Below are 234,707 nucleotides of genomic sequence, written 5' to 3'. Positions count from 1 at the left end.
CGCCCAGAAGTTCAAATGAAATGGAGGTGGGATGAGCCCATTTCCGCACAGCCTTTTAGGGGGCGGGCCGTACAGTGATGGAAAGATCCGGCCACCAAACGGAGGGAAGTCTCTGAGCTTCCCAACGACCTGGCGGACCAGTCTGTGAAGAGCCCCCCAGAAGAGCCAATCAGAGTGCCTCTGTGCCTGACTCCTCCGACCAATGGGAGAAGAGGAGATGAGATTGGCTGGAGGCTGGAGACCATCCTCCAATGGGAGTTGGCGACGGTGGCGGCTGTGATGGCGGTTGTAGCGGCTGCAGCGGCGGCGGAGGCGCGGCGGCGTCTCCGGGAGGCCCAGGCCTGAGCTAGCTTGGGAGCCCGGGATCCCAAAGGCCTACGTGCGGCGGCGACAGGTAACGAGCGGGGCGGGGCCGAGGTTCCGGGGCTCCTCCTACCCCCGGGTCTGGCGCCTCGCGGCCTCGGCTGTCCTGCAGACCCGGGCCCGGGACCGCGGAGAGGCCGCGGTAGGCCTCAGTTTCCACGTGTGTCAAATGGGGCCGCAGGCCTGCCAGGCCCCTTGTCCGGTCCCAGCCCGAGTGGCGCAGGCCCCGTGGGAGGTTGCGGGCCTCAGGAGTAGAGAAACCTGGGGCCAGAACCCACCGCGGCGGACAACGGCCGTGGGGCCCAGGCCGAGCCCAACACCGACACCAAGCATTCATTAAGCGCCTACTGCGTGCCGGACACCGGGCTGAGTGCTGGGCATCCAGAGAAAGGTGATAGGCAGGAAAGGAAGTGTGCATTCATTACACACCTTCTGGGTGCAGGCACTGTGTTAAGCACTGGGGATACAAATACAGGCAAAAAGACAAACCCCAAAACAGCTAAAACACCCACCTCTGCCCTCAGAGAGCTTACACTCTAACGAAGGAGGCAACGTGAGAACGACTCTGTTCCGACCAGCTAGGGGCAGTATAAGCTGCAGAGAAGCGGTAGAAGGAAGGCAGCAGTAGGGGATGTCAGGAGAGGCTTCTTGCAGAAGGTGGGATTTCCAGGGACCCACAGGAAGCCAGGAGATGGGGGATGGGGGGAGACATCCAGTGAAAGGAGATGGAGGGTCTTGTGGGAGGCTCAGCCTCGTTATCAGAGGACTGGCTGGGAGGGATCTGGTTTATGAAGGGTTTCAGAAACCAGACAGTGGGTTTTATGTTGATCCAAGAGGTAAGAGGGTGGGCTGGAGTTGATTGACCTGGGGGGTGACCTTACTTTATTTAGGAAGTTTTATTTTTATTTTTATTTAGGAATACTTTATTTTAGCAGCTGAGTGATTGGAATGAGATCAGAGTCAGGAGGCAGAAAGCTGTTGTACTTGTCTCGGAGTGGATTGTCACAGGAGAGAAAGGGGCGCCTGACCAAGACTTGTTGGGAAGATAGAGGGTTGTATGCGTGGGGTGACCCCCAAGGCTGCCTGGGAAGAGGATGGTTCCTTCAGCTGTAATAGGGAGGTTCTGAAGAGGGGAACAGTTTGGGGCAAAAATAATGAGTTCTGTTTTAGACTTGTCCAGTTTAAGATGTCTAGGGGACAGCCGGTTGTGATGTGAGACAGGAGGCCAGGGGAGACCTTCAGCTGGGTGAGTCCGTGGAAGATCACCAATCTTAATCGCATGGAGAGAAGAGATGGGACAGAGCCTTGGGAGATACTGTCAGGTATTGGGAAAGACCTGGATGATGGAGGAGTGGTCAGACAGGCAGGAGGAGAGACAGGAAAGAGAGATGGCATCAAAACTTGGAGAGAAGAAAGGGTCAAGGAGAAGACAGTGATCTGTAGCATCCAAGGCTGCAGAAATGTCCAGGAGATGAAGCTTGGGCTACTAGGGGTCATTGGTGACTGGGCATACTGCAGAGAGTCCAGGAGAGAGGGGGGAGTTTGCAGGTGACCTTCTGGGGAGGAGATGTAGAGGGCAGAGGGATTGAAGGGGGGTTTCAGAAGGAATAGGGAGGTGGTGAGATTTGGCAAAGCATGACTGCTGGGTGACCAGGTGGGAAAAGGGGTCAAGAGTAACCAGTCGTGTATAGTATGGGCCACCAGGTGGTGCCATGGTGCATAGAACCTGGAGTCAGGAAGACCTAAGTGCAAATCCGGCTTCAGACACTAGCTGTGGAACTCTGGGCAAGTCACTTAACCCTGTTTGCCTCAGTTTCCTCTTCTAGGGGCATACTAGCACTTACCTCACAGAGCTGTGTTGAGAATCAAATGAGATGATTTACGTGAAGCACTGCATAAATGCTGGTGATTGTTGTCGTCATTATTGTGGCCAAGACCAAAGAGAAGAAAATTAAGGTTGTGCGTCCTGGGGAACAGGCAGGGATGGAGGGATGAAGTCAGAATTAGGACGAGGAATGAGTTTATGAGAAACAAGGTCAAGGGAGAGTTAGAAAGATAGGAATTTGTGATTAGAGAAAGGAATTTCAGAGTTGGAATCACAAATGTAGCACAATTATGGGTCATCAAGGCTATGACTGTCCTGAGATGGACTGAGGTTTTTTCATAGGATGGCCTGGGAATCCAAGATGTTTTGAGATGTCTCTATGTGCGTGGGAGACCCCAAGTATGAAAGCAGGAGGTTGGATAGAGATGAAGACTATGTATCAGGTAGTGGATCTCTTGAGAAAGCAGGGAGAATTACCAGCAGAAGAGTAGATGCTACTGTGATGATCTGGGCAGGGTGAGACAGACAGGTGGATAATAGATCTCAGAGGGAGACGGTTACTTAGTGTTTATGGCAAAGGGACGGTCTAGAAGCACTTGTCAGGAGCAAGGATTGTGCTGGCTCCCTCTGGCCCAGAGTTTGGGGAATAATAACTGAAGAAGTACCTCGCACTCAAGAGAGTGGCTATGAATGTAAAAAGGTTAAAATCTAAAAGTGCTCACAGTGTCATGCTTGTGATTTGATGGTTTTTAGAGTAAGCTGATTATCCTTCCAAGCTTTTGGTTTTGATAAACTGATTATTTCTGCTTTGAAAGCTATAAATTCTGATTTTTGTTCCTACCTAAGGCATCTTGGTGAGCCAGCCTCCAAGACAAGAAACCTGAGTTCAAGTCCTGCTTCTGAAAGATAAGGCTGTCTGAACTAAAAGTTACTTACTTAAACCTTTCAGCACTTGAGGTCAGAGGTGTCAAACCTGCTTGCAGCATGGCCAGCTGCAAAATTTTTAATATAGTCTGAACCAGATTAAAATACAATTGAGAAATGTTTAACAAAATAAATAAGCATCATACAACATAGATAAGTTAACTTGTGGTTTTCTAAGTCGTCCTATGGCCTGCAGGAATCCATTTCTCTTTGAGTTTAAGTTATCAGTCCTATCCCCCCCCCAGCTCTACTCCCCCTAGCTCTTGATACTCCTGAAACCACAGATCCAATCTATCTCTCTCCCTAATTTCTCCTCTTAAGGATTTTGGTTCTCTTTTGCACCATTTTGGCATTTCTTATTTTTCCTTATTCTCTTAGAATTTTACTGGATTCTATGTTCCTCTAGTATTGTTTCACTTTCCTTGGTCTTATAATATTTGTCAAGAGTCATATTCTCTTTGAGGATCTAGTACTTCTCTTTCCTTGTAGTTTTAGGAACCTCTCTTTTGATCTGCTCCTGCTCTTGATTGATTTGAATGTTCTTCCTCTTGAAATCTTTGGTTTTAGAGATTTTTTTTCCCTTGTATTCATTCCTCCATCACTCACCTTCTGATTCTTTGCTGCTTTAATGGGTACGCCCCCAGAGTTAGAGTGCGCAGCTTCTCCAGCTTTATTCCATGTTGGGGGGAACCTCACTGACCTAAGTCTCTGCCTTGAGGCGTTTCCAAAGAGACAGCTGTGGCTGGCATTCCACCTGGTTTTTAGTGCCCTTTCCTTCGGGCCCCTTGCAGCCACTGATCCCATTACCCGGTTCATCATTAACCATCTCCCTTTTCTTCTCTGGGTGGCTGAATCACCATCTGGACATTTCCTCAGGGCTGAGGGATTCTGGCCAGAGTCTCTGCAGTTTTGGGGGTCTCTAGGATAGGGACCATCCCAGCCAGAAGGCAGCCCGGTTTCCTCTCACTCTTTCTTCACATGGCTGGGCAGAATTAACATCTGCCTTTCAGGATGGAGAGTGTGCAGAGGTTTTCTGCTGAAAGAGGAGAATCTCGATGTGGGTCCCCAGCACAAGCCGTGGTGGGTTGAGAAGATGGCGGCTGGTGGAGGAGGGATGCCAAGAGTGCTTTAAGGATTAGCCCTTAATGTCTGGTGTTGATTCATGGGTTCTCTCTCATCCTGTGCATTTAGCTGTCACTACTCCGTGTCACACACTCCCTTTGGCATTTATGTGGCCTGTCTTCCTGGGTCAGCCAGCCACTGGCTTGAAAATGAAAGCCTCCCAAAGCAGCATGGACCTCTGCTGAAGAGCAGCTCTGAAAGACTAGACTTAGTGGAACCAATGGCACGGCATTGTATGTTTACTTTGTATGTATTTTTATCTCTTTTTTTAATCTGTTATCATTTCAGCAATGGCTCAAGAAGAAATGGACATTGACCTTCAGGTGGTAGAAGGAGGTCCTGCTATGGAACATCGGGAGGAGGCCTCTGCTGACCCATTCATTGGGCAGGTGGATGCCCCTCTGCTTCCTGGTCCTCAGGTGCCCATCGAAGTGACCGAAGAAGTTGTGTCATCTGCTGAGGAGAATGTGGACCTCGGTGCCGCGGCAGGAGAAGATACAGTAGGATCTGATGTCAATCCCATCCTCCCAGAGTCTGCCCTGAACTCTGTGAACAGCTTTATTGACAGACTGCAGCAGCTGCATGGGGTGCTGGGCCTCTTGAGGCAGCCCTCCCAGCAGATGACGCAGTCAGTGCGAACGAGGAGGAGGACAGTCCGCCTGCAGAGGAGGGCAGGAGGGTCTCAGAGGACTGTGGACTACAGGTAAGAGGCAGGGCCCCGCCCACACAACCGGACCGGGGTGCAGAGACTATACTTTTTCACCCGCTGTGCCCGGGGAGACATCCAGCTTCACACTTTTTGGCCAAAAGACAATCCAGGTGTTTTCAGGTGGGATGATTGTGTTCATCTGGCAAAGCGTATCCTGGAAATCCATTTACCAACCCAGGGGCCCGGATGGGCGGATTTCAGTCAGATTATTTTCAGTCCTTTTAAAACACTGGAGGAAAGTAGCCTAGTGTTGTGGAAAGAGTCAGTGACGTTTGGGGTAAGTCCTAGCCCCTGTAAATTTGGGCATCTATAAAATGAAGAAGAGAACATGGCCCAGGCTGAAGTAATGTATGTAACAGTGCTTTGGGGATGCAGACCTGCAGGGATCCCTTGTATCAAGGTCAGAGATCCTCGTTTGTGTCAGGGACCCCCTTGGCAGTTGGGCCAGTGAAGTCTGTGGACCCCTTCTCAGAGCCACTTTTTTAAACAAGTACGGAAATGCTAGTTTTCAGTTAGAGGTCAGTGAAAATGTAAATGATATTTTTTTTTCCTGAAATTTACCTGTGAACTCTAGATGAAGAATCCCTGACCTAGATGCTATTGCTCCCCTTGCATGAATTGATACATTTCTTGTAGGTTAAAAATACTTCCCAGCTTTGAATTGAAGTCTTCAGGGGTAGGGATGAATTACTTTGTTTAATAATCCCCCAATAGGGGCAGCTAGGTGGTGCAGTGGATAGAACACTGGCCCTGGAGTCAGGAGGACCCGAGCTCAAATGTGGCCTCAGACACATAACACTTACTAGCTGTGTGACCCTGAGCAAGTCACTTAACCCCATTGCCTAGCCAAAAAAAAATAACAACAATAATAATAATCCCCTAATAAATAAGTGTGTCCTGTCTAGTCATCTTTCTGGGGCCCTAAGGCTGGAGTGGGGAGAGGGAGAGTTCTAGAAAGAAAATTATGTAAGGTTATGAGTTAGTTTTGAGTGTATTCTTCAGTATGAAAACATTTACCGCTCTCTGCACTTGAGAACATGCTATGAATTTGAAAATAATTTCCCTTTATAACTTTCTGTCTGGACTAGTCTTACCAAGAGGTAGGTGTTCTATAAGTCTTGATAGATTATTGTGTAGTACAGTTATTATGCATTACTTTTCTGCTAAGACCTTCCTTCTTTATTAAGTGGTTACACTTTTGTATAATGTGTGTGTGTGTACGTATACAAATATACATAGATGCATATATATGTGTGTATATGAAGGTTGCACCTCCATAAAACCCTGCACTGATTCCTCATCATGTCGTGGAGGTAACCGTGGCTTTGGGGACATCACCTGTAGTGTACAGGCTCTGACAGTTCTCTGGGTTAGAGCAGCTTTGGGTCTGATCCCAGCCTCAGATCATGCCTGTCTTCTAAGTACCACCAGCAGGTTGGCCTCTTGGTAATGGATTTTAGCGGCTCTGGCCACCCGTGGATCAACATAGGAAACTGCCTTCTGCAGGGCCATTGACAGCGTGATGGAAGAGGAGGTCGAGGGTGCTTAGAGTCAGACTGCGAGTAAGCGCAGTAAACTGGGCTTTAGACGCGATGCCTTGGCCCAGCCCCTGAGTGGAAACAAGCCCAAGCCATCTTGGTGTTCTCCCCAACATAAAACTAGGAGTTAAATGGCGGCTGCAGGCTCCTCTGGAAGAAGCGACTCCTCAGCAGAGTTGGGTTTGTTGTGTGTCCGAGAACCACGTCGTGGTAGTGTACGTGGTCATCTGTGACCCTGCTCGTGCTACGTGTTGGCAGAAAGGCCCCAGAAGAGTTAGCCAGAGCCTCCGTGCCAACCACTTTACAAAGAGGCAGGAGAGACCTATGAAGAACTCAGGAAGAATTCTCTAATTCAACGTCAGGGTAAAAATGGGCCATGGGAAGAGGGGAGCAGAAACAGTGTTGGAAAAGATGGTTCAGGAGAAAGACATGAATGAGACCAAAGACCTCACCCCCATCTATCAAGACAACTCTTTTTTTAATGAAACATTAACTGTAGCTATATTCAACAGAATATGGATATAACCAAAAGGTTTTCATTATAAGACATACATTTGAGAGCTACTCCTCCAACAACCCATCCTGACACGAATCCTCTTATCCTAAAAGTTATCCTTCACAGCCAAAAAAATCCTTCATCCTCAGAATCTCCACAGCTTCCTCTTGTGGATTTCCTCCATTGAAACTTCTTTCCCAGATTTTCTCCTGAACCATTTGAGCGTTTATGAAGTCCCAGAAGCACTGTGCAAGGCACTGGGAGTACAAAGAACAAAATGAAAGTCCTGACCACAAAGAGCTTCCATTCCATCGAGGGAGACATTGTACGCTGAAATAGCTGCACAGTGATTGTAAGGCATCTACTTGGGTGGGAAGAACCATCAAGGTGCCAAGTAAAGAGTGAAAACTTGAACAGAATTTTGAAGGAAACGAAATGGTTTTGTTTGTTTAGTGGGGGGAGTATATTCCAGACACGGAGTTGAGAGTTTGGCTGGACCATAGAGTGTGTGAAGGGCAGTAATAGATTGTAAAGGTTGATTGGGACAGGGTTGGTTGTGAAAGATTTGAAAAGCTAAGAGAAAATCTTGTATTTGGTCCTGGAGGCAATAGGGAGCAATTGGAGTTTCCCGAGGAGGAAAGTGACCTGACTAGACCTTCACTCTAAGGATAGGGTGTAGAGGATGGCCTGGAGAGGAGAGAAACTTGAGGCCAGGAGACTGAGTAGGAGAATATTGCAGCAGTCCAGGCAAGTGATGACAGACCTCATAGGGGCTGCCCTGGGAGCAGAGAAGGGCGTGGAGGTAGAAGTTACTGACTGTGGGAGCTGACTGGGTAAGGGTAAACCTGAAGTTGTGACCCTGGGTGATGGGAAGAATGGTGGTGCTCTTGGAAGATGGCAGGGGCACATAGGAAATAAAGGGAACCGGTTTGTTTTGGACATGTTGATTTTGAGATGTCTCTAGGATATCCCAGGGTTACTTAGCAGGCATTTGGTGGGGAGAGATTAGGGCCAGATCTGTGGATTGGGAAGCTGTCTACACTCTGCTGCTGCTGGTGGTGTTTTTCAGTTGTGTCCCATTCTTCGTGACCCCTTTTGGGGTTTTCGTGGCAAAGATACTGGAGTGGTTTGCCTTTTACTTCTCCAGCCCATTTTACAGATGAGGAAACTGAGGCAAGAGGGATTAAGTGACTTGCCCAGGGTCACACAGATTACACACAGATTTGAACTCAGCAAAATGAGTCCTCCTGACTCGAGGCCCAGCACTCTATCCCCTGTGCTACCTGGCTTCCCATCTACACCTGTACATATAGAGATGACAATTGAATCTGTGAAAACTAATAAGACACTGGGGAAAGTGTTGTTAGAAGAGGATCCCTTGCAGAGCCACTGGGACGTGTGAACATGGGCACTGGCCTAGGTTGGGGTGGGGCACGGATGGTGACCCGTCAGGGGTGACTGAGAAGGAACATCCTACCAGATGGGGAAGGAATGAAGAGGCCAGCGTTCGGGGTGCCTGTGAGGAAGGGGTGGTCACAGGGGCCGGAGTGTGCGTGGATGGGTCTGGGCTGGCTGTGGGATCAGTGCTTGAGGCAACAAATGGGGGTAGCGTCTGCCAGGGATTTGTGAAAGGCGGGGGGATATGGGGGGATGGTGTAGGGGCTGCAAAGTGGGAGGCTTGGAGAAATTTGCTCCTATTTGTAGCTAGCGGGTTGGGGGTGGGGGTCTTCTTCCTAGAGGACGTGGGAGGGACTTGGCAAAAGGGCACAGAGAAGAGGGTACGTTGTGGTCTTCTTGAGATTTCAGATCCTTCTATTCTTCCTGAGGTTTAGACTGGACATTGGACAGGGCCTCAGGTATTCTACAGTCTGGTCCCCTCCCTTGACAGATGAAGTCACTGAAGTCCAGAGAAGGGATGGGACTCGACTGAGCTCCCCCTTTTAAGACATCCCCAGCTGTCAGGACACCCCCACCCCCACTCCATGAAATAGTGAGGTCATGTGTAGCAAGAAGCCTGTGAGCTCTCTGTTCACACTGCTTTACAGATTCGAAAGTGGAGAGAGAGAAAGCTTACAGTTTGCTGCAGGGTATGCAGAAGTAGTAGGGCTGCAGCTAGAGACCTGGAGACCGCATGCTTCCCACAGGGAAGGCCTTTGGCAGGCTCCGGCGTCCTGGTATTCATCCTCTGTGCCTTTGGGATCTTTTCAGCCAAAGAGCATTTGTGGCTTTACTGGGCGCTGACAACGTGTCTAAGACCCAGGTGGATCCTCTGTGGCCCAGGATGGGCATGAGGCTTCAGGGCGTTGCACACGAAGTGAATACCCATTGCTTTTAATTTCCCAGTGGAGTGCCTAGAGTTCCTGGGCCTCCGAGGTCTCGACAAACCTTATTCTTAATTTCCTTAACAGTTCTGGAGGGCAGTAAGGTAGCCAGCTAGGTTTCTAGGTTATGTGCCTCTTGCTCGTTTCCCATATTGGCATAGTCTTCACTTTCTGACCCAGCCCCTGGGCAAGACTGTGTTGGAATTGCTGCTTTCTAGCAAAAGGTGGCTAAGTAACTCAGGAAGGACTGGCGCTTCAGGCTGGCCTACTGCGTGCTATCTTGGCTTGGCTGTGTGTGGCATACAGCATACCCGTGTGCCACCACAGCACCCTGGGCCTCCGGGAGCCCCTGCCCACCCCACTGAAAGTTTCTAAGTCATCATGGAGGCACCAGGTGTCCACACCAGCCTCACTAACTCTTGTCCTCCAGCAAAAGCAAGATACTGAAATGAGAAAGGAAGGCAGACTGGACCCTAGGCAGAATTTTTATGACACTTATCTTTTTCATACCCTCTTCTAACCTTTTACCTTTTCCTCCCTCTTTGTCCAAAATTATCCACTCTTTCCCTGGCCCCATCAAAACTGTCATTTCTTGTTTCAATACAACTCAGCTCAGAAAGCGATCTGATTAAACCAATCTGCTATAAAATTTGAATAACTGATGATTTTTCTTAACCTTCTTGAGGTTGCTTGTTCATCTAAATTGGTGTAGTTAGGGGCAGCAAGGTGGTGCAGTGGATAGAGCTCCAACCTTGGAGTCAGGAGGACCTGAGTTCAAATGTGTGCTCAGTTGATACTTACTAGCTGTGTGACCCTGGGCAAGTCACTTAACCGTGATTGCCTCAGCAAAAAAAAAATTTTTTTAAATTTTTTAAATAAATTGATGTAGTTTTAGGTAGTATGGGGAAGGGAGGTTTCCTTAAATCATATGTACTGTCCTGATTTGGTCTATTTACCCAGGCCCTGGGTAGGAAAAGGAATGATTGAGGCCCTCCAGGGCCCTCCCTCTGGCCATGTGCAGCTAAGGGCTGGGATTGGGCAGAATGGATCTGTTCTGAGTACTTTCTGAAGAAGCCTGGGTCCCTAAGCCAGGGGAGTCTGAGCAGCCAGGACTGCTACAAAGTGGCCCCGCCCTTCAGGGCGCACGGTCAAAGGACATGCTTTCTGTCCCAGACACCTGGATCTTCTGAATTATGGAGAGAGACCCCGTGAAATGATCCAGCTGTTTTGTTATTGTTGTTGTTGTTGTTGTCTGGTTAGGTAGTCAGGGTTAAGTGACTTACCCAGGGTCATACAGCCAGTAAGTCTGACATGTCTGAGGCTGAATTTGAACTCAGGTCCTCCTGAATCCAGGGCTAGTGCTCTATCCACTGTGCCACCTAGCTGCCCCATGATCCAGCCATTTTGGAGAGCAATTTGGAACTGTGTCCAAAGGGCTATAAAAATGTGCATACCCTTTGACCCAGCAATAGCACTTCTAGGGCTGTGTCCCAAAGAGATCAATCATACAGATGGGAAAAGGACCCACATGTACAAAAATAGTTATAGCAGCTCTTTTTGTGGTGGCAAAGAATTGGAAATGGAGAGGAAGCCCGTCAACTGGGGAATGGCTGAGCAAGTTGTGGTATATGAATGTAATGGAATACTATGGTGCTATAAGAAATGATGAGAAAATGGAAAGACTTATATGGTCTGATGCTGAGTGAAGTGAGCAGAACCAGGAGAACATTGTACACAGTAACAGCCACGTTGTGTGACGACTAATATTGATAGATTTAGCCCTTCTCAGCAATAGACATCTCCAAAGGCCTCATGTTGGAAAATGCTATGGAGTTTGAATGCAGATTGAAGCATACTATTTGCTGTTTTTTTCCTTCTGTTGTGTTTTGTTTCTTCTTTCTGGTGGTTCTTCCTGTTGATTCTAATTCTTACTTAAGACATCACTAATGTGAAAATATGTTTAATAGGAATGTATATATATGTGTGATATGTGTGTGCAGATTACACTCCATCTTGGGGAGGAGGGGGAGAAAAATTTAAAACTCAAAAGCTTATGGAAGTGATTATTGATAAAGTAAAATACATTAATAAAAGAAGGAAGGGGGGAGTCTCCAAGCAGCTTCCTGCTCCTCTGTGCACCTTATCCCACAGAGGCCCCTGGGGCTACTGGGTTTGCCAGTTTGACCTGCTCACTGTTGATGCCCAGTTGTCCATTCTGCACATAGTGATGGGTCAGGTTAATGTTATGTTTTATTTGGCTGCAATAAAAAATTCTTCAGGCGCAGTGAATAGAGCACCAGCCCTGGAGTCAGGAGGACCTGAGTTCAAATCCAGCCTGAGACACATGATACTCACTAGCTGCGTGATCCTGGGCAAGTCACTTAATCCTGATTGCCTAGCCAAAAAAAAATTTTTTTTTAATTCTTCACACATGCTCAGTCTTCATAATTTTGTTGCCTGTGTAACATACTTGTCTGTCCTTAACTTAAAAAACTGAGAGATTTATTGGAAGCTGGTGAAGGTGTTTAAGAACTTTATGGATGAAAGGATGAAAAGCTCTATTTAATATCCTTCTCTGTGTGTGTGTGTGCGTGTGTGTGCGCGTGTGTGTGTGCGTGTGTGTGTCTGATATATGTTCTTCTAAGAATGGATCTTCTTTTCTGGATCTCAAATAGAAAATAGAAACAAACCCTGTGAATTCTTCTTTAAGCTCTTCTTTAGCTCAGCTCTTTGAATAGGTACTTAGAAACTCCTATTTTTCCATGAGAAGCAGGCAAGCCATTAGAAAATGTAATTTTTCAATTGCGGATCATCTCTAAAAGTTCATCTGGGGATTTCTAAATATGACTCAATGACATAAAGGCAGCTATTAAAGCTAAAAGTGGGTCATTTTTTAATAATAGCACTTTTTAAGACATACCCTAGATAATTATTATGAAGTGCTCAAAGCACTTTGGGGAAAAAATGTATCAAAAAATATCAAATTAAAGTAGAAAGCGGGCCTGACTGACACGAGCCTTCCTGCTCACACCCTGCACAGTTTTAGCCAGGGCTGCTGGAGCAGCCAAAGGGCAGGAAGGGGACAGAGGACACCTAGACATTTTCCATCTTCTCCCTCCCCGTGCCAAGGTGCATTGTGGGTGCATGGCCAGAGAGCCATGACTGCCCCACCCCATCAGCCACTGTAGACCCTGCTCAGCCCTCTTGTGGGTCCCATTCTCAACTCTGTGAAGGGAACATTTAAGCGCTCCCCTTGACTAGGGACAATGTTGAGGCCTCTTGGAAGCATCCACTCCGTTAGCAGGGCCTGCGTCTCTCATGCTGTAATGTGGTTATTTTCCTGTGCAGATCAAGGGCACCACTGGACACATACTTTCGGGTTAACAGGGTACAGCCAGTCCAGTTAGCAGACCCGTCCAATCCTGATGATGATGATGATGATGATGATGATGATGATGATGATGATGATGACCCTGGCTCTGAGGACATCCATGTGTCGAGTGTCTCTGACACAGAAAGTAACAGCTCCAGTGAGGATGAGGAGGTGGACATCCAGGACGAGGATCCAGACGCTGTTGGGCTTGGAGGTAGGTACTGTCCAGGTTGGGATTTGGTGGACCACGGCCCATTCTGGAGTTAACTTATGTTAAAGTCCCAGCTGGGGTCTTACCTCCATGTTTTCATTAAAGCCTTCCATTGTTACAGTGAGAGAGCTAGATTAGACAATGCCAAGTACACACTTATTTTGACCTGAGGTGTATGGTATTTATGGCACAATGATATGTTGGGTTTTTGTTTTAGAGAGCTAAAGAGGGACATGTTCATTTCTCCTATCTTAGAAGAAGTCAGTGACTTTTCTGGGTTTCTGACTTACTTTCATGTGTTAATATGCAAAGATCAAAGTAACTGGGGTCTCCTAAGTGTCCATCCTCTTATTAATCAGCAAGCTTTTATTTAGCACCTGTTATGTGCTTCGTAAAACACAAAGAATGAAGCCATCCCTACCCCTACTGCGCTGACATTCTAATGGAGAAGTCAAACAAGGATGTAGATACATGTACATATATGTGTGTAAAGAAGAAACAGAAGTTTAGTACAAGGTGGTAGAGGGAGGTACGGCAGCTGTGGGGATGAGGGTTTGGGCTGTGTCTTAGAGAAAGAGACTGGGGTAGAGGTGGAGGAGGAAGGGAATGAGAAGAATGCAGCACAGACAGGACAAAAGCATGGAGGAAAGAGGATGAGCCAGCTGTGCATCCCAAAGCAGAATGGGGAAGGAACACCCAGTGAGGCCACAGAGGTCGGCTGGGGCCAGGTTGGGAAGGGCTTTAAAAGCTGAACCGGCCCTAAAGGCAAGAGGGAGCCGTGAAGGTTTATGGAGCTGAGCAGTCACATCGTCTGGTCCAGTATTGAGGACTTGGGCAGCTGTATCAAGGGTGGACTTGAGTGGGGAGACGTTCAAGGCCATAGTCTAGGCAAGAGGTCAGGAGGCCCACAACTAAGGTAGGGAAGGGAAGGGTCAGATGCAGAAGAGATGGAAACAGCCAGCTCCCTAGCCCACTGATGGGCTGCATGGTACGGCCCCTGTGTCAGTGACTTCTTTTCTGTGCCTACCCACAGTTTCTGGAGAGGTTCCTGCAGAGGCCCTTCCAGAGGACCCTTTGGCCCAGCTGGAAGCTGCTCCTGCTGCTGGCGCAGAGTCCCCCCTCAAACAGGTAACAGATCCGTTCGGTCTTTCAAAAGAGCAAATGAGGGGGCCGGTGCTCAAAGCCGCCTAACCGAGGCATGCCTGCTTCCCTTCAGCAGTCCCCACTGAAGCCTGAACCCCTCCCTCCGCCAGCCGCAGCAGCAACGGGCCCCTTGGAGGAGGAAGACGGGGACACTTGTGCCATCTGCTTTGAACAGTGGACCAGTGCTGGGGACCACCGGCTTTCTGCACTGAGATGCGGGCACCTCTTTGGGTACAAGTGCATTTCCAAGTGGCTCAGGGGACAAGCTGGGAAATGTCCTCAGGTGCGTACCCTGCTTTCCTGGTACACGGGTGTAAAGTCTGCATTCTTTGCTTTGGGGAAGAGGAGTCAGGGCTCCCTGTGCCTGCCAAGCAGCAGCCTTGTGTGAAGACAGTCTCCAGGAGGCCCTGTGGGCACCTCCAAAGGTCATTCACACCATGCCACCAATGGCGGTGTGAGCCATTCTTTATTTCTGCTGCATGATGAGCAAGCCTCATCTTCTGTCCTTGGCCTCCAGAGAAGTGGATAGTGGTCCTTTGCTGCTTCTTGGATTGCCCTTGGACCACACTCCCCACAGAAGCTGCTTCAGAGCTCATCTTTCAGGTGATCTTGCCTTCTGGTCTGTTGTGGTTCTCATCTCCTTTGCTCTGGGCTCCGAAGAAGGAAGTGCCCTGCCTCTACACATGTCCTTGATCCTATCCCCCTTCCCTTTTTCTTCTACAGATCGCAACCTCAGTCATTGCCTGTCTCCTGGCTCCTTCCCTGCAGCCTACACACATTCTCAGGTCTCTCCTGTCATCCCCTCCACTGTTCGTCTTTCCTCCTAAAAAAGAGTGTCTGCCATGCTGCCTCCACAACTTTATAACCACCCACTTTTTATCCTGCCCTTGCAGTCTGGCTATCATTCCGACAGTCCTACCAGTTACTAAAGCTGATGACCTTTTTTCTGTCCTCACATTCCTTGATCTGTCCTTGGCTTTTGACACTGTACAGAGGGCCTCCCCCACATCCCCCATTCCCTTCTTTCCTGGCTTTTAGGATACCACTCTGCTGACTCTTCAGTCTTCTCTCTGTCTCCTCCTCTTTCTGAATGTGGGGAACTTTCCGGGCTCTGACCTGGGACCACTTCTTTTTTCACTCTTGGTTATGTCATGCAGCCTCATGGGTTTGGCCGTCCAAATTTATATGTACAGCCCTAATGTTTTGTCCTGGACTCCAACCCCACATTGCCAGCTGTCTGCTGGACCTCCACCCAAGTGTCCCGTTGTCTCCTCAGACTTGCTATGTCTGTCTCTTTTTCCTAAATCCATGCTTCCTCCAAATGTCTGGGTCCACCCCCACCGCCATCCTCTTCCTTCTCCTCATCCCAGCCAGAGGCCACCCTTATGGCTCAGAGTCATCCTGGACCTTCTCTCTCCCTTGTTTGTTGAACGAGCTGGATGTTTTTGCATCGGTTTAGACCAGTTGTGCCCCGGACCCCTTTGGCCTGTGGGCCCTTCTTCCCATGCTGTCAGTAAATGATAAAATAGAATGCGCATGGTTCCAGAAGGAATCCGTGATATTGAAGTGCAGTTATCAGAATGTTCTCAAAAGAAGTCGACAGGCCCCAGGTTAAGGGCCTCTGGCGTAGACCATTGTCCATTGCCTCCTCTTGGCCTGGCAGAGCCCTCGGGCTCTTGGCAGCCAGGTTCTGCCACACTGCCGAAGGCTTTAGGTGCCATTTCAGTGGTCGCTAGAATAAGACCGGGCAGCCGCTGTCGAGCATTAGGGAACGGCGCCATCGCTTTGGAAAGATCACAGCTTCAGGATCCAGAGGTTGGGGGAGGGATCGTGCTTTGGGATGTTCTGCCAGTGACTGGCATCCAAGAAGTAGAAGAGAGGAAATGGGAAACGTATGGAAGGCCCCGGATGAGGCAGCTTCCTCCTCGGTAAAGCAAGGGAGCTGGATTAGGGGGGCCACTAAGGCTCCTTTCATCTCTAACCCTGAGGTCCTGTGGTCCTAAGGGTAACCGGAGAAGGTTGGCTAACAAGAGTGTGGGGCGACAGAGGGTCAGCCTGAGCCCACAGAACCTGAGAAGCCGAGAAGTCTGGGTGGTGCCTTGGGTAGAGCCTCTGAGCTCAGTGGAAGGCCTGGCCAGAGGGGTGAGAAGAGGGGAGTGGGCAATGACAGCCACCTGTGCCGCGCAGCGTGAACTCTTCACAGGGGCTGCTTCACCAGCCCAGGCAGTGCCGCGTGTACGGGGGCCCCCGAGGTCACTGATGGAGCGGCACCTGCCTTTAGATAGTGAAGTGGCTGCTGAAGCACCGGTACCTCTGGTTGTGTGGGTTGGGTGTGAATCAGGAAGGAGGAGTCCTCCTTTAACGACATTAATGCTTTTCCTTCATTCTCTTTAGTGCAACAAGAAAGCCAAACGCTCAGACATTGTGGTTCTCTATGCCCGAACCCTAAAAGCCCTGGATACCAGTGAACAGGAGCGCATGAAAAGGTAGAAAGAAAGGGGTCTGCTTGTCACGTTCACCTTTGATTCTCTGCTGGCATTTCTTAGGAAACAGGTTGGCACAGTGGGTAGCACTCTGAATTTGGGAGTCAGGGAGACCCAAGTTCAAATCCTCCTTCAGAAATTTCCTTAGCTGTGTGACTCTCTCAAAGTCACTTAATTTCAGAGCCCCTTAAATGTGGATAACAATTTCACCTCCTTTCCCAGGCTGTTGTGAGAATCAAAGAAAGAACACCTGTGAAGCACTTTTGTGCCTTAAAGTGCCAGATAAATCTCAGCTCAGTAATGTTATTACTCACTGTTGTTAAAATGAGCTCCCGTGGGTTTAATGATCACCTCTATGGGGATGTATTCAGCCCTCGTCTCCAGGACCATGTTGTCTGCCAGGAATCTCCATCAGAATGTCCTGGGAGCATCTCAAACTCACTGATATGTACAGAGCAGAATTCTTCATAGTCCTCCCAGCTTCCTCTCTGCTCCGGTCAGGGCCACCAGCCACCTCTGTTTACCCAGGTTCACGACCCCAGACTCACGCTTTCCTCTTCCTCCTCCCCTCCCCTCCATTGTCAAGAGTGGACAGTTCTAGTTACACAGTACCCTCGCCGCCCCACGCCCCGCCCCAGCCATCACTCGCATCTCATCCTCTGTCACCTCTTGCCGGGAGGCATCAGCCTCTTCATTGTTCTCCCTGTTTCTGGCCTCTTCTCCAGTCACGGTGCCTAGCACTGTGTAAATGTTGACTATTATGGTTATCTTTCTCAAATCTGCCAAATTGATATTCCCAAAATACCTACCTGAACACGCCACTCCCCAGCTCGGGCATCTTCCGTAGCTTCTAGGATAAAATGAAGGCAGAATCGTGGTTTGACCGTGGGAAGGGACAAAGCAGCCATCTGGTCCAGCCCAGACCAGAAGGAAATCCCCACTCCACCATAACCCAAGCAGTGTGGTCATCCAGCTTTGCTTGAAGAGCCTCCTGAAGGCGCCTTTCCCACTATGATGGAGAAGATTTTCCCTTTGTGGAGTTTATGACTTGAATCTGGTATTGAAGGCCCTCTATGACCTCCCTTCCCCCACCCAGTCCTCTTCAGGCACTGTCCTATTTCCTGCTACCATGCCTTTGCCCACCCTGTGCCCCTGGCCTGGAGTCAGTCACCTGTGTACATGTTGTATACCCGCAGTAGAGTGTAAGCTCTGTGAGGGCAGGGATTCTTTCCTTTTGTTTTTGTACCTTCCCTCACTTGCACCTAGCATAGAATAGGAATTTAAGAAGTGTTTTTGAGTTGAATCCACATTATTATTTCTGCATCCTGATCTTGGTCTCAATGGGATGAACTTGAGGTGTGTGTGCATGTGTATCAGGACTCAGACGTCATGACATGTGTGGGTCTCTGTGATTCAGTTCAACAGACATGCCTCGGGTTCCAGTTTTGTGCTGTGCACAGGTGGGGAGGGTATGAGGACAGAAAGGCTGTGATGGCAGCCACCTATGTCACTCCGGTGGGCGATAGAACATGTACACAGATGAACACACTCCTCACTGCAGCCCCATGGAAATTTAGCATGTTCCCTAGTGGCTGCCTTTTCCTTTCTTCCTCCTGAATTCCCTGAGCCCCCTCACAGCCGGCCACTCTGTCGGCAGGGGCCCAGCACCCAGAATGGAGGGCGGGGACGAGCCGGACAGCGCCTGGGATGATGACCTCCTTGGAGCACGTTCCCCATTTCACTGCCTGGTGAACTCACATTGCATTCAGCTATTCTGTTAGAACTGTGATGCTGCTGAATATGATGTTTGAAGAGTGAGCTGGTACTAGGAATTCTAAAATACCATGAAAGGACACAGAAAATTTTTTAATGTGCTATACCCTTATACAGGGACCAGCCTCCTGGAGGGCAGGTTTTCTGATGTACTTGCTTCCCCCTGCTAGAGAGGGGGTGGGATTCGGATGTAGAATGTTGTCTATACAGTCAGATTCATTTGCCAAGTTTGCTTTACTGTTTTTCTTTGTTTTAAGAGAGGGCTCTTGGGGGCACCTAGGTGGCGCAGTGGATAGAGCACCAGCCCTGAAGTCAGGAGGACCTGAGTTCAAATGCAGCCTCAGACCAAACACTTGACACTAGCTGTGTGACCCTGGGCAAGTCACTTAACCCCAATTGCCTCACCAAAAAGAAAAAGAGAGAGGTTGGGAAGGTTTCTAAGAGCCCCCCAGCAGACTTAATATTTTGTTGCAGCTGGAATTTTTTGAGTAGGGGAATGGCCCGGTGAGTTCTGCGCTTGAGCATCCCTTTGGCCACCAGGTGGAGGACAGGCTGGAATGGGGCCAGACTTGAGACAGGGAGACCACGTAGAAGGCACTTGCAAGATTTAAGTGGTGGTGATGTGAACAGAGAGGAGTCAGATGCAGGAAATATTGATGGGGTAGAGACAGCAAGGCTTAAGAACTGAGTGGATAGGGGAGGTGAAGAAGAGTGAGGCATCAGGGATCATGCAGAGCTTATAAACCTGGGAACATGGGGGTTCTCTCAACTGGTGGGGTTTGAGGAAAAGACAATGAGCCCTTTTTTTGGACGTGGTGACTTAGAGATGTCTTCAAGAAATCCATTTTGAAATGTCCCATAGTTCTGGAGATGACAGATTTCTAGGAGGTGTCTGCTTAGAAATGGTAATTAAACCCATGGGAGCTAATGAGGGAGAGTTCAGAGAAAGAGCCCAGGATAGGGACCTGGGGTGCCCCCACAGTTAGTGGGGGTGACATGGATTGTGAACTAGCAAAGGAGACTGAGGGGTGATCAGACAGATGGCAGGAGAGCCAGGAAGTGTCACAGAAACCCAGAGTCAGCAGTGTTAAAAGCAGCATAGAGGTCGAGAAGACCATCCAGTTTTGTTTTTGAGAGATCATGCTTAACTTTGGAGAGAGCAGGTTCAGGGGAGTGAGGTGTTTGGGAGCCAGTCTGCAAAGGGTTCAGGAATGAATGAGGGGGAGGAAATGCCTAGATGGGTTTGTCTAGGAGTTTGTCTGAGAGAGGGGAGATGCAGGACAGTTGGCTTAAGAGTGTGGAAGGACATACTGATGCTGTTTTTAAGGATCAGAGAGCTGTGTGCACGTTTGAAGACAGTAGGAAAGGAACCAGTTGATAGGAAGAAGATGAAGATTATACAGGGGAATGATTAAGGAGGGAAAGACTGCTATAAAACCAATGACATCAAACAACTTTTAGAAGTAGCTGTGGGAAGCCAGAGAGGAAAATCCTTTTGTGCAATGACAGTGTGGACGTGTGGGACACAGGAAACATCATCGTTCTCTAAGGATTGTGCGACTGTGCTGCGGTGGGGGCATTCACGTGTAAAAGAGATGCTTTCGTAATGACTGCTTGGTGCTGGCTTCTCTTTCTAGTTCCCTGCTCAAGGAGCAGATGCTGAGGAAGGAGGCTGAGTTAGAATCAGCCCAGTGCCGGCTCCAGCTGCAGGTCCTCTCAGATGAATGTAACAAGCTTCGAAATCATGTCCAGGTGGGTACCTCACCCCTTTAATCCACGGCATTTTTGGAATAGGGACGAAACAGGAGTCTTTCTAGTAGCTGGGCATAGTCTTCAGCTTAATAAGCATTTGTTAAGTGCCAGAAACTGCTAGATGCTAGGCGTCTACACACCAAAACCAATCCCCATCTTCAAAGAGTTTAAAGTCTACTGGGGGAAAACAGGTACATAGATTAAACAAATACAAAATAATGAGGGGGACGCCTAGGAATCGATCAACGAGCATTTATTAAGCACTTACTGTAAGGAGAGAAGATACGCTCGGCGTGTCCAGGCCACAGTCTGTGCCAAGACAAGGGAATGGTAGATGGTATGTCAGAGAGAGAATAGCAGGTAAGCCCATTCAGCTGAGCCTCTTCATGGAGGTTGGCTCTGGACACCTGGGCTTTCGGTGGCAGAAATGCAGAGCAGTTTGCCTTTTCTCCTAGAGGCAGTAGAAACTGCTGAGGCTTCCTGGTCAGGCCTGTGCTTTAGGAATCAAGTTTGGCAGGTACCTGGAGGATGGATGGAAATGGGGAGCAGGGCAGAAAGAAGCTGCATACAGAATAAAGAGGGAGGCGGTGGTGGTATTTTGCAGGGGAGAGACAGAGAGAGAGACAGAGAGAGAGGGAGAGAGGAGAAAGCATGGCCATGGTGATGGGTCTAGAGGCAGAATTGACCATATTTGGTAGAGTGTCCAGCTTCACTGGGTTGTCGGGCTTCTGAGCCTCATTCTCTCACTCCAAAGCAGCCATGTTGAATTGGAATGTAAGGATTCCACCCTCCTTTAGGGCATCCTGTGACTGCCTAAACCTGGGTATGACAAAAGGATTAGCAAAGCCCGGCTGAAGAGGATCCCTTTGGCTTCCGTAGCACCTGTTTCAGGCCAGATTTCAGTGTGCACAGGGAGTTTGTCTGTCACAGACTGTGTCCTGTGCATCTCCTGAAGTTTCGGTAGTGGAGAGTGTGGCCAGTGCCAGGGTGCTCTTCATGCATTTTTGTGGTTAACTCCTCAGGAATTGAAGGTTCTTGTGGCTCAGCATGGGTCAACTTCTGCTCAGCCAGGCAGCTCCCAGCCGTGTTTCCCGAACTGTCTGCCTCTCAGCCAGAACCAGCACAAGTACCAGTTTCAGAAGGCCTTCACAGTGTCACAGGAAGGGAGGTGCCGCATCATGGCGTACTGTGACTCCCTGAGCTGCCTGGTGGTGTCCCAGCCCTCTCCTCAGGCCACCTTCCTTCCTGGTAAGCAGACTGAAACCTTGGGCTTCAATGGTCATTATCGATGCCTTTGATTCTTGTTTTCAGGTCCCATAGTGGAAAGGAGCTGGGGCCAGGTTGTGAAGAGTTTTGTAAGCTAACCAAGAGTTTATTTCTTAGCCTGGACATAGCAGAAAGCCCCTGTAATTAGGTGAGGAGGGCTCACCTGGTCAGACCTGTGCTTTGGCAGCAACCATGGAAAGGATGGACTGGAATGGGAAGACACTCACCCCTCCACCAGGAGGTGGTTGCCAGAATCAAGGAAGAAATGCTTAAAGGCCTGAACTAAGGGGGTAGCTGCATAGCTGTGGTCATGGAGAGAATGCCAGAGTTGTTGTGAAACAGCAAGTCTTGTGGGTACCTCTCACTGACCCATTTTATATAGATCTTTTTAGTACAATAATCTGATTTTATTGTTTCTTTCTTTTCATACTGCTCTCTTTAGCACTCTCTGGCTTCTCATTCTTTGGCAGGAGCAAGGAGAATGTTAGATCACCTTTTCATTTTGAATCTATTTAAATATTTCTCCTATAAACAGCATATTGTTACTTACTGGTTTTTTTTTTCATCTATTCTGTGATTCTCTTTCTTCTTATTGAAAAGTTTAATCACTTTTTATTTGGCCTATAGGAAGGAAAATTCTTATCCTAAATTTAACAGAAATTGCTATAAATGAGTTTCCTGCCTTACAGTAATAGGTGTGATGTTTTCTTTAACTTGGACTTAGCCGTTTTGAATGGCAGAGGCTTCACCTTAGGGTTAGTTTCTCCCGCTTTCTCTCTCTTAATTCCTTCATTCCCTTCTCCCCCTTTTTATTTCTCTCTTGCTCTGGAGTACCATTCTCTCAAACAGTTCATGATTCAGCCAGTACATTTCTCTGAGTGTTACTGTATTTTGTTAGCAACTGGTTAATCTGGTTGGAGAGTGTAAGTTTTAAAATGCTTATGTTGAGAAGTATAGCTTTTACAAATACTTAACTTTTTGGTTGGGAGACCTACTTATGGGTCACAGAGTTCCTTGAAGTGTTTGTGTCTCTTTTTAACGTATCATAGTTGTAATGATTCTTTTACCTTCAAAAAGCATGCTGTATTTTGCTTAGTAGATAGCTGTGGGTTCATAGCCCCTAGTTCTTAATTGTCCCTTGTCCTTCTTGAATAAGGGGGTTGAGGGAGAGGTGTTGGTGGAAGGAGTCCACTGGGATGCTGATTGCTCCTTGGTAAGTGATTTCTGCATTTCTTTTTTTTTTAAATTTATTTATTTTGATTTATCAACAATCACTTTCATAAGCTTTTGAGTTTTAAATTTTTCTCTATCTCCCTCCCCAAGACGGCGCGCAATCTGATAATATAGGCTACACATATACATTCCTATTAAACATATTTTCACGTTAGTGATGTTGTAAGGAAGAATTAGAACCAATAAGAGGAAGATTTCTGTACTTGTAAAAAACTAAAATATTTTCCCCTTATTGTAGTTTTGATGGTTAATTAGAATATGTCAAGGAGTTCTGAACCTTGTCAGAATCCTGTGAGTTCCTCCTGTATGTACTTTACCAATTATTTGTTCCTTTTTGGGAAATTTTCTTTAATGATTACTTGAAACAAAATGTTCATATTCTTTTTTTCCAGATTTTCTGGGACGTGGATATTAGTAACGCTAGACATATTATTGCTTCATGATCTTTCCTCTTGGTCTGTCACTTGTACAGTTTTTTTTAAATTAATTTCTTAAATTTTTTAAAATTTTGAGTTCCAAATTCTCTTCTTCACTATTGTCCTTCCCCCACTGACTAAGAAAGAAAGCATTATGATCATGCAAAACATAATTACCATATTAGCCATAGTGGGGAAAAATAATAAAGTGAGAAAATTATACTTCACTTTGCACTCAGTTCATCAGTTCTCTATCTGGACGTGGATGGCATTTTATCATCATAAGTCCTTTAGAATTGTCTTGGCACTGTATTGATCAGAGTTGCTAAGCCTTTCACAAATGATTATCATTACAAACATTGCTGTTATTGTACACAATGATTTCCCAGTTCTACTTACTTCACTTTGCATAAGGTCTTCCCGTGTTTTTCTGAAATCATCCCATTCATCATTTCTTATAGAACAATAGTACTTCGTCACAATCATTTACCACAACTTGTTCAGGTATTCCCTCAATTTCCAAATCTTTGCCACCACAAAAAGAGCTGCTATAAATATTTTTGTACATATAGCTAGCTCCTTTTCTTTTCTCTTTGCTGTCTTTGGCCTATAGACCTAGTAGTGGTGGGTCAAAGGGTATGCATAGTTTCATAGTCCTTTGGGCATAGTTCCAAATTGTTCTCCAGCATAGTTAGGCCAGTTCACAATTCCACCAATAATTCATTAGTGTACCTATTTTTTCCTCATTCTCTCCAGCATTTGTCATTTCTTGTAGGTATGAGGTGGTACCTCAGAATTGTTTTAATTTGCATTTCCTTAATCAGTAGTGAGAGCATTTTTTCATATGATCATAGATAGCTTTGATTACTTCTGAAAACTGCCTATTCATATCCTTTGACAGTTTATCAATTTGCAAAATGGCTTTTTTTTAAATCAATTTGACTCAGTTACCTATATATTTGAGAAATGAGACCTTTATTAGAGAAATTTGCTGTAAAAGTTTTTGATATTTATTGCCTATGGTACCTTTTAGCAAAATGTAGTTTGCCTGATTATCCCTTTTAATTGTTTTTGCTTTGTCTGAGATCATGATTGCTCCTCCTGCCTTTTTTACTTTAGCTGAAGCAGTTTAGATTCTGCTCCAGCCCTTTATTTTAACTCTGTGTGTCTTTCTGTTGGAAGTTTGTCTCTTGTAAACAACATATTGTTGGATTCTGGTTTCTAATCCATTCTGCTGTCTGCTTCTGTTTTATGGGTGAGTTCATCCCATTCACATTCAGTTATGATTACTAACTGTGTATTTCTATCCCATTTCTTCTCTTTCTCTTTTTTTATCCTATCACTTCTCTTAAAAGTCTGTTTTGCTTCTGACCACTGCCTTCCTTAACCTATCTTCCTTTTTATCATCACCTCTCCCTTCTCTTATCCCCTTCTCCTCCTACTTCGCTATTGGAAAAAATAAATTTTTATACCCAATTCTTCCTTCTTTGAACCAATTCTGATTAAACTGAGGTTCAAGCATTGCTGACCGCCACCACCCCAATTTTCTACTTCACTTCCTGTGTGCCTCTTTTAAGTGAAAATATTTCCCCCCTTCTACCTCTCCTTTTTCCATTCTCCCAGTGCATCTGTCTCTCACCCCTTTCTTATTTTGGGGACCATCCCAACATAACTCATTCTCATGCCCTGTGTCTATGTAAACTCCTAACTGCTCCTAATAATGATAAAATTCATAGGAGTTACATGTATGATTTTCCCATATAAGAATGTAAACAGTTTAACATTATTGATTCCCATATGATTTCTCCTTCATGTTTATACCCTTTTATGTTTCTCTTGAGTCTTGTGTTTGTTAAATTTTCTGTTCAGCTCTGATCCTTTCATCAGGAATGCTTAAAAGTCCTCTGTCCTCTTTCATTAAATGCCTACTTTTTCCCCTGAAGGATTATACTCGGTTTTGCTGGATAGGTTGTTATTCTTTTTTTGTTTGTTTGTTTGTTTATTTGTTTTGGCTAGGCAATGGGGTTAAGTGACTTGCCCAGAGTCACACAACTAGTAAGTGTTATGTGTCTGAGGCCGGATTTGAACTTGGGTCCTCCTGAATCCAGGGCCGGTGCTCTATCCACTGCACCGTCTAGCTGCCCTGGTTGTTATTCTTGGTTGTACTTCTAGACTCTTTGTTTTCTGGCATATCATATTCTAAGCCCCCTGCTCCTCAAATGTGAAAGCTGCTAAATCTTGTGTGGTCTTGACCGTGACTCCACAATATTTGAATTGTTTCTTTCTGACTGCTTGTAATATTTTCTCCTTGACTTGGGAGCTCTGGAATTTGGCTATAATAATTCTGGGAGTTTTCATTTTGGGATCTCTTTCAGTAGATGGTTAGTGGATTCTTTCAATTTCTGTTTTACCCTCTGGATTTAAGATATTGGTGCAAGTTTCCTTGATAAGTTCTTGAAATATGATGTCTAGGCCCTTTTTGGCTTTCAGGAAAGCCATTGACTCTTAAATTATCTCTCCTCGATCTATTTTCCAGGTCAGTTGATTCTGTTTTTTAAGGAATTTTAATTAATTTATTTATTTATTTTAGGAATTTTAATTTTAAGGAATTTTTTTTAGTGAGCTTTTATACTTCTTTTTCCATTTGGCCAATTCTGCTTTTTAAGGAGTCCTTTTCTTCAGTGAATTTTTATAACACCTTTTCCATTTGGCCTATTATACTTTCTAAGGAGTTGTTTTCTTCAGTGAATTTTTGTGCCCCTTTAACATTAGACCAACTCTGTATTTTAAGATGTAATATAGCCTTCGGTATTTTTGTACCTCTTTTACCAAGCTGTTAATTCTCTTTTCATAATTTTCTTGCATCACTCTCATTTCCTTTCCCTTTTTTTTCATCTACCACTTTTAACTCTTCCATAAATTCTTTTTGGGCTGGTGTCCAATTAGTATTTTTCTTTGTGCCTTTGCTAATAGCTGTTTTCACGTTGTTGTCTTATGCGTTTGTATCTTGGTCTTCTCTCACACCAGAGCAGCTTTTCATGGTCAAGTTCTTTGTTGTTGTAGTTTGCTTATTTTTCCAACTTATTTCTTGACTTTGAATTTTATGTTAAAGTTAAGCCCTGCTCCCAGGGTGGGAAGGTACTATCCCAAGCTTCAGGCTTTTTCATGCTATTTTCAGAGCTATTTCTGAGGGTCTGCAAATTTTCAGTGCTTCCAAGGTGGTGTGGTCACTGTTCCCTTGGTCTGTGCTCTGGTCTGTACTTGCACTCTCTTCGCCTTAGAAGTGTGACCCAGAACTGTGTGTGGGCAGTAGAGTTGCCAGTCGGTGCCAGCTGTACTCAGTCCCAGCAAAGGGTGGGTCCCTTGTAATCTCTTCCTGTTGAGTTATCCAGCTCCTTTACTCTGCATGGACCAAGAGCTCCTAACACTGCTGCTACCTCTGTTGCAGCTGCTTCCAAAGCCTGCCTCTGCCTGCCCTCTGGGCCAGGCCTACACCCCAGTGTCACAGATCTCTCCTTCCAAGTTGTTGTAGGCTAGAAAAATGTCTCACCCCAACCTTTTTCTGGCTGTGCCACTCCACAGTTTGATCTGAGGCCTTAAAATTGTTTGGAGGGGAATGCTGGGAAGGTTCATCTGGGTTGCTGCCTTTACTCCACCATCTTAGCTCTAAAAGTGTGATTGTTCTTTTTTTAAGATTTTATTTCTAGCTGCTCTATGTCATGCACAGCTCTGCTTTCTGAAGTAGTAAGTCTCTTATCCATTGTGGATTTGGGTTTGTTTGGTTTTTTTGGGGGGGGTTCTATTTAGAGTCTCCATATTGGTTGTTTTCTTATTTGCTCTCAATCTTTTTATTTTTTTTTAGCATCTTTTAATTCTAGCTTGATTTCTCCCTGAAATTTTTTAATTCTCCAAGGTCTTTATTTAGCCTTACGGTTTTCTTTCCAGCATTTATTTGTACCTAATTTCTTTGAATGTACCATTTACCCATTTTAATATGACTGTTTCTTTTTCATATGTATTGCTTTGGTAATTTACCTGGTTTAATTGCTCTACAGTATTTTTATATTGTACTGCCACTTTTCTTCACTTTGCTTATTTCCTATTTTGGTTGATTTCAATTTTCTTGTGTTTTTTTTAAAAACCGATTTTCTTCCCTTTGATGTTTCCCTTTGTTGTCTTCCCTTTTTTTTTTTTTTGAGGGATATGTGTGCTCCTTTGATCCTTTCACTGTATCTCCTTAACTGGAAAGCTCAAGAATGGATGTGCAGACATTTAGTAAGCTGATATGATAGATATCGAGACTTAATACAAAAGATAAATAAGACCTGGCTCCTACCGTAGAAACTTACAGTCTAGGGCACTGTGAAATTCAAGTTCTCCTCAGCCTGAATCCTTACTGTTATTGTGCCATTTCTCCATACCACATCCTAGCTGGGTCCCCCAGAATTGAATGGGATTGGGCCATAGCATGTCCTCAGGATTAGAGCCCCAGGTTCCTCTGATTTATCATCAGTATTAGTTAGGAATTAAAGGCAACAGCAATGTCAACAGAAATGCTCATGAAGAACTTCTGTACTTGCACTCAGGTTGACAATTTAAGAGATTTTCACTGCCAGATCAGTTCATCCATGCAAATAAGAAAATCACGTGGTTTATGCCTTCCCATTTAGGGTTTGTACACTGCCCCCTTCCTCCCTTCTGCTAGCTCCCCTTCAGGATTAATGTCTGCTTTCCTTCAGATCTCATCCCTAACACAGCATCTCCACTACCATGATCTTGACATGCTGCAGGTGTTCATCATTATTATTTTCTTGATTCGATTAGCTAGGTAGGTTTTGCTCCCCCATTCCTTTATTTTAAAAATAAATTATTGTTTTTAGGTCACCTAAATTTCTCCCCGTATTATCTCTCTCTCCTTTCCCCTCTAGTAGAATAATCCCATATAACAAAGTGGTTTTTTTTGGTTTTTGTTTGTTTGTTTTTGAAGAAGAGGAAAAAAGGAGCAATCGTTACTTGAAAAAAGCTTGAAAACGTGCCATGTTTCAGCGGACCCCACAGTTTTTTGGAGGTGTCCCTCTTACGTCTTTTCTTTGGGGCCGTTCACTCTCACATGTCTTTTAGTGTCCTCTGCTGTAACCATTGTGTATATTGGCTCCTTGGCTCTACTTCACTCTGCCTCGTTTCATGTAGAATTTCCTATGCTTCTCTCTGTTTTATCCCATTCATCCCTTCTTAGGTTCAGATATCACAGTTTATTCTCTAATCCACGGGCCGACTCCTTTCTAGGTCTTTGCTTCATCTGTGATGACTTTGTTTCGCTGACCTCCTTGGACTGGATGTCAGATGGTAAAATCTCCAGCTTGTCGACATATGTATAGACAGCTGAACGACTTTATTTGTATAATTCCAAACTGCTTTCCAAAATGGCTGGACTAGTTCACAGCTCCACCAGCAATGCATTAGTGCACCATCTTTTCCTCATCCCCTCCCTCCAGCGTCGATTATTCCCATCCTTGTTATCTTTGCCAGTTTGTTGGCTATGAGGGCTGTTTTGTGTGTGCATTTCTCTTATTACTTGTGATTTGGAGCATTCTTTTGTATGATTGTTAAAAATTTTCAGGCCTTTAGAAGATTGTTTCTGTTCTTTGACTCTTTATCGGGGAATGGTTTTGGGTCTTATATTTCTATTGCTTGTCTGTCTATCTCGGATTTGTCATTGTTCAGTCATATCCAACTCTTCGTGGCCCTACTTGGGGTATTCTTGTCTAAGATACTGTAGTGGTTTACTATTTCCTTCACCAGCTCATTTTACAGGTGAGGAAACTGAGGCAAATGGGGTTAAGTGCCTTTGCCTGGGGTCACACAACTAGTAAGTGTCTGAGCTTGGATTTGAACTTGTTGCTTCCAGGCCTGGAATCCACTGTATCACCTTGCTGCACCATATATCTCAGATAACAAACCTTTATCTGAGAAATGGGATACAAAATTTTCCTATCCCACTCAACTGTTTCCTTGCCCTAGAAGCATTCTTTTTTTTTTTCAGAAACTTTTCAATTTCATGTAGTCACCATGATCTGGTTTTGTGGTTGCCTCTACAGCCTGCTTCTCTTCTCATTCTTTATGATATGATCTTTAACATGCCGGTCACTTACCCATTTAGAATGTGTCGCAGAGGATGGGATAAGGTGATGGTCCAATCCTCATTTCTGCCAGTCTGCTTTCTGGGTTTTGTTTTTTCTCCAGCAGTTTTTATCAAATAGCAAGTTTTTTCCTAAGTAATTTCTATTGAAGGGGCTTTACCAAACACACTCCGCGGCCTTTTGAAAGTCTATTGCTGTTGGTTTCTCTGGCTCCTCTCATTCCACTGCACTCTGGTGACATCCAAGTTCTCTTCTCCCACACTGGTGTTCAGACAGCCTACAGGCCAATTTGCGAAGAGTCCTGGTCAGAGGGGTGGGAGAGGAGCACTTCTCATCAGGGTGGCTTTCCCTCTTCTTTTCTTTGGTAGGCTTTGGAGTGAAGATGATCAGTATGGCAGACATGAAGAGCAGCCAGTACGTTCCGATGCACAGCCGAGAGATCCGAGGTCTGGCCTTCAACAGCAGGCCCAATAGCTGGCTGTTGTCCGCGGCGCTAGATAACACAGTCAAGCTGACAAGGTATGGTTTTCTGGGAAGGGAGATAAGTTTCACCCTTCCTGGTGTCAGAGAACGAGGCGGGAGGTTTCCCCTGAGCCTAGGCCGCTTTCTTAGGATACTACAGTTCAGTGAATTCATCATGCACTGTTAGTTTTAAAATGCCTCATTCTCTGCATCTTACCCTTCGATCCCTGTGTGACATGTGAGAAGGGAAATCTGTACTAATGAAAAACCTCATTCATTTGTTTTGAAATCAAAGGGGTCCTGGGGTAGTTGGGGGAGGGTCTCTCAGAAGAAAATGAGAATTAATCTAGTTTCTCAGGGTGGGCTTAATGAGGCGCGTTGGTAACTGACAGTCTTCTTTGCGCCTCTACAGTGTGCTTAATGCATAGGATTCGTTTTAAGGTGTGTCTCTATTCATCCCTTTCCTCTCTTCCCCAAAGCCTGGAGACTAATACGGTGGTCCAGACGTACCACACTGGCCGTGCAGTCTGGAGCTGCTGCTGGTGCCTCGATGATGAAAATTACATCTATGCTGGGCTGGTCAACGGCTCCATTTTGGTGTATGATTTGAGAGACACGAGCTCCCACGTCCAGGAGTTAGTTCCTCAAAAATCCAGGTAGGAGAGTTAGTTCTGTTGTCTTTTTCCTCATGGTTTTCCTTTATATTGTTACTTTTGTATTTATCACTACATCGTTAATAATAATGTTAGTAATAATTAACATGTGCCAGACGTGCTCATTGCTTTACAGTTAGTATCACACTTGATCCTCACAACAACCCTGGGAGGAATATTATCTCCATTTTGCAGATGAGGAAACTGAGGCTAATGAAGTTGTTGTTGTTGTTGTTGTTGTTTTTTAATAATGACTTACCCAGGGTCATACAGCATGTGCCTGTGGCCAGATTTGAACTCAGGTCTTCCTGACTCCAGGTTCTATCCATTGTGCCATCTCTTTGCTGTATAAGGGCAGCTTTCAGTAATAGTAAACTGTCACCAGAAAGTAGCCCTCAGGTGCTCTGAGGAACATTGTGTTTACATCGAGAAGATGCTTCCTACTTCACATAGGGGAAAGCTTGGTCAGGTTCACAACATAAGTGAGCTCTTAGCAATCGCCAGATACTAGAAGAGGGTATACCCCCTGCCTGGCCGTCTGGATCACAGATAAGGAGGAGACGTACATGCCAAACCTGGTCCTGGAGGCCTGAGGGAGTCGCTGGCATCTCTGGGATGGATGTGATTGGACTTGAGGCTGAAAACAGGCCTGTCTTTGGCTGCAGTCCAGGTGGAGGCAGCGAGGGCCTGGCTTCGTTTTGGGTGATGTGTGAATGGAGAGGAGGGGTGGGGTGGAGCTAGAATGATCAGATCTGGCAATTGATTGTGTCTATGAGGGGCGTGAGAATGGGGTGTCTCAAGGGGCTAAGTTGTGAGTTTGGGGGCTTTTGTGCCTCTGTGAAAACAGGGCGAGATGACAACTTCTGGTTTGCATATGTCTAATTTTCAAGGCCTCTGGGACACCCACTTTGAAATGTCTGATCATTTGTGGAACAAGCCTGGAGCTCAGGAGACCTAGGGGTGGGTAGATGTGTCTGGGATTGCATCTGTCTAGAGATGCTCATTGAACCACCACGTGGGAGCACATAGAGAGAAAAGAGAAGAGGAGACTCAGCCAGAGCCCTGGGAGGCCCCCACCGTTAGTGGAGGCAACGTGGGTGGTGAGTCAGCAGAAGAAGCAGCCATCACATGGGTGGGAAGAGAACCCGTGGCCTTATCATCTCTGCCTGGTGTTTTCTCAAATGTGCCCTGAGGCTGGAGGGCTTTTTAAAGACTTAGGAATAGGAATCCTTGTCCAGTTTTTCTAAATGTATCTTCCCCTTAAAAATGACAGCTATTTTTTCATGTAGCCTCAGAATAGCTAAGCAGAGGAGGAGGAATTCATTATTACTGTGGAGCTTTCTTTGGAAACTGTAAAATAATAACTTTTGTCTTAGCAGCTTCCTAGCAAAACTGATCTGATTGGAATTTATCTCAATGAAGAAGTATCTACTTTGATATCTGTCAGGCCCCTTCTATGAAAGGGATGGGTAGAGTGACATAATGGATAACTTTGGTGTCAGCCAAGCCAGAAATCATATTTGCCTAAATTTACCTTATCATGGACCCCACACGTATTCATGATGATAGTAGCTCACCCTTCATAGAACTTTGTGGAGATCCAGGAGAAGAGCGTCGCCTGCAGTCAGTCTCAGAGGCTGCAGAGAGGTCAGTAAGGATGAGGTGAAAGCCAGAGCACAGAGGCCTGGGAAGGGAGTGAGCATTTAGTATAGCCCTTACTGTGTGCTAGGTGTCTTTTACAAGCATTCTCTTTCAGTCTTCACTACAACCCCTTGAGGTATAGTGGGAGAAACTGAGGCAAATGGGTAAAATGACTTGCCCAGGGTCACACAACTGGGAAGTGTCCACAGCCAGATTTGAACTTGGGTCTCTCTGACTCCAGGCCCAGTGCTCTGTGCACTGTGGCACCACCAGTACCTGGAAGATAGATGGAGGAAAGGGAAGTGGGGGCACTGTTCACAGGCCTGGGGGAATCCCACAAGGGCTGTTTAAGGAAAGGCCAGGGCGAGTCCCATGTAGGCCAGAGTCCCCTATAGCTGTCGCTGTTGTCTGTTCTGTGCTCATTTTAGAGTGTGACTGTACCCAGACCAGCCCATACCTAGCACGTTGCCGGCACATTTGATTATTATTCGTGATTGGTGACTGGGCAGATGTTAGGTGCCTCTTACGTGTGAGCTGTACTTGATGGGTCTGTGACCACGCTGGTGTGGCTGTGGATGCACCCTCAGGGATGGAGGATCCTGACGCCTCCTCAACGCCACCTCCCTGATTAGGACTGCGGTTGTGAGCCGTCCCAGTCTCTCCTGGGGGCAGCTCGGATGGCTCAGTGCAGCACAGGATCATGGAATGTAGCACCAGAGCAGTAGTTGTCTTGTAAAATGTTCTCATTTTTAAAAGAAAGTTCTCATTTACAGATGAACAAGCTGAGGCCTACCACGGGGAAGTGCGGCGCCCAGGACCAGGCTACAGGTCCGCGTCTCCTTCTCTGTTCACCCTTAGCACTGCACTGCCCACTCTGATGTCTGGGGAGGGGGGGAAGGGCAGGGTTATCGGCTCAATACTTGGAGAGGTCGTCCACATCCTTTTATCTTCCATGACTTTGATCGTGCCGGTTGTTATTTGGCATAAATGGATTGGGTTTTTCAGGCAAGATGATAGAGTGAGAGATTGTTCAAAGGGAGCTGGGCTTTCCATATGCGTCTCACAAGGAGAAACAACAGCAAAGAAAAACAGCTTTGAAAAAAGACAAAAGCTCACCAAGATGGACTGTGAGCAAAAGTGAAGGAGAATACTAATCTAACAACCAAAAACCCTCGAACAGAGCAGCCGAAAAGGGGAGGGTACCAAAAGGCCCTGCCCAGGCTGCCCCCACAGGTGAATGGTCTGTGCTGTGGGCAGAGGGCTTCACCAGGGGCCAGGAACTATGTGTCTTTTGTCAGCATTGGTCTCCTCTGTCATCCTTTGGATTTTATTTTGTGCGTTTAAACAGCAAGATTCTGAAAATGCTGTCCACGTCCAAAGAACGAACTATGGAAGTCGAATTGCTATCACTTATTTTTACCTCCTGTTGAGTTTTGTTTCATCTTTCTGATGGTTCCTCCTATTGGTTTTAATTTTTACTTACAACTTCACTAATGTGAAAATATGTTTAATGGGTATGTAAATGTAAAGCCTATATCAGATTGTGTGCCGTCTTGGGGAGGGTGGGGGGGAGGAAGGGGGAGAAAAATTTTCAACTCAAAAGCATATGGAAGTGATTGTTGATAAATCAAAATAAATTAATAAAATTTTTTTTAAAAAAATTTTTTTTAATTAAAAAAAAAAAAGATTCTAAGAAGGTGCTTTGCAGCCCAAAAAGGTTAGAGCCCCTTTCTGCAATGGAATTTGAAGAAGATAAGCAAAAGTTAAATCTAGTAAGAAGTGAACAAGACCAGCTCACTAGAGGAACTTAAATAAAGTAAGAAATGTCAGGGAAGAAACAAAACTTGAATTAAAAGTAATTTTTTCAAGAAAGATTGGGAAGAAATAGTAAAGAAAATGACAAATTAGGAAGAACATTTTACAGAGTCATAGAAGTGCTGCCATAACAGAAAATGGGGATTTCTGCCAACGCAAATGTATAGGAAGAAATTCAAGCTTCAAGTGACTGAATTGTCCAAAGAATTGAACACTCATGCCAATTTGAGTGGCAGCCGTGGCTTTGGAACCCAGGAGGCAAGACCTGCCCTGACACATTGTCTCTGTGGCCTCAGACAAGCCATTTGACTTCTCTGGGAAATTTCTTAACTCTGTAAGTGCAGAGAAGATCTAGGCCTGCTTTGGAAGGGGAAGTTTCCTTATCTGTACCAGCAAGGGCACAGCTCCAGACCTTCCCCTGTCTTAGGGGAAGGAAGTGGCAGCTTTGGAGGAGAGGTGGAAGATGGATGGAGGCAGGAGTCTCCAATCACTGGTATTCCTGACAATGTGGACAGACAGAATAATCGGAAGAAGATATTCCAAGAAGTCATTGGAAAAAATTTCCCAGCTTTAGCAAAAACAAGCGACAATATACATATAAAAGGAATCCATCGCCCCTTGTCAAGGAGGCATCCAAAGTTCAGCTAAACACCTTAATGCCTAAATAGTTATACTCTTAACATAATAAGGGGAAAATACTGCCAAATTTTTTTCCAGAAATTACCTAACCATGCAGCATTAATTATGCTCGCAGAAGATTTCTGAAGGAAAACAAGAGATGATTGGTGGAAATTGGAATTAAAACCTCTACAATATTAATATCTACTACTAATTACGTGTTGTGTATTAAGAATCAATGGAGGGGCAGCTAGGTGGCACGATGCATAGAGCACCGGCTCTGGAGTCAGGAGGATCTGAGTTAAAATCCAACCACAGATGCTTACTAGCTCTCTGACCCGAGGCAAGTCACCTAACCCCAGTTGCCTCAAAAAAAAAAAGAAAAAGAGACTCAATGGGCTGTGTATTCAGAATTACCTTGCAAAATTCAGTATTTTATATTGGTACAACAGTTGGACAGTTGGGAAATATTTCGAGAAATATTTGTAGAACTTCAGAAGTCTTTGAAAACCAGTCAGGCCACCAAGCAAAAAAGTTAAATATTTAAAGTGATTCTGATTCCTGAAATCAAGATCAGCTATCTGCTAACAAAATGTGAAACCACTAGGAGAATTCTGTTGCCTACATCCCTAAGTGGTTCTTCAGTGTGTTTCTGAAAAACAAAGGGACACCAAGAGGAGGGAAGGGGATAGAGGCAGAGTGTGATCTGTCACTGAAGCACTGATCCTTATTAAGATCAATAGAGCGACAGGACCAGGGTGGGAATGCCCACCCCCAGGGCAATCCAGGTGCGCTTCCTGGAGAAGACAGTCCTTCAGCTGCACTTGGAGGGAGGCCAGGGATTCCACACCATGGAGGTGAGTCTACACTTCCATGTAGACTCACATGGTCTACATGGAAGTGGGAGATAGAGCCTGTTTGGCACGCTCCTCGAGGGGGTGTAAGGGAATGTGCAGTAAGGCTGGCGTGAGAATGTCGGGCAACAGGAGTTTGTCTTTTCTCCTAGAGGCGAGGGGGAAACCATTGGATCACAAGCCTGTGCTTTAGGAAATCCCTGTGGAGGGTGGATAGCAGAGGGGAGAGACCCCAGACAACAGTGAGGCGGTTAGCAGCCTACGGCCACAGTCCCAAGGAGAGGTGGATAGGGCCTGGACTAGACAGGGATGGCTGTGTGGGTGGAGGGGACGGTTAGATGGAGGGAGAAACAACCAGCCGTAGCACCTGATTGGAATGAGAGGTAGAAATCAAAGGTGACTCTGAGGTTGTGAAAGGGACACCATAAACACATTTCTGATTTGTTCGCTTTGTGTAAGATTGTATTACCTGTTTGTATGTTTGTTTTTATCAGTATTGTGGGCTGTTAGGTTTGTTATGAAAATGAGAAAAGGAATGTCCTACTTGAGACTTGAAAGTCTGGTTTGATCCTTCACCTGGGGTCTGCAGCCCTAGCAGAGCCCTTCAGAGCATCTGTGAACATGAGTGGGAAAAACACTAACCTCTAAATGAAACTTACCATCATTCCTGCCATTCTTTAAAAACGGTTTTGACAGCACATTGTGTTTTCAGAAACACACTGAAGAGTCACTTTGGGATGTAGGCAACAGAATTCTCCGAGTGGTTTCACATTTTGTCAGTTGACAGCTGGTCTTGATTTCAGGAATCAGAATTACTTTAAGTATTTCACTTTTTTGCTTGGTGGCTTGACTATTTTTCAAAGACTTCTGAAGTTCTGCAAACTTTTAGGAGTCAAAATATTTCCCAACTGTCCATTTCTTGCATCGACTTGCATCATTTTGAGACAGGGGATCTGTCCCCCAAAGAAGGGTGAAGACCCCCTGTTTTAGGGAGACTTCGTTGTATATTTTCTCCTGTGCATGTTGCCTTCCCTGCTTTCCCGGCCCTTCCTGAATCCACTGTTGCTCTCTGAGGGCCAGACTTGAGAGGCAGAGGCTCCGGGAGGACTGAGCAGTAACTGTTGTTTGTCCTTCTTCAGGTGTCCTTTGGTCTCGCTCTCCTATTTACCGCAGATGGCTTCAACAGCATTTCCTGCTGGTGGGATATTGGCTGGAAGCTTAGAAGGTGCCTGCTTCTGGAGGCACAGCAGCAGTAACTGTTTTGACCCTCACAGCCTACCTCTGGAGTCGGGCGGCTGCACTGACCTCCAGGCAGAGAGCCGCAGTGGACACTGCCTTGTCACCTACCGGCCCAGTAAGTGGTGGCTTCTTGGAAATCAGTAGACGCTACAGTCAGGGCTGGACTTCAGAAGGTGATGGAGAAAATGCTAATAGTGAAGGTTAAACCTAAAAGTGGGCCCTGGGGCTCCCTTTCTGTCTCTGCCATGTTGATAAAACAGGGGGTCAAAATCCCATTGCATAAAGACTGCTCCTAAGTGTAAATGTGGCCAGATTCTACCAATAATAAAGGTGCTCTAATAAAGAAGTAAACTGGTACCTGAGGAGAGGTGCGACTTCTTTTTAAGCCAGTGCTGCCCCTGAACAGTCATTTCATAAATTGGGGTGATAGGGTGGGGCCCCAGAGAGCTGCCTGTGACGTGAGTAAACAAAAACTTTCTGACCAAGCTCTGTAAGATAGCTCTGTAAATGCCGACATTGCTTTTTTAATTTAAATAGTATTTTATTTTTTTCCCCAATTACATATTAAGAAAAAATTTTAGCATTCATTTTTACAAGATTTTGAGTTCCAAATTTTTCTCCCTCCCTTCCCCTTGCTGACTTATTATTACAGATAGCAGGTTGTTAGTGAGGCAGGCTTTTTAAATCCCTTAGCCACTGCTAATTGTGAGTGGGCATAATGTATTGTAAATGGAAAAATTTCAGAACCATGGCAACTTCTTGCCTTGTTAAATTGTCCCTTGTGCTAGGGCTTTCTGCATCTAAGAGACTTCTAGCCATTGTAGAATATTTAGCAAAGATACCTTCCCTGAGCATTTGGAAGATTGGCTGGGAGAACAAGTGAGTTTTTGTTTGTCTTCCAGTAAAACCTGGCTTTGCTGTTCCACCCTTCTGAAATAACTTCCCTTCTTGGTAGTGGTACAGATGGGTCCCAGTTGAAAGGAGCCCTTTAGAGGGACAAATTCCCATGACTGATTAGGGCTGTTTGTAGAAGAGATGCTGCCTCGGCTAGGACGGGAGACAGCTCTTGCTTTCTCGTCGTTTGGGGCTTCCCAGTTCAGTTTGGACTGCACTGTTGGGCCTTGTTTGTTCTCAGAGGGTGTCCCCTGGCTCTGCGGGGGCAGGGCTGTGCCCTGCGGGACGGGTCCAGCTTGCAACGTGCTCTTTCTTCCTCCCCTAGATAAAAACCATAACTCGGTGCACAGTGTGTTGCTGGAATTGACCTGCAGTTTAAATGAAGCTACTGAGCCAGTCTACTCGTGTCGGCCCATTCAGACATTCGTCGCTGGACCCACCTGCAAACTGCTGACCAAAAATGCCATCTTCCAGAGCCCAGAGGAGAATGGCAGCATCCTGGTGTGCGCTAGTGATGAATCTTCAAATTCTGCCTTGGTAAGTTATTAAAAACAAAAGCAGCAATTTCATTATTCCTGATTTCTAGGTTTAAATCTCAAGTAATTTTGCAACTGCGTTTTGGTCATATAGGACTGCAGCCTGCCTACATGTAGCAAATAGACAGCTTTCTGTTTCTCACCATTGGTTTGTGAATGAAAGTTAGTGCTTGACGTGGAAGCTCTTCCTTCTAAATGCAAACAAGCATTGGGGGGAGAAACATGGGGAGCCTTTTGCCTCATGTGTCTCAAGGGTACATGTTTGGTTGTACAGATGTTTCGGGAGGACAATGGCCAAGTCAGTGCTTGGTGGAGCTCTGGGACTCCTGGGAGAACTGTCAGAGTCAGCTGAGACATTCCTGCACCTCACACTTCAGGGCTACTGGGATTTGTGGGTTTTGTCACGGTGGCTACACCTTGTACGAAGGCAGGTCACAGCCCCACCGTGCCTTAGGAAGTACCTTCACAAGTGGCCTGTGACCGGTGGCCACAGATTCAAATATTTCCAGTACCGTTTATCTGCCAGAGTTTATTGATATAAGCTCCCAAAGGGGGTGACACAGCCTGAAAAGTCAGTCACCTCCACAACCAGGAACGGATTTAGAGGAAGCTTGAGTTTATCTTCAAAGAAACAGTTGGAAATTTGTCTTCTACAAACCTGCTTCCTTTTCACCCATTCAGGAGCTCTGGAGATAGATTTCTTGTATTCCTCTCTCCACCCTACCCACACCCAATAAGAAGAGGAGGAAAGTGGTTTTATAGTTGGGTAAAACTTAGTCATTTCAGAAATCTTTCCAAGAAGCACCTGTAGACATTTGTAAACACACACGTTCCCGTCATGCGTGTACTTTTCATGGGGTCACATTGCAGTAACCAGCTTCTCCAAATGCAGAGCAGGTCCCCGCTGTCCAAAGGTCACCTGGGTTGACGCGTAGCCGCTTCCTTTGGTGTCTGGGCCCCAGCTCACACTGCTGGACCCAGGGGATGAGGGTGGGGTTTTAAGCCCTCAAGTCTTTCCGCGCACCTTCAGTCATCCATCCAGAAGAAAACACTGGGCTTTGGATAGCAAGTGAGAGCTGGGAGTTGTTTCTCAGTTTTTCTGACTGACCTGACACTCCTGAGAAGAGAGGTCGGTTATGGATGATGGTGTTGTCCCGGCCACCACTGAGGTGGCAGCAGCAGCTCGGGGCAGAAGGAGCCTCCCAGCCCCAGGATTCTCAGATCCCTCTGCAGTCTTAGGCCATCATCGCCTACCGCCCTGGGGGTGGGTCCCTGGCCCAGACCTTGTGTCCTGAGGCACCAGACCAGGCTCACTTGGGTTCCAGCTCTCCCCAGAAGCCTTCCCTTAGTGGGCTGACTTCTCCCATTAGAATGGAAGCTCCTGGAGAGGAAGGACTCCACTTTTTGCCTACATTTGTGTTCGCGGTGCTTACCTGGCGATAGCAAACTCTTAGTGGGTGACCCATCTGCCTGTGTGTCTTTTCATCCTTACCCTGATCGCACTAGGCAGATGGCCCTCAGACAGCCTTCCACAAGGCAGGCCCTCTCACTTAGAGAAGGCGCCCTGTGCTCCTTCCTACCTCCTGCCCTTGCTCCCGGGTTTGGTGCCGGCTGCCTGATATCTGCCTCCTCTTCTTTCAGATCTGGGATGCAGGAAGTGGCAGCCTTCTCCAGAAGCTCCAGGCAGACCAGCCTGTGCTGGCGCTCTGCCCCTTCGAATTCAACCAGCACAGCTACTTGGCCACCCTGACGGAGAAGGCCGTCAGGATCCACAGATGGGAGTGACGAGGTCGAACGTCCGGCGCGCTGCAGCCCGGCCTCTGGCAGCCGCGTGGTTGGCACAGGCTCGGGGCCAGTTTGAACTGGAGCGTTCTGACTTTAAAAGCTGAGCGTTGGCACCAGTAAAGGGAGTGGCCGGGAGTCTTTTCATGTACCTCTCCTGTGTGAGGCTTCATTTGTTTTCTGTCTCTGGTCTCCTCTTAACTAGCGGGATCCACAGGGCCTCCAGAGGGGAGGTTGTATCAAGCTTTGGGGGTGTGGTGTGTGAAAGTTCCCCCACCCCACCCCCCTGCCCGGGTTCATGTGAACTGCCTTTACAGAAGCCCTGTTTGCTGGTTCCATTCTTAACAGGCACGGGAAATCATCTCTCTGATGAGACACAAGGGAGTGCTAAGAAATAGAGGGAAACTTGGATTATTATTGACCGAGTAGCCCGATGACGGGGGGCCCTTGAGAAACAGGGTATCTTGTGTTGGGGCATTGGCTCTGTGCAGAGTCCCTTGAGAAGGCTGCCTAGGCCTCTGTGACACGTAAGTTGAGGGGAGGAGGGGAAACTTTAATTCGCCAGACTTCTTGGGAACTCAGGATAAATTTGTCTTAGCGTGTGAAGGCTTAGTCTTCCTTCTTCTCCCTTGAAAAAAATGTCGGAAAAACGGCAGGAATTATGTCAAGGTTAATTCTGTTCTCTCCATCAATAACAGCCTACAAAGAAAAGGCAAACATCAGGGATGGCAAAGGGAGGGGAATTTTAACTGACATAAACCAGGGAATGTGGGCAGAAGGGTCTCTTCAAGCTAGTTATTAGAAAAATCCCAATATAGCTGTTATTTATGTACATACCTGGGCTTGAGCGCTGCGCTGCTCCGTGAAATGTTTGTGAAGCCCGGGTGCGCCGCGGCACGTGTAGTATTGGTGGTGCCTCCCCCACCCCACCCCCCCAGCAGCCACCCCTTGCTGTCCCCCAGGCTTGTTTCTCCAGAGGTGCTGGCAGCAGAATGGTGGCATCTTTACAGATAGTAGGAAAGGCCACTGCCGTGGCGGAGAGGCTCGGGCCACTTGTTCGTCCTGCAGCAGGATTTGGTTTGGATGGTTCTGTCCCTTTAATGGAGGATTCCTGTAGCCTGAGCTGACAACCCAGCAGTCCAGTCAGAAAAATTTGCAGGTGCGGGCCTGTGGAATGAGAAAGGTGCTGCTTGGCATGCCCATCTTTTCAGTACTCTCAAAGGTTGGAGGCTTAACATAATTTAAGGAAAGATAAGGCAGCGTTGCTCCCCAAGACCCTGGAGCCCCCATCAGAGGTTATTCCCACTAGCTGGGGTGGCTGCGGTTCTCTGGCCTAAATGTCCAAGAGCCTGCTTCACCCTTTGGTAGGTTACAGTGTTTACTAGATTAAATGCCCCGCTCATCCTTCAGATCAGCCCCTTTCCTTCCCTTCTCAGGGACAGTTTTTAAATCTCAGCTTTCTGGACCTATGAGAGAGAAAGGAGAAGAGCCCCCTTTTATCAGCCAAAGAAGGCTCGTTTGCTCTGTTTTGATTATCAGGAATTGCTGTCTAAATCTTGGCCTGGGGCCCAGCTGGCAGCACAGAACTTGAGTTGGGCCTTTCAGCAACCAGACTGTTAGCAGAAATGATGAGGGCAGACACTGGGCACAGGTTCTCAGGCTTCAGAGAGGCCCTGATTGTGGACCAAGAATGGGGCTTAGATTGTCCTCTGGGTCTGGGTAATCCCGGAGCTAGCTGCCCAGCGGTTCAGGCACATTGAGGTGACGTGCACCTGGGGATGAGTTTCTGGCTCAGAATCCCCTAGGACCAGAAAAGGAAGTGCTTTGGGCAGGCGAGGCAGACGTTTTGCCAGTTCTTGCTTGCTTGCTCTATTACAGTGAATTCAGGCTTTTTGCTGGCAGGTATTAAGGAAAACAAATAACTGAATTTAAGCACTCCCTCAAAATGCTTTGTCAGGAACAGGAACGAGATTATTCTCGACTTTACGGCCAGAACCATTGGGTGCTGTGTTGACTGGTGTGAAGGCTGCAGTGATGTGCACGGTACCAACAGCTCCTCCTACCTGTCAGCCCTCTAACACTTATTCATCAGAGGGTTGTTCAGTTAGAAAATAGATTAAGAACCTCTTTCTCGTGAGGGTCTGTGTCTGAGGATCCCTCCTAGAGTCTATAGGGTATATCGTTTGTGGCATCTGGCACAATATTTTTAATTTCAGTTACTTCCCATCTAAATCTTGGAGCTAAGTGGGCTCAGAGTATTTGGAACTTGCTTTGCACCTAAGTCCATACTTGCTGGGAAAAACAAGATTATGTGATCTAAGAAATCTTTGTTTAATTGTACTTTTTTGTGTCCTCTGTGTATATGTAAAAATAAAGAATTTACAGTAGGCTTTCTCTCCTTGTCTGTGAAATGTGTGCGTGGTGATGTGTTCTCTCTCTCTCTACCGAGTGTAGTCTCCACATGGTAGATTTTTCCATCTTAATCAGGCCCACGTTCTCTAAACTCTCCTAGGGAGAAGTACTCTTGATATATCTGGCTTCAGCTGTGTCTAAAGTGAAAGGTTTTTAAAAGTGTGTGATGCTGTTGTTTTTAACTGAATCACCTCTTAAAGCTTTCCTGGAAGTGTCCATTTTACTGATGTGTTTTTCCACTTAATGACTCTGAGCATTTCCCTGAGGTGTTCTCAGAATGCTAGCAGTTTCCTGGGGGATGCCCGAGAGACGTGCCCAGAATCCTGAGAGTGGGAACTTACATCACAAAGGGTGGAGGGGATCCTACCTGGTGGCAGGTACGTGCCTACACGTCCAGGGAACATCTGAGCTTGGACCTCAGGCTCCACTAGCACAGAGCCTGGAGGCAGCTGACCACAGCAAGTTCATACCTTCTACCCTGGCATTTTTGTAGGAGGACTGTTTCAGTCAGCAGATTTCCCCACCATCAGCCATCGTGTTACTGGTGTTAGGTTAGGGGGGCTATGGATAACTTTGCAACTAAACCACCAATAAACCATACTGGATCCTAACTGCAATACCTGGGAGTGGGGAAGGTCTCCAGTGTATTTCCTCTGGCAATGGGCAAAGAATGATGAACAGAGAAGTCTTCGGATATGAGGCACAGAGTGGCATATAGATGTTCTATTTGCAAGGGTATTTCAAGCTCAAAACAATTTTTGCCAAGAGAACTAATGAGTGTCAAAAAAGCTAATGACAAATAGTTATTGGGTGCCCACCATATTTAGGTACTGGAAATGGCCAAAAATGAAACAGTCCTTCCTCTCTGGGAGAATCCTCCCACTGTCCCGGGAGATACACACACAGACCACTTAAAACGGGGTAAGTCAAGGAAGCCAAGACGGCTCATAACCAGTAGAATTGAAAAGGGGCTCCCGACCTGAGCTTTGAAGGGAGGCACCAGGGTCTGTTTGGGTTCCAAGGCCCAGGGGCAGTCCTTGCAAAGACATCAAGGCAAGGGAAGGAGGATGTCGAGTTTGAGCAGCACCAGCCAAGCTAGTTTGGCTGACACAAAGTCCAGGAAGAGATTCTCCTGAGAAATGACTGGAAAAAACAGGCTAAGGACCAGATTGTGAAGAGCCCTCAATGCCTGGGTGATGACTTCGAATGGGAGGATGCCCATGAGACGATAGGTGAAGCTCTCCGTAGCCAGGCAAATTCACTTGTCTTCCCCATTAGACTGTAAGCTCCTTGAGGGCAGGGACCGTCTTGCCTCTTTTAGTGTCCCTAGCACTTAGTGTAGTGCGTCGCATGATAGTAAACGCCTAATAAAGGTTTGTCAACCTATTACTGTATACATGTCCATTAAGAAACTGAATCCTAGAGGCAGTAGGAAACAATTGAGAATTTTTTTCCAAGGACCTGGCATAATTATTTCATCCAGTTGAGATGTGATAAGGGCCAATGTGGAGTAAAATGTACAGATGCGAGATACGTTCACGTCAGCTCTACCATACTTGGAAACCAGTTATGTTTACGCTTGGAGTTGAACAGTTTTGTAGCAGGTAGAAGGGCCACGGGGCCCATTCCCTCCTCTTTTGGCTCCTCAGCCTTGGTCTCTGATCATCTCTTTTTGGCCGGGCCTCAAGATTTCCTTCAGTTCATGTTCTGTTGAAAGTGCTGAGGACTCCTGCAGTTGCTCAGTTGGCCAAGAAACATTCATTAAGCAAGAGACCGAATGCTGGGCACTGTGTATGATCCGAACAAACAGTTGAGGCACGTGGGTTTCTTTGTGGAAATGGAGAGGTTTATGATAGCGATTGCCAAGAAAAGTTACAGGAACGTTACCCTTCAGGGCACACTTACTAACCAATGTAGATTATGCAAGGAAATAGTAGAAATTGTACAACATGCCACGGCAGATTGCAAAAACACTAGCATCAAGCTACAACTTGGTGCCTAGTATTTTACATCATAAGCTCGTTGTCATTTATAACCAGACTGATGAAAAATCACATATTGCAAATATAGGTTTCAAAATATCCTTGGGAATTACCTGAACTACTGTGGTCTTTCAGTTGTATCCGATTCTTCGCGGCTCCATTTGGGGTTTTCTTAACAAAGATATTGGACTGGTTTGCCATTTTCTTCTCCATTTTATTTGACAGATGAGGAAACTGAAGCAAACAGGGTTAAATGACTTGCCCAGGGTCGCACAGCTAGTAAATATCTGAGGCCAGATTTGAATCCACAGAGATGAGTCTTCCTGACTCCAGGCATGGTACTCTAACCACCGGGCCACCTAGCTGCCTTGGTTTTAGGGTTAATCCTCATTATTAACATTCGTCCATCACTTTAAGTCTAGATACTAATCAGCAAGAAAGTCGAGCCCTGATTTGTAGTTGTTTGCGTGCTGATTGAATAAATGACTGACTGATCTACCCCCTCCCACAGTTGTTAATACTTTTCCTGATAATCCAGTGTCTGGCACAGAATTGGTATTTAATAATTACTCGTTGACTTAAGTGGGAGGGTGGAAAAAGGAGGAGGAGTGAGAGTAGCAGAATCTAAGATAGAGCATGAACATTCCCTTAATTACGACTAACATAGAAAAGTCAGTTGCCTGCCCTAACTATAGAATGAGGCCTATTCTAGTCAGCCTGGTCAGTCCATCTGTTCCAAACGGGGCCTTGTGGCTGGTGAGCTCATTTTGTTGAGGTCTTTGGTGACAAGACCTGGGTCACAGGTACTATCCCTGCTTGGTCCAGTTAGCCTCATTCTATCTGCCAGCCTCAGCATGTTGCATCCCAGGGACTAGACCCCATCTTGCAAATGCCTGTCCTTGTTCACAAGGACGGGAGGGAGGAATAGGGAGGCCAAAGATGAATGGGGTAGAGTAATGGCTGGAAATGCTTCCCTACTCATGCAAATAGCTCGGTGAATGGCCAGCTGATGGTGGGTCCCTGGCCCTCTCTTATCTCAAGGACAACAAATTCCTTACCCTGTATGGATTTCCCTTTAGCTTTGTGGCATTCATCCTGGGGAGAGCTAAGATAAGGAAGGGGAGAAATGTCAGGAATCCTTTTTATTAAAGTCAGTACCCAAGAGACTTGTCCAGATACTCTTTTCAAGAAAGTTATCAACCGTTTGGGCTGGTGCTGCTCAGCTGCTTCAGAGTTTGAGAAGGCTTTGATCCCACTCTCTATGGGAGGAAAGATCGCAGAAGGGTAGCTCAGTGGTCAGGCCCCCTCGGAGAGAAGAGTCTTTTACAGATCCCTAGTTGACCCCCTGCCTCGACCTGAACACAGACGAGTATTGGGAGTGAGAATCCAGTACATTCAGCCAAGGGACTAGAGAAGGAGACATTTCAGCTAATTTGGTGCGCCCTGCCCTAGACGTGGTCAAAAGTTGTGGGGTGGGATGTTCCCCTCTTTACAGTGCCTGGCTTATAGCTTTTAATAAATGCTTGTTGATTAATTAAATCTTTTATGGTCACTCCCCCTTATATTTGCTGAGTACCTACTATATTCCCAGCATATAGTTTCCCTGGGGAAAACAAAACACAAAATGCATTTATGGAGGCCTTTCAAGCTTACACATAATTTTGCTCACAACACTGTAAAATAGTTGTACTGTGAGTATTATTATCTCCACCTTATCGCTGAGTTCAATGATCCTGGATTTCAGGTAGCTCTTTCTCTCTGCCTCCTCTTGTTTGCTCTACACGCAGGAGTTTTTAACCTGGGGGGCCGTGAATTTTAGATAGATAGAGATAGTCTATTTCAACAAATTTGTTTCATTTGTCATGCTATGTATTTTATATACTTAAAAATATTAGTTGGAGTAGGGGTCCATGGGCTTTCCTAGACTGACAGTCAATAAACATATATATCATATTATATTATATTATATTATATTATATTATATTATATTATATTATATTATATTATATTATATTATATTATATTATATTATGTTATATCATATATCATATCATATAGTATAGTATAGCATAGTATAGTATATAGTATAGTATAGTATAGTATAGTATAGTATAGTATAGTATAGCATATTGACTGACAGTCAATACACATTTAAGGGCTACTATGTGCCAGGCACTATGCTAAGCACTGGAGATTTTTTTAAAAAAATTTTAAAGCAAAAGACAGTCTCTGCCTTCAAGGATCTCGCATAATTGGGGAAGCAACACTCAAGCGACTGTGTATACTCAAGATAGAGACAAGATAAATTGGAGAGAATCAACAGAAGGAATGAGCTAGAATTAAGAGGGATCAGGAAAGGCTTTCTGCAGAAAGTGGGATTTTAGCTGGAGCTTGAAGAAAGCCATAGACCATAGGAGGCAGAGATGAATGAGGAGAGAATTCCAGGCATGCAGGACAACCTGGGGAAATGCCCGGAGTTGGGAGAGAGAGTGTCTTGGGCAGGTGGTGCACATCTGTAATCCCTGCTGCTAGGGAGACTGAAGCTGGTGGATCACTGGAGTACATGAGTTCTAAGCTGCAGGCCAGTGAAAGCCAGTTGGGCGTGCTTACTAAGTCCAGTACCAATATGGCGACCCCCTAGGAGTAGAGCTGCCCTAGGAGGGGCAAACTAGCCCAGGTCAGGAGTCAAAGCTTTTGTGCCAATAATAAGTGGTCATGTACCCATGGGTGGCTGCCGCACTTGTAGGCTGTTGTTATTATTTGTCCTTCATTCTCAGAGGACCAGTGACATCGGTGGGTGATGCCTTGACATGCAAGTGAATTGGATTTAAGTGAAGGCGCACTTCTAGCCTAGGAAAGATAGGAAGACCCAGTCTCCAAAAACAACAAGGAAAAGAAGATTCCCCTGATCTAGAACTTCCTTTTCAATGCCTTCAAGCCATCCCTTATCCTATCTGGTTTTGCCCTTATTTTACTAGAAGGAAGGAAAGAACCAGGTATTTATTAAGTGCCTACATATTGACTATGCATATTTGTTACAAAGGTTTTCTTTTTCCTTTTTTCTTTTGTCAGTGTTGGGTAGGAGAAGATAGGAGGGAGAGAAAATAAATGCTTGTTAATTAAAAAAAATTTAATTCAAAAATAGTAAAAAGTAAACTAGGAGGGACTGCCTGCTAACACTTCCCACTCCATCCTACAACTCTCTCTCTCTCTCTCTCTCTCTCTCTCTCTCTCTCTCTCTCTCTCTCTCTCTCTCTCTCTCTCTCTCTCTCTCTCTCTCTCTCTCTCTCTCTCTCTCTCCTCCATAGTAGGACATAGTGAAAGGGATTCACCCAGGGTTACCACCAGGGTCTTCAGGCCATGATAGGAGGAAGGAGCCCACAAGTGTCTTAAAAAGAGAGCTCCCAGGACTTAAAAAATTGTTACATTAATCCAAGCTATCAACAACCATATGAAAAAAATGTTCTAAATCCCTTTATTAATTAGAGTAATAAATTCAAGTTAAAGCAACTCTGCATTTCTATGTCATACCCAAAGATGACAAAAATGGAAATTCAGTCAGTCAATAAACATTAAGCATCTACTGAGTGCCAAGCACTGTGCTGAGCTCTGTGGACACAAAGAAAATGACAGTTGTTGGAGGGGCTGTGGGAAAACAGACCCCTTTAATGTCCTTTTGGTGGGGCTGTGAATTGATGCAGCTTTTCTGGAAAGCAAATTGAAACTATTTACAAAACCCACAACACTGAGAATGCCCTTTAACTCAAAAATACAACTATGAAGCTTCTACCCCAAAGAAGTAGAAGACAGAGGAAAAAGACCCATGTGTACAAAAATATTTACAGCAGCTCTTTTCTTTTAGTGGCGAAGAACTGGAAGCTCATTGAAGTGTCCATCAATTGGGGAATGGCTAAATAAATTATGATAAATTAATGGAATGGTACAGTTTTCAGAGAGACCTGAGAACACTTGTATGAACTGATGCAGAGTGAAGTAAGCAGAACCAGGAGAACAATTCATACAATAACACTGTAAAGACAAACCCCTTTAAAAGACTTAAGATCTCTGACCAATGCACTGACCAACCAGGATTCCATATTTATCCTAGACTTTAGCAAAGCTTTTTGACAAAGTATCTCTTGCTATTGAAAAGATGAAAGAATGGGAGCTAGACAGAAGAGAACTGGCCAAATGGCTGAAGGCAGAGTAGTCACCAATGGCTTGATAGCCAGATGGCTAGTGGTCTCTAGTAGAGTGTAGCAGAGATCTGGACTTGGCCCTGGATTGTTTAACATGCTTACTGAAACATTAGATAAGAGTATGATGGCATGCTTATCAAATCTGCAGAGACACAAAGCTTGAAGAGACAGCTAACAAACATACTGATCTACCCTGGTATGTTGTAGAGGGGATTCTTACACAACTACAGCTTGAATTGCCCTTGTTTCTGCAAGTAATAAATCTTTGGCTTTAGGTCAACCTCATTGGCTTTGTTTATGCCAAAGGCTTGAATTATGATCCCAAAGAGTGCTATTTAAATCCTGACTGTGGTCTTATTGATACAGTTATTTCTGAAGACACCTTTGTACTGATCATTCCTACATGGGAAGATGATATTTGTAACTCATAAGACGTTTCTCATTATCAGGGTAGTTAGAAGGAACATGTATAGATAGAGGGCACAGGTGTGAGTTGAATATGAAGGAATGATATCTAAAAAACAAAATTAAGGGGTGAGAGAGGAATGTACTGGGAAAAAGAGAAAGGGATAGGTAGAATGAGGTAAATTATCTTACATAAAACAGGCAAGAAAAAGCTTTTGCAGTGGAGGGGAAGAGGTGGGAGGTGAGGGAGAATGGGTGAACCTTACTCATCAGAATTGACTCAAAGAGGAAATAACATAAACACTCAATTGGGTTGAGAAATCTATCTTACCAACTACAAGAAAGTAGGAGGGGAAGGGGATAAGAGAAGAGGGGCATGATAGAAGGGAGGGAAGACTGGGGAAGGGGGTAATCAGAAGCAAGCACTTTTGAGGAGGGACAGAATGAAAGAAGAGAGGGAATAGAATAAACAGGGAGGGGAGTAAATGGGATGGAGGGAAATAGAGGTAGCAATACTAACAGTGAAAACAATTTTGAAGCAAGTTTCTCAAATATATAGAGAACCGAATCAAATTTATATAGCCATTCCCCAATTGATAAATTATCAAAAGATATGATCAGTTTTCAGATGAAGTAATCATAGCTATCTATAGCCATATGAAAAAAAAATACTCTAATTCACTATTGATTGGAGAAATGCAAATTAAAACAATTCTGAGGTACTACCGCATACCTATTAGATTGGCTAATAGGATAGAAAAGGTAAATGGCAAATGTTGGAGGGAAGATGGGGAAAATGGGACTTTAATGCACTGTTGGTGGAACTGTGAACTGATTCAACCATTCTGTAGAGTAATTTGGAACTATGCATAAAGGGCTATAAAACCATGCATACCCTTTGACTTGGAGATACCACTACTAGGTCTGTATCCCAAAAGTTTAAAAACAAAAAGGAAAAGAACCTGTATGTACAAAAATATTTATAGCAGCTCTATTCTGGGGATAAAGAATTAGAAGTTGAGGGGATGCCCATTAGTTAGAGAATGGCTGAACAAGTTGTGGTATGTGGTTATGATGGAATATTGTACTATAAGAAAAGATGAGAGGATACTCCCAGAAAAACCTGGAAAGACTTGCATGGGATGATGCAAAGTGAAATGTGCTGTGTACAAAGTAACAGCAATGTTGTAAGATAATCAGTTGTAAATGACTTAGCTGTTCTCAACAATACAATGATCCAAGACAACCCTGAAGGACTTATGATGAGGAATGCTATCCATCCCCAAACAGGGAACTGTTAGTTTCTGAATACAGATTGAAGCATGCTTTTTTTAACGTTATTTTTCTTGAGTTTTTTTCTTGTCTATGTTTTCTTTCACAACATGACTATTATTGAAATGTTTTGCATAACTACAGATGTATGACCTATATACTTGCCTTCTCAGTGTGGGGGGGGGGCAAAAAGGGGAGGAAGAAGGCAGGGAGAGAATTTGGAACTCAAAATTTTGAAGACGAATGTTAAAGATTGTTTTTGCATGTGGCTGGAGAAAAATAAAATACTAAACAAAAGCTTAAAAAAAGAAAAAAGAAGAATATTTGTGCTGATGTTAGGACCTGTACCATCTGAATCATTAAAGATGCATATGCCTAGTCCAAACCCTGCTCTTTCCCTGGTACTTTGAAAAAATATTGTTATTATAAATAATAGCTGTCAACAAACTCAAACAATAAAATAAACATACAAAGAACAAAAACTTTACATGGACCCCTTACCCTTTAACAAGGCAGAACCAGAAATTTTAGCAAGCAACAGAGGACAGTATATATAACAGTACTATCAGCTCCCAATGCTTTGTGCTGTGCCTAGCACATAGTAGGTGCTTAATAAATGTTTACTGATTGATAGTACTGGCCACTGTTCCTCTAAATGTAGTGTTTATATACATACAGTGAATACATACTTATTGCCTATATGGCAGTATAAACTGTATGCATGTTATTTCTAAAAATATATTATTTTCAATTAGTAGTCATTGTATATCTCCACTTCTGGTTCTGCTGATTTCACTTGGTATCACCTCATGAATATTTTTCCATACATATATATATGTGTATGTGTGTGTGTATATGGGTATCTGTATGTATGTATACATGTGTGTATATGTATGTGTGTACTGTGTGTGTATGTATATATATGTATAATCTATCTCTTTGACCTCATTTTTTACTGTTGTACCATATTTCCCAGCATAATTTTCATTGTCCTCACCTGTCACCACCCATGCTGTGAGGTCCTTGGCAAAGAATATGCTGATTTAATTTGGAGAGTCCTCATGAGTTCTTCATAGCTTTTCCTTTTACAATTCCAAAGTATTCCTTTTTGGAAACTTACCATAATTTATTAAGCCGTTCTCTGGTTGTTGGACATAATAGATTTTTTCGCTATTATGAATAGGGCAACAATGGGTATTTTTATACATATGTCTTTTTTTTCATCCCCTTTCTCTGATTTTTTTTCCCCAATCAAATCCCAGCAGTCTTTCCTGGTATCTTTTGGAAGACTTTCCTTCACTATTAAAAAATTCTCATTAGTGAGAATCCCTTGGTCAGACTTCTTTTGCTGGAGGACCGGGGGTTGCTTTAGCTTTTGTGTTTTTAACAGTAAATTCAATTGCATTTTGTTCCTGATCTAAAACCAGGCTTGATGGGCATGCTATTAGAGACATTCTGTCGATATCATTTCCTGTTGCGAATATTTACTGTAAGTGAAGTTGTGAGGTTGTATACTGGCTCTCCTCCCAGCCAACCTGCTCTGTCCCCGCTGCAATGGACCACTAACCTCATCCTCGTGGATCTGGGCACTGGGCTGAAAGCTCCTTTTCATTCTTCCTGAAAGTTTTCTCCTGAAGCAAACTAAGTCAGTCACCAACACCTAACAGATTTCAGTTAGGACTAAAAGAGAGGCATATTTGCCTGTGTCCAGCTCAGGTGAACAAACAGGTATTAAGCACCTGCTATGTGCTTTGAGCACTATGGTGCTAGGTGCTACAGACACAGACACAAGCACCTACTATGTGCTGGGGCATTGTGCTAGCTGCTACAGACACAGAGACAAGCACCTACTATGTGCTGGGCACTGCGCCAGGTGATAGAGACACAGAGACCAGAAAGACTGATTAAGCACCTACTATGTGCTAGGCACTATGCTAGGTGCTAGACGCAAAGACAAAAAAGAAACAAGTCACTGCCTTTAAGGAGTTCATGTTTTCCTGGCAGGATGTAATACATGCCTATATTTTAAATAAATACAAAATATAGACAAAGTATTACCAAGTAATCTTAGAAGAATGAAAAATAACTGAGAGGATCAAAAAAAGCTTCTTGCAGGATATAATAATGATGATGATGACTAACATTTATATAGTGCTTACTATGTGCCAGGCACTGTGCTAAGTGCTTTACAATTATTATCTCATTTGATCTTCACAACAATCCCAGGAGATAGGTAATATTTTTGCTCCCATTTTATAGTTGAGGAAACTGAGGCAGACAGCAGGGAAGTGGCTTGCCCAGGGTCGCACAGCTAGTAAGTGCCTGAGGCCAGATTTGAACTCAGGTCCTCCTGACTCCAAGCCTGATGCTCTAGCTGGTGAGCCACACCTGAATTGTGCATTGAAGGAAGCCAGGGTTCCTATGGGGGGAGCTGAGACGTGGGATCCATTTGTACAGAAGTACCCGGGGTGGGGGGGGGGGGAGGCAGGAGATGGAATGTCATGTATGAGGGACAGACAGCCAACAGGAAAATGTGGCTAGGATGGAGAGAGCACGAGGGGAAGAATAGCGAGATAAGGCTGAGAGGGTACGTGGGAGCCAGACTATAGAGAGCTTTTAGTGTCAGTCTGGGGAGCTTTAAATTATCGAGAGAGAGCCGCTGAAGTATCTTGAATAAGGGGTGCAGGTTGATATGCCCATATTTGTGTTTTAGAAAGCTGACACTGGAAAAAGGATTGATTAGAGAGAATTAAAGTTGGAGACAGGGAGACTAACGGGACCCAGGAAAGCTGACGAGAATAGCAATTATTCGAAATGAGAAATGTACAATGTACAATAGACAAAACTGGCAACTGAGGGAATGTGGGGTTTGAAGAAGAGAGAGGAGTCAAGGTTGTGAACCTGGATGGTTGGGAGGACAGTGCTTCGGTCAACAGAAAAGGGGAAGTGTGAAGGAGAGATTGGTTGGGGGGGTGGGGTAGGATATGATCATATAGAACGATATAATAATCATATTAGTCACGTTGAGTCTGAGTTGCTCATGAGGATCAAGATGGAGATGTCTAGGGGGCAGTTAGCAATAGGGAATTGGATTAGGAAGGGAGCCATTAATTTGAGAGTTCGTAGCATGGCCCATACAGATTTCTGAAGGTCCTTCTCCCAACTCCCACTTGCACTGATAAGTTGGGACTTAATAACAGGGCTAGTTGATTGTCCCTTATGCTCAAAGGAGACCAAAATGGCATCACTGTGTCGGGGTCCAGGTACTGTGTGTCCGACTGTGGCTGATCAAACCTAGAGATCAGACCTAGGCTCTAGCACAAATAGTCCATGTGAACATTTGGAGTGGAGATGGCTCTAAATTTGCACATCTCCTGCTGCTTTGGAGCTACTGTAATTCTGCTTTGCTCATAGAGCATAGAGCCTTCTTTGATGTGGGCATGCCATGGCTGGGTGGTCCTGTGCCAGTGTCTCCCATGTCTCACAATCAAGTCCGAAGTTCTTCACAGAGACCTGGAGAGTATCCTTGTATCGCTTCTTCTGGCCTCCATGTGTTTGCCTCGTGTGAGCTCTCCATAAAATTTAGGCAAAGTACGTTTGGCATTCAAACAACATGGCCAGACCATTGGAGTTGCACTCTCTGTAGTAGAGTTTGAATGCTTGGCAGTTCAGCTCCAGAAAGGACCTTGGTGTCCAGTACCTTATCTTGGCCGGGTGATCTTCAGAATCTTCCTAAGACAATTCAAATGGAAGTGATTCAGTTTTCTGGCATGGCGCTGGTAGACTGTCCAGGTTTCACAGGCATACAACAGTGAGGTCAACGCAATGGCTCTATAGACCTTCAGTCTGGTAGACAGTCTAATACTAATCTCCCACGTTTTCCTTCAGAGCCTCCCAAGCACTGAGCTAGCTCTGGCAATGCATTCATCAATTTCATCATCTACGTGTACCACCCTGGAAAGCAGACTGCCAAGGTAAGTGAACTTATCCACAGTGTTCAGAACTTCTCCATATGCTACAATCAATGGTTCCACGAATGGAAGGGGGTGCTGGCTAGAGGAGAACCCCTGTCTTCTCAGTGTTAATTGTCAGGCCAAAGTTAGCACAGACTGCATAGAATTGATCCAGATTTTGATGCATCTCAGCCTCAGAGGCTGTATTGTATACACAATCGTGTAGCCCATATAGACTCTGAGGGTCCTTATCCTAACTCCCACTTGCACTGATAAGTTGGAGCCCCATAGTGAAGCTAGCTACATCTCCCTCTCAGGATTCTAGGGATGCCCCAAGGGGCTAAGAGTATCTTTCTAGTACTATTGGCTCATACCCCCATTCCTGTGTGTATTCCCCAATATCAGTGGCCAGTTAAAATTTAATATCTCACTTATATCATTAGCTGACACTACTACTACCTGTCTTCCCACCTAAAGGCTCATAGCAGTGCTTGGCTTGATCAGGAAAAGAGATCAATCTGACTAGCTTATATGAATGCCCAGGTGTCTCCCAGCAACTGACCAAAAGAATTGCTCTTCTATACTCAGTAAGTAGACAGGAAACAATACTTGTGCATGTTCTGGAATTTACATAGGGGAATGCCTACTGCCTATAGGCAGAATGTGCAGTGTGTGCTTATTTATACTGGGCTCTCATTGGCCAGTCTTCCATTACAACTGGATCATATATTCAACCACGTATCAAGGCTCACTAGCCCTTCGTAAACTGGCCCCTTCCTCTCTTTCTTGTTTTGTATCTTATTCTCTACCATGTCCTCTGTGATTCAGTCACTCTGGCCTCCTCACTGCTCCTTGAACAAGACCCTCTTCTCCATCTCCCAAATCCAGGCATTTTCCCTGACTCCTCCATGCCTGGAACTCTCTCCCTCTCCATCTCTGCCTCTTCGCTTTCCCAGCTTCAAATCTCACCTTCTACAAGAAGCCTTTCCTGGTCCCTTCATGCTAGTGCCCTCTTCCCTCTGAGATTATCTCCAGTTTATCCTCCATATATCTTGTTTATGTACAGTTGTTTGCATGTTGTCTTCCTTCTTGTTAGATTGCTAAGGATTGTTTTTGCCTTTCTTTGTATGCCCAGTGGCTGGCATACAGTGGGCACTTAATAAATGCTTAATCTGAACTGATTTCCTGCAGGACAGACACTATGCTAAGCACTGGGCATAAGAAAAAGATAACATTTAAAAACAAACAAAAAAATTTTTTTAAAAGGGGCAGCTAGATGGCGCAGTGGATAGAGCACTGGCCCCGAAGTCAGGAGGACCTGAGTTCAAATCCAGCCTCAGACCAAACACTTGACACTTACTAGCTGTGTGACCCTGGGCAAGTCACTTAACCCCAATTGCCTAAAAGCAAAAAAAAAAAAATTTAAAAGAAAAAGATAACACGGTCCCTGCCTCCAAAGAGCTTCTATTCCAATATGGGGCCAACATGCAAATAATGATATACAAGGTATGTACAAAGTAAATGGGCAACCTGAGAGAGGAAGGTTGGGGGTGAGGGGAGACCAGGAAAGGTCTGAAATTTGAATAAAGTGAGCTGAGTCCTGATGGAGGTATGGAGATAAGTATTCCAGGTACCAGTGCAGAGGCCGGCATTTCTGTATCAGAGTGCATGGAAGGGAATGAAGATTAAGAAAACCAGTAAAGTAGGAAGGGGTCAGATTATGGAGAACCTCAAATACCAAACAGAGGAGTTTATATTTGATCGACCAGGGAGAGGAGAGAGAGCGGGGAAGGAGGAAGGTATCAGAGAATGACTAGATTGGAATGGGGAGAGGTGTATGTGCCTGACATGGTCAGATCTAAGCTTTAGAAAAATAGATGTGGAGGCCCCATGGAGGCTGGATTAGAATGGGGAGAGATATGAGGCAGGGAGGCCAACGAGGAGTATATTGCAAAAGTCCAGGCAAGTGGTAATGAGGGCCTGGACTAGGGTGGTGGCTGCATGGGTAGAAAGAAGAGGTAGAAGGTAGAAGAGACAAGATTAGCAATGCATTGGATAAATGAGGTGAATGAGAGCAAGGGCTCAAAGATGACGCCAAGGTTGTGAGCCCACTTGACTGTAAGTCACAGTCAACAGTAAGAGGGAAATTTGGGGAGAAAAATAATATTACGTGATAGTACATGTGTAAGCTTGCTGTCTTGGGGAGGGGGGAGGGAGGGAGAAAAATTTGGAATACAACATTTTACAATAATGAACGTTGAAAACTATCTTTACATGTAATTGGAAAAAATACTATTAGGGGAAGAAAGAAAAATAATGTTGATTATTTGATTAGGAAGGAACAGGATGTTTACCTTGGTGCAATGATGACCCAGTGGAGATTAGATAACGTAAACCTGTAGCAGACCCAGTCAGCTTGGTTTTGTGACCTCCCTCCAGCCCTGTTCAGGACCACCAGTACAGGAGCAAAGGAGGCATAGGACAGGAGTAACTGAGGGTTGGGGTTGCCAAGATGTGATCAGCAGTAGAAGGAGGCAAAGATTGGAGATTAGAGGATAGTATAGAGTTATTGGTTCAGCAAGGAGGTGAGAGGGAAGGGAAGAGGATGTAGCTAGTATAGGGGTTATGGGAAACAACAGAAGGGGTGAAGGGAATGGAGGGACCATGACGAGGACGAAGAACAGAGTGAGGAGTTGTAAGGCAGAAAAATGAAATGGTAGATTATGATCACATAAAGGACTTTCTGAATTACTTAGGACTAGAAGATGGAAGAAGCCATCAGATCCCATCCTGACATTTTACAGATGAGGACACTGAAGCCCATGGAGGTTCAATGACTTGCCCAGGGTCACACAGTAAAAGGAGTCAGAAGTGGGTTTTGAACTGGTCCCCCGACTCCAGGACCAATTTTCTTTCCATTGTGCTATGATAATTTTTTGTTGTCTTTAGCAAGATACAGTTATCCCTTCCACATAGCAACTTTCCCCATTGAGGTTTCACTATATCACGGGTCCATATAAGAAATTAAATGGGAATTTTAGGGGAGTGCTGCAGAAGCTTCAGACAACATGCAAAGGCCAGCAGATGACACAGAGCCTATGACGAAATACTTAACTCAAATGTTACAATAAGGTACTGCAAACGTCCCATAAAAGAAAAAGAAAAAAATCCAGACTTCTGTGGTATGAAGAAAGGGCCAAAAAACTTTCAGGGACACTGTGCCCCTAAACACACACACACACACACACACACACACACACACACACACACACACACACACCCCTCTCCTGCAACGTAGAAGGGATAACTGTAAATAAATCCAAAAGAGCTGATGAGATCACCAAACAGTCAATCAATAAACATTTATTTGTTCTCCTATGTCTGTGGCAACTATAGTGTTTCATTAAAAATTTTTTTAAATTAACTTAATTTTTAAAAAAAGATTGCTGGCCACCTTGGAAAGAGACATTCTAGTGGAATGGTGGGATTCAGAAGTCAGATTGCAGGGGATTGAGAAATGATTAGGATGTGGGGAAATGGCTACAGCATGTGCCTGTAACCCTTCCTAGGAGTGTTTGGCTGTGAAAACAAGAGACAGAGGATAATAGCTTGAGGGAATGGTGGGATCAAATTTAAAAAAAAAAATGTTTTATAGGTGTGTGACCCTGGGCAAGTCACTTAACCCCAATTGCCTCACCAAAAAAGCAAAAAAAAAAATTTGTTTCAAAGGATGAGAGAGACATGGGTGTGTAGGTGGTGAGGAGAGAGACAGTGGGTAAGGAGATGTTAATGAGAAAAAAAAAAAGGGCGGGAATGATTGAAGGGGCAAGGTCCCGGAGGAGACAAGGGGACGGGATGGTATCAACAACCGCCTGAGTCAAGTAGATTACGGAAGAAACTGAGGCCCAGAGAAGTTACGTCACTTGCTCAAGATTACCTAGCTAATTATTAAAAAGGCTTAGTGTTCTTTGTACTATGTTTATACCATCTTTCCACAATAGCTGCCCTCCTCACCTTTGGCATAAAACTTGAGCTTCATTGGTGTAGGCTGGGGGAAGGAAGAACAGGGAAAGAGTCAGCTGATCTCTATTTTAATCTCCTATATAATCAGGGGCAGAGCTAGCCAACCAAGTAGGCTGCTTATATAATGATCTGAAAAACACTACATGACTTCATTTAGCTCCTAACATTTTACCCCAGAGGCTCCACCATCTCCAAAATACCAAATTAGAGTCATTTCTTTGGGTTTGTACTCTTTCTCTAAGAGGTGCCTGGTGTAAGATTAGACTGTAAACTCCTTGAGGGTAAGGTACTTTATTGGTCTTTCTTTGTATCCCTAGTGCCTGGCACGTAGTAATGATACCTGGAAAGGCAGGAAGGCTACTTTTCTCATTTACCTATGAGCAGAGAATGCTCACATTAAGTCACTGTCCTTTTAGAAAACAGAAAGCAAGACTTTCTTACCTGACATACAAGACAGGTAAATTCTGATGAAAGTTAAGAAGAGAGAAAGGTACAGACAATGCTGCTGAATTTGGACCTAGCCTTTAATATCTAAAAGCTGTCTTTGAGGGTACAACTATTTTCATGGACTCATAGAATCTCAGAGCCAAGTAGGGTCCTCAGAAGCCATCTGGCCCAAACTGAGCAGGAGTTCCCTTTCTAATATCCCCAAAAGGTAGTCATGTAAAGTCCTTCAGCAAGGAGGAGCTGCTACTTCCTAAGGCAGCACACTCTTTATGCTTGTTAGAGCTGCCTTGGACCATCTCATCCAGAATTCTAAGTCTGCAAAGCTCTTCAGAGGCTGCATGCACCTTTGCCCCCATCATCCAAGACCGGGCTTGAGCCTGGGGAGGTGACTGTGGCCGATAGCTTCTGCTGAGCTCTGCTGCAAGGGTGGTTGACTTCATCAGCCAGACAGTTTACTCTCTTTCTTCCCATCAAAAAGTGAGTCACTCCTGATTGGAGTCAAAGGGAGGAAACAACAGTGCATTAGTAAACGTCAATATCTGATTACCTGGCTTGGGACTCAGGGGAAATGCAGGCCCTTGGTGGAGGGATCTCGATGCTCCCATAGCTAAGTAAACAGTCTCTGGGAAGTCAGGGACCTGAGTCTAATCCTGGATACTGGCACAGATTCACTGCATGACCTTAAACGAGGCTTCACCTTATGGCTCAGTTTTCCTCTCTGTAAAATGAAGGGATGAGAAGTGGCAGAGCTAAAACTAGAATTTGTTTCCTAAGTCCCCAGAACTAATTCACAGGCATGTTGTGGTGAGAGAACTTTGTTAACCGTATGATGCTTAGCAGCACTAGAAGCCCAGACAGTACTGTGCTCCCTGTGGATAAAGATGTTTGTCATTTGACTTGCCTTTAAAACGAGGTCTACACTGAGCCAATAAATCACTTCCTAAAATGAGTTTGCTCCCCCCTTCCAAATATATAAGTATACGCACATATATAATTACATATAGATACACGCACATATATACTTATTATATATATATAGTGTGTGTGTATATATATATATATACATATTATATATATATAGTGTGTGTGTGTATATATATATATATAACACCAGATTTACTCCACTTGAATGAACATTGTAATAAGCATCCAAATTCCCTAGAAAACGCTTCAATTAACAAGAGTTTAATTTCTAACTCCTAGGATTTTCACTGGCTGGTCCCCCGTGCCTGGGGTTCTCTCCCTCTCTGTCTCTGCCTCTGGGTTTCTTTCATGCCTCACCTAAAATGCCACCTTTTGCAAAAAGCCTTTCCCAATCCCCCTTAGTTTTAATGACTTCCCAGGCTCCAATGGCTTCTCTAGGCTTCTCTGCATGCCTCCTGCAATTCTGGCTCAAGGTCACCATGGCCAGACTCTTGGATGTGGTGGGAATGAATTGGGACTGTGCTCCGTGGGAACTGCACTACCCTCTGAACCTGATCTCCATTCCATGCCCCAAGACTAAGATTGGGGTGGGGAGAGAATGATGCCTCCCATATGTTGGGGGAATAAGTTTGTATGTTTGTGATTATATCTTTTGAAGCAAATTTTCGTTTGTAAAAGCTAAAAAAAAAGTTCAGTGACTTCCCTCTCAGATTACTTCTAATTTTTCCCTCTCAGATTACTTCTAATTTATCCCCTATCTTTTGTTTGCACATGGTCACTGGCATGTTTTCTCCCCTATTAGACAGAAGGTTCCTTGAAAATATGGAATAGTTTTTCCAGGGCTTAGCACAGGGCCTGGCACATTGCAGTCCCTTAATAAATGGTTGTTAACTGACTGACTGTCTGACTGGGATCCATAATATCAGTAAGAACATAAAGTCTCCACAACAGCCTTCATTAACTGGGCTCCTGAATTAAATGGATTTTTTTTCCACCTCTTTCCTTCTGGGGAAAGTAGGAAATGCCATTAATTCATTCATTTATTCAACAAATATTTATTTTGTCCAGAAAACGGTCTGAGGCAAGTAATTGAAAACAAACAAACAAAAATGCCTTTCAGGGAATACGCCAGGTTCAGTGCTGATTCAGCCCAATTTCTTACATCTTCATCTCCTTTCCTAATGAAGACTCTGAGGTCCGGCAAGACCCTCCATCAGAAAAGAGAGCTGTGATCATGTTCAAAACACTGAGTTTTGCTGAGACACAAAAAGGACTTGGCATTGTAGGATGAAGTTGAACAACATAGGCTAAAACACAGAGGGTTTCTGGAGGCATGGGGAAACTCAACTCACAAATGTTCCCCAGGTATTCTTAGTAATGTCAGCAGTGCTGTTATTGGGTAATTCCAAAGCCAGCCTTTGGAAAGAACCACAATGTGATAAATAAGCAAGAAGAACCAGTGCAGAGCAGGGGCCGACTACCGACATACTCGGTACTCAGGAAGTTTTACTTCTTTCCAGCACATCTTGAATGTTCCCAAACCCGGGTCCTACATACTTTATTCCCAGATGTGGAGCTCTGAATCAATACCACTGGATTCAGGGTCAGAGGTCTTGGGTTCAAATCTCAACTCTGCTGCTTATTATCTCCATCATCTAGGGCAAGCCACAACTTTTTGGCCTCATTTTCCTCCACTGTAAATTTGGGGGTTGAAAAGAGGACTGGTTCTGAAGTCTGAGGACCCAGTTTCAAATGATTCCTCTAATGCTTAGCCGTGTCATCCTGGGTAAGTCACAACCTCATAGGGTCTTATGTAAAATGAGGGGTTGCACTGGATGGCCTCTGAAGTCCCTCCCAGATACAGCTCTGAGCCTCTGTCTAGGTCTCAGTGATTTCTAATGTTCCCTTCTCGCTCTAAATCCTATTAGTGTGGTTATCTACCATCTCTGTTTACAGAGTTCTGCAGTTCTGCTGGGTCACTGCCAGCAGAGAGGGCGCAGGTTTGACTGAGGTTAGTGAGATGAAAACCCGAGAGTCCAATGGTCAGAAATAAATGTCATTGATGTGTCCGGCTCACCAGGCTGTGAAGATTATGAAAAGTCCTTGAGACTATCACCCAGGGACTGGTATTTCTGATGACTGCCCTGGGTGTGCATGAACAAGCAGATGTGGAGAGATTGTGGACAGATTCAGCATAACACCCTGGGTCACTTATCCTGGAGGTCGATTATCAGCCTGCAGTAAGGAAATACTACACCCAAGACAATGATCTTCACTGCAGATAAGAAGGATAAGAAGCTCTGTGAACTCTCCTATCTTGGCAGCACCAACAAAGAAGACAGGGAAAAAACCAGATTGGAGCAGGCAACCAACTTGTTGAGAGGCTGTTTGATTTAGCTCCTTATCAACCTACCAGGCAGAGTCCAAAACAAAAGAATGTCACTGCCACCCTCTTCTAGGACTGTGAGGCTCACAATGATTGCGGAGAGAATGTGGTATGGAGCAAAGAACAGAATCTGTTTTTGACACGTTGCCTTGGAAAAGGGTTTTCCCTTTCTGAGTCTCAGTTTCCACTACCGTAAAGTGAGTCAGACTGGTTGATATCTAAAGCCTCTTACAGTCTGAAAGTTCTAAAACCAAGATCCCCCCTGCATCCCGAGCCATCTCCAGTCGTCCTGATCTATATCTCACCACTGGACTCAGATGACTCTGGAGGAGAGAGAGAGGCTGGTGACTTTGCACAGCCCTGCCTCACTTAAATCCAATTCACTTGCAAGTCAATCACCTTTCTGATGTCCTTGGTCCTCTTCGGGAATGAAGGACAAACAATGATCTCAGGCACGTCCGAAAAGGCCAGCTTCTAACCATACTCCAGTCCAGCTAATGACCTCACTTACTAAAGATTGGGGAGAAAAGGATGAAGGAGAACACGGGACGATAAGGGAGAGACGCCTCAAAGTGGTTGGCAGCCTCAGGTCAGAACCTGGGGAGAAGAATTATAGCTAGAAGCACAACTGCTGACCAATTTTACTCTTCTCAGATTAGATTGTAAGTTTCTCCAGGGCAGGGACTATGTTTTCTCTCTGTTCCTTCCCCATCACAAAGCACCCAGACTCATCAATAGTAAATCCTTAAGAAACATCTCTTTTTTTTTTTTTTGGCTAGGCAATGGGGTTAAGTGACTTGCCCAGGGTCACACTGAAGAAATATCTCTTGAACAATGAATTCATGAACAATCAATCCGTAAACATATTAAGAGCCTACTATGTGCCAAGTACTGTGCTAAGCACCTGAGATACAAAAAAAGGCGAAAGAGAATAAAAATGCATAAATTCAAAATAATGTGAATTAGCCAATTGGTGGGACAGAAAAACTGAAATGGAAGAAACCAAAGGATTAGGAGTTTAGGAGGCTTGGATTCTCTCTATGCCAGGGTGGTCATTGACTGTCTGATAGTGTGGCTCTGGCAAAGCCCCTTAGCCTCTCCATGCCTCAGTTATCTCACTGGTCAAACGAAGGACAGGCCCCGTCCTGCGATATTATTGTATATTTACTGAACACTTGATGTGTGCAGGGCAAAAATGAAGTTCAAGCCTTGAATCTCACCTCTTTAGAACTTGGAACACAAAATCTTAGATGGCATAAAAAAACAGGGGAAAAAACTGTCCAGAGGGGCTCCAAACACTTTATACATTTTACTGTCTTTCCTTCTTTGTTGCAGGCACACTTCTAGGTTCTGGCTCAGGTACTGGTTTTGTACCCCTCCCCCCCCCAAAAAAAAAGAGAGAGAGCACAGAGAACTGAAATCCATCCCTAACTCACTATACCTTTTACCAGAACTTCCCATACATTGGACAATGGACTGATCCTGGTTTCCTGTCCTCTCCTTGCCCTTCAGAAGGGGCTTCAGCACTGACTGAAATGTCTAAAAGGCATTTTCTCTCAGATTGGCAGTAGACAAAACTGGACTCGAGTCAGAAAACCTTGAATTAAGATTCCTTCTCAAATACTATCAATTTGACCCTGGTCAAGTCACTTCACTGTTCTATGCCTCAGTTTCCTCACCTGTAAAATGGGGATAATAATAGTACCTGCCCCTCAGGACTGGTGCAAAGATGAAATGAGATAACCTCAAAATTGGTAACCTTAAAGAGGGCTACAAATGCTAGCTATTATAAGAGTCTAGAAGTCTAGATTTGGGGGTGTTCTGGGAAAGGGCTGATTATTAAATCTTCAGGGTGGGCCTTTTCACGACAGAAAACTAACACTATAAATCAGGATTTTATTTATTGTTTCTGTTCATTGTCTAGACTTAAGAGTGGGATGGAGAAAATGTAAATAAAGCAGAATAAACTTGAATAATAATAAAGTAGAACAAAAATGAGCCCTGTGATACATCCCCCCCTCCAAAAAAAAGCCGGTTGTTAAAACTTTTAGCAGCACTACCATAATTTACAAGCCGATTAAAAGACACCTAAGGCCCACGAGACTCTCGAGTTCCTGTCTAGAGGGACCCAGGAACCTCCTGAAGTGAAGACACGTGGAAGCAGGTGGCTGGGGCTAGCGGCGAGATGGGGGGAGGGGAGTTTGCTAGGGAATGTAGGGAGATTCCGCCCCCCCTCTCCCCCCCCCCCCGCCACCCCAAGGCAACAGGACCTAGATTGTCATGTTAGTCGGTGTACACGTAAAGTTTTTTTTTTGAACGCTGACTCAAGCAGCTGCGCGATGCGGCAGCCATCTTGGGAGAGGCACCAAGTGACGCCAGTCAAAGGAATCACCCGAAGGGAAGCCACCACAACCCTGACTCAGCATTCCTCCTCTTTGCTTTCTTTCCTCAATTTATTGGTAGAAAATTTGAGGAGACACGGATCTTCTCCAGGGTCCCTTCAGGCGCCGCCATCTTGAATGTGGCATCACCCTTTCTCCCCGTAACCTTTCTCCAGCGCCCCTCGGCCGCTCCCCATTCGCCGGGGGCGACGGCGGCGCACGCCCCCGTGGCTCCGCCCCTCACTTAAATACGTGGCGGCGCCGGGTACGTCGAGGCTGCCGCGGACTCAAGATGGCGGCGTGTGGACGTGTACGGAGGATGTTTCCCTTGTCCGCGGCTCTGCCGCTGCTTCTGCTCGTGGTGGCCCGGGCCCAGGGGGCCCAGAACCCCCCGAACCTCCCAAACATGGGAAGCCTACACCAGTCTCAGGGGCTGGGCTTCAGGCCCTTCGCCGAGAGCGTGGAGCAGCCGGCTCAGGCGCACGCTCCGCAGCCGCCTCAGCAGCAGCAGCAGCAGCAGCAGCAGCCGCAGGCGCCGCAGCAGTCCCAGCAGCAGCTTCAGCAGCAGCAGCAGCCCTTCGCGGCCGGAGCGGGGCCGGCCCGGCGGGGCGGCGCGGGGCCCGGCGGCGGCTGGAAGCTGGCGGAGGAGGAGACGTGTCGGGAGGACGTGACCCGGGTGTGCCCCAAGCACACCTGGAGTAACAACCTGGCGGTGCTCGAGTGTCTGCAGGACGTGCGGGAGGTGAGCGCCCGCGGGGAGGGGCCGGGCCGGGCCGGGCCGAGAGGGGAGGGGGCCGCGCCTCGGGGTCAGGGGGCAGGCCCCGGCGAGCCCGCGGCCGTCCGTCCCGCCCCGCGCCGACGCGCGGCGCCCTGGGCGGAGGAGGGTCGCTCGCTCCTTCCGCGAGGCCCCTTCCCCGGCTCGGGGGTGGGGGGCGGTGGCCGAGGAGCCGCGGTCCGGCTGGGCGGCCGCGTCGCTCCGGCCTTTTGTGTGGCCGGAGGCGCGCTCGGAGCGGCTCGGCGGGGCGCGCGCTGGGGGCTCGTCAGCCTTCTCCACGCCCCCTCCCCCGGTGACAGCTCGGGGAAGTCTCTTAAACGCCGCGCGGCCGGCTACTTTGTATTCTTCGGTGCCGCTACTTTGTATCCGTCGGTGCGGGAGGCTCCGCCAGCGAGCCGGGGGCTTCGGTCCACTGCTTCCCCGGTGTGTCTTTCGGGGGCCGGATAACAATAACAACAACAACAGCGCTGGTGACCCCCCATCGGGGAAGCGCTTTAAAATCCACCCAGTTCTCCCCCGCAGCAGCTGTGGGGGAGGTGGAAACTGAGGCAGAGAGCAGTGAGGGGTTTTTGCCCTGCGTGCTGTTACTGTCCTAGCTTTTACAGACCTGGAAACTGAGGCAGAGAGCGGTTAGGGGCTTTTGCCCTGCCTGCTGCTGCCATCCTAGCTTTTACAGAAGTGGAAACTGAGACAGAGAGCGGTTAGGGGCTTTTGCTTAGCATGCTGTTGTTATCCTAGCTTTTACTGATGTGGAAACTGAGCCCCTCAGGGTTAGGGGCCTTTACCTGGGGACCCGCAGCAAGCGCTTAAGGCAGGACGTGAAAGACTTGTTGTCTTTCTAACTATTACTCAGCCCAGCAGCCGATGTGCATTTCGCTCTTGGGTGAATTGGTAGTATCATTTTTAAGGTCTGTTAGTATGCAACACAAAAGCATGAGAAGTTTGTGCTGCCTTTGAAAATATAACCCAAGTGGGGTTAGCCTTTGAAGTTGGTGGTGAATCCCTTATAAATCATAGGGTGGCCTATCTTTCTGATTTCCGGATTTGGTTTTAGTTCTCTAATGGTAACTTCATGATGGGTAGGCAGAGAATTATTTGGTGTGATTAAATTAGGGCCAATTAAATTAGTCAATACTGAGAATTTTCCTCTTTCCTGTAGAGGTCATGATGCAGACATGGGCATGCATGTTAGTTTGTTTTAACTAATTATTGTTTACAGGAGGCATAGCTAATAGGGATGTTAGAATTTGTTGGAGCAAGTTGATAGGTAGAAGACAGCATTTTGGATGAATGTAGGTGTTTAATCACCTGCTCTCCTCTTTCTATTGGGCTTCAGGGTTAGGACCATTTTAAAAATGTAATAAGGGTGTGAGAGGTAGCTGGATGTTTTGACCAGGCTTGGAGTCTGGAAAACCTGGATCCGAATTCTTAACTTCTCTGTGCCTTGGGCAGTGCTTTGATTGTGATCCCGTTGATGACCTACATTAGTGAAGGGAGTTTCCTTTTTTTTGAGAGGGGAGGATTCCTTCACAAATAAAATCACCGGTCCAGTTAAAAAATATTTTTGACATAGGAAAACAACAGCTTTAGAGATAGGAAATTTATTCCTAGATAAATTCTGGCCTCCAACAGTTTAAGTTTAGAATTTTATAAGAATGATAAAAGCTTACATTTATATAACACTTTCAGGTTTACAGAATACATTGCATCTATTTTCATTTGATCTTCTTAACCTTTGCCATTTGTTGTGATTTTTTTCCCCTTTCACTTTTCCTGGATTGTTTTTGTGTAGTGTTGCTGTGAGTGAATAATTGAGCTTCAGAGGTTTGGAGACTAGTCAAACAGTTAAATGTGCTTTGGATTTTCATTGATCCTCTGGTCTATTCCCTTACGATCCTTTGAATTTTTGGTTAGTAATTAGATGTATAGCAGGTTTTCCTCAAACTGATCTTCATTCTGTGATTTCCATATCTATTAATGGTGTCATTTGCTGCTGTTCCTCAGCGGGATCGGAGAGTTTATGTGTATGTGCTCATAGGGACGGCAGACCCTCTCTGGCTAGCTTCCCTCTTCCTCCCCACCCTGGATATGCTCATCCCTTACATGGGCAACTTTGCCAGGACCTGTGGTTTTGTTGGTGTGTGAACTTCCTCCACCAAAGCAGACTGCAATCTGTTTATAGCTTTTATAGTCTTAGAGAGTTGTGTGAGGCTGTAGCAGTCCCACTGCTGACAGGGAGAGGGGGTGTTTGAACTGAAGTTTGAGGCCTCCCAGGCCAGCAGTCTATACACTCCTTTACATGATATGCAGTAGGAATGTTTAAAACCCAGCAGTTGCTATTATAATCCCCATTAGCCATACTAGTGGAGGGCAGGCTATTTATAGGATTTGTTAAATAGGCATAGTAGATGAAATCCTGCTTTATTAAGTGGAAAGAATCCCAGACCAGGATTCTGGTTCCTGGTAGACTGCTGGCTCATGTGGTGACAGGACAAAAAAAGTTTGGAGGTGACTTCATTTTGTTTCTCTTACAGGAGTGATATAAGCTGTCCAAAGGAAGTTACCAGATAAGACTTTCATTTGTAATAATTCACTGGACCATAGAGAACAGTCCCTTATCCACTGAAGATGCTTAGTAAGTGCTGTTGATTGACTGATGACCGTGAAATAGTTCGGAGTCTTCTAAATTGAAGCTGTTGTAGTTTAAAAAACACGAACAACTTTTTCTGTTTTCTTTTGAAGTCTTCAGTGTGGAATGTGACTCTGGAATTTATCAGCTCTGATGGTTACATTTGAAAGATAGCAACTTGGTTAAGGAAATGTACTTTAGATATAATGTGAAATTAGGAACAAAGTGGAATGGAGAGATATTTTTTGTGAATAGGAACATTTGGCAAAAAAAACCTGATAGCCTTTTTAATTCCTTTGAATTTAAATCTGGAGGAAGTTTTTTTTTCTTAATTCTTATGAGATTATGGAAAGGTAGAGGTGCTTCATGAACCCTTGGAGTATTTGAATGTAAAGGAATGCAAACTGCTTTCTTTTGGTTATAAGCATGCTGATAAGTTGTCTGGTTAAGTCTCAAGTTTGAACAGTTTTTTAGTTTGTCTTTGTCTTAGTGAGGTATAAAAATTTATGTTGTTCACATGACCAAGTGTACTTAAAGGTAATGATTAATACTAATGTGTTAACTACTAATAGGCTTCCCCACAGTTATTTTTTAAATCTGCCTGGTGAATTGTGTACCAATACACTTTGAAATCTGTACATGAACAGTATGAAGCTGTGCTTAACAAGTTCAGTCAGAATTCTTTAGTTTATGGCTTTTTCATAACTTCTGTTTTGAAAGTTGTGTTAAGTGGAAGTCTTTCTAAGACTTTCTTAGATGATTAATCTTTTTTTTCTTAAATTTTTTTTAAAGGCGATTGGGGTTAAGTGATTTGCCCAGGGTCACACAACTAGTAAGTGGCAAGTGTTTGATCTGAGGCTGGATTTGAACTGAGGTCCTCCTGACTTCAGGGCTGCTGTTCTATCTACTACACCACCTAGCTGCCCCCTGATTAATCTTTTTAAAACTGCTTGATCCACCAAAGAGTCAGTCAGTTAAATGAGAATGACAATGACAGTGATGACTGATTGGTAGCTTCGGAAAGAGAAGTGGTCATAGAGAACAAAGTGTGAATTTCCCTCCTGCTTATATAAGGGGGCCTTGAAGATTCAGCCCTTCCTGCACAGATGGAAGGAGCTTCTCTGAGAAGTTAGTTGGGCAGCTGGCTAGGGGGTGCCACAGTACTTAGAGCACCAGGCCTGGATTCAGGAGGACCTGAGTTCAAATCCAGCCTCAGACACATAACACTAGCTGTGTGACCCTGGGCAAGTTACTTAACCCCATTGCCTAGCTCCCCCGCCAAAAAAAAAAATCTTGCCTTAAAGGAATTTACTAGCTGTATGACCCCGGGGCAAGTCACTTAACCTCTGCTTCAGTTTCTTCCTCTGTAAAAATGGGGATGACAATAATGCCACCTTACCTCCCAGGGTTCTTGTGGGGATCAAATGAATTAATGCTATCAAACACAAGTGAAAACAGATCCCTGAAGCTCACACCGACACTTAGAAAACCACAGATTAACGTTATCTATGTTGCATTGTGTTTTTATTTTCTTAAACATTTCCTTTGGCTGGGACATTTTACCTGGCTCTCTTGGGGCCTTTAGTTCATTCTCTGTGCCAATATTGGATCATCAGGTTCAGGCCTCTGCAGCCAGTTGTCTAGTACCCGTGAACTGTGTTCAGAGTGAATATTCAGTAGTTTATAATAATCACAGCTCACCTTGATATAGAGCTTTAAGGTTTACAAAACACTTTTCAGACAGAAATCACAAGTTAACACCCCCATTTTACAGATTACCAGTTGAGGCCAGAGAGGCAGACTTGCATATTGTCACAAGGTGATCGTTTTCCAGCTCGACGCTTTTGCACAGGTGTCTCCTAGGCCTGGAATGCCCAGAAAAAGCTTTTGTCACCTCTGCCTTTTGGTGTCATTAGCTTCCTTCCAGGCTCAGATTTGTTGCCCCTTCTCAAATCCTTTCCTCCTCTGGCTGATTGTTCTCTCTCCCTGTTCAGATAATCTTGTTTTATTTGTTTGCAGGTTTTATCAGACCCCAGCGGAATGTACACTCTTTGGTGCCCGGAGTGTTTTTCTTTTTTTTCTTTTTTTTTTTTTTGGTGTATCCCCATTGCCCTACAAATAATAGTCCCTTTCTTAGATGTTTGTGACAGCTGGGACTCGAACCCAGATGTCCAGATGAGTCAGGTGCTTTCTCTACTGTTTCAACTAGAATTGAACACCAATTAATGGATCAACCCTACACCAAAAATGTGCACAAAACAAAAAGACTCTTTTGGACTCCTTCTGCATCTCCTTAATTTACATACGATTGAGCTGCTTCCTAAGCTTCTGCTTCTCCAAAGGGACCTGGAAGACAAGACAGCTGGGAAGGGGGGAGCAGCTGCACCAGTTGTGACAGGCTCCTTGCAGGAGGCACATACATGGAGCCGTTAATGGTTGGGTCACATGGAACTAGAGAATCCTTCTCTGGCCTGTTCTTCCCCGCCAGGAACAGCTGTCTGTAATAATAATCATAACTGACATTTGCATAGCAGTTTAAAGTTTGCAGAGCACTTTACAAACATTACATCATTTGAGCCTCACCAAACCCCTTTGAGGTATTTTTTAGATGACGAAACTGAGGTTCTAAGAGGTAAGTGATTTGCCCAGAATAAAAGAAAATGAACATTTATGGCTACATTCCCGGCACTGTGCTAATTGCTTTGCAAATATTATCTCATTTAAACCGCATGACAATGGGAGGTGAGTGCTGTTATTATCCCGATTTATAGGTGAGGAAATTGATATAACTAAAGGTGGGGTGACTTGCCCAGGGTCTGACCAGGTCACTCCCCTACGCAGTGAACTCCAGGGGCTTCCTGTCCCTTGCAGGATCAGATCAGAAATGCTTTTTGGCATTCAAATTCCTTGATAACCTAATCCCCTCCTACCTTTCCAGTCTTCCTACATTTTCCTCCCTGACGGGTACTCTTAGATCCGGTGTCACTGACTTCCTGGTTGTTCCAAGAGCAAGGCATTCCATCTCTCAGGTCTGGGCATTTTCTTTAGCTGTTGCCCATGGAGTAGAGTTTGAGTTTATGGGAAGAGCAGGACTTAGGAAAATCTTGAATACCATTTTTGGAGAATTTTAGGCATGATTTAATAGGCAAAGCCATAGGCCTGATTAATAACCTGGTTTATGAAGTAGCCTGAGGTTAAAATTTTGCTGAAGCTTGAGTTAAACAATTTTTAGAAGTATCTATTTTGTGTCAATGGATATAGTATTTGTTGATAGAAAATTGTTGCATTCTGATTTTTGTGCAGTAATGAGTAGAACATTTATTAGCCTGTGCAGTAGTTTGACCCTATAGAGTTAGGACGTGGAGCCTGTACTAGATACATTTCAAACTTAAGATTGAGAATACAGGGGATATTGGTAGAATAATGGGATTTCAGAGATGGAAGGGGCCTACCTTAAAGATTATAGAGCATAGAGACTAAAGAGGCAATGCTGTCCAATACCCCCCCTAATTGTGAAGATGAAGACACAAAGATTGAATGACTTTCCCAAGATCATACAGATAATAAGTGTAAGGACTGGGCTTGGAACCCAATTCCTATGACTCTTTAAGTCCAGAACTCTTCAAGTCCACCGTCTGCTTCCCCATTTGATGGAAGAGGACACTGGGACACTTAAGATCCTAGAGATGAATGAGATCTTAGAAGTTATCCAGTCTGATTCCCTTATTTTAAAAATGAGAAAACTGAAGTCCAGAGAGCTTGTGACTTGCTTAATGTACCACAGGTAAGCCATTATGCTGCCTTAACATGTAGCAGAATTACAAATACAGAGTGAACCTGGGTATGCTTGTTAAATTGAGGGAGTTTGTTTGCACTAGGGGTGGGAGGGTGTGCCCTAAGCACCCGCCTGCCTGCACGCCAGTCCATCCTCCCAGGGCCCTGCTATATAGCTTTGAGGCAGACTTTGTATCCACTCTGCCACGAAGTCTCGACACATGACTGTGTTTCCGATTTTGGAATCATAAACAAATAAGCTCTGTTATTGTTTCTGGAAAGGGTATGTCAGTTTACTCCCCTATAGCACTACTCACCCTCTTTGTAATTTTCTAAACCAAAATATCCTTCTGAGATCACACTCCCTTATCACAAGAGGTTTCCTTCTATTAAAATGTCAGCTGCTTGGGGCAGTGACTGTGGTAAGCTTTTGTATTTGGAATTCTAGTGCTTGGCACATAGGAAACATTTAACAGTTGCCTTATCATTCATGCTAGCACAGGCCAGCACCTCCTCTGCGATGTATAGTCTTAGACTTCTCAGAGTCACATGGTATGTATTGAGGCCCCCCTTAAACCTAGGCCTTCTGAACTCCAAGGAAACTATCTTTTTTTTTACCACTGTCACTCTGCCTCTTCTACTTAGGGCTCTTTTTACGTTTCCCAGATGATGAGATAAATAAGTTGCCAAGTTTTTTGTGAGTGCTGGGTCTGTGAGTTCGTGATAGTTATCCTATTTAAAAGAGAAACTGAGACACCACTTTCAGCTTTCCTGTCTTTCTGAGGGCGTTCCATTAACAAAATATTTTTTTCTAATGAATTTTTTAAACTAATGAGTGTCAAATTTTAGTCATCATTAACTTTAGCTTTCCTTTTTCACCTTTTGTTTTTTAGGCAATTAGGGTTAAGTGACTTGCCCAGGGTCACACAGCTAGTAAGCTTCAAGTGTTTGGTCTGAGATTGGATTTGAACTCAGGTCCTCCTGACTTCAGGGCCCGGTGCTCTATCCACCGCGCCATCTAGCTGCCCCTCCTTTCTCACTTTTTCATGTGATTAACCATTTACAATAGTAATAATTTATATAGCACTTAAGGGTTTACAAAATACTTTGATATGTTATCTCATTAGTATGTTGTTAGGTTGAGTTAATCTACCTAAAAATTTCTACGGTTCTGTTTCCAAGTGATATTTACAGGTTTACATTTAAATTGCAGGTACCAAAGTTCTTTCATTGCCTATGGAATATTTTCTTTTTAGATTTAGGTCTTTGTATTTAATTTAGAAACTTAGAAAGTCAGCATCTTGATTTTTCTGGTAAACATTTGGATTTATGTCTTTTTTAGACTTTTCAAACTATCTGGAAAAAGATTTTTCTACAAGTCTTATATTTAGCGTAATGCCAACAGACAGTTACAGTAAACTTAAAAAAAAACCACCCACATGTTTTATTGGTGCCATTTGTCATTATATATCATTTTAGAAGCCCACCTCCCCAGATTGAACCATCCTTTGTTATAGAGGAATATGAAGTAGTGCAGTGACTGCACTTGGCAATGCTGATACAGTAAATTCTGGATTGAATACATTCTTTACTGTCACATGTACTTGCCTCCATCCCCACTTCTAGTCTTATGCATCATACCTCATTAGTCTTACTGTTTTCTGGTGCAGGAATCTGACTGGGTAAACTTCAAGGGGCAGGAGTGGAGAATGATTCCTTAACTCTGTGTCTTAACTACTATGACATCCATAGGAGACAGTGATGGTAATCTTTTTATTTCCATATATGTCTTTAAAGTTAGATTGGATAGCTTAAACTTTGAGAGTTTTAGGGAATGAGTTGGAATATACTCTGGAGAGAAATTAAAGCAATTTTCTGAAGTAACACTGTGTTTCATATTTTTTGCCCTCTCCCACAAAGTTTAAATCTAGCTTCTACTGTTGATTCAACAACAAAACCTTCATTCCTCTTTATAGGCAGGAGGTAGGTTCAGAGCTCAGATGTAGGAAGTAAAAAATTTTTTATATTCTGCAAGATGCCCAAGTTAAACCAACTCATAGTTTTTAAATAACTATATTTTAAGACATGATAATCTATAGAAAGAAGTAAGAAGTCTAATTTTATTGGTTGTGGAACAGAAGGCACGAATGGCATCTATGTGCCTGCTGTAGGATGATAAATATAAAAAATCACAGCAGTGTTCCTGAAAGTCTTAGTTGTCTGGCCAGTAAAAAGCATTTTTTTCTTCAAAGCAACCATTAGCGGTCACTAACAACTGGTCATTTTTTGCTGTTCTTCCTACTCCAGGAAGCCTGAGCTATACCCTAGAGGAATCAAGAAGAACCCCTTCAGCTAGTAGGTTTCTTTGAAATTCTTTGCTAATTTTCTGAGGATTAGTTAGTCTGGCTTGCAGGAGTAGTTTGTTCCTGTTGGTGTTTTTTCATTTTTGACCCCACTTTACTGATCCTCTAAAGTAAGCTTTCTGACATATTCTCCCACTCACCCTTTCCACCTTTGTAAAGAGTGACAGAGTGCCTGGGCTTGAATACTCTCCTTCCCTAGCCCAGTGGCACTGGCAGAGACAGATACAAGAGGGTCTGTGAACGTCAACAAAGTGATTTAAGTTAACACACGGCATTCTCCAGTTCTTAGAGGAGTGCCACCTAGTGACTCTCCAGAGGACAAGAGGAACTTGTGCCAGTTCCTCCCGTCTGGATTTCTGCTCACCAGGTCTCTGATCCTCTTTCATTTCAGACTTGGATGACGCTGGAAATAGTTGACTTTCTCCACAACACTAGCTTTTGCAATATCTCTAAGAGTCATTGAAGTGTGCTTTTAAGGAACCATAATTTTGCTCAGTTCCTTGTAGTAGTCCGTTCTTTAAAGCCACAGCATTAAACACCATGAAAGAGAATTGTAGAATGCATACATATGGCATGAAATCCAGAATAAAATTGACAGGGCCTAAGTCAAGACAGGAAACTAGTTCAGTCTGGTTTAGTGTGTTCAGGGTGAGCTGTTCTGTGTCAGCCTAATGTTAGTAGTTCACACATGTGACCATTGCTGTCACAAAATGAAACTGTATCAAAATTATTTGTCTCAAATGATTCACAAGCCACTGTGGTTAGGGAGGGCACTGGGGGTGGGGGTGGGATCCAGAAGACCTTCCCTCAGGAGGTGCACAAATACTTCTGGAAAGAAGAGAGGGATTTTATGAGGAGGAGGTGAGGAGGGGGGACAAGTAATGGCCAGTGGTTTAAGACTCAGAGAAGAGAGATACCGTATGTGAGGAATAGCAGAAAGGCCAATTTGACTTTATTGTAGAGGAAGGGGTTAGGTGGTTAATGCCTTAATAAGATTGCAGAGTTATTTGGGAATATGTTGTGAAGGACTTAAAAGCCAAATGAAGGAGCTTATATTTGGTTCTAGAGGCAGGAGGAAAGTAGGAAAAGCCATTGAAGGTTATGAGTAGGGGAGTGTCGTGGTTAGACTTGCACCTTAGGAAATGTACTTTGGTAACTCTGTGGAGGGTAGACTAGAGAGATGAGAGACTTGAAGTCAGGAAACCTTGTCAGGCAAAAAGATGGCAATTTGCCTTAATGGGGAGGTGGAATCCCTTGGACTTTTATTGAAAGATAGACTTTTTATCTCCTATAACTAGGAGGACTAGGTGAAAGTTGGAAAGGGGCCAATTTGGCCTTGATATGAGAGAAAAAAAATTCCTAATAATTAGACATATTCTAAAATGGGTTAGGTTTCCTCAGTAGGTCCTGGCTGCTGGGAGGTCAGCAGACAAGTGCTGGATGAAAGGGTTACTGGGCGGCCAGTCAGTCTCTGAAGTCCTTTCCAGCTCCAAGATTCTGTGATTCTGGGGTAGTTTCGTTGTGAGGCAAGAGGGAACATTTAGATGACAGTGGTAGAAGGAAGTGTGTTTTGTTTTGTTTTTTAGAAAGATTATACAAAAGTGATGTGTGTGACTGGAGTCAGGGGCCTGTGGGGCGGGTGTTGGAGTGGGATCCAAAGCCATAAATGTCGACCTTGGAGGGACTCCCCATTACCTTATCGACGAAAGCCCTGAGACTCAGGGAGGGCCGGTCATGTGTCCATTGTCCCGTGAGACCTGGTGAGCAGAAATCCAGACGGGAGGAACTGGCACAAGTTCCTCTTGTCCTCTGGAGTGACAGTCACTAGGTGGCACTCCTCTAAGAACTGGAGAATGCCGTGTGTTAACTTAAATCACTTTGTTGACGTTCACAGACCCTCTTGTATCTGTCTCTGCCAGTGCCACTGGGCTAGGGAAGGAGAGTATTCAAGCCCAGGCACTTTGTCACTCTTTACAAAGGTGGAAAGGGTGAGTGGGAGAATATGTCAGAAAGCTTACTTTAGAAATAATAAGTATTTGTCTTTCAATTTTATTGAACTTGGAGATGGAGGGAAAGGCTCATGAAAAAAGCTTTATTGTACTTCCCAAGATAGAATCTCAGTTCCCCTTTCTCAGTATTGGTAAGAGAACTTGAAACAGCAACATTATTTTCAGAGGAAGGTAGGATTCTAAATGTTGCTTACATCTTATTGCTCAAATAAAACTGAGCCCGTTGCCAATAATGAAATATAGCCAGTGTAGCATAATAAAAGTGTCATTTTATTGAGACTGTTTGACATTTTATAAGAAATTCCAATACTGTACATAAATACTGTGCCCAAAGTGCATCACAAGTAGGTTCATTGTTGAGTGGACAGACTTGTGAAACATTTTTTGTGGTGAATATCTTCTTCAAAAGAATTCATTGTATTTTCATCAGCATGGCATTTTGAAGTGCTGACATGTTTGTTGAAACAAGGAAATGGCTTTTCAGGTTAAAAGATGTTGTACTAGTATTTGTTTAAAAAGAGGATTCTACTTTTAAAATAACGTTTTTCTCCAGTGCCTAGCCCAGTGCTCCATATGTAACAGGGAGTCATTAAATGGTTGCTTATTTGATGAATTATTGCCTGGATTCTGAATGCACACTCAGATGATGTGAAAACAAGTAGTTCCATATGTAGCTCTCTGTTTCATGGGGAGTCTTGCTTAGGGATACAGAAATGCTGCTAGCTTTGTCAGTGTTATATTGTCCTCTCAGTTGATAACATGCTTCAAGGACTATAAAATTTAACGTGAAATTGTTTTCAAGTCTTCATGTATGTTTGAAACATTATAGGAAGAAAGTGGTTAGCAAAATTTGTTACTTGTCAATTTTCTGAACACATGGTCTATTAATTATATGTGTGACTTACTAGGATTAATTCAGATTTCCTTGAAATACAAAGTGCATATGCTAATATTTAGTATATATGGTATGTGTATTATATGTACACGTGTAATATATACATACACACAAGATAAACATTGTATATTGTATAAACATGTACATATTATGCTTATACTAATATTTAGTATATATGGTCTATGTGATATATACATAAATATATAACACATGTGTATATTGTATGTCGATATAATACAGTATGTACACATAATGAAATATTTTATATGTAATACATATACCATATGTACTAAGTATTAGTCTATATACGTATGAATATATATTATACATACACCATACCTCAGTTGAGGGGATCACCGTTGTTCAAGTTTTCAACCTTGTGGTCATGCTTGATTTTTTTTCTTTTTCCTACATCTCTATTTGTCCACCCAGCTACCAAAGAAGGGCATGAAAGCCAAGTTAGCTGAAGTAGCGAGATGTCCCAGGAGAGTCAAACTACTGCTGACACTTTGTTTACCATACCTCCTCAGTGGAAACAGTCCAGGATCCAAAGTCCAAGAGCTCTGAGGATTTCAGTACCCCTCAGACCATTGGTCCTGCTTCTAGATTGATTTCTGTAGCCATCTGGAAGGGAAGCAATCCGTGTGGAGAAAAGGCTCACTGTTCTGCTACCCCCGGCAGCATAAACCCAAGAACCCTCCTTGCTACCTCCCAAGCTCTGCCCCAGCAGTTATCTTCCATGGTGGAAGTGCCACCGAAGTCCCAGAAAAGAGAGTCATTGTCCCCAAGATCCTTATTAGTAGGTGCTTAGTAAGTGTTTGTTAAATTGAATTATCAAATTCATTTGATTGGGTTCTCATCCTTCTACTGTAAGCTGTTGATTTGGAGAAGCTGGTGTGATAAAACAATTTTCTTATCTCAAAGCAATTCAGTTCAATTAAAATTAATGAATGTATTTATTATTTATTTGGGGTAGTGTGCTAGAGGTACAAAAAAGAAATCAGCTTTGAAAATTTCAAGGCTAGTGTATGTGACTGTGGTTAACATACCTAAAGTATACCCATCTAGAGGCGCTCTGGAGTATTATGTATACTGGTGGGCATGTCTACTTGCATGTTGTCCAGTAATGCCCTGTGGTGTCAGGTAATTTACTTCTCTTCTTTTCTCAGATGCAAGTGTTATATAGGGGTTAGACAGAAGCATTTTTTTTTCTTCTTCTTCTGCATGTGTACAAAAGAGAAAAATCTTTGAATTACCAGTATTCCTTTACTTCTGGTTTTATGTGTGGTAGTTGTGTTAGTTTAAGCTTTGGTCTGTTCCACTGTTCATCAGGTTGTTGTGAGATTAACTTATACAAAACACTTGAAGAACTTTAAAGGGCTCTATAAAAAAAAATCTGTGTAGTAGTGCCTGGTACAGAATTTCGGAGTCAGAAGGGACCTCTCAGCAGCTGTTTAGTCCACTACCTAGCTGAGGTAGTCATGTAGCAGGGGTGGGTGGGGAGAAACTCACTGTCTCCCTGGTCATAGCTATGGTCACAGACCCAGATCTGGACAGAAGTCATCTAGTCCAACTCTGTCATTTATAGATGAGGAAACTGAGGTCCAGGTTAGTTAAGTGACTTGCCTAAGGTCATATAGGGAGTAAGCATCACAAGGAAGAGAGGAACCACATTTACTAAGTGCCTGCTGTGTGCCAGGCACTATGCTAATATTTGTAATGCTAAGTACTTTACAGATATTGCTTTTGATCCTCACCACAACCCTGGAAGATAGATGTTATTATTATCTCTCTTTTGCAGATGAGGTAGCTGAGGCAGGGGGAGGTTAAGTGACTTGCCCAAGGTCGCACAGCTGGTGTCTGAGGTCGGATTTGAGCTCAGATCATCCTAGCTCCAGCCCCAGTGATCTGTTCATGGTGCCATCTGGAACATACGACTCCTTGGTGTTCTTTCCAATATACTAACCTCTTTTGATAGCCAGCTCAATCCACTTTTGGATAGCTCTAATTGTAAGGAAGTTTTTCCTCATAGCAGGCCTCGATTTGTCTGTTTATGACTTTGTAAAGTGGCAGCTGTATTCTGCCCTGATTGTGCCAATTGTAGGGTGGCAGACTATCCTGAGGGATAGTTCCACCTCCAAGAGAATACTGAGGCACTAAAGAAAGGGCAGTCCATGCTAGCATGGAAGTAAATAGATTTTACTGAGGGGAGCTGGTCCTTGGAGGCAGGAGGACAGTAGTAGATCTCGCACCACCCTTAGACCGGGCCAAATAGCATATAGAAACAGAACAAAGAAGGCATAGTGCCAGGGCTGGCCCAGGATCACATGCACGTTTTTCTAGGGATTAGAGCTGCTGTCGCTGTTTACATTAATTATACTTGAGGTCATGTTCCCAAACTCTTGCTCCCACCATACATTCCAGCCCTCATGACCTGCTCGTACATTCTTTATGATAGTATCTTCCTCAAGGTTCCTTGAGTGGCACATGAGTGTTTCTATTACAGAGGCACATTATCATCCATAATGATTTACATTGGAGGCACGATTCACAACACAGATAGGAAAATGACACAACCAACAAGAGAGTTACCACGATTGTTATACTTCTCTTTCACCCTACCTCAGGGGAGATGAAGAAATAGTCAATAAACTGGTGATGAGTGGGAAAACTGAATTTCCCAACTTAACTCATTGCATGCTAGCTGAAATGCTGAACTAGGTTCATGGCTTGGGCAATTTTCAACATTTTAGGGGTGATACAGAATAGAATAAGTTACAAAATGGAATCAGGATCATTTGATTTTCTCAGTTTCTTCTTTTTGTCGGTGGGAGACCTGTCACAGGTCCATGCAGGCACAGCAGGATTGATTAATCATAGTGTAAGCCATAGTAAGAATATCTAAATCCAAGGACTAATTTTGGAGAGGAAGTTTGTATGACACCAAGATAACTGAGAAAATTCATTATATAGATAATAGTGAAATAAAGTAATTCACTAGTGACCATCATCAACTTCAGATCTTTTTGTGTTTTCATAACACTCTCCCAATGTCAATTTAGACCATCAGATTTCGTCTTGGATTGCAGATGATGTAGTCATCTGGTCTCTAAAAACATCTTCTCTTGGACGTTCTGGAATAGGTCTTGTTCTCAGGGCAGCTCTGCAGGGCACTCCTCTTTAGTAGATTTGCGTCTCTGGTTCTGAGTGACTTGTAGAGATCCTTGGATGTTCCTGCTAAAATCTTTTACAAAACATCTCACCACAAGTTAATACAGCCTTTCAAATTTGACGTTTCCAATAACTAGTTCATGTGATGAAAACAGTGAAAACCTTGTGATTCTGACCTCATTAACAATGAGCTGTAAGAGGAACTTCAAATCAAGAACCCACAGTTCACTTAAAACTTCAGAAAATTTAGGTTTTTACATACCTCATTGGAATCATTTATATTCAGCCTATGTGATTGTCTGATTTTGTTGTCTTCTCAAAATTTTTTACTTCAGTAAATTTTAATTCCTTTAGAATGGCCAGATGCTGTTAAGGATCTAATCCTATATATGAAAATATAGGTTACAACTCTCTTAGCAAGTAGATGCTTTCCATCTCTTGGTTCAAAGGTTACACAAATGAATTTATTTAGAAGAGTCTGCCTTTACTTCAGTTGTAACAAAAGACCGGGGGGGGGGTGTATGTGTGTAGATACACTAAGTAGTTAATTTCCAATTGTATATATAGAACAATGTATGTCAGATAGTTTGTCTGTATTTAGACATATTCAGTTGTTAACTATATTCAAGTAGAACAGATATCACACAAACATTACTCTCCACTAAGATGACTGATTACAATGAAATTCTGTTCCTTAAAACAGAACTTTCTGACTTTAACTTCACAAATTAATAGATTCATTTCTTTGTCCAGTTATTCCCATAGTATTCTGAAAGAATGAGGTGCTTCTAATCTTACACGTGACAGTGTAGGTATTAACAGGTAGATGACAAGCCCACGCACTAATTTACTTAGGTGTGTGGGATATGGAGTGACATTCAGGTTGAAAACAGTAACATCTTATGTGATTACCTTGTGCGTATAGTTTCTATTGACTGCCTGTCCTGATTGTAGAAATTTGCTATAGAAAGGAAGAAGCAGGGACATGGTTATAACAATATCAGGCCTAAGCCTAAGGTCACAGAATGACTCAACACATCCTTAGATCTGTTTGATTTCAGTTGACAACCAATCATACACTAACGATTCTACCTCCTTATTGCTAAACTCAGAATTAATCAGGTGGGAAGCATTCCTGTTCAAAAGGCAGTCGCGCACTGGAGAAACTTAGTCAAGAGCATCCTCTCTGCAGTTGTTCCCTCAGGGTTTTTCCAGATACAGACGTCCATGTTTATGACAGTTCAGGATCATACTCCACTCCTTCTGAGCAGCTTGTGGCATTTCTCTCAGATGGTGGATTTGGATCCAACAGGCCACTGCACCTGAATTCAGAACAATATCAGTTATAGTCCCAATAGATTTACCTCCTGTATCAAGTTTCACTAATCACAGCTTAGGGCCTGATACAGTTATTTCTACAGTCGTGGTGTTGCAATAAGCAATTCAAGTTTGCCAGGACTCACACTCTTACAAAAGATTTCACTGAACACCCTGCGCTTGTTTTTCTTTTCTTCACCCCAAGTTTAAACTCATTCTGGTGTAAAGATCAATCATTAGGAATCACTTCTATATATTGCAAACAAATGTGTAAGTTCTCAGTAAGCTAATACATTGTTTAGGAATTTCACAACGCTGACAAGCTTTTTTTTGGGGGAGGGAGGAGCAGTTGGGGTTAAGTGACTTGCCCAAGGTTATACAGCTAGGAAGTATGTTTGGTCTAAGGCCGGATTTGAACTCAGGTCCTCCTGACTTCAGGGCCGGTGCTCTATCTGCTGTGTCACCTAGCTGCCCCTGACAAGCTCTTTTTCAGGGGTGTTAAGATAGATGACTTTGCAAAAGCAGATGGTTTCAAGAAACTGGCAAATTTACAAATAAGGAGATTTTACAAGGTCCTTTCTTGGTGCCTTTTCCCACATAGTAATTACCAGTTTTCCTTTTTCTCTCATAATTTTTTCAGTCCTTGCCGAGTCCCATCATTCAGTTATGGTCTTATCTGGCAGTGTTTTTTTTTCCCCCAAGTTATTACAGTTTGAGTCCTCAGGAAGGCTCGAGCTTGCTCCTTCTCTTGCCTTAAATAAGCTTCTCTTTTTGTAGGGAGGAAGCAGAATAGTTCTTGAAATTCAAATCAAATATAATCTTTTACAAAAATGGGTAGAAGTCTCATATAATTTCTAGCAAAATTTCTAATTAGAAGACACACCAATTTAAAAATTATTTTTAAATTGATCAGCATTTAACTTTAGTTTGTAAGACTCACCAAGTATCTAATTAGGTGTTCTAATCAAACCCGTTTACTTTTTGGTTGTTTTTAATGTGACAATTTCTCTCAACCCCAGTTTCTTCATATATAAACTAGGGATAATAATAGCATCTACCTCCCAGGGGTTTTGTGAGGATCAGATGAGACAAGAAATTCAGAGTGCTTTGCAAACCTTAAAGTGTTACATAAAAGCTAGCTGTGATTATTAACGGAAACAACCAAACTGGAATGCAGTCATTTGGAAAGGCTTTCCCGGCCCTCTGATTCAATTCTCCTGCATCTCAGCTCTTCTAGTGTTTGAGTACAACAGATAATCAGCATTCCCATGACTTCCTTTAACAGCACAAGTGGAATCTATAAATACAGTGTTTGGTCTGGTTTGGATTCTTAGATTTCCAAATTCCTTGTATAGTCATATAAAAATACTCTAAATCACTATTAGAGAAATGCAAATTAAAATAACTCTAAGGTACCACCTCAAGTCCATGAGATTGGCAAAGTTGACAAAAAAGGGAAATGATAAATGTTGGAGGGGATGTGGGAAAATTGGGACACTAATGCACTGTTGGTGCATAGTTGTGAATTGTGAACTGATCCAGCCATTCTGGAAAGCAATTTGGAGTTATATGCCAAGGGCTATAAAACCGTGCATACCTTTTGACCTAGCAATACCACTAATAGGTCTGTATCCCAGGGAGATTAAAAAAGAAAGTGTGTGGGGGGGAGAGACCTATTTGTACAAAAATATTTGTAGCAGCTCTTTTGTGGTGGCAAAGAATTGTCATTAAGGGGATGTCCATCAATTGGGTAATGGCTGACCAAGTCATGATATGTGATAGTAATAAAATACTAATGTGCTACAAGGATGACTCACATGAACTGATACAGAGTGAAGTGAGCAGAACCAGGATAACATTGTACACAGTAACAGCAGTATCATAAGATGATCAACTGTGAATGACTTGGCTATTCTCAGCAATACAATGATCCAAGACAATTCTATTTTCTTTATAAATTTAAAGATTCCATTTTCAATTTCCTTTTCTCTTTTTTGTGAATCGGGAAAGAATTAATAACAGGCAGGCAGTTTCTAAGTGCCATTTCTAATTTTTTTCCTTAACTTTGGAACTTCATTGACCCTGCCCCCTAATCCCTACTCCTTCCACTTTATAATCAGTGAGATGACCTCTTTTTTTAGCTGTAAAACAGTAACTCTGTCATTCAGGCGGGATGGGTTCGTAATTCCCTTAAGATAAATTCTAAAGAATGTTAACCCAAAATGTGCTAGAATATTTCTTTCTTTTTTCTTTTTTGGGCTACGCATTGGGGTTAAGTGACTTGCCCAGGGTCACACAGCTAGTAAGTGTTATTTGTCTGAGGCTGGATTTGAACTCAGGTCCTCCTGAATCCAGGGCTGGTGCTCTATCCACTGCATCACCTAGCTGCCCCTGCTAGAGTATTTCAGCATTTATAAAAGCATTCAGCTCACAATTTAGAGATTCACAGGAGGGGCGGGGGAGAGAGAGAGAGCGTTTTTTTTTTTAGTTCCAAACTCAGTTTCTAATTAGTATGATATAAAAACATTATGTGGTCTGAGGGAAGAGATTCTCTTCCCTCTTGTATCTGTTATCCTCCACATTTCCCAAACCTGGCCATAGTTCAGGAATGTAAAAGGAAAGGAAGAAACTTTCTGAAAGCTTATAGAGCTTCCCTGGCTAGTTCACATTCTTTTTCCCCATGAAAAGGTTAGTTTAACAAGGCACAGAGACATAGACTTACCAGCAAAGTTTTTTTCCTTCTAAGCTCCATGCTTACAGTTGCAGACATATGGACTAACACTGTGAGACAGTGGCCCCAATATTCCCGTACTAGTGAGGCTTTCAGTTACCCAGCCTTTTGAATATTTACTCCTTACCTGATAATAAGCAAAAGTCACAAGAATGTTGTTATTCTCTGTTTGGTCCTTACTAGATGCCTCCAGGAGTCCATGTAGTCACACACACACACACAAATACACGCAGTCTAAGAAATTAGTATTACCCTTCAAAACTGCACTTGGCTTGTTTCCTGATCTGGCACTTCCTTTACCAGTCATATTCCAAGTATTCTTCACTTTACTGAGTTTTTTCTTTCCCTGTCTCTCTCCTGTCTGCCCTCTCACTCAGCCACCATCAGAAAGGGAGAGAGAGAGGGAGAAAGAGAAACTTCCTGTTTTCTTTTCCCCAGATATCATCCTTTGTTTTTCCCCAAAACATTCCTTGTCACTTCAGTCTTTTACCTCAAGGTTACTCTGTTCTTTGTTCTGTGACAGTAAGGGCAGTTGCCATTTCAAAGTCTCTTTTAAAAGCATTGAATGGGGGCAGCTAGGTGGCGCAGTGGACCGGCCCTGAAGTCAGGAGAACCTGAGTTCAAATCTGGCCTCAGACCAAACACTTGACACATACTAGCTGTGTGACCTTGGGTAAGTCACTTAACCCCAATTGCCTCACTAAAAAACCAAAAAACAAAAAAGGCATTGAATCAAATCTTCCATTAAGGAGCAAACATCTAGCCGGAACTGCTGCAAGTAACCCTTTTGAGGCACAAACCCATCAATGTTTCCCAGGGATCCCCTGCGCATGCTGCGCAAGTAATATGCTGGCCGCTCCTCCCGGGGAGGTAGAGACCGATTTGGGATTACACCCCCCCCCATCACCTGCCTTTCTCCCCAATCCCATTTCTTTGGTGTCCTGCTGATTAGGCCACTTGTAAGGTGGCAGATCAGTTCTGCCATGATTATGCCAGTTGTAGGGTGCCAGACTATCCTGAGGGACAATTCCACCTCCAAGAGAATATTGAGATACCAGAGGAAGAGGGGCAGCCCATGCCAGCGTGGAAGTAAATAAATTTTATGGGTTGGAACGTACTCAGGAGACTGTCCAAGGATGATGGTAGACCAGCTTCCTTGGTCCGGGGATGGCCCTGGGTCACATGCAGGTAGAGTTCTTTGCTCTAGAAAGTAATCAGGCATATTCCACACTCTTGCTCCCACCGTATAGGCTTCCCACTCCTGCTCCCACCGTATAGGCTTCCCACTCCTGCTTCTGTCCTCTGGGACCAAACAGAACAAGTTTAACCCTTTTCCACATGGTGTCCTTTGAAGACAGCTAACGTTTTCTTCTCCTACTCCCCCCCTCCTTTTCTGTTCTGGGCTAAAGCTTCTCCCATTTTCCTTGCACTAATCCTCATATATCATGGACTCAAGGCCTTTCAACATCCTGGTTACCTTCCTGTGGACACTCTCCAGCATATTAACATCCGACCTAAAAATTGGTTTCCATAACTAAAGATGGCACTCCAAACGTGATCTGACCAGGGCAGAGGACAGCAGAACTATCCCCTCCTTTCTTAAAAACAAACAAAAACTTCTTCCTAGTATATGCCAGCCCAGCAAGTATTTATTGAGTGCCTACTAGGTGCTAGGTGTTTGGAGTACAGAGACAAAAACGAGACTTTTTTAGCCTCTGGGAAATTAGAAAGTCACACGTACACATGTAGTGGGAGCAATATTTCTTAAGGCCCCACCCTTAGGTTAGTTCTCTTTAAAAAGGACTGAAACCATCCTTGAGACCCGACTGACCTGGGAGACCAAGGCTGAAACCATTGGTATAGCTTTCTGGTGGCCCCCAGACAATAGTTGGTTCATGAGAAGCCAGACTCTTCCTCAGGCTTCTGGCTCATGAACCAGCCTGGCCAGCATGGGCAGAGAAGCTGCATCTGTCTGAGTCAGCATTGTATCCTTGCTGAACAGCCTGAGGCTGAGTAAACTTGTTTTTGGTTCACTCTTAGATGGTCTGTGAGTCCCATATGAGGCTGTGCAGGCAGACTAGCCCGAGTCAGGCATGGCCTGCTGCATTTGGTGATCGATAATAGGACTAGTTTGGTGTGGTGGCTCACGTTGTCGTTGGAATAGGGGGAAGGTAATGCAGATGCAGTGGAGGGTGAGGTCCAGGTGACCTCTGCCTGTGAAGGTAAATTAATCAACTGCCTGTTGACCTGTGGGCATTAAAGAGAAAATAAACTGTCTTTGGGCATTCAGCAGCTAGGAACAGATGTGACCCTGAACTGTCCATCTGATCAGAGTCAGGCCTGCCCTGCAACTACATAAAAATGCTAAGTATGCACAAAAAAAGGACAGGTTAATTTCAGGGAAAGCTTCATGTTGGAGGTAGTATTCACGGTCATGGTAGAAGCTTGGAAGGAGGCTAAGGATACTATGAGACTGAGGCAAGGAGAGTTGGTCTTCCAGGCATTGAGCATACACTGCAAAATGCACGTGTATGTGATGGGAAATGGAAGATGGGAGACAGTGTCCTGTGTGGTGGAGGGCAAGTAGGCTAATCAGTAGGTATGTAATCCGCCTAGAAGGGTGGCTTGGTATCCAGGACCTTCTAAATGCAGCCCAAGATCACCTTAGTTTTTCTTGGCTGCCATATCCACTGTTGGCTCCTAGTGAGTTTTTTCTAGACAAACTGTTGTCTAACCAGGACTTCTCAATCTTGTACTTATGAAGTCAGTTTCTTCAACTCAAGGGTAAGACTTTACCTTTACTGTATTACATTTTGTCTAATTTAACTCCTTTTTAAAGTACCTGAGATGGAACAGGGATGTATTCAGTCAGTCTCTTTTTGGTAACTGGATTATGTATGTTTGAAGAAATTTTCCAGCATTTTCCATATGGACATAAAATCTACTATTAAATAAAAAATAAAATCCTGTCCAAAGAACAAATTTTCAGAGAAGGTACAGTTTTATTTTAATACAGCTGTATGTAGCAAAGGTCTTCAATTCCCCACCCTGCCCCTCTAGCCTTACCTTAGGAGTTTAGAGCAGCATGTTCTGTAATACTGTTATTTCTTATTTGCAAAGCAGAGTTAATTTTTTTTTCACTTGAATTGAATTCTTATTTCATTGAATCTGTGTAGTTTGGTTATTAATGAAAGCATTTAAAAATAACATTAGTTATGTGGAAGGTAATGATATAATGAATGCTTGTTGTATCTCAGTCATTTCCCCCCATTCACCTTTACTCATTCTTTGACCAGTTTTCAATCCCATTCTATCCTCAGTCTTCCCCATTCCATGTATAATTTCCATTGCCAAATTCTTTAAGTGTTAAACAAGCATCCTGTTTTAAATTTTTTATTTTAAACTACTAGAAAATGGTATTTAATATCAAGTTAATTATCTTTTTTATGCTTGCCTTAGAAGATAACAATCAAGTCCCCTAGTGTTGGAATCAAAAGGATTATGTAGTTTTAGAATATATAGTAACTTTATTCGTTTTATACTTTAGTTGTTTTTTTAGTGACCAAATATTTTCTATCAAGTAGTTCTAATTTTATTTTTACCTGACCATATGTGGGTACCTGTATGTTTTTTGCATCCTTTACTTTTGCCCCAGTCTCCAAAGATGGTATTTTTACAATTATCTTTTTTTTGGATGCTTTCCTTTTCATTATTCATTTTCAGCCTAAAGAAGAAATCCCAGATGGTAATTTAGGAGAGGAAGAATAACTTCCTGACTATAATGACCTCTATCCAAGGAGTTGATCTTTGTCTTTACTGGGCCATTGGCAGGCATCTACAATAGAATAGGGTCTGTACTATAGAAGTGCCGTGTTGGAATTAAGGATGAAAAGACTATTATTAGATGAAACCACTGGATTTTAGAAGATTTTTGTACTCTTGCGATGATTTCCTCTTTGTTTCTTATCTTTAAGACAGACACCCACCAGCCAGGCACTAGAATGATTCTTGGGAAGTAGTTGTTAGCCTGTCTTAATTCAGGAGTCATGGCTATCCAGCATATTAACATCCGGCCTAAAAATTGGTTCCATAACTAAAGATGGCACTCCAAACGTGATCTGACCAGGGCAGAGGACAGCAGAACTATCCCCTCCTTTCTTAAAAACAAACAAAATCTTCTTCCTAGTATATGCCAGCCCAGCAAATATTTATTGAGTGCCTACTAGGTGCTAGGTGTTTGGAGTACAGAGACAAAAATGAGACTTTTTTAGCCTCTGGGAAATTAGAAAGTCACACGTACACATGTAGTGGAGCAGTATTTCCTAAGGCCCCACCCTTAGGCTAGGTTAGTTCTCTTTTTGGGACGGAGGTGGATTTTCTACAACGATAAGCATTGTAGACACCTGGAACTGATTGAGCTGAGTGAAGTTCCCCTGCCCTCCTGATCCACCAGCCCAGTGTCAGATTGTTGGCCCGAAGCTCCTTCAGGCAGTTTTGTACGCATGTGATCTGGAAGTAATGTCAACAGTCTGGTCCATTAGTGTCCTGAGTCAAGTTTCTAGTATGGCAAAATGATCGTTATGTATTCGTAGAAGTAGCATGACCTACATAGGTGGATAGGGGGAGAGTTATTAGGATGTTGTGCCCATCACAATTCAGATAAATCTACAAGTTAGGTAAATGCCATCTCTTTTGGGAAGTTAATGAAATACAGTAGTGTTGGTTTTTTGTTTCTTTTTTTTAATCATAGATGATTCTTTGAGGCTTAAATGTGCATAGTGAGCAATGTTTTATATTATTGAAATCCATGTTTTATAGGCCCTAATAATCTCCAGATTATAGCAGCTGTCATGCAATTTAAAGTAACATTTTTAATTTTGAAAAAAAGGGACCATTGCAGAGAAGCTTGGGAAGATTCGTATGAACTGATGCAGAGTGAATTGAACAGAATCAGAACATTTCATACAATGAGAATAAAATTTTGTTTAAAAAAAACAACCAATTTGGAAAGACTGAACAACCCCTGCTCAGTGCAGTGACCAACTCTGATTCCAGAGGAACCGGTGACGTATCATACCACCCATCTCATGACAGAGAAATGATGGATGCAGCTTGCAGAATGAGATATGTTTTCAGACATAGCCAACACAGGAATTTGTTCTGTTTGGCTGCATATTTGTTAAAAGGATTTTGCATACCTCCCCCACCCATTAATGGAGGGAAAGGGGTAATACAGGGCTGCCAAGAAAAAGAAAAGAGGGTCATTGAATCTTTTTTTTTTAAAGAAATGCACATTAGAGAAAGGCAGGAAATACAAATAAAGACAGTCTTAAAAGTTACATGTTGAATTTATTGCATGCTTGAAAGGTAAGCAGTATGTAATAAAAATTTATGGTTTCTTGTGCAATCCTTTTTATATTCTACTTTGTATGGGAATATGTTCATTTTATTTGGTGTTTGTTGCTAAGCAGCACTTAGCACAGTTCCTCGCACATAGTAGGTACTTAATAAATTGTTTGTGAAGTTCAGAATTTAAAAATTAAAATAAATGGCAACAACGTGAAATATTATGAATGGCAGGATTTTTAAACCTGCTGTTGCTGCATCTATCTAATAAGCATCAATTTGCAAAATGAAGTAAGCAGAATCAAGATAACAATATACACAATGACTACAAAATGTCACTAGAGCCACAAAATAGTCAGAATGGAATGCTGTGAAATCAACCAAACTTGGCCCCAAAGAAGCAGTGTGAGAAAATGCCTCCCTTTCCATCTTTGAGTGGGGAATGCTGAATAAGATGTTAGATGTTTATTCTTATTGATTTGTTAAAGTATTCTGCACCCATCCCTCCTTTTATTTTTACCTTTTATCATAAAGGATGGCTTTCTGGGAGGGGAAGGAGAGGATGCAGTGGGGAAATTGGGAGAAACATCAATAAAAAAATTTTTTTGCAACACAAGGTAAAATTTCTGGTTTATGCCAGTTGGCTCCTTCCCTTCTTTCTTTCCTTCCTTCATCCTTTTCTTCCTCTTTTCTCTCCTTTCTTTCACATATGAAGTGGTACAAAACATACTTCCGTATTAGCCATGTTCCAAAAAACCCCAGAAAACTGAAAAATAAAGTGAAAAGGTATCCTTCAATCTGCAGTCAGTTCATCTGTTCTCTCTGTCTCTGGGGGTGGATAGCATTTTCCATCATGAGTCCTTTGAAATTGTCTTTTAACTATTTTTCTAATGGAAATAAAGTAAAGGTATTTTGTATTAGATTATATTAGGAGTAAGCTGTGTAATACAAGAGAATACACCAAATTGTCAAAACCATATGGCTCAATATTCCTATTACTCCCTTTAAGAAAAATACTATAGGGGCAGCTAGGTGGCGCAGTGGGTAGAGCACTGGCCCTGAAGTCAGGAGGACCTGAGTTCAAATGCGGCCTCAGACCAAACACTTGACACTTTCTAGCTGTGTGACCCTGGCCAAGTCACTTAACCCCAACTGCCTAAAAAAACAACAAACTATAAAGGTATGTAAGGTGGATTTTAGTGTGTGTAAGGAGGATTTTGTTCTTCCTTTTTAGATAATAATATTGTTCCAGGGTCCTAGCTACTATTTCCTACAAATTATAGTAGAAAACATCTCCACCATGCTTGTGCAGTGAGATATGGGAGTGACATAATGTGATAGTTACTATGCCTGCATTGTGCTAGGTCATGATGATATTGCTAAAGTAAACCTGTGAGCTCAATGTTGTCAAGATGCCTTCTTTGTTGCCCTATAAAGCGGGGGGGGGGGGAGACCCATTTTGCAATTTGGGTAATACATAGAGGAATGCATGTACCTGCCTTGATTGGCCCCCATCAAGGGTTGGGGGGAATCTGTGTGCTTGCCTCAACTGACCCCATTGAGGTTTAGGGGACAGGTTGGAGTTGTAGCTCTTGCCGTTCTCACCTGCCCCCTGCAAGAAATGTGATTAGGGAATGCTGTGGCAGTTGATGCCCCTATTACCAGGAACCCTTTTGAGAAGGCTAGACTAGAATAAAGTAAGCTTATTTAACCCCTCCTAAGCTGTGTTTCTGAATGACCAGATCAAAAGTGAACCTGTGCTGGAACACTTGTTAATGTTAGGAGTCCTCCTGTGTTCTCCTGCCCAACAAATGGTGTTACCTGTGGAACAAGGTGTAATGCTGCATTTTTGTGGATTATGTTTAAGAGAGCTCACTATTGTTCATTTAGTTAATTAGGATATAGTAGGTTATTGACATGATGAGTAGTTGTTACTCTGGTTCTCTGGTATCAGCCAAAATGATTATTTAATAATTTAGGATAGTAGGTTTTCTAGAAAATTGTCCTATTATTAGCCTGCTGTTGGAAACATCTATGCTTGCTTCACTTTAAAAAGAATTTCAATTTTGTTTCTCTGTTTTCTAATAGAGTCTAGCCTATAATGACAGGTTGTTCCTTTGACACGTCAAATTATTGCAGAAATGAGCCTGTCCTTTGTTTTTTAGGTCTTCTATTTATTATAATCATGTGATGGTTTCTAGCTGAAGCTTTCTAAATTCTGATTAATATGATGAACTTTAGGTTTTCATGCTGTGACTCTATGGCAGGCCTGCACAAGTTGCATCTGCTTACAGTATGCCAAAGAATTTCAGGTGGCCCTTAAAAAATGTAGAGGAAAACATTTTTTGTATGTACAGAAAATCCTTTGGCAGATGCTGCAGGCAGCCTGAAGCCACAAGTTGTGCAGGCCCACTCTATCGTATGAAGCCTGTATTCCTAGATGGACTCTTAGAACATAGAATCTTGGTTTCTTTTTTTCTTAAATGAGGATATTAATGTTTCTGGCAGTTGGGTGTACACAGTCATTTCTGCATGTGGCATTTCTTGCCCTGTGTCAGAGATAGGGCCTACCTAGGTCTTTCTGATTTTAAGAGAGGCCCTCTATATGTCCTGGGAAGCCAGGTTGCATCTCTGTGGCTTCCTTCTTGAAAATGATTCTGTGTTTAACTGGAAATCAGTATCCTGAGTTGTTTATCTGAGTGCAGAGGCCTCTAAGATCTAGCAGAAGTTCAGTTTGATTCACTGTTAAAAGAGAAAATATCTTCGCTCTGTAAACGTCTTAGAAAAGTAAGGAGATGACAGATAAAAACATGCAAATAACCTCACATTGATCCAATCTAAAAATTGTTTGGCCAAAAAAATTATTGTTCATGTGATTTTAATATTTAGAAATTCCCTCTCCCAGGACATATAGGCACACATTGTGTGACTTTGAGGCTTGCGTGGGGTAGGCACAGCCAGTAGAGTATGTGTCAGAGGCTGTATGTGAACCCATTTTTCTCAACTGCCAAGATAGATCTCTCTCTCTGTCCACTACCCTTTGTGGCCTTTGATTCTGCAAATGCAAAATCCACAATACTTCTGTTGATGTTCTTTGTAAGAAAGAAGTGAGATTCATCTGAAATAGGTGACTTGGATAATTAGTTTAATATATCTGAGGAGAAATCATCTAAAGTTTTCTATGAATGAAAGACTTCTGCAGAAATGGTAATGTTCAAAATAGACAGACATAAAAAGATGGTGCATGAAGTAAGCTGTTCACAGTGCAGGGTAGCCATTGGAATTATAGAAACAGTGTTGGGATAAAAAAAAAAACCCAACTTTTTGAAAAACTATCCTTCATCTTTGTTATAAATTCCTCCGGGTGCTGCATGAAATGTGTGTTTGGGAAAAGTACTATGTAATTAGTCCTTCAAAAGTCAGGTTTTAGACTAGATGAATTAGCAGCAAGACTGACCACTTACTCTGTAACTTGGCATTCAGAAAGAAATTGAATCACCTCCTGTTGAGGAAGTATGAAGAGGCAATAAAATACAACCGCTTCTGGCATCCAGGATTTGTAAGTGCACATCAACATGTCAGCCAACCATTAAAGGACTCAATTTTGCTTTCTGGGTCAATATTTTTGAGTGTTTCGGGTTGCTAGAAAATAGTGAGTTGTGTATATATTGTTTATATTGCCTTGATACAACATCTTCAAAGAGTTTTGTTTAATTTTATCTTCTCTTTCAGCATTCACTTTGAGGGGACCTAAGAAGAATTGCCATCTGCCTGCTTTTAGAAATTATGTAATATTACTAATTTATGTTGCGCTTAACAGTTGACAGAGTACTTGATATCCATTATCTTAGTTGGTCTTTTGTCACATTTTTTCTCATTTAATATTTTATTTTTTTCCCCAATTACATGTAAAAACAATTTTAACATTCTTTTTTTCTCTTCAGATTTTGAGTTCCAAATTCTTTTCCTCTCTTCCTTCCCTCCCCCCACCCATTGAGAAGGCAAGCAGTTTGTTATAGATTATACATGTGTAATCATGCTAAACATATTTCCACATAAGTCATCCTGTGAAAGAAAACACAGACAAAAAGAAGAAAATTAAAAAAAAGTATCTTTGATCTGCGTTCAGGCTCTGCTGGTTCTTTCTCTGGAGATGAATATTACCTTTCATCACAAGTTCTACAGAGTTGTCTTGGATCATTGTATGGCTGAGAATAACTAAATTATTCGCTAGAGATCATCATACAATATTGCTGTTACTATTTACAATGTTCTGGTTATTCTCATTTCACTTTGCATCAGTTCATATAAGTCTTTCTGTGTTTTTCTGAGAGCATCCTGCTTATCATCCTCACTGTACTCAAAGACCTAATATTGATTAAGTAAGAACTGTTAGGTTAACTTTAAAAAATAGATTTTTATGCTTTTCTTTTGTTTTTATGTGACTTAGATTTCCCTCTATCCCTTTGCCTCTTCCCCTGCCATAGAGCCATCCCTTATAGCAAAGATTTCTTTAAAAGAGTAATTATCAGAATTACCAGTTATTTAAAAAATCAGTACATTAAATATTTCATAGACATTAATTCACACTTGTGGACCTCAGCCTTTTCAAAGGAACTTGGGGAGGTGGCTTCTCCTGTGTCTTCACTGGGGACCAAGTTCTTTGTAATTTCCTTACATTCTGTTGGTGTTCCTTTCCATTTACATTATTAGAGTCTCTGTGTGTGTGTGTGTGTGTGTGTGTATTTCTGCTAGTTTTGCTTATTTCACTTTGTAACAAGTCCATATAAAAATCTTTCCAGTTTCTCTGTGTTCGTTATGTTAGTCATTTCTTGTAATAAAGTAATAGTCCATTGCATACACGTGCCACAGTGTTTTGCCAGTCCTTAAACCTGGGGGATCTTCTTTGTTTCCTGCCCTTTGCTACCTCAAAAATTGCTGCCATGGGTACTTTGGTGTATGACTTCTTTGAGTTATAAGCCTAATGCTGGAATCTCTAGGTCAAAGGACATGGACATTTATTTATTTATTTTGCGAGGCAGTGGGGTGAAATGACTAGCCCAGGGTCAAACAGCTAATAAGTGTCAAGTGTCTAAAGCCAAATTTGAACTCTGGTCTTCCTGACTCCAGGGCCATAGCTCTATCCACTGGCAACCTCACTTCCCCAGGATATGGACATTTAAATAAATTTATTTGCATGATTTCTGTTTCTTTCCAGAATAGCTTTTACTAATTCATAGCTCTGCCAACAGTGAATTAGTCTCAGACGAATTTTTAAGGAAAATTACTGGGAAGATGTGACCAAGAGGTCTCAAAGTGGTGGACGTTTATTCTGCTGTATAACAAAGGTTGTATGTCTTGCATTGCTATGAGAGATATTAAAACTACATTCAAAGAGGAGGTATGAAGCTACACTTTGTATTTCTTTGTTGTTAAGGTGTGCTCCACTTTAAGAAAATTTAGATAATTATTAGATAATTATTTTTATCTCCAAAGAATTGTTTTTCACAGAAGTGTATGGGACAGCAGCGACCCTAACCCAGATTAAACTCAGAGACTTCTCAAGGTGGAAAGCAAAGGTTACCTTTATTACAATCTCACCAGATGGCTGACTGCTCCTTTGATACACGTGGAGAGAGGTGGAGAGGGAGAGAGAGACACATACACACCACAAAACATGGGCCACCTTATAAAAGCAAATGCAAACAAGTCTCCACCCACCACTATCCCTTACCCCCTTAACTGGAAGGTGGGGCTTACACTCTAAGCTCGAAAGTTTCTTCCTATCCTCTTAACTGGGAGGTGAGGCTTACATTCCAGGCTCAAAATTCAAAGACAAGGAAAGAGGCTGGAAGCCAAGCCCAAACTGCTCAGGTTGGGGGTGGGGCAGGGCTTATTCTTTCTGCTAAGTGCTTAAAAACAGGGTCTGAGTGGGGGAGGATTTTGAAAGTAATAATCAAGAATTATTTGACCCTTTGAGGAGCCTTCGCTTCTGAGAGTTCATTTCTCATACTACCTTCTGAACTCATTACCTTAATTACACTGAGAAGTCTTCACTGGGACATCCCATTCAGAAGGATTCTGGATTTCTTTAAGTGATGAGATAAACTGAACTGTATTTTTTAAAAAATTGCTTTATTTTGTTTTGACATAAGTATTTATTAAGTGCCTAATATATGGCAAGCATTGTGCTAGGTACTGAATATACAAAGCCATATATTTTTAAAGTCAGTGAACTTAAGGATCTTATATTTTATCTGTGAAAATGACAGATATAAACAAATGCAGAAGCTAGGATACCAAGTAATTTAGTGGGGTCACTGGCAACTGGGCAAACGAGGAAAGACTAGTGTAGGAGGAGGAATCACCTGAGGTGAGCTTTGAGAAGAGCCAGAGATATCTCTGAGACTGAAGGGAAGAAGTGGGAGGGCATTTGAGGCCTGGGGACCTGTTGTGAAAATGCACGGGGTGAAGTTGGTATGTCATGTATAGTCGGCCAGTTTGCTTGGAAAGGAGTTTTTAGAGGGCAGCAAAGACAAGATACACGTATGTTTTGGGGAAAATCTTTAAGGGACGCTCCAGGCATTTTGCTTATCTTTTCTATTAAGAGTATGCTCCTCATATACTGAATTTGAACCTAGTATAAAAAGACCATCTAAGTTTACATCTTGAAAAGGGAATGAATGAATGAATGAAAAAAAATGTATTAATTGCTTACTGTGTTCCAGGCACGGTGCTAAGGGCTCGGGATACACATAGGAAAACAAGATAATTTCTGCTCTGAATAAATTCACATTCTATAATAGGAGAGACAAAAGCACTTTACTTGTGTTATCTCATTGATCTTAAACCCCATTTTGCAAATGTTGAAACTGTGGAGAAAAGAGATGAAGTGACTTGCTTGGGATCACTAAATAGCTGAGGCAGGATTTGAATTTTGCTTTTTCTGCTTTCTTAAATTCTTTAAACATTTAGTAAGTAATTACTTTTGCCAGGCACTGTGCTCAGCTTTGAGGATTAAAAACAAACAAAACCAACCCAAAAACAACCTGCCCTTGGCTTCTAGGAGCTTACCATCTAATTGGAGAAGACTGCATGCCAGATGAAGCTGGAAAGGGGGAGTGGGGGCCCAGGGAGCACCCAGCACGAAGGCATGATGTCTCTGGAAGTCCACAATGAGCACAGCTGCTGAAGGAGTGTGGCGAGGTAGTTGGAGGGGTCCCAGCTCTCTAGAAAGGCAAGCTTTGGAGGAGTTTAATGCTTCACCTTTCAGTCAGAGGGAATCAACAGGGCATCAAGTGTAGAAAACTGAGTCCTCACGATGGGGAGATTTCAGGGGGTGAGTTATCCTGCACAGGACATGATTTATGGAGTCCAGACCAAGCAGAGCTGCTGATGGGAAGTGCAAAGGGAGCGTTTATATCAACCAAGTCAGGAACTGGGTGATTAGATGCTGCAGTGGATAGAGGGCCAGGCCTGGAGTCGGGAAGACTCGTCTTCATAAGTTCCAGTTTGGCTTCAGACAGTTACTAGCCATGTGACCCTGGGCCAGTCACTTCACCCTGTTTGCCTCAGCTTCCTTATCTATAAAATGAGCTAGAGAAGGAAATGGCAAACCGCTCCATTATCTTTGCCAAGAAAATCCCACATGCAACATGATCGATCAACAAAGTTAGTTTATGACATGGTTGGTAGAGCTGTAAAGAGGGCCAGCCATTCTGGATTTCACTTTGGACTTATGCAAGAAAAGAGATGCGCTGTGATCCATATATTAAGGGTATGACCATGCCTTGTCAATGAGTGAATAAGCACCGAGGATACAGATAAAAGTGAGTGAATTCTAGTGTTGTAGGAGCTCTAGGAACGTACTGTAGTAGAATACTGTGCCTGGGGTTCCGAAGGCTTCATCCACAAAGGCCTCCTCCTTTGCAGTGCAGTCCAGCTCTACTTCTCCTTCTGTTGTTGTGGCTTCCGTAGGCCAGGGCCTGTAGCAACCTCTCCTGCTGCCAACTAATAGAAAGCGCTCAAAAACGTTGGTGACGTCAAGGGAGGATACTGACATGAAGAAGAAAAAGAGGAGTTAACTGAAGAACCTGCTGTGTCAGAAGTCTGTCAGAGTTTTTCAGACATTCTGTTCAGCACTGTACTTTTCTTCTTGTTTCTTTCTGTTACGTTTGTCTAAACTTTGAAAAAAGCAGGCTTAAATGCTTTGCAATCGTTGTCTTAACAGTCAGCAAACTCCTGCTATGTGCCAGCCGGTGTGCTAAGAGCCAGGGACACCAAAAGAGGAAAGAGACCCTCAAGGGTGCCCTCAAGGAGCTTCATCGGGGAAGGCTAGATGCCAATGTTGATGTAACAATCTATTTATGGCATAAATTGGAGATGATCAGCAGAAGAAACTAGAATTAAGGGGCTATTGGCTGTAGAAAGTGGAATTTTAGCTGGGACTTGAAGGAAGCCAGGAGGCAGAAATGAGGAGGGAGAGAATTAGCTTAATCAAAATGCCCAGAATTGGGAAATGATGTCTTTTCTGCATTTTATTTACATTTTCTTTTAAATACTTGGATGCTATGCCCTTTGGTGTATATGCTTAGTATTAATATCCTTTTTATCATTTTACATGCTGTAAGAAAGTAAAAAGAAGCAAAGATCCAAAATATATCCAAATCTTTATAGCACTCTTATTGATAGAAAAGAATTGTAAACAACGTGCATACTAACCTATTGGGGAATAGCTACCCCCAAAATGTCAATATTGCAATATTATTGTATCATAAGAAATGATGAACATGTAGAATTCAGAAAAATATGGACCAGTCTGTATGAACTGATATAAAGTGAAATAAGCAGAGCTAAAGGAACAGAGATACTATAACTGAAAAGATAACTAAAGGGAAGGTGAACTCTGCATGGCGGGAAAACCAGTGAGGGCCTAGAGAAGAGATGATGACACACATCACCTTCATGGCAGAGAAGTAAAGGACTGTTAGAACAGAATATACATACATGCATATGTATGTAATGTATATATACACAGAGAGAGTCTCTGTATTGAATGTTTTTGCTTAATAGTATCTCTTTTTTTACAAGAAAGTTCTGTAGTGGGTTGCGTGGGAAATAACTGATGAAAAGACAGGGCATCAATAAAACATTAAGAATGCTCTTATGCTGGGTAATTTGAAAAGATTTACATGTACATCTGTCAAGAATAACAAATAACAAAATTACATCATAATTGAAAAAACAAAAAATGAAACATTAATGATACTACACACACATACTTATACACATGTACATATATGCACACACACACATACACCCCACCTGGCATAACATTGTAGTATTTAAAGCAAAGGATAACTGAATTATAAAAAAAGTCTAGATTTTAAGACAATGATTGTAAGGTACTTTAAGTGTTCTTTCAAAATTAAAGGAATGTAACCGAAAGGTAAATAAGAAGAAAATTATGGAACTGAACAGAGTGTTTGAAAAATTAGATGTGATAGAGCTTTGACAAGTCAGCCTCTTTAGGTAGAGCTTTGACAAGTCAGCCTCTTTAGCTAACCCCCTTTTTCTTCCTCATTGAAATGTTTTCTCTTTGTGTTTTCAGAATTTCATTCTTGAGAGCTTCCTATCCCTCCTGGGCTGACTTCCCCTGTAGAATTTTAGTCCAGGGGATGCTACCTCTCCTTTCACTGAACACTTTGAAATCTGCTCTCCCAAAATCTAAGGTATGTGTCAGACTATGACCAATTTCCCTTTCCTCTGTGTCACCAATTTTAAAATGGAGTACTCGCTTCCCCTGAAAATTCTGATCATTTCTAGTTTGGCAGCTCTTCTTCCTTGTAGAATCGAGGTCTGAAGGACTGTTTCTCTGTTTTTTTTCTCTTTTTGAAGGATGAAATTATCATTTAGGCAAGCCAAGAAATGGAGTTGTTCTGCTTTTGGCAGAGGGACAGCTGCAGCATATGTCTGAGTAATTGAAATTTTCCATTGTTAAATATGCCATGGTTCTGTGACAGCCTTGTGTTCTGTTTCACAAACTGCTCAGCTGTTTTCTCTTTCTGTCCAGGTGGTCTGTAGCATATTTTGTTTGCAACATCCTTTCTTTTTCTGGATCCTTTGATTTTTTTCCCAAATGCTCTCTAGCATATTTCCAGAACTTTCTGGTTCTTGAATGTCCTCATATAGATACATTAAGTTAATGTTTGATGGTTTCTCCCATCCCACTCCCCTCTTATTTAGCCACTTTTGACTAAGTCACACCTTTCCAGGGCCTAGTTATCAGGTTCCAGCCCCTTTGAGTATGTGTGTCCACTCCACAGGTATCCTTCCCCTCTCACCAATAATTGGAATACCCACCTAAATATCTTTTTCCTTGTCTTACTACATACAGTCTCTTCTTCCTGAGGGTCCTTCTAAATTTTGCCAAGTTCCAAATGATGTGAAATCTTCATTATACTTTCTGAAGGCTGCTGAAAACTTTTCTTTTAGAAAGAGAGATTGTTATTTTGTAGTAGTCTGTAAGCATTTAGTGCAGACTACACTCCAGGTACTGTGTGAAGCTCTGAGGATACAAATAAGAAAAAGACCTGCACTCAGGGAACTTGTGATCTTTAGCTGGTATCTGAACCCTCTATAAAGGAAGCTTTTGGGAGTTCATTGCTCTGCCTTCCAGCCCTCCAGTCAAGGCAGAGAGACCGCTGGAGGGCCTGAGAAGGTATGGTATGTTGAGGCTAGACCAGTCTTCAGGATGGTGAGATTTCCAGTCGTAAACTTATCCTGGCAAATGTACAATGTTCCTGGAGTAGAAACTGAACAGAGCAGCTGATAGGGAACGAACAAGTGTGGTTGTACTGAATAACATAAGAAATGTAAATCCTTGCATCAATATATGGTTGGTGGAGGTGTGAATTAACCCATCCATTATGAAAAACAATTTGGTATATACTAAAAGAAAAAAAAAGACACGAAGCTTTCTGTGTGCCCTGGATCTAGTGCTAACTCTATGAGCCATATCTCCCAAGGAAGTCGTAAACTGGGGGAAAGTTCTCGTAGAAGGGAAAGTATTTGTAACAGCACTTCCTATGGTAGCAAAGAACTGGTACCAGAGTGGTAGAATGCATTACGCTGTGTGAAAGTCATGGCAGATTATTGTCTCAATCAAGCTGATAAACCTGAAGAAAGAATTCGAGGGGGCAGCTAGTCGGTGCAGTGGATAGAGCATTGGCCCTGAAGTCAGGAGGACCTGAGTTCAAATTCAGCCTCAGACCAAACACTTGAGGCTGACTAGCTGTGTGACCCAGGGCAAGTCACTTAATCTCAATTGCTTTAAAAAAAAATTTCTCTCTCCTTTGGGGCAGCTAGGTAGGACAGTGGCTAGAACCCTGGCCCTGGATTCAGGAGGACCTGAGTTCAAATGTGGCCTCAGACACATAACACTTATTAGCTGTGTGACCATGGGCAAGTCACTTAACCCCAATGCCTAGCCAAAAAAAAAGAATTCAGGGAAACTTAGAAGAAATCAAATGTACTAATGCAAAATGAGATGAGCAGAACAATTGGTACAGTGTTAACAGTGTTGTTAGGGCAAATAGCACTGCTAGATACCATAACTGATCACTGATATGTTGGTGAGAGATTGCATCTTCTCCCAGCAGAGAAGAAATCAAGTCCAGTGGGTGTGGGAAGAGGATATATTGTCAGATGTGGCCAATATGTTGATTGTTTCCTAAGTTGTGCTTTGTTACAAGGAAAGGGTCTTTTAGGCCAAAAGGTGGAAACATTAGAAAGTGTTAATAGTGTTTAAAAACAATAAAACATATTTTTAAAATTTACTTGTCTGGTCCAGAACCCCCTTCCTCAAAAAAGAAAAGTAATATAGAACTTCATAAACAGAGTTGCTTAGTTTTTTAATAGTAAAAATTAGAGTATTATTAAGATTTTTGAGCTGAGGTAGTATGCAAAAATGGTAGTAATTGTTGTTGTTCAGTCATGTTGAATTCTTGGTGACCCCATGGACCATACTGCTCTTGGCAAAGATACTAGAGTGGTTTACCATTTCCTTCTCCAGTGAATTAAGGCAAACAGAAGTTAAAGGACTTGTGCAGAGTCACACAACTAGTAAGTGGCTGAGGCTGGATTTGAATTCAGGTCTTTCTAGCACTGGGCCATCTAGCTGCTTTAAAAAAATTTTTTTCTTAAAACTTAAATGGTATTTAAAGAACACCTAATAGTAGTCCAGAGAGAAGCTAGAGTCAGGAAGGCCTTTTTAGAAGGCATCTGCAGGAATCCAGAGACCATATGGTGGACTAGAGTTGCAGGCATGGTAGAAAGACATGTAGGAAACATCCACTGGATTTAGTGACTGTTGGGTAATATGAGAAATAAAAGAAATCAGACTGAGTCAGGGACTTCCAAGATTTTGGTCCTGACTTACTGGGTGAATGATTGTGTCATTTATCTCTAGGATGTCTGTTACCTTCTAGGAGGGCACTTTGTGTAAATTGTGCTGAAGCCGGATACTAGGTGTAATGGAGGAAGCATGCGGAAGGGGAATGTGTGACCATGCATTTGCACAAGAAAGTTTGAAAATAAAGGAGCTCAGGAGGTGATACAATTGATGTTTATTTTTCAAGGTGGGGCAGCCATAAGGAACTTTGTGGCAATTGAGAACAATGGGGAAGGTTGTCTCCTAGGTGTCAGGAAGGAAGAGTGGGAATTGGAGAGGGGAAAATAATTGGGCTTGAAGGGATTAGGCCTTGTTAAAATTGACTTGAAGCTTCTGCAAATTTTTTTGTAAACCTATTGTGACTCTTCAAAGACTTCCTTTTAAGTTGACCAGCTACTTGGTTTAGGAGCAAGTCAGATATATAGTACTGAAAACACTATTTGTGTTCTAGTCCTGGTGGCTGTGCCCATGAAGCTAGGCAGTCACTGAACTTGAACCTGCCTCAGTTTCCTCATCTTTAACATTAAGGAGTTGGATAGAGTCATCTCTCTCTCTTTCTCTTTTTTTTTTTTTGAGGTGATGGTGTTGGTTTGACTTCTTTTAAAATTATTATTTGGTTTTTTTAGTTTGTTGATTATTTCCATAAGCTTTTTGAGTTTTAAATTTTCTCCCCCTCACTCCTCACCTCCTTCCCCAAGAAGGCTTGCAGTCTGATACAGGTTCTACGTATATGTTCCTATTAAACATACTTTCATATTAGTCATGTTGTAAATAAGAATTAGAACCAATAAGAGGAAGAAGAAACAAAACAAAACAGAAGAAAAAAAGAGCAGATAATGTGCTTCGATCTGCATTCAGACTCCATGGTTCTTTCTCTGGATGTAGATAGCATTTTCCATTGTGACACCTTTGGAGATGTCTTAGATCCTTGCGTTGCTGAGAGAGGGGCTAAGTCTGTCACAGTCAGTTATTGCACAATGTGGCTGTTAACTGTATACAGTGTTCTCCTGGCTCTGCTCACTTCACTCAGCATCAAACCATAAAAGTCTGTCTTTCCAGGTTTTCCTGAAGTCTGCCTGCTCATCATTTCTTATAGCACAATAGTATTCCATTACATTCATATACCACAATTTGTTCAGCCATTCCCCAGTTGATGGGCATCCATTTCCTCAATTTCCAATTCTTTGCCACCACAGAAAGAGCTGCTATAAATATTTTTGTACATGTGGGTCCTTTTCCCTTTTGTATGATCTCTTTGGGATTCAGACCTAGAGGTGGTATTTCTAGATCAAAGGGTTGATTGCCCTTTGGGCATAGTTCCAAATTGCTCTCCAGAATGATTGGATCAATTCACAGCTCCACCAATAATGTGTGTGGGATGCCACTCAAATAAAAAAAACAAAAAGCAGAGGTATCCAAAGAGAAACAGAGAGTTAATTTATTATTATTATTTCAAATCTCGAGATTCGGGTGTCCCTCCACCAGTTTGGTCTGATATGGGGAGACAAAGACACAGAAGCAGAAAGCCTGGTTAAATAGTAAACAGGTAAATTCCCCCTCCCACTAGCTGTCCGTCACTTGGTTACTCAGCTCACAATCTCAGGCGGAGACTCTATCATAGAACAAAGGAAATAGTATACATCTCTGTATTTCTTAGTTCATTTGAGATAATGTCAAAGAAACAATTAAAAATGTGCAGTCAAGCTAGACTTTGTACTATGGAAGCAGGCCATCCTTACGGAAAGATAGTTTACAAATGTATTGGGAGGTCTGAAAGATTGAACAGACTATGGGAATAGATAATGGAGGGAACTGGAAGGCATCTGTGTAAGGTCCTTTCAGAGGGAGATAAGGGGAATAGATAAGGAACCTTTTAAGGGTTTTCTGGGGCCTGTAGACAAACAGGAGCCAGATTCTTTTAGGGCAAGGGGCAAAGGCGCATCTGAATAAGATTAAAACGTAGGCTAAGGCTTAACAACTAGACAAATTTTAACTACTGATATATGGCACTTAAAAAAAAAGAACTTACAGAAATCTATACATAACCCTATCCTACCTTCTGAACTTATTACCAGATTTAGGATAGTCTTATCCCAAACCTTAATTACACTGAGAAGTCTTCACTGGGACATCCCATTCAGATGCATTAGTGTTTCAATTTTCCGCCATCTCCAACATTTATCATTTTCCTGTTCTATCATGTTAGTCAGTCTGATAGGTGTGATGTGGTACCTCAGAGTTGTTTTGATTTGCATTTCTCTAATCAATAGTGATTTAGATTATTTTTTCATATGACTATAGATAGTTTTAATTTCTTCATCTGAAAACTACTGTTCATTGGGTCATCTCTTAACGTCTATTCCTTTCAACTTTGTGATCGTGATTGTATTATACTGAAAACTTTTTTGAGTCTGTGAAGAGTATTATTGGTACCTAACTGGAGTTTTTTCTTTGTATCCTTCAGATTCTCCTCCTAGTAACCTTTTCTTTGCTCAAAAATTGAATGTTGGTAGAGCACAGTAGAGATGCCTATGGACCTGTTGGCCATAAAGGAATTGTCCACTGTAGTAATTGATATTGCATGTCCATCTTAGAGTGGAATCAGACAATTGGGGCATTTATACCCTGCAAGTACTATTTTGTGAGCCATGGAGACTTCTAGGGCAGAAGGCCTAAATTGGCTTAAATGCCACACTGAAGAAGCAGATCCTAAACCACTGGGAAAAGAACCAAATACTTACTGTGCAGAGAAGTGGTAACCTGAAATAGGCAACTGATTTGCTTTAGGAGTGTTAATATGACAAAAAAAGGAGCAGGATTCCAATCTAGTCTTCTTTGTCAAAATGAAGCCAAAGGTGAGGGATTTCTTTGGCCATGGAGTTTCCAGTGAATCCTTAGACTTCTTGAAGAATATGAGTTCGAGGATAAATTAATGAAATGTTTAAAATATTAGAAAATTTTTCTTTCTTGCTTTTTTTTTTTGCTTATTGCAATATAAATAAAAAGTACAGGATTTTTCTTTAAATAATGAGACTTTTAATCCTTCAAGGTTAACATCTACCCTGTCACTTTGTCGCATTTAATTAATTGTGGCATCAGTAGATGTGTACTTAAAAAAATAATAACCCTAAATAATAAATTGTTCTCATTAAACATTTTCTCAGCTTCTCAAAGATTTGTTACACTATAATCCACAATGTTACCTGCTGTGTGGTGTAGTCTGTCAAAAATGTTATCCAGCTCAATAGCTCTAGAAGTAAATCCTCTGGAAGCAGAGAAGTGAGGGTTCCATTACTCTGTCATGCCAAGATGTTCAAGGCTCTAAGTTAATCAACTGAAATTCAAAGGGTCCATGGAGTTTTTAATAACCCTTTTTGCACTATAAGAGCTTTGAGCCTCCTGAAGAAAAAGACCATGGGAATTTGAAATTTCATGTAGAAATACTTGAATGTTCAGCATTTTCAAAGTATTTTTTGGATTCTTCAGGTATCTATGATTTCATTGCTTTGGGTTTTATGTCTCTGATGCAGGTTGCACAGTCGCTTTTAACTTTGTCACTAGTCATTATCCTGTGGCCATCCTAAGAGAAATCAAGGGTGGTCCTTGTACAACAAAAATGTCAACTGTCCATGGACGTGGACTAGAAGACATTTGGTGGACTAGCCAAATCTTGCCTTACTTTTCTGTCATGATGTGTCATTAGTCATTAGAGCATAGGACTTGAGTAGGAGTTTGTATTTATGATCCTTGCTCATACCATGTTTTATAGCAGAAACTCCAGCCTCCTCCTCATCTCCTGTACCTTCCCAGTACATACTTACATCTTCCTAATTCCTGCTTTGCATTTCCTTGGAGACAGCTCACTGTCATAGTGGATAAAGTGCAGGATTTGGAGTTGGAAAGACCTGAGTTTGAATCCTTCTTCACATGTGATTAACTGTGTGTCCCTCATCCAGTCATTTAACCTCTCTCAGTCTCAGTTTCCTCATTTGCAATGGGAATAATAGCACCAGCCTTAACAGAGGGTGGGGAAGAGCAAGTGAGTTAACATACAAGCATTTTGCAGACCTTAAAGCATTACATAAATTTGAGTTTTTTGATGATGGTGGTGGAATCTCTGTATACTTTCAGTGATTTCATCAGTAGGGTTAACTATCATTTCCAAATGGAGATCACTTCCAAATCTACAGATTTATTTCTCTTTTCTCTCCTGAGCTTCAGCCCCACATCTCCACGTACCTTGGCTTCTCTGATTGTCTGGTGAGCATTCTGAAACAAAATTCATTCTCTTTCCCCATAAATCCAGTCTTTCTCCTAAATTACTCTTTCTGTTGAGGCTAGTATGCGTCTTCCAGTTACCCCAGTCAGCAACCTAGGATTAGTCCTTGACTCTTCACCCTCTCAAACCACTCCCCCTCTGACCCCCACATCCAGTCATTTGCCAGCTCTTGTCAATTCTACCTCCTAAAACATCCCTTCCATCCATCCTTTTCTCTGCATTCTACACAGTTAACCTCATGCAGGTCCTCACCTGTTCTTGCTTATTAAGTTATTGTAGTAACAGCCTAATTGGTCTCTCAGTATTCAGCCTTTCTTCATTCCATGCTCCACACTGATGCCAAATTGATATTCCTAAAGCACAGGTGTTACCTTCTTATCTCACCCATGCCAAGTAGTTTCAGTGGCTCTCCATTGCCTATAGAAAAATAGACTCTATTCTGTTTGGCATTTGAAGCTTGCCTCCAGTTGGTCTTTTCAGGCTGATTTAGTCATTCAGTATGAATTATTTAAGTATTTGCTATGTGCTAAGTGCTGAGGATACACAGGAAGGCAAAGAAAAAATGTGCTCATGTCCCTGCCCTCAAGGAGATAACATTTAAATAACTAGCTACATAGAAGATATATACTGAGTAGATAGAAGGTGAGTAGGTAGCTAGAAGGACCAGGACAGGTTTCCCAAAGACGATGAGATGGGAGCAGAGTCTTGAAGGAAGCCAGAGAAGCTAAGAAGCTGCATGTGCTAGGCATGGGACATAGCAGCACAAAGGCATGGAGGTGGGGGCCGGGTGTTGGGTGCAAAGAGCTGTGAGCAGGCCGTTATAGCTCCACCGTAGCATGCCTGAAGGGAATAAACTGCAAGAAGACTGGAGAGGTAAGAAGGGACCAGGCCATAAAGAGGTTTAATGCTAAACAAAGAAGACTGTGCTTGAATCTAGAGGTCAGTGGAGAGTGACATGGTCAGACCTACAGTTTAGAAAAGTCCCCTGGGAATCCCAGTTGAGGATGGACTGGAATAGGGAGAGATGTCAGGCAAGGACATCAGTCAGCAGGCTGTTGGTATAGCCTACTTAAGCAACAAGAGCCCAAACTAGGGTGGCAGCTATATGAGTGAAAAGAAGTAGTTTGTAAAAGAAATAGGACCGGAGAAATGACGAGATTTGTCAATAAATGGTACATGTGGGATGAGCAAGACTGAGGAGTCCAGGAGGACAGCGGAGCGCTGGGCCTAGAAGACCAGGACGGTGGCGGTGCTCTCAGCTAGTAACAGTGTTTAGGATATGTTGAATTTGAGAATCTTTTTTGAAATCTCTGCTGTGCAACATAGCTAGCCAGCAGCCATTTACTCTGGTCTCATTTTATCTTCTCATTACCTCTTCACTTTTCTTACTACCTTTCTATCTTATTCTTACTGCTCAGGAACACAACCCTTTATTCCCGTTCTGGTTGATTTGGTTTGCTCTTTCCTCCATTGCTGTGCTCATTCTTACTTCTGTATTCTCATGAAGGACCTTCCGTACTTTGTTCAAGTATACCCCCCCCATAATTAAATTCAGTAAACATTAATTAACAACCTGAAGCGTGCTGGAGAGGTGAAATGGCACTGGACTGTGATCAGATACAGGTACGTTAGAGTTCTCGAACATAGATGTAGTGCATCTGTGGGTGATGCAAGGTCAGTGACCATCTTCATGTGTCTTTGAAGTGGCAGGTCATGGGAAGTAAGTTGAGGAACTGTGCAGTTAGATCATCTGAGGGAGTATCTATATATCTGTCATCTACCTGTCTATCTGTCTATTTATTTTGAAGTCCCCCTATGTGAGGGCTTGTTGAAGAAGGGAGAGTGTAACGGAGGTTACCAGAAAATTTATCTGGTGTCAGCCCAACCAAACCAGCCTCCAGCTTGTGAGTAGCCAGGTGGAATAGAGCAGGCTGGAGACAGGAGAGTCAGGCATCAGACCAGTTTAATTTCAAAGGGAGGGAAATGACTTACAAGCCAGGAGGCCTATTAGACACTCGTGCTGGGCTGCGCCACAATGAGGGGACCAGAGGCTGGGGAGGTGGGGAGATCTCAGTTCCTATGCCAGTGGCTAAGCAGTGAGCTGCAGCCCTGACAGGAAGAGGTAATGGCAACAATGGGACAAGTCTGATTCATAGCAGGGCTTCCAGACTTGTCTGAGCTCAGAGAACACCTGGTGCTGGTCAAAGCAGTACAGTAATTATGTGATTTTGCCAGAGTGAAATCATCCGGAAGGTGAGGGCAAAGGATTGTTGTTATGTCAAGCTCAGGGCACAGCGTGCTTGCTGGGCCTCAGCTCTGGAAAACAGGGTGTCTCCTTCTATCTTGTGGACTTAATGAGCCTGGAAGGAGTATCCTGACTGACAGTGCTAAAGGAGGAGTGGCATCGGAGGAAAAAGGGGAGCGTTCCAACTCTCTGCCAGTGTGGCCTGGGCTGGGAGGTGGGTGGGGGGAGTTAATTGGCATTGAGTGCAAGAAAGGAAAAGGTTTAAAATGAAAGCTAGTTTGTTCCCTTTTATTGGAAGTGAGATTGGGGCTGGGAGTTAGGGAGATGGATAGAGGACAGTTAGAACCATTCCTAGGGTGGCGGTGGGGTGAAGCGATTTTCAGACCAGTGGGATGGAGAGGGTATGACCAGCTGAAAGTATATTAGTCTTTGAGGACTGAGTTGCCTTAAGGTATTTATCAAGATCCTCACAGGTTGGCAGAGGGGGCAAAGGGGGAAAGGGGAAATTGGGGTGGAAAGGGATCTGGTGTGGAGATGGAGAGAGTGCCAAGAGGATGATGAAATGGTTTAGCCTAAGGAGATTAAGATCTGCCTCTCCTTCCTAGGTAACTTTTGATAATGAAGTTAAGATAACTAAAACATTTTCATTAATACTGTTGAATAAATACTTGAAATTCTCACTTTGAAAAGTGTTCGAAAACCTTGGATTTGGGGCCTTGTTGCAGAGCCTTATTTATTGAAACCAGTCACCTTCAGTCGATGGTTATTTTAAAATTAGAGGAGTCCTCCTGCTAGAAAGAAAAGGCTGCCAGATCAGGTTTGATTTTCATTTCGGGGTACTTTCAAGTGATTAGTCCAGTGGTGTTATTGTTGGCTCTAGTGTATACCCATTTGTAATCTGTGCATTTTACAACTTCTTTCAGATACTCAAAAGAATGGTAATAATAACGTATATGTTAGACAAACCTTTAATGTTTGTAAAGCATTTTTTTCAGTACTGCCTTGTGGGTTGGGTAAAGTCTTATCCCCATTTTATAGGTGAGAAAACTAAGATTCAGGTTTTCTGGGACTTGCCCATTGTTACACCATAAAGAACTATATAAAATGAAACAAGAGTCTATGTTGGTTGATTCAAAATAGAAACTCTTTTCTGTACCACTTAAGATAATAGCTAGCATTTTACATAGTGCTTAAGGTTTGTAAAGCACTTTATATACATTATCTGATTTTATTTTTTATATTTCCATGAGGTAGTTCATTACAGGACAAAATAGTTCTTAGAAATTATGGAACTTGGGGCAGCTAGGTGGCGCAGTGGATAGAGTACCAGTCCTGGATTCAGGAAGACCTGAGTTCAAATTCGGCGTCAGACACATAACATTTACTAGCTGTGTGACCCTGGGCAAGTCACTTAACCCCATTGCATAGCCTCCCTTCCTCCCCCAAAAAAAAGAAAAAGAAAAGAAATTATGGAACTTAAGCCTATAAAGATAAGTATCTAGGGGCAGCTAGGATAGAACACTGGCCCTGAAATCAGAAGGACCTGAGTTCAAATCTGTCCTCAGACCAAACACTTGACACTTGTGAGCTGTGTGACCCTAGGCAAGTTACTTAACACCAATTGCCTAAATAAAAAAAAAAAAAGATAAGTATTTGGTTAACTACAGTTTGAGGACTTTGAAATTACCCCCTGGCTGTCTTAGTGTCCAGTAGGCAGCTAGGTGGCAAAGTGGATTGAGTATGGGGCCTGGAGTCAGGAAAACTGATTTCCTGAGTTCAAATTTGACCTCAGACATTTCCTTAGCAGTGTGTCCTTGGGCAAGTCCCTTAACCCCGTTTGCTTCAAATGAGCTGGAGAAGGAAATGGCAAACCATTTTGGTAACTCTGCCAGTAAAAGCCCAAATGTCATGAGGGTAATGAGGGGTCAGACAAGACTGAAAAATGACTGAACAATAATGACAAACCCTAGAGGATAATAATAGAAATTCTCTTCTGTTTAGCATAAACAAGGCTTTGAGATTGGGTAGAAGAGTGAGCAAGCACCTGGACTGCCCAGATAAAAGGGGGATCATTGAGCCCATTAGACGTTAATTTTTAAGCGTTTATTAGTATAGACTTTCTATGTTTGTTGGAGTTTCTTGTCAAAGGCTAAATTCCTGAGCTAAGAAGAAACATGAAACAAACCCATTTATTTAGTTATATTCACAAAAATACATTTATCAGAATGACCTCTTTCCATGTTACTAAGCCTCTTTAGTTTGAAAGGCCGTCTCCAAAAACCAGTTCAGAGATCCTGAGACAGGCTTTAAAGAGCAGTTATACAATTTACAATTGACCTTAGGATGTGAGGCTCTTAAAACTTTCCTTACAACTTATGAAAAATCTTATTGCTTGTTTTTGTTATTCAGTTGTATCCAGCTTTTTGTGACCTCATTTGGAGTTTTCTTGGCAAAGATGCTGGAGTGGTTTGCCATTTCCTTCTCCAGCTTTGACAGATTTTTGTGACTTGCCCAGGGTCACACAGCTAGTGAGTGTTAGAGGCCGGATTTGAACTCAGGAAGATGAATCTTCCTGACTTCAGGTCCAGTGTTCTGTGCACTCTGGTGCTGCTTAGCTGCCCCCTGATGGTCCCTAGGGTGTGACCAAGGTTAGTAGCAAGTTTATCAATTACTTTAATAATCCTAACCTTTGGGTTAGCATGGATAGTAATAGTTATTTCTATTTAGCCTTTAATATGGATTTTTGACCATTTGGGGAAAGGGAGTAAGCATTTATTCGGTACCTACCATGTGCTAAGTGCTTTGCAGATATTTTATTTGACCCTCACAACAACCCTGGGAGGTTAGGTGCTATTACTATCCTCATCATACAGTAAAGTAATCCGAGGCAGACAGGTGAAGTGACTTGCCTAGGGTCATATAGCTTATAAGTGTCTGGGGCTGGGTTTGAACTGAGGTCTTTCTGACCCAAGGCCCATAGTTCTGTATACTGTGCCAGCTACCTCTGACAGATAAAACAAGGTTTATTTTAATACAGTTTTTAGGTTTCCCCAAAACCATTGCTAATTTTAATACAGTTCATTTTGGCTCTGTGTAGAAGTTTGACCTGTTCAAACAGTTTATTTTCACTTCATGATACTAAAGATAGATTCCTTGTTTCTGTTTCCGTTAGCCAACAGAGTGGGCGTGGTATTCACATGCAGGGTTTCAAAAACTAGAACGTGCATTGTAATGACCTGGCCTAACGTTCAAGAAAACGAAACACATCAGGTGAAAATTTCTTCTTCCTTCAGTTATGACTTTTGAACATTTAGTTATTTCATTTCTCAGTCTTCTGTTCCCCAGGGAGAAGCTGCCTAGGCACCAGGTTAGAGAATAAATTAGCACACTGTTGTGGTGCCTCATTGTAGCTTGATGTCAGCTGACTGTGAAGTAGATAGTCACGCCCAGAGTCTACTAGCTCTGCAGAGAAAGGGAGATGCATTTTCTCATTCCTCCTCCTGTTCCAAACTTCCCTCTCGCTGTGGAGGGTACCACCATGCTGTCTGCTCCCCATGCTTGTGGTCTACGCATCATCTTGGAGTCCTCACCCACTCCATTGCCAAAGCTTGTCAGTTTTACCTTTTTTACTACCCACTTCTCTCCACTCGTAGTCACTCCTTCTGTGAACTACTACAGTAGCTTTCTGACTGGCCTCCCTGCTTCAAGGGTCTTCCCAGTCCCCGCCTTCCTCTACTCATCAGCCAGAGTTCTTTTCCCAAAGTTCAGTTCATGTCACACTTTGTCAGAGGGATCAAAAATGGCTCCGTGTTACCTCTAGGACCAATGTGAGCATCCCTTTTTGGTATTGAAAGCTTTTCATACCTGGCCTCTCCTGCCTTTCTCAGTGCTTACTCTCCTCCACACTCCCAATGATGGAGCTCCTTGCAGCCAGCAGCCCATCACCTCCTGCCCATGCTTTTGCACTGGCCCTAAATAGGTTCTTTTCTGTGGATCATGATGAGTAGAGAATTGAAGCAGCCTAGTGAGGGTCTTGCTTAAAATTTATTCGGTAAATGCACAATTATAACAAGTAGAATTGTAACACTTTTTGATAACACTGAGTAAATTTGAGGTTGTTAATTGACATAAACACATAATGTAGTTTCACCTCAGAAAAATGCCATATAACCAGTACATTTGGGAAATCTACAGTAAACCACAGGGCTTTTGAGCCAGAATGTCTGGGTTTGAGCACTAACTCTAGCACTTACCAGCTGTGACTATGGACAAATTATTTAAATTCTCTGAACCTTAGCTTCTCATCCATATGAGAATAATGATGCTTTCATTTCACCTACCTCAGGGGATGTTGGGCCTCACTCTTGAAATGTCAGTTACTGTAGGAGGTAGTAAGAATAGTATTCCCCTTGGGTACAGATTTCCTTGAGTGAGCATGTGGTCTACCTCTGTACCCTTCCTTCAATATTATTTTTCCCATTTGCCACAAAATCTCCTTTCTGAGTTCATGCCCTCTTACCCTTCTGGATGCCAGTTGCCCTCAGAAACTTTAGTTACCCTTCTAGTGAGGCAGGATGTCCATGGTGCCAGAAAACTTTGTCAGAAGCAGTGTTCGGTCTCAGCAACAGTCCCTGCCGATTATACCTGTTGTGAGTTACCCATCTTCATCATACAATATATCTCTTCCTCTCTGTGAGAGTGTTCTTTAGTCCTTTCTAACTTTCTTTTCCCTTGTTTCAGCCCCTCCCTTTGCACTTTGCTCTTTCTTCTGTAGCCCCTCTTCTGCCTGAGAGACTGCTGGAGTTATTTTTCCTACATTGTTCACCTTTCACTGGATCAAAGTACATCACACCTTCTCTCTTCTGCCTCCCTGAACCTTTTTCCTGCTGATTAGTCCCCAAAAGTGCGCCAGTTTGAGGTGGGCAGTAAAATTTAGTCCGTGATATTTTCAGGCCTGTTTCTCCACTATCACTTCTAATTTCTTTATGTCCCATTTTTATTCCCTTGGATTCTTTTGGAAAGAAATGCCTTAGTGGTCCTGCTGCTGTTCTGCTTTATGATCACTTGAATAGTGCATGAGATTAATTCATAAACTTTGAACCAGTGAGTGTAATTATAGTTGGGTTGTTGTTTTCTTTTTTTCCATCTCTCTTTCTGCATTAGTATTTCTGCTTCATTTGGTCTTTTGTTAAAGGCTAAATCAAAAGTGGCAGACAGTGATACAGTTGAATTTCCAAGTTGAGGAAATTGATATCAGTGAGGGACATCAATCAGAATGTAACTTCATCTTGATAATTTCCCAGAGCTCTTGTTCACAACACAAGATGTTTCCCCGACTGTTCATTCCGATAGACCATGGTTTTGTGAGCTCCCAGCTGTTTTGATGGCCATCAGTTGTCACCGGAAACCTTGACCTGCATTCAAACAAGTCGAAAAGCAAAAAGTGAGCAAGAATTTAGTGGGGAAAGTTTGACAGCCTCAGCCCACTTACTCAAGAATTGTGTAAAAATTTTTATTTTTCTGACTTCATTTAGTGGTTATATCAAATTCTTATTTTGTTTTGTGCCTTATTGTGGATTACTTTGCACTCTGACAGTTAGGTCTGCCATCCATGATTAAAAATACTACTGTGCTGTAAGAAATGATGAGCTGGTTTATTTTAGAAAAACATGGAAAGACTTGCATGAAACAAAGAAGAGTGGAATGAGCAGAACCAAGAGAACATTATATACAGTAATGGCAATATTGTTAGAATAATTGTGAACAACCAAGTTATTCTGAGTATTATAAATATCAGATCAACTGCAAAAGACCTGTCTGAGAGAAGGTGTTATCCATGTTCAGAGAAGGAACTGATAAATCGAAGTATGGATAGTATGTTTTTACACATGGCTCAAATGGTGGTAGCCTTCTCTAGTGTGGGGCTGTGAGAGATGGAGGCAATTCAGAACTTAAAATGTAACCCAAAAAAAAGAAAATTTGGAAAGTTCACCAATAATGCGTCATTGTTAATAAATTGCATTTCTGTAAGTGCCTTATTTTAATTCATCAAGCATGTAGTGCCACCAGTGTTCAAGGCACTGTAATAGAGTCTAGGTATCCAAAAAAAAGAAAAAAGAAAAGTAGTAGTCCTTGGCTTCAAGGAACTGGCCTCCTGGGTGGGTTGGAGGGCAGATGAGTTAAGTAGAATATAAGATAATTTGAAGGTAGAGAGAAACTAACTGTAAGGAAAATCAGAAAAGATTTTTTTTTTTTGGTAGTGTCATTGTTTAAGATGAAGTGCATTTCAGGAGTGAGGATTGTCTGGGCAAAGATAGAAAAACATGGGATGAAGTCCAAGTTTGGGGAATGAGCAGTAGGGAAATTTGGCTGCTATGCGGACTGTGAGAAAGAGGAATAATATAAATATAGAAAGGTAGGTAGGCTGGAACCAGACTTTAATTACAAAATTGAGGAGTTTGTGTCTTGTTCTAAAGTCAGTGGATAGCCTTCGGAGATCTGTGAACAGAGGAATGATATGGTCAAATGGATTGGAAGGAGGATGGACTGGTAGCTAGGAAGTCCTGTTAAGAGGCGCTTAAAGGATTTCAGTTCAAAAGAGAACTGTAGTTCAAAAGAAGTGATAACCTAAAGTATGGTGCTGGCTGTGTGATTGGTAAGAAAGGTACAGACAAAGGTGGAAGTAGAATTGACCAGATTTGTTAAGTGTTTGGGATATTCAAGGAGAATGAAGACCTGAGAGTGACTTTGAGATTTTGAACCTGAGGGTTTGAGGAATGGTAGTGCCCTCAGCAGAGATAGGGAAGTTTAGAGGCAGGGAGAGGGTAACTTATCTATTTTTAGACATGTTAAACATAAGGTGTCTATGAGACATCCAGGGAGAGTTGTTGATAATGATGAAATGGCATCCTGAAATTTCTGAGATGCAGGCAAAGCAGTCCCTAAAGAGAAAAACTGTATCCCTGCAATCATATATTAACAAAACTGAAGAAGATGATTAATGAACTGAGCATGCAAATAGATGGGCTGGAAAAAAATTTTTCTATAGAAATGATAAAAGTAAAATCTGGTTCTTTGTAAATACTAATAAAATCAGTATGCTGTTGGCTAATCTATTAAAAAAAATGGGCAGACTACTAGATCAACAGAGTAGGAAGAGAAACAAGGTGAAATCACAACAGCAACAACAAAAATTATTACCCTTGTTATACAAATTATTTTTAACTATTGAGGAAGAAAGCATCTTAACAGGTTCCTTCTAAATAGTTCTTCAAATCTAATATCCAAACTTTAGACTAATATTATTCATGCATATTCGTGCACTTACTTAAAAGTAAGTAAAGTCCTGTCATTCATCCTGACAAAGTTGGAATTATACCAAGAATGCAAGGATGCTTCAAAATTAGGGAAAAAATCATGGAATCATATTAAAAACAAAAATATCCACAATCACATGATTATCTCAGTAGATAGGGAAAAGGCTTTGAGAAAGTAACAAGACTCACCTACTAAAAGCCCTACAAAGTATACCTGGAGGGGTATCTTTTTTAATATCATAAAAACATTTTAAGCTGAAAGGCAGTATCTTATTCAGTGGGGATATATTAGAACCTTTTCTTTTCCAGCAAATACAGGATTAAATCAAGGCTGTCTATTGTTGCCACTGTTATTTTATATAGTTCTAGATTTGCTAGTAATAGCAGTGAGACAAGAGCAAGAAATTAGAGGCATAAAGATAGGTGAAGAGGGGATCAAACTATTCTTATTTCCTGATGATGTGATGGCTTGCTTAGAAAATCCTAGAGAATAAGCAAAATATTAGTTCAAGTAATAGTTTCAAATAAAGTTGCAGGCTATAAAATAAATTGTCAAAAATTAGTAGCCTGTATATACACTAACACAATCCAAGAGGCAATAAAAGAAAGGGAAATTCCTATCCAAATAACTATAGAGTGCATTAAATATTTGGGATTCAGTCTACTAAAACACACAAACTAATTGTATAGAATTGATTATAAGGCACAGCTAGGTGGCCTAGTGGATAGACCAGACACTTGACACTAACTGTGTGACTCAGATGGGCAAGTCACTTAACCCTAATAGCCACACACACACACACAAAGTATTATAAGTTGCTCCTTAAAGAAATAAAGAACAACTTAAACAGCTGGAGCAATATTTGCTCATGGTTGGGCCATGTTACATAATAAAATGATAATAACCAAAGTTAATTTATACTTTTTGTGGTATACCAATCTAATTACCATATGGATACTTTACAGAACAAATAGGAACAAAATTCATTTGGTAAAAAATAAAAAACCTAGACTATGAAGGGGAAAAATGAAAAAGCAGTAGTAGTGAAGAGGAATATTACTCCTAGGCCTCAAAGTCTATTATGAAGCAGCAGTCATCAAAACGCAATAGGTTAAAAAAATAGAGAAGCAGATTAAAAGAACAGACTAGAGAAGGAAGAATCAGAAACTATGGAGCTCAGCTACATAGTAGTCAATAAATTGGAAAACACAAATTGTTTAGGAAAGAATTCCCTATTTGGTTGAAAATGCTGGGAAACTGGAAAGCAGTATGGCAGAAATTAGGTTTAGACCAATTTCTTACATCATATTCCATAGTACATTCCAAATGGGTACTACACAGCCTTAGTATTAAAGAGCATACCATTGAAACTTGGACAATGTTCTTGTCTTACCTTAGCTTCCTGGGAGCTATAGCTCAGGTGCCCCTTATTCCTAGAAGCCTTTTCTCATCTCCACAAAGCCCATGACTTCCTTAAGTTGTCTTGTTAATACTTAGCATCATAGGATCATACATTTAGACATTGTCTGGCATATACAGGGTGCCCCAAAAGTCTCAGTGGAGTTAAAAGCTATTAAAACTTAAATTGCCTTTTGGAACACCCTGTAGGAAGCTCTTAATAAAGTTTTGTTGACTGACTGATTTCAGAGGCCATTTGATCTAACCCCCTAGTGTTATAGATGAGGACTGAGGCCTAGGAAGGTTAGGTGATCTGCACCAAGGTCTTGTAGAAAGAAAGCATCTGAAGTGGAATTTAAACCCAGGTCCTTTAACTCCTAAATGCTGTTATGACCTTCACTGTATTCAGTCTTGTATTCCATAGCAGCATGTAAGGTCTTTGAGGTCACGGGCTAGTTTCCGTTTTATTTTGGTATTCCCAATTTCTCATTCACAGTAGTCACTTAATAAATGTTGTTGATTTGAATATAAATCATGGAAATAGGAATAGGGAGGGAAAAGGCCTCTTTCTTTTGTGGACTGCTCATGCTAACACCTGACCCCCAAATGCTTGCTTTCCTTCATCTCCTTTGTTGTACTTGGAATGATCCCAGGCTGACTAGGAAAAGAAGGGTGTTAAAAGCAGCAACAACTGCTCCACCCCTGCCTTGAATGAATAGCCAGATCTACCCTTTTATGCTTTACCTATTTTATATGAATTTGTTTAATGGATCTTACAGTAATTTGCCATGTATTTTAGGCTCAAATCCCACTTTCCATGGGAAGTATTTCCTGGTTCCACTAGGTACTTGTTTGAGCATTTATAAATGGTAATACCTTCCTCTCTGAGATAATTACCTATATGAGAAAGCCTTCCCCCATCTACCCTGTGTGTGTGTGTGTGTGTGTGTGTGTGTGTGTGTGTGTGTGTGTATGCTCATATATAGTACCTATGTTATCTCCCCTGTTAGAAAGTGAGCTCGTTGAGGCTGCTTACCTCTAGTGCTTATTAGCACAATGTTTAGAAAATGTTTAATAAATTTTTAATATCTATTTTTTATTTTATACATTTTTTGATGGCAGCACTATTGTTATAGTCACCAAGGCTGGTAAATTTGGTGTTATCCTTGACTCTTCCCTCTGTGGGGCCCCACATATCCAATCAGTGGCTGTATATATATTTTTTATCTTCCCAAAGTCTTTGCCATACAGCCACTCCTCACCACTTCCCCAGGCACTCCTGTTTGGTCTCCCTTTCTTCAACACCACTCAGCTCTATTCTATCTTCCACAGAGCTGCCAGAATGATTTTCATAAATGCAGGCCTGACCGTGTTAGCTTTCTGTTACTTTGGAGATGAAATATAAACTATTCTGTTTGGCATTTAAATGTTTTCACAGCCTGATCCTTTCTTAACTTTTTTCCCTTTTCTGGACACTCTGTAATCTCACTCTGCTGTTACATAGTTGGCACAACATCTTCCATCTTTGCATTGGCTGAGTAGAGATGATAATACGGTGAAATTGTCCCTTAATACTGAAAATATGTTCTGAGAAGAAGCGGTACAACAGCCTGATTTTATACAATAAAAGAGAAGTTAAGCCATAAAAATCGAAGTACTTCACAATTCAACTAGGGTACTTAAGCACATTAATAATAATCTAATTTGTAGTAGTCCTTTTTGTAATGGCAAAGAACACGCAGACTTTGGGGTGTACTGGACATCAGTTGAGGAATGGCTGAACAAATTATGCTATATGAAAACGCTGTTGTGCTGTTAGAAATGTTCAAAGGGGGAATCAATATTTTATGAAGTATTTAACATTTGATCTGCTCTTCATATCTCAAACCTTACCAAAAACAGAAATTATGCACCAAAAAAGATAAAGCATTGTCAGCTGTCTCCATGGTCTAGGACACTCAGAACCCAAAAGAAGGTTTAAAAAACCAAAAAACACCATGAACTGAAACCTACACTGAGCACCCATATCCTCCACTAACTACCATGTATGGGAAGGTAGGCTGCTGTAGCCAGCCTGACCCAAGTGCTTGCAGCAAAACCTGGCAGCCCCACACCCCAGTCTTCCCTCTTTCCAGTGCCATGGAATCTGAAAGTTTGATGGGGCTTTGTTGACCAGCACTTCACCAGAGTTCTGTGCTGAGACAATTTCTGCAGGAGAGTGAAGGAGCAGAAGGAAAAGGGGCAGGTCATGTGTCTGGGCTTGAAATAGAACTCCACCATACAACCCAACCCCACCCAGAGCCTCTGGGCCTAAATCCAAGTGACCCCAATCTCTCCCTCTGAATTGCCAGGCTAGAGAATTGAGGAACAAAGGAGACCGTGTGGAGCTGTAGTGAGCCCACACAGCACTCTGAACCCTGAGGGAAAGAGACCATCAGCCAATTGGGATGAATTCTGCCCCTCCAAAAGCCACTTGGGACAAAAACCCAGCGTGGGAGGATGCTGAGACACTTTGAGGTCCAGCCCATCAGAGGGGAGGGAATCAGAAATTGAGCGAGGGAGGGAATAAGGGGGGAAAAAACTGAAATTACCAAAGATCTCTGGAAGAAGAGCTTGAAGTAAGGCCAGGGTGGGGGACCTGCAGCCTCAAGGCCTCATTTGGCCTTCTAGGTTCTCAGGTACAGCCTTTTGACTGAGTCTTTTTATGAAGAGGGTAGAGCACCAGCCCTGTAGTCAGGAGGACCTGGATTCAAATTGTGGCCTCAGACACATACCACTCATTAGCTGTGTGACTCTGGGCAAGTCACTTAACCCCAGTTGTCTCTTATTTTAAAAAAGGGGGGGGCTGCACTTGAGGACCTAGAAAGCCACATTGGCCTTAAGGCTGTAGGTTCCCCACCCCTCATGAGCAGATGCATCAACAGAGAAAACATAAACAGCAGAAGGAAATATGTCTTCCAGATCTAGTAAATCTGTTCAGGCATCTATGAAAAAATACTGCAAAACAAAGAAAATGATCTAACCCTTTGATGTTACGGAGGACCCTGTAGAATTTGAGAAGACATGGCACCACAGTACATTGTTCTTGTGTGATTTAAAAGAGAAATGAGAATTATGAGCCAAATCTTCTATGGTAAGTCTCACCTCAGAGAGAGAGAGAGAATGAGAGCAGTTGATTAGGAATGCAGATGCATAGAAGTGTGAAGGTCAGTCTAGAAAAAGAGAAGTAAAAAAACCAATAACATTAAGAGAAAATATGCTCTCTAAGCAAAAGATACAGATCTCAAAGACAGGATGTGTAGAGAACAATCTTAAGAATTCTAGATCTCCAAGAAGAGCCGGACATCAAAAAACCTGAATACTATAATGCAAAAAATAATAGAAGAAATCTACCCACTACTTCTAAACACAGAAAGTGAAATACCAGTGGAAAGAATTCATACATCAGTATAGTCCACATATTTACAAAAGGCGTACCTTTAGGGCAAGCCATATTGACAGTGGATAGAGTATTCAATCTCACATTAGTAAGACATTTCGGATCCAGCCTCAGACACTTACTAGTCTGTGACCCTAGGTGCTATAAATATGACCCCAGACGCAGTTCCGAAGACTGGTGTCTCAAAGACTTTTTATTAAAGAGGTTGAAGTGTATCCTTTTGATTCTGGAGAGAAGTGGCACACCTCCTTGAAAGTGGAGAAATGCGCATGTAAATAAGAAGCCAGAGCAAGCTTTATTGTTAGTAGTTGCCTAACTCCTCCCTTCTGGATCAGGATTGGTCCTAATCCTTCTGGGTTACAATCTTCCTTATATGCCCTACCCTTAACATACATTATGTGCCTAGAGTAGTGTTATCACTCCTCTTCTTCTCCCCCCCCCCTTAACCTGTCTGTGCTGATTTCTTATCTACTTATGTGGAAACTTTAACTCTTTCATTTCTCACAATAGGCAAATCCCTTAACCTCTCTGAGTTTCCTCATTTGTAAAATGGGGATAATAATACCTCCTGTTTTCCAAGGTTGTTGTGAGGATAAGGAGAGGTAATACTTGGAAAGCACTTTGCAAAACTCGTGTGTTGGAGCCAACTGATAGAGACACTTGTTTTATTTTCAGAGTAAAGATTCACACCTAAGAAACTGTCTTAATAGACTTAAGACAAAAGTAATAGAGAAAATGTTAATAATGCAGATTAAATTTACAAGTATATGGCATGAGTTTAAAAAAAATTCATCACTTTCTGAAGAAAACCCAGGACTGCAGACTCCAAGACTTTGGTGATTAAATTTAACAATTCGATTCAGAAACTGCAAGTTCTACTTAGGACTGGTGAAAGACCTCCAAATACAAAGGAAAGGCAGTCCGAATAACAAAGGACTGTTCTGTACCCACCTGAAAACAACCAGAGGGATTGAAGAACCTGTTCCAAAGAAGCTCTCGGACATGGTCCGGAGTGACCTATCCTGCAAGTTTGAACTTAAGCTGAGTGAAAAAAAGATGGAGAAACAGACTGACCAAGCCTTCGCTTGTTTCTCAAACACCCCAGACAACCGACGGAAAAGCAGGAGCCGTGAGCTAAGGGAACTGCAGCCAGGTGAAAGCAGAGAGGCCAGGAAGAGATTTCTTTGTAAAGGTATGTGAGGAGACAATGGTGAAAATGAAACTCAGGTGGAGGCAGGAGTGAAGGAGTGACATGTGGTGTTATGGACAGAATACAGGGGAATCTGGCTTTTTGTGGGACTACATTGTGTGGTTTTCCTTTCATTTTCAGAGGATCAGTGACATCACAAGTAACATCTTGACTTGTGCATGAATTGGATTTAAATGAGGCAGAGTTGTGCAAAGTGGGGAGCCTCACTCTTCCAGGCATCAAAGTTCAGTGGCAAGACAAAAGTCAGAATGACTGGTAATGGTCCAGGATGTGTCAGATGACCTCAGCATCTTTGATGTAAAACAAGCTCTAACTGCTCCACAGAGCCTGCTCCAGCCACCTTCATGGCCATTGGAACAAATTGTTCTCATTGGCGCATTCTGCTGGGGAAAGTCTTCACGTGCTCAGGGTAGACACGTTCCTAATTCACTGATGGGTTTGAGGCCTGTTAGTTTAGCCTCAACTTGGTTTAGCCCATCTGCTGAGATGGTTTTGCTGGGATATGGCCACTGGGGTATGCTATAATTTCTTTGAGCCACAGGTGAGCGTTGAGTGAATCAATACCAAAGGTAGATGAGCAGCCCTAAAAAGGGGTTAGCAAGCCCCCAAAACAGAGGTGCTAGTCCTCCCTGAACATCCCAAAAGGGGAGAAGGGAGTGTGAAGTGTCTTAAATTGAGAGCTAGTAACAAGGAGAAAGTGATGCCTGTGAACAGTCAGGAAGACAGGAGCCTGCGGGGGAGTAGGGCAAAGGAGGAGGAAGAGGAAGGATTGAAAAGGTGGAGGGGCAAAGGAGGGAGCCACTACTTTGATGGTAAGAGGGTGTTCCACTGTTGGAAGCCTCTATGGATATAGAGAGATATTCTGTTGAGAGAGACATGGCCTTTGTGCTGGTTGTTGTCCTGGAAATTTGGTGCTTGCAAAGATAACTCTTCTTATGGGGGGGGGGTTAGAACTCCTGGAAGAAGGGGAGGGCATGGATGGACTCAGGGAAAAGCAGTTGAGGCAAATGGAAGAGGAGGTTATAGATTCGTGGTGGGCTGCATAACCAGAGATATGGGGGTGGACAGTGCCATTTTTGTCACCTGCATAAATTGGCATTATTTGGGGAGTGAGGCACAATGTAAAGGAGGAATCTGAGGGCAAACTAAAAGGCAGTGGCAGAATGGATGCTTCAGAAGTTTTGATTGCGTGAGGAGTAAAGAACGACTCAGTTTTAAGGATCATGAACCAGAGGAGGAGAGTCTAGAGTAGAAAAAGAGGATGGATATTAAAGAGAGAGTCAGAACATCTTATCTGGAAAGGGGCACCAAAACAAAATAACTAACAGGACCAATTGAAGGAGAAGAGAGAAAGGGGGAATCTGCTTGACTAAGAAGAAAATTAGAAGAGGAAGAGCTAAATAGCCACATTAAAGCAGCAAAACTCCAAAGAGAAAGGGGTAAAATGGGAGAAGATCCTGCAGGAATAGGATCATTTTTTTATTCTACATTTTTTAAAAACATCTTATTCTTTTCCAATTATATATAAAAACACTTTTTAACATTTGTTTTTTTAAAGTTTTAAGTTCCAAATTCTCTCCCTCCCTCGTACCTCTTCCCCTCCCTAAAATGGCAAGCAGTGTGATTGATATAGGCTGTACATGTGAAGTCATGCAAAACATATTTCCGTATTAGTCATGTTGTGAAAGAAAATGCAGCCCCCCCCAAAAAAAAACATGAAAAAAAAATACAGTAAAAAAGTCTACTTCAATCCATATTCAGTTCTTTTCCGGAGGTAGAAAGCCTTTTTCATGTTAAGTCCTTCAAAACTGTCTTGGTTCTTTGTATTGCTTAGAAGAGCTAAGTCATTCAGAGTTGACCGTTACACAGTATGGCTGTTACTTTGTACAGTGTTCTGCTTCTGCTCACTTCACTTTGTATCAGTTCATGTAAGTCTTTCCAAGTTCTGAAAGCATCCTACTTATCATTTCTCATATCACACTAGTATTCCATCACAATCATATACTACAGCTTCTTCAACAATTTCCCAGTTGATGGGCATACCCTCAGTTTCCAAATCTTTGCCACTAGAAAAAGAGCTACTATAAATATGTTTGCACAAATTGGTTGAATAGGACCACTTTTTTAAAAAAAAGACGAAGCTGAAATAATTGAAGAGACTACTAAATTGAATTGAATTGACTACTGAATTGAAGAGAATACTATTTAGAACAGAGAAGGTGAAAAAAACCTGAAACTTGAGAAAACCTAGTATTAGAGAGAAATAGAGGAAAATATAAATGTAACTCACTTTAGATCTAAATGAATTAAACAGTCCAATAAGGAAAAGATATTTAGATTGGATAAGAAAACAAAACCCTCAAATCTGTTACTTACAAGAAACACATTTAAAAAACAAAGATTTACACAAAATAAAACTGAATGGATGGGGAAAAAAATCTACTGTGTCAAGTGAATCAAAAAAAGCAGGAATTGGAATTATGCTTTCTGACAAAGCAAAACCAAACATTTGGGGAAAAAAAAAGGGATAAACAAGGAAATTACATTATGCTGAACCTAACTGTGGTCAACAGAGCAGTATCAGCAGCACATTAACTGAGCTACAAGAAGACAGAGATAATAACAAAAGATTTCAATATCTCTCTCTCAGTTTGGGATAAATCTGACTGATAAACCAAAAGGAAGATATGGAGCTGAATAAATTACTGGAGAAACTAGAGCCAAAAGAGTGAGGCATCTCATAAATGAGATTGCATCAAAAAAAAAATACATAATTTTCAGCACTACCTGTATGCAAAAGTTGAACATGAGTTAGGGCATATAGATATTGGGAAAAAATGTAAAGTGGCAGAAATAACATTTATGTTCCTTTACAAACCATAATGTGATAAAAATACTCATTGATTCAGGGGCCATACACAAAAGACACAGACCCTAATGGAGACTTAATGATATCTTGATAACGATTGGATCAAAGAACAAATCATAGAAACAGTAGCTATGTGAAAGAGATGATAATGATGAAAAAACCTAATAAAATTTCTGAGATGCAATTAAAGCAGTCCTCAAGGGAAAAATTATATCCCTACAAGCACACATTAATAAGATAGAAAAATATGATTAATGAACTGAATATGCATTTTAAAAATTAGACTGCCAACAATAGGCCTAAAATAAGCTCAAAAGAAAAATAGGTAAATTGGAAACAAAGCCTCATAGAATTGATAAAATTAAGAGCTGATTTTTTTCCAAAAAAAAAAACCAAACTAATAAAATTTATAAAATCTTAACTGATCTGATTTAAAAAGAAGAGGGCAGGAAATCAAATCAGTAAAATAGCAAATGACCAAGGTGAAATCACAACAAAACCAGAACAAATAAAAACATTCAGAACAAATTATACATATTTATATGCTATCAAAAATGTGAAACCAAAAGAAGTAAAATAGCCTCAAAACCATAAAACTTCCAAAGTATCAAAAGATCAGAGAGAGATCCTAAATAATCCAATCTCAAAAAAGGTAATAGGTATAATTGTAAAGGAACTACTAAAGGAAAAAGCTCCTTCTGATCATAGGAGAATATCATCAAACTTTTAAATTAATTGATTAATTTTTCGTTTTCAGCATTCACTTCCATAAGTTTTTGAGTTTTAAATTTTCTTCCCCCCCCCATCTCCCTCTCCAATCTGATTTAGGCTCTGCATATACATTCCTGTTAAACATATATTTACATTACTCATGTGGTAAAGAAGAATTAGAACCAATAGGAGGAAGAAACAAAACAAAACAGGAGGGAAAAAAAGAGCAAATAGTATACTTCGATCTGCATTCAGACTCCATAGTTCTTTCTCTGGATGTGGACAGCACTTTCCATCATGAGACTTTTGGAGATGTCTTAGATCCTTGCATTGCTGAGAAGAGCTAGGTCTATCAAAGTTAGTCATCATACAGTGTTGCTGTTACTGTGTACAATGTTCTCCTGACTTCACTCAGCATCAGTCCATACAAGTCTTTCCAGTTTTTTCTAAAGTCCACTTGCTCATCTTTTCTTACAGCACAATGGTATTCCATTACATTCATATACCACAACTTGTTCAGCCATTCCCCAGTTGATGAGCATCCTCTCAATTTCTAATTCTTTGCCACCACAGAAATACTGTCAAACTTTTTTTTTTGGATGGGGGGTGAGGCAGTTGGGGTTAAGTGACTTGCCCAGAGTCACACAGCTAGTGTCAAGTGTCTAGTCTGAGGTTGGACTTGAACTCAGGTCCTCCTGACTCCATGCCCAGTGCTCTCTCCACTGCGCCCCCTAAGTGCCCCCATCAAACTTTTAAAGAATAATTAATAGTCATACTTCACAACTTATTCTCAAAAATTTAGAAAGTGTTGTACCAGAATCCTTTTATGAGACAAATGTGGTCCTGAACCAGGGAAAGATAAAATAGAGAAGGAAAACTAAAGGCCAGTATCATTAGTAATATTGATTCAAAATTTTTTTTAAACAATCTTGTCAGACAACAGTGATTTCTGTTGTGGACATGTTGAGTTTTAAGATATCTCCCGGGCATTCAGTTTGAGCTGTCTGAAAGCAGTTGGAGATTGGAGATTGAAGTTCAGGGGAGAGTTTGGGGCAGGATAGGTAGATTTGAGAATCATTGTCGTAGAGATTGAAGTTTGGGGCAGGATAGGTAGATTTGAGAATCATTGTCGTAGAGATGATTAAATCCATGGCAGCTGAGGAGATCACCAAGGAAGATAGTATAGGGAGAGAAGGAAAGGGTACGCCTACAGTTAGAAGATACGCAAAGGAGACTGAGAAAAGTCAATCCGGGAGAAGGAGAACCAGGAGAATAAGAGAAATACATTAGAAGGGAGGTGACAAGGTGGCAGAACTTCTTATTTCTCAAAATTGGAGTGGGCAGAGAGGCCTTCACATGAACCTCTTTTTTTAATCATACAAAAAAAGTTTGAACACACATCCACAGAGTTTGTTGTAGAGCTCCAGGTGTATGAGGATAATACTGGGAAGGGAATAGTCTCACCAAAATAAACCATCTTCATCTTAATCCGTGAAGAGGGGATTAAGAAAAAAAGAACTCCAAAATCTCCATTTAAGGAAGGAGCCCAGCTCAGAACAGCTTTTCATTTCTCACTGATTACTTTGGCACCTCTCTGATTTGTCCGCCATCCCTGCGCCTATCCTCCTCCTGGTGTACCCCCCCTTCGACTCCTTTTCCGTTTTTTTTGTGTGTTGTGTCCCCCGTAGATTGTGACTTCTTGAGGGCCAGGACTGTATTTTTCTTTATTTGAATCTCCAGTGCTTGGCACATAGTAGGCACTTAATAAATGTTTATTGACTATTAATTAAAACAGCACCTTATAGAGTAGCCCAAGAGGAGGTAAAGGTGGAAGACAATAATTTTACCAGAAGTACAAGTAGGGCCTCAGAAAAAGGAATAGTTTGGCCATGAGGACTTGCAGGAGTGTTTGGAAGAAATAAAACAAGAGATTAAAATGAAATTTTAAGTGAAATTAGAGTTCTTTTAAAGAAAAAAAATGGAAGAATAGTTTAGAACAAAGATGGAAAACCTTACCCAAGTAATCGACTCCCTGAAAAATGGAATATTTGTGTTTTGTCTCCATTCCACTGTAAATCTCTTGAAGGCAGAAATGGTGTTTTTGCATTTTTTTTGTGTGTATCCCTACCACTTATTACCGTGCCTGGCAGGTTCAAGTAGCTTAGTAAAGCTCATTGATTGGCTGAATGGAAAACCTTAGGCAAGTAGTAGACTCCCTGAAAAACATAATGGAGCAATTAGAAAGTCAGAAGATTTTAAAAATCATTTGTAAATGTAAGGTATCTACTATCAAGAATTTTTTACCTGGAAAACAAATAGAATAGAGATAATAAATGAGAATAGAGAGACTTCGCCTATAACCTCCTGAAATTCGGCCTTAGACAGTCATTAGTGAGTGATTCAGAGCAAGTCCTTTGATTTATCTGAACCTTAGTTTCTAAATCTGTAAAATGGGGAAAATAATAGCACCTACCTCACTTGTTCTAAATTGAGATAATATGTAAAATGTTTTGCAAACCGTAAAGCATTATATAAATGTTAATTATCATGATTCTTATTGTTATTATTGTTGTCATTGTTATTAAGAAACTCCGGATTGAAGACATTCAGTGTTATCATAGCCAAAATCTCAGGTTTCTAGTCAAAGGAAAAATACTGCAAGTAGTTGGAAAGAAATTAATTCAAGCCCAGAGGAACCACAGTTAGGATCTGGCTAGGAAATGCAGCAGTGATGTTACTAAAGAAAGAATCATGGAAGAATACTTCTGAGGGAAGACATAAAGGCTTACAACCAAGAATAACTTCACCTACAAGCATGAGTATTCTTAAAAAGGAAAAAGTTGACCATCAGTAACATAAAGAATTTTCATGCATGTGTGATCATGACCACTAAGAATGATTTCCAGAAAAAATGGCAAACTTAAATGATCACAAAAGTAACTAGAAGGACTAGAATTTCAGAATGCCTCAGTCAACCAAACCATTTTTTAAACCCATAAGGCTAAGAAAAGTAATAGCAAGATGAAAATTTTTATTTCAAAATAAAGTTGTTAAATTTTTTCATCAGTTGCCACACCTGGTCCTTCTAATGTTGATTGTTTATGATTGAGCCATTCCAACATAATAAACATAAGAATGCTGTACAAAAAAATTAGAGATTCGGTATCAATTAAATATCAATGTCAAACTGCCAAAAAGTAACTTCACAGAACAAAAGAAAAATAAAATTCAGCTGCAGGAACGTAAGGGATCAAGAATCTGAAGTGAAATATTGGGGGGGGGGAATGGAAAGTAAGATAGCCTAGAAGTACCTGACTTCAAACTAGTCTAGAAGGTGTTAATGATCAAAATTAACTGACATATTTAAAAATAGAAATGTTGATCAGTAGAACGGATTTGGGAATTGCTGGAGAAATGGGGTGGGGGGAGGGTGTCTGGGCCGCAGAGATTTCACTTCTCATACCACATAATTTAGACATAAAATGTCATATCCTATGCAAATTAAAAGAATCATAATGATGGTACTGTCACATGTATGAGTAATTGAGGAATGCTTGACTAAAGAAAGAGTAGCGAGGCTTATATATTATAGGCAATTTTTCTTCTATGAAATTGAGAAATTTTTGTATAAACAAGATTAATTTAGTTAGAAAGGAAACAGTTAACTGGGAAAAATCTTTACAGTGTATTTCCCTGAAAAAGGTCTAATATCCAAGGTTTATGGGGAATTGATAAAGGTGAACCATTCTCCATTTGATCTTAAAATAAGAAAAGTAGCTATCAACAGCCATATGAAAAAATCCTTTAAATCTTTAATTACAATAGGAATTCAAATTAAAACAACTCTGGTGTTCCTTCTCTGTCTCTGTCTCTCTCCCTCTCCTTTTCTCTCTCTCTCTCTCTCTCTCTCTCTCTCTCTCTCTCTCTCTGCCTCTATCACTCTCTGTCTCAACACACATATTCAGATTAGCAAAGATGACAAAAAAGAATAATAAACTATCGGAGGGACTGTGGGAGAATAGACTTCACTTTTGGAGGAGCTGTGAAATAATTCAGCTTAGAGAGTATTTGGAACTATTACTGAAAAGTCACTAAACTGTGCATACCCTTTGTCCCAGCAATACCAGTATTAAACATATACCCCAAAGAGATTTTTTTTTTTAAGAAAAGATACATGTGTACAAAACTACTGCTGCAGCACTTTACAGGAAAGAACTGGAAACAGTGTGGTTACCCATCAGTTAGGTAATGGCTGAACAAATTATAGTTCATGAATTTAATGCAGTATTATTGTTTGAATTTGTTTTGATTGAATAAGCTTATTTGTGGCTAACTAAGAGGGCCGGATTTGTGGGGAGGAAGTGATAGTAATATAAACAAAATAAGAAAAGGCAAAAAAGAGCATCAGTGAAACAAAATCTGAAACGGATATATCTGAGGGGCTTCAAAATGAAATTAATCATAAAGGATGACTAATTTTAGTTGGTACCCTTGGTACCCTTTTCAAAGTTTTTTCTACTGTTGTTTGTTTAGGGTTCTTTTTTGCTTTTCAAATGACATTTGTATGACTGATTTCAAGGTGGAGTACTTTCTTCTAGAGAGTTGGATTTAAATGAATAGTGGTGATCATTTCATTTACAGATATACAATGTAGCTCTGGAAATGGCCATCTACATTGTGATCTTTGGTCTCTTTTCCACATTAGCATGGCCTTCTGAGAATACTAGAAATTCAAGAATTTATTTTAATATATCAGCTAAATTATTTCTTGCCCAGTCAGTCTTTATGGATAAAATCAGAAGTGCCTAGGAGGAATAGATGTATGTCTAAGAGGGGAAAGAAAATAAAGGAAGAGAGATTGCTGAAGTTGGCTATAACAGGGGACTTTTAATCTATCAGCTCTGCATAAGGTAAACACCATTAATGTGCATACATTCTGCTAGATATAAAAGGGACAAAGGCAGGAGTTTTCTATCCTGAACGAGTTTACCGAAACTCAAAACTTTATCTTAAAGGACTGTTAGATTTTGGAGTTTTCTTACTAATCAGAGAATTTATTTCATTAGGACTCTTCGTTTTTAATGCTTATATTTCTGAGAAGACTTTGAAGATAGAAATGACTGGAGGCCAAGCCTTTACCAGTGAAATCATTAATGTAGTAGATGAATCTGTGGCATTGTGGGTAAAATAAGTAAAATTTGAAAGTTAGTTTCACATTCTTATTGATTTGGGTTCCCTTAAGCAAATGCTTTTCGAATAAGGAAGAGTCAGCTTCACTTACAAATATTGTAGCTTGACATTCACATTTTGGATTTTTCTATCTGGATTAATTATAGCATATTCAGAACAGGAGTATGAGAGCAACTTGGTCTGTCAGTGCTGGATCAGAGTACTACTCATCTGGCCTGAAAGATATTTTTGGTTTCACTGAAGATTTTTAATGCCCCAAATTAGGGGAAACATTTTCATAACTATACACTGATGTGATGTAAATTGTCAGCACTGACATCCTGATTCCCAGTAGTGATGTGAATGAAACAGATATGGAATCATAGTCTTTCATTTGGAATGGACCTTAGATGTAATCAGCTCAGTGTAGTGATAAAGGAAAATAAGTCCTAGGCAGGAGATGAGTTGCTGAGGTCTTCTAACCCAAGAGTCAGTGCTCTGACCCACACTGCCTGGGAAAATGTTTGGAGAAAATGCTTTTCTGGTGACCTGGATTAAGAATGAAAAGCCCTTCCTAAACTATCCCTCTCCTACCTTTCCAGTACTGATCCATTGATACTTCATCTCTGACTGTCCTCATGCTTGGAATACTCTCCCCTCCTCCACTCTGCCCACTGATCTCCCTGGCTTTTAGTCCCAACTAAAATCCCACCTTCTGTTGGAAGCCTTCACAAACCCCTCTTAATTCTAGTGCTTTCCCACTGTCTAATATTTGCTGTTTTACCTGTAAATAGCTTGCTTTGTGTAGATTTGTTTGCATGTTATCTCCCCAGTAGATTGTGAGCTCCTTGAGGGCCAGGACTGTCCTTTGACTCTTTTTGTATGTATAGTGCTTAGCACTGTGCAAGTGCTTAACGTAGGACGGGCTTAATAAATGTTTGATTAATTAAAAACATTCCTGAATGTTATGATTAGGCACATAACAAATAAGTGGTAGAATAGGAATCAGAATTGAGAATTACAGAGCTAAACTGATGGGCTATTCTCATCACCTGTTTCTTTTTCTTCCTCTTTCCCTATATCTGCACAACACGAAATCAGGCCTTGAAAAAAATCTTTGGAGCAGACCTGGGGTTCTGAAAGCTTATGCCAGGGGAACAAATGGCTGATAAAATCTACCAAGATTGAAAAGCTTCAGCTGTGGGCTTGGCAGGGGGTGAGCCCAAAGCTAAGAGAAGTTGTTCTCTAGCCTCAGAGAAGGTTGGTCACCAGGTCTTGAATTGTTTTTGGCTGCAACAACTCATGAAACTATTAAGAAATCAGTGAAGGAAAGACTTCTGTTGTGCGTCCACTAACACTCCTCTTTTTTGTGTCCCAAACTCCATAGGCAGTCTGGTAAAGTCGATGGACCCCTTTATTGGGCAGCTAGGTGATGCAGTGGATAGAGCCCTGGGCCTAGGGCCAAGAAGACTCATCTTCTTGAGTTCAAATCCAGCCTCAGACACTAGCTTTGTGACTTTGCGCAAGTCACTTAGCCCTGTTTACCTTAATTCCTAGATGTGTGAGATGCCACTCAAATTAAAAAACACGCGTAGAGGTTTTTCAAGGAGAAACAGAAAGTTAATTTATTTGCTATTCTCGAGAGTAGGGTATCCCTCCACCAGCATGCTCTGATGAGGGGAGACAGAGCACAGAAACAAAGAAGCACATTAAATAACTCCTAACGGGTAAAGCCCCCCCTCCCACCAACTGGCCAATGTTTGGCTCACAATCTATAGAAACAGAAAAAAAAAACAAAGAGAACAATATACATATCCATATTTCTTAGTTTGCTGAAGTAATATCAAAGAAGCAATTAAAAATGTGCAATCAAGCTAGACACTGTGCTGTGCTGGCAAAGTCACCATGACTGAAATATAGCAACAGGTGTATCAACAAAATGGGGGGGGGGGGTTTCCAAGGGTTTAACAGTGGCATGGGGAGGGGTACCTGGGGCTGGATTCCTGTAAATCAGGTGATTTCTAGTAAATCAAAATTTAGGCCTGTCAGGCTGCTGTGCCTGCCTTGAGTGTCGATACAATTTCTAAGACTTCTAAGAAGTCTTCACAGGACCCCTCATCCCACTCAGCCTTATCAAACTTTAATCACACTGAGAAGTCTTCACTGGCACATCCCATTCACTAGGTAAAGGAAATGGAAAACCACTCCAATATCTTTGCCACAAAAACCTTTACCAAATAGGGCCTCGAAGAGTCAGATATGACTGAAACGACAAACAACGTGGACCCCTTTTCAGAATACAATTTTTAATATATCACATAAAATACATAGGAGTACAAAGGAAACCAATTATACTGAAATATATTTATCGGAATATTTTTTAAAAAGCGAGTTAACAGACCCTGGTTTGAGAACACCTGCCCTAGTCAGTGTGGCACAGGACAGAGAGCCCTGAACTTGTAGTCTGGGGACCTGAATTTAAATTCTGGTTTTGATGCTTAACGACCCTGGAGAAGGAGAACAAATCACTTAACCTCTCTCTAAGTTCTCTTTTGTAATTTCATCTCTCAGTCTTCTTCTTTCTTGAGGTCTCTGGCTTTGGGCACCGGTTCCTCTTGAATGCTTTCTGTTTTTATGACAATGCTCTCTCTTTACTCTCCTTTCTGTCTTGATGTTTACAACCTTGTAACACGGGGAAGGAGGAAGCAGAGTTGTTACCCCATCTTACAGATGAGGAAGTGAAAACATGGGACACAATTAAGCTAATTATTTTTGCCAAGAAAGTGCTAAGTTTGGTTGGTTTCTCCTCTGCCAAAGAGATGACAGTGTTCAGCACCTTTTAGATGGTGGTGCCCTATGGTAAAATTTTTTATGATTCCCTTTAGCACTGATACTGGGATATACAAAGAAGATGATTTCCATTTAAATTCATTAGAGTTTGCTTTCAAGATGTCTTGTATATGTATATGTGTTTGTGTGTACATGTGTGTATATATGTGAAAATAGAGAGCATAAACCATGTCGGTGTCCAAACCTCACATTTTTGACATTGAAAACTTTGGTCTTTAGCAGAATAATCTAATAACTTTCTGGGTGTGTTCTCAATTTTCCTTCTGCTTTCTTTTTTGATGCTGAAAACAGTAGCTTTGAATTAATGATTATTTCCCTCATCAACACTGGACAGAACAGCTGTGGTCTTCCACCTTCTGCTGAAAAGATCATCCGTATTCCATTGCTGTAGTGGACTTTATTTAGCTTAGGAATTTAGGAAATTTAGGCGGGATACAAGCCGAGGATGCACATGGAAATGCTGTGGTTTGAAATGATTTATTCTATTTATTTAGACATCATTTAGAATGTCTTTGGCATTCCTTTTGAGTGACTTGTCTTAATTACAAATGATATTGGCTTTCAAATAGCAATCTTCCCTTCCATCCCTTAACCATTTTAGGCGTAGATTAAATAGTCAAAAGCCTAAATCAGGTCTTGTTTCTTTTGGACTTGTAGTCAGGAAGACCCTGGTTCAAATTCCCACCAGTTTAAATACTTATTAACTATATGACCACATTCAGGTAATTTTAACTTTTTGTTTCTCAGTTTCTTTAGCTTCAGAATGGGAATAATAATACCTGTAGTATTTATTATCGCACCAGGCGTTTTATAAAGATCAAATTAGATAAAGTTTTGAGATGTTTTTCAAACCTTAAAGATACACCCACGCTTCCGTACACACACTCCACCATGACAGAGCTAACATTAGTCTAATGCCTTTGATGACTAAAGATATTCTCACCCAATAAAGCTATCGTGGCTTTAGAATTTTGTCAGTTAAGTGGATGTGCTAATTGAACTTTTACCCTTAACATAAATGTCAGCTTTCACCAGACACTAGATTCTGTATTACCTCTCAGTTCAAAACAATTAAGTTGGTGACATTTTTCAAATACTGCTGTAATTTTAAAACTTTGTAAATAAAAATCATAGCAAAGTTAAATTTTGGAAGCATAGTAACTAAATATGTAGAGCCTTTATTTCTCTTCTTTCAAAGCCTGCATCCCTTTTTGTATTACTTTATGTTTGCTGGCAATGAAAGATTACATGGATCCCTGGACCTGTCTTTGAACTATCTTGATAAGAGTCATTGATCTTGGCGTTATAGCCAAGATTGGTGACATCCAAGATTCGCCTTCTCAGAGTTAGTTGACTTTTGTCTAACCTAATAGTAGGAGTATATTGATTGCTATCAGTGGGCAAAAAACCTTTCCTAAGTGAAATCTAGAATCTTGACCGTAGAACAACAAAACCATGGACCTGTTTATTTTAGCAAGCCTGCAGCTGAACTGTTTGGTTTACCAGGAATCTTGGGACCTTGGGAAGCATATGGCTAGGCAAAACTAAGATTGTCTGACCTTTCAGTGTTTACACAATACCAGGAACTTAAATAAATTCAAATATGGCACCTGAGTCAGAATCGTAAGTAAATTGATTCTTTCCATAAAGAAGTACACCTGCACTTATCTGTGCTAAGATAATTTTCTGAAAGTAATTTTTAACTCTGTCCTTTCCTGGGAATATCTTTTTTTTGCTGAATTTTGCTGAAAAACTTCAAACTCGGGATATTTTGCATATGCCAAGAATGTTCATGCCTGTCAGCCTGATTGAGTTGAAGCAGGTAATCCAAATCTCCCATTTTTTTGTGGTCGGGACTTTGGCTGAATGTGAGTTACACACACATATTAGACATTGTGGTGGTAATTGCTTTTGAAATATATGTAACTATTCTGATGGTAATGATAATTCCTTACTCCCTGGCTGTTGTTTTTTAAATTGTCTTGCTTTGGACACTTTGCTGTTGATCAATGTCCTTTCTAGACTGTGATGCTCAGATCTGAACAGGATGTCACAAGAAATCTGATAAAGTTACAGTATAGTGAAACTGTCACCTCCCTCTTCCTGGAAGTTTAATGGATCTGAGAATGTTGGTAACTTTTTTTGGTGGCCACAACACAGTGCTAATTCATATCGATTATTCAGTCTACTGAGACCTGGAGGTGCATCTAATAATGCCTTCTCCCATCTTGTACTTGTAAAGTTGAACTTTTGGCATCCAAACGTATCCTGATTGAATTTCATCTTATTAGATTCAGCCCCATGCTTTAGTACATCAAGCTTCCTTTGGGTCCTGGCTGTCGTCACTCTGTTAGTTGTCTTTCCCAGCTTTGTATCATCTACATCTTTGATGGCCGTGCTGTTTGCATAGGTCCAAGCACAGATCCTTTGGGTTCTTTGGTCAGTCAACAAGCATTTGTAAAGCCCCAGATGCGGTGCTCAGTGCTCTGGAGACCTTCAGTTACGTTAAGGTTGACTTAAGATCATCTCTTTGAGTGTAGCCATAAAACCGGGTCTTAATCCACCAAATTGTGTTACTGCTTGATCCACATCTTGCCAGCTTCTCTCCAAGGAGAGTATGAAATACATGATCAAAAACTGCTGACGCCTAGGTACAATATAGCCATAGCATTTACCTCTGAGGCTGGGAAATGTTATGAGATTTTTTTTTTTTGAGGTAAGGATAAACTTTTAAAAGAAACTAAATACTTTAAATGTTTTCATTTCATTTTTATTTGCTTTCTAATGTCATATTTACTCCCGTGCTGTAAGCTTTTGTTTCTTCTGAGATATCTTATTTTGAGCAATCCCCTCTTCTGGTGTAGGAGCAATTTGTTCCTTTTCTGTAAGTGTAATCTGAATATGGCAAGGAGAACTTATGTATGGGTTGATTCGACCATGAGCCCTGTAAGTATGCCGTCGCATTTTGGAAGTCTTGTTAACCTGGATATGCTCAATGACAAGAGGATTCACATCCAGACCCTTCAGTTCTGCATTGCTCTCTGCATTTTCAAGCATATGCAGCCAGAATTCAGCACTCTCTTTGGGACAACAACCCTGTGTCCAACCCCACTGCTCAGCCTGGGCACACCTGCCAACTCCACCATTATATTGCCTGAAGGGAACACATTGTTTCTTCAGTGTGACATCTTTCAGATATGCATGCCCTTGATAGCTTGGGCTGTTTCACGGGTGTTCTTGAAGTGGACCAGGAGATTTGAACCCCTTGACTTGCACGGTTTTGTGGGGTTCTCTGGATCAAGAGAGTACCTCACCATTTTAAATTATTACCTAGGGCAGGTCAAGGGAAGAGGAACAGCCAGTTATGGGATTTCTCCAGTGTCACACAGGTAACAAAGATTTTATCCCAGGTTTTCCATCTCCAAAATCAGTGTTGTGTTGTGTTGTGTTTAACAATGCTGTCTACAAAAACAAAACCACTACTATTGTTGTTCAGTTGTGTCTGACTCTTCATGACTTCATTTGGGGTTTTCTTGGCAGAGATACTAGAGTGATTTGCCGTTTCCTTCTCCAAGTCATTTTACAGATGAGGAAACTGGGGCGGAAAGGGTTAAGTGACTTGCCCAGGGTCACACAGCTAGAATGTGTCTGAGGAAGATGAGTCTTAATGATTCCAACCACCCTGCTCTATCTGCTGTTTCACCTGGATGCTCCTATTTTTTTTTTAACTTAACCATGCTGCCTCCAAAAACAGCCGCCACCCCCTCCCCAAATAAAACCCCACACAACAAAACCAAAAACATTACTCAGTTACACAGTACTTTAAGGTATACAGAGAGCCTTCTTCCCAACAAGGCTGACTCATAAATGAACACATATTCAACATTTCCTAGTTAGAATACAAATATATCTCCTGACTTCAAATACATTAGTACCCTATCCATTATGCCACACTGACTCCTCAGCTAACATATAGTAAGTGTGTATGTGTAATGACCAGTTCTGTAAGTGTGAAAATGCATAATAGAACTGTGATACTATATTTGCATTTAGTAGCAATGTCCTCACAGTTCAGAAAATTTTTGGAGATTTGCTTTTAGGCTTTTCTCATAATTTCATCAAATACATTGGTGAAAATGCACCAGTTTTCAGGTAACAACATTTAGTTGAATTCAGCAGACAGTTGTTAAGTACCTTTTAAAGATCAAGCACTGTACTAGGCTCTGGAAATATAAAAATTAAAAATAAATCCAAAATGAGGCATCTAGGTGGTGCAGTGGCCAGGACTGGGCCTGAACTCAGGAAGATTCAGTTTCATGAATTCAAATCCAGTCTCAGACACTTACTGGCTGTGTGATCCTGGGCAAACTCTGTTTGCTTTGGTTTCTTCATCGGCAAAATGAGCTAGAGAAGGAAATGGCAGATCAAATGGCAGTGTCTTTGCCAAGAAGACCCCAGTTGGAGACACGGAGAGTCAGACACAACTGAAAAACTCCTGAACAACAGAATCCAAAATAGTATTCCATATAGGCGGTAGGTATATACCAGCACCTGGGAAGGGAGGGAGGGGACAGCGTAGAAAAGACTACTTGTGTCCAGGAAGTGGTCCTTGAGGTGGCAGCTGAAGAAAGCTAAGAAATTGGAGGAGCAGGTAAGGAAAGAGAGCATTCAAGGACCAAGCCATGGCCAGCATCTTTAGCTCTGGTCCCACGGATCAGCAGCCTTTGGTTGTTATACCCTGCCCAAATTTCTCTCCAAAAAATTAAATCTCAGTATAACTTATTGTTGGAGTCATTGGTTAAGCAGTCTGATAACTTGTCCCACTATGTAGTCTCATTTGAGGCTTGTAACTTCCCAAAGGGAGGCTGTACAGGTGTTATCTCCAGTTTTTTGGATGAGCATACTAATGCTCAGAGGTTAAAGTGACTTTCAGTGGTTAGTGTTAGAAGCAGTATTCAAAACCAAGTCTTGCCTCTGAGGCCAACCCTGGATTTTTACCCAAGGTCATACTGCCTATTTTATTAGAATAGCTAATTTTGACATTTGATTCTTTATGACATGTGCATAGAATGTTAAATTATACTAATTGTCAGTATTTTTATTTTGGTTGTAATACGCTGTATTTCCCAAATACGGATGTTATTTAGATTGCAAAACAACAGGTGGGATGGCAAAGAAAATTAGCTCGTTTTATCAGAACCAACCTCTTCCTGGGTTCATGTCTTGAGTTCTTAATTTGATTCAACAAGAATTTGCTTAACACCTACTGTGCTCCAGGCACTAAGGCTGTGAAGATGAAAATAACAATATCCTCTTCAAAGAGCTCACATTTTTATTGGTTAGTTCTACTCTTACACAAGTAAAAATGAGAAATTACTGAGTCTTGGTCTTCTTCCAGCCATTGATTCTAAGTAATGTTCTAGGGAACCTGTTGTATTTTCTCCTGCCTACCCTGTAGTCTCTGTTGGTATCAATATATTCGAACTAATGCATTTTCTCAGCCAGAAGAGGAACCTTTCTGCTAATCTCCTCTTTAAATGATTTATACTTTGTTAGATTCTTGTAGTTGAAGGGCATTGAGGAAATGTGACACCTTAAATGAAGGTGCAAGACAAGATGATCCGAGCTCCAAAGGAAGGACCCCACTACACTGTCTTGCTCTGAAAGCACTGTAGTCCTTTAAGTACTTTAGGATGAACAGACCAGAATTTCTTTGTCTAAGCTAGTAAATTAGGGGGAAAAGTATCAGCTGTACCCCCTACCATCCGGATGCCTGGGATGTCAGGTATGTGAGTCCAAGCCTAAAGAATCATGCAGAAGTAATCTTTAGTGAAGTGGAGCATTTTGGGATAAACACACTTGCAATTACTGATCAGATTTCATTTATGACATTTATGATGTCAGGAGGCAGTGTGATACAACTGAAGGAACGCTCACTCTGGAATTGGAAGAGGTGCCAGCTCTGATACATTAGTATCAAGGTCGTAGAGTTAGAGTTTGCAAGGAATCATAGAGCTTATCTGGTTCAGCCCTCTAATTTTACAGATGAAGACACTGAGGACCAGAGAAAGTGTCAGAACTTGAACCTAGATCTCAGACTTCAAATTTGTTCCCTTTCCACTATACCACACTAGCTATGGGGCTTTCAGCAAGTCACAAGCCTCCTAGCCCTGTTTCTTCAGCTGTAAAATGGTTTGGACTAAGTGGCATTAGAGGTCCCTTTAACTATAGATTTGTGATCCTATGTTCCCTCTCATTAATGATCCTTCCTTCTTTCCTTCCTTTCTACCTTCCTTCCAGGAAGGGGGACAATCTCACAGTTACTTGTAGTTAAAATATGGCCTCTAAGGGCAAACAACAGAAATAATCCATGATGGAGTCAAAATGAATCACTGGGAGGATTTCAGTTTTGAGGATTGATATTCTGTTTTGATTTGCTGATGGGGAAGTAACAGTTTTGCAGAGATAAAAAGGTTATATTTTTATCAGCTGTCTCATACTTTATTTGGTGTTTCTTTTTCTTGCCTCTTTGGAGTCAAGAAATGACTTAATTATTTCAGTGGGAGCATACTGTACTCCTAATGAATAAACTCCCAGGAGTAGGAGGATTCACATTACTAATATTTTTTTATTATGTCAACTTTGTATTTGTATTTAGAAATTCACTGTCACAGTCTTTGAATTTTTTTAAAGCACAATGTAGCGTGATAGATTTGAAAATTTGTAGTTAATTTGTCCCTTGAGTGATCTATAAGTGAAGTCTGTTAGCATCTAATTTAGTTTAATGTCACTTAGAAAAATGAACCTGTTATTTTTAAGGAGTTTAAGGGTCACCAAGAGAAATAACTAAACTTTGCTTATTGATTCTGAAGTAGTAGGTATTGTAGATGACATAAACAGATAACAGAACCTGAGAAGACTTTTGGGCCACTTAGGCAAAAGTGCTCAGATTCTCCTTCCACATTCATTAGCACATTCACCTTGGGGAAATCACAGTTAGTGTTCTTCTACTTAGCTGCTATAATGGTTGCTTTAATTGAGGGCATTTAGACTCCTTTTCAGTTAGTTCATTCTAAAACTGATCTGCTTTGGCTCTAGCTTGTGTGGAATCATTAAGATGAGGGGGTAGAGAATAACAATCATAAGCTGAAAACAAGCTTTTTTCAAGTGCCTTGAAACAAAAGTAACTGTAATAAATGCATTTTTAAAAATTGATGTATGTCTTTCTAGATTTTATTGAATCTTAAACTGTCTGGACAAGAAGGCGTGGACAGTTCAGCTCCCTTATTTTATACTTGAGGGAATAATAATAGTTGACTTTTTTGTGCTCTAAGCATTATAAAGGGTTTTACATAATATGTCTCATTTCTTCTTCATGGTAACACTTTGAGGTTGATATTATCCCCATTTTACAAATCAGAGAACTGAAGCTTAAAGAAGTTGTAACTTGCTTATGGTCACATAATGAATGTTGGAGGTAAGATTCAAACCCAGGACTCTCCTGACTCAAAATCTAGAACTCTTTCTACTCAGCTATAACAATGGAAATGGAGACAACAACAACAACAAAATAAACCCTGAAAATAATAATAGATAATAATAGACAACACCAATAAAGTAGCAGAAATCAAAATAATGCCCCCAAATCACCAGCATTTTTGTGTAGCGATAATAAAATTTAGAAGAAAATGATAAAAAAAAAAAGGAGATACAATTTTAACAACAACAAAATGTATAACATAAGTTACTCCTCTAAGACATATCAATACTTATAGAATCACAGTTAAAACACTTTTTAAAAAAATAAAATATTACTTAAATAGTTGCAGACATATCCGTTGTTAATGGTTGGGCTATGTCTATATAGTGAATATATATAGTCTATATAGTAAATAGATATGTGTGTGTATGTTTTTGTGTGTGTAAATTAATGAGTTCAGTCTTATATAAAACTACCAAATGGCAAATTTATAGAGCTAGATAATAACATTTATATGGAAAAACAATAGAACTGGAAGCACAAGGTAAATAGTGGGAATAATACTTGCAGACCTTAAATTGCACCATAAATCAAGATTATTTGGTACTTACTGGCCTTAGAGTGGCCTTTTCCCAATCCTCATCCTCTTTGACCTCTCTGCAGCTTTGGGCATTATCAGTCACCTTCTTCTGAACATTCTTGCCTCTCAAAGTTTTCATGACATTGTTCTTTCCTTTTTCTATCTCTCTGATCCCTCCTCTTTTCAGTCTCCTTGCTAGACCTTTATCTAGGTCCTCTACTTAACCAAGGGTGTCCCCTAAGGTTCTGTCCTTGGCCTACCCTCTTCTCTCTCTACCCTGTTTTGTTTGGTGATGTCATAAATTTCAGTGTTTTCAGTTATCATCTCTCTGCAGATGATTCCCAGATCTTTTTATTCAGCCCTCACCTCTCTCCTAACTTTCAGTCTTTCATTACCAACTACCTTTTGGAAATCACGAACTGGATATCCCATAGACATCTCAAACTCAGCATGTCCCAAACAATTCATTATTTATGCCCCTAAAAACATTCCCTTCTTCTTAGCTTCTCTGTACTGTTGAGGGCACCAGCTTCCTCCCAATTACCCAGGTTCCCAACTTTGTTGTCATCTTCAACTCTTAATGCATTTTGAGTAATGGTCTGGATTCCAAAGTGCATTACAAGGAAGGGCACTTATGTTGTTCGGGGAAAACCTGAGGAATGTGGGATTCGGTATAAGTCTCTAGTCACACACAGCCTTAGTGTCCAGGAGAAGAAAGTACCTTTGAGATAGGGGGTGCCTGAGTCCAGACCTTGTGTTCCACTTTCTCTGAGACATACATAGTTCCAGAAGTAGAGGCGGCTGCTTACGTTATTAATCCTAGCATTGGTCAAAGACAGAATGTCTCAAGAACAAACCCCAGCTCAAGAGAGAGCAGCAAAAAGAAAAGGAAGGAAGCAAGCAAGCAAGCTTGATTGAAGGGCATGCCGTTTGAGGGAATGACAATAGAGTGTCTGGAGAGGGTGGACACAAGGCACAATCTCTCAAGTCCCAGGTACTATTGGGCAACCCAAACCCATAAAGTGCAAAAAGCTTTAGGGTTGACTGGAGTAAGGAGGACCAGACGTTGGGGGAAGGAGTGGGAATCAGGACGTAGGATATAAATCAGGGTTCAGGGGCTGATGCTGATTTGTATTGGGAAGAGACACCTAGGAAAGTGGGTGATAAAGGAGCTCCAGAGCCTCCTCTGTGGCTTATTATGTTAGTTGGGAGGCTACTAAAGTCCTTACAACTCCCTACTCTTACTCATCCCACATATCCAGTTTGTTGATAAGTCTTGTTTCTACCTTCACATTTCTTTTCTAGGTCCCCTTCTCTCTATTCCCATAATGTGACCACATGGTACAGGGCTCCATCACTTCATGACTATTGGAAGGGCTGCTGGTTGGTCTTCCTGCTACCCTTCAGTTGTGCTCCTCACCCTCTTCACTGAGTGCTAGTCACTTGGTAAATATTTGTAGATTCCTTGTCATTTAAAGGGCACAAATTTCCTCACAAATTAGGAAAGGAGAGAGGAAAAGGTGGATGTAAAATCAGGGCAGTGTTCCCCTTCTTCGTTGAGTTTCATCTGTCTCTTTCCATTCTAAGCTCAGAAGTAATCAAGACTTACCACCGATTCTGTCATTGTGGCATAAGAGTTAATCTGTCTGATAAAATGACTTAATCAAAGTCTCTGAGAAATGTGTCAGGCTGGGAGTGAAAACAGAGTACCAGCACCTAGTTTGGGTATTTCGGTGCTACGATTTCTGCTCATTTTACTAAATTGCTTTCTTGTCTTCAGCTAACCTGATAATCCTTAAAACTTGACAAAATCTAAGAATCTGAGTTTGAAGGGACTTTTGAAGCCTCCTAGTCTGACTTGTAGCTGAACTAGCTCCTTGCGATGTTTTCTTCCTTAGACTTAATCTGGACACCAACCCCGCAGACTCCAATGATAGAGAAGTCCATCGACATCTCAGTCTCTGTAGCCTCTTGGTTAACATACAGTTCCTCTGTTTTGCCTTCTCACCCCAAGGCAGCATGATTATCCTCCCCTGGGTTTTTGTGACTGCTCTTGGTTCTTCTACGACCTTTCTGAGGTTCAGCCATATCTTACGACCCCTAATTGTAGGTATCCATTGAGGTGTTTCCTCGGCCCACGTCTCTTCTTTCTTTCCGTTCTCTAATTGATGAAAACCTCACCAGTGCCTGTGGTTTTTAATGATCGTTTCCGTGCAGATGACTCCCACATTTTTCTGTCTCTCATCCATCTCCATAGTCTGAGTTTCTGTCGTTCTAACTGCCTGTTAGTTATTTCACACGTGACGGCCCATGGGTGCCTCCCATATCCACCCCTCTTTTGGCAGCTAGGTGTCACAGAGGCTAGAGTGTTGGACTGGTTTGAGAAGCCTTGAAGTGCTGTATACATGCTGAGTCTCTTGTTAGGCAGTGGTGCCACGTGTGGCGCGTTGGATTTGCGGTCAGGAAGATCTTAGACACTTGGCTCTAGCTGTGTCACACTTTGATCGGCTAGGTGGCCCATTACATAGAACATTGGCCCTGGAGTCAGGAGGGTCTGAGTTCAAATGTAGCCTCAGACACTTCCTAGCTGTGTGACCCTGAACAAATCACGTAACCCTGTTTGCCTCAGTTTCCTCATCTGTAAAATGAGCTAGAGAAGGAAATGGCAAACCACTCCAATATCTTAAGTGTGGTCGTGGAAATTCGGACACAACTAAAACAACTCAACAAATTGTGTGATCCTGTCAAGTCTCTGCCTCAGTTTCCCTCATCTGCAAAATGGGCATAATAATAGCACCTACCTCACAGCGGTGTTGTGAGGAACAAATGAGATGCTTTGCAACCTTAAATTACTGTGGGGGCAGCTAGGTGGCACAGTGCATAGAGCACCGGCCCTGGAGTCAGGAGGACCTGAGTTCAAATGTGGGCTGAGACACTTGACACTACCTGTGTGACCCTAAGCAGGTCACTTCACCCCTCCAAAAAAAATTACTATGTAAATGCCAGCTGTTGTTATTATTATTATTGTTGTTGTTGTTGTTACTTTTCTGTTGAGGGTACCACTTTTTATCCATTCCTCCAGGTGTGTAACTTTGGCAATATCTTTGATTGTAACTTGAACTCATATTACATATTCAGTGTTTTTGGAATAAAATTTTATTGATATCTTTTGTTTTTAAGTCATTTGCATTTCCCACAGCATCTTTCCCAAAGAGTTATTCCTTAAAATAAAAATTTTTTAAAGTTCTTCGTGGCCAGGCCTGTCCTTTATATGATTTCCCAACATTCATCATCAGGGTTTATTTTGTTGTTGTTGTTGTTGTCATCATTGTCTCCATTTCCATTGTTACAACAGCTTATCCCCATTCCCCACCTCAGCCAATTCTAGTGGCTTTCTGTTGCCTACCTCTAGAATGAAATAGAAATACCTCTCTTCAGCTGTTAAAGTCCTATACAGGTTGGCCCTAGCTGGTCTTCCAGCTTTATTGGACATGGCTCCTTCCCCACAATGTGTTCTAGCCAAACTGGCTTTCTGTCTATCTCCTATCTCAGTGCTTTTGCACCGATCATCCTGTGTTTCTCCCTCCTTTCCTCGACCTCACAGAGTCACATTTTTCCTTTGGGTTGCAGCTCAAACACCATCTTCATGATCTCCCCAACAGCTAATGTCTTTCCTCCAGATCAGCTTTGAATTTAGTGATTTTGTTTATTCTGTATATATTTGTATATGAATTTGTTTTCTCCCCCAATAGAATGTAGGCTCATTTTGCAAGTAAGAATTGCTATATTCTTTGTACTTGTTGTATCCCCAGCATTTAGCCCAGCATCAGGCAAATAGTAGGTACTTAAGAAGTACTTGTTGATTGGTTGATTTTAGTCATTGAGTATATTGTTTTCCTGGTTCTGCTTACTTCACTTCATATTAGCTTGGTTAAATCTTTTCATTCTTTCCATGTCTTCTAAGCTGCTTCCTTACTTTGATGGGAAATTTAAAAAAATTTTTGGGTAGCATTTGGTTTTTCACAATCTGAACTCATGGTATTTCTTAGGACATGGTGTGTGTGTGTATTTGATCCTGATATCTTAACTAAAGCCTACTAGGATTTATTTTGATGAATTCTTTTAGTACTCATATTGGATTACTGTGGAAACTTGAAGGGAATCAGAATAGTGGATTATTGTATTTAAGTCTTATTAAAATTGTGAATAATTTAATTAGTATACATTCATTTCAAATCCCATTTCAGATAATACCCAGTTCTTTAAACTTTGTCAAATCATATAGTTTTGTTTTTTTCTTCGAGGCAGTGGGGTAAAGTGATTTGCCCAGAGTCATACAGCTAGTAAGTGTCAAGTGTCTGAGGCAAGATTTGAACTCTGGTCTTCTTGAATCCAGGGCCAGTGCCCTATCCACTGTGTCATCTAGCTGCCCCGAATCATATGGTTTTTGAAAAAGCTAATTCCAAATTTCATTTTGTAGATTTTGTTTTTACAAAATGGGTATGTTAATGAAGTGGTCTACAGAGGAAATTTTCTGAATCAGATAACATTTTAAATTAGCTGAAGAAGCTTGTTATCGTTTTGTTTTTGTTTTTTCCAATATGAATTTTCATATGTGGAGAGTTAGCTTTAAATGAGCGCATCTGTATTATGCCTGACCATCTTCCTGTTCTGAAATGTTTAAGGAACCTACTCTCATCTATGAAGCAGTTATGTAGTTTATTTGTCTACGTCCCTCACACTTTACCATCTCTGGGTATGACTTGTGGCATCCCTTTCTTTAGAGTGGTGTCCCACACTCATTGGTCTTGAGTTTTATAAGTTTAGATGTTATTCCCTGCATTAAAGAACCTATTTTTAAAAGCATAGTGGGAATATGTGGGTTTTTATCTTTACACTCATTTTGACAGTGTTTTTATAACTTACATCTTTTTTCTTTTCCTGTTTTCTCTTCTAGCCTGACAATGAAATTTCATCAGATTGCAACCATGTAAGTATAGATTTCATGTGTGTTTGCTTTGAACCTTATGATTGTAGATATTGTAGGCTAGCTCCCTGGAGTTGTTCACTTAAAGCATTCTTAGTTACCTTAACAGAGGGCCATGTTCAACTTTTTCTTTTTTTTTTCCCCAGCTTTCTGATAGTACACATAGGCATTCCTTATTTTCAGGAATCTGGAAATGAAGAAAAGTGCATCTGTCAGATTGAATATATGAGATTTTTTTCCCTACATATTACATGAATTTAAATGGCATCTACAGAAGAATTGTAATGTTGAATCATCGAAGTTCTGTAAAACATTGTAAATGCTGAAACAAAAGAAGAGAAAAGGAGACTGTGTTTACAAACTATCACTTATGAGATTCAGTAACAAATAATCAAGTATTGATTGTATTTGTATTTCCCGTAAAAGAAAGATCTAGTAATATTGTGAATTATATTTTCTTCCTATTTTAATTTCTAAAAGGAACACCTTACCCCTATTATTTGTTGTTTATATTAAAATAAAGAGCGAAAGAATACTAGAATATTCAGCCATTGACATTATGCTCATTGGCATAGACTTGTCTTAATGAAAGGAGAATTTTTACTCACAAATCACTGAGTTAATTTACAGAGCACTATACTGTTTTGAGGCTTTCAGTATTAGCTTAGTGTGACGCTGAAGATATTCCAAAGGCTTTTGCTCTTGGTAGGAAATCCCTATCTAGTCTCATAATACGTCTTTATTTTACATTGAATGTTTCAGGCTTGTTCTGAGATTCATATTTATTGTTCTTTGCTATCTACCATTGTCTAAACTCTCAAACTGGCAGAAAGTTTTGTTCTGGACAGTTATTCTGTAAAAAATAGATGTGAGTAACAATGGGTCAGGCATAAGTAAGAAATATTTTTTAACTACAAGTATTTAGTATGTATCAAGCACCTTACTAGGTGCGGGGGCTGCAAAGATTCACATTAAATCACCTCTACCCTCAGCAACCTTATGTTCTATTGTAGGGCAGGATTTCTTTGCCAGAAGCCAAAGCTGTACTTTTCTAATAATGTGAATCACATCTATTATTGAAAGACCAGGAGAGCTAAGCTTCCTGACTCCATCAGCCAGAACTCAGTTTCTGATCACTAGTCATGTTAAAAAATTGATTTTTTTACTTGGAAGTTCTCATTAAGCAAACTTACTTAGTGAACAGTAGAATGGAAGATTGGCAGGCAGGTTTTGAGGCATCAGCTTTTATATCATTTTGGTTCTGTAGATTAATTGTTCAGTTGTGTCCAGTTCCTTGTGACTACTTTTAAGGTTCTCTTGGCAAGGGTACTGGAGTGGTTTGCCATTTCCTTCTCCAGCTCATTTTACAGATGAGAAAACTGAGGCAAACAGGTGGTTTACCAAGGGTCACGTGGCTAGTAAGTGTCTGAGGCTGGATTTGAACTGGGGTCTCCTGATTCCAGGCCTGCAGTGTATCTACTTCACTACCTAGCTGCCCCATTAATTGATATTAATTGATAGATTTTAATTAATACTATAACATAACTGTTATGTTTCTCATAGTGTCCTTGGGCATTAGTTGATCAAATGTAGCATGTCTCTGTTTTACAGTGGCTTCAAATTCTAGTTGATTGGTATTACCACTTTTTAAAACTAAAATCCTCTCACAGATTTGCCACTAACTGGTTCCTGTATTCATGTTTGTAGAGAGCCAAATGATGTGCTCCATATAAAATGTAATCTGGTATGAAAAGACTTTCAAGGGTGGGCAGTGATCCTCAGGATGTGTTCAGTATAGAAAATCCTCATTTAAGATTGGAGTTGAAACCTTTTTCGAGTGGGGCAGTGGTTCCGTTGGGATGCAGGTCTTCATCTTGAGTTCAAGATAACATTTAGATTTTACAGCATAACCAAATACTCAAATGACTGATGTATGCAAAGTAATAAAAATTCAATATCAAGAATATTGAATAGGGGCACTAGGTGGCGCAGTGGACAGAGCACCAGCCCTGGACTCAGGAGAACCTGAGTTCAAATCGGGTCTCAGACACATAACATTCGCTAGCTGCATGGCTCTAGGCAAGTCACTTAACCTCAGCTGCCTCACCCCCATCCCCCACCCCCTCAAAAAAAGAAGTATGATATTGTTTACTTTCAAGGATTCCTTCCCCACTCCACGTGCCTTGTATTTATTTCATATTTATTCTGTATGTATGTTCATATTGTCTTAGGAGATAAATATACATGTTCCTGTTTCACTTTTTTGTATTTGCTTTCCCAGTGCCTGGCACGTAGTAATTGCAGTAAATGCTTATTGGTAGAACATATAATCAAGTTGAGGTGTCAAGGCTTAAACATATAAAAGGATAATGTACAATGAACGTAGGATATTAATTTCCATGATGAGGTTTTATTCTGTTTTGAACAGGTGGCCTAGATATTTTCTTCTACAGTAATATTTCAAGGACTAGTGAAAAACCAAACCAAATATTGTCTACAAAATTTACTATGTTACTAAATTGTGGAAGAATCCAGGAAATAGAGAATCTAGCTCAAATAAACTGGCCTGTAACCTATAGGAATAAGTTAAATGGATTTCATTTGCAAAGGATTGAAAAATAGCCTGGGAACACAATGGTAGCATATTTTTGGAAAGATACATATATGGTCTTATTGTTTGAGGGTAAATCATGTGCCCCTAACAATTTGCTAGTCTCCCTAATAAAACGTTTATCATATCAGCCCATAGCGTGGGCTAGATGGTTGAATGCATATGCTGGCCATTTAAATCAATTGATGAATAGGTATGGAGTTCCTACTACATGTCCAGTAATGGATGTCTAAACATCAGTCACTTTCATGTCCGTTGTATCTCTTAGATTGCCTGGATTCTTTTCAGGTGCAGTTGTGTATAACTTGATGCTCTGCTGTGTCCTCCTCCTCCATTCTTTCCCATTTCATTTCCCCAGACTATTGAAGCTCTTGAATCTGTGCTTGAGCTTTTGCAATGACAAGGGAATGTTGAAAACACGGATAGGAGCACCTCAGTACTCTTTAAAGCATTTCTTTGTTGAGGAATAGATATTATTCCTGCTGGCCTTTGGAGAGGAAAATATCTCCCCAAAACCTTGTACTTATTTGGTGCCCTCCCCATTTTAGCCAAGCTCAAAAGACAAATTTTGGAGACTGCTTTTCTGTTTCTGAATTTGAATGTGGACAAGTTACTGGTTTGGTTCTAAGAACTGCCTGAACTGGGTCCTTTCATATAAAAAGGGCTAGAGGAAAAAAGATAGGTTCCTACTAGATGATGATTTGATTTCCCTCCGTAAAATTGACCTGTTGTTGACCCAGTGTTAATAAAGCTGATACTAAAACCCTGGAATCTGTGCTTAAAATTGGCATGTCCTATCTATGTTTTGTTTTTTCCCTGCATTTCCTCGCATTTGTAAAAGCTGTGATTATCTTGCTCTTTCGATGATTGAGTCCAAAGCTTTGTGTGTATTTTTGAAAGGTGTCTTATTAGTGGTTTTACTTTTATTCCCTCAGCATTTTTCTTCCTTACCGCTAAGAATGTAGTAACTTGTAATCTCAGTGTCTTCGTTACTTTGGGATATAGTTGTATTTTATCTGCCTCTCTAAAATGGACTCTTTTTCTTTTGCAGTAATTTAACTAGTAATGGTGCTAAATGTTCCATCATCTTAACCTGGCTTTTTTCCCCTCCTTTGCCCCAGTTATTATGGAATTATAAACTGAATCTAACTACAGACCCAAAATTTGAATCTGTGGCCAGAGAAGTCTGCAAATCTACTATATCAGAAGTAAGTTATAAATGAATTTGTGGGTGGGTGGGATTTGCTGGGGAAAATATTTATATGCTAGACCAAATGTATAAGGGAAAGAACTGATAACGTTTTCCTTTTTATGTAATTTGTGCTTGTTTTTTTGTAGGGTGGGGTGGAGTTGAGATAAAAAGCCAGTTAGAAGCTTTATAAAGCAGGATAAGCCAATGGGCTAAAAATACTGTACAGAAAAAGCTCACCATGTGACTACTGTTCTTCCTTAGGACCTGCTTGATTCAAACTGGAAATCATGAAGTCTTTTTGATAGCCAAATGAGTCCCCATAAAATTCACTAACAAAATAGCTGTTCTTGCTGCTGTATTCTCAGATTTTACAGCCCACCTGGGCCTGAAGCACATTAAATGTGGTCCCCAAACATTGGGGTCCCAGAAAGCACCCTAACATTGAAGTTACTGGTTCTTTTCTTCTTCTTCTAAAAAAAAGTTCTTTGGGCTTTTTCCTCTAGCCATACATGGGTTTGGTGGTTTTTTTTGTTTGTTTTTGTTAGGCAGTTGGGGTTAAGTGACTTGCCCAGGGTCACACAGCTCATAAGTGTCAAGTCTGAGGCTGGATTTGAACTCAGGTCCTCCTGACTTACATTTCCAACAATTCAGTCTTGGACCATAGAGGCAATAGGAGATGACATTCATAGTAGAACTCAAACATATGGTGCTGCCAAATTTGGCAGATATGATAATATAATAGTAGTATTACCTTGATGTTGTATAAAATCCATCCTGATTGGCAATCAATATAACACAAAAATATTTGGGCTGAAAGTAAGTTGTAGGGGCCCGTCTCATTTTAGATGGATAGTCTTATGGGCCGGGTCCAGAGCAGACCTTCCAATAAAGTGGGGAAGAACCTGTCCTATTTTCACATTTTGTTAGAAAAAGCAACTTCTACTGTCCAAAATTAAATACCCCTACCCATGCCACAGTTAGAGAGTATCTAATTGAAATTCCATTTATAAGAGCCTAGCACTGTACTGGTCACTAATGATATGCTTGATGATGAGTCTCTTTGTGACCTTCTGAGGTCTTAGGTTTTGGAAGAATGAAGAGTAAGGGTGGTTCTCTTTGCTCAGTAGAGAGTTAATGCTGGAGCCAGGTAAAGGACATAGCAGCAGTCAGGGGGTTCCCTGACTCTCTCATCTCTTGGTTCTGAGAGTTCTGGCTTCCAAAGAGCAAACAAGTACACAGGAAACTCTCTGGGCTCATTTGCTTGTGCCACAATTACACCAAATGCTGTCTGCTTTTCATTTGTCTGATGTCATTAATGGAGCTCATTTCATACTTGTAATACATTCTGAACTTGCTCTGTAATAGCAGTGATAGTAGAATCGATTGGGCTCTACCTCTTCGAAGTGCGATGGCAGGTCTGGCATAACTAGTCTTCTAATAGAATCCTAATGACTTCACACAGTACTAATTTGTGGCGAATTAGGATAGAAGAGGCCCCACCTGAAGATACATGCCTGACCTGTGATGGAGCTTGTAACTACCCAGCTGCAACACCCGCAGCAGTACAGAATACTTGTCGTACCCATTACATTCCCATTGATCTTAGGATTTTTGCCAAGTAACTATAATAGCCTGAATACCAACTTGAAAATGTGATTGTCTCAGGCCATTGTGAGATTTAGTTTTGATTTTACTGGATTTGAAACATACTTTTAAGCAGAAATGATGCAAAACATGCAGCTATCCCAAATAAGAAAGAATGTGTTTTCTCTTTTGCTTAACAAGCTATGAGTTTAACCTGAAACAGCAGTCTGCTTCCCTCTGCACTGGATTAGGGCATGAAATCATTACTGCCAGCTTCACATCTTGTTTCTGGATTTTCAGATTCCCTAGAGATTGCTCCCTAGACCAGTTAGAGCCACTGTATCCTTTGCCTGGCTTGAAGAATCACTAAGCAGTTTTATGTATCAAAACTTGAGCTGTTAAACCATCTCTTCAGAAGCAAGTTCTTTGGCTGAGCTAAAAATCTTAAGTGTTGCTTGTAGAGGGCACAGTGATGTGAATCCATCTAAAACACCATTAATGTTATTTAAGATTAACATAACCTGCTGATTTAAAACTATTTTCTTTTGAACAGATTAAAGAGTGTGCTGAAGAACCAGTTGGGAAGGGCTACTTAGTCTCCTGTTTGGTGGATCATAGAGGCAACATTACCGAATACCAGTGTCATCAGTATATAACTAAGATGACAGCCATTATCTTCAGTGATTATCGTCTGATCTGTGGCTTCATGGATGACTGCAAAAATGACATCAACATTTTGAAGTGTGGCAGCATCCGTCTTGGAGAAAAGGTATCCACAACATCATAATGGCCAAAAGGGTCTCTTGGATTTACAGGATTTAAAAGATTTAGGAACCCAGTGTTACAGAAATTAAATATATAATAGGGCCATAGAGGTCTCCAGCCCAACTTTCCCATTAAAAAAACCCAAAAAACAGTCACAGCTGCCTCCCCTTTCTCTGCCTCTGGAGTGATGGGATTAAAATTTACACTAGTTGGGATGTCTTTAATGGCCAGGATCTGAGCCCTGAGGCTGTTTCCTCCTAAGAAATAGAATGGGGAAATGGAAGAAGCCTTACATAGCAGCCACAGTCTGGCCTTCCCTTAACCATCTTATCACACTGTTATGTGACTACCCATTCTATAAATCTCTGAGTTACTGTTCAGGAAAATGTGTTCTTATCTCTTTCTTGAAATAGAGAATGTGGAGATATGGTTTATCTGGTTTGCTTTATAAAGTATTTTAAATATTTATCTGAGGCATAGGAAGGAGAATTATTCTGTGCTTAAGAATCTTCAAAATGGTGAGGTAGTTCTTAATTATTAATCAAGAAGCATTTATTAAGCACCTATTCACTTTGCTGAAGGAACCTGCACTTAGACAAAAACAATAGTGCCTGTCCTCAAGGAGTTTACATTCCAGTGGAGGAATATAAACCTATATAATATAAATATGTGCATATTTAGGTTTATATAAAATAAATGCAATTTCCTTGGGAGGGGACAAGGCCAGGCCCTTTGTCTAGAAGATAACACTTGAGTATAATTTTTAAGAAAATCTGTGGTTCTAGTAGGCAGAGGTTTGGAAGGAAACAAGGCACATAACCAGTGCAAAGGCATAAAGATGGCAGATGGCATATCGTGTGTGAGGGGCAGCAGGTTGGCCAGTGCGGTTGGACTGTCTGGTGCATTGGAGGGGCAGGAGAAAGTAATGTTTAATGGATGGGAAGTAGCCACTTCTTGAAGAGTTTTGAAGGCTAACAAGGGGCTTCTGTGTGATCTGTTGTACTGAGCAGAAATTAAGTAGTAGTACTGAGTGGCATTCTCAGAACCTCTCTTTAGGAAAATCACTTTGTAGATGATGTATTGGAGAGCAGGTCAGGCTAGAGGCAGGAAGAACCACGAGAAGACTCATAACAGTGCAGCAGAAGGTGATGGTGGCCCAAGGAGACCAGAGGGAAAGAGTGTACACAAACAGGAAGCTTTGGCCCCCGGTATGATAGGTGGGTGGGATGAATGAAATGAATCATGGCAAGATTGGTTACCAGCTGTCTGTCTGTTTTACCTCCACAATTATCACATCCCTTCCTTTTTCCCCATTTCATGAATTAGACCCTCCTTCCCTCACATCTCAGTTATTTCGATAGCTTCCTACTTGGACTTGCTGCTTCTGTGCTCTTCCGTCCTTCCTTTCACCTCTCCAATCCAGCCACTTCACAGGTGCCAAAATAATCTACAAAAGTATAAGTGTGACTTTGCTATTCTCCCTCTCAGGATTCTTCAGTAGCTTTCTGTTCCCTCTGAAATAAAAGGATCAATGTGCCACTGAAAGCCCTTTACCATCCAACCTCAGCCCATTTTTCGGATCTGCTTTCCATTCTTCTTTTTGTAGTCTGTGTTCCACCATACTCTCCTGAAATGGCTGTCATTCTGGTGCAGGCCTTCATCACTTCGCCCTGAATTACTGTCTCCCAGCCATAGTTTTCCTCCCACTAGTCACTGACCTTCGTAAAGTTGCAGTCTGACCACGTGCCCCGCCTCCTCAGTAAAGGCCAGTGGTTTCCTGCGACTCCTAGGATCAACTATGAGATACACTTCCCATCTTAACACCACCCTGTGTACTCTTCGATCCAGTGACTCTGGCTCTCACCCCTGCCTGGAATGCTTGCCTTCCCCTCCATGGCCTCTTGGCTTCCCTGCCTTCCCTCAGATCTCAGAGAAAATCTCATCTTCTCTAGGCAACCTTTCCTGATCTCCTTTCATGCTGGTGCCTCCCATCTCTTAGTTTTTTCTAGTTTATCCTGTGTAGAGTTTGCAGGTAGTTATTTGCACATCATCTCCCCGATTTAGACAAAGAGCTCCTTGAGAGGAGGAGCTGTCTTTTGCCTTTCTTTGTACCTTCAGACTTAGCACAGTGCCTGGCACATAGTAGGTGCTTCTCTCACAATTGCAAAGGCTCTAAAACATAAATATATGTGGGCAGAAATACAGTTTATCTTTGTGGTAATCAACATAATTGACTAGTATTATTTCAGGTTGTTTCCTGTTGTTTCTGAATCATCAATGCATGATACATTTGTGCCAACTTACAAGGGTCCAAAAGTCTGAGAAAAATAGATTGAATTAGTATGATATGACAGACATGAGGATTTTTCTAGCATGTTGGAGTGTAAACTGATGGCACGTTTGTTTGTGTCCATTTTGCCCATGGATCTCCCCTTTTTTGTGATGATCCATTTGTCTGTATCAGATAGAGTTAAAAACATTGAGGACTTTCTTGCCCTTTTTTGACCCAAAGATGGACTGATGTTCCTGACCCCTGTTTTCCATGTGCTGCTTCCCAGACAGGCCCAATTGCTGTAATCAATGATGCTGAAGAAGCATGCTGTGTGCTCCTAAAAAGGAGCTTCTCTGAAGTCTATTAATCACCTGAGAGAGGCAAACTGATGTTAATGTTTCCCTCACTTGTCTTGAGGCAGCCTAGAAAATGAAGAATTCGGTGCACCTAATCAGATGTTAGAGGGCAGATGATCAGATGCAAACCTGCTGCTAGTGATAAAATTGAATTTCTCTATTGTCAGTAGTGGTGAGGTTTGAATTCTTGCCCTCCAATGGCCAAAAGGACGTCCATCCTCTCCTACTAGCTACTGTGATAACTTAAGTACATTATTTAAAATGAAAATGAGTATATATTCAAAATACACATAAACTAAACTTCAGAATAAAAATCATGTAAAACTAAAAGGGGGAGGTTCTCAATTTAGGATATTAATTGTAGGTCTTGGCTTACATTATTACTTTTATTCTTAATGAGTGAACAACTTTACCCATGAATTTAAACAGTTGACTCTCATTTTTTCCTGTGCCCTATGGAGATAGTTAGTGGTAGACTCCACTTTCCAAAAGTGAAAGCTGAGCAGTGGATAAAGACTTCTTAGCAGGAATTAGACCTCTCTTAGCTTCTTATCTATAGTTTTTAATCTTTGGTAGAACTAGAGAAGAATGAAGGGGGAATAAAATGTTATCTCTTCCACTCTTAAATTCTTATAGCAACAGTTATGAGGCAGTTGTCTTCTCTAGTGGATATGTGCAAATCCAATGTACAATACTCGGTTTACTAGAAGCATTGTCATTTTTCACCATCTTACCAAATCCAGGTTTTAGTTCTGTAACTAAAATTTTTTTCTAACCATATAGTCCTTATAGTTTCAGGGATTTGTATACAAATGTGCAATTTTTGTTCATTGTTTTATTCTTTTTAAAAAATTCTTATATTTTCAAATATTTATGTGTGTGAATTCCTAAATAAATTACTCAAATAGGAAAAATGGTTAAAGCTGAGACTCTCTGGGAAATAAATTTAGTTTGAGAATCATGGAAATTGGAGCTTAGAGGAGAAGTCTATCTGAAAACTATAGAAAATAAAATGATTTATGATGAAAGTGGTATTGTGGCCCTAGCTTTATAGTATGATACCTCAGTCACTGCAATTAAACTTTATATTCCTTAGGGAGTACTCAAACTGTGAAAGTGGTTGACTTTATTAAGAAGCAAATGGAGCCATTAAAAAATATAATGGCACCAATATTAATATTACACTTTTAAGATATACATACACACACACACACACACACACACACACACACACAGAACAGACACACACCACACACACACACACACACACACACACACACCCTTAAGTATGCAGAGGAATCGCCCAACTAACTTCAAAGTCATCATCTCATGTAACTGTTGTCCAGAAATATCAAAACAGGATTGCATTGGAGGGTGGGGGTGGTGGCAGGTTGTGCTCAGTGGAAGGGAAAGTTTATTATGGCAGTTTGCCATGAGAGCTGACCATTTACCAGAGACCCCTTCTGTCCTGATGGGCTCAGGACAGCCCCTGTTGTGTTTCACTTTATTCTCTGGCCATCTTCTGTTTTTCTGCCTTGATGCTCAGGCCAGAAGCCATGTCCAGGCGTCTAATGATGAGATAGTTAGCTCCAGATCTCTTGCCGTGGGACTCTACTTCAGTCCAGCAGATACAGAGAGCGCTGAGTATTTTATAAGAATCTGTGAGAAAGCACACTAAGCCTCTCCCCACTTGCGTTTTTAGAAACATTGAGAAAGCAGTCTTAAATCATCTTAGTTTAAAGCCCAGCCACTTTCTTTTAAGGAGCTGTCTGTAAAGTCAGAAGGAAAACTGAGATTCAGGGAAATGGACTAAATTGTACTGGACTTAGACCAGGAAGTCACTCCATTCTTTATCGCTATGCCTTAACCCAGTTAGGCTTATGATCATTGTAAGAGAAGGAAGGACTCTTTGATTACTTTAGTTCATGGAAATATTCCTTGGGTTTACCTTTGACCCCAGGTTAAGAACCTCTGGCCTAGAATCTTGCAAAGCTAATCAAAAGCCTTTAACATAAAATGATTCACGTCTGCCAGACTAGAAGCCACAGGGTACATCTGTGTCACAGACAGAATGGCAGGAGAGAGGCACAGAAATTCACAAGAGACAACATCAGAGAAGCCAGCAATAAAACTCAGGGCCTTAGTTGTGTGTAGTCGAGAAAACTGAACACAAGGGGACACATTTGGCCTGAGAATGATTACTGAGACTTGGGGTAAAAGCTACGACCAGATCATGTCTTTGGAATGGAGATACAGTAAAAAGATAACACCTATGGAGGGAAGGGTGCTGACAAGCACTGAGGTTAAGATCAGAGGCAGAAACAGAAGCAGTATTGTCATTGGAGTCTGAGCTAAAAGAAGAAATGGAGGAGGAGTTCAGGAAATCAATGATAAGCCCAGCTTGGAGGTATTATGTAAGTAATGGGGGACTTCACCTGTTTTTCTGCTATTTCAATAGATATTTGTCTTTCCTGATCAGTAGCTTAGGTGGGTGTAGTGAAAAATAAAATTTGCATGAAAATATTTTAGTCATCTTAAATCATTCTGCTTTTTGATATGGACTTCTTAGCTCCTTTTACAGCTACAGCTGTTTAAAGATCATTTGTGGGAAATACATGGGGGATAGGAGGAGGAGTGGGTTTCAGTATATAATTATTTTCAGTAATTACAGTTCAGAAGTTCCATTGGACCCTCTGTTTTCTGATATGACTCCATTATTAATATTTTCACTTTGTGTTCTTTGCCCCTGAATTCTCCTTTCTGTCCTTCTTACCCTCTTTGCCAAGATAAAGTGGGGTTCAGTGAGACAGACAGAAATCGATCAGATTACTTGGTATATATTTTACTATATACTATGTATTTTATTATTATATAAATTTCTCTGTTCTGCTGGATTTTTGTTTTCTTTTAAATTAGCACTATTTAAATCAGTCTGACTGTTGATATGCCACGTTTAGGCTTAGGACTTAATTTGTCCGTTTTCCCCAGGCATTCATATAGATGAGCTTTTGTCGGGTTTTTTGTGTATCTGTAGAAATGGAGGCTAGGGGGAAGGAGAGGAGGGTGATTAGAAAGAAGTTGGAGAGAAAAGAGGGGTGCAGGAAATAGAGGGGGCCTTCGGAAGTAAACCTTTGATTCCCCTAGATTCTTGGAGTCTAGCAGTACATAATTCCGTGTGGTGCCCAGCTTGAGGCCTGTCCTTCCTCACTCTTTTCAGGCCACTTTCCCAGCATCTGCCCTAGGATGTTAACTCCTTGTGCTGCTTCCAGCTTGAGGCCTGGGCTCTGCTCTCATTTTTTCCTGCCTTGCCTCCTACTTAGAGGTTTCCAGGCAGAAGTTAGATAAATACTTTTGATGGTATTTTATTCGTTCCAATTACATGTAAAGACAATTTTAAACATTCTTTTTTTGTAAAATTTTGAGTTTCAAATTTTCTCTCTCTTCCTTCCCCTCTCCCTAAGTTAGTAAGCAGTTTGATATAGGTTACATTTGTGCAGTCATGTAAAACATAGGATAAACACTTTTAGCAGTGTGTAAAAGTTTCAAGTATCCATTGGACTAAGGTGGACTCCAGGATGCCTTCTAACTCTGCCAGCTCTCTGTCCTATCCCCTGAGAGCCCTGTGTCTGCCACGGTGACAGCAGGGCAGTAAAGCAATCTTAACATGTTACTGAGAGAGACAGATGTATTTTTAATGTTTTGATGGTTTGTTTTATGTTAAATACTATTGGCTGTGAAATAGAAAGTTCAAAATAATTATTACAGGGGGCAGCTAGGTGGCGCAGTGGATAGAGCACTGGCCCTGACGTCAGGAGTACCTGAGTTCAAATCCAGTCTCAGACACTTGACACTTACTAGCTGTGTGACCCTGGGCAAGTCACTTAACCCCAAATGCCTCAAAAAAAAAAAAGACAAAATAATTATTACCTTATTTTTAGAAATACAAATTCCAGATTGAACCAGACGTGTTGGAGGAGCCATTAATTCCAGAATCGTTGCCTTTCTCAATTAGCCGTTCTCTGGCTTACTTCTGGATGTCACTTTCCCTTTCTGGTCTTGCTGTAATGACCAACATTGCCCTCCCTTCTTTCCTTCTCTCCTGTTCTTCCTCCTTTTCCTCCCTCCTTCTTCCTCCTTTTTTCTCTCTCTTCCTTTTCCTCTTTCCTGCCTCCTTCTCTCCTTACCCCTGAGATCATACCCTGTACTCAGAAAAGGCACACACTCTTCCATTTGTGTCTGGTAAGCATTTTCTCATGAGATAAGGACTAAAGATATCATGCACAGTAGTTCAGGTGAGACAGAGATGTAGGCAGGTAAGAATCAGCACAGGATGGGGTAACAGGTTGGAAAGGTACTATAGGCAGAGGTTCCCAGAAATGTCTGTTATCAGACTATTCCCCAACTAAATGGCAAACAAGATCTGAATTGATTTTTCTGTGGGCATTATGCTCCTTAGTTTATTTCCCAAAAGAATGACAGGATCAGGGTAGTGCTAGTAAACATATGACCTAACATTTCCCTGGCAGAAAGTTTTGGATTTCAGCACTTCCTGACTACAATGTGCCTTTCCCTCTTAGGCACAAGTTCTTGTCTCTGCTTTTTTGGCTGCTTCGTTTATGTTGGTCTCTCAGCACCATTAGCCCCAACACAATATTTTTAGCTAGATCATTTAGAACAAGGCAACAATCTGCTTTCCAAGTTCTGTTCCCTGCCCCTAAGCCTTTTGCCTTTGTCTGAGATGAGAGGCCATGTGGCCTGGTGAAGAGAGCCACCCCAGCCCCCAAACAGATCTGGGCTCAGATTCCACCTCTGATGTAACACGGTGTCTGGGACCTTGGCTGAATCACTTCATCTCTCCTATTCAGTTCTGTAAGTCACAGAGTCCACACACCTGTGCTGCCCGGAATGTCTTCACCTGGCAGTTCCCTAACTCAGTGAGATTAGGATCCGGTCCCTAACCCCATTCTAATATGTAACCAAAAAACCTCATTTCCTTTTCTGTCCAGTCCTCCAGTAGTTTGTATGCATCAATAAAGGTTAGATTCATAGTATTGGAAAGTATCTTCTCTTTTGATAAAGTAGATGTTCCAAGTACAAAAGTAGGGACTTGAATAGAAAATATTTCTGGGAAGTTTCTTATGTGCCATTAACACAGCTTATGTTTGCTGACCAGTCTTCTCTTCACAAAGTGCTGAGATGCAAAATAGCAACTTGTTGCCATGGTGATCAAGCAGCTATGCAGTTAAAGATAATTGGATGATCTTAGAAAAATACTCAAAAGCAGTGTGCTTAAATGGTGGTAATCTAATTGTTAAATCACATTAAGACAAAACCAGACCCATGGGAGGAAAGTATTATCACTCTGAATTCTGTATGTTTAAGTGTGTGAGGCCAACAGTATGGACAGGAAGGGAATAAGAACAGTGACCTCAGGCTTCACTCAGCTCTCCTGTTTTGACTTTCCTATTTCTCTCTCTCTTTAGCCTGACTAGACGTATAAGTATTTGAGAACCAGCTGCTCCATGGGAGGAATGAAGATTGCCACAGCCCAACACTTGGCACTGAACAAAAGTGTTTCTGTATTAGTATGAACATTGATTTCTAAAATAGCATAATTTTGTTGAGACAGTTAAAGTGTTCACCTTGAGGGTTTTATTTTTTACATTCCTATTAGACATTTTCACATTAGTGATGTTGTAAGAATTAGAACCACCAGAAAGAGGAAACAAAACTCAACAGAAGAGAAAAAAAATAGCAAATAGTATGCTTCAGTCTGCATTCAAATTTCATAGTTCTTTCTTTGGATGTGGATAGCATTTTCCATCATGAGGCCTTTGGAGATGTCTTAGATCCTTGTATTGCTGAGAAGGGCTAAGGCTATCAACGTTAGTCATCGCACAACGTGGCTGATATTGTGTACGACGTTCTCTTGGTTCTGCTCACTTCACTCAGCAACAGACCATACAAGTCTTTCCAGGTTTTTCTGAAGTCAGCCTGTTCATCAATTCTTATAGCACAATAGTGTTCCATTACATTCATATATCACAACTTGTTCAGCCATTCCCCAATGGATGGGCATCCTCTCAATTTCCAATTCTTTGCCACCACAAAAAGAGCTGTTATAAATATTTTTGTACATGTGGGTCCTTTTCCCATTTGTATGATCTCTTTAGGATTTAGCCCTAAAAGTGCTATTGCTGGGTCAAAGGGTATGCACATTTTTATAGCCCTTTGGGCATAGTTCCAAATTGCTCTCCAAAATGGTTGGATCATTTCACAACTCTACCAACAATGTATTAGTGTTCCAGTTTTCCCACATCTCCAACATTTATCATTTTTTTTTGTTTTGTCATCTTGGCCAGTCTGATAGGTATGATGTGGTACCTCAGAGTTGTTTTGATTTGCATTTCTGTGATCAGTAGTGATTGAGAGCATTTTTTCATATGACTGTAGATTCACCTTGAATTTTTAAAAATGCCATTTCTTAATTCTAAAGGTGACCAACCCAACTGGTCCTGTGTCCATTTGCAACATTTAAGTAATTCTACTTTGATCAAGAGCTTCAGGTTCAGGAGTGCCACATGATAGTTAGGCTCTTTGGTTTCTGATTAACTGTGAGTTTCAGCACCATTTTTTCTAATTGACCTTTATTTGAGACCCTACCTTATACTTGGGTGTGAAGTACAGAATGCTCCCAGTACTTTAGAAAGCTAAAATAAAATCATGTAGCACAGAATCTCTGGTTTTAGGGTATCTGTTGTGTTTCAGGATGCACATTCACAAGGTGAGGTGGTGGCCTGCTTGGAGAAGGGCCTAGTAAAAGAAGCGGAAGAAAGAGACCCCCGGTTTCAAGTCTCAGAACCTTGCAAAAAAGCCATTCTTCGTGTGGCTGAGCTGTCCTCAGATGATTTCCACTTGGATCGGCATTTATATTTTGCTTGCCGAGATGATCGGGAGCGTTTCTGTGAAAATGTGAGTCAGCTCAAAAGTGAATTTTTCTCTTCTTTCCTTCTTTTCTTTTTTTTTCCCAGGCCCCCCCCCCCCGAAAGATCAAACCTTCACCCTAAGAGAAACCATTAGAATCTAGATTGGATGAGGTTGGCATGAGGAATATGATAAGGGTTAGTCAGTTTGTTTTCATTGGTTTCTCGTGGCTTCAAGCATTGTCCATGCCACTCTCAGCATACTATTTCTGAGTCCCTTTTTCCTCTGTCATCTTTAGGGATGCCAACTTACTTTATTATTGAATTTCCCATCCTGAAAGAGACCATTTGATAATTATATTCTGATCTTCTCCAAAGAAGTTGTTTTTTAGCTCTTCTTGGCCATCGTTTTGCTGTGTTTGCTTATGCTTGTTTTTCCCTATGCCAGAGTACTGGCAAGCTTATTTTCGTGCCAAGAATTGGGTGGTGCCCTCCAAATGCTTTAGCAGAACTCTTGTTTTACTAGTATCTCATAAAGAATATCTTGTGGCCGCCCTTTGAACAAAGACTGTCAGTGAAATGTGTTTATTGCAGCTCCGCACATAGCTTGAATTAAAAACTGTAACAATCATTGTCATTTTGTTGACTTTCCCTTAGAGGGCTGTAGAAGGATAACTAAATCCAATGTGAGTTAATTTTTTTCTCTTAATTAGCAGTTTTTATGTGAACAAGTGACAGCAGCCAAGGATGGCAGGAAGGAAATTCAGACTTCATTTGCTCTCTGCAGCCCTCAAATCTCTGTGGTCAGTCCCAAGTCCTAACTGACACTAATAGCTGAGCCATTTGTCCAAGTGCACTTGGCATTTTAATGGCTTTAAGGGCAGATTTTCCGTGTAAGAGTGCTGTTGTGATGTGGTTGGTGCTCAGTATAACTCCTTGGTTTATAAATTAGCCTGATTTGGTAAAATGACTAATGTATATTTCCCATCTTTCAGACGCAGGCTGGTGAAGGCAGGGTATATAAGTGCCTCTTCAACCACAAATTTGAAGAATCGATGAGTGAAAAGGTGAGCATGGTTCTGAAATAAGCAGATCTTCCCTATTCTATCTCAAGGACCTTTCCCCTGCTTCAGATACTCTTCAGCTTTCTCTCCTTACAGAACTTGCTCTGATAAACTCATTTACCACAACATGTAAATGACTGGTGAGACATAGTTTTCCCCTGGGAATTCATATTTTATGTAGCCAACACCCCTGTTTGGGGCTTTAACGTAAAGCAGTGAGTGATTGAAAAAGCAGTACTAAGATGGAGGTGTCTTGGACTTTGGAGTGAGAGGATTTACATGCAAGTCCCATTCCTGACTGCTGTTTGTAACCTCAGGCACATTTAACCTCCCTAATGCGAAGTATCCTCACTTGTAAAATGAGAAGGTTGGACCTCTAATGTCCCTTCCTGTTCTAGGTATCAGCAAGACAATGAGACATTATGTGATTTTGGAAGGAAAGGTGGCTTTCCCTAGTGCTAGTGTAATTAGTACAGTACTTACTCATGAAGCCAGTGCTCCACCTGTTCCTAGGTCATTGTCCATAATTTCCAGAAAGTGTGGGCTTAGAAAATCAGGTGGACCAAGAGAACGTTGTATACAGCAACAGCAATATTATTTTAAGAACAACTTTGAGCCAAGAAGACGTTTTGACTATTATAAATACGTAAATTAACTACAAAAGACATATAAAGGAAGATGCTATCTGCTTCCAGAGAAAGAAGTGATTAATAGAAGTATGTATAGAAGGATTTCACTTGCGCACGCACACAGACACACACACACACACACACACACACACTTGTGTCTAATGCTAGCCATCTCTAGGGCAGGGTTGGGGAGAGGAAGAAAAAAATTTACACGATAACTTTTATTATATATTTTAAAAAAGAATAACAAGCTGTACATAATAGATTTACAGTTTTATGTACAATCATCTTTTTTTAATACCATGTTATAGAAATGCTTATCTTATTCCACAAATTAGAAATAAAATAGTTTTTTTAAAAATAGTAAGAAAATCAGTTGGTACTACATGTATACATTTTAGCAGTTATCCCAATGTATATTCAAACTATTTGTTTTTGTCCCTGCTCTGAATATTCATCAGAAATCTTTTGTGGTTTTGAAAATAATTCTCTCAGCTCATTAACATTCTTGAACTGCTTAGGAAGTGATTAACAATATTAGTTTTGTGTATCCTTGTACTATCAAATCTTTTTAAAGATGTAAATCTCCATTTAATGAGTATTCAGATGATGAAACTTTCAGATAGTTATGCCACTTGCCATTTTCATTCTGGTAAGATTAGTGGTAAAGTCATTATGAATGGGTAAAGATGAATTTGTGTTGAGAGCACATGTTTGAGTCTCTCAGGCGTCTCATATCTGTGGCAGCTGCCCCTATGATAGCAAAACCAACTTGTATTTTTCCTCTAGTTCTTGTACAATAGTTTGCAACCTCACACGTTCATTGAACTTTAACCAGACTTGAAAGTAGCCGTTTTGTCACCAATCTCAGCTGATGAAACAACTGATAGTCCTAGTTGTGGATTTGCTTGTTTTAGAGAATACGTGTGGATAGCAGAGTAGTGTGTGTCTTTGTACCTCTTTCCGTTTTCTCCCTCACTTTCTTGCTCCTTTCTTTTTTTCAGTGTCGGGAGGCATTGACAACTAGACAAAAGCTGATTGCCCAAGATTACAAGGTCAGTTATTCCTTGGCAAAATCGTGTAAGAGCGATCTGAAGAAATATCGATGTAATGTGGAAAACCTTCCCCGGTCCCGGGAAGCGAGGCTCTCCTATCTTCTGATGTGTCTGGAGTCTGCTGTACATAGAGGTAGATAATCATGGTGTTTTTCTCAATTTTGTGCCTCTCTCTCCTTTTTGCAAGAAAAAACATTGGCATCGTGAAGGACGATCTCCTCCGGCAGATAGAAATGTAGTAGTCTGACAGCTTGGTTCTGATCTTAGAGACCAGGGTATTTCTTTTCATGCCTGTTCCTTTAGATTTAGGATCCCAGAGCACTAGAAATCATTGCCATTGAAATGAAAGGTTTGCTTTGTTTTAGCTTCATTTAAAGTCCTTTTAGATCAGTGATTCCTAATCTTGGTTTTTGCTACACCTTAATGGTTTCCCCTAGTTTTAAATTTTTCAGAGCCAGTTTGGTTTTATTTCACTTTTAATTTAAGGACTTTGTGACCCTTTTGCTGCAGTGACAATGACAACTTAAGCACAAGTTCAGTGGTATAAGAAATATCATTAGTGGGTAGAGCACTGTCCCTGGAGTCAGGAGGACCTGACTTCACAAGTGACCTCACACACATAACACTCACTAGCTATGTGACTCTGAGCAAGTCCGTTAACCCCGATTGCCTCACCAAAAAACAAAAGAAGAGAAAAGAAATATCATTGAAGAAATGTATGATCAGAAAAGAAGGGAATGAATGGTCATGTGGTGAGATCACAGAGTACCAGATGGACAGGCCTTAGGGTTCCGCTGGTGCCTACAGAAAATGTCATATGGGTTAGATTAAGGATTTTTAAATAGGGGTTAGTGAACTTTAAAAAAAAAAAGTTTGATGACTGTTTCAATATAATTGGTTTCGCTGTAATCCTGTATATTTTATTTTATGCTCTGAAAAACATTGTTCTGAGAAGAGGTCCATTAGCTTCATAGACAGGTGTAGGGGTCCATGACACACACAAAAAAGGTAAAGGGCCCTTAACCTAGAGGAAAGGTAGATTTTCTGTGGAAGCTTGGTGGAAGAACACAGATCCAACCATGTAAGATCTAGAAAATGTAGTAGGTCAAAGCCTGATGAGGAAATTCAAGAAAAAGTCATAGTTTGTCATTTTTCAAGCCCAGGTTGGCTTAGAGAGACGGAGAGAGAGATCCATAGACGTTGGCCACAAGCTTGCTGGAGCACAGGGAACATTCTTGCACCCAGGCAGGGACTGTTCACCAGGACAAGAGAAAACCCTAAATCCCTATCAAGATACTTAGTGCAGGGTACAAAACAGGTACTACCTGGCAGCTTTGTCCCTCACTCCCCAGATATAGGCTGAGGAAGGAGGAGAGGACTTCTTCTTAGGACTGTCAGTCTAGGGTAAAAAGCAATAGCAGACCTTGGGCTGTGTACCAAGAGAAGGGCAGAACTTCCTCACTGGGTAATAGTGACCAAGTCCAATAACAGTCTCCTATTGCCCACACTCAAACCCAGAAACCTGCAGAATGCAGACTGAGGGACAGCAATCAGACTTACTTTAGAACACTGATTTCTTGCAGATCCCCAGTCTGACCTGGCCCTGAGAAACTGTAATAATATAGCACTCAGTGCCCCAAGAAAGCAATCATAAGAACAGACCAGACTTTCCTTCCGGAAAGGTGCCGAATGTGCTCTTAACGTAAAGTCCAAAGTCAGGAAGTATGCTAGAAGAATGGGGGGGGGGAATCTACCATGAAAAGCTCTTATGATGACGATACACAACCCAGAAGAAGAAAATTACTCCAGAACATTTATAAGCAAAACCTCAAAGGAAAACACTGACAAGATGAATTTCATGAAGAGCTTCCCACCACTGAGCAGTAGCCTGTGTGTCGACACACTTCATGTTTCCTGGAGCCACCTGCCTTGGTTAGATGGCTCAGGATTAGTGTTCTCCCTGGACTGTCCAGACATTAGTTTATGTGCTGCTTCGAAGGACCCAGAAACCGTCCCTAAGAGCATTAGTATATTACAGTGAATAGTCACTTCAGAGAGAATGAACTGAAAGAAACTGTCCCTAAAGGGGAAGATGATGACGGACGAAGATCCTGACCCACTTGCCGAGACCACATGTTCTCAGGTCCTGCGTAGGCAGTGTAAACTGTTTGATGTGGTGCGTGAGTGGCAGATCCTGAGAAGGAAGATTCAAATTATGGTGGTTATTAGAGAGAAGAATATGCTGCCGAAGCACACCAACAAGGGCAAGAAGACAGCTCTGCATTTCACACCTGTTACTGCCAAAGGATGAGCCGTGTCGGAGTGCTTCCTTGGAGGTGCTATGGCTGGAGTGCAGACAGAAGACTCAGTAAGGGATTACGGAGACAGGGCAGACACCACACCGACTGCTGATGGCCGAGCATGCAAATGTTGATCGCTGTCACGAAAGGAGGCAACTCGGTTCTCTTTCCATGGGAGGGAGGTGGAAGAAGCGGCACCTCAAGCCTTCCTCAACAAGTGACAGAAACGAGATTTGCACCGCAGCTAGATAAGTCACCGCCACTGGTAGATGTTTATAGTCTTAAAAAAACACAAACACTTAAAAGCCTTTATTAACAGAAGTCGATGGATTCATCTTGGTCTGTAATCCCTCCCACAGCTATATATTTTCTACAAGACAACAGGGTCACACGCTTCCTAGCACAGAGAATTGACAGTTATCAAAAGGTGGGAGGAGAAGAGGATATGCATCCAAGACTGATTCTGCAATATAATATGACTCATATGTTAATATGGGGGGGGTTGGGCAATGAGGTTAAGTGACTTGCCCAAGGTCACACAGCTGGTGTTATGTGTTTGAAGCTGGATTTGAACTCAGGTCCTCCTAAATCCAGGGTCAGTGCTCTATGCACTGCAGCATCTAGTTGCCCCTCAGCCATTCTTTATGATCATAAGGTAGATGATGTCACTGTGTTACTTCAAAGGTGTGCAGTCAGTATAAGACAGGGGTGGGGACCCTGCAGCCTCAAGGGCACATGTGGCCCTCTAGGTCCTCAGGTGCAGCCTTTTGACTGAGTCCAAATTTTACAAAACAAATCCTTTTTTGAAGGGGATTTGTTCTGTGAAGTTTGGATTCAGTCAAAGGGCTGCACTTAGGACCTAGAGGCTTACATGTGACCGTGAGGCTGCAGTTCCCCACCCTTGAAAGAGAGTGCTCCTGTATCACATTTAGCAACTGAATTCTAACTTTCTTTTGTGCTCTTAAGTTCTTGAACCAAGTTCAGCATTTTAAATCTTAATAGCAGCTGTAATTTATGTGTTCTGATGACAGGAAAGTTGTGCTTCTAATCTGATTTACCTTCCTTAATACTGTGACTTACAGCTCTCTTTTATGTGGTTTAGGTCGACAGGTAAGCAGTGAGTGCCAGGGAGAAATGTTGGATTACCGGCGCATGCTGATGGAAGACTTCTCTCTGAGCCCTGAGATTATCTTGAGCTGTCGAGGGGAAATTGAACACCACTGCTCTGGACTACACCGAAAAGGACGGACTCTGCACTGTCTGATGAAAGTAATTCGTGGAGAAAAGGGAAATGTTGGAATGAATTGCCAGCAAGCGGTAAGGAAAGAATCGGTCCGCCATTTTGATGTTACATTTCAGCATTTAAAGAATGCCTTCCTGAGCCTGACCCAGTGTGCACCTTTTCTAGGATATCTGCAAAAGCTCATTGATGTGCACTTGGTTCTGAGTGTCGAATTCAATAGGACTGTTTCTCAAGGCAGACATCACTAAGGACAGGAAATTTGTAGTCACTGGAGTTCTTAATCGGTAGTAGCCATTTTTACCTAAAGATACAGATGGAAAATATTCTTTGCAGTTGTTTTATGGGAAAGGGTAATTTCCTGTTTTGGCATCTTTAAAACCTGTCATCAGAGCCATACCAGCTTCTCATAAATTGGAAAAGGTCCTCAAACTTAAGAGAATTGGCTTGCGTTCATAGTTTTATTGGTTGCTTTCATTGAGTCTGAAAGATTTAGGACAGATAATAGAGGAAACTAATAATTTAAGGAGTTGTTTCCGTTGTTGATGTGTAGTTCTGCTATCTCATTTGGTTTCTCAAAACCCCATCTTTACTGTTAGAAGAAACCAGCTATGCAAGAGAGAACAAAAACATACCCACCCACCAATTTTTTTTTTCTTTTTGGTGAGGCAGTCGAGGTTAAGTGACTTGCCCGGGGTCACACAGCTGGTAAGTGTCAAGGGTCTGAGGCCAGGTTTGAACTCAGGTCCTCCCAACTCCAAGTCTGGAGCTCTATCCCCTGCGCCGCCTAGTTGCTCCTCACCAATATTTCTTGCTATCCCTTTGGCTCTCCCCATTCCAAGGTACTTGGAGTATTTTGGTATTTTCTAAACAGCAAAATTATTCTCAGCATTCTTTAGGTGGGAGTATTAACAAATCATTATTCATCTTGGGTTTGTAGGTAGGTGAGAAATTACAAGGCTGGTAAATCTATAATTTAGATGGCAAATATCAAGGTCTTGTAGCTATAACTCACTTGTGTTATCTCTGTGGCCTACATTTTTTGCTTTTACCAGATAAAGTCTTTTTTTTTTTAAAGCAGTTTGGGATAACAATAGCATCCTTGGGCACCCTGCAGATGAATTAATTTTTCATTATTAGAACCTGAAATTCAAAGGGCAGAGTTTAACTAAATAAATAGTCTAACCTTACTTCTTGAGAAAACATTAGAAAATTTTAATCAGTTCTTTATTTTGAAAATGACATTTTAATTAAAACTTATATGTTACTTTGCTCTTATTTCTGAGCTGTAAACAGAATTTTATGACCTATTCTACTGCACTGATATAGAATAAAATTGTATACTGCATCTTATTTTTTATCTCCTCCTCTTAAAAGTAACATGCTAAATTGGTCTGTGGCATCCAGTATTGTAGAAAATTGGTCTCCTTAGTAAGATAGAAATTGGAAAAATAGGAGACAGTTATAATCTGTTCTCCCAAAATGCCAAGTCAGACTTATTAGGAAGGTTCTTAGATGCCTGTGGTCTGAATTTTTCTTTGTAATTTCTCACTAAGGTAGCCTTGGAACTGTGGGTCAGCTTTTGTGTGCACAAATTAAAAATATTAAAAATACTTTTGGTGTCTGTACATTTACCCCCAGTGTAATAGGGACAAAGGAGCAGAAAAGGATTTGGTTTTAGCTATTTTTGAAGCCGGAGCAAATGTGAAGCCTTGCTTCTTTTTAGTACTAAGTTACATGGAATAATGGATTGTCAAGTGTGTGACTGGACTGTAGTAAAAATCTAATTATTTTCCCTACCTATGAAGAAATACTGCTGTTTCCAATTTGGAAATTGAGCTTTCTGAAAGAGATTGTGACTCAATTTCAAAAATAACTGCCGTTGATTTCCCGCTAGATATTTGTAATAAAAATGCTTTCCAGACACAGAGTGGCAGGAACTTTAAAATTCTCAGATAGCAGCAGTAATCAGTCCCTCGAACTGATAGCACAGCCCTCTGCTTCTCCCCAAGTATGATTATGATTGCTCCAAGACTTGTTTACAGTCAGCGAAGAAATTAAAAGGCAGTGGTGCATTTGGAAGCTCCTAGTGGTATTTCAAGAGACTAGCCAGATGGGAAAACAATGCATTCTCCTTAACTTGAACATTAGGTCCATCTGAGGTGCCCTCAGCCTTTGCTTACCTGTTGAAGAGCAGTGAGTCAACAAAAGGAATTTTCCTTGCTATTTACCTTGCTCTCTGCTACGTTATCAAGCCTGCATCAAAGGTAGAGAGCTGTGTGGAAATGGTTCATTTGGTCTGTTTCTCCCTTCCTTGCTTCTTAGAGATTTCTTTCCTTGGCACAACCAACTTCCATTTTAAATTTGAAGCACCTGTCATTCATTTATACACCCATGTGGCTAACCATTAATTTTAGCTGTTTTCCATTTACTGAAGATGTGATTTAGTGACCTTTCCATAACTGGTAAACTACAAAACATAAGGAAGATTAATATATCTTAATCACATAATGTCCTATTGTACACTGACCCAGAATACATATTTAATCCTCTTGACTTTTAGCTCAGTCCATTTAGGCAAGGGCTCTCCAGAGCCGAAGAAAATGACTTCCTAATCTGTTTTCTGTACTAAACACTTGAGTGCTTTGCCAGATTTCTCACATACATATTAGGGACTAGAGGTGGATTTTAAATCTGTTGGGTAAACAAGCCCTTAGCACTCATTCCCACACCGCTGTCATTAAAATTCCAAACTGGCAGTAATAATCCTTTGAGCTTTCCTGAACTAGGGCATTTATGGTATTTCCCTGCAACGTAAAGAGGTTTTGTCAGTGGGGCGTTCATCTTATCCACCCCTACCTTTGACCATGGCTTGTCTGTTATTCACATGCATTTAACAGACAGCTTTTGTTGGAATTCTAGCATCCTGTATAGATGCCAGACAGGCTACCTTAGGAAAAAGGTATATCTCGTTACCCTAGAAAGGAAGGAAAAATAAGCATTTATTAAGCACCTGTATGCCAGGCAGTGCGCTAAGCACTTTACACATACTATGTCATTTAAGCCTCACAACAGCCTTGAAAACTTTATACTATTATCATCATCCCCATTTTACAGATAGAGAAACTGAAGCAGACAGAGGCTAATGACTTTCTCAGGGTCACACAGCTAGTAGATGTCTGAGGTCAGATTTGAACTCAGGTCTTATTGGCTCCAGGCCCAGCATTCTTATCTATGGGGCCATCGAGCTGACTCTAAAGACATTGTGGGTAAAAAGCTGGACTCAGAACTGGAACTATCTGACGTATTCTTTGTAACCCCCTGTAACTCACTTAAGCTCCCAGTGTTCTAGAAAGTTCTCCAAACCCTCCAAAACTGTTCTGGTTCTGACCTCTGAGAAATGGAACAGCCCTTTAAGTACTTGAAGACAACCATCCTGGCCACCTTGGGTCTGTTCTTCTTGAGGGTGACCAGGCCCAGTTCCTCGGGACCCTTTCCAGCTTATCAAGTCCCTTCTGAAAACCTGGGACCCAGAGCTGGGCATGATGCTCTGAGAGAGGCCTGACAAGACACGCTCACCTTCTCAATGCAGCGCGTAACTGCGTCAGCTTTCTTAGCTGGTGTCACAGCACTGGTCGTGACAGCTTAGACGTGACCTCCAACCTCAAGTGTTCCACTTACTTAGTCAAAAACTCTGAAATTCTTCGTTACACTGCTAATTCATTGACCTTAGGATCCATGGGAACTCCCAGATCTTTTTCAGAGTAGTTATATACCCATGTCTGCCTCATCTTATTCTTGTAAAGTTGGTTTTTACATTTATCCGTATTGAGTTTCGTTGTGTTAGATTCTGCCCATATTTCACTGTGTTAGATTCAGACCAGTGGTCTCACCTATTAGGGTCCCTTTGGATCCTGATTTTGGTTATCTGCTGTATTATACTTCTCTCCTAGCTTTGTGTCTTTAATAGAATTGATAGTATATAATGTTCATGTCATTGATAAAAAAAAATGCTAAACATCCCAAGGCCAAATACTTATCCCTTCTTTACTCCCCTAAAGACCTGCTCCCACTTTGATTTGAAAGCATTAACAACTAGTCTTTGATTCTGGCTATCCAACCCATGTTAAATCTATCTGATTATATTACTTTCTAATCTGTATCTCTCTATCTTTTTCCCCAAGGTACTATGAGAAGCTTTATCAAAAGCTTTGCTCAGTCTAGTTAAACTGTAGTCACAGAATTCCCCTCTGCTGATTTGGTAATCTTATCAAAAAAGGAAATGAGGTTAGCCTGGAATGACCTATTCCTTTTATTCTTTTTTTTTTTAATTCAAAATTTAGACATCAAATACAATGAGCATCTCTATTTATAATAGAACAGAAAAAAAAGAGATCTATACTTGAAGCTGTGAATCTGCATTATATACAGATTCTTTTCTTTTTATATATGTAATAAATTTAACATGGAATTTTCAAAGCTGTCTTCTTCTGTTATTCCTCCTGGCCTTCCTTCTGTTCTCATCTGTACATTTTTTAAAAATGCTTCAATGACACTTTTTTCCTCTTTTGACAACACTACCTCTGTTCTGTCTCTCCTTTCCCACTCTTAGCATAAAGGATGGGGAAAAGAAAAATTTCTATTAAAAAAAAACTACCTTGACAAGTGTACGTAGTTAAGAAATTGACAGTCTCCAGAAATGTATGGCATGACCTGTTCTTGATGAAGTTATGCTGGCATTTTGTGTTCTACTGCTTCTATTTCTAGATGTTGACCATGTCTATTTCCATCTATGTGTCTCCCTCTCCCGTACTCTCTCTATTTCTCTTTCCAAACTCTTTCTAATTATCAAGCATTTACTTACTTTTCTATGCCCTCAACCTTTTCCTCTTCCTTAACCTTATCTGCCTAGAAGAAAAAAAGTACATATTGGCCATGTCAAAAAATAGGTTTCTTATTTTGCAAATTAGTCCATCTCCTCTCTGTCAGGAGGTAGGTATCATTCTTCATTGGGTCTCTAGAATCGTAATTGATCATTGCATATTTCCTAATAATTGAAATCAAGCTCACTGGCCTATAATTTATAGATTCTGTTGTCCTTACTAGTTGTTGTTTTTTTTAATGCAGTTGGGATTAAGTGACTTGCCCAGGGTTGCACAGCTAGTAAGTGTGAAATGTTTGGTCTGAGGCTGGATTTGAACTCAGGCCCTCCTGACTTTAAGGTTTGGTGCTCTATCCACTGCACCACCTAGCTGCCCCTGTCCTTACTGATTTTGAAAATCAGGATACTTGCCATTCAACCTTGTGATAGCTCTCCCATTTCATGTATCACTGACAGTGGCTCAGTAGTCACATGTGATCACAACTGCTGTCAGATAGGTAGGAGAACCAGGATAGAATAGTTTCATGGAATCGTAGAGAGGAGAGATTATAAAGGAGAAAGGAGTGATTGATGGTATCAAAGGATATGGAGAGGTCAGTAAGGATGAGGTTTGAGAGAAAGGTCTTAGACTTTTTCAATTAAGAGATGACTGGTAAAATTGAATAACCTCAGCAGAAGCCAGAATGTAGAGCTTGAATAAGAGAGTGAAGTAAAGGAAGTGGAGGCACCAATTATAGGTGTCCTTCATGTGTTTAGACAGGAAAGGGAGAGATAAGGCATGATTGCTGATGGGGTGGACAGATCAAATGAGGCCTTTTTGAGGGTGGGGAGAAACATGCATGTTTCCTGGCTGCTGGGAAGCAGCCTGCAGATTAGAGAGAAATGGGAGTTAAATGAGAATGAACGTGAGTAAGAGGGCAGTCTGCTGGAGAAGATGAGGTGAACTGGGGTCATTTGTTTATGTAAAGATGTATCCAGGAAGTCCAGGAATCGATGGGATAGATCAGTTTTTAGTGAACTTCAAAGGAGAAGAGGTTACTTAGTGATAGTGAGAGGGAGAGCTTGGAAGTAGCAGTTTGGAGCAGTCAGTGTTCCATTTCCCCAACTACCACCATCGAGTCTGGGGGCTTATTGAAAATTTCCAAGGCTGGAAATGGTGGCCAGGGAAGCTGTGCTATTATGAGAGAGATAGCTAGTTTCAGTGACCACAAGAAAGTGGAGGGAGTGAGAGGAAAAGGTTTAAGATGAAATCTAGTTTTGTTGGCCTTGTGTCAGGCATTCCAGAGCACTCATTGGAAGGGATGTGTAGCTTTCGAATAGGCCAGTGGTGGCGTTTGGTCGAGGGGGTTGGGAATAAGGGATTAGGGAGACAATGGTGGTAGAATGACAGCCTGGAGTTCTGAATCCCTGAGATGGGGAGAATGTGTCCAAAAGGGTGGGTTTTTTTTTTTAATCGTTGAGGGATGAGTTCGGGTAGGTTATTTTTGTAGGACTATACCAATCTTATCTTCATTTTCTGTTACCTAGCCTTGCTTCTATCTTCTGTACATTTCTTTTTTTAAAATCTAAGTTGGGTTTGTGAGTTCCCTTTGTTACCCTCATTCTTCTCCTCAGGCAAATTTTATTTTTTCTTCTCATTGAAATTGTTTCCCTTTGTGTCTTTAGAATTTTATTTTTAAGCTTCTCCCATCTCCCTTGGGCTGACTTCCCCTGAATCATTTTAATCCATAGAATTCTACCTACCTCTGAACCTTTTGAAATCTGGTTTTTTGTTTGTGTTGTTTTGTTTACAAAATCTAGTTCTAGCAGGTCAGCCTATATCCAGATTTCCCCGCCTCTGTCACAGACTTTTAAGATGAAGTGGTCACTGCATCCCCACACCTCTAAGGTTCCTATCATTTCCAACCCAGCAGCCAGTTCCTGCTTGTTAGTAAGAATCAGATCCAAAATAGAATTTCTTCTTGATAGTCCTTCACTTTCTGAATGATGATCAATAAAGCAAATCAAGAAGTTATTAGCTACTCTGCTTCTGGCAGAGAAAAGTAAATATCGGTATAATTGAAGTCCCCCCTTCACTATCATAGTCATACCTCTGTGCCAGACTTGTGATTTATTTTCCAAACTGCCTCTTCTCTTTCCTTTTTGTCCAGATGGTCAGTCATAAACTCTAATGACCAAATCATTTCTGTGTTTCCCTCTAATGACTGCTGTCTTACGTGCTTCCTCCTTCTGCTTCCTGGACTTCTCCATGAGTATGCCTTCTTAAAATGCAGTGCTACTCTAACCCCACATCCACTCGTTTAGCCTGTTTCTTCAGAATACAGGCTTTCTGCCCAAAACCATGTTTCGTTGTACCAAGCCTCATTTGTAACTGGGAGGTCATTAGAACATCTAGTTCCTCCTGCTTTTTGTCTTAACGTTGGTCATTTCTATTCAGACATTTGAAACCATGAATTTTAGTACTGTTTCCTTCCTGTGAAGTTCTAGCTACCTCAACTCTTCCTCCTCCTTCATTGTAGCTGTCTCTATGATGTCTAGTTTGGAGGCTGTGCATAAGCAACATTGTTCCACGGGGGTATTCCTTCTCGTCCAAGTAGCTGGCATCCCTGTTGTACTTAAAGGCTTAGCTAGAAGTACCATTCTCAGATGCCTTCTTCCTAGACAGCTCTTCACTTCTCAAATTAAAGCAAAGAGAAAAATACAACCTGTTTCAACCATGGTCTTCAGTCTCTTGCCCAAGGCTTCGCAACCATTGGCAACACTTTTTAGGTTTCTTCTGTGTGAGCCTATGTGAGTGAGTCACCAGAGGTGACTAGGGCTCATGTTTTGTTAAGCTCAGTAGGGTCTCTGTTTTGTTATGGGTACGTTTCTCATTAAGCTAGCAGGCCTCTTTCACGTTGTCATAAGGTCCGCAAATGTCTCCTTCAGTGTATAGGAGACGGGAACCACCAGTTGCTGTCACTACTCTTGGGTTCTTGAGTCGGCCTTCCCTGGATGAGCTCTTCCATTATCACATCTGGGGCTCTGGTGGGCCTTTCTTTGAAAGACAAGCAGCATCTTTCTCAGTTCATTCAATCCCCTCCTCATCAGGAAGCACCTGAAGTCTGGGCTTTTTTCTTTTTCTTTTTAAGGTTTAATCGTAGGGCTGACCGAAATTTTCCTTCTCTTTTTCTTCTGTGTTATACTTTTCTATTCTTGGACATCCTGATAGAAGGTTCAGAGTCTCAGCTTTTCTACTACAGATCCTTTTTTTTTTTTAATTTATTTTTAATTTTCAACATTCACTTTTATAATATTTTGAGTTCCAGATTTTCTCCCCATCTCTCCTCTCCCACCATCCCAAGACAGTATGCAATTTGATATAGGTTCTACCTTCATATTGAACCTATTTTCACATTAGTCATGTTGTAAAGGATTAGAACCAGTGGGAAAAACCATGAGAAAGAAGAAACAAAAAGAAAAAAGAAAGAGAGTAAATAATATACTTTGATCTACATTCATGCTCCATACTTCTTTTTGTGGATGTGGACAGCATTTTCCATCATGAGTCCTTTGGAGTTATCTTGGATCCTTGCATTGCTAAGAAGAGATGAGTCTATCAAAGTCAATTATCACATAACTTGGCTGTTACTATGTATAGCGTTCTCCTGGTTCTGCTCACTTTACTCAGCATCAGTTCATATAAGTCTTTCCAGGTTTTTCTGAAGCTCACCTGCTCATTATTTGTGATAGCACAGTAGTGTTCCATTACATTCATATACTACAACTTGTTCAGCCATTCCCCAATTCATGGGCATCCCCTCAATTTCCAGTTCTTGGCCACCACCAAAAGAGCTGCTATGAATATTTTTGTACATGTGGGTCCTTTTCCCATTTGTGTGACCTCTTTGGGATGCAGCCCTAGAAGTGCTATTGCTGGATCAAAGGCTATGCACATTTTTATAACCCTTTGGTCATAGGTCCAAATTGCTCTCCAGAATGGTTGGATCATTTCACAACCTCCCCCAACAACATATTAGTATTCCAGTTTTCCTGCATCTTCTCCAGCATTAACATTTTCTAGTTTTGTCATGTTATCCAAACAGATCCCTTTTTTTAAAGTTGAAACCTTGCTTCTCTGTAACCCTAAGTGTGAAGCGGCATTCTTCCAGTCTCTTCCCTTTCTCTAGTGGGGTAATCAGGCTACACTTACAGTCCCGAACCACAGAAAAATAAAATGTTGCATATAGCAGTGCAGGTCATCCTACAATTTCTTCTACTCTCGATTTCTGGAGAGATTTTCAGGCTTATTTTTTAATTGTTTGTGGTTTACACCTCATGAAGCCTTAAGTAGCTGGTTACAACTTTGATAGCCGGTTTTCACCTCTTAGTAACTTGACAACTGCGCATCATCACTCCTGTCCACTTGGCTTGATGAAGCTCTTGATCTCTTTCACCCATTTGTCCCACCCATACCAATTATGCATTTTCTCCACATTGCTTTTCTTACCTTACCTTTTCCTTCTTGGATATTCTACAGGTTTTCCCCAGTCTTCCTTGATCCTGGTCTTCAAACAGGAAGTACAGTCTGAACTGGTATCTGAGCCTAGAGATTGTTCTTCACATTTCCTTCAGTTTCTTCACAATTTCTTCTCTCCAAATTCAACGTATTACCTACTGAATGAACCTAATGATTTGTTCTGAATTTCCCTCATCTGATCATTGCCCATTGACTTTCCACTTCTCCCTTTGCTTTTTTTTTTGGGGGGGGGGGGCCCTAGGCAATGGGGTTAAGTGACTTGCCCAGGGTCACACAGCTATAAGTGTTATGTGTCTGAGGCTGAATTTGAACTCAGGTCCTCCTGAATCCAGGGCCGGTGCTCTATCCACTGGGCTACCTAGTTGCCCCCTCCCTTTGCTTTTTAAAACCAAGCACTTCCATTCATCCACAGTGATGTCCAATTCCTTGATACCTCAGATCTCTCAGATCTCTCCCATTTCTCTGGCTGAACCTCATGCCTGGAATGCTCTCTCTCATTTCCTGGCTTCCTTCAAGTTCCATCCAAAATACTGTCTTCTATAGGAAGCCTTTTCCAACTTGCCCTCTTAATTTTTTTTAAATTAATTTATTTTGATTTATCAACAATCACTTCCATATGCTTTTGAGTTGAAAATTTTTCTCCCCCTTCCTCCCCCCCCACCCTCCCCAAGATGGCACACAAGCTGATATAGGCTTTACATTTACATACCCATTAAACATATTTTCACATTAGTGAAGTTGTAAGTGAAAATTAAAACCAATAGGAGGAACCATCAGAAAGATGAAACAAAACTCAACAGAAGGTAAAAATAAATGATAGTGATTCGACTTCCATAGTTCTTTCTTTGGATGTGCACGGCATTTTCCATCCTGAGGCCTCTGGAGATGTCTTAGATCCTTGTAATGCTGAGAATGGTTCAGTTTAACAATATCAGTCATCGAATAACGTGGCTGTTATTGTGTACAAAGTCCTCTTGGTTCTGCTCACTTCACTCAGCATCAGACCATACAAGTCTTTCCAGGTTTTTCTGAAGTCAGCCTGTTCATCATTTCTCATAGCACCATAGTATTCCATTACATTCATATGCCACAACTTGCTCAGCCATTCCCCAGTTGATGGGCATCCTCTCAATTTCCAATTCTTTGCCACCACAGAAAGAGCTGCTATGAATGTTTTTGTACATGTGGGTCCTTTTCCCATTTGTTTGATCTCTTTGGGATATAGCCCTAGAAGTGTTGCCCTCTTAATTTTAATGCTTTCCCTCTGTTGGTTATTTCCCATTTGCTTTGTACATATCTGCTTTCTTATTGTTTCCTCCGTTAGACTGTGAGCTCCTTGAACTCCAGGACTGTCTTTTGCCCCTTTTTGTATCTCCAGGGTGTAGTGCAGGGTTTGGCACATAGTCAGTTCTTAATAAATGCTTATTGATTATTGACTTCCTTACCCATCAACTTCCTATAAATGGCTTCTTGCTCCTTCTTCTACAGCCTTGTCCAGTGGAAGCTAGAAATGTGGTTCAGGCGTGACTTAGTCTGTCTAGGCACAGGACCATCACCACATCCAAAAACTGCAGATTTAGAGAGACACCAGAGAGGAGATGTTTGGTAGCACCTGGAAGTTGGTCAGAATAGGAACATGTTGTTGTTATCATTTTGACAAATTAAAGTTGCAAAGAATTGGAAACAGTAGCTGCTTCATGCATGGATGGAGGAGTGTCCAAACAAAACTCAGCATAGGAATGGAATGGAATGAAATGGAATGGAATGGAAGTGACTGTCAAGAGTCCAGAGAGGCCTGGAAAGAGGCACATGAACTGATGCACAGTCAGGGAAGCCAAACCTGCAGAACTGCACACACACACCGATGAAAGATTGAGCTAAGAGGGCCCATCCTCCCTTGCAGGCAGAGTGTAGACTGCAGCATAGGATGTTGGACTTGGTTGTGGCACTCGTTAATTTTGCTGGACTGGTTTTTGTGTCTGTTTATTCCTTGCCTGAAGAGATGGTTCTCTGGGAGGGGAAGAGATATATTGGGAAATGAAGGTCGCATAAAAACAAAAGATCAATAACAGGTTTTTTTTAAGTGACATTAAAATTGCACAAGTGAATGTTAGTCATTGTATTTGGCATCAATCTGCTCTACTTATTCAGTAACTTTTTTATTTTCTCAAATTACTCTCATCTAGCTTCAAACACTGATTCAAGAAACTGACCCTGGTGCAGATTACCGCATTGACCGAGCTTTGAATGAAGCTTGTGAATCTGTAATACAGACGGCCTGCAAGCACATACGATCTGGAGACCCAATGTAGGTGCCTTCTTCACCATGTACAGTCATGTTACATTTAGCAGTCAGTCATCTACCAAGTGCCTACTATACTGTACTATGCTGGCTCCATGAACATCGAAGGAAATGAGACAGGCCCTGCTCTCGTGAAACAGAAATTCTCGTGAGCCGACCTGCCCGTGTAGAAGGATGTATAGAACAGCTACAAGATAGTCTAGACAAGAGAGACCAGCAGCAGCTTGGAAGAGTCACTCAAGGCTTACTGTAGCAAGTGGCGTTTGAAGGAAAGAGGGAATTTTGTGAGGAGATGAGCCAGAAATCCCTTCCATAAGAGAGTAAGAAGGTCAGTTTAGCCAGAGGGTAAATTATAGGAAGGTTATTAATGCAGGTTGAGACCAGAAAGTTACATTAAGGCCAAGTTGTGAAGGGATTTAAAAGCTTTAAACTTTTAAAAGGAGTGTCTGATCAAAGAGGCAATAGGGAGCCATTGTAGGTTATTGAACAAGGGAGTAATGAATCCCTTTGTTAACTCTCTTGAGTTGGAGGGTGGGCAAGATTTGAGACAGAGAAATCAGTTAGGAGGCTTTTTCAGTAATCTAATTGAGAGGTGATAAGCAAGCATGTGAATTAAGTGGTAACCATGTTAGTGAGAAAAGATTAGATTTAGAGCGTGAAGTGACTTTCAAGGGAATGGGCTGTTTAAGGGAGGCAGGCAGAGTGAGGAAGAGTCTGGAGAGAGGGAGAGGCGGGGAGTATTACTCATATTTCTAAGCATTGGGAGCCTTCAGCAGCTTGGACCCAATGGGGAGCACAGGTTTGGGGAGAGGAGGAGTTTGAGGTCTCATTTTATAGGTTTTTTGAGGACAAACTAACTCTTACCTGTACTACCTTGGGGCTAGTTCATTAATATAACCAAATCATCTCAGAGTTGTAGGTGAAACTTTAAAAGTTAATATGTCTACATCATCTCAAAATTATCAGCACCTTATGGTGATCTGCTGATATTACTGCAGAGGTCTGGATAGAACTTGTCTGAGATTTACATATCATAGGCCCAGAAGGCCCTGATAGCAGAGTCTAGCTATCTTCCTCCATTACCACCCATATTACCAAGCTGTGGTTTGTGGTTAATATTTGATACAGATTGTAAAATATACTCCTTTGATCTTGGGACACTTTGTATGTGCTGTCTAGGTTTCCCTTTGCAATCTCATTTCCTGCTCTTGCCTCTTTATACTGTCTCCTGATAGACATATGTCCCGACTAGAAGGGAGGCAGTCAGGGGACCAGAAAAAGACACAATTTTAACAAAGACGGGCACAAAATGGCAGGATTCTGCAAATGATTGGATGTATAAGGTGACAGAGAATGAGAAGACAAGGATGATGCCATGGTTGCAGAACTTGGAAGGCTGAAAGAAAGGGCCATCATTTTAGCATTAAAGATAATGCTGAATCTTTGAGTTTTCCATTTTGCGATCAATAATAGGGCATTGGGAAAGGTATGACTAGAGCCCAGGAAAAGCTAGAACTAGATTTATAGATCTGAGAGGCATCAGCATAGAGGTGAGACTATAGAATGAAATGTGAAGCGCACTGAAGACAAACCCTGTGGAAATCACACCCACAGTTAGGGGCTATAATGTGCCAGTGGAGAAGACTGAGAAGGCACGGAAAGCCTGGACTAGGTAGTGTCCTCAAAGCTGAGAGGAGAAAGTGCTCTGGAGTGTTGAGTGTTACAGAGAGGAAGTTTAAAAAACCCTCGGCTCTGGCACTGAGAACATTTGTGTCATGGAGAAAGCTGTGCCAGATTGCAGGGTTGACATGAGAGGGCAGGACTCAGAGGCAACAAGGAGAGATGCCTTTTTTTTTAAAGGGAGTTTGACTAAGAAAGGAGGAGAAATACAGGATGAGGACTTCAAGGTTTGTGGCAGTCGAGTGCAAGACTCTTTTTAAGGGATGGGGGGGATATCTTGGCATAGTCTAAGCATCAGGGAAGGAACCAGTAAGATAGACAGAGAGGAGGTGATAATATAGGAAGTCTTCTGGAGGAAATGAAAAGAGACGCAGTCCAGGTGGACATATGTAATGGGATTGGCCTTGACAAAAACAGGCACCTCCTTCTCAAAGATTGGAATAAAGTAGGTGAGAGTATGGGATGATGTTGGGGGATTTTGAGATGAGGAGAAAAGGGAACTGTGAGTTCTTGGCCTCTGTTTTCTCCATATAGAGTGAGGCAAGGTCCTCAGCTGGAGGTTGGAGGAAGGAGGAGGAGGTAATAGAAAGAGGTTTTAAAATATCCCTGGTGGAGAGTGGATTAGGGTAGAGGTATCAGACATGCTGCTTATAGGACGCACATAGTCCACATTACTCCTGAGTACCGCCCACACCAGATTAAAATGTGAAGGGTAAATATTTAACAAATTAAATAAGGATACAATGAAACATAGATAATATACATTTTTAACCTCAGTCTCTCTGTGGCCTGCAGGGATCCATAGGTACAGTTTAGTGGCCCCCGTTTCTATGTGAGGTTGATACCACTGGATTGAAGAATGAACTAGTGGAGGAATCAAAGGCTTTCCTTGCTGTGGTGAAGCCCAGTTGAGATGAAGTGAGTTCCACTTGTAGTGGGCTGGTCAGCTTGGTTGAGTGACCTGCTCTAGCTCTCCCTGGCAGAATGTGAGGAGGAGTGAAGGAGGCAGGTGGTAGCGGTGATCCAGGCTTGACTTTTGTCATGCTTGTGGGCCACGATGCTGCTGTGGGATGGAGGGATTTGAGAGCAACGGACAGTGAAGTTTTCAACTACTTAACTCTAAGATCAGGTTTGGGCAAAGACAGGACATCAGAGCAAAGTTAATTGTCTGAGAAAACACTGAGGAGTAGAGAGATTGGAGGTCATAGGGAGGATGAAGATTAGAAGGGGGTAAGACTTTTGGGGAGATGGAATCTTAGATTATGGCCAGATGCAGACATTTCAGCATTTTTGACTAAGGAAGTAGAGTGCTTGTGGTTGGAGATGGAATCTAGGCTGTGACACACCAGCTAAGAAAGCTGATGCAGTTATGCACTGCATTGAGAAGGTGACTGTGTCTTGTCAGGCCTCTCTTAGAGCATCATGCCCAGTTCTGGGTACCTGGTTTTCAGAAGGGCCTTGATAAGTTAGAGAGGGTCCTGAGGAAGGCAGCCAGGACAGTGAAGGGCCTTCAGCCCACAGCATCTTAGGGTCAGTTGAAGGAACCGGACCTGGTTATCCTAAAGAAGAGAAGACCAAAGGTAGGAGTGTGAGGGGTTACATGATAGTTGTCTTCAAGTATTTAAAAGGGCTGTCACATGTGGAGGAGGGGTCACATTCATCCTGGGGGTGGGGGTGAGAGGCAGAACCAGGATTGAAAGGGGGAGGGAGGAATGTTACAAACAGACCAATATAGGCATGATGTCAGAAAAGGCTTCCTAACGATGACAGCTGTGTGTGAGTGGAGTGGGCTTTGAAAAGTGGTGAGTTCTTCCTCTCTGGAGGTCTTCACGCAGAGGCTAGATGGCCACTTTCTAGGTATGATACAGGAAAGAGCTTTTTGTGTTTATGGGTTGAACTAGATTTCCCCTGGGTTCTCTTCCATCTCTCAGATTCTGTGATTCGCTGTATAGCTGAGATTGAATAGAGGAATGGGCTATAAGATTGTAGATTGTAAAGTGATTAGGAAACTAGAATTCTAAATCACTTGGAACGATTTGGGGAAGAGGAAGTTTTGAAATATGTGACTGAATTGTGCATCAACATTTGTTAAAATTAGTTTTGGAAATGAGATCTGAATACTTTAATCTAGTGTAATTTATGTAGGGTGCTAAATTTGGAGTCTGGGGATCTGGGATTGAGTCCCAGCTGTTTTCCTTAACTACCTTTATGACTGTGGGTAAGTCATTTCATTCTTAAGTTTCATTTTCTTCTGTATCCTTCTACCTATCAAAAGAGAAGATTGGACCAAATGATTCTTTTGCCCCTCCCAGCTCTTCATCTGTTATCCTGCTGTGTATGGAGAGCTAAGTCATATGTGACCACCAGTATGATGCTGCCCATCAGGATCATGGAGCACCATGGCAGAATGAAAACACATTTTTCTAGGCGCTGTGCTAAGTGCTGGAGACCTGAATACAAGAGTGAGATAGTTCTTGCCATGAAGGAGCTTAGGTTCCAGTGGGAGAGTGTAACGCATAGGGGTGGTGACCTCAGACAGGAGCAGTGGTGAGCAGAGTCAGAGGACAGCTGATCGGGCTGTTCTCCCCAGAGCAGAAGGTTAAGAGTATTTAGGGAGGGGAGAGGAATTTTGAAGGAAGATCACCATCCAAGATGGCTGGTTGGCATGTCTGGGGCTAGCCATTTAAAGTGTTGGGTTCACTGTGTTTAGCTCAGTTACACTTGGAGGTTCCAAGCTGATGTCAGAACCTGAAATTAGACAACCAAGTGTGAATCCAGCTTTGCACTTAGGACAAGTGTGACAAGATACTTTACCTGTTCAAGGTCTAAATCCTATGGTTCTTTAAATAATCATAAATAGCCCTGAATTACACCACTGAGTAATCAAGAAAATGAAGAAAAAAAGTTCATAGGATAGTGTTATATGCCCTGACTTAGCGTTTTCTTGAGCTCTTTTGTTGATTGAATATCTTACACATATTTCTAACTTGTTTTCCAACCAAGAAGTCAGTCATAAACAGTTATGTGTTGTACACTTCCATCCAATGAGTAGAAATTATCAGAATTAGGATGAAGGGGAAATATTTAGTGTTCACAATATTTAAAGAATCTGTAGTGTAGTTGAGAAGGCAGAACTCTTAATTCATAAATAAAATTAAAAGCCCTTAGGAGGATGGAAACAGCTTCAGTTTACTGTAGCATACATAAGTATTGGAGTTAATTGTACACCCGCTGGCATAATGAAAGGAGCTAGAGTAAAGGAAGGCAAAGGAATTCTCTCCAGTGTAAGTGCGTGTCCTGGGAAAGTAGCCAAGTGGTTGTTTCCAAAGCTACAGGAAAGTCTGACTAGTTCGTGAACTCCCTCATTTCCCCTGCTCTGCGCCACAGACGCTTTCTGCAACTTTTTTCATCTTTTCCTCTGATCCAGTCTCTGAAGCAAAGGGAGCCCTTTCCCTTCCCAAGTTCAGTCTTCCACTTATGCTCTTGTTCTCCTTTCCTCCTGCCTCCTTGACCCCTTCTGATCATTTTCTCTCATCTTCACTCTTTCTGCTGACTGCCATTCTCAACATATACCTGAGCTTTTTACATCCAGATCTTCATTTGGCCCTGCTTTGAGCTTCCGTCGTATCACTGTCTTCCCTTTCACAGTGAGAGTCATACGTGGTTTATCTTTTTCTCATTATTGACTTATTCTCACTCTACCACTATCCTAAAAACTATTCTCTCCAAGCAGCTTTATTACGATTAAATCCTTTGTTCTTTTCTCATTCCTTGATTCTTCTCTAATTTTGCAGCCTTGACACCATTATCCATTTTTTTTTCTAGCTGTTCTCTGTCTTTAATGTTTGTCATATTCTTCCTAATCTTCTCCTACCTGTCTTAATCGCTATTCTCCTTTGTTTTATCATTGTTCTCATTCCCTAATCATAGGTAGCTCCTCAGAACACTGTCTTTGGGTCCCTTCCATACACTTCCTTGGTGTTCATACTTAACTTTCATGAATTCTGTCATCTCCAAGCTGTTAACTCTCAAATCTGGCTATCCAGACTTTAATCTTTCTCCTTAACCCTCATTCTCTATCTTCACCTAGATGTCCCATCACCAGTTTATGCTCAACACATCCAGTAGGACCTCTTCTCCAGATTTCCCTGTTTCTTTTGAGGGTATCACCAGCCTTCCACTTCCCCAGTCATTCTTGATTCCTTTCCTCATCACACCCTGTGTCCAGTCCATTGCCAAGTTTTGTCCGTTCACCTCCGTGCAGCCTTATCCCTGAAATAACCACCACTGTTTCGGGTCCTTGCCACCTTCTGCCCGAACTACTTACTGTATTAGCCCCTTCAATGGTCTCCCTACTTCCACTTTCCCATCTTTGATCCGTCTTCCACGTGGCTCTCCAAGTTATCTTCCTGAAACAAAGGTATGAACATGTCACTTCCCTGATCAAAACCCTTCACTGTTCCCTGTTGCCTTGAGGATGGCTCATAAATTCTTTAGACTGGCATTTAAAGACCTCCGCAGTCTGGCTTAGCCTGCCTTTGCCGTGGTTCTCCCCTTCACATGTTCTCTTTCCCAAATGTCCCTCTTAGTGCTGCTCTGCCTCCCAACCCCCACCACTTCTCCTTGCCTTCTCTGATTCCTTCGGTTGTTAATCACGTGGCAGTACAGTGGGAAGATTTGGAGTCAGAGGACCTGGATTCAGATCCCTCGTCTGTCACGTCTTACCTCAGTGACCACGGACGCGTCACCAAATGCATGTTTCCTCATCTCTAAGATAAGGGAGTGCTGAATCTTTGATTTATATATATATGTTATATCACCCAGTAAAATAAAAATGTAAGATTTTCTTGCAGACAGGGAGTTTCTCCTTTGGGGCCCTGCCTGTCTGATAACGTATAAGAGGCAGCATGTCATAGTGGGGAGAGAGCCCCGCTTGGAGTTAGGAAGACCTGTGTTGATCCACGATCAGAGACGTCCTGGCCACGTGAGCCTCTCAGAAGGCTCCAAGTTGCAGAGCCAGATGTGCACTGGTAGGGGTTTCCTCATCCAAACTTCCCTGCCCTGATGAAATCATAGGTCCAGTTTAAAAAAAAATAATCCCCAGGACCTAGCATAGGGCCAGCACATAGTATGTGCGCTGAGGTGCATTTGCATTGGAAAAGTGTTGTGAGTGTATTCTGACTCTGCTGGTGCCCTTTCTCCCCCCCTGTGGGCAGGATCCTCTCTTGCCTGATGGAGCATCTCTACACAGAGAAGATGGTTGAAGACTGTGAGCACAGGCTGCTTGAGCTTCAGTATTTCATCTCTCGAGACTGGAAGTAAGTGTCTTATGCCTTAGCCCAAACTCTTGGCGAAGTCTGCTTCATCTTCTAATTGTAGAATTGTTAGTAAGACAGGGTTGGAGTTTCTTTTTCCTAGAATGGTTAGCATACTTGATCCTGAGAGGCCTGACGCTTACTGCTTTCAGTACGGTGGCTTGAAAGCAGAGTCCACTGCTATGCTGTCACCAGATAGCACTGATTTGTAAGTACAAGGTCAGAATCCTGGCATCACAGGTGTCTGTCTATAAAAAAAACCCTGGAGCCTGTGAGGAAAACAAATAACATTTTTGAATTATGAAAGCAAATTGCAGTGTTTTGCTTTTTTTGTGTTATTGATTGTTACAGTAGATGGGAATTTGTTTTTATTTCTTTATTCAAAGTAGTTGAAACCTCCCTTTATTGTGAATTTTTTACTGTCAAAAAGTTAGAACTTGATTTTTAGTTGATTGCTGGGAGAGAGGTACCTGCATTGAAGACTGTCTTAACAATTCAGTTGCACTCGTTCCCCCCAGACCAACAGATAAAGTTCTCCTTGTTCTCATGCTGTTGATCTGTCTGTTTAAACCAAACACCCTTGGGCTATTGCTAAAATTTCTTCTTGTGAGTCATTTTACTGGAATATTTGCTAGAAGATTCCATGGATTTTGTTCTTAATTCTCTGAAGTTAGTTAGCAATACAGCTATAGAAATCTGTTCTTACCCAACCTGTCCTAAGTTGGCTAAGAACATATGTTCATTTAAAAAAAGTTCATCATTTAGCCTGTCTCCAGCTTTCCCATTTCATTCCTGAACATTCATAAAAATCATGGAATTCTGAAGCTACTTGGTAAATTTTTCTCTGCTCTCTTCTTGCTTTCAATCATTATTCCAAAAATGTTGACAATATGGTTAGGACAGAATTAAACTTCCTGTGATTTTTACAGATGTAAGGCTTGAGTAAGTGAACAGTAACCCCTGTTCCTAGTTTTTCCTCCATTCCCAAATTCACAATGTAATGTGGGTATGTTTACTGGAACTGATATGTATAATTGGTACCCTAAAAATAGAACTAGTTTTTAACAATTAAGACATTACCTAGCATAGAGGGAAAGGAGAGAGATTTACAAAGAAGGGGATCAGACACTTGTCGCTTCCTTATAGGGTCTAGTATGTCAAAAGGTGTTGTGCTTAAAAGCTTTTTTTTTTAGTATATTATTTTTTCCCAATTACATGTAAAAATAATTTTTTAACATTTATTTTTAAAATTTTGAGTTCCAGATTCTCTCACTTCCTCTCTTCCCACCTTCTTCAGTAAGAAGGCAAGCAATTTGATATAGGTTATACATGTGTAGTCATGCAAACATTTCCCTATCAGTGATATTGCAAAAGAAAATATAGTCCAAAAAAAAACCCTCAAGAAAAATAAAGAAAAAAATTTTTTAAGTATGCTTCGATCTCTGTTTAGATACCATCAGTTCTTTCTCTGGGGATGGATGGCATTTTTTCATCTAAGTCCTTCAAAGTTGTTAAAGACATATCTTAGCTGCTCAGTTGTAACCCTGATGGATCAGTGTGGAGTCCGAGTTTGCTAGGGACTGTGTATTACCATGAATGCTGTCTTGTAGGTGAGGTCCAGGTTTTCTTTCCTGTTATGTAGAGTTGATGCCCACCTAACCTAATGTTCTCCTCCCAGGGCAAAATCAGGATTTGAAGTGGGTAACATCTTACAAGTTAACTAAGAATGGAGTGTTTTTGAGCTTTCAGATACCTTCTTCCAGCGCCTGCACCACAGGAAGCTGATTGTCATTGAGTGAGGTAGCACTTCAAAGTCCTGTGTGAATTAGACGGTGTTTTAAACTAGTTGTGTTTTTACTCTCTTCTTTATAGACTGGACCCTGTTCTTTACCGCAAGTGCCAAGGAGATGCTTCCCGTCTTTGCCATACCCATGGCTGGAATGAGACCAGTGAGCTCATGCCGCCCGGAGCTGTATTCTCCTGTTTATATCGACATGCTTACCGAACCGAGGAGCAGGGCAGGAGAGTATGCAGTCCACGATTTCTTTTTCTTCCCAGCTTCAGAAATGGTGGCATCAGTTGACTCGATATTGTCGTGATTTTAGCCAATACAACATTAGCGCTAAGAGAAAGTGCCGGTATATTGGGCCAGAAAAATCCCTCCCTCTGACAGAAAACTTTTATTCAGTGATTGGATCAGAATGAGAACTTGGCGGGTCCCGTTTTGGAGTGTGTGATGCCATCTCCAACAAACAGTCCTCACGCCTGCCTCTTCACTTGTTTATTGTTTGTTTGTTTGTTTAAAAGGGATATGAGGAGATGCTCAGAGTGAAGCAAAACACCAGTCCCAAAGCCACGTTTCAGTGCTGCTGCCATCTCCGTTGAGCTTGAGGGGTTCATCGCAAGCTCTCAGCGCTGACTCAGAGATCCATCAGGCTCTCTAGTCAGTGTACTAGTGCTTTTCCTGTGGTAGTTGTAACTTAGCATGCCTCAAGAGTCTTCTTCTGCCCTGGTCTCCATAGCTCTCTCTTGATTCCTGCCTTTTTGGGGCAGAGTGTTTGTATTTGGTTGTCTCTAAGGTGAAGTATGCAGCCTTCTCGTGCCTCACTGGTGCTTATTGTTGTTCAGTCATGTCCGACTCCTCATGGTCCCATTTGGGGTTTTGCTGGCAAAGGCAGTGGAGTGGTTTGCCTTTTCCTGCTCCAGCTCATTTTACAGATGAGGAGACTGAAGCAAGCAGGGTTCAGCAACTTGCCCAGGGTCACACAACTAGGATGTGTCTGAGGCTAGATTTGAGCTCAGGAAGATGAGTCTTCCTGACTCTGTCCACTATGCTACCTCACTGCTCCCTCACTGGTGCACTGCTAGGCTAGGAAGGAAACCTTCCAGGATTTCAAGAATCCCCTGCCTTGCCTATGGTTGTTTCATTTCATTATTCAGTTCCAGGAAGCAGAGATTATATTACATGACATCCTTGTTCACAAATATGCCCCTCTTGAGCTTGGAGGAAGGCACAGGAAACAGAATTGGGGTTGTGTGTCTTTCATTTCTGCAAATAAATCAAAACCGGTAGTTTGGAGTTAGATAATGAAGCCACTCCTTCCAGTTGTCTCATCATTGGCCTTATCCTGTGACCTTTTTCAAGTCTGTCTTATCACATCTTCTTTGTGTAGCTGTCTCGAGAATGCCGAGCTGAAGTCCAGAGGATCCTGCACCAACGGGCCATGGATGTGAAGCTGGACCCTGCTCTCCAGGACAAGTGCCTCATTGACCTGGGCAAGTGGTGCAGTGAAAAAACAGAGTTGGGCCAGGTAGGAAACTGATGCTGCTCTCTTCTGCTAGTATTTATTAAGCGCCTTTCTTGGGCTTGGTGCTGGGAGTGCTAAGATATCCACTAAGCAGTTCTTCACCCTCAGGGAGCTTGCATTCTACTCGAAGTCAGTTTTGTTAGAGACTGCAAAGGTTCCCCTAAATACCGAGCATTAATACTTGACAGAGTCAGAAGGGGCTTCTTCTTGGAAGTGGCTGTGGGGCTGAGCCCTGAAGGGAACCAGGAACTACAAAAGAGGAGATAAGGAGGAAGATGGAACACTTGGGCTAAATGGAATGTCCTGTACTAGAAATGGCAAGTGGGCCAGAGTGCCGGAGGGGGAAGCAATAGGCGTCAGTCTGGAAAAGTGGTCTACAAAAGAGTCTGTAGCTTATCCTGGAGGCAGCAGGGAGCCATGGGAGGTTTGGAGTGGGGAAGAGAAAGAGTCACAGAGCTCTGTTTTAGGATTGTCACTTGGCAGTTGTTTGGAGGATGAATTAGAGACAGGACAGACAGGAGGCAAAAAGACTATGTCTGACAGTCCAGATGAAGGTGAGAGGGCATGAAGGGCTGACTGTAGATGTGGCAGTGTGAGTGGAGAGGAGGGCCAGATAGGAGAGAGGTAGCAACAGGATGGACAGGTGTTAACAATCGATTGAGTATAGGACTGATGGAGACAGAAGAGCCAAGGATAACCCTAAGGTTGTGAACCGGGAGGCCAGGAGGAGATGCGTCATCTCCATGAAAATAAGGAAGTGAGAAAGAGGAGGGGTTTAAAAGAGATAGAGGATGGGTTCTGTTTTGGATATATTGAGTTGGAGATGGATGGCGAGCTCAGGAGAAAGACTAAATAGGGTTGGATGTATAGATTTGTGAATCATCTACATAGAGATGATAATTAAATTCATGGGAACTGATGAAATCACTCAGTTAAGAAAACGTGGATAAAGAAAAGGCATGAGCCAAAGATACAGCTTTGGGGTGCACCTCCAGGTGGGGGTTGTGATTAGAATGATGAACCAGCAAAAGAGCCTGGGAAGGACTGGTCAGGTAGGAGAAGCACCAGAGGAGAGCCATGTCATGGAAACCCAGAAGAGGGAATGTTCAGTGTGACAAGGTGTCACTGGGGTCAGGTGCTGCGGAAAAAGGTCAGGGAGGGTGAGGACTGAGAAAAGGACGTCAGGTTTAACAATGAAGTGATCATAACTTTGGACAGTGATTTCAACTGATGATGAGGTTGGAAACCAGTTGTCAGGGGATGAAGAAAGAAGGGCAGGAAGTGGAAGCAGTGGGAACGGATGTGATGGGAGCGGACGGCTTTTTCTAGGCGTTTGGCTGTGAAAGGGGGTGGAGATGTCTCTCGCTTGTCTTCAGCCTTTCCCTCTCTACTGACGGTCTCCCTACTGCCCAGAAATACGCCCATGTCTCCTTCACTCCTCCGTCAGTCCTGCCAGCTGTTGTCCCATCCCTCTCCTCCCTCGTGCGGCTAAGCTCCTTGAGAAGGACGTCTACACTAGTGGCTGCCTCTGCTCCTTTCCTCTCCCTGTCTACATAGTTCCAGCATGATCATTCTACCAGAACTTCTCTCTCATTGCCAAGTGCACTGGTCCTTTCTCAGTCCTCTGTGTCCTTGACCTTTCTGCAGCCTCTGTCACTGTAGGTCACTGTCCTGCTTGAAACTCCTTCTCTTGGCTCTGCTCTTGCCTCTCCGATGGCTGCCTCTGTCTCTTTGCACCACTTCCTCTCCCCTTCTTCCACATACTCTTCAGTCTGGTGACCCTGGCATCTGGGCTGTTCCTTGAACGAGATACTTCCATCTCCTGATTCCAGGCATTTTCGTTGCCTGTCACTTATGCCTGGAATCCTCTCCCTCCTCATCTTTCACCTTAGCAAAAACCATTTGACATGAAAATAGCTATTGCTGTGGCGTAGTTTTAGGAAGGTGCTAATTATGCAGTTCACCTGATGATCCAACTGAAGGAAAAAATAATATGCTTATATACAAAGGTGGCCCAGATCTGCTTCACAGAGTGTCCCCAGAAAGATGGCGTCTACACGTGGAGATACACTTACCTCAGAGAATCCTCTTCTCGCATTGGCTGAATCTCTCATCACATATTTGCTTTATTTGCAGTGGTAAAATAGATCTGTGTGGTACTGTATGGACTTGCTTCCTTGCATCAGAGGATAGTCGTCCAGTTTCTAGCAAGAGACTAGTGTGGTTCTCAGACAACTGGACAGACCCTGCCCTGACCCTAGTTCAGAATACAGAGAACTTTCCCAATTAGTACTGGTCATTTTGAAATAAATTTGAAACAAACTTGAAAATCCTTGGCATCTCCTAAGACTTTTCTTCTACTTATGTCTTTCCAAACTAGCTGTTTCAGTGACTTCCATTTGCGAGTATTTATCGGTATTCCAGTCCTGAGACCTTTACCACACAGTTCCACCTAGTTTGTATATATCTATGGAAAGCCAAGAATTACTACATTAATCTTACTAACCGGTATCTTTTCCTGCAGGACCTCTTAGTCAGTGAGACAGAATTGTGGACGTGGAACGTTTGAGAGTTCCAAGTGAAAGCTCAGAGTAGGGTTGTAGATGGAGGGCCCCAGACTGAAATGTTCCCTGGAGAGTTTTGTGTGGACGTTGTGCCCTGGGGCTCTCTAAACTCTTGTGGCCTGAGGCCTGTTGCTGTGGTCCTGGAAGCGACTGCGCAATGACCAGGGCTGTGTTTTGTTTTAACCATAGGAGCTTGAGTGCCTCCAGGATCACCTCGATGACTTAGCTGTGGAGTGCAGAGACGTAGTGGGCAACCTCACGGAGTTAGAGTCCGAGGTAAGCCATTCACAGTGCCTAACACATGTGTCGCTGGGAGGGCGTCGGCAGCCCGGGCCCAGCCCTTCTTACCTTTGTTCTTTTGAGTCTTCGCTTCTCCTGTGCCATCTATACCTGCCGTCCCAACCTTCTGAGCTCTTGAGTGATCCTCCCCACATCAGACCTTTGACTCTTCATTCAGTAGAATCTACCAATTTGCTTTCCTTACAGTGCAGCCCAACCTTATGTTTCTGGGGCAGCAGCTTATCTACCTGCTTCTCAGCAGTAGGTTTAAAAATCTGTTTTAAATAGGGCCGCAGCCCTGTATCCTCACTCTGTGAGCAGTCAGCCCATTCTGTCGTTGGGCCCTCAGGTAATATTCCTGTAAAAAGCAGCCCTGGGGGAACCTTTGAAATGAGATGCAGCCAGGTAGATGAGAATTCCTTCATTCAGCAACTCTAGTTGCAGTCACTGACATATGAGAAGCGTAAAATTCAATGACATGTAGAATCACCCTCAGGTGTGGGACTTTGTAAACGGTGGATCTATTTCTTTAGCTAGAGCGGAGCAGTGATTCATGTGATTACGGCCATCAGTTGTAACTGTGCCTGTTCTCCAAAAACTCTGTTCTGTTATTTTATTTGTGGATGCAGGCGTCTGAATGACAGCCCTGTGGCCTAAGATTTGGGTAGATGTCATTACTCTTAGTTATTATTCTTCAATATATTTCTGAGCCACTTGAATTCTTAAAAACTTCCCGATGATATTAAAAGTTTCTCACTTTCTCTTTCCCTTCTTTCCTTACCTGTAGTTTTATGTAGGCAGAGAAGTTAAGGCCATGCAGAAAAATATTTTGTCTCCAGGAACATGAATTTCACATTCTTCCCTCCTTGAGCCTCCCTAAAATCTGCCTAGTCTGGTATTATCTTAAGTACATACATAGTCTGCACTTGTATGTGTGGGGTGCTGCTAGGGTGCCCTTGACTTAACAGGTTTTCCCCACATCCCATTTGGTTTTGGATAGAGATGGAAAATATCCTAACTTCTTACCTCCAGCAGGAGAAGTCATCCAGATTAATTTGCAAGCAGAGCTCAAAACTCAAATAGATAACATCTCCAACCAAAGCTACTAACCTTCAAAAATACTGCAAACCTCACCTTCCTTAGCTGTTTCCAAGCTGAAACTGTGACCTTATCTCCTACAGGACATTCAGATTGAAGCTTTGTTGATGAGAGCCTGTGAGCCTATCATTCAGAATTTCTGCCATGTAAGTGACAGTTGAGCATCAAAGGGTTAAATTTGACACCTTGCATAATAGGCAGGACCCATTGCCCTTCCTCCAACCCATTACCCCCAGAAAGAAAAGGAGCTTTTTATAACTCATGATTTTCAAACCTAATCACCAATAGCAAATTAGAAAAAAAGAATAAATCTTCAAAGAGGTAACAGTGTCATGGGGAAAACTTAAGTGATTATGCCTTATAGGTGGCTAATGATTCTAACAAATATGCTTTAGACAAAGTAGTCTAAGATCTGTGTTGGCATCAACAGCAGCTTCCTGTTCTGTCTGCATTCCCTCTTGCTCTCTTTATGGGGAGATTCCATGCTGAGTAAAATTCCTTTACTTTATTATTGAGTGCCCTAATTGTGTGTGAATCATGACTGAAACATACCCATAAATAACATGGATTAGAAAGTGTGTTAAAATTAACAGAGATGGGGCAGCTAGGTTGTGCAGGAGGACCTGAGTTCAAATCCAGCTTCAGACACATAATACTGGCAGTGTGACTCTGGGCAAGTCACTTGACCCCAGTTGCCTCACTAAAAACAAAAGCAAAAAAACGATGGAGTCTGAATGCAGATCGAAGAATACTCTTTGATCACCTCAGCAAAAAGCCAAAAAAATAGAGATATATTAGACATCCCAAGCCAACTGCTGGCATGACAGCAATAACACACATTTGTGGTTTATAAAAAACATCTCATTTCAGCTGTTTTTAGACTGCTAGTACTTTGGTTTACAAAACCAGACCCTTATTCATCTTCTTTGAGTCTAGGTGGGTTTTTTTTTTCCCCACAAGTGGAAGGTCAGTAAGCTTTGCATTCCTTCAGGACGTGGCAGATAATCAGATTGACTCTGGAGATCTGATGGAGTGTCTGATCCAAAACAAACACCAGAAGGAGATGAATGAGAAATGTGCAATCGGCGTCACCCACTTCCAGCTGGTGAGTGTGTCTAACCTAGGACTGTGATGCAGCTAATTCTAGTGGTTTGCTCATCAGTCACCTACTGCTCGTATGTAAAACCAGAGCAAATCTGCAGGGGGAAAGCTAATTTTTCCAGTCTTCAATCTATTTTAGTATCTACATGTGTATTTCTTATCTTGTATTGAGGAAAAATAAACCCCAAAGCTATTGATTTAAGTATTAGGATTTGATCAGAATGATTGGCTTTCCTGGTGTGAATGCTCCAATCTCTGTCCTGGACAGAGAGAGAGACAGACAGACAGTGTACGTGTGTAAGAGGCCCCTCAGTTAATAAGCATGTATGAAAAGTGTTTGCTGTGTGCCAGGAGCCGGGACTCCAGAGACAAACATGGGGCAGCTTCTACTGTGCAGGCTATCTCCACTGTTAGGAGGAGTGAGAGCCAGCCTTCGTGTCTTGAGGCTCTGCAGGGTCATCCAGATGAATCTATATTATACACCAAACTTCTTGCCTGAATCACTCCTTCTCTAATTCCTGCTGGGTTTTAGCGTTCTGCCCATAATTTGTGAGTGAGAAGCTGTTGATGGCTGCTAAACAGAATGTGGACATTCCCCTTAGCTTTACAAGGGTTTTATTCCCCAGAAAATGACTCCCTAAAGCTTAAGAGAACAAAACATTCTTAGTTTGTGTGAAATTATGTTGATTAAATGACAGTCCCCTCTGATGACTGAATCTTGCTGTATGACCTTCTTTGTTTTCTGCCTCTTAACATTTCAGGTCCAGATGAAGGACTTCCGATTCTCCTATAAATTTAAAATGGCCTGCAAGGAAGATGTCTTAAAACTTTGCCCCAACATCAAAAAAAAGTATGTAGCTTCTAAGTGCCTCACCTTGCTCTGTTTCTATAGAAGGTGTAAGCCTCATTGAGCCACTGGATACTAGAGAAGGAACATTTAATTCCTTTCCTCCCCAGACCTCTTCAGGAGCAGGATATGAGGGGAATCCATTTGGGCTGTCCTGGATGCTAAGCCTTTTGGCTTTAAGCTGTCTCCAGCTCCTTAATTTTTGTAATACAGCTGTGGCTGTCCTGCAGCATTGCCTTAGGCTGGGAGCAGGTGCAGTCTCTAGGTAGATAAGAGTGGGAAGCTGGTGCCTTTGCTTTGTATCTTTTGTAAGACAGGATGTGTGGTGCGTAGCAAAGGCAAGCTTAGTGGCTGGAGTGCTGACAAGCTGGGCATCAAGATTATCTGGATCTTTCCCAATAGTCTTGCATTATGTCATTACTTGAAAACAGAAGAGTTCTTTAATGAGCTATCTAGTGTAGAAATAAACACTGTATTGATTTAAGGATTAGGACTAAGTGAAGGCAGTGATCACCTTTCCTATAGGTGTGGAACCCCATGTTCTCGTGCTGCTGCTCCTGCTGATGATGCCCCATTCTTGGGGGAATGCTTCCTCACATAGAAGCCGAGCCCTTTCTTTGCTAACATGTTAGAAAACTGCTCCAAGGTATCAGATTTCCCTGTCTTCCAGGAATTAATTTACAGTAACCCAAAGACAAGAAACAGATTTTTAAGTGCTATGTCATCTCAAAGATGTCTATTTTTAACAAAATAAATGTTTGGATGTTGGGCTTTTTGCTGTATTGGGCCTACCACATAGGTTGCTGAAAAGCTGCCACCCGGTTTGATGAAACTGGAACCAAACGTTTGTTGCTCAGAGAAGCCTAAACAACTATGGAGGTTGTCAGCAGGGTGAAGTCAGAAAGCCTGAGGCCGAGATAAGTGGGACTGTTAGGGATCTGTAAGGATGTAGAGGGCCACAGACAGTTCACGAGATCTCACTGAAGGGCTGAGACCCCTCTCGGGTGCTGGTCCGCGAGCAAGGTTGCCTGATTTGGTGCTCCGTCCTATGTCTCTTTAATTTCCCTAGTTACTCATTAGTCATTTACAGTGTATTTGTGATTGGTGGTAGGTAAGTTCATGGACTGTGCATGCACCGTCCGCAAACACAGCATGGGTTATAGGTCATTGTAACTTGAGAAAGAGTTCCTGTTATTTTACTATATAAATAAGTGCTTTGCTAAAAATAAACGGAGTTGCCGCCATCTTTTCTCCCACCTCATCAATGCATGCTTGGAGGGAAAGATCAAGCTGGACTTGAATCTTTCAGGACAGCTTCCAAAGTGAGCTCATAGCCGATTAAGCTGGTCGCAACATGGGACAGTGGCTTCTCTGGAAGCGCAGCCATAGGCATGAGCTGCTCTTTTTGCCAGACTGGCCAGGTTCACAAGCTCTCCTTTGGTTGGCAGAGTGGACGTGGTGATCTGCCTGAGTACCACCGTACGCAATGATACGCTGCAGGATGCCAAGGAGCAGAGGGTGTCCCTGAAATGCCGCAGACAGCTACGCGTTGAGGAGCTGGAAATGGTAATGCCTGAGGTGGCCTCATATGGCCTTGTCCTGCATTTCTCAGGTTCCCTTTCACTGCGACCCACAGTCACCCTTTTTTAAATCTCGTCAGAAGATTTGAGCCAGTGTCAAGCTGCTCAGGGTACTGTAGCTATGTGTTGGAACTCCATGTGGCAACAGATACACCTTACCCAGTTTCTAATTTAACTCCTGAAGTTAAGAAAATGCAAAACTTCACATCATCCAGTTTTGCTGTCCTTCAGTTTTATCAAGGACAAAATTGTGTAAATCACACATTTACCCCAGAAAAGCATCCCCTGATGTTCAGTCAGAATGCATCCAAACCCTGCAAGGCGAGGCCTTCACACCCATTACTCTCAAGCAGTGGAGCACATGGCAGTGTCCCCATTTCACAGGTGAGGACTCTGAGATGTGACTTCTCTAAGATCGCACAGCTTGTGTGTGGTGGCCAAGTGAGCTGTTCACTCACTTTTTAGCTCAGTGCTCTTCTCTCCTGACTCACCCACTTTTGGCTCTTGTAGGTAGAAATTATGGGTCCTAGGTATGAACCTGGCATAGATAAGTCTAGGACGTGCCTGATTTCTCAGCTCCGAGCTCACTCTTATGGCTCCTGTTTCTTGGTTCCCTTTTTGGTACAGACGGAGGATATCCGTTTGGAGCCAGAGTTACATGAGGCCTGCAAAAGTGACATCAAGAATTACTGTCAGACCGTGCCCTTTGGCAATGCCCAGGTAAATCATCACTGGGGAGCCCCTGCAGCCAGACCCAGAAAGGTTCTGTCCTTGTTCTCTGAGGAATGCTTCTTTATTGGGACACTTCTGGGGAATGGGGAGAAGAGCCTGGAAATTCTCAAGGGAGCCTGAGTTGATGCTCTCCCCTTCTTCCTTTCCTCTGTGGTCCTTTGCCTCACCATGGTGTGGTCAGTTTGCAAGGCAAATGCCAAATTTGTGCTAGACTAAGTCTGCCTTAGATATGTAAATAATCAGATTATTCTGCAGTGCTTCTCTTGTCCTAGTCCTCGTGGCTCCCTTTTACTAACACCAGCGCCTGTGATTGAGTTAAGTTCCAGTAGAGTTTACTTTATGTCAGAATATGGATCCTGCCTTCTGCCATGTCAGACCTAGCCTAGAAAGAGGCGTGCAGATGGGCACTTCCTGGTGGCCATCACGCTGTAGGACCCGTCTTCGGACTGGCTTTGTCTCATCCTCTCCTAGATCATTGAGTGCCTCAAAGAGAACAAGAAGCAGCTCAGTCCTCGGTGCCACCAGAAGGTCTTTAAGCTGCAAGAGACAGAGATGATGGACCCAGAACTGGACTACACGCTCATGAGAGTTTGTAAACAAATGATCAAGGTAAGACCGCCTCTTCCAGCAGCCAGAGCAGAAGCTTCCCAGCAGGTTCAGCCCCCTTTCACCCCCTCCCATGCTGTGACTGATTCAGGAGCTCCCTGTCATGGTGCAAGCTGCAACCAATCTGTCTACCCCATCCACCATGAGACTGTTGTCTGTGGTCCCACGGCATTACCATGGGGCCAACCATCCTGGAGGCCTTTCTGAATTTTTCCTGACATTCCAAGGGTACTAGTGAAATGTTGTGGCTGCCCAGCTGTCATCTCTAGTTCTTGCCATGTGGCCTGGCTGTCTTCTCTTTCTGTTCTGCGGTTCCTCTCTGCCATCTTTCAGTCCTCTTTCATGGCGATCCTCATTGGCTGTAGGTTGCAGCATGCTCACGCTCACCATGTTCCTCTCCATTGTCATCTGTTTGGTGCTCATTCTTATTTCTTTGGCATGTTGTACTCTTTGTCTTGCTGCCATACACACTGACAGAAGCCTGGTACTGCAGAGATGGCTCTTTACTTCCTTCGGAAGCTTTACACCATCCCCAAAGCAGGCTAGCCCACACTCTTCCTCCCAGTCAATTCGTGGTCTTTCCCGGCCTGTTATCTGTCTCAGATGTACACACTGATGGACAGTCTTCAGAGGGTGTCTGTTCAAATGCATGGTGAAATCTGGCTAGTAGACTTTCCTTGTCTGCTTGGTCCTGCCTTTGTGGATGTTCGAGCCAAACTTCTTTGAACAATTACAGACCTCTATGCAGAGTTCTAGAGCTTGATGGAATCAGCCCAGTGGCATGGGCAAACAGAGTAGGTGGAGGCCCTTCCCAGACTCAGCAACAGATCTCCTTTTTTCAGTGACAGATACTTTTGATAAGCAAACATCTTCCTGTGTTAGGCCTCACTGATTTTTATCATCAGAGGGTCACTAAACAGGTTTATTTCTATTGTTAAAAATTCCAAGGATTCTTTTTTTTTTCCTTTTTGGTGAGGCAGTTGGGGTTAAGTGACTTGTCTAGGGTCACACTACTAGTAAGCGTCAAGTATCTGAGGCCAGATTTGAACTCAGTCCTCCTAACTCCAAGGCCAGAGCTCTATCCACTGCACCACCTAGCTTCCCCTTCCAAGGATTCTTGAATTTCAAATAACGTATGCATGGGAAACACCTTGTGGCAAAAGAGCCTTTTAAGCATCATTTTGTTCTAATAAATTTTCATAATCAACATACAATAAGCACAATGGGGTATTAAATCCTCTACTTCTTTCATTTAAGTATAAGAGATTTGGTCCGCTGTTAACTGTCACTAATGAAATCATGCTTGTTTACTACTAATATCCTCATCAAGGATGCCCTTGATTATCTATAGATGGCTCTCAAAGATTCCATATTATATGTAGTAGAGTCAGGATGTAGGTTGACAAGTTTTTACACTTTCCTCCCTTCCCTATCTCAGCCTCTTGGTGAACCAGCTTAGCTCTACACTATCTTATACCCTTGATTATAATCAGTCTAATTACCAGTATGTGGTGGATTAATCATTTATACCTCTTATCCTAACAGCATTAACATAATTACCTCACACAAACGCAGTTCTGTTTTGCTTAATTCACTAATACAATCACTGATACCCATCCAATCACAATAATGGAATAAATGCTGATTAAATTGGGTGGGGTATCAAAATTACTGTCCTTCCTACAAACATCCCCATGTCTCTCCCATCCTTAAAAAAAAAAAAAGCCTCTACTTGAGTCAGCCATTCTTCCTTATCTCTACTCCTTTATTTCTCCTCCCTTTTGTGGCTAAACTCCCTGAGAAAGCCATCTACAAATTGTGCTCAACTTCTGAGCCCCCCTTCTATAAGTACATGTCATGTTAAGGTCCAATTGTGGTGGTTCCACTGTTCTTCTTTATCATCATCATCATCATCATCATCATTATTATTATGATTATTATTATTGTTAATTTATTTTGATTTATCAGTGATCACTTCTATAAGCTTTTGAGTTTTGAATTTTTCTCCCCCTCTCCCTAAGACAGTGTGCAATCTGATACACATTCCTACTAAACGTATTTATTTTCACATTAGTGATGTTGTAAGGAAGAATTAGAACCAATAGGAGGAACCACCAGAAGGAGGAAACAAAACAAAACAGAAGAAAAAAATAGCAAATAGCATGCTTTGATCTGCATTCAAACTCCATAGTTCTTTCTTTGGATGTGGATAGCATTTCCCATCATGACACCTTTGGAGATGTCTTAGATACTTGCATTACTGAGAAGAGCTAAGTCTATCAGTGTTAGTCATTGCACAAGGTGGCTGTTACTGTGTACAGCATTCTCCTGATTCTGCTCACTTCACTCAGCATCAGTCCAATCAAGTCTTTCCAGGTTTTTCTGAAGTCTGCCTACTCATCATTTCTTATAGCACAATAGTATTCCATTACATTCATATACCATAACTTGTTCAGCCATTCCCCGATGGATGGATGGGCATCCCCTCAATTTCCAATTCTTTGCCACCATAAAAAGAGCTGCTATAAATATTTTTATACATGTGGGTCATTTTCCCTTTTTTATGATCTCTTTGGGATACAGACCTAGAAGTAGTATTTCTAGATCAAAGGGTTGATTGCCCTTTGGGCGTAGTTCAGAATTGCTCTCCAGAATGATTGGCTCAGTTCACAATTCCACCAACAATGCATTAGTGTTCCAGTTTTCCCACACCTTCTCCAACATTTATCATTTTCATGTTTTGTCACGTTAGCCAATCTGTTAGGTGTGATGTGGTACCTCGGAGTTGTTTTGATTTGCATTCTCTAATCAATAGTGATTTAGAGCATTTTTTCATGCGACTTATAGATGGCTTTAATTTCTTCACCTGAAAACTGCCTACTCATGTCCTTTGACCATTTATCAATTGAGAAATGACTTGTATTCTTATAAATATGACTTAATTCTCTATGTATTTTAGATATTCATATATGTTTATTTTATAAATGAAGTTCCACTGTTCTCGATGGAGACAACAGCTGGTTAAAATAACTTTCAGATATTTTCCATTTTTGTAGCCCTGTTTCTATTTTCATCTTTGAATGCCCATAGGATGATTTAAGAGGCTCTTTGGGCTTTTTGTTCTCCTTGTAGCAATTAATTTATTTGTTAAATTTCTGGATGAAATTATTAGAGTCAGTGTCAGTGCCATTTTCTGATCCGTTTTTTTATTTTCAGTTATTTCTTTAATTCAGGATTATGTTCAGTTGTATATTATATCATTTTCTCATTTTTGTTCTTGTTTTCCTTCTCTCCCTCCCTCCCCTGACTTTTTTCAAACTAATTCTAATCGTTTTTGGCAAGGCAATAGAGTAAGATGACTTGCCCAGGGTCACACAGCTAGTGTCAAGTATCTGAGGCCAAATTTGAACTCGGGTCTTTCTGAATCTAGGGCTGGTGCTCTATCCACTTCACCATCCAGCTGCCCCAAACTAACTTTCATCTTAATACTTATGAGTCAGTGATCTGACTGTACAGTCAGCTGACTCAGATAACTCCCACATCAGTAGCAAGTCTTTTCCTGTCTGCTTAAATATAATCTGTTTATTTCTTTATGGTATAATTTGGTGCTTACCATATCTATCACCTATCATTTTTCCCCCCTCCCCAAAAAAGCCTTCATGATATGGAGACCTGGGGCTTCTTTACAAGCTGTGTTTTCTCACATATTTTTCCCCATCTTCACTTCTCCCTTCTCATGCACTTAAGTCTCTAAGCATTAGAGTATCTGTTGATTTTATCTGAAGGGTCTTATCAGGTTCTTCATGAAATTTCTCTTCCATTTCATCCTTAGCAGTTTAAATTCATGCAGCAATTTCCGTGGTAATCTTTTTGTAAAAATGACCACTTATAATAACAATACATGATGATCAGTGTCCCATTAAGGTGCATGTCACCTTTTCAGTGCGTAATAAAACCCACTCCTCCAAATCCTGAGTCTGTTTTGTGGTGCCTGTGAGTCGTCTGCCCATTTGACAGCAACTTCCTGCTGCTATATTAGTGGTAATTATGGTAGAGAACACGGGGGCGGGGGAGGGGGCTGCATCTTTATGCTCAAGATGCAGAGAACACATTTTGACTCCTCTTCTGTGGGTAAGCTGGCACAAAGCAATGGCTGCAGCCTGCTCTCTCTTGAGCCCTTCAGTACAGAAATAGCCGGTGAAACCTCTAGTGAAGCTCAGGGGTAACTAGGAAAAAGTGAGTGCTCACATTTCTATAGCAAAGAAGTGCTTTTCTCCCAGCAGTCCTGTGTTTTATGTAGCTCAGCTGTTACTGACCTTGTTCTGCAGGTCGGGAGCCTGAGGTTTCGGTTGCCTTTGGTTGGCCACACGGCCTCTGTCCAAGCTTGGGGCCGAGCGCAGTGTCCTGGCTCTGTGTGCCGTGCTGGTGCTGCTGGGGCCCAGGGTGGGGCTGTGCCTGGAGCTGCTCACAGGACTTCCTCTCTTTGCAGAGATTCTGTCCAGATGCAGATTCAAAGAACATGTTGCAGTGTTTGAAACAAAATAAGAACAGCGAGCTGATGGACCCTAAATGCAAACAGATGATCACCAAGCGCCAGATTACCCAGAGCACAGGTAATTGACCCCCCTCACTCAGCTCCTCGGTGTGCTGCTGACCGTGGCATGGATGGAAGTCAGCAGAGGGAGTAACAAGGCAGCCTAGACACGCCTTCGGTCCAGTGAGACTCTCTGCTTTGATGTGATGCAGGCTAGGAGAGGGGGGTAGATCCCAGCCACCCACGAGGCGAGGTTGTCTGGAGAAGCATGTCCTGAGGACGGGCGTCAGGCAGGTAGAGAAGGAGGGCGCGAAGCTTACTCACCATCTCCAGGTACGGAAGAGGAGGGATCGTTGTTGTCAGAGTTGGGATTTCAGTTAGACACGAGGACCCAGAGGTGATGAGAATGATTCCAAGACCTTGGCTGCCATGGCCAGCAGTAGTGGAAGCACCCTCTGGAAACAAGAGGACAGAGAGACTCAAAGACCTCTCTCCACCAGTCAGTCCTCAGTTTGGGGTGGTTTTACTGAAGAGTGAGTTATCTCAAGATTAATTCTGACTTAGGACTGAAAACAACTTCCGTGTAAAGAGAGAGTTTGAGTTTCCTCCTCCTCCTCCTCTTATAGTCATGTAGCGTTGAGTAGGGAAAGCAGCTCATGGATGCGCCCCCCAGGCTTCCTTTGTTCTCCAAAATCTTGGTGAGCACCTTGGTCCCAGAGAACCGATAACAAGCCACACTTACTTCTTTCATTCATGGCATAGTAGAACAGCACTGACAATGCAGGAGGTTGTGTGGGCATCACATGAGGGCACTTAGTTTTGCTTAACTCTTTTTCTGTTTCTGGGGTTCAGTGTGGGGGGAGAGGACATGTCAGTAAATGGCTGCTTTTGAGGCAGTGTCAAGAGCTATCACAACTCCAAAGGACTCCTAATGTAAAATGCTCTCTGCCTCCAGATAGAAAACTGATAGGCCCAGAGTGCAGGTTGAAGCATATTTTTTTCCTTTATTTTTCTCACTTTTGTGTTTTATTTCTCAAACATGGCTAATGTGTAATATATCTTTAATGGCTTCATATGTATAATGGGTATCATTTCTTCCCTTCTCAATGAGTAGGAGAGGGGCTAGAGAGAGGGAAAGAATTTGGAACTGAAAATTTAAAAAAAAAAAATTTTAAGTGTCAATAGAAACAGAATAGAAGATAGGTATGTGTGAACCCTTGTTAAGTTTCCTGGTCCCCTTTCTCTTCACTTTGTCCCAGATTACCGTCTAAACCCTGTGCTGAGGAAAGCCTGTAAAGCTGACATTCCTAAATTCTGCCAAAATATCATCAGTAAGGCTAAGGATGACTCCGAGCTGGAAGGCCAAGTCATTGCCTGCCTGAAACTGAAATATGCTGATCAGGTAAACCTGGGAGCAGAACATGGTCCCTGATCTGTGGCCGTGGGCCTGAAGAGGGGTTGGTTTTTAATCCGTTGCTTAACACTCGTTACTCCTTATACTTCTGAGAAATCATCTCAGGTTGTGGCTGAACAGAGAGGTCAGAGTCAGCAGGCTGATTAACTATTCTCCTTGCTCTCCCACATGCAGCGACTTTCTCCAGACTGTGAGGACCAGATCGGAGTAATAATCCAGGAGTCTGCTTTGGATTACAGACTTGACCCTCAGCTGCAGATGCATTGCTCAGATGAGGTAGGAGAGCCTGTCATGAAGCCAGTTGTGACCAGAGCCGATCCTGGCCACTTCTGATGGGCAAGAGGAGTTGAGTTAAACCGAATTCAACCCTGGTTTACCTCCCTTATCACGAGTGTTCATAAACACTCTTCTAGATTCTCCTGCATCTTACTTGATGGAAAGTAACTAGTCTAGTTAAAAGGACAGTAGTGGACTTGTTGCTAAAAGAATCCCATCTCTTCTTTTTATGAGCTGTCTGGCCCTGCTAGGAGAATCATACCTCTGCCTCTCCACTCCTTGAGTTGGGAAGATCAGATGAGCCAGTATGCGTAAAGTGATCTGTAACCCCAGAAGTGTTAGGGAAATGAGTGTGACTGCATGATTTAATAGATTTCCTCTTCCTGTGTGTTCATAGTATATCAGATTTACCTAGAAACCAGAAATGAGGTTTCGTATTGGTGTTTCTTTATTTCTGTAGTGAGCAGCCTGCTAGACAAAACTGTTCTATTGAAGTTTGATTTTTTTTCCCTTCCCTTCCCTATCTCATCATGTTGGGTGGTGCATTCCAATCCTGAATTGTTGAAAAGATGAAATGCTCCTTTGATATCTTATAACAGTGCTGATTCTGGGAGCCATTTGGCCTCTCCCTGAAAAGGGATGCATTGAAAAATTTAGTTGGTAAGTATTTGTTTCTGTAACACATTGTATCAACCATCTCCTTTCAAAGGGATCATAGTTAAAGAGGTGCTTTTCAGACAAGACATGGATTTAAATAAATCAAGGAAAGTTGGTCTATTTTTCTTCTTTATTGTGGACTGTACTATAGAAATCTCTGTGCCTAATGCGCCCAAGCATGGATGTGTGCTAAACCGTGACCTTCAGCTTCTAGCAGTCCACCTTTTCCTATCAGGTCTTAATCCATCTGTGGACAAACCCTGGATCAGTCTGACTCACATCTGGGTATTTGTCGTGTAAAGATATCTCAGTTTGCTTTTTTCTACTGACTGTCAGGCGCGGCAAGGGAGGCGGAGCTGAGGCTCCAAGGCAGGGGACAGGAGGCAGTCTGTGACACTCACTTGCCAAGATTCTCTAAGAAGAGAGCTCTTGGCAAATGTAATTGGAGATGCTGCAGATCACGATGCTGCTGTGTGAGCTCCCTTCTCCCTGCGGCAGAGAGTGGTGTAACACAAGTGCAAAGCCATCGTGTTTGCCTGCTGTCGTTGAGGGGTCTTCCTTTTACACTTCAGTGAGGTGTGCTCCCTGTGTGTGTGTCCTTTGAATAGATCTCCAGCCTGTGTGCAGAAGAAGCAGCTGCCCAGGAGCAGACGGGCCAGGTAGAAGAATGTCTAAAAGTGAACCTGCTCAAAATCAAAAGTGAAATGTGTAAAAAGGTAAATAACAGCCCTAGAGCCCCCAAACATTCCCAGCTATTTAAAAGAGAGAGAAGTCCACCAACGGCAGCATCCCCCTCCCGGCCGCTGCTCCCCCTCCCAAGCGTTGCTCATTCAGCCCTAGGTATCTTCATCCCTTGTAGCTTGGTTCAGGGGTCACCCACCATTATGCTGTGTGAGTTTGTTCACGTGTTTCAAGTCTGTTTTATTGGTGGCGGCAGCATCCTCTTCCCCTCCTCCCCATTAAGGTGGATTTCTACAGACCACCATTAGTCATTGATTATACATTAAAATATACATGTTTTTCTTAGTCCCTGTGATTCCATCCAGCCCAAAGCAATTTGTATTCTGTTCCATGGGACTTGCTAATTGATTCTTTGTTTGAGTGTAAATACTGGCAAATAATAGGCTTGATCTGCTTGGTTTTTGTCTCTTTTCTTTGCCATCCTCTTTCCTCTCCAGGAAGTATTAAACATGCTAAAAGAAAGCAAAGCAGACATATTTGTGGACCCAGTTCTCCATACAGCCTGTGCCCTGGACATCAAACATCATTGTGCAGCCATTCCCCCTGGTCGAGGGCGGCGTGAGTCACTGGCCTTTAAATGCTTCACATGCCCATTCTTACAAACAAGCTATGAACATGGTGGAGGAAGAGCAGGGACTCCAGGATGTTGGCATTGTCACTTTCACATTTGTAGTTGGAAGTATTTGGGAACAGAACCCATACAAACTTGCCTCTAGGTTAAGTGCTCTGGAAACCACGGATGTTACTGGGTTCAGTGGCTGCTAGAACAAAGCAGCTTGAAGCCAGTAAATATCTTGCCACCCACTCAGAATTACTTAGGCATAGAAATAGAAAAGAAGCTTTAAAGACATGGTCTTCAGCTTCCTTTGCCCAAATTTGAGCAGCCACCCACAAGGGTCATTGAGAATTGTGTCTAGAAAGAAGGACAAGGGCAGCTCTGAATGGGGGAAAGACTTAGACTTTGGGTAGGTGTGGCATTTTGAACCATCGAAGTCTTGCACGAATGAGGAGATTTTGAAAAGGATAGAGAACATTCCTTTGTGTGTGGCATCTTGGTTTAGTGTCCTCAGATGGACTAAAGGAAGCCTGTTTTCTTGATGGTTTTGAATTTTATGGTGACATGTAGCTGGATGAATGCCCTCCTCCCTGGCTGTTTGGAAATGCGTCTATCAGCTGTTTAGGCCCTTCTGTGACTACCTTTCCTCCTGCAGAAATGTCCTGCTTAATGGAGGCCCTGGAAGATAAACGGGTGAGATTGCAGCCTGAGTGCAAGAAACGCCTCAACGATCGAATTGAGATGTGGAGTTACGCAGCCAAGGTGAAGGTTTGAGGGGGGAGCAGCTTCTCCAGGAGTTAGCCCTCTTCTGGAGAGCCACTGCCTGCGTCCTGTTCCTCATTCCTCTCAGGCGGGAGACCTCGAGCTGCCGTGTTTACATTTGGGAGGAGCATGCAGGGCCAGTTTTGTGATATGCTATAGGAATCTTATTTTTAAAAGCCAGTCAGGACCAAAACAGGGATAACCCTTGATCCTAAAAGTATCTTCTCCCTTTTTACTAGGACAACAAATGCAGCAAGGGCTGCAGCCACAAAAGCCATGCCTACATGCCTTCGTCTAGACTGGCTTTTTCCTTCCCTCAAGCTAAGCAGCTGAGAAATCAGTCAGCTCAGTGAAAGATGTGACTTAAGTCAGCCATACGGCTTCTCCTGTTCCTTGAGCCAAAGGGAAATCAGGCAGCAGGCCCATGGGAAATGTAGTAAGCCCCACCTCCCCTCCATAATAATTTTTTGTTAGGTTTTCATCAGAGTTTATGGGAGAATGGTATTGCCCCTCAGTCTGAATTAATGGAGAACAAACAGCAAGTTGAAGATGAAAGAAGTCATAGATTGAGAATCTCAGGGCTCATCTAGGTCAGGATGTCCTGAAAGGCCTTTCGGGACAGCGAGGTGCTGCAGTGGATAGAGTGCCAGGCCTGGGGTCAGGAAGACCTAAGTTCAACTCCAGCCTCAGAAACTTCCTCTCTCTGTGACTCTGAGCAAGTCCTTTACCTCTGTTTGCCTCATTTTCCTCATCTATGAAATGGGGGTAAATAAGAGCACTCCCTCCCAGGGTTGTTTTGAGGATCAAATGAAATAAAAATGGTAAAGCACTCAGCGCAATACCTACTACAAAGGAAGCGCCATATAAACGTAAGCTCTCATCATTATCCTCCTCATCCTTATCATCTACATCTAGTCCAACCCCTACCTTCTCTTCATCATCCTTGATAATTGGTCATTCAGTCTTTGCATGAACACTTCAAGGTGGCACCTGTGAATGTATTGTTGCTTAAGAGGGAATGAAAGGATTAGTATTTCTTTTTGTTGCCATCTTCTCCCCATCCGTGTCCCCCACCCCCACCCCCAGTCTTAGAGACCTGAAGTCACCTGCCTTCCACCTGCCCCGTGCTCTGGGTCTCCTGTTCTAGCAGTCTGCCGAACATGAGACTTGTGTTTGGTTCACCTTGCCTGAAAAGACTGAGTTAACGTGTGTCTGAATAGCTTTTCGTTCAGTCCTGGTTCTGCCAGAGTACTGAACATTGTGGCGCTCCTAGAGAGCAGTTGGGAACGTGGAGGATGAGGAGTGGCTGGAAGCAGCAGCTGATGCAGGTGCAGGCTCCTGACCACGCATCCCTCTGCTTCCCCCTTCCTTCCAGGTCGCCCCAGCAGAAGGCTTCTCCGATCTTGCCATGCAGGTGATGACGTCCCCATCTAAGAACTACATCTTGTCAGTGATCACAGTGGGCATCTGCATACTGTTCCTGATTGGCCTGATGTGTGGACGCATCACCAAGCGGGTGACACGAGAGCTCAAGGACAGGTAGAGCCCGGATGGCCACCAAAGCAACCACCTGCCCAGTGCCCACTTTGTACAGCCCTCCTGTATAGTCTCCCCTCCGCCTCTTCTGAGGAGAAGCGAGCACCCAGATTAGAACAGCAGCAGTTGTCCGCTCCATTGCCCCATCTCGAATTTCGTCCACAGCATCCTCATCACTCTCTGAAAGAGTCTGTGTACAACCTCGACAGCTGGCCTATGTTTGTTATGCCCTTTGTTAGACTTTTGTTTACCTGCCTGTAGATAAGTCTCTCATGCCAACGGAACTACCAACACTCCCAGAATCAGACTGACCTGACCTGCAGCTCAAACCATTTTTAAGTAAAAAAAAAAATTTTTAAAGAGAGGGGGGGAAAAAAATATATATATATATATATATATAAAACCTCCAAGCTTGATTTGGGTAGTGGGGTTCATACCTGGATACATTTATATTCTATGACTGGGTAAAAATCAAGATAGAGAGAAAACACGTCACTTAACATAACTTGTTTTTTGGATGTCTTACTCGTCTTCTCATAAATATCTTCAGCATTTAATCAGTATAGTGGACACCAGTGACAGGATTCCCCACTGGCCATCCTGATTTGGGTCCCATTTATTTCTGCTGAAATATCAATGCCTTCCAGCTTCCGTCCTCAAAGAGCCACCACTGGCCAAGATCCCAGAGCCTGAAGGGTTTTTTAAGATCTCCACACATAAAGTAGAACACAGGACGCTGGAAACTGAATTGGGGAGGTTAAGCTTTTTACAAGTCCCCTGGTAGTTAGAACCCAGCAGCCTTCTTCCAGCAAGCCTGTTCACCAGTTAAGATTGGAACTGACTCTGGAAGTCACCTGTCTGCTTCATCTAAAGACTCTGACTGGAGTTAGAAGAGCCCTCTGGGGTACGGCTGAGGGAGGGAGGGTTTGGTTCATTTGATTTTTTTAATATTTAATTATAGGCTAGCAAAACTCAGTTTGCAAAGATCCATTGGAAGTCTCAGTGTGTCTCTTATAATCTAGCAACTAAATCATTCTAAAACCACCTAGGAGTAGAGTCCCTTCCTGGGCACTCTCAGCTCAGTGATAACCCAAGAAAAAGTGATCCACACTTTAAAGAAAAAATGAAGATTAAAAAGGGGAGCATCTTCTCCATCTTTGCTATGCACACCAGCCCTGGGAGGCCCTGGATGAATATGGTGTTTTCAGGACTCAGCATCCCTTCCTGCTTCTGAGCTGACAAAGGAATCTGCTGTATCAGTTCCTTTACCCAGAGCCTGGCTCCCTTATTTTCCCCAATTGTGAAGAGAATTGGGGGATGGATTGTGGTCCAATCCTAGAGTACCGTAGGTTGAGTGTGGGGCTTAAAGTCACAGTGGTTGCACAAGAGGGCAGCATGTACAGTAGGAGATATACATATATATATATATAATATATATTTTATTAACCTGTTAGATGTGTCCACATATTATGTGCTGGAGTATTATAAATGATGTGCCTAAAACTGTCCACATAGGCTGAGGCTGATTCATCATTAATTTCCATTCCTTCACCTTTTCCAATTTTTTTTCCCCCATGCCTTATCAAGAATTATCTGGTATCTCCATAACATGATTACAAGGTAGAGAGCATATATGATTGTGGACCAGCTGATCTAGGTTACTTTCTGTGTATAGACTGACATGTATATGAATACTGTGATTTCCTTTGCTACCCTTCCAGAGTGCTAGAGAGGGTACAAAGATAGACTTTAGGTAGAGATACCTCTGTTTGTTCCCACCTCCCACACCCCACAGGTTGGAGAGAAAATGGTCTCAGCTGTGATCTTTTCTCCCGAAGGTTGGCACAGAGGTGTGCCTCCCTTGGGCCTGGGATTCCAGCCGCTGTTCGTTGAGAGAAGATTATGGAGGGGTTCTGAAAGGTAGAACTGGTCGTACTTCCTGCCTGGGTTGTGTGAGCTTCCAAGGGAAGTGCTTCTCCGTCACATGGGAAGGGAAGCTTTGGCCCTGCCCTTTGAGGTGATTTTCTTAGTCATACTTACGTAGTAGACTTGAGGTGATTGTTTTTTTCCCTCCAGAAACAGTACCTCCAGATTCGCAAAACTTGAAGGTCAAAGGTACATCAGTTCTCTTCTCCCTCAGACCCCCATTTCAGCCATGAGTGAATTGGGTTTTTTGTTATAGGAGAGAGTTACAACGGTGGAGGGAAGGGAGAGGTCTCATTGGAGATCAGTTGATTGGTGGTTTTGTCTGCGTGTCTGCGTACATACGCACGCGTGCTTGAAAGAAAAAGTATAAAACATTTTTTTTAGAAGAGTGGATTAAGCACATTCACCTTCTCCCCACTCCCATAAGGAGAGACCCTCTTAGGGCTGCCATCCGAGTACAGCAGAGGAAGAAGAGGGGAAAGTCGAGACCAGTGCCCAGAAATCATCCGACTAGATCCCCAGGCACCATGTTTAATGACGTCGGACATTGGTCTTCAGGGCAAGATCAGCTTCTACCATCTAGGGAATGAATTCTCAGCTTCTTAGATTTGTCCCCCTGTATGAGACTGTAAGGGAATTCTGACAGCCCTGTGAGTGGTGTGGTATTCCAAAAGTCTTCCTGCAGTTTAAGCTTCAAGAGCCTATGACTTTTGGGCCACTAGGTGGTGCTGCAGTATTTAGAGCACCAGGCCTGGACTTGGGAAGACTTGAGTTAAAATCCAGCCTGGTACACTTACTAGGAGTGTGACCCTGGGCAAGTCACTTAACCCTGTTTGCCTCGGTTTCCTTATCTGTAAAATGAGCTGGAGAAGGAAATGGCAAACCACTCCAGTATCTTTGCTAGGAAAACTTCAGATGGAGTCAATGAAAGTGTCAGATACAACAGAAAAATGGCTTAACAACAGGACTTTTTGGATACCCTAGATATCTTAAGCAATTTTTTTTACCCATAAAAATAGTGAGCTTTGCTAATTCTCTGGATATTAGTAGAGTTAGAAATTAGAAAGGAAATTTGACTCTTGAAACTTTTAACCTTTTGAAATTATTAAACTAGGAAGCAAAACCACACTTCTCATTGTTTATGGGAAACAGTTTTAATGACCCTTGCTCTCTTATCAGAAGGTATTTTGAGAGGGGCAATATTAGTCACAGATTGAGGCCTCAGCAATAAGTTCTGGTTATAATGTCCTAAGCAAGTGCTGTTCCGTTTTCCAAGCCCAGGTGTCCGTTACCAACTCGGCCACTTGATAAGAGTGTGCTGTGATTACAAAAGCCAGAGGTAAGATCTCTAAGCACCTTTGTAAGAAGCGTACTTCCTGTTTGTCAGGTTTATTTACCTGTTGTCCAGCGCCAGTCAACTTAGAGGGCAAAGTTTCTTGCCATCAGTGATAGTGTGCAGTCCCCAACCAAGTGACTGATGAGGGCTCCCGGGCTTATTAAATGAGTCCATCCAGCCATCCAAAAGAAAGCGGTCCAGGCCCTTAATGAGAAATAATTCAATAGCAAGTTAGCCGGCATCTCATTCCAACGTCTTCCAAGGATCCTTGCTATAAGCTCTCCCCAAAGAGTTGGATATCCATCTCCCATGTTGGACATGCCATTCATTACTCAAAAGACCAGAAACATAGGTAATTTGGCTGGAACAGAACCAAGCTGGATCTGTACCGGATCAGTAGTAAGAGTCTGGTTACAGATATGGGGGCCTTTAATAAGAGTTATGAGGGAAAGCAGGTTCTAGAGTGCCCTACCCTCTGAAATTGCTGTTACCCAAAGAAGAGGCTTGGAAAGAAGTACCATGTTATGATTTTTGGTAAAACTGGGGACTGTATGGATTAGAGTCAGATATTTTCAGGATAGAAGCCTCTAGTAGGGGAAAAAAATCTGGCTATGGGAAATATGTCTTCAAAAGTTGAGGCTTTGGAAGATCTGAGGGTTTCAGGGCCCTCTGTAAAGAAGGAATGGCTGTCTGCTGTACCCCAAAGATGCTTTCTGGCTGTCACCTCCACTTTCAGAGTTACCTGACCCTTTCAGCAGACCTGGAGGCCCCCAATTCTAAATCAGAAAACTCTTAGGAAACCAGAATAACTCCAGGGAATTGCCATCAGCTGCAGGGCAGCATTTACTTCAAGTTACTTATTAACACTTCTGAATTGAGTTTACTTCCAGAGTCTTTAACATATCACTTAATCCTCCAGGAGAGTTGGGAAGTTACTAAAGGTTGATGGATGTTTAAGTTTTCTTTTCATCTGGCAGGAAAGTAAAAGTCAGGTTTCATTTCCTCCTAGGGGGGAGCACATCTGGGCTATGTCATCGGCCTGATATCACCTTACAAAAGTGTCGACAAGAATCTACAACTTCCTTTTAAAGTTAGAAAGTGACTGAGTATTAGTCCCTTAGTTTGAGAGTTGCCCATCCAGTTTCTTATTAGACACTGTATTGTCATTTGGGTCAGAACCAGGTCTTTCCTTTGCATCAGTGTGGCCTTTGAAATATTTTGCACCCTGGATTTCTCCAGCTACCACCCAACCCCGTCTTCAAAAAGTCTCCACTGCAGTTTTGGAACAGAGATCCAGGTTCCATTTAATCCAGAGTCCAAGAGGGAACAGGATAGGGGTGGGAAGAGAGTGGAATGAATTTTGTTTCAAGAAATGAGGAACATCTTCTGCGTAAACCAGAATCAACCCATCCATCCCCTATGTACCAACTCCTAACAAAACCTGCTGCCACCCTCTCGACAAGGCAGAATTCTCTCATTTGGCAAACCTTAGTCGTTGACCTCTGAGTCAAGGAACACAGGAGATTGGCCAGTTAGCTGTCTCCAGCCTTAATAAAGAAATGTTCCATCAGCCCCTCATCCAGCTGGTGAGAGGGTCTATAATTCCCGTGGTCAATTTATAGAAAGGAAAGAATATGGCTTTTTGAACTGTGAATACGTTTACTTTTTTTTTTTCCAAATTCTGAGTGTATAAGAACACAGAACTCAAAATGCCATGCTGGTATGTCCCTCTTGGAATCATATCTAGTTTTATAAAATGTGGCATTCTGTTTGTTAAAAATTTCAGTGGTGTTTCCAGGGTGCCCTCCCTTCCCCACTTTCCACGTGACATCACTGTATCTGACACCAATCCTTCCTTCCTTGTTTTTGGTCTGTATAGAGTTGGCTCACTTTCCAGTCACATTTATTCTTGCTCCTCCTCACTCCACCTCTTTCTACCACTGCTGTTCTCTCACAGGTTGGCTTGGGTGACCATAAACCCAGACTGGGATTTCCAGGTTCCTGTGTCTTGCCCCATGTCACTCGAGCTCTGGACGCAATCTCGGCTGGAGCATGGGGCACGTAGGGGAATGGGACTGACCAGAGCTAAAAGTTACTGGATTCTGTAGTGATCTGTCACCCCATTCTCTTCCTCATCCCATAAACAGACTACCAAAGAGAGACCCTCCCCGCAAAGTGTTGGGGTCATAAGAGTCTTGGTAGTAGAGAAATTTGGCAGCTGCAGTGGAGTTAGGATGGTATTTGCCCATTCAGATGTGCCAGGATCTCTGAATGAGCCTCCATGTCAGATGGGATGCACTGAGTGGAATAGCAAGTGGACAGGGCAGGATAAAGTGGGAGGTCCAGACCTGAAGGTGGTCAGCACCATTACCATGTTGTCAGCCTTCTCCAAGGGCAGTGTCTCAAATCAATCAAGCATTGAAACAAACTGGACAGCAGATGCTGTGTGTGATCTTAGGCCTTTTTTAAAAAAAAGAAAAGGAACGAAGAAAAAAGGAAAAAAAGAAAAATATAAGACTCTTTTGTAAATTGTTTTCTGTGTATAAAATTCTGGCCGTTCCTTGTTTTTACATGTTCATGCTGTGTAATTTTGAGATGTTACTGAGATTCTGAACATAATGTGCATTTTTTTCTGTACAGATGAAATGGGAGAATTTAATAAAAAAAAAGTCTGCAGGTTTTTACTTGTTAAATCCTTCTGTCTGTGGTGAATGGAAGAGTTGCCAGGCACTCTATGTGCTAGAAAAAGTTAACGAAGCAAAACTAAAGCCAGAATCTCCATAGTATCCATGGAAGGGGGAAGATAAGCTGTAGAAACAATTCTCATCTAGCCTGCAAGGCTGCAGCTGCTGCATCAACTCCCTTACAGATAGTGGAGCTGGGACAAGCCATAGAGAACACAGCTGAGCAGAGTTGGAAGGGACGCTCCTTAGGGATCATGTCTCCTCGCATTGTATCGAGGAGAAAACCAGCTCAGAGAGGGGAGTGACGTGTTTGAGGTCACTCAGGCAGGATCCAGGTGCCTTCCCTCCCTCCCTCCTCTCTGGTGGTCTTTCTACCTCAGGTCAGTCATTCTAGACTTTTTGAGCCCACAGCATCAGCCCTAATCTAGGAGTGAAGGAAGTGTTTGGAGTTACTGCTCCTTGTCCCAGTAATCTCTCTTTGGAGCACTTTGAGGTTTGCCAGTACCTCCCTCATACAACCCTGGGAAGTACGAGGTGCAGATGTCCACTTTCACCAATGAGGTTGTGATTCAGATTGCCCATATTTCCAATCTGGTCAGTGTTCAAGGTAGAATTCAAATTGAAGGCTCCATATAGTACTAGCATGTCCTGCACAGTACTATGTGTCATTTTACAGATGGGGCAAATGGTAAGACTGCTTCCTCAGTTGTAAATCCTCTGCTTAGCACCTTAGTGCCTGGCCAGACTGCCTCAAAGTTAATTGGGGATTTTTTTTTTAAACATTGATCACACCAAGTGTCAGGGTAGGGATGGAAAGTAGCCCTTATCCACATATTTCGTGCAGTGTCATGAAATCTGTTTTTCTCTGAATTCATCTTCCTTTTACTCTTTCTCCAATTCTCATCCCTAATCCAGGTGACCGAAGCCCTTTGGCATTCCTTTGTAGGTATGACAGAACACTGGTAGGGATCTGTGACACATTGGATATCAGGATGCAAGATGGGAGCAGCATGGTTAACAGTATCTGAAAAAGATCTTGGGTTTTATAGAACTGTTGGATAGCCAATAGTAAACGTGTTTGTGAAGCACCTGCTATGTGCCAGGCAGTGTGCTGAGGGCAGGGGATACAAAGAAGTCTCGAGTGCCTGTTCCCAAGAAGCTCACAATTGAATAGGAAGGAACCCATAAAAGAGCTGTGGCTCTTCACCCTCTCCAGTGTGGGGAGTGGGGGTGGGAGTGGACAGAGTAAGGGGTCCTGAGGAGGTTCGAGTCCTAGGTTAGATGTCTTTTTTTGTTTTGGGGCTTTCCTGGTGAGGCAGTAGGAGTTAAGTGACTTGTGCAGGGTCACACAGCTAGTAAGCTTGAAGTGTCTGAGGTTGGATTTGAACTCAGGTCCTCCTGACTCTAAGGCCAGAGCTCTGTCTGCTGCGGTCCTTGATTGATATTATCTTGCAGGAAGATGAAGTTCCTGGGGGCTTTGATGAAAACCACAGGAGTAGATAATAAATTTAGAGCTGGCTGGGAGACCATCAAGTCCAATCCCCTCATTTTGCAAGCAAGGAAACCAGTCTGAAGAGGTCAATTAGTAAATGTTCATTAGTAAGCGTCAAATGTCAGGGTTTGAACTCGGGCCTTCTGACTCAAAATCCATTGTTTTCTCCACTGTATCCTTCTCCCAAGTCGGAAAGGACCACAGCCTTGGTGAGTCAATGTCTGTGATACAGATTTATGATGAATAATACGAACTACCTCTAGTGAGACAACTGATGAACTCGGTGCAGAGTGAAGCAGATTTTTTCCCACTAATTTTTCTTGCTTTTTTTTTCCTAGTAAAATGACTAATGTGGAAATGGTTTGCATGACTTCGCATGTGTAATGGTATGTTTCTTGCCTTCTCGGGTGAGGAAGGAGGGAGAGAATTTGGAACCAAAAATAAAAATATAAAATAATTAACAAAAAAAGAAGAGGGCATATTCAAGAGATGTCACAAAGGTAAAATTGACAGCCCTCAGCAGTAGCTTGAGTATGAGAAATGAGCAAGAGCTGAGGATGACTCCTGGGTTTTGAGCTGAGGGACTAAGAGGATGGTGTTACCCTCTACAGTAATAGAGAAGTTTGGAAGAGGGGAGGGTACGGAGGGAAAAATATCTGGACATGCCACAGGACATCCAGTTTGAGATGTCCATTAGGTGACTGGAGATTTGAGACTGGAGGTCAGCAGGAATTAGTAGGTTTGCATCGAGATGCAGATTGAATGCACCATGGGAGCTAATGAGATCAAGTGAAGAAGTATAGGAGAGGGCAGCTAGGTGGCATAGTGGATAGACCACCGGCCCTGAAGTCAGGAGGACCTGAGTTCAAATCCAGCCTCAGACCAAACACTTGACACTAGCTGTGTGACCCTGGGCAAGTTGCTTAACCCCAGTTGCCTAAAAAAAATAAAAAGTAGCATAGGAGAAGAGAAGAGGGTGTAGGACAGACCTCTCCGGTGAAACCGCAGTAATTCAGCATGACTTAAAGATCTAGCTAAAGAGACCTAGAGTAAGCTGTCAGGAAGAGAACCGGGAGAGGGGGTGTCCTGAAAATCTAGAGAGAGGAGAGTATGGAGGAGGAGGGATCATAGTGTGAAAGGCCGCCGAGAAGTCAAAGAGAATGACAGTTGAGAAAAGATCACTGTGTTTGGCAATTAGGGATCATTGGTAACTGGAGAAAATAGTTTCGATGGAATGAAGAAGTCAGAAGCTAGATTGTAAAGGAAAGGACATGGGAGCACCTGTTGCAGATGGCCTGGAATGGAATCGTGCGTTGAGAGGATTATGTCTCTTGAGAGGGGCCACTTCTTTATGTGAGACAGGGGTGACGGAGGAAATAGGGGCAGAAGACGTGTGAGACGAAGACGGAGCTCTCTGCAAATGGCTTCCACTTTTTCATTGAAATATGAAGCAAAGTTCTTAGCTGAGAGGGAAGAAAGAAGGGGAGCCGTGGGAGGTTTGAGGAGGGATGAGAAGGTTTGGAAGAACTTTGATAGGGAATGGGGTAATAAGTTGATTGGGAGCCCAGTCAGAGCAGTTTGATGATTTTCTCCGGCTTTGTTCAGCCGCACACATACAAAAGCAAAAGCAGCGGGTGGTGGGAGTGATCCTAAGCAGAGCCTTAGCTAGGGCACGACCAGAAATACAATAGCTAGCCAGGGGCTGGTAGCTTTAGAGTGTGACTTGGGGGGGGGGAGAGATTTGAGGGGAATGAGAATAAGGCAAAGGGAATGGGATTTAAGTGCAGACCTTTAGAGATTCAGAATCTCTGAGATCGGGAGGGTGTGACTGGGAGGGAGCTGGTTGAGAGGCAGGTTTGTTGTCCTTGGGGTCTTAGAGTAGAATCCTCTTCGGGCCTTTCAAGGGAGGGAACCAATGCTCAAAGCTAAAGGGAGGGTGTCATTCCCTTTCCCCCAAGGCTAGAGATTTGATGCAATGTCCTTTCTCTTGGGGGGGGGAAGAGTTTGGTGCTGGATGGAAAGATGTTTCTCCTCTGACCAACAGCAGGAGGCAGAAGACCAGACCCTATCGAATGATAGAATGTTGTTCCTCCTCCTAAGGAAGCTGAAGATAAAATGCAGTGCACTGGTGCCCTGTTCCCTTACTGCAAAGACAGGCCCCGGTTCTCCATAGAACATCCTTCCATTTGCTTAACTTTTCAAAGAGCTTTCCCATCCTTTATTACATTCTCATGGTGTGAGAGAGAGAGGAAGATGCTCGTACCCATTTGAGAACCAAGAAAACAAGTTCGGCTTGACTTGTGCCAAATTATGTACCTAATTAGTGGCATGGCTGGCACCGCCCGAAGCACCCAGGGATTCTGAAGCTCCGTCCTATGCCCATTCTACCTCTGCTCCATCTCTAGCTTGGAACTGCTCCAGATGATCTCAGAGCCTGAGATCTGGCCTCCTCCATTGAGGAGCTGTGCTCATCCCCAGCATCTCGATTCCAACATCATTTAACAGACTAAGAAAAACAACAACAACTGTAAGACCTAGAAGGATGAAGTAACTTGTGCACCATCACGTAGTCAGGCAACATGAAAGAGGGCTGAGATGAAAAATACGAAGAACTGGGTTCCAAGTCTACCTCCATTCTAGCTTTTGGACTCCGGGCCAATCACTTAAACTGTGTGTAGTTCAGGCCACTCTCTAGTGCACATATTGTTAGAAACTTAATTACCTTTTATAGTCTGGTTTCCTTAGGCTATTAGGGGTCTTTCCCACCTTGACCTACAAGGCAGGTTAAAGAGGAAAAAGGACAGGATTCAATCGCTCTAGGGTTAGAAGGTCTGTGCTCTGGGTCCCTACCGGTTTGGGTGTGAAGAGGAAGTAGATGTGGCAAGCGCTTGGCCTGGAGCTTCAACTACACACTTCAATACTTGGTGGTTGTTTCTGGAGGCGGAAGACTGCCCCTTTCTGAGCCACTTCCCCTGAAGTCCTGACCAGTGAAGGAGCTTAGAATTCAAAGACCACCCCCTGGCACCTTCTAAGTGGCTAGGGAAGAGGCACGATTGTCTTAGCTACTGCAGGAACCCCTAGAAAAACAACCCCACTGTGCCTTCAAGAAAACGGCCGGCTGGGTGTCCAGGAAGAGCTTGGTCTGTTAATGAGAGTCCTGCATTGAGAACAGGGTAATCCTGCTCCTGATTCCAGCTGTCTTTGCAATTTAACCTCACAGGGCCTCAGTTTCTTCATCAGTAGAAATGGGAAATTAACCCCATTGCCACCTGCCTTACACAAGTGTTTGGAAAATCCAATGAGACCATGGACACGCAAACACTTGGAAACATTTCTAATGTGCTACCAGAAATGCCAGGTTGTTACTGGTGTTAGTGTCTAACTATTAGTGTATAGCCTCAGTTCTACCTGTGGTATGAAGAACTGACTTCCCTCAGACCACTGACCCTGTGTTCTAGGACTAATGGAAAGGAAACAAGATCGTGTTACGTCTAGTTGTAATGTTAGAACATATGATCCATATGGATATGTTTTCTCTTGGAAGAAAATTAAGCATCAGTTTGATGTGACTGGAACAGTAATATAATGTCTGGCCAGCATTATAGGCTTGGACTGGGGAGAGGGGGCAGGCAGGAAGGGGATTGTATCTAAATCTTAAATCTTTGCCAGGGCTGAACCACTAAGGGGACACCCACTGAATCAGAATGTGCTCCCTTGGAAGGCTGTTCCACTCAGGATTAAGTCCTACCTGTAACACCTTCTTTTTCCCTCTGTTTACTCCACTTAATAGCCATATTCTGCCCAAATTTCCCTTCCTTCGCTGAGCGGGCCTAGCATTTGAGGGAAGAGGACTTTGACTTTTTAAAACAGGTAAATGCCTGCCATTTCTCCTGGAATAGCATGGCTGCTCTGCCTTCACCCCATCTCCAATCCGACAAAGTGCATTAGAGATCGTTGTTTGGCCTTCGTCTTTGAAGAGGACCGAGACGTCAGGAAGGTGATGCCATGACATGCAAGTGAACTAGATTTAAGTGAGGCAGGGCTGTGCAAAGTCATCAGCCTCACTTTCTCCTCCAGAGCCATCTGGGTCCAGTGGTCAGATACAAAGCAGGATGACTGGAGATGATCTTCACATTAGAGATACAAATACAAAATGAAAGCCTTCAAAGATTTTGCATTCTATTTCTTTTTCCTTTTAAATGTTTAACTGGTGCTTGTTTGTATCACTATCAGCTTTCCAATGACATACACTGCCCCCCCAATAAGTCCATTCTTGTTCCAAATAAGAAAATCAAACAAACTTATGAGCTGTGTCTGAAAAACACGTGGCTCATCTTGTAACTGGTTTTGAACATAAACCGGACTATAAAGGGCAATTAATTCCCCCCACCTTTCTGGAGAGGCACGAGCCATTCACTTTAAGTGAATGCAAAGTAATTTGAGAAGGGAATGAGCAAGACTGATTGGGAGGGGAGGAGATAGCATCTGAGTTCAACCCAGATGTTCTGAAACTGTCCCTGAAGCCATTAATGAAGCCATCTTTAATGTGTTATCTAGTACTCCCCCACCTGCCCTCCCTAGGCAGAGTTCACATCTCATCCAGGGAGTATAATCAATGGCTGAACAAATTTCCCAATGTGGTATCAACCAAGGTGTTTATATCCTACATAAGGAGACATCTTCAAATGAAGGAACATCTTTTGATCTTATTAACCTTGACTGGACTCTACTTAGACACTGCCTTGGAGGAGACAGTGTCCAGAACTAGGGAGGTGACCTCCCATTGTACTCTATTCTAGTCAGACCCGAATCTGAGTGACTTGTTTTAGAAAGGACTGAGAACTTCGGAGGAGAATCCATTGTGCTAGCAAGTGTTAAAGTCCAACTCAAAGAAAGGTGTTTAGCTTGTAAAAGATGAGACAAAAGGGCACATGGGAGCTGTCTTCATGTATTTATATTCGGCTTGTTCTTCTTGGCCCAGGTCGGGCAGAAGGGTTTGGAAGCTGGCAAAGAAACAATGGTAATCATGACATAAGGAATAACTACCTAGTCTAGGCTAGGACTGATGGAGGATGGACTCGAGTGGTTAAAGTCCAGGATAGGAAGGAAATGTTAGACCATCTAACAGGTAAGAAAAGGAAATTCATTTAGCCATAGCAAGAAAGGAAGATTCAGCAGGGACACAGCGTCAGTTGCTTCAGTTACCCTAGTCATGGAGGGGCCTCTGACTCCTCCCATCACGGCCTTTTGTACTTCGATAACCAGAAAACCACATCAGTAGTTTGAATGCTAGTTCTCTAGACCAGGGAAGGCTTAGGGGCAGATTCAGTATCTTTTAAAGAAATACAAGGCTAATCTGTGTGGGGTAGATGTTGCTACCTAACAACACTCTTCAAAGGGATAATCAACTATCTTGGGAGTTAGAGGGTTCCTCTCAATTTTGGGGTTGTATTGGCATTTGTGTATAGGGCCTCTGAGGCCCATTCCATAGCTAATATTTCATCTGTCCATCTGTGCCCGCCGCCTCCTCTCACACCAAGAGTTTCCATCTTTTAGCTCCCAGAGCCAATGAGTCCCACACCTGGTACCAAAGGGAAGGAAAGGGAGCAAGCGTTTGTCATGTGCCCACTTTGTGTCTAAGCACTTTACAAATTCAATCTCATTTGATCCATTCTGTGGCTCCTCCAAGAAGGAGACCCTGTTCGTCTTTATGACCCCCAGCTATGCTGAGTGAATCCAATGTGACCTCTAGTTACTACTACTAAAAGAACCTGGAACCTGAGGTTTTCCACAGACCCCTCAATCAGAGCTTCAAACTGCCCTTAGACTTTTGGGACACCCTTTATGAACAGCTCCTCTGATCAAGCGTAAACTTCCTGAGGCCTGAGAATGCTTCATGTGTCTTTGCATGCCCGAGCACCACCTAGCTCAGTCCCTGCCCCCCAGAAACTGCTCAGTTCTGGAAAAAAGTAAACCAAGCCTAAATAGACCATCTCAAATGCCATCTGCCCTCCTTGGCTTGGGTTAATATTTCTTGAAGTAAAAGCCTTCTAGTCCCAATTGCAGCTATTGGCGTTGCCTGAACACCCGAGGACTGTAATCCTTCCATGATAAACTTAATGTCCATCCTACTGCAGGGCAGAAGCGTTTGGGGGAAGGGGAAGGGAACAAGCATTTATTAAACACCTACTGTGTGCCCTGCCCTGTGCAAGTGCCTTACAAATATGATCTCATCTGACTTGTAGACCAAGGGTTGTACGCCCTCTTCTCAGGGATGGAGCAGCAGTGGGCCAGCATCCTTCAAAACTCTTCTGTTTGTACAGGGCTTATGGTTAGCAAGCACTTTGATAGACCATTGACTCATTTGGTCTTTAAAACAAGCCCGTAAGTTAATTAGGACAGGTAGAGTGTTAGATTTTGAATTAGGAGGACTTGATTTCAAATCCTGCTACCTTTCAGGGTTGTTGTAAGGATCAAATGAAATCATATATGTAAAACACTTTGCAAACTTTAAAAGCATTTTATAAATACTAGCTATTATTATTATCATCAAAGAAATTAAGTGACTTGCCCACAGTCAGGGCTGATAAGTAACCGTTAAACTCACATCATACTAATAAAAATAACTTTAACTATATAGTATTACTATGTACCAGGCATTGCGCTAAGCGCTTTCCAATTATTGTCTCGTTTGATCCTAACAGTCCTGGGAGGTAGGTACTATTGCTAGCTCCATTTTATAAATAAGGAAACTGAGGCAAGCAGAGATTAAGTGACTTGCCCCAGAATCATATAGCTAGTAAGTTTCTGAGGCCGGATTTGGACTCCAGGCACTTTATTTACATAGGGGCAGAGTCCAAGACTTCCTGGACGTAGAATAAGCCTAGCAACTTTGTTCTAGAGTTTTTGCAGTGGCCTGGGCCCCAGCCAAGGCCAATCAGTTCTCTTAGGGGTCAGGTATCCGACCTAGGAAGCTCCATGTCTGTTTATCCTCTGGGTCTTACAAATGTTGAGTCTGCTGTCTGGAGCTTAGGCTAAGGCCCTAAATGCTTGGTCCTTGCATTTTTTCCCATCTCTCTTCACCTTGTACCCATAGCACAACATTTTCTTAAAATTGCATTTATTTATAAAGGTTTTTTTGAGCCTGAAAGAGAGAGTAGAGGGGTTGGATGCAGGGACGGTAGGCGAAGGTAAGTCTGGGAAAAAGGATGAGGTTGGAGAAGTTTGTGAAAGCTGACAAAAGGTGGGCCTTCAGGTCGAAGCAGTCTGGAACCTTGGCCCTCCCTTGGACCTCCGGTGAGTGTGGGAACCGGCAGAGAGAGCAGGGCATTTTCGGGTTGCCAGTAGAACAGCCAGAAGCAGTGCATAGAGCTTAGCTCCTCCTAGCATCCCCAGGTAGCAATACAGAGCAAAAGTGAGGGTCCACTCCAGCTGGGCTGTTGCGGAGAGAGTCACAGAGTCAAAGACAGAGCCTACAGGGCTCCCCCACCCCCACCTCCTCTTAGAGATCAGATGACTCATACCACCCTGCGAGGAGAGAGGTGAAAAGGAAGGGTCTGATGGAGTAACATACCTCATGCAGGTGTGGGGCACTTGTCACTTTTCCAAGGACTTTCTTATCTTAATAATAGTCCCTAGCTCACAAGGTTATTGCAAGGATCAAGTGAGATATTTGAAAAATGTTTAGCACAGTGCCTGCACATAGTGTTACATAGATGTTAGCTGCTATTATTACTATTACTATCAGGTATTATCTCATTTCCCTGTCACAATAACCTTGTGAGAAGAGCAGAGAAGTGACATCCCCTTTGTATAGGTGGGAAAACTGAGGCCTAGAGAGGTGAGTGATCTGCCCAAGGTCATACAAGTATTTAAGGGCAAAACTGAGACCAGAACCCTGTACTCTTCACTCATAACTTAGGAAAGACTTTGAGGTGTGAATGGTCATGGGATGACAGAAAGTTCAAAGTGAGAAAGTCCTGGCTTCACAGACTGGGAGATCAGAGGTGACTGTTTGGGGAGACCATACCTAGTATATTCTGGTCATTTTCCTGACCCCCATTCCAGGCCTCTGTAGGAGAAGTGGGAAGAAGAGTCCTGTTAATAGATGGGTGTGCTGTACAACTCTCTTATCCCCCCTCCATCTCTCTCTTCTTTGGTGATTCTGCTGTTTTCATCTCAAAAAGAAATTGAATGCTTATTAATCATCATAAAATGTAAGCTCAGTGAGGGCAGGAACTGTTGGCTTTGTTTTGTATCTTCAGCCCCTACCTACCATAGTGCCTTAGGTATAGTAGGTGCTTAATAAACATCTGTTCAGTTGAACTGAATGACTTTTGACCCTCCAGTAGACCAGGGATTCATTTGCAAGGTTAATTAAGGGAGGACCTTAGGTTGGGGCAGCTCCTTCCCTCTGACTCAGCAGAAAGGTTGGGTCTTTCCCAGGAAGTTGTTGGTACCAGGATAGGACGTGGGCACTAACAGGGCTCCCCAGCAGCTGGCACAGAATCTGCGGGTTTCCCTGTGAGTTTGGTGAGAGGAAGGATGAGCCAGTGACCAGGGAGTACAATACCTGCGTCCCAGAAACACTTAGCCTGCTTCTTGGAAGGAGGCAGCCTCAGTGTGGCCACTGAGGTCCCGCTCTCGTGGTCGGGCTTGCAGATGACAGTGCCTGCTAGGGTCCTGTTGGACAGATGCAGTGTGCTGACCACAGTGTCACCCATGTCCTCCATCAGGCTCTCCTCCACTCCCCCATTCTGGAGCTGGCTCTCCAGGGCCCAGGAAAGCCTCAGTGGGGCAGGCTGGTGCCCCAGGGCCACACACAGTATGAGAGATGCAGGGCCTGAAGTTAGCAGGGTCAGCTGAGGAGGATGAGGAACCAGAGATGACCTCTCAGCTGGAGGGTAGACGGAAAAGAGGAAGAAATCACCATGGAAACAAGATCTCCAAGCCTCTCCTGGTGCCCATCCCAGGTGCCCAACTCACTCCCTTTTCCTCCTGGGCCCTCTCTGTCTCCAGGCTTGTAGCTACTCCATCTTCCCAACCCTCTGTTCTTCCCCAGGATGGACCTCTCTCCAGCACTTCTAGCTCCTCATTATCCCTGACTCCCCACCCAGCCTTTCCCAGCTCCCCCATCTTCCCTCAAATTCATTTCACTTTCCCCCCAGTCCTCTATCAAGAAATACTTGGGTGCCTACTTCATTGGAGGCATTATGACCAACCCCTGGAATCTTTTCCCCAAGGTTTCCCAGCCCCCAAGCTCTCATCTACATGTTTTCTTTCCACAATCTGTCACTCTTTGAAACTCCCTAAGCTAGGGTCTTACCCTGATGGAGGAACCAAGTGCCTTCTCCAAAGATGTACTGGCTGGCATACCACAGAGCACAATAGTAAATGCCCACATCTTCAGGGCCGGCATTGCCCACAGTGAGGCAGACTCTGTTCTTTTCAAGGTCTAGCTCAGCCAGGAAGCGCGGGGTCACACCAGGACCGTAGGTTGGGGCAGCTCCTTCCCTTTGACTCAGCAGAAAGGTCGGGCCTTTCCCAGGGAGTTGCTGGTACCAGGATAGGACGTGGGCACTCGCAGGGCTCCCCAGCACCTGGCAGAGGATCTGTGGGTTTCCCTGTCTGTTGTCCACTGAGGGTTGGGGCTGGAACAAGGAAGGTATAGGAGTAGCCTGGAAGGCTAGGAGAGACAAATAATACAGAGGCATCTCCTGAGCCCCTACTGTGTGCACAGCTCTATGCCAACGGTCCAGGGGCTTGCAAAAGAATCATTAATATTGGGGACAGCTAAGTGGCACAGCATATAGAGCACTGGCCTTGGAGTCAGGAGGACCTGAGTTCAAATCTGGCCTCAGACACTTGACACTTGACACTTACTAGCTGTGTGACCCTGGGCAAGTCACTTAACCCCATTGCCTGCCCCCCCCCAAAAAAATCATTAATATTAATTGGCTTTTGATCTCTCCTCATTTTCTTTGACTTCTCTGCACTGCTTAACCCAATTATCTTGTTCCTCCTTGAAACTTTTATTATGTTTAGCTTCCGTGACATTGAACTGTCCTCTTTTTCTTCCACCTTTCCTCCTCATCCTCCTCTTGGCTTCTGTGCCTATTCTTCTCCCAGCACTGGATGCCCTCCCCCCAAATCTGAGTCCTTATTCCTCTTCCCTTTGTTCCATAGCCTTGATAATCTCATGTACTAACAGCTTCAACAATCACCTCTTTGCTGATATAATAATAGCTACTATTTATATGGTGCTTTAAGGTTTTTGAGATTCAATTGAGCCTCGAAACAACCCTAGAAGGTAGGTTTGATTATTTCCTCCATTTTTCACATAGGGAAACTGAGGCAAACAGTGACTTGTCCAGCTAGTTAGTATCTGAGGCCACATTTGAACTCTCATCTTCCTGACTCCAAGCATAACACTCTATCCACTACACTACCTCAAACTCAAATACAAATTCAAAATTGGGAGTTGAACAGGAATTTAAAGGAATTCTCCAACCCAAAATCCTTATCCTTAGTTCTCTCTTCTTAACCTAAACTGGAATCCCAAAATATTGACTTGCTGAACATTTCCACTACCCCATGAAACCTGGCATGTCCAAAGTCTAACTCAACATAGACTCCACAGGATTACCTGCCCCTCCAAGCACCGCCATTTTCCTACCCTCCCAGGCTAGACTCCTTCCTCTTTTTCAATTCCCCATATCCATCTCCCTATTAATTCAGCCCACACTAATCTCCTGAATTTTTATTGTTGGTGCCATTCACTTTAACCCTTAATTGGGTGCTAACTGTTCCCCTACAAGGACCCAAGCATCTTACCTCCTAGCCCCAGATCACCCCCCAAAAAAAACCCCACAAAAAACCATAGCCATTTCCTGTTCAATGCAGCATCGGTCAGATTTGAGTCCCTGGGGAGGGGAGGGCAGTAGGGGGAGGGGGAATACAAAGGTAGAGAAATGGAGAACCCTATGCTATGCCTTAAAATTCCAACCCCGTCCATCATGAAAATCTCTGCACTTTCTGTTACGATCATAGAGCTGGAAAAGGGGACCTTAGGGTCATTTAGTCCAACTATTTTACATCCTGAAAACAACAAACATCTCCAAGAAGTGACTTTCCCAAAGTCACCCAGGTGATGAGTTGTCTCTAGCTGAAAGAGGCCCCTTCTTTCATGGGCCTCACCCCCCCACCCCCTTAGGAATTGGCCCTTGTTTAAGAGCTGTTACTCTTGGCCCAGCTGCCCCCCATCCATCCTCACCCCGCCAAAAAGCCAAATCAACAGGAATGGGAGGAAGACTATGAAAGGCAAAGGGGCTCACCATGGAGGGAAGACAGTAGCAGGCTGAGGAGGAGAGTCATGTAGGATGAGCTCAGGGGGCTTCTATTCCACGGCATTGCGGAGTGAGTATTCACAACTTCTCTTAACTGCCTCCTTCTGTCTTCTGTTGCGTAGGGGGTTGTGGGGGGGGGGGAACAATGTTAGTCACTTCCTGCTCTTGGTAAGTGGGGAGTAGAGAATGGGGTACAAGTGCATCTGACTCTTGGGGCTCACCTACACATCCAGGCCCTACAGCATCGGGAGAGGAGGAGGTAGGGTTCAGTTAGATCAGATGGCAGGGACAGCCCTTGAACAGGGGAAAGGGAAGTCCCTTACCACCCCCCATGGAAACCCCCTGATCTGGGGTTTTGAGGGGGATAAGACATTGAGGTTCTGGGTTGAAATCTCCCAAGTCTGAGGCCAAGGAAGGGGTAATTTGTTGATTTTGAGGTTAAGTTCTAGGAACAAGGAAGAAAAGGGATGAATGGGCCCTAGAGCTGGTATTAAGGCCCTATCCTTGGCTCAGCAGGAAGGGATGTTGAAGGAGGCAGTATGGTCCAGTGGAGAGAGCCCTAGCTTTGGAATCAGAGGTCCAGAGTTCAAATCCCACCTGTGATGCTTATTAGCAAGGTGCCTTGGACAAGTTGCTTAACCTACTACTGGGACCTCAGTTTCTTCGTCTGTAGAAAGGAGGAGATTGGACTAGATCAGAGTAGGGAACCTGCAGCCTCGAGGCCACAAGTAGCCCTCTAAGTCCTGAAGTTCAGCCTTTTGACTGAACCCAAACTTCACAGAACACATCCCCTTAATAAAAGGATTTGTTCTGTAAAACTTGGATTCAGTCAAAAGGCCACACCTGAGGACCTAGAAGGCCACAGTTTCCCCACTTGAGGATTAGATGGTCTCTGAAGTCTCTCCGTTCTAGAGTTAGAATCTTTCCCAAGCATCTCTGGCTTCATTCCGAAGGGAATATGCTTACTCCTTTTCCTCTGTCTCTTACTCCATTATTATTGAACTCACTAGCCAGCTTGGCAGATGGGTAAAGAGTAATGAAGCTCCCTCACCCCTGTCCCACCAGACGGTCCCCATCCTTACCCCCAAAGCTTTCTTTTACCCATGTCCTGGGCTATGTGTTTTTGTAGGTGTGGTCCAAGCTTCAGCCAGCACACACACACACACGCACACGCACAGGCACACATGCACACACACACACACACACACCACTAGAGTCACTAAACTTTAGGATATCCTCAGACTGGAGAGAATGTGTGTCCTTCAGGGGTCATCGCATCTAGAAGGAATGGGGAGCTTTGCTTGCTGGTTGCAGGGAAGGCAGGGTCCCTCTCTGGGGTTCTCTCCAAAACATTATGTTCCATAACCCTTCCCAGATAGCTTTCTCAGGGGGCATTTCTCTTTTGCAAGGAAAAATGGGAAGGAGGTTGGGGTCCAAGGAATATGGTTGCTCTTTTAGGCAGCTGCAGCATCAGTCCTCGGTATGATGTGATTGGGGATCCCAATCTAAAACACCTGAAAGGAAAAAGACCAGCTGTCACTCATCGCTAGCTCCTACCTGATCAGCCCCTGAGCATTGTGCCAAATATCCTGGCACAGAGAACTTATTTTTGTATTATGAACTTAACAACCATCAGTAAGTACAAATAATCCAATTTAAAAAAGCAAAAAAAGAGGATTATATGTGAACCTGCAAGCTTCAGTTACGTAGTCTGTTTTTCAAAGTATATATTGAGCTGGGCATGATAGCACACTCCTATAATCCCAGCAAGGGACTGAGATTGGAAATTCTGAGCTTTTAGGGGCTCAGCCAATCAGGCTTCTACACTAAATCTGGCATCAATATGGTGAGGTCCTAGGAACTGGGGACCACTAAGTTTCCCAAGGATGGGTGAAAAAGCCCAAGTTGGAAATGGAGAAGGCCAAAGCTCCTGGGCCAATCAGCATAGAAATGAGCTTATGAGTATACCCCTTGGACCTCCGACCTGGGCAAGGTAGGAAAACCCAGTCTTAAAACCAATAAATAAATAAAGCATATATTACTTAAACAAGGTGGTACCAAAATTACTGTCTCCTTCCTAACTTCTTTTTGCCTTCTGTTTATTTTTAAATGTTTTACTGATGCTTCTCTCTCTTTCTCTCTCTCTAATACACCCCGAAATCCAAGTGGTTGCCAAGGCCTGTCTATCTCACCTTTGCAACATCTCTTGAATACGCCTCCTTCTGTCTTCTGACACTGCCCCCACTCTGGTGCCGATCTTCACCACCTCATGCCTGGACTATTGCAATAGCAGCTGGAGGGTCTGACTGCCTCAAATCTCTCCCTACTCACCTCCCCCCCTCCTCCTAAGACAGTAAGCAATTTGTCATAGTTTATACATATTCAATCTTGCAAAACATATTACCATATTTGTCATGTTGTGAAAGAAGACACAGGCCCAAAGTGGGGGGGAAAACCTCAAAAATAAATATGAAAAGTGAAAAATAGTATGATCTGCATTCCTACTCTTGTCAGTTCTTTCTCTGGAGGTGGATAGCATTTTTCATGATGAGTACTTTGAAGTTGTCTTGGATAATTGTATTGCTGAAAATAGCTAAGTCATTCACAGTTGATCATCATATAATATTGCTGTTACTGTGTACAATGTTCTCCTTACTTCACTTTGCATCCGTTCATATAAATCTTTCTGGGTTTTTCTGAAGTCTGCCTGCTCATCATTTCTTATAGCACAACAGAATTCCATTGCAATCATATGCCACAACTTGTTCAGCCATTCCCCAAACTGATGGGCATCCCCTCCATTTCCAATTCTTTGCCACTTCTGTGTATTTTCATTTATAATTTCTTAACATGTAGTACCCCTGTTTTTTGTTTGGTCATGGTATCCAGGGAGTCTGATGATTCTTAAATTCTCTCTCCTCAACTTGTATTTCAGTTGCTTGTTTTTTCACAGTAGCTACTTTATATGTTTTCAATCTTTTATCTTTTTCCAAATATTTCTGATCGTCTTGGAGTCTTTGATTCATTGGGATTGCTTCATTCTATTTTTATGGACTCTGTTACTTTGGTGAGGTTTTCTGACTTCTGTTCTAATCTGTTCTTCCCACTTTTTTTCCCTTCAGAGTCCTTGTTTCAGTTCTAATTTTATTTTTAATATCTTGCTTCAAAATGAAGCATTTAACCATTCTTGTAGTTCTTATGGCCAAGCCACTTTTTCCTCTGTGGCTCTATTAATATTTGTTGTAAGAGACCCTTTCTGGGTTTCCCTCTGTGGCTTCTCTTTATCTATGGTGTTCAGGTTTGCTTTTGTTTTCTTTCCCCATGGTACGGACCCTCTTCCTGGGTTCTCAGGCTTCTGGTTCATTTACCACCTTTAGGGGCAGCTCCTCTCACTCAACCTCTCTCCTAGCCAATGTGGGCTTCGGACCATTTTTTTTTTCTTTCCATTTCTAAATTGGGTGGAGGTTCTTATTTCATGGTTTGTTTGGTTTTTTTTTTTGGTTGTTTATTCTTGTGCCATCCGGGGTCTTCTTTAGACCTTTGCTGGAACGTGTGTAAGAGAACTGGATCTCTATACATCCCTTCATGCTGTCATCTTAACAGGAAGTATGGGATGAATGTTTCATCTCCATGAGGTGGTATTATGACGCAAGAGCCAGGGGTGTTAGGCCTTCATCACTTGACTGCTCTCCAGGACTAAATGGGAGTAGTCTATGGGAGGTGAGGTAGGGGGAAAAGCAATGGAAGAGGAAAAGACCAGGCTGGGTCTTTGAATGACTGCTGGCTCCTCCTAGTTGGGGTTGGGCGTCGGGAAGAAGGTGTCTGCTCATTGGTGGGGGCAAGCATGAGAGGGAGAAGCAGGAAGAAGGTCCAAGCCTTTGGGACTGAATTCTTACTGGGGTCAACTCTTTACCAGGTCTTCGTGATTCAGGGCCTGTACATTCTTGTACATCTCTTTACTGGCGTCATTTTTTTTCTCTGCATATGTCTCTCTGGTAGGAAAAGCATACTTCATATGTATATGAAGCCTTGCTTTTGTTTTTTTTTTCCTTCTCACTTGATTTGCTATGTCGTTTGTTTTCAAAGCCTTGAACTAATTGCCTTCTGGTTTGCTGGCAAAAGTAAACTCATTGGTGCCAATTTGTGAGCTATGATTTTGAATGTGTTCTGATCTACAGAGTCCTTCAAATATATGGTGGCTTTTCTGAGGCCCTGTATGTCTGGAAGGGGACCTCAAGTATTTCATAGAATGCAAACAAAATTGAGGAAGGAGACAGTAGTGATAATTTCTGGAGGGTCAGGAGTTGACAAGAGGCTAACAATCCACCAAAGGAGACTGAAAGGAAGTCAGACACCAGGTAGGAGAAGAACCAGGTAGGAGGAACCTTCCAAGGAAGGAGCAGTGTCTACGAAAGAGAAGGTGTTCAGGAAGGAGGGAGATTAGACTCATGTGCCGCCCCTAGTGGGGGGACCTGATTTAGTGTAGGCAGATCTCAGTACTTATACCTATGACTACACACTGAGCTGTAGCCCTGACAATGAGGGATAATAGCAACAATGAAACAAGTTCGATTCATAACAGGGCTTCATATCCTGAACATGGGTGTTCATCTTAGCTCAGGAACACCTGATGCTGGTCAAAGCAATACAATAATTTTGTGATTTCAACAGAGGGTGAGATCATCTGGAAGGTGATCGAAAAGAATTGTTATTATGCCAAGCTCCAGGCACAGCCTCTTTGCTGGGCCTTAGCTCTGGAAAACAGGGTGTCTCCTAATATCTTGACATCCCTATATTCTCAATAAAAGTAGGTGGGAAGGACTTCTGCCAAGGAGCGATAATGGTAGGGTCAAGCTGGAACTAGAACCTTGAGAAGAGAAAAAGAAAGTTTCTGGAACAGATGTTGAGCAGAGTGGGTTAGAGAATCAATCAAGTAGAGAGCAAGGTGTTTTAGGGGTAGACAAACTAGGGTGTATAATTGTAGAATGTCAGGGCTAAGAGCTCCAATCTCTCATTTACAAATGAGACCCTGAAGAACCTTCATATGTTCATATGATATAGGTTTTGTGTAGATCAACTTAGGCCCTTGTTTAGGGCTAGAGTAATCTTGTCCAACCCAGTCTCACTTTTTTTGTCTTTGTATTATCAGCACCCAACACAGTGATTTGAAATATTTGTCCAACTGAATTGAATCAAAAGAAGACTGGATAGGTAGCTGGTGGTGGATCTGGGGATAAAAAGTTTAGGAAAGGTGAAAGGCATTTAGGAAAGTTTAGGCGTGGCTAGGTAGAGTCAGGAAGACCTGAGGTGGGTGACCCTGGACACCTCTAGGAGAGGGGAGGGGAGGGTAAGGGGAGTGGAGGGTGGAGAGAGGGAGAGAGGGAGAGAGGGAGAGAGGGAGAGAGGGAGAGAGAGAGAGAGAGAGAGAGAGAGAGAGAGAGAGAGAGAGAGAGAGAGAGAGAGAGAGAGAGAGAGAGAGAGAGAGTTATCAGTTAGGTAATTAGGCAATGATTATTTGCCCAATAATCACCAGATACACCTGGGATTCAGGGTTTCCTAGTTTTTAAAACCCTAAATATCTCCTGTAGATCCATGCAAATGAAGGGATGGGGGAAAGCGCAGAAATTTAAATTTCTTCTGTCATCTTGGGAGTTTCCCTGGCCTTTTTACATGCAAACAAGCTACTTAAAGCCTTACTTTGTACCTTTTACCTGGTACTAAAGGGTCTGTTGAGTCTGAAAGGGGATGACTTTTTACAAAGTGAAAATGAAATGTAAATAGTACACCCTTTACAACACATAGTGTCTGTTGCATTAAAAAATTTGTTGAGTCTGAAAGTGTGGTAGATAATTACCTCTTAGAGTTCTCTCTTCCATTCTCCTCTCCACCCCCGACATGGATTAGGGTAGTTTTTCCTTGAAAATCAACAAAGCTATTCCTGGAATTTGACTGGCTCAGAGGCTCACGTTGTACCACAAGATGCCACTGTGGTGTTAGGACACCTTGTTATGTTTGCTAGTCCTGGCAAAATGGAAAAATGGATTGGAGTGGGTGGGGCTTGAATGCTGTCAATAAGTAAGGGTTTTTTGTTTGTTTTTTACCAAAGTAACATCTCTCAGCATCTTTTAGGGTTAGCAGGGAAGGCAAAAGGTAGTAGCTACCTGAGATAGGCAAATACAGCTTTTATTAGGCGGGAAGGAATGAATGAAAATTATTTAAGTACTTGCCAAATGCCAATCACTGTGCTAAGGGCTGGATACAAATACAAAAGGGGAATGCTGCTCTTGAGAAACTTATACTCGAATGGGGAAGACATATAGGAAAACTGTGGACTGGGGAAGGGAGTCATAAAGATGGTTAAGTCCATCTCTTTCCTTAAGTCAGGTTGATGGCAGGGGTGGGGAGGGAGAGGAATGGGTACTGAGGTGCAGAAAATGGCCAAAGTCAAGAAGAAGAAGAAGAAGAAGCATAATCCCAGGAAGTGGCCCATCTCCTTCCCAGGCTGAGGCTCTGATGGTCTAGCTTTCAGGGTAGAGTAGCAGGAGTAACTCTCCTTAAGCCTGGCCTGATCACTTTCAAATATCAACTGGTGAAGACAACCTTCTGAAAGGCAAGTAGACATGCCTTTCACAGTTCTCTTAGAGTTCTTTCTCCCTAAACTCCAGATACAGGAAATGGGTTGT

The 234,707-nt window shown here is 42.4% G+C and overlaps 3 protein-coding genes across 4 annotated transcripts; 2 read left to right on the top strand and 1 right to left on the bottom strand.

Moving 5' to 3' along the window:
* The first annotated feature begins 265 nt into the window (after positions 1 to 265).
* Positions 266 to 41,969, top strand: RFWD3 (ring finger and WD repeat domain 3). Its single transcript, XM_020963647.2, has 13 exons — positions 266 to 394; positions 4,523 to 4,937; positions 12,647 to 12,885; positions 13,916 to 14,010; positions 14,099 to 14,308; positions 16,420 to 16,511; positions 19,919 to 20,033; positions 21,056 to 21,281; positions 29,457 to 29,607; positions 30,030 to 30,206; positions 36,271 to 36,485; positions 37,590 to 37,801; positions 39,442 to 41,969. The coding sequence occupies exons 2-13, from the start codon at positions 4,525 to 4,527 to the stop codon at positions 39,583 to 39,585; spliced, it is 2,289 nt and encodes a 762-aa protein (XP_020819306.1). The 5' UTR covers positions 266 to 394; positions 4,523 to 4,524; the 3' UTR covers positions 39,586 to 41,969.
* Positions 41,970 to 64,223: 22,254 nt separating this feature from the next.
* GLG1 (golgi glycoprotein 1) lies at positions 64,224 to 210,749 on the top strand. The gene is made up of 26 exons (XM_020963748.2): positions 64,224 to 64,708; positions 145,932 to 145,964; positions 149,694 to 149,780; positions 151,902 to 152,117; positions 161,510 to 161,713; positions 162,660 to 162,731; positions 164,362 to 164,545; positions 167,815 to 168,029; positions 179,540 to 179,661; positions 186,552 to 186,653; positions 188,523 to 188,676; positions 189,824 to 189,961; positions 192,712 to 192,798; positions 193,983 to 194,045; positions 194,891 to 195,004; positions 195,762 to 195,850; positions 197,296 to 197,413; positions 198,055 to 198,147; positions 198,631 to 198,768; positions 203,255 to 203,378; positions 204,559 to 204,701; positions 204,888 to 204,989; positions 206,255 to 206,362; positions 206,825 to 206,945; positions 207,599 to 207,705; positions 209,081 to 210,749. The coding sequence occupies exons 1-26, from the start codon at positions 64,259 to 64,261 to the stop codon at positions 209,246 to 209,248; spliced, it is 3,552 nt and encodes a 1,183-aa protein (XP_020819407.1). The 5' UTR covers positions 64,224 to 64,258; the 3' UTR covers positions 209,249 to 210,749.
* A 13,033-nt stretch (positions 210,750 to 223,782) lies between these two features.
* On the bottom strand, positions 223,783 to 228,288 carry LOC110192528 (immunoglobulin alpha-2 heavy chain-like). 2 transcript variants are annotated; one of them, XM_020963745.2, is made up of 5 exons: positions 228,013 to 228,288; positions 226,005 to 226,364; positions 225,252 to 225,575; positions 224,709 to 224,750; positions 223,783 to 224,115 (listed from the first exon to the last, which is right to left on the bottom strand). In XM_020963745.2, the coding sequence occupies exons 1-5, from the start codon at positions 228,086 to 228,088 to the stop codon at positions 223,931 to 223,933; spliced, it is 987 nt and encodes a 328-aa protein (XP_020819404.1). In that variant the 5' UTR covers positions 228,089 to 228,288; the 3' UTR covers positions 223,783 to 223,930. The 2 variants fall into 2 exon arrangements, with proteins under 2 accessions (XP_020819404.1, XP_020819405.1); XM_020963746.2 differs by having other exon boundaries at positions 226,005 to 226,329; positions 228,013 to 228,102.
* Between the last annotated feature and the right edge of the window lie 6,419 nt (positions 228,289 to 234,707).

This window comes from Phascolarctos cinereus, unplaced genomic scaffold, assembly GCF_003287225.1.
Source record: "Phascolarctos cinereus isolate Bilbo 61053 unplaced genomic scaffold, phaCin_HiC Scaffold_2;HRSCAF=192, whole genome shotgun sequence".
NCBI classification, from domain to species: domain Eukaryota; kingdom Metazoa; phylum Chordata; class Mammalia; order Diprotodontia; family Phascolarctidae; genus Phascolarctos; species Phascolarctos cinereus.
The sequence above is the reverse complement of the archived record's forward strand: the minus strand, read 5'-3'. Positions and strand labels throughout refer to the sequence as shown.

What these genes read in the sequence shown, in the direction of transcription:
- RFWD3 (XM_020963647.2), top strand. Translation starts at nt 4,525, where the DNA reads ATGGCTCAAGAAGAAATGGACATTGACCTTCAGGTGGTAGAAGGAGGT. An exon ending in CAGAGTCCCCCCTCAAACAG is followed by an intron (nt 14,011 to 14,098) that starts GTAACAGATCCG and finishes GCTTCCCTTCAG; the next exon opens with CAGTCCCCACTGAAGCCTGA. An exon ending in AACACAGTCAAGCTGACAAG is followed by an intron (nt 29,608 to 30,029) that starts GTATGGTTTTCT and finishes TCTTCCCCAAAG; the next exon opens with CCTGGAGACTAATACGGTGG.
- LOC110192528 (XM_020963745.2), bottom strand. Translation starts at nt 228,088, where the DNA reads ATGCCGTGGAATAGAAGCCCCCTGAGCTCATCCTACATGACTCTCCTC. An exon ending in GCTACTGTCTTCCCTCCATG is followed by an intron (nt 226,365 to 228,012) that starts GTGAGCCCCTTT and finishes TGTCTCTCCTAG; the next exon opens with CCTTCCAGGCTACTCCTATA. An exon ending in TAAGTGTTTCTGGGACGCAG is followed by an intron (nt 224,751 to 225,251) that starts GTATTGTACTCC and finishes CTTCTCCTACAG; the next exon opens with AGGCCTGGAATGGGGGTCAG.
- GLG1 (XM_020963748.2), top strand. Translation starts at nt 64,259, where the DNA reads ATGGCGGCGTGTGGACGTGTACGGAGGATGTTTCCCTTGTCCGCGGCT. An exon ending in AAAGTGAAATGTGTAAAAAG is followed by an intron (nt 206,363 to 206,824) that starts GTAAATAACAGC and finishes TTTCCTCTCCAG; the next exon opens with GAAGTATTAAACATGCTAAA. An exon ending in TCCCCCTGGTCGAGGGCGGC is followed by an intron (nt 206,946 to 207,598) that starts GTGAGTCACTGG and finishes TTCCTCCTGCAG; the next exon opens with AAATGTCCTGCTTAATGGAG.